This window comes from Equus przewalskii, chromosome 4 (assembly GCF_037783145.1).
Source record: "Equus przewalskii isolate Varuska chromosome 4, EquPr2, whole genome shotgun sequence".
Lineage (NCBI taxonomy): Eukaryota > Metazoa > Chordata > Mammalia > Perissodactyla > Equidae > Equus > Equus przewalskii.
In genome coordinates this window covers 44209838-44467692 of record NC_091834.1, presented here as the reverse complement: position 1 = coordinate 44467692, position 257855 = coordinate 44209838, and the positions used below count along the sequence as shown (strand labels likewise).

Here is a 257855-nt window from a genome sequence, read left to right as displayed (position 1 = left end):
CAGACACTTATCAGCCCAGAGATGCACCAGAGGAATCTACATATCAAACTTTAATAACTAGAATTTATTGTCCATTAGTTCCCCAATACGTTTACCTTCCCACAATTTGCCACCTCAGAAACTCAAAGTCTTTTTCATTTGCTTTGTTACTTCTCTAAAAATGTATTGTTCTTTTGTTAAGATGTTACATAAACCCAATTTCTAACCACCCCTGTGAGCTACTCATCATGAGTGCTCCCTTGCGTATGTGTGATGCACAGGTTAATAAACTTCTGTTTGTTTTTCTCTTGTTAATCTCTTGTCAGTCGAATTTACAGGGCCCCAACTGCAGAACCTAAAACAGGTAGAGGAAAAAGAAAATTTTTTCTCCCCTACACAGTGATTCAGCAAATTGCTGATAGTTCTGCAAAAATTATTTCAATAAATATTGTAAGTCATGAGAAGATTTAAATTCTAGAAATATGAGCAGGTATGATCACTCCACTCATTAATGACAATGAGGTTAGTGAACAACATAAGATGAAGGGGCCATATACTTAGCAGAACATCACGTGAATGATGAAGTTCAACATTTTAGTGCCAAGAAAATGAATGTAGAACTACAGACATAAACCTATATACACTCTTATCTCGACTAATGCAATGTTGACATGAATGGAAATTATATTCTCTACTTTAAATATGTCTTTCATGAGGTGGTGTTTGATAACACAGTTAAATCAGCTATCTAACCATAGTTTTTCTTTTGTTTGATTTTGGGTTTTTTGTTTGTTTTTTTAAATTGAGGTATATTTGACATACAACATTATATTAGTTTCAGGTATACAATGTAATAATTTGATATTTGTGTGTAATGCAAAATGTTCACCATAATAAATCTAGTTAACATCTGTCACTATACATAGCTACAAATTTTTTCTTTCTTGTAATAACTATTAAGATTTACTCTCTTAGCAACTTTCAAATATGCAATACAGTATTTTCAATTATAGTCACCGTGTTGTACATTACATCCCCATGACTTACTTATTTCATAACTGAAAGTTTGTATCTTTTGATCCTTTTTGTCCATTTTGTTCACCCCCCCCCCCACCCTGACCTTGGGCAACCACCTATCTGTTATCTTTATCTCCAAGTTCAGTTTTGTTGTTTGGTCTTGTTTTGTTTAGATTCCACATATAAGTGAGATCATACAGCAGTTGTCTTTCTCTGTCTGATTTATTTCACTTAGCATAATGCACTCAAGGTCCATCCTTATTGTTGCAAATGGTAAGATTTCCTTCCTTTTTACTACTGAATAATATTCCATTGTGGATAGATAGATAGATAGATATCTAGCACAACTTCTTTATCCATTCATCTATCATTGGACACTTAGGTACACTTAGGTTGTTTCCCTGTCTTGGCTATTGTAAATAATTCTGCAATGAACATGGGGGTGAATATATCACTTTGAGTTAGTGTTTTTGTTTTCTTTGGATAAATATCTGGAAGCAGAATTGATGGATCATATGGTAGTTCTATTTTTAATTTTTTGAGGGACCTCCATACTGTTTTCCATAGTGGCTGCACCAGTTTACATTCCTACCAACAGTATACAAGTGTTGCCTTTTCTCCACATCCTTGGTAACACTTTTTATTTCTTATCTTTTTGATAATAACCATTCCAACAGGTGTGAGGTGATATCTCATTGTGATTTTGATTTGCATTTCTCTGATGACTAGTGATGCTGAGCATCTTTTCATGTACTTGTTGGCCATCTGCATGTCTTCTTTGGAAAAATGTCTATTCAGACCCTCTGCTCATTTTTTAATTTGACTATTTGTTTTTTTGCCATTGAGTTGTATGAGTTCTTTATATATTTTGAATGTTAGCCCCTTATCAGTTATATGATTTGCAAATATTTTCTCCCATTAAGTTGCCATTTCATTTTGTTAATAGTTTCTTTTGCTGTTCAGAAGCTTTTTAGTTTGATGTAGTCCCACTTGTTTATTTTCACTTTTATTGTCTTTTCTTTTAGTGTCAAATCCAGAAAAGCATCCCCAAGAATGCTGTCAAGGAGCTTACCATCTATGTTTTCTCCCAGGAGTTTTATGGTTTGGGTCTTACATTCAAGTTTTTAACCCATTTTGAGTTAATTTTTGCATATAGTGTAAGATAGTGATCCAGTTTCATTCTTTTGCATGTGGCTGTCCAATTTTCCCAACACTATTTATTGAAGAGACTACTCTTTTCTCACTGTATATTCTTGGCTCTTTTGTTGTAAATTAATTGACCATATATGCATGGGTTTATTTCTAGGCTCTCTATTCTGTTCTATTGATCTACGCATCTGTTTTTATGCCAATACCATACTGCTCTGATTATTACAGCTTTATAACATAGTTTGAAATCAGGGAGCATAATGCCTCCAACTTTGTTCTTCTTTCTCAAGATTGCTTTGGCTATTTGGGGTCCTTCTGGTTCCATACAAATTTTAGGATTATTTGTTCTATTTCTGTGAAAAATACCATTGGAATTTTGATAGGACTTACTGGCTCTGGACGTCTGTTTCCTTCACCAGGTTAGCAAAGTTTTTAGCTATTATTTCTTCAAATAATTTTCTTCCCCTCTCTTGCTCTCTTCTCCTTCTGGGACCCCTATAAATGCAAATGTTAGTCCGCTTGATATTGTGTCATAGGCCCCTTATGCTATCTTCACTTTTTTCATTCTTTTTTCTTTTTGCTGCTCTGATTGGGTGAGTTCCACTGCTTTGTCTTGAGATGACTGATCCTTTCTTCTGTTGAAGCCCTCTCGTGTCTTTCCAGTTTAGTTATTGTGTTCTTCAGCTCTACAGCTCCTACTTGGTACTTTCTTATATTTTTCCATCACTGTGTTGAAGTTCTCATCATGTTCATCCATTCTTCTCCTGAGTTTGGTGAGCATCGTTATGGCCATTACTTTAAACTTTTTATCAGGAAATTACTTACCTTTGTCTCCTTAAGTTTTTTTCCTGAGGTTTTATTCTCTTCTTTTGTTTGGAACATATTCCTTTGTTTTTTCACTTTGCTTGACTCTCTGTGTTGGCTCCTATGTATTAGATGTAACAACCCCCTCCAGTCTTGAAGGAGTGGGCTCATGTAGGAGATGAAACTTATTGTTCAACCCTGTCCCAGATCTTTGTTGTCTCTCAAACTTTGTGGTCATCCATGCAGCCCATTTTGTTGTTAATGGCTCCCAGTAGTTGAGGGTCTGCAAAGACCTGTCAGTTTCCCAAAGGAGAGGATCTCAGTCAGCACCTAGATTCAGGCTGTTTGGAAGCCAAACCCTCAGGCAGCAGCTTTTGAAGTACACAAATATATATAGTCCACAAGCGTAAGCCCCACTGGCCACCAGGGCCAGGTGATCTAGAGGTATCCCCCGGTGGCAGTTTCAAAAATCAGGGCTCCAGACAAGTGTATGGCTCATGTCTGGGAGATCCTGCTGAGCTGTAGTGAGGCAGAGAGAGAGTGCAAAGATGGCATGCCCCGCCAACATTTCCTGAGAGCACCTCTGTAGGCTTCTAAATACAGCACACCTGAAGCCTGCCCCTCAAGTTGAAGCTCCAGGACAAGCAAATAGGCCTCTTTCACAGACAAACTGGGAGTATGTCTCAGTCTGCTGTCTGTACAGTCTCCTTAGCCTGCCAACAACTATCTCTCCGATTGCTATAGTTCTGTGGGGCCCAGGAATGCAAGAACCCCTGACCATCAGAGCCCAGGCTATCGAGGGTTATCCCCTGGGCAGCAGCAGCAAAGATTGGGACAAGAGAAATAAAAACCAGGTCACCAGACATGAGAAAAAGCTCCCCTCCAGGAAATAGTGGCACTCTGAAACAGAGCAGAGGGAGAGCGTGAAGATAGTACCCGCCCTCCGAGGTGTCTGGAAAGGATTACAGTCAGCTGAGATGTGTGTTTAATTAGAAGTCTGCCCCTCAAGCTGTAGCTCTGATGATAAGCTAATAGGCCTCTTTCACAGAGAGACTGAGCTCCTGGGTCTGGTGCTTCTTGCTGTGACCTGGAGATGGTAGCCACTCAAGAACTCTCTCTTTGTTGGATGCAGTCCTGTGGGACACACGAGCATAAGCCCCACTAGCCACCAGAGTCAGGCAATGTAGCAGTGTCCCCTGGCAGCAGCCACTAAAATCGGGGAAAATCAGACATAAAATCATGGCACCCACATGTGATAGCCACCCTCCGAGATACCAGTGCTCTACAGGAGGCAGAGGGAGAGTGCAAAGATGGAGCCCACTGACTGGAGCAAGGCAGACAGAGAGTACAGAGATGGTGCCCACCCAGAAAGAAAAACTTAACATAGAAGAAAAGAGAGAAAAGCCTAGAATTCAAAATAGAGGGGAAAAAAAGATGGCATATGCCAGCTGGAGCAAGACAGAGGGAGAACATGAAGATGGCACCCACTGGCTGGAGTGAAGCAGAGGGAGAGCGTAGAGATGGTGCCCACTGAAAAAGAAAAAGGAGAGAAACTAAAAAAAAAAAAAAAAATCCCAGAGTAAAAGAAAAAAGATGGCATCCTCTGGTTGGAGCAAGGCAGAGGGAAAGCATGAAGATGGTGACCACCAGCTGGAGTGAGGCAGAGGGAGAATATAGAGATGGTGCCTCTGGAAAAGAAACAAGAAAGAAAGAAAAAAAGTCCAGAGTTGGAAAAAAAAAAAGGCAGAGCTACCCCTATTGCATAGTGGTTAAACTTGGCATGCTCTGCTTCAGTGGCCCAGATTTAATTCCCAGGAACAGACCTATACCACTTGTCAGCTGCCATGGTGTGGCAGCAACCCTCATACAAAACAGAGGAAAATTGGCACAGATGTTAGCTCAGGGCCAATCTTCCTCCTCAAAAAAAAAGGGCACTGGCTAGTTGGAACAAGGCAGAGGGAGAGCACAAAGTTGGTGTCTGCGAGTGTCTCTCTCCAAAGAGTACCCCAGCAGTCCTCGTGTGCGTCAGATCAGGTGCTGTCCCTCAAACTCAGCTCTAAGACAAGCAAATGGGCCTCTCCCACACAAAGCACAAAGTCCACACCCTTGCGTCCCTTCTTCTGCGCTAGGCCTTCTGGTGGGTGAGTCCCAGCATGCAAACCCCTTAAGAGTCATTTCTCAGCTCGCTATAGTCTTGTAGGTCTTGTGGACGTGAGCCCCTGTTGTTTTCAAAGCTAAGTGTTTTGGGGTCTTGTCTCTCAGGTGCAGGTATTGAAAGTTGGGGGTGCCTGATGTAGAGCTGGAACCATTTGCTCCTCAGGGGGAAGCTCCAGGTTTTGAGTTCCCTCCCTGCTGTGGGTCACTGCAGCCAGGGGTGGGGTTTATGGCGAGATTGTGTCCCAGCTTCTCTTACCCACTCAGAGGTAGACCTTTGTTCACCAGATGGTTAGGAGTGTTCACCCTGTTTTTAGGTTTTTTTCAGGGGAAGTTGTTCCATGTATAGATTTGATGTGTTCCTGGAAGGAAGTCATTTCAGGATCCTCTTATGTCACTATCTTGAGCTGGAACCTAACCATAGTTTTGTTGTGTGTGGATGAGGACCATGCACAGTGTATTTCAGAAATTCTCACTTAAAATAAAAATGTGTTAGGACATGGATACCTACCAATATTTATTCTTTTATTATGAATGTTTATTAAGTACTATATGCCAGGGACTTTCCCAGATGCTATAGATACAGCAGAGAACAAAGTCCATGAAACAATGGAATTTACATTCTAAAGGGGGAAAAGTCAATAAATATATTATTAAATAGTGGCAGATACATGTTTCAAAGAAAAATAAGGCAAAATAGTGGAAAAGGGAGTAATGGGGTATTGTTTTCCCCTGGGAGGCCAGAGAATTCCTCTCTGAGGAACTAGCATTTGAACAGAAAACTGAATAAAGGAGAGTGAAACTGAGGGAGAAAAACCAGTTAGGAGGCTGTAGCCATGGCCTTGGTAGAAACATCAAGGACCACTGCTGGTGCATTAACAGATGCAGTGTGGAGGACAGAGAGGTATAGTTGGGCTCAAGAGAGATTTATAGCGTAGGAAAAAATTTATTTAAAAGTATCATTCTACTTGATACTGAACCTCCTAATCTCAAGTTCATGTGCCTGATGCACAGTAAGACAAGCACTGAGACATCAGTGCTTGGAGATGGAGAAAGAGTTATTTGAATTAGCCAAGATGAGAAGGCAGGAGCCAATGTGTTTCTCCACTCCAAGCGAGCGTTGTGCCGAGGGCAGCTGACACTGGATGGAAGAGGGGAGCAGCAGGGGAAGTCCCCTGGGAAAAGACTCCCTAGCAGCTGCTGGGGACAACTGACCACTCGAACCCTCACCGGGGCTATCCAGCCATGGGCACAAGACTCGTACTTGGAGATGGAGAAAGTTTTATTCAAATTGGCCAAAACAATAAGGTGGGAGCATGGGTTCTCTCAAATTCACCTTAACAAGAGAAGACAGCGGGGGTTTTATAGAGCTAAGGAGTGTGGCAAGAGGAGTTTCAGAGAAACAAAGGGGTAATCTGTGTTTCCTTCACTCATGATAAGCCCCTGGGCAATCTGACTTCTGGGCATCAGTGGCAGCTGGGGGTGGGTTATCTGGTGATCCTTGAAGGCATTCTTTTTCTTCTGTAAAACGAGCTCATAAATCCTTGCGACCCTTGAGTTACCCCTCAGGTTAAACAGGAAAACAACAAATTGACAAGATTAACTTCTTTTCATAACAAGGTCAAAAGATCAATATTCTTATTGAATATTTACAATAACCCTTAGGTACCTGGCTTCATACTGGTAGCATTTACCTCAAGTTTATCATTGAACAATTACTGCAAATTTCAGAAGGGATGGGAAATTTCAGAAATGGGAAGCCTTTTACATGCAAATCGTAGAATTTAAAACAAAAAAAGTCATCTTCAACATAGCAGAAAAATCAAGTCCCTAGAGCTCTAGGGAGAGAGAAAACTGTCAGTTTTCCGCTTATCCTCAACAAAAGGATAAAATCAGCAGTCATGATCAAAATACTCAATGAGGAAGAACTGTAAAAGATGGAGACAATTACAGCCATGCAGACCATTACATTAATGGTTATATTAATTGTTCTAGGGAGAGAATACAGCATGTAGTTACCTTACAATTTGTGATAGAAACTATGTAAAATGAAAGAAGGTAATTTTCTTTATGGTTCTAAGCACAACAAATGATAGCAGGGTTCTCAGAGTTTATTTGCAATAATTGCACATTTTACTCAGAACGTTTCTTTACATTTATCAGGCTTGCATCTAATTTCCTTGAAATGCTGAAATCCTGTACAGCAAAAATAAACATACCATTTTCTTTACTTTCTGCTTAATGTAGTTAATAACTGAGAGCCTAAATATGCCCACTCTCAAACAGCTTAGAAATCTTCGAGGAATAATGAAAACATTTAATAAACTTAGTTCATTATTTTTCCAGGATAGATAGATACCCGAAACCTAACTGGTGCCCAAAAAGTAATGAGGGTTATGTTGTTTTTTGTTTAATTCCCTGATTCTAGACTGTATATATAAACTTCAGATGCAGAAGAGGTAGCCAGCAACAAGACTAAACTTTGAAAAACCATAAAGTAAACACTTCAAAGAAAGTATATATTTTCTCTGGAACACTGCACAGAGCTTAGTTGGCGTGTTGTCAGCAAACTAAAAGGAATTCAGTGTTATCGTTTGTGACAGAGTACACAACAGGATAAAGAGGAATTTGGACTGAATAAAGAGATGATCCTATAATGCTTGAGATGATTTGCAACAGCGCTTTAGGACTGGAGCCGCTTCCTAGCGTTCCTCTTTTCTAACAACTATTGGTTCCAGCCCACCGAAAAAAGGAATGAGACCTACTGGTATTATTAAAAGCTGAATGAACGAAAGAAAAGAAGAAAATCGCACTAAACACTGCCAACAGCTTCAACTCATGATTATCTGCATATAGCAGCCAATAGTCCAATAATGATACTATGTTTCCAATAATACACCTAAATATATCTCATTGCAAATAATTGTCTCTTGACACTCCATAAATGTGCTACACAGTGAAGTCTTTTTTAGTTCAAACATCTTCATTTTAATATTTCATAAAATTTGACCATTAAGCAAAGTAAACCAGTATTATAAGAAACTGTACATAACAACATAAAATACCTGAAATACTCATCTTTTTTCTTTTTAAATCCATAGACTGCCCTCCTATAGCAACTGTCAATGTTGATAAAGTAAGCTTTGCTTAGCTGTCCAGACTCACCTGGGTCTACCTTGTTGTCCCTTGCAAACAAATTTTTCTTACAGATTTATTTTCTTCATCTCTTTCTTCTCTTAAACACCTCCCAATACACTTACATACCAGTTTTTGAATTTGGTGTTTTGCTTGTTAGAACTGTTATATCCAATAATCTTAGACTCTTTGGTCCCTTCTAAGGTTCCCCCACCTCACTGCCCAAAATATTTTTTTCTTCTTAATTTTTCAGAGAGACACTTCATAGCAAAATTTTAACTCAGTAAAAAGTGTAAGTGACCTCAACTGTGAAAATAGTAACTGACAATCCACGTAAAGGGCTGCCAGTATTTCAGTTGAGTTTACAATGGGAACAGCATGTGTTGTGTTGGTTTTAATGGGTAATACCAATCAGAAGAGAAGAATGCGGAAAATTCAGACGTTAGCTCCATGTACAAAGGATAAAAACTTTAGAAAGACTCGTGCAACACATGATGAGGAGGGCATGGGCAGTACTATCAGGAGGAAAACTTACTGTATTAAAATGAGAGAGAAATTTAGGGTGAACAATACGTTGTAAGAGATTCTACTCTGTGGTAAAAGCAGAATTAATTAAAAATCAGTAGAATTAGACAAATGTGATCAGAAAGCTAAAGATGTCTTGGTCAGCAGGGGACTTTTGTAGTTAAGGCGTAGTTTCTGAAGAGGACAACAACTGAGGTCATATAGGAAGGAAAATAATTTATGTCATATTACAAGGAAAATTTGAGCTAAAGAGCATCTGCATGGTCCTACCTGTCAATTTTCCCACAAAGCCGATCTACCAAATCTGAAGTAACCAAGTTTTCATAGCTCCATGATGCCTCCCAGACCTATCTTATGCCATCAATACGTGAAGAAATCCTAGAGGAGGAAGGCTCAGAGAATCCATGTGTGATCTTATTTTGATCTATTATAAGCAGATCAACCATATTATTCATTGTCCAAATAAGGGTATTTTCAAGAGTGAGAGGGGGAACTATGAACAATTAAACTAGAATGATAACAACCATAAACTATAACTATCCTGGTCAAATCACGACATTTGTTAACTCTATTTTTAAGACCCTAGAATTTCCGGTATCTATAAACCTACTTTGCCTAGGTCCTTGTACATGTTATCTTTAAAAATTACCAGTCATATGATGGTAACACATTTGTAGACATATTTTCAAACTCTTCAAGTTTTATACATTAATTATGTACAATTTTTTGTATACCAATTTTACCTCAATAAAGCTGGAAAACAAATTGCCAGTCCTGAGCTTTACCCACGGCTTCCAGGAACTCCATGCTAGTGTAGGGTGCTGGGAAGAAGCCAGGCATCCTACCTTCCACAGGAGGGTTAAAAGGGGCAAGGAGTGAAGCAGGTCAGCGGTTATCAACCTTGGCTGCCCAGAAGCACCCAGGGAACTTTTGAAAAATTTCCAGAGCAGCTGAATCGGAATGTCAATGAGCAGGATGCCAGCATAATCACCTCAGGTGATTGCAAGGCACATATTGGGGGTTGAGATGCAGTTGGCTAACCTTGCTATTAAGGTGTGGTCCATGAACCAGAAGCATCAGCATCATCTGGGAACTCATAGAAATGCAGAAGCTCAGGCCTCTCCCCAGACCTGCTGAATCTGAACCTGCATTTTAACGAGATCCCCAGGATATTCCTATGCACTTTAAAGTTTGAGAAGCTCTGAGATGGAAAACAATTGAATTAGTAAACCTTAATAAGGTGTTTTGATTTTATTCTGATGGAAATAGGGAGAGAATAAAAACTTCTAATTAAATATATGCTGATGACCCTCAAATCTATCGATAGCTTAGAGCCAACGTTAAAGTGTAGTCCCTTTTGAAAGACTTACAGGTCCATGAGAAAGTAAGTAAAGAAATTGAGAGTAATAAATTAGAAACTTTGATCTTTGATAATTTGACAGAGTCATTCTATGTTTATTTGGGCTTGTATCTTGTATGCCTTTTTCACTTTTCCTAGTTATTCATTTTTTTCACTTTTCCTAGTTATTCATTTTGCTTAGTCTGTGATGGATTGGAAATTTAAAAAACAAAACAAAACAAGCCCTTTGTCACAGACAGTCTAAGAAGCATTGGCCTAGAGATTTTCTTCCCTTAGCTTCAAGGAATCTTCGAGCTGGGCATTGAAATGGGGCTTGTCTTCTACATCCCTGAACAGGTCCATCCTCTTGAATTATTGCAACTACACAGTCTCCAAAACAAAATCTCAGATGCCCACGGTGATTCCTCCCCCTCCTCCACCTTCTTGCTCATACCCAATCTACCTAAAAGTGTCTCAGTTCTGTCTTCTCTCCACCCTTCCTTCCATGGTCTCACTCCATGCCCTCACATTCTCTATTGTCATGGACCGCTTGTTGGATTCCTGGCTCTAGCTCCTACTTCATCCCCTGAAATTGCATCCTCTAAAAGTCCAACAGGTCATGTATGATCCCAGGATTGGCTGTGTCACTGCATTCTTTAAACAGCTTTGGTGAACATCCATCCCTCCATAACAAAAGCCAAGTTCCATAATATGTTATAGAAGCCCTCACACCCACTCCAGGTGATCTAACCTCTGCTTACTTTGTTCCTTGTTCCTTTCTTGCCTTCACTTAACCAATGGACAGCATCAAACTGTAGTTTGTGGTTGCCCCTCCATACACGACACTGTTGTCTCTGGATGTTTTTTCCCACTGGGCCTCTGCCGGACCTCATCCCATCTCTTCACATCTTAAGACTCACCTCTGAATGTGGCAGTGCTAATATCTCTTCGAGATCCTGATTTCAATTCATTTGGATAAACACACAGAAGTGGAATTGACAGATCATAGGTAGTTCCATTTTTAATTTTTTGAGGAACCTTCACACTGTTTTCCATAGCAGCTGCACCATTTTGCATTCCCACCAACAGTGGCAACAGTTTCGATTTCTCCACATCCTCATCAACACTTGCTGTCTTTTTTTTTTCATATTAATCATCCCGACAGATGTGAGGTGATATCTTTTTGTCATTTTGATTTGCATTTCCCTGATGATTATTGATGTTGAGCATTTTTTTCATATACATGTTGGCCATTTGTAGCACTATCCACAACAGCCAAGATGTGTAAACAACTAAATGTCCATAGACAAATGAATGGGTAAAGAAAAGGTGGTATATTCATACAATGCAATATTATTCGGCCTTTAAAAAAAGGAAACTCTGCAATATGTGATGACATAGATGACTCTTGAGGACATTTTGCCAAGTGAAATCAACCAACCACAGAAAGACAAATACTGCATGATTCCACTTATACGAGGTATCTATTCCTCCTCTTCCTGTGGGAGGGGGATAGTGATTATTCTCTAAATGCTCTCTCCAAAGATTGTTTGTTTGCTGTTCTATTTTTTATGTTTTTATGTATGCCTGCACGCTGAACCATTTCATAGTTTCCTATTCGTTCCAATAGAACATGCGTATTTTTATTTATTTTATATTTCTGAGAAAGAAAGAAACTGAATGACTCTTCCTCATTTTGTTTAGAAAAGCAAAAAAGTGAAGGTAGGGTACAGAGTTCAGTGAAAGAATCTCCAAGCAATGTCCACACAAGTCAAGACATTTTGTCAGATAAGATCTAAATCTGGAAGTTTTTCCTCTTCTTTCCATCAATTGTATTAACAACAAGTCACAGATTGAGCAAAAGAATTGCTAAAATCTGAGATTGAAGGGGCAAGACGTGGGCAGAAGCCTCCTCAGCTGCATCCATCTCCTAACTGAAGGGCATTAGCAGAAGAATTAACTAGTAGATTCGACACCTTAAAGTTAACATGATAGAGAAAAGGAAATGTTAACTGCAACTGCCATGAATGGAGGCAGTACAACATGTCAGTGAGTTCTTGGGCCATTGTTCAAGAAATGTGAGATTCCTCAATCGAGAAAAATTTGCTTTCCTGCTCTCCTTTGCTTTCTGACTTATAAAAAGATAACTGCTGTGTATTGATTTTGTCAACAGAAGGAATGTGAAATGAACTAGAGATTAGATAAAGAAATTTAAATATCATCAAGGAGTCTGTGGGGAGAAGAGAGGCCACGTGAAACACTTGGGATTTAGAAGTGGCAGGGGTGAGGAGGGGCAAAGGAATGCAGATGTAAAAGAGCCCCATCAGTTAGTCAATCTCATGTAACCTTTCTAAAGATCCATTATACGTTTGAAAATGTAGCTCTCAGTTCAGTAAGCATATTTTTAGTGCCCAGCCTGCTAAGTCCATCTGTAATACTGAGGAAATGTAGTACCTTGTAACTGCAATCAAAGAGCTTACAGCAACATTTTCCATGTCTGTGATGAGTGTTGTTAAAAAGTTATATGATAAGTATTGCCTGTGGATTAGAGAGGACAAATGAGGCGCTATTGTTAAGAGCTCTAATTGGACAAATATTTCTGGAGAACAGATTGGCAATATAAATCAAAAGCTTTAAAAGTTTGTATATTAGATGCTCAACATCACTAATCATTAGGGAAATGCAAATGCACATCAAGGCCGCAGTGAGATCCCCCTCACACCCATTAGGATGGCTAAGGTCTTTAGTTTGCTGGGGCTGCCTTAACAAATAGATTAGGTGCTTAAACAACAGAAATGTATTTTCTTACTGTGCTGGAGGCTAGAAACCCAAGACAAAGTATCAACAGCTTTAGTTTCTTGTTAGGCTTCTCTCCTTGGCTTGCAGATGGCCACTTTCTCTCTGCGTCCTCACATGGCCTTTCCTCTGGGTGTGCATGGAAAGAGAGAGAGAGTGCCCTCTCTGGTGCCTCCTCCTCTTCTTGTAACGACACCAGTCCTGTGGGACTAGAGCCCCACTCATGACCTCATTTAACCATAATTACGTCTTAAAGCCTTTCTCTTCAGATACAGTTACATGGGGGTTAGGGCTTCAACATATGAATTTGTTGAGGGTGGATGGAACACATAATTCAATCCATAACAACTTCATTGTTTACAACAGGCAAAAATCAGATACAATCCAAATACTCATCAATAGGAAGTTAGCTGAACACATCACTATACATTCATACAATGGAATGTTATGCAGTCATTAATTAAGATGATTTACATGTACATTGATTAACAAGGAAAGATGCCATGATATAGTGAGATGAAAAAGGACATGTTTTGAACAACATGTATAGTATGATCTCATTTTGTAAGTATAGAAAAATGTATACACAGATACATCTGTGTATTTCTCTCTCTCTGTCTCTCTCTCCATATATATATATATATATATATATATAATCACCCCAAAAGACATACATCATTTTTTTTTTTTTTTTTTTAAAGATTTTATTATTTCCTTTTTCTCCCCAAAGCCCCCCGGTACATAGTTGTGTATTCTTCGTTGTGGGTTCCTCTAGTTGTGGCATGTGGGACGCTGCCTCAGCGTGGTCTGACGAGCAGCGCCATATCCGCGCCCAGGACTCGAACCGACGAAACACTGGGCCGCCTGCAGCGGAGCGCGCGAACTCAACCACTCGGCCACGGGGCCAGCCCCAGACATACATCATTTTACTGGATGGTGGATTATGGTTGATTTTTCCTTCCTATTTTAAAATTATTTTATTGCTTGAATATAAGCATATTTTATTTGTATATCCCCAAAATATAAAGTTATCTTCATTTTAAAAAATTATTACAATAGAAATTGTAATTTACCAAGAAATGAGAATCTTTAAGGCTTAAAAGTAATCTGAAATAAATAGGCTAAGGAACATACTGATTATTTTCCCATATCCCCCTAGGTTCATACCAAAACTCAGAGGCTATAAATTTTACTTAAGTTCTGCCACTGAGTTTTCAACACATATATCTGTTTCCTGCATTTTTTCATCCAGACAGTATGCTTCAGAAAATCTTATCCTTAACTTTCTTAGCGCTAAGAAAGTGGTTACTCTTGTGCCTGCTAACAGACACATGGTACAATCCTGACCTTGTAATAATTTGGTGTTCAGCAGGCTTTCCTCAGCTCCTTGAAAGACTGGCATGCTGTAGAACGGCTCTTTACCAATTCATTCCCCTTTTCCAGTCCAAGTACTGCTAGAACAGATTGTCCCCTACAGTGTAAACCCAATTGACATTTGATTCACCTGCTGGCAGCCAGTCACCCCTATCCGGACAAGCAGAACTGAACGGTGGACTTTTTTCCTGTAGTGTTTATCAGCTGTTTTCAAGCTGTTGAAGTGATCTTGGCAATACCATTCAAAGTAATCCCTTACTCCTCTTCCCACCACCATTGTCGTTTGAAACACAGCTTCCACTCTGCATCTAGGTTTGTTTATCTTATTTGGTCTATCAGTCAAGTCAAATTTATTAAGATCTTTTGTAAAAGCACTGCAAGGTGTTGGACAAAAATTGATACAGAAATAAATAATAGAAAAACAACTGTTTACGCTCAATTAAATTAAGGAGTTATAGTTTCACTTCAAAGTGTAAGTATAGCCAGAGAAATGGCTTAGGTGGAATACACCCAGTTTACTTATTGTTTTCAAGCTTCCTGTCTTCAGAATCTAGCTTCCCTGTGGCAGAACCAACAACAGCAATAGCTAGTTTAACAGAAGCGGAAAATTCTATTACAAAAGAAGAGAATTTCTGCCTCAACTTCCACATTCTAGAAGAAATGAGGAGTTGACTTAAAGATTGATTATTTTGTTAAGTGGAAGTCATTAGTTTCTTTTTAGATATGCAAAAGTAGACCAGAAGCTTAATCTAGATGAAGACCAAATTGTTTTGTATAACAAAGAAATCATACGCACTCTCAGACAGATGGGGAGATGGGAAAAGGGGCTTAACCAAAAAAAAGCCGGGTAATATAGTGGCAAAAGAGTCCACAAAGAAAGATGACAGCAAGAAATCGCTGACACATGTGAGGCCTGGGAATTTTTAAGAAGAGTGGTGTCATGTATTCAAATTCTGTTGTATTGCTGGGTTCCTCCTGTGTTACTCACATCATCAGTAAATGGTGGACACAGCAGTCTTACATAAGGCTGTTCTGAGGAGTGAGGGAAGGAATGTCCAGTGTGTGAAACTTTCAGATGACAGTGTTACTGAACCAGGTGCTTTTTTGCCCTCACCCAGAAAGCCAAACACCAAGATGATAAGACAGCAGCAAAGAGAAGGTTTTAGTCACAGGCAACCAACTGAGGAAGTGAGAGAATGAGTCTAAAATCCGCCTTCTGGTAAATGGGGACTCAGGGATATTTATCGGGTAGGGGGCAAGGTGGTCTGAATGTGGACAAAGATGATTGGACGTGCGGAGAGGTGAGGTAATTGATTATCTGTGCAAGCATAGTCAGACTTCGTGCCTCTTCACAGGATGCACGTTCACAAAATGGCGGCATTAGCATGACCTGAGGATGGAGTTTTTAGCCTCTTGACATCAAAAGGCCACTTACTGGGCATCTGCACAGCCCAGTTTGATGAGTTGGTGGTCTCAACCAGCATGAAATGGACAAGTGGTCCTAATTCCTGAAAAACAGCTCAAACAAACATTACCATGGTGACCCAGGCACCAGGGAGATGTTATCTATAGGAACCTAGTGGGGGTCAGATAGCATATTGCCTAAGCGCAATGGGCGGGTGAACAACTAAAAGCTATAATTGGTAATTGCAAAAAAGAAAAAAACTTTAATTGCTACCTACCTAATACTCAATGGCTGTTTACTGCTTTCAACAGCAAGGAGAACGACTATTAGGAGACAGCAGAGAAGGAAGATTGGTATGGGCCAACTCAGGAGTGTACATAATTCAAGCCTCATTTTCCCAGAACCTACTAGGGGAAGCGTTAGACGCAGCGCTTACATGAGCAGGGATATCCAGGTGGCAGTAATGTGGGTCCCAACACTCATTATGGAAAACTACGTTGTGCCATGTAGTTTACTTCACCACTTCAAGGTAAGTATTATTACGGTTCCTTACTTGGAGATAAGAAAGCCATAAAGAGAGAATTAAGTAATCATTAGTCCAAGATGACATAGCAAGTCACTGACAGAACCAGGATGGGAGCCCAGGTGGGACTGCCTTTCATCTGTGCATCTGTCCACCATGCTCTGCACCTCTGTGTACGCACCCATCTGAATGCTCTAGCATTCCTACATGTCTGACTTACACTCCATTTGGAACTGTCTGTCTAACGGCAGAGCCACCACACTCAGAGTAGAATGTCAGCATTCCACTTTGCCAGAGCAACTAACAGCGACCCCATATGTTTCACTAGCATCTAGTGAGGAGTCAGTAACCTCCCTGAGTGAGTAGGGCCGTGTCCCTTTTCTATCCATGTCTTCCCATCCCAAATACGTGTGCACCAAATTATTCATTGAATAAAAGACTACTGCATAAAGGAAAAGTTTGATCTGACCATTTTTTTTATTGAGTTAATGATAGGTTACAGTCTTGTGAAATTTCAGTACTACGATATTGTTTGTCAGTCTTGTTGTAGGTGCACCACTTCTCCCTTGTGCCCACCCCCCACCCCCACCTTTCCCCTGGTAGCCACTAATCTGTTCTCTTGTGATCTGACCATTTTTAAATGAATATCCATGCCTAATCTTCTTTTCTCCATCAGCTCTAAAAAAAGAATTTTATATTGAGCATAACGGATAAAGTTCACTTTAAAAGAGGCTTTTTTTAACTTGAAAAATTAATACAAGTAATTCTTATAGAAAAATTAGAAATTACAGATAAGCAAAGAGAAAAAAATGAAACCACCCATAATCCCAGTGCCCAGAGATAAGTCGTATTAATGGCTGTGACATGGAGCGCTCTCCGCTATGAACAAGGCTCAGGGAACTGGAGCTCCCTTCCTCGAAGAACCACTGGGCCTGCACAGAGATTTGACCCAGCTCGGCGTGGAAGTTGTCGCAGCTGCGAGGCTTGATGCTCTGCAGTGAAGGGACTGATTTCAGAATCACCACAGGAGAGCAACAGTAAGAATTGCAGCTGAAAAATCTGTGTAGGCAGAGCTTGTCGTCTAGTTTATAACCACAAGATCTTTGGAAGTTGTAAAAGCTCTTTTGGACGGACTAAACTCATGCGTTTCTGGCACAATTCAGAAGAGGGTCTCCCGTCCCTCTCCCCCAAGATTTACTGCACTTGTTGCCGATCTGACACAGAGTAATCAAATTAGACTGTATTTGAAAAATAAAAGCTTCGTTTTTATGTGTACTTCATGCTGTAGCCATTACATAAATTATGCTGCAGTGACCATTCTTATACATACATTTTTGCAACCTAGCAGATTTAATTTATATATATCGGTATGTTCCAAATGTATAGAAAGGTGGCTGGTTCATAGCAAATGATTGCAATAACTCAGAAAAGTTCTTGGAAAGGGAATTGCTGCCCCCAAAGGCATATCTTTACTGTTTTAGATTCGTATCGTCAAAATATCCACCAAGAGACGTGCGAGCAGTACTAAGGTCCTCATAGGTGAGTGGTTCAAGCTTACTTGGCTGCTCCTCCATTTTCTTTTCTGTTTTCTCTTGAACTGGGTCCCTGATGCTCCATGTTCACTGTCAACAGGTAAACGACAATAAAGATATTTAGGAGATCTCCCAGTTAACTTTTTTTTTAAGGACATCTATAGCTATTACCTTGTAATAGCGACACTGTGTCCAGTACTTTATACTCATCATCTCATTATCTGATTCAGCCAAATTGAAGATCGTTATTTTAGGCCTACCTTGTAAACCAGGAACTGAGGCTCAGGGAAGGGAAATGACTGGCTTAAGTTCACATAGCTACTAAGTACCAGAGCGTGGATTTAAGTGCTAATGTACGTTATTTTAAAACCCATCCTCTTAAACACTACTTGTCGCATTTGACAAGGTACTTGGAAAACATGGATGTCCTCAAATGAAGGAAATGGTAATACAGACTTTTACTAAGCTCTGATTTTTAGCAGATGCTAAATTATGTTCCTTGATCACAATGACTCCCTAAGAGGCAGAGCTTCAAGAAGTAAATCTAAAGGGAAAGGGGACTCAAGGGAAAATCTGTAGACTGAGCCAATCCATTCTGTCAAAGACACGCAGGTGGCAAAGATGCTCTGAGAACCACAGGCGCCAAACCAGCTTCTGAAGTTTCCGAGTATAGTACTGTGACTTTTGGGAAAATATGATTTTTCCAACCAGATACCAAACTGCTAAAATGATTGTAAATTCCAGCTTGACCTTTTGAGTGTCTGTCTTCCAACCAGAGTGGGTAAGTACGCTTATGAAACAAGAAGTTTCAAATGCAAAGAAAATCAAGACTACACTACAGCTTCTCTATGGAAAAAATGGTTTATTCACTCTTGTAATTGGTAATGACTAATATTCTGATGGATCAAAAATACTATTCAATTTCAATGATAGCTTTATCAACTGAGTAAAATGAAGCTACATTCTAGAATATGAACTAAATACATTTTCTACAAAGCAGCTTAAGGCATAAATACAGAAAGTAGAGTCTAAATGCCATACAATGGGGTTTTACGTAAACTTCCAGTTCCTCCTCACTCACAAAGTCTGCATCGCTGGTCAAGTTAAGCCGATCTCTTCTGGGGGGCTCGGTTTTCTTGCAGTTTGAACTGTTCTGCATGAAAGTCCACATAGTCTATCTCTGCTTGTGAACTTGTTCTGTTTGCTTTAAAGCTTTTTTCTTCCTCCCTTTATGCTCTGCATGTCCACTACTAATTCCATATTCCTCTAAACAGAAAAAAAAAATTGTATTCCTGCAATGTTACACATTAGTTCCATTTATTAAATTTGAGTCCTTTGTGCTATAATTTTCTATAAATTCTTCCTGGTTTAAGTAACTAATTAGTTAACAGTGTGGGGAATAGAGGCTTAGATCTTTTGGGTAGATTATACCTTTTATCAATATGAACTATCCTTTTTTCTCCATTTAGTGCTTTTCATCTTGAATTTATTTTTTCCCACTATTCCGATTACTATACGTACTTTCTTTTTGTAACCAGTTGCTCACACTTCCTTAAATATCCCTTTATTCTGACATTTCTGGGAATGGATTTTAAAATCTGGGAATCCGTTTATTGATATAGTGATATATAACACACGAACATTTATTGTGATTACTTATATGTTTAGATTTATTTCACCCTTTTAATTTTGTGCATCCAGTTTTCCAAGATTTCTAGTCTTTTAAAAAAATGTTATCTATCTTTTGCTGTCGATCTAGAGTTTTAAATCTACCTATCTTTTGAGGGGTTAGTTTCCTTTTCTTTGTGTTTTCTTTTCTTGTACTTGTTTGAAAGTTATACATTCTGTTTTTATTCTTCTGTAATTATCCTTACATTTTTAGCACACATATTGAAATATAATTTAACATGTCTCAAGTTAATCAGTGTCAAAAATTTTTACCTAAACACAATAAGAGCAAGAACTCCTTTCTACAGTCTGCTTACCCACACACTCCTATTTCATGTTTTGATAGAGCTTGAAATTTTAGATCCAAATTATTTTTTTATGATTAATGCACATTTAAACACGAATTTCTTCTATCATCATACATCTTACAATTCTTTTTTCATCTTGGATTCAAATTTTTCTTGCTTTGGAGTACATTCACTAAGAATTCTTTCAGAGAGTATTAATTGTAAACTCTTTTGGGCCTTTGAGTGTCAAACACCATAGTCTGGCTCCCTCAACTCTGATTCAACCCCTCTTCTAGCTTGCCTTCCTGTTCCATAAAGTCTGTCATCCTGAAAACTATGGCTTCAGTCTCTCAGAAGCTAGCTATCTCCGTGGGACCTCAGTTCTGCCAAGAAGATGCACCCATGTGAGTCTCAGAGGCAGCAATGTGCAAGCACCAGGAAAGACCATGTGCAGAGAGAGCCGGTCTTTGGGCAGGCACAACAACATGGGCATCTGATTCCTCTGGGGGCTGCAGCAGACCTCCTCATGTCCAGTTCTTAGCATCATAGGCACTGAACATAAAGTGGCCACAGTCATGGCTTTTTGCTGGCTCCGTCCTGTGGTTTGGGTAAGTGCTCCTGCCCCTGGCTGCATTGTTCCTGGTTGTGTGGCCTGCTAGGCTTGTTCTCTAACTCTCCCAGAGGTCCTGTAAGCAACCTAAAAGCCTTTAATAAGTACCTTTCTGCTTAAACTTGATAGAGACACTTCTGTGATCTGCCACTAAGAATCCTAACTCAATCAACTATTATGTTTGTTTATATTTTCTCTTGTTTTTGAATAATAGAGTCACTGAGTATGCAATACTAGGTTCAAATATATTTCCTCTCAGGATTTTTATATTATTCCATTTTCTTGTTGCAACTTATATCTCTGCTCCTCGTTTCCCAATTATCCTGTTTCTTTACTGTAGAAGTTTTTGCACTTTTTCCTTATCCTAAGTGTTCTGAGATGTGTCTTCCATTTATCCAGGTAAGATTTGATGTTGTTGTTTTCCCCTTTATCCTACTTAGGACTCAATGAGCCCATTCAGTCTGACATTGAATGCAGAGAAATTCTTCTCTGTTTTTCTTTGCATGTTGTCTTCCATCCATTCTCTCTGGTCTCTTCTAGACCTCCTAAGGGACTGACAGCAGAACTTCTTGACCTATCCCACACATTTTAAAAATTTCTTTCATACTCTCCATGCCTTTGTTTAGTAACTGCATATTATGTCCTAGCTCTGTGCTTCTCAAACTTTCAAGTGCATACAAATCACCTGGGGATCTTAGTAAAAATGAAGATTCTGATTAAGTATTGTGGGGTAGCACCCAAGATTCCATGTTGCTAACACGTTCCCAGAGATGCCCGTGTTCCTGGTCTGCAGCCTGTACTTTGGATAGCAAGGTCCTAGCAACCTGTCAAGCATTGCAGGTACAGAAATGTGGACTGAAAGCACACGGACTCCAGTCAGCCAGCGTGGGAATCTTCCTACCTCCACTCACTGGTCATATGACCTTGGGAAAACTGACCTAATCTCTTTAAGAATCCGCCTTCCCCTCTACAAAATAAAGATACTTGTCCCCGTGTTTCAGATTTCCTACAGTGAGTAAGTGTGATTTTTAGCTTGCACATGCCTTAGGGGGCATGAAATGGAAAAAGGACAACCCTGGGCTTCTGCTGTCAGGGGTCGGCTTTAATGATGTCAGACAGAAAGTGCCCCGGGAGCCACATCTCTGCCCAGTGGGGGGGGCTCTATTCTGCGCTTGACCTCACTCATGAAGTTGTTCTTTGAGCTGACAGGATTAGAACAAAACACCCACACCTGTTTCATCCCCTCACAGATGCAACCATTACCCACAGAATGGGAACAAGCACACTCAGTTTGAATAAAAAATAACCTGCAGGGTCAGCCACACAGAGAGAAAGTAAATCATTCTGTGATTAATGGAGTATATTGAAAGAACAGATTTCTGCTAAAAACATAAAGGCAATACGTAAAGTGGAAATTGTGAAAGGTCATGAGCAGAGAGTGAGGATAAGAGCCTGATGTTTGGGGGGGAACTCTTCTTGCCCTAAAACCATCCGACAGTTATGGATCTTCTGAGCAGAGGGAATGAAAAAGGAAGGAAAGAAAGGCAGAGTAAATAAGAAAGAAAATCAGCTTTCATTGAGCAGCTATTTCATGCCAGACATTCTGCAAATATTATCATGTAACATGGGATCCACCAAGGCTGAATTTAGCCCCGCACCCCAATACGGGCCTGTGAAAAGAACAGGGTGAACCAGAAAGAGGATAAGTAGCCTCAAGCAGCACAATGAGAGGAGGAATTGGCCAGACAAATGTTAAAAAATGTTTTCCAATATTGAAAATTTAGTTATAGATATGGGTTTGGTTATAATCTTGCTGTTAACACATACAGGCAAACATTTGGTTACAATTTTGCTGTTAGAAGGCCAGTTTAATTAGCAGGCTCATTTAAAGATTTCGTCTTGGTAAATGACACTTTTAGAAACAGAGAAAGGTTGAATAACCTTGGTTGGATCAAATACAAAATGAAAAGAAAAACAAAGAGTCACTAGACTTTTGAAAGAATGAGTGACAGGTTTTCCAGGTACAAATTTTAGCTCCATTAGTTCCCATAAAGTTTATCAGAAAATTGCTTAGTGTTTTATTAGCCGTGTTAATATCTTCCCTGAAGGAAGTCATGAATTATATTGCAGAAAAAGATTCTGTCCCAAATCAGGTTTGGAGAAATTTTTCCTGGGGTAAAGATTTTCACCAGTTTCCTTAGTGAAGAAAAACCTCAAATTTGAAAGTGAGCTCCACTCAATATAAGGCATAGTTTGCTGTAAAACAATTCAAAGAACTCTTCTCCAAGAATTGCTGTAAGTCATTTTCTCCCGGTGGGGAGGGTTACAAGAAAGAGTCCTCTATCTGACTATTTCAGCCAAGGTTCAACTTTTCAAAGTAGATTGTGATATTGTGACTTATAATAAGAAATATATTTGGTCTTTGTCCATGGTTCCTGGCTCACAGCTCCTAAAACCCTTCAAATTTCCTGTGATGGAGAACAAGAAAGTTGTCTTTTGTTATGTTAATGAGGTTTCTTTTGGACCCACCTAAGGACAGGAGTTGGTTGCCAGAAGAACCAACCATGCAACTAGAGGGTTGGAACTTTCAGTCCCACCCCCTGGCCTCCGGGGAGGGGAGAGGGGCTGGAGATTGAGTTCCATCACCAATAGGCAATGATTCAATCAATCATGCCTATATAATGAAGCCTGCATAAAAACTCAGAAGAATGGGTTTGGGGAGTCTCCAGGGGGTTGGTAAACCCATGGAGGTGCTGGGAGGATGGTGCCCCTGGAGAGGGCATGGAAGCTCGGGCTCTTTCTCCACACCTTGCCCTATGCATCTCTTCTACTTAGCTATTCCTGAGTTATATGCTTTTATAATAAACCGATTATCTAGTAAGTAAAATGTTTCTCTGAGTTCTGTGAACTGTTCTAGCAAATTAACTGAATTCAAGGAGGGGGGCCATGGGAATCTCTGATTTATAGCTGCTTAGTCAGAAGCAAAGGTAACAACCTGGATTTGTAACTGGCATCTGAAGTCGAAGGAGGGGGTCCTTGGAACCTCGAATTTACAAATTGGACTCAAAAGCACAGGTAATAACCTGGGCATGTGACTGGCATCTGAAGGGGGTGGGGAGGCAAAGTTTTTTAGGACTGAACCCTTAACCTATGGAGTCTGATGCTATCTCACGGTAGATAGTGTCAGAATTGAGTTGAATTCCAAGAGACCTTGCTGGTCTCAGAATTGTTTGGTGTCCTGTGACAAGCCCTCTCCCGCACACATTGGAATTTGGTTCAGGAACCCAAAAGAGGAAAGAGGTATGTGGCACCTCATAAAATGTCTTCAGTAGGGCAGGTTCCATCCAGGGGGCTACATGCTACACCAGAACATGTGTAAAGTGTTCAGCACTTAAAGTGAGCACAAATCATTTTTGTTCTTTCTTTCCTTTTCTCTGCTGTCTACCCCTCTTCTCTTTCCTCCTTGCCCTTCAGAGCCAGGCTTATTTATGATAGTATTTCAGGGCTGAAGAGGTTCTCTCCAGCCCCCACACTCTCTTCCTAACCTGTTCACGTTTACCTCAAATATATTTAGGAGAATACAAAGCCCTAAATTCCACATTCTGAGTTAAGAAGATTAAAATGCAAGTAGCTAGGATCAAGAGCACACAGTATTGATGAATTTCTTTCACCAGGTAAATATTTAAGATGTTTTCCTTCTTGATTTGAGAAGGACTCAGAAATAAAAAACATACTTGAAAGGTGAGGGTAGTACACTTCACCAAAAAAAGAAATAGCAACATAAAGTGGGGCAACTGCGTGGCTCCAGATCAACTTTTGCCGGCTTCGCAGTTGGTCCCTAGGCCAGCTCTGGTTAGTGTCTTCTCTACTCAGGTCAAAAATAGCAGTGGGCAGAGAGAAAGCCTTCTTGTCCTACTCACTGAGTATGTTCATCCATAAGCAGGGACCCTTTATAAGTAGGGTCAGGGAAAGTGGGAGAAAAGGATCGAACCTGAATTTTCTAGAACATTGAAAGTCATTGATAGGATTAAAGAGAACAGACTTATAATCAGACAAGCCTGGCCACAAGCTATACTCACTTACTGAACTTTTCTGAACTCCAAAAAATGGTGCTATTAATACGCTTCATAAAGCTGATAATGATTAAGTCCTTAGACTGGTGCATAGGATACAGCATTACATCAGTCAGCTACTGATGTATGACATCCCCCAAATTCAGTGACACGAGACAATAAGCTTTCGTACTCATATTCTTAGGTCTGGAGTTGACCTTCAAGCTGCAGGTATACAGAGAAGCTGAGCAGGCTCTGATCCACATATCTCCCTTCTCCTGGGACCAGCAGGCTCCCCAGGGCCTGTTCTTCTTATGGCAATGACCGAAGCATCACCACACAACCACATTTCAAGCATTTGCTACGTAATCTCCACTAACATCCCATTGGCCAAAGCAAATCACATGGCCAAGCCCAGCACCAATGAGGCACTGGGAGGGAGAAGCGCTTTTGGTTGAACAAGTTCACAAACTATCGCAGTCAACTCTCTTGATTATATTAATGCATATCCTTCCTATGAGTAAAACACATTCATCCCCATCCCAAGCCCTCAAAAGCTTCATCTAATCACAACATCAGGGTCAAAGTCCAGGGCCTCATGATCTAGATCAGGTCTAAATGTGGCTCTTCTTGATCCAGAGACTTCTTAACAAAATGACAAGTCATCTACCCAGCACATACCCAACATACAAAGGTAGAACAGGGATGGGATAAAAGTAATAAGAACTCACATTAGAAAAGTGAGCAGTTTTCCCAGACCGATTCCTGCCCTGGAAAACTGGGGGGGGGGTCACAAGACCTTTTTATATCTCAAATGATTTCAGTCTTTTAGTTCAGCTGGCAATGCTTTCTCCATGGCTCTTTCAAAACGTTGTAAGTTCCAAACATTGTGGTACCAAAATATGTGACAGTCATAATTCTTTTTGAGACATGCTTCTCTCTCTAGAGACTCAGTTAAGGATACTTTGAAGGTTTCCAGACTTCTATAGGCCCAAGACCTTAATCTTTGTAAGAACTCTTTTGTCTGCGTAAGAGGATCTAGAGTAGGCATCTTAATCAGTTCAGAAGTCTTAGCAAAGGGCGTTACAACCACAGTCTTGAATGACTCTTTACCCAGAGGCAATGTCTTACTGGTAGTCCCCTGGATTTGTTCTTTTCCCTGATACTGTGTCCTAATGGCCATATGGCTTTGGTGAGGAATAGTTTCATTTTCCACTTCCACTAACATGTATTTTTTTTTAATGTATTTATTAATCGGAACCGGATTTCTCTACATGAGTAAGGGATGACTGTCCATGCCCTCATTCTTACAAAGAGTATATTGGAAGTGCATGGAGCCCTCCAAATGCTGACCTTGTTCCTGTAAATGTCTTCTCAGACTGTGGTTAAATCTAAGACAACAGAGAGTTTATAAAGCAAGGATCAGAGAGATTTGGCAAGGGGAGCAAAATGAATGATTGCACTTCAGACAAAAGATCTGTTCTTGGTGATAGGGTCTTCTTAATGCAATAAAAGAAACTTAATAAAGAGTTTCAGAAAATATTCATGGACCAATTCACTGTAATTCAGTGAGCATTACTGATGAATGAGAACAAGCACTAATGATTATACCTGGATCCTTGGTGTGAAGAGAGCAATTAACCATCATTCAATTAAAAATCTGAAGGAAATGAATGTTCATAATAGATGCCATGTGATTATGTGAAACTATACCTTCTCACAGTATCACTGGGGACCAGAAAACCACTCAGCATCATCCGTAGACCTTCCTGGATTGACACATGGCATTATAAAATATAAAGTTAAATAGAATTACCTAAATTCATGCTTTTGATCCTGTCTTGGACATTTTTGGCACACAGAAGTGGCTTCTGACTTCCCTCAAGTAAGATGAAAGGTCTAATCATAGACACCCTACACACCAGCCCCAGACAACCAGAGGCCGTTCCCTGCATACACTTATGAGTCTTTTTCAATTCCCTGTGGCCTCCTTTAGCCTGTCATTATCTCCTGCCTGGATATGACAGTTGTGCTATTCCATTGACCTTAGTTCGTATTCCCTTGGCTTTCAAAGTCTTGTCCCAATGCCTTCTCCACAAAGCCTTTCTTAATTATGTTGCTCAGAATTACTACCTTTTCATAGTGCTCTGTTTATCCCTCATTTGGGCATAATCACCATGTAGTGCATTTTACTAGAGTCTGATATATTGAAGTCTGTTGCCCATGTTGGACAAAAGCTTCCTGAGGTAGCAAATGGGCTTTATCCCAGTTTATCCCTTGCACATAATGTCCATTATTCTAAGTTCTATTTAATGAAAGACTTTTACCAATTGAATCAGTTTAAAAATTATTCTGACTTAACAATATGCTCAGACTTCAGTTAGACAAATTTACCCATCATCCTATTGACTGAACTCAGTCCTGTCTTTTTCTAAGTCATAGTTCTATAGTCAGACCCATGATCTCCAAGCCCTTCAGAACGATCTTTCTATATAACTTCAAGCTAAATATTCTGTTTAGAATACTGCTAGCAACAGTAGCTACACGGACTTTCTAAAGTATGCACTGGATCATTGTGAAAATAGAAAACTATGGACATGCTTGTATGTGTGTATGTAGGTGGAAGATTTTTCAAAGTTTCTGAGGCCAGCTACAGATGGCTGACTAATGTACCAGAGTAGAAAAAGCATAAAAACCTATTTATAAAACAAATAAATTAAAGAAGAGCAATTTCTGAATATTTATTTGATTGCTATATGGCATCTTGAGCATATATTTTCTGAAGCCAAAGATGGACGAGACTAGCTTGGAAATCACCAAACCTAGGAGTTAATTGAGCATGCACATGAAGGCGCATACTTTGTGAAGGTTGGATGAGATGAACAAAAAAGATTTTAGAAAAAATTTGCACGTGAAAACTGAAGTTGAAAGCTTCAGTTCGTCCCCCGATATGGGGTATTTGGCCACCCCAAAATGCAAGCAACAATTAATAGTTGAACAGGGTGTTCCTCAAGATTTTATTTGTAATGATCTCAACTGGAGAGAAAAGTTGGGATCAGCCTAATTATGGGGAAGAATTTTCTAAAGAAGTGATGCAATTATCTCACCATAAAAGGCAAGGAAAAGCCACATTGGACATATTTAGTTCTCGATATTGAGTTTATTTTTGTTTAAAATATGTGATGAATCTGACATACTTTTGAAATGATGAGCACAAACTAGCCATAAAAAATGATGAGTACGACGTGCCTAACTATTACTGAACTTTGTCCTTCTAAATAAGCAAAATTGATTGAGCTGCCACTTTTCTGAGTAGTGCTTAAGAGTGCATAAACTACTGAGGGATAGACTTACATCTCCAATATTCAAAAGCTGAGAAGGGGAGCTCTTTAGATCACAGACTGAGGTTGTTGTAATTGACATGCTATACACATGGCCCAGAAGCCCAGCTCTGCTGCTCTGTGCACCCCCACCCCCCACCTACCTTGCATCATGAAAAGGTCCTTGGCAAAGGGACCTGCCATTACTGAGTCTCAGATGAGGACATACAATTAAGTCTGCATCCTTCAGCACTGCCATGCATTCCAGTGGAAAGCATCCCAGATGTGAGAGTGTCTGGCCATAGGACAGGGAGGAGAGGACTGGGTGAGGATGGACAGTTGCTGCCATTATCTCTGCTTGGTCTCTTGCCACTTATCAAATAAGTCTCTATTCCTTTTTCATCTTTTTAAGTGCCTGAGATTGAGTACTCAATTCTTTTGTTACATCTGAGTGAGTCAGGAAAAAACCATAAGATACTTTCTGGTTTGCTCAAAGGAGGTATTCCTAACAATAATATCTTAATGAAGGAGTGCATTGGTGTGTATTGTTACTTGGTATAAACCCATATTTTAAATCAGTTTTTCCTGTTGGTTATTTGTTTCAAGTCTCTCTCATTGCTTTCAAGTTAATTATCTTCTGACATCTTCCTTTGAACATCTGCTCTGTAGTCATTTTGCCACAGATCTCTCCCAGAGAAATCTACCAGGTACCTGAATAATTCTAAATCCTGTGGCACTAAATCCTAAATTCCCTGATAGGTTAACAACTGGTTTTCTATATTCCCGCTGTTTCTTCCTCGAGACTAGAGACTATGGTATTCCCTTTCTTTGATCATTCTGAAGTATTTTTTGTTCAATAGGATTCTCCACCCACCCCACACCCCAAGGAAAGGACAGAACTATTAAATAGGTTGCTTATGGCCATTCTTTTTACACCCAAACTACCTCCAAATCCTATTGATTCTACTTCAGGAAAATTTCTCCTTTCCCCTCCCTCATTGCCACCACTCCACATTCTTCCATGTTTTCCTGACTCTGCCTAACTGTCCTCACTAATTCCAACAGAATTGTTCTCATCCATATGCCACCCACTGCTGGCATTATCTTGTGAAAACACAGACATGATTATGTTACTTCTGCATTTAAATGCCTTTGATTTTTCCATTTCTTCAAAATAAAATCGATGGTGGAGCATTTTGCATAGTAGGCAAAGCTATTCATGAGTTGGCTCCATCTTTCCACCAGCAGTTCTTTCCACTTCCCTCCATGTGCCCTATCTCTGGTCACCTGTAGTTACTCCCAGTTTCCAAAAATATAACTCTTTTTTGTTCATGCTGTTCCTCCTTCCTGAAATACCCTTTGACTACTTAGAGTGGTCCCGATTCCCAGATATATGTACTAAGTTAATATTCACTCTTCCAGACCCTTCTGTAGCAGAATAAATGTTTCCCCAGGAAGCATTCACAGATATGCTTTGTACTGTCTTTGTTCTGTTTTAGTATCTTGCTGTTGATTTTAAATATAACGTGTTCTAACCAATGTTTCCACAGCATAAATAAGTAAATAAATAAAACAAGGGGAGCCCTGGAGACACAAAGACCATGAGCCAAAGTCAGACAGAATGGACTGGAGTAGCTGGGGACTAAATGCTGCTTCAGACCTATACTTCTAGGCCTTCCCAAAGACAAGCTCTAGACTATCTATAATGACTGCCAAGAAGAGCACCTCCAGTGTTTTGTTTTCTGCCTCAGAGGTCTGCAGACCCACTCCAGACAGCACAAATGTTTACCTCTGGAAAGAGGAGTGGGGGAAGTAAAAGGAGGCTGTGCTGATATTCCCATTTGACCACAGCTTGCCAATGGTGAGGCTTCTGCTTTTAGAGTCTAGCTCTATGTTCTGAAATATTATCGTGTAGGGATCACTCGGGAAATTTGTTAAAAATGTAGACTTCCATGTTCCCCAACATGTACAAACACAAGACAGATAAATAATGAGGGTTTACTGTTCATGTCTGGTGGAGGAAGGGACTAATTTTGATTCCCATCAACTGTTGGCACAACTAAAGAGCTCTCTAAGGTACAGTGACTACATATTAAAAGTTAGCACTGGCAGCTGTTTTCTTAGTGATGATAGAATTTATTTCTTATACTTCCATTGCTATTACTCTCCTAAGTAAGTTAGGGGCTCTTGTAATAATAAATGTCTCTAGAAGTGGCCTCATTCAAGAGTTTTCACCCATAGATATTCATGCACCTATTTTCTATTTCCCCCACGTCTCATAGAACAGTCTCTTCTGGATCAACTTAGCCCGGAGATAAACAGATGTTTGCAAGACCCCTGTAATGGGACCCAGTGCTGAGGTTAAATGAAAGGGGACAGTGACAGAAGTTTCCCTGAGATGCAAGGCTCTGTTTTGTTACAGCTGCCTTCCTCTTGTCATCTGCATCTGTTAGAGTGGCCAACCCCAGTGACAGACAAAAATAAATGCAAGATTTAACAAATTTGTTCTTGAGCAACTAATCTTGCATAACAAGACCGCAGCAAGTTGTCAGCTCTGTATGTCCCTCATCTCTAGACCTTCGCACTCTCTCCCATGCTGCAATCCCGCTGACCTGTTATCCTATACACAGAAGAACAAAATGCTAGCTTGCTGTCTGGCTCCATGTTTTCCACGAAATCCCACAATTTGTGAGACAAGGACTGGGTGTGTATTTCTTTTCGTAACTTGTTGAAGTGGGGCTGGTTGGCTAAATGGGAAGTACTACAATTTTTTAGGCTTAAAGTGCTGTTGGAAATAGAGATAACACTCTGCCACAAGCACCATGATGCACACGAAGTGGCAAAAAGATAAAGAAAGAAATGATGGAAAAATCTTTACCACAGAAATAGTGGCTACATTTGTTTCCCATGTGAATGCTCCAGCAATTTCAAAATCTAAAATACACCAAGTGGTTAACCCATGACCAACGAGACCTCACGTGTTCATCCAGTGAGAATATGTTCTTCAGGCATTTTCCTGCAGCTTTGCTTACTTGCTTTTGTTTATACGTAATGATGGCATAATCTTTGAATTCATTTCACTCTGTGACAGAATTTCATAAGGTGTTTAGGAGAGGATTTGATTTCAACATCAGTCTAGTTATCCTAGAATAGTAAAGAAATCGTCAACCATGATTTCAAGTGTTGATCTTTCCATAAACCTAATATTTTAAATATTCATTATTTTGTCAATTTCTTTTTTCTTTATCAAAACATATCTCCCTCTTTCTTGTATCAGATAGAGCTCATTTGTCAGAATAAACCTAAGTGGACACCTTTATTTATAAGATGTTTGATAGAATGGAAAAAAATACAATAAAATAAGACATTAGTAGATCAATTTATCTGATTATATTTTTGGGTTTTTCCCCTGCTTAAGGACATAACCACCCAAACAAGTACACAAGGAGAGGCTCAGGTCTGTGCCTTCACTTCTGTCCCCTGAATCTCATTTATTTTCATAGGCCATATTTTATACATATCAGATTTGAAAAACACATGAAATTTTCCTAATGTGTTCATCTTTCTAGCAGCAAAGACAGAAGGATGGTAAGATATATTCACAGGAAAATGCTATATAGGCCAGAATAAAGGGTACTCAGCTGTGGCCAGTAGCACCAGAGATATACAATGTGAAGTTGGATCTTTCCAGATCCCTTCCTAGTGCATATGCAAACCCTGCTATGATCCAGCAGATGGTGCAAGGCTAACTCCAAAACCTTCTGGAAAGCAAGAAAGAGTTCGCATTCTAGAGAGCCCCAGATATCAAACTACAGAACAAAACTTTGCTATACAACTTTGGGGCTCTTTATTATTAATTTCATTCTTTTGATTGAACAACATTCTAGACTTACCTATTGCATTCCTCCTGCTCTCCTTTTACACTACTCCAAAAGTAAATCTGGGTAGTGCTTGTTAAAACAGACAGTCAAACAGAAACAACCAAAGAGTTCACACATATCTATTCTGTTCAGCTTAATCTGCTGCATCTATTTGTCTTTCAATACATAATTAACACACATAGATCTATTGTTTTCCCATGTGATTTATTCATGTGATATAATTAAAAGTAAATGAAACTGACAACTGTGGAAGATCTTAGAATGCAAGGGAAAAATCTAATGATCTTTAATGACGTCAAGAGCTCTCTTGTTTATTCATTGATAGCGGTTACCTTTTGCTTCAAAATCTCCTGAGAAGCTTTTGTGAACAATCCAAATCTAATTGTTTGTTTCTCGTACAATATTCAGAAGGAAAAATCTTTTCTCAATAAACAGATTTGGAAAACTGTTCAAGGGGATTCTGATTTTTATTGCAATGTTAATTGGAAAAGCATGGAACCCTCTCAAGAATAAAAACAGGATGCATTTCATAAGTGGACACTTGCAAAATTCTGTCCTAGTTTATTTCCCCCCAAGACCGTTGTCCCCAGCATTAGCTTGTGATTTTACAACATCCTGAGAAAAACTTAGGATGATGTCTTTGTGGTAGATTCCTTCAGCCAAATTAAGAAGCTGAATTGGGAGTTTGTTTTCGAGTTATAAATATCAGGGTGTGTGTGTTTCCTGGTGACTATACTTTGGACCTACTCGCTTCATTGCAGTTAACATGTTATACTGTAATTTGTGTGTCATATATTTACTTCTCCGACTAGACTGTAAACCCCATAAGAATACGCACTTCTCTCTTTATATCCTCAGTGCCTAGCAGGGCCTGATACCTAGAAAGTGCTCAGCGATGCCTAGGGAGTACAACTGTGGTCAATTCAGTAAAATTCTATCAAAAAAGTTCAGTTTAACCAGTTCTGTATTGGCTTCGTGCACAGATTTTCTTTACAGTCACATCAAACCGTGGGTAATACCTCAGGATATGGTGCTCTCTCAGCTCAAATTCCCACCGAGAACTGAAGATGCTCTCCCTCCGAGACGAACCGGCTCCCCTCCCCTGCAAGTTTTACACAGGAAAGAAAATTAAGGACTCCAACGCCGACTTCTTGGGAGTTCAGTGTGGTTGAAAGAACCATAATTTGGTTCAAAACGGTATGGTCAGTAGCCTCATACAGAAAACAGCCAGTCACAAAGGGCAGTGGAAAGTAGATAGCACGTTCCTCTTGATGATGGCTGTCAACCAAGATATTTTTCTACCATTTCTGGGTGTTTTCTCATAATTCCACACAACCACTTTGACTTACCTTATTTTTCCCTCTTTAGAGACATATTTTGCAGTTGCTAAAAATCACTGAAAGTGAAAAGGGGAAGGAGAAACTCCACTGAGGAGGGATGTGTAAATAAAGAGCACACTACAGGGATATACCTCAACTAGTCACGTGGGACCCCGCTTGTCTTGAGGCAGGCTATGTTCAAAAGAATCCTGAAAGCTAATTATATTCCCTTTTGTTTTTTACTTTTGACTGTGTTTAAAATTTACAAAGTCAAAGACTCTGTTAACATATTTTTTTATCTTGTACGACAGTATCTAACTTCCACCTCTGCAACCGCCCCTCAATCACATTTTCCTGAAGAATGACTGACTGTTCAGTTTTTGTTCCTTTCCAGAAATGTTCTAGGCACATACAATCATATACACATACATACATGTATATGTTTTTCAAATGGAATCATGCTCCACAAACTATTCTACAACTGGCTTTTTTTAATGTACACTACTCACGTTAATACTGAGTGACATTTCACCATGAGGTTGCACTATAACTTATTTAATCCAATCCTTATTGACCAACGTTTAGGTTGTTTCCAATTTTTCATTCTAAAGGGTGCTTCTGTGATCATCCTTCCACCTATCTTTGCACATTTGTATGAGTATAGCTATAGGGAAATTTTCCTAGCAGTGAAATTGCAGGATCAACAGAAATTCACATTTTAAATTCCATTAGATATTTAAACTGCCCCCTAAAACAGCACATCAAGGGACTTTGCCACTGACAGGATATGTGAAAACACCTCCCCACCCCTGCCTCATCAAGCTCCCTTCCTCTTTTTTTGTTTGTTTGTTTCTTTGTTTGCTGAGGAAGATTCACCATGAGCTAACATCTGTGCCAATCTTCCTCTGTTTTGTGTGTGGGTCGCTGCCACAGCATGGCTGCTGACAGGTGGTAAAGGTCTGTGCCTGAGAACCAAATCTGGGCTGCTGAAGCAGAGTGCTCCAAACTTAACCACTAGGCCACAGGGCTGGCCCTCCTCTTTTTTTTTATTGAGGTATAATTGACATATAACATTATATTAGTTTCAGGTGTACAATATAATGATTTGACATTTGTATATGTTGTAAAATGATCAACACAAGCAGCCCAGTTAACATCTATCACCACTCATAGTTACAAACTTCCTTTTTTGGTAATGAGAACACTTAAGATGTAGTCTCTTAGCAACTTTCAAATATACAGTACAGTATTATTAACTATAGTCATCATGCTGTACATGTCCAGGATTTATTTATTTTATGATGAGAAGTTTGTACCTTTTGACCCCCTTCATCCATTTTGCCCACCTCCCACCCCCACTGCCGCCTCTGGCAACCACTAATCTATTCTCTGTATTTATGAGTTTGGGGGAGGGGGTTGTTCTTCTTTTGGGATTCCACATGTAAGTGAGATCATACAGCATTTGTCTTTCTCTGTCTGACTTATTTCACTCAACATAATGCCCTCGAGTCCATCCATGTTGTCACAAATTGCTTCCTCCCTCTTTTAATCTTCAAAAAAGGAAATCCCAGTTGCATTCTATTATTAGCTCACAATTATTAAAAATATTATAAATATTGATAGATCATTTGTAAAAACATAGGAACAGCAGGAAAGACAGAAGATAAAGCTTAGTCTTAACAGATTGTATATGACTGTAGTTTGTGTTATTTTTTTCCCACTATTTTTTAACAACGAAAGTCAAACATACTATAACAAAGCATGAAAGGATAGGAACATAATCGTTGCATGTATAAATTCCAATTTGCTCTGTCTCTGAGTCTCCTGCTTGCTGAGATAAAGGAGTCAGTTTGTTGGCTTCAACCAGAAAAAAACAAAAACCTATTACCCACAATTCCTTACAACTTCTCTGCTCGGTGATGCACCAATGACAATACAATAAATCTGCTTGTTCATGAGAGCCCGATGTAGCCCAGTTAGGAAGGTAGCACTCGGCGGCCTGTATCATCATACATCACCTGGAGGTGCTGCTGACCGTTCTCGGCAGCGTGACACTGATCCAATTTTTCTCCTTTGTGTCACTGACTCCTCCAGACATCACTGTCTCGTCAAGTGTAGCTGATTTCTGGCCATATTTCCTCTCTTCTGGCCTCCTTCCATTACATGTACTCAGATAAATCTCCTCTCTTTGGCAGAAGGGGTTGAATATACAGCTCTTCCCCTTGCAGTGATCAATACTCGCACAGAGATGAGCCAACCAACACAGGGTGGACGGGAGTAATAGGACTGGTTCTTACCATGATTAGTCTCATGTTTGAGGGGTTTCTAACCTTCACTGTGTAATCCATAATAATAATAATACACATTTTAGGAGGATATGACTACAAGATGACACCATCATGATGGTGTAGTAAACACACACAAGAGAGGTACTCAGGTACAGGCTAAGGGCCCTGAGCCACAAGACCCAACCAGGTATACTCCTGGTCTAGCATTGTTTATTTGTAACTCAAATCTTCCAGGCCTTACCACTTTGTGGAAACAAATGAGACTCACAATATCTATGTTAACACTAATTTCAGTGACACTGACTCCATCTGTTTAGGCAGTACCCTATAAAGTCTAACCTAATTATTTAGGGGAGTCTTCATGGGATCACTCTAAAGTGCTCACAGACCAAGTTGTCAGCTCCAGCCAGAGTTATGTAGCAGAACTCTCGTGTTCTCTCCGGTCTGCTCCAGCCTCCTCCTTTGTAACTAGGCACCTGGAGATTCTGTCCTCCTATGTTTGCTATGAGAATTTGAGTGTCTCCGTGAAGGTGGAAGTCTCCTGATCTCCCCAAACTTCAAGGAGCTGGTGTGGTCCTGTGTTTCTGAGGAAGTGGAAGAATGCTCTTCTCCCCAACATCATGCTGCCCTTCAGCACCTGGGTGCCAAAGCAACTCTGCCCATGCCCCTTGCCTCACATTCCCTCATGGAAACAGCCTCATCAATCTTGGTCTCTAGTCCCTCCTTACAGGACTTGACATAAGTCTCTAGAACTGGGCCACCAGCAGCAACAGGCTTGGCTTGGACCCTTCCATTCCTGTTTCCCACTTTGCTGAAGTCTACTTCCACTCATGCCTATCAACTCTTGCAGAGGCCTCAGGGGCCCCAGGCCTCCTGTCTCACCAGTCCTCCTCTGAAGTTGCTTCTATTCCATACATTAAATGTCTAATGCAATTCCATGACCCCAAAAGGAGTTGCATGCACAGCTGCATTTTCTAAATCATGTGAAAGGTATGCTTATATAGCTAGCCTTCACTAACTAAAATTGTAACAATCCTCTGGAGTTGCTTTCTAGAAAAGATTGTTGGCTTTTTAAAGTCATAGTTTTATATATCCCAAAATTCACAGTTTTGAACATGTTCGAGCATGCTGTGTTCCTGCCAGGAACGTTCCATGTAAAATAAGTGGTGAAGATAACATCTAGACTGATGTACAAGGTCTCTGTGATCTGTCCCTTCGTCTTTCTCCAACTCTGGCTTCACCCCTTTACACCCACTCACCAGTCATACGGAATGATTTTCAGTTCCCCAAACGAGTCTTCCTTTTTCATGCCTGTAACCCTTACTCCCAATACAACTCAGCCTAGAATACGTTCCTCCCCATCTACTCATCATTCCAAACGCAGGCCAGGCACCACTGGGTTAATGAACACTTTTCTCTCTCCTTCCACCTCCTCCCTCACTACTCTGAAAAAGACTGATCACTTTCTCCTCTGACCCCACGCCACACTCCATATAAAATTCTACCACAGTACCACAATATTTTATTTTACAAAACTTGCTAAACCTAAGGGAAGGGTTAATTTATCAGCACCTACCTCAATATCTGGGACTCAGTAAAAGGCAATGTGCAGTTCTAGATTGGATGCTAGTTTGGGCAAACCAGATGTAAAGGACATTTTTGAGACAACTATAAAAAGGTGAAGACAGTCTGGTACTTGAGGAGATGAAAATATACTGAAGTGGAAAGATAGACATTAACTAAAGAAGCGGATTATTAAATATATACATAAACAAAGTATATATATAGCCCAAAAGACATAAAAATCCTTAAAAAATGATGCGGAAAGATATACACAAAAGCATTGACTGTTCAGTCTCTAAGTAGCTACAATATAATCTTTTTTATTCTCTCAGTTTTGCTTGTCTGTATTTTCCAATATTCTATGACACACAAGCACTGCTTCTTTATTTAAAAGAACATTTTGAAAAAGCTAATGCTGTGTCCAACTTTCAATGTGTTGTTTTGTTATTCCAGGACAGTTTCTATGCCGTTCAGTGATGAATGAGTCTGAGAAACAAGGGAAAACGTAAATGGACTAAGGAGGGTCCCACAGAGCACTGCGGCAGGATAAGAATATTCAAGCCATGACCCGGCTTCTGTGTGGACAGGCTCCCATAAATATCAGAGTCCGGTCCTATGTGAGTTATATTCACTCCTCCCTGTAAACTCATTCGCATGCACTCATTAAAATACTCAGAGGACACAGACCCGTTCCTCAGCCCCGATGGAGGAACACGCTTGTTTAACCACTACTTCATAATTAATGATTGCGGGGATTAGGAGCCAGCCTTCCTGCTTACTAACTGCCCCTGAAGTGACACGGCAGGAAACTTCCACAACACGCACATTCTCCATAAGCTGGTTATCCTCCTATACACTTAATCTTTCGGCAACCAATCTCCCCAAAAGAAAATAAATATTTGTAGATTAAAGGAGAACTGACTTCTCATCCTTTACAGCTGCTGGCATGCAAGCTGTTAAGCACTGAGTGTTTAATTAATGGAGAGATACCATTAGAGAGACAGCTGGACCCGCATTCAGATAAGCTGGGATTCAAGGTGCCAGGAGATAAAGATCTGAAAGTGGAAAAGCTGAGCTGCAATTGGGTTCATTTATAAAAGAGGCTGTTAAAGGTCAACTGTGTTTTTTTGTGCTAGAGATAAAGAGATGCTATTAAAAACAATTGGAAAGTAATTCACAAGGGAGTGGTAAGTCACTGATGTTAAATTAATTTGTCTTTCTGATAGCATGGCACTCATGATGGGAAAGTAAATTTACCTAAAATCAAGATCTTTCAAAAACAGCCATTGATCATGTCTTCCAGGCAAAGCCCCTGGAACGTGTTCCGGGTGCCAGCACCACTTGTCCTATCTGATCACAGCACCCCCACAGTTCATTGCAGCCCCTTCCCGGTCTGAGAAGTCACCATTTTTCCTAAAGGATAGTAAGTGCAGTGTCCCTTCTGTGGACACGCTGAGATGTCTGGGCCTGCTGACATCGTCCCGCCTCCTCTGATGAACTAACAGCCGAGCACCAGGACAATCCGTCATGCGGACGATCCCACTTCCTGACATTCAGGAACATTTTAGAACATTCTAGCCCACTGCACTCCACTTACAACCTCCCCTCCTCCCTGTCCTTACTCCAACACACCACATGTTCAAACAAACACACCAGGATAAAAATGGTTAATTTATCCAGAAAATATAAGTATCTACAATTATGACTGGCAGTTTAACTCCACATAGAGACACGATACGTTTTCTTTGTTCATTTCCTCCTCAGGGTAAATCTTTTCATTGTAGTACTGCAAACTTCTGCTCTCCTCCCCAGCACATCTCCCGATGTCACTCTGTGGTGTGACAAAGGGCAATTGTTTTTCGTGCTCAGAAAGGTCGACGCACTGAGGTACACCTTCACCTTTCTATGGGCAAGAAGGAGGCTGTGTCTGTGTGCTGGTGGGACAAAGTCACTCCATCAGATTGTGATCTTGTGCAGACAACATGCGTCTGAGCAGCTTCTCCCCTTCTTGTCTCCAGAGGAAAACTGCTTGTTGCTCTTCTTTCTTTCTTGGGCTTGGAAATTAATTGGAGTCTTTCTTTACTTCCTGAAATCACTGGAATAATGAGCAATTCCCTGCAAAGGTCTGTTTGTGAATAACCTGCATTTCCAGGCACACACTAATTACAGCCTAGCACAGCGAGCTGCTCACCAGTTCCTGGCGTCAGTCGGGAGTGTCAGCCAAGATGAGACAAAGAGGGTTAGAGGCAGTTAATATCACACATTTACCATTGCTGATCATTTGCAGGTTTTAATAACAGCTTTGCAATTCAGATTCTATGCTGAAAAGAATTTCCAGATCAGATATCACAAGGTTTCTTCTGAGCCTGTCACCTTTAACAAACTAGGGACATGGACATGTTCAGCATTAACGGCACTAGAATGGATGCACCTGCTCATGTTCAGACTTCACACGCACGATCTTAATATGATGTGCTTTAGGCTGCAGACGTTGGACAGAACCTTGGAAACAGATGAGGCCAAGTCAGGAAGGCTCCCCTCCTGTGGTGGAAGCTAATGAGGAAGAGCACGTCGTGGAAGGAGCCAAGAATAACAGCAACAACAACAACAGATATCACTTGAGTCCCTGCTATACGTCATGTACTAGACCACTTGTTTTGCATACATTAGCTCATTTAATTCCTAAAACCAAGCTGGAGATAGGAATTACTGTTTTCATTCTCCAATATTCAAAGAATTTAAGTAAAGCTAAGCTAGTAATCCCTAAAATTAAATGCCTAGTAAATAGATCAAAGATTAAATAGTAAATCATGCTGCTTGCTCTGTGCTAGGTCCCTGAAACCATCTCTTGTGATTCAGAGTTTACCAATGAACGTATGATTTGGGAAATAACTAAGTACCTTCTTCTTGCTTTGTCTGCCCAACCTTCCTCCCATCTTAACATGGAGTCAGCATCCACATCATCTGAGGAAGGCTTCTTCTACCACATCCAACCCTCCCCTTAAACGGGAGCTGCTTTCTTCTTACAGACCCTCGACTCCTCTGTCCACAGTTAATTGGCCCAGAGATGGACACCTGCCCATGCCAGGCCAGTCCCTAGGACCCTTCCCACCTCCCTGGCTACAATTGTTTGTGGGTGGGCCTGTGATACAGTAATAATAGTAAAAAAATGTATTAGTGTTTTTTATGTGTCAGACATTTTACATTTTAATGCATCTTATGCTCACAATAATTTTATGACATAGGTACTGCTGTTACTTCCATTTTCTGGAGGTGAAGAGTAAAATCGAGATGGCTAGGCATCTTGGCCAGGGTCACAAATCTAGAAAACTGCAAAGCTGAGACCGTTTGTGTCAATCAGCTATCGCCACAAAAATGCTGGGTTAACAACTCAGCAGCTTAGAACAACAATCATGTATTCTCCTGGATCTGGGGGTCACATGAGTGCTTGGGGTCACATGAGTGCTGGCTCACCAAGGCTGGGCTCATTTGGGTGGCTCTGGTGGTTTTGGCTGAGCTTGCTCACGTAGCTGGGTCAACAAATGCAGCCTGGACCAGGCTAGGTGGCTGTGCTCCAAGTGTCTCTGGGGACATGAGGGCTGGCCTGGGCATGTTCTTCTTATGGAATAGCCAAAGAGCAAGAGCACAGATGGAAACTAAAGAAGCCTCCTGAGGCCTGGGCTCAGAATCAGTACACTGCTGTCTTCACCTCATCCAGACATAGTCAGGAAGTGGGAAATGTAGTCTGTCTTTTGTGAGGGGAATTTCACAGCCAAAGACAAAGGATAAAGATTCAGGAGGAGTGAAGAATTGGGGCCAATGGCACCATCGATCACATAATCCCATATAATTCTTTAGGAATGTTCCATCTCAAGCTGGGAAATTTCAGTTCCTTGTTGGCAGCCAACATTATGAGACATGAAGTTCAAAGGCTGTCAACACCCACATTCCCCAGTGTGAGGAAGAAGCTGGCCTGCAGTGGTACATGGGGAGAGATGCAGAGACAAAAGACAGAAAGTCGTGGGATACCTGTGACCCTGAGGCCAATTGTCCTCAAGCCTCAGCTGTGTTCTTGCCTTTCCTGTCATTTGGTTATTCAATCCTGTTTCTGAGGTCCTCACCCTAAACTCTTAATTTAGGTTGATTTTCTGTCAAATGTTACCTAAAAAGTCCTGAGCAATACAACACCCTGTAAATTTAAAAAAAAAAAACAATAAAAATACCCTACCGTAATTCATGCTCATTCATTTGGCCCTCCAAATCTGCGAGTTCTGCTTCCATGAATTCGGTGTCCACAGACTCAACCAACAGCAAATTGAAAGTCCTATGATGGTTGCATCTGTACTGAATAGGTACAGGCTTTTTTTTCTTGTCATTATTCCCTAAACACTACAGGATAAAAACTATTTACATAGCATTACATTGTATTAGGTATTGTAAGTCATCTAGAGATTAGTTAAAGTATATAGGAGGGTGTGCGTAAGTTACATGCAAATACTATGTCATTTTATATAATTGACTTGAGCATCCATGGATTTTGGTATTGAGGGCCCTGGAACCAATCCACCTCAGATACCAAATGACGACTGTATATCTAACATTCAACATATATTTTATGAATCTGCTATTTGTAATGGATTATGTTAGACACTGGGGATCAAAAAGAATGGGTAAGATTGAATCCCTGTCCTCAAAGAACTCACAATCTAGAAAGAGACACACCACACATACAGCTTGTGACACTGAAAAATGAGTTCGATTTGCTCCTAGGGGGAAACGCAGGATATGGTAGGATTAAACTCTGATTTGGGAAAAATGGGAATGCCTCGCAGGGGACTAAATGTGTACTGTCAAGTCCTAGAAGATTAGGAGGATTTCTACAATCAGAGAAGAGAAGGGAGGTGAGTGGCAGTGAGGGGTTTGGTGGAGGGGAGGAATGGTGATGAGGGTGATGAGCAAAGTCACAGGGTTATAAAACTCCCTGATACCTGACGAAGAGATCAGAGTTGTGTGGTGATTTAATACGAAATTTTTTTATTTTTGAGGAAGATTAGCCCTGAGCTAACTACTGCCAATCCTCCTCTTTTTTTTTTTCCTGAGGAAGGCTGGCCCTGAGCTAACATCTGTGCCCATCTTCTTCTACTTTATATGTGGGACGCCTACCACAGCATGGCTTTTGCCAAGCGATGCCATGTCCACACCCAGTATCCGAACCGGCACACCCCGGGCCGCCAAGAAGCGGAATGTGCGCACTTAACTGTTTTGCCACTGGGCTGGCCCCTAATAAGAAATTTTAAAGTGAAAAGTTGGAAAAAAGAATTTATCAATGTGCTTCTAGTAATTATGCAAGGGAGTGGTGCCTTGTTTAGCTAGAAGAATTGTTCTGCCCTACTTAACAGGCATTATGTACCTAAAGTGCCACGGGTTGTAGAAAGTGCCCCTTGAGATCGTCCTGCTCCTTTTATCCTTACATGGCACTTGCAAAGCAACCTTTTCATTGTAATTTGGTTTCCCACATAGGCTGTCCTCTAGGGAACAGAATGAGCTAACCAGACTATAGTGATATTCCAATCCACTTGGCAGTTACATTTCTTAGCACAAATTTTTGAGTTGACAACCTAGTGTACAAAACAAACTCTTGGGAGTCTGGTGTGTAGTCAGGACTCTTTATTTTACAAACATCCAACACAAGTTAAACAAAAGGGGTTTCCTGGAAAATTATTCGTTTGGCTCACAAGAAGGAACTTCACCAAGGTTGCCTCACGGCCTTCAGGGTATGGAACTTGGAACTCCATGTTCTGCTCTCCTCATCGTTTGGGAATGTCTACATCTGGGAAGACACTGGCAGCTCTAAGGTCATATCTTTATAGCTCAAAAGCAAGGAGGAAGAAAGAAATTATTTTGCTAGTTCCAGCAGAGTAAATCCTAAAGAATGCTTCCTATTGTGCAGATTTGGATTATATGTTCATTTGTCAGGAATGCCAAAGGGATGAAACTCAATGATTGGTCCAGTTTGGGATCACGTGGTCAGAGATGGAGAATACTGTTCCAACGTTTGGGGAATGGAGGGAGGGTGTTTCCTTGGACAGACAACACCAGTGTCATCACCTTTGCTTATTGTGAATCAATTATGCTTTATGTCCATTGGTCCCCAGGCTAATAGATGAAACTGAGCCTGAACCTACAAAGTGGAGGACTAACCTGGACCTGCCCCAGCTTCCAAGGATGGAGCAGCCAAACAACTTTTACACTGGCCCTGCCTTGTTTTAAAGTCACGATTTGAGATGATACCAACTAAATAAGCTTTCGGACAGATCATAAATTAAGTCTGCATAGGTCAACCCTGTGGGTAGGATATGAAATTTATACTGAGGTGGAAAAACCTGACTGAGCACCAAATGCTAACAGAAAATGGATGCCTTTATCTGGTTTGCTCCCTTGGGGACGCACTCACGTGCCCTGCAAAACTGACGCAGGAGATTTGGAATCAGTAACATTCCAGATGCTCAGGAAAGTGTTAGAAAGAGGAATAGCATGCCAGCATTTCTGCAGTCATCCTCCAGATCTCAGCTCAGGCAGCTGTTCTTCCCTTTGAGCCACTCCCGGCCCCGCCCCCCCCCCCCCCCCAAAGAAGCTCATCATTGCATTCAAAACAGCACAGGAAACTTCAGTACCCACAGCTGCAAAGGTCAACAATTTTTCATGATTTCTTTCAGCCTTACTTAAACCAGGGACTGCTGAGGCAGGTCAAAAACAGCCCATTAATATATTTGCTAAATTGAGAGTAGTTAAAAGCATGGCTAATTATACAAAGTTTTGAAAGTGAGGCATGAAATGTAAAGAAAAAAGCAATGGACATAAGAAGACCAAATGTGTGTCACTCGTTCTGCGTGGAGTCTTGAGCACAGCACATTCCTTTTGATGCTCTTCCTTCATCTGAGAAAGGAACCTGTTGGACAAGTTAATCTCTAGGAATCTCTCCATATCAAAAGATCTACCATTTGACTAGAATGCTCAATTCCTAACCTTTTCCAGGATTGATGCCTTAGTGTATTCTCAGTGTGCTTTATTATTAATGAGGGTGATGGGAACACTGGTGTGGGACCAGTGTCTATACACTGACCCCTCCTTGATAATTTATTTATACAGCATAGAAGAGCATTCAGAGCTTGGCATTTGGAATCACACAGATTTATGTTCACATCATGCCTCCTCCACGTTGCCTAGTGTGAGGGAATGTGAACAAAGAAACACTTAGACTTGGCTTCCGCCTTTTGGGTATAGGACACTCAATGATGCCGCCTTGACTTTGAGTCTGGGAGGAATAGGAAGGTGAGCATGCAGAGTCTGGTTTTAGACATCCAAGAGAAAATGTGCAAGAGGCAGAGAGAGAAGTGAGATTGGAGGCCAACATTTTAAATTTTTAACAGATTTTTAAACTGGAAAAAAATGGTATTCTTTATGTTCTTTCAGCAAGGAAGGCTAGAAGCTAAAAAAATTGGCTGTGACATGTAGATTAACAATGGCCTCAAAAATGGTGTTTCATAAGGAGTAGGCTAGGGAGGCCCTTGGAAACAAATGCAGCGCTAATGCTCTGTTGACAGAGATAACATGAGGCAGACAGCTGAATGAGGCTGCCACGCCTTTCTCCTGGCCCCTAGTCTGATGACAGCAATTCTGCTCAACTTCATCCTCCCTTTATTTTGGTTATCTGACTCTCCGTATGTGTGTTACATTTTTGTTTTTGGTGAACAAAAGAAAAAATTCTTCTAGGTGGCTGTCTTTCTGAAAAAAGTATCGCAGGGCTTGTGGTCTGCAGTCAACTAAGACTGGACCTAAATCCCAAACTGGCCCTGATGTATTCCAATTATATTGTCTACCTTCCGGAAGATGTGTTGACAAGTGTCCATCAACAGATGACTGCTTAATCTCTAGTAGTCTACTCAGTGGAATTCTATGCAACTATAAAGAGTGAGAAGGCTCTTATGTAGTACAATGGGAAGATCATCAGGATATTTTGTTATGTGAAAGAAGCAAGATATAAAACAGTTTAAATAGTATACTATTTTTGGGTTAGGAAGGGAAGAAAAGAATATACTCACATATATTATTTGTACATACTTTTGCATTGTACGTATACAGAAACACTGGAAAGATATTCAAGAAATTATTAAAGTAGTTTACTATAGGGGAGAGGAGAGGGGTGTGTGGAGCAGCGTGTATAGAAATAAGGTGGGAGTGAGATTATCAATGTGCACCTTTTATGTTGTTTTGATTGTTAAACAACGTGAATATACTATTTTTTTTCTTTTGGTGAGGAAGGTTGGCCCTGAGCTAACATCTGTGCCCACCTCCTCCATTTGGTATGTGGGATGCCGCCACAGCATGGCTTGATGAGTAGTGTCTAGGTCTGTGCCTAGTATCCAAACCAGTGAACCCCAGGTCGCTGAAGTGGAGCGCACGAACTTAACCACTATGCCACAGGGCCCGACCCTATTGGCTATTTTTAAAAATTTAAATTCAAAAGAAATTTGAGATGTGTATTTGTTAAGGTAATACCAGCTCCTCTTGCATATAAATAACAAAACTCAAAGACTTAATACCATATATGTTTATTTCTCATTCGCACAAAGTCCACAAGCTCATGGTCGTTCAGGTACCTAGGCTCCTTTCAGAATAGGTCTCCATCCTCCTATGTATCTCAGAGTGCTCTGCATCCAGTTGGTGGGGCAGGGGGTGGGGAGGAGGCATGGGCCTGGAAATGGGGCAATCACTTCTACACACGTTGCTTTGGCCAGAATGCAGCCACATGGTTATCCCTAACTGCAAGGGAAGCTGGGAACATAGTCTAGCTGTGCGCACTGGAGGAGGAGGAGATGAATCTGGTGAGCAAGTAGTGTTTCTGCCACCGGTGGAAAGACCTAGGAAAAGAGAATTCTGAGAAATTTTATTTATTTGTTGAGTATTTAAAATTAAAGTTTGGTTTTGAAATTGCAGCATTAAGTAACTGTTCTCGCAGGACAGATTTGTTGGTGTTGAGATCTGCACATATTCACTAATCTTATCCATTTTATCAAGTGCTTTAGTCTTAGGTTAAAGGCAACCACCAAAAGGTCTGTTATTAGGGCCAATCTTGAGGGTCCACAGAACAGTAGGAATCTGCTCAGGACTCTCTATTTTGTTTGCTTCAAGTAAGATTGAAGACCACTGTTCCGTTTATGAATCTGAGGAAGTAAAACAAAGAGCATCTTGTGCTTCAAAATGCCCCAGAGATGGGCAATGCTAGTGCCAGTGGGGTGTCCAATATGGAGGTCATATTCATTTACCAGTGTAAGGAAATTGAGAACAAGCAAATAAGATTACAGTGTCTCCAATGGAAAACTACCTTTCTGGGCTCATCTGATTCTAGCCTTTCATTGCCTTTGAGCTATTTTACAGTTGATGGCAAAGCCAACCATACATGTCTACAGACATGCAGACGAATTCTGTCTGGTGAAGGAACAGCACTTTTCTTCATGGAAAAGCCACTTATGCGTCCATTTAAAAATTCATTTCAATATTTCTGATGCGTAAATGTATCTGTTCCTCAGATTCTCCTTTGAACCAGTTGTAACATCTGCCTGGTTCCTTTCGTACCAGTGAGTTAAAAAGATCTTTAACATGTGCTTTTTTATCTGCATGAGAGTCATAATTTTACTCTCTTTTGAAATGTATCCTTTAATACTAGAAATTCTTGAGAACTGAGGATTTGTCCTTCTCTTGTCAAGCTTTGTTTTCTTTTTTGGTTGATTTATTTGTTTTGCTTTCTCTTTATGTTTTGCCTATCATCATCGTCAGGAAAGCTGGTATGTAGGATAGCATAAAAATCAGCCAGCGAAACAATTTTACTATCTTCTTCTTCCACCCCTACCCCAACTGTTAGGATGTTATGCCTGCATAATAGCATCAGAAAGCCTGTTCTGCTGACATTTCAAGCTCCCACAGAAAACGCTGTGCGTCTTCTGAGAAGTCCTTATTTGCAAGTTTTGTTCAACAAAGAGGTTGGATAAGCATCTTGGATTAAGCCTTCAAAGCAGCAGGCCCTTGGTTACATTTCCGTGATTAACCTGGGAACACTTTGAGACTCTCTTTCTTATCATAATATGTTTTTTGAAACCATTGGTTTTCATAATGAGAAACACTTTTATACGCACACTTCTTTAAGCATTTCCTTCTAATTAGCAAAATCTTTATTTTCCACAAAAATTTCCAGATTTAAACTTTATCTGCAAAGAATATTTAGTGTGAAGCATTAAAGAATTAGACGGCTAATGGAAAATACATTTTTCCTACCGATAACATATCAAAACCTGTTAGGCTATCCATTAATTTCTAGCTGCTTTGCCTCCAGGAAGCTCGGAGCCAAATTTGTGACTTGACTTTAATAACTCAGTGGAACCTACCAGCTTGCATTCTGCCTTTCTCCAGTGTTGATCTTAATTCCTAATTTATATTTTACCTGTTCCTGATTTTACTTATTTATGTTTATTTTCTTCCATTTTATTGTATACGTTTTATGAGCCATTTCTACTTCCATAGGGAACAGATCAGATAAAAAGAAAGAAATTTATATATATAGATTATACATGCATCTGTATTTAATCTTATAGAAGAAACTCCTTGGAAAATTGCAATTTCTCTTGTCATTGTTTTTTCCTGGTACATTTTATTCAGAGACAATGAAGCACGTGGGTATCTTACTTAACCTGTTCATCTGCTATGTAACTATTGAATACATTTTATGAATGGATAAGCAAAATCATTGTAAGGTCAAAATGGTGTGTCCCAGTTCCTATAATGATGTACACTATTTAAGTTATATTCTATTTTCAGTGTCTATATCATTATTTATTACAAAAGTACTTTCTGATCATCAGAATCTTCTCAGTCTTTCTATAGACATCTCATGAGCTAAAAAATGGCCTGCCGTTATGCTTAGAGGTTAAGAACACAACTTGAACAGGCGTACATCTTAGGGATTTGAGTTACATCTAAATCACCTTGGGAACCCAATGTTCTCCAGATCCCTTTACAGAAGTGAAATCTCCATAAAAGAAACCAAAGTGTTGGGGCTGCCCGGTGGTGCAGAGGTTAAGTTCTCACCTTCAGCTTTGGCAGGCCTGGGGTTTGTCAGTTCGGATCCTGGGTGCGGACATGGCACTGCTTGGCACACCATGCTGTGGCAGGCGTCCCTCATATAAAGCAGAGGAAGATGGGCATGGATGTTAGCTCAGGGCCGGTCTTCCTCAGCAAAAAGAGGAGGATTGGCAGAAGTTAGCTCAGAGCTAATCTTCCTCAAAAAAAAGAAAAAAAAAGAAAGAAACTAAAGTGTTGCCTTAAAGGGAGAAAGCAAAAGGGCTGGTTAGCTGCCTTCCCACTGTAGTGGGAAAGGCCCACTTGATGGTGTGGTATTAAAAGCACACTGGACTTGGAGCCCCAAATCTGGGTTCAAGTCCTAGTTTTGCAGTTCACTAAAGTGTAGTTTCCTACATCTAAAAACTATGGGTAATAATTCTCCTTACCTTTCAAGTGGTTGTGAGGATTCAGAGTGAACATATTGGGCATAGAACAGGGTTTCCTCATCATCCGCTCCCTCCCTGCCCTGCAGTAAGAATGAACTCTATGTGTGAACACCAGGGCTTTTTTTTTTTAAAAAAAAAAGTTTCATGAGAAGAGTGGTGTATTTATACAAATCTGTAAATATCTTTTAAAATTTTTTTCTGGGAAAGATTTGCCCTGAGCTGACATCTGTTGTCATCTTCCTCTCTTTTCTTCTTTTTATATTTTTCCTCCCCAAAGCCCCAATACATAGTTGTATATTCTAGTTGTAGGTACTTCTAGTTCTTCTATATGAGCTGCCACCACAGCATGGCTACTGACAGATGAATGGTGTGGTTCTGCACCTGGGAACCAAACCTGGGCCGCCAAAGCAGAGGGTGCCGTATTTTAACCACTTGGCCATCAGGGCTGGCTCAACACTGAGGCTTTTTAAGCCTTTTTCTTTTGTCCCGATTAGCTACTACAATCAGGCAGGCTTCAGCAACAGCAGCTCAGAGCTGTGGGTTTACTTTGTCCCAGGGGATGTCCTAGCCCTATCCTGGGACATACTTCATTTTGCTTTAATTACCCATGAGGAGACTTTTATTTATGAATTTATTTGCCCATTTGTGGCAGATTGTATTTTCCAAAGGCAGATACATCAATTTCTTCCTTCCCATAAGCTCCCCTTTAATGTGAAAGTAAAGAAAGGAAAACCCGGTTTGTGAAAGGATTTGATACCCACTCTTATGGTCACTCACTTTCTCAACGTGGACACCAACGTTTCAAATTGTCCTTTTGTTTGTCATCTAGAGATTTACTGGAGACGGATGGGAGGGACGCCTTTCTTTTGTAAAATGGGAAAGGAAAACTTGAAGACTCCTCCCCTGGAGTATTCTCTGGCAAGTTTGTTTGGGAAAAAGAATACAAACAAGTAAGGATCTGGAAATTGATTCCCCTAAAATGACCACATGCAAGTACCTGTTGAAGGCTATTGCTCTTTGTGGCCACTAATTTGTGGTGCCATAATTTGAAAACTAGATTTCTAAGACATTACTAGAAGTTAAAAAATCAAAATGTGGCTTGGCTCCATAATGGAAAAAAATTTAGGTGACTCTGATGTGGCAAAGCTTCTTCACTGAATTTCTCAGAATACACTGTGACTCTCTGTGGGAGTGGAGGATATAGAATGCAGCATTCCTCAAACTGATTTGGCTGTGAAACCTTTTTTTTTCTTCTGTGGAGCCTGATATGAGAATAATATTCAACTAACCATGTTTTTAGAAGCACTGTCTGTATTAGCTATCTATCGCTGTGTAAGAAATTACCACAAATTTAGCTTAAAACAAGACACATTTATTATCTCACAGTTTCTGTGGGTCAGGAGTCAGGGTATACTTTGCTTCATTTTCTGCAAGGCTTCAATCAAAGTGTTATCCGGGATGGGTCTCATTGGAATGTTTGACTGTGACAGGGTTCATTCCAGTCAGGTTGTAGGCAGAATTCATTTCTTTGCGATTGTAGGACTGAGGGCCCCATTTTCTCACTGGCTGGTGGCTGCAGGCCATCCTCAGTTCCTTGCAACTTGAGTCTCTTTTCATCAAAATCAACAAGTGAGCGGAGAGTCTCTTCACAAGGTGGATGTTACCATCTTATGTAACGTAATTACATAAATGTAGTGATGTTCATTCCGTCATCTTTGTTGAAATCAGTTGATTAGAAGCAAGTCACAGGTCTCACCTGCACTCAAAGGGAGGGGATTACACAAAGGCATGAATATCAAGAGGTAGGAATCATGGGGGTAAGAACTGCAAAATTCTCTGCACAAATGATTATATCCACCACCCACACTGAGACATTTGAACAAACTCTAGCGTGGCTTCTATCATCTCAAGGCTGTGTCCCTAGGATGCCAACTCAGCCCCATTAAAATGGCTGCCTGAGAAAGCTGAGGGCTGCCAGAAGAAATTATTATTTCTTCTAGCTAAAATCTGACTATAGGCTTCTGATCTCCCATTTTGTAAAGTGTGTACTTTAGAAAACTTGCAATTGTAAATCTTTTCTCTGTTGCTTTGAGACATCTATTTTTTACAACCCAGGAATGTCTTTCTCAAGGAACTGGGAGCCATCTCTTTGAAATGTAATCATCAAGAAAGGGTCCTTGTCTCCCAGTCTCCATGGGATGGTAGGAGCCTAATTTCAATAAGCCATCAGTTAGTAGATACAGATAGGCCTGATTACACTGACCAACTTCCCCTCACAACATCCTTCAGTCCTTTTATTTATTTATTTATTTTTATCACACCAAGTATTTAAAAGGCTTCCTGCTTTTTGCTTCAGTGGAGTTGAACTCAGTTTATACTGGAGTCTCTTTCCCCTACGGCAGTAGCCTGAGTAAAATCTGTCTTACCACCTTTGACAAATGTCTGATTCTATTTTCTTAGACAGGGGAAACCTTAAGAGTTTACCTTCCACAGTTACCTAGAAGTTTTGGTATCATCTTGCTTTCCATTCTAACATGTCTAGCCTAGCAAAGCTGACCTTCAAAGAACTTTTGTGGGTTATGTGTTTGTAGAGTAGCTTGGGTATTTCTCCTCTTATATAATAGACATGTTCCTAAAGAGTGGTAACTTTTAAAGTAAATTTTAAAAAATTAAAGCACTAGGAGAATTTGATATCGAAATGAACCACAATCAGAGAAGTACAGTCTGGGTTGTAGGTCTGGCTCTGTGACATAGAGTAGCCTGGTTGGTTAGTGGGTGGAAATGAATTCTCTTGGTGGTGGCTGTGATTACCTTTAGGCACTTTAAGAGAAAAAAATTAGTTTCAGCCTCCTAGAAGAGAGAAACTAAGCTGAAATTGAGTAACACACCATTCCTTCCTACTCCAGCCCCTCAATGGGAGTTCAGACTTTTTCCCTTGAGGAGTCAGGAGAACCCTGAGCTAAGAAATATTCTGCTCATCTAGCTCAAGCTTGAGGTAGAAGAATTGATAAAATACAAAGAGGTCGTGGAATTGGGACTCTGTAGGAAGTACGATTGCCAAGCAAAGGCACATATGGTTTTGGGATATTTACGTGAGCCTTCAGTTAAAGAGTCTCTCTCAGGCAGCTTTGGATCTAGAAGTGGTGACTGTACATGTGTTTCCTCTGGCATCTCCACTCGGGCTGACAGTCAACCAAAGAGCAGGGGTGTGCTTCTTGTGGTTTCCTGAAAGAAGTGGTCACTGGCTAGCAGACATCTCTCCTCTGACCCTATAGGACCAGTTCCTCTGCATCTCTCCCAAGCCTGTACCTCCAGGCCAGCTTGTCAAAGGGTAAATGTGATTCGTGGAACATGATGTACTAAACCAGGAAGAAAAAGACATTGAACAGGTGTTGAATGAGTACAGAGCAAGAGGGTTTTGTCGGTGGTGGTGTTTAGTTTTATTTTTTAAGGGAAGCTCACAGCCTCTTTTATGTTTTATCATATAAACTATGTACACCAAGACCTGAGATTTCCCTTTGACATTTTGTCTGCTCAGTGAACTTCACAAAACGCAAACCTTTACAAGCCAGATAAATATATCTTCCTTGTACATGCTTAGAATTTTTAAAGATCAATCTGTGTCTAACTTTTTCTTCTCAAAGTTTTCAAAATAACATTACTTTTGATTTTATCCTTTATAAAAATTAATGGATTTCAATCTGTAGGACTGTTTTAGATCAGCAATTAATTCCCTAGTTTTGTATTACCTTTAGTATTTCAAACTACATCATTTCTGTCATTGTAATACCATTATATAGTATCCTTGAAAAAACGATTCTTGAAGAAAAATAATATGATTGCAAAGCCACATTAGCTCTAAAATGAAATTAAATTCTATATAGAATTTTGCCTCCTCTTTTATATTTCATTTTCCCCCCTGAGATTTAGACCTACTTTTTAATAAAACCTCTTCTTCTCATATGGACAGATTCACTTCTCTTTTTTGATCCATTAGTGATTTGGTTCTAGATTCTTCACTTTAACATTGTTCTGGCCGCATTAAGAAGTTTCAGGTGTTGCTCTGAGTGTTGGTAAAGTTGCAGATTCTGGCCTAAGAGCTTACACCTTAACTACCTCCTCATTCAGGCCCTCTGCAGACAGTCATACTCTTCAAGCTTCGAGTTTCCATCACCATATGTATGGTCTCTGAGCCACATGGCTAATATTACTAGCTTTCGTTTTCTTTTCATACTAGATTATAATACCTTTTAAGCTTATTTGACAGTAAAATGTTTTAATGAAATTATAAAGGATGAGATAGAGAAGATATTCCATAAATTTGGAACTATTTGGAAAAAAAGTTATTTAATATCTATCATGTACCAGAACACTGTCATTTCCATTACTTACATAATTTTCATGTAGTAGATAAGTCTTAGTGATCCTCATCTGGGAGAAATGTCTCCTTCCAGCGGCCCTAGCTGTCATTATGTTTGTAGCCTACCCCTTCCTTCTCTCAGCTGATTGGCTATGAGAAAACATGTGACTGGAGAACTGGGCCAATCAGAATACCTCTTTTGAGACTTTGGCATTAGTAGTAGTTCCTAGAGTTAGACCATCAGGGGCCTGTTATGGTTAATTCAGAACCTATGCTGATGAGTAATCAGAAAGAGAAGGTTTTTACAGAGAGAGAAGGGAACAAATTTTAGGTAAGAAAAATAGGTGGAAGGCCACAGAGGAATGCTGCCAATTAGCCACCCTGATTCTTGAAGACTTTTTAGTTCCCCATTCCAGCCTGTCTGAGGCTTTCTGGAGCTTGGGTTCTGTGAGACCTCCGTGTGCGTACATATAAAATCTCCCTTTACATAAATAAGCGTGAGTGATTTTATTCTTTATGAACGGACTATATCTGACTAAGTAATTTCACAACAATCCTCAGAAAAACTATATTTAAAAATTAAGGCTGATTCTTTTTAAAAACAGTCGACTGAACCCGTGTTTCTCTTTGCTGCTTCTCCAAGACCCAGTAAAACTGCAGTAAAGAAATAAAAGGATTTGAAATCAAAGGGACAAGGATAAAAATAAAATCTAATTTTGGAACAATGGAAAGAGCATGATGAGTGATAACTGTCAGCCAAGCAGAGAAGGTGAGGCCTGGGTGCCTAAGTAAAGGAGGATAAGAAGAGACCAGTATGTCTCAAATCCCAGAAAAACTCAGGAAATGAAACCTCCAGGCATGATGGGAGGCTTGAGTGAAGAGTGAAGCTGAAAAGAACACGAATGAAGAGCATACATCTAGATGCCCTTCCCTCACCTGCATAGTCAGGTGAGTGTCCCTCCAGCTGAAGAAAGGATGTTCTTTCCCTGGCGAGAGCAAACCAGAGAGTCTCCAGATGGAGGGACAGCAGGCTCAGAAGGACGGAGGGGAGGCTCCCTACTGACCACAAGAAGGTGGAGTGAGTTTACACGTGGGGCCATGAGACTCTCTAGCCCCGCCAGAGCCCTCACCCCTGGCATACCGTCCTGAGACACATAGTTCCGGGAAGGAGGCGGTGGAATTGTTCCTGGAGGAAATGACCAGCCTCACAAAAGAGAATCAGAGGTGCTAAGATTTGGAGGATTCTCCTATCAAAGCCCCCTGGGGTGAAGCTTGCCAGCCTGCCAGCTGCCCCATGTACATAGGACCCACTCTTTAAGTAAGAGCAGGCAATCAAGGACTTCCAGACATTTGAGGAAAGCCTTCAACATGAATGGGGAGGAAAAGGGAGAAAAGGATATTTGGGGGAGCAGAGGGGGAAAAAGAGACAATGCAAGATAGCCTTTCTTAGATGCAGGTTTGGAGCAATGAATATTGATGAGGAAGTCTGAATTATCCAGAGCAGAATGTGGAACTGAGAGGAAAGCTTCATTAGATGAAGAGGGGAGTTCAGAGACCTCAGCCATGTGAGATAATCGCCTCAAATGAGGAAAGATAGGTGCCTGAATCTAACAAGAGGATGCTCCTAGTTCTGAAAAGCAGGAGCTAGAAGGATATTTAATGATACAAAAAGAAAGTTGGGAGGCCAGCCCCATGGCAGAGTGGTTAAGCTTGTGCACTCCACCTCAGTGGCCCAGGGTTTCATGGGTTCGGATCCCCAGCAGAAACATGGCTCCGCTCGTCAGGCCATGCTGAGGTGGCGTCCCACATAGCATAACCAGAGGCACTTACAAATAGAATATACAACTATGTACTGGGGGACTTTGGGGAGAAGAAGAAGGAAACAAGAAAAGAAGATTGGCAATAGATGTTACCTCAGGTGCCAATCTTTAAATAAAAAAGAAAATTGGTTTATTGTAATGGAGGAACAACTGACTGCCTCCATCATAGTGAGAGAAAGGCACTCAGGGACATTAAAAAATGACTTCACAAACAACAACCTAATAGAAAAATGGGCAAAAGATTTGAATAGGCACTTCAGCAGAGATTATATACAGATGGCAAATAGACACATGAAAAAGTGTTCAACCTCATTAGTCATTAGGGAACTGCGAATTAAAACTACAATGAGATGCCCATTTGAATGGCTAAAGACAAAGCAAAACAAAGCAAAACAAAACAACAAATACCAAGTGCTGGTGAGAAGGTGAAGATACAGAGCAACTGTAGCCATCACATATTGCTGATGGGAATGTAAAATGTTACAATCAATCACCTTGGCAAACACTTTGGTTGCATCTTACAAAGTTAAATACACACATGCGATCCAGCAATCCTACTCCCAGGCATTTACCCAGGAGAAATGAAAATTACATCCTCGCAACCGTCTGTACACAAATGTTTATAGCAACTTTATTTGTAATCATCAAAACCTAGAAACCACTCCAAGTCTCTCAACTGGTGAATGGATAAAGAAACTGTGGTACGTCCATACAATGAACACGACTCAGCAATAAAAAGGAACGAACTCCTGACATAGGAAACAACATGGATGAACTATTTCAGGTGAAAGAAACCCCACTCAAAAAGCTACATACTGTATCATGCCATTTATATGATATTCTGAAAAAAGCAAAAACTCCTGGGACAGAAAACAGGTTAGAGGTTGCCAGAGGTTAGGGGTGGGAAGGAGACATTAACAGTTGGCTAAAAGAAGCATAAGGGAATTTGGGGGATGATGGAACTGTTTTCTGTCTTAATTGTGGTGGTAGCTACACGACTGTATAATTTGTCAGAACACACAGAACTGCACATTTGAAGTGTGAATTTTACTAAATGTAAACCATAACTTTTAAAAATGAAGGAAAAATGAATGAGGTTTCTGGTTTGAATGACAATTGGAGAGTGGTGTTATTGAGGTTAATAGGAAAGCTTGGCTGGGCAGCAGACAAGCCCCAAAGGAAATAAGGGCAGACTCTGCCTTGGTCAACAGAGCTCGAGGCAGCAGAAACGCAGAGAGTTAGTATGGTCAAGGTAATGGGGGCTTTTTATTATTGACTGGTATTCCATTGTATAAATATACCAGAATTTATTTATCGATTTGCCAGTTGAGGGACATTTGAGTTGTTTCTAGATTTGGGCTATTAGGAATGAAGTCTCTATACACATTCATGTGGCTACTGAAAGATCTGAGCAGAAAAGCAGGTATCTACGTTCCTAAAATGTAAATTTGATCATGTTATTCCCCTGATTAACATTCTTCACTGGTTCCTTATTGCCTGCAGCAGTGATTATGCACTGTGACGGCACATCAGGATCACCTGCAGCGCTTTTCAAGCTGCTGGGTGCTCGGCCCACCCCCAGAGATTCTAATTGAATTGATCATTGGATGGGGTTCAACTGTCAGTTTTTTAAAAAGTTCCTTGTGTGATTTTGTGATTTTATTTAGGCTTACATCTTTTTTTTTAAACAGCATTACTGAGATATAATGCACATACCATACAATTTATCCATTTAAAGCATACCATTCAATGGTTTCTGGTACATTCCATTACGGATTTTTAAAATTCTGGTAACAAATATATATAACACAAAATTTTCCATGTTAAAGGGTATAATTCAGTGGCATTAATTCTATTCACGATATTATACAGCCATCACCACTATTTCCTTATTCTCATTTGATTCTGATAAATGTCCAATTCTACAGAACTAAATCTAAGTGCCTTAGCAAACCCTCAAAGCCTTTCACGAGAAAAGCTTGTCCTATCTTCCCAGATGCAGCTCCTACCACTTCCTGCCCTGCATTCTCTTGGATCCCGACGCGCTGATTTGTCTTTAACCTTTGAAAACTCTTTACCTTTTCACATTGCTATTTCATTTCTCTATTCCCACAAATACTTCTTCTAAAATCCCATGTGTTCAAAGCCAGCCTCAAGTATTATTTTTGTGGAGTGTTTTTCTACCTCTGGGCTTATTTAGTTGCTCCCCTCTCTGATCTATAGCACGTTTACCAACCTCTACTGGAGCACTTATCACGACCATTTTCTATGTCCGTTCTTTGTCTCCCGCATCAGATTCCCTCTCTCCCTCAAATGGTGAGCACTCAAATGGCGAAGTTGCAATGTGAACATCTAAATCCATGAGGCAGTTCTTGGAGAAGAACTGTCAAGAGGAGCCACTCAATCCACTTCAGATAGTGATGTGAGTGAGAAGTAAATTTTGTGGTTTTAAGGCACTGAGATTTCAGGGATTGTTTGTTTCCACAGCATAGCCTAGCCCGGCATGACTAATACACTCATGAAGAATTCATTCACCGTATTCATCAGTTGTTCTCCTCTGATATAACTAACTGAAGAATGTGGAACACCACAGGAAAGAGATGCTGGGTTTGAGGGGAGGTTAGAGAGAGCTTGAGTTTAGCGGAGTCCAGGAAAGATGCAGGTGTGAAGGAAAGGTCTTGAGCAGAAGCTGTTCCCCAGGGAAGAGAGACCTGGGCTGAGACAAGGGAAGAAGGAACTCGCAAATTGGGTGTGTCTAAATTCAGTGTCTAAGGGCACTGAAAACAAACAGCCCACTAAAACCTTTTGCATAAGACTGTTTCTGACTTCGGGAATGAGACATAATCAAATGTGAAATTTCAAATCCCAAATCGATACTTGCCAAAAAGATACAGTCTAAAAAAACCAGCAAGAATCGTAACCCTGCACAGATGTTCCATTTGTTAATTTGATTTTTACTAACAAGATGCATTTTTGAAGGCATTGCTGAATGCACCAGTTTTATCCCTCATTAGTATAATCAGAAAGAGATCTTGGTTCAACAGTGCTCTGGAGATTGAAACATGTTCTCCTTTATGATTTGCAGCTCTGATTAGTTCTATTTTTCTGCCTAAGGTGCAAAAATGCAAATGTGAGTTTAGATTCTGTGTAATTTCTGCTTCTTACATCATCACCATTAAAAAAAAAGTTCAAAATAAATATCTTCTTTTAAATCTCACTAAAAATGTGGCCTGAAGTGCACGAGGCAGAATATACTGTTCTTCAATGTTCAATTACCATATCAAGCTATTGACTGTCTCACGTTATTAAAAAACAAAGCAAAATGTGCATCTTTCATAGAAAAACATGTACAAATTAAACATACCCAATCAGAAATGAATCGTTGAAAGGAGAAAAATATGTATTAAAAAGTACTGCAGTCTTGGATCTGCTTTACAATAATTCAGAGAAAGAGTGAGAGAGAGGAAAAAAATATGGATCAAGTAGGCATAGCAAAAGCTTAATAATTGTTGAATCTCACTTAGTACATGGGGATTCACTGTACTCATCTCTTCACTCTTGTGTATATCTGAAATTGTTGATGATTAAAAGGTAGAGAGATCATAAACTTACAGATAAGACACTTTCAAAAATTTGCACAAATTTAAGGACATACCCTATAGAATTAGGTTCCTTAATCATAGAATTTCATTGCGTAATGTCGAAAAATGATAATGATATTTTGAAAATAATAGGTTTGATTCTTTCTCCAGAGCTCTTTCACATATGCTATTTCATCATGGAGGATAGAATGACAGATTCCTGCAGTGGTTATTACCTCTTTCTGATACTATTTAAAAAGCTGCCTTTCTCATTGCCCTGAAATCTGAATATCCCGAAAGAATTCATCTATCTTTAAAAGCAACAATAATCTTGTGTCACCTTTGGAATCAGACTCAATATTAAAAATGATAACGTTTGGAACCGACATGCATCAGGGAGATCCACATTTTCTGCTCTTCACATATCAACAAGGAAGGTTATCATATTCAGAATTACATGCGCAACATCTGATTCAATTATCTTTTGTTTTCTGGAAACCGTATCTATTGATTGATTGTTGCCTGAAATATGGACTTGAAAATAGTGATTTTTTACTCCATTGACAGTATCAATAAAGGTAGGGTGTATCTTATATTCTAGAGTGAGATATTTTGTATGCTGTAGGTGTAAATGAAAGACATAAACCAAGAGACAAAAGTGAACCTTTCTAATGTTAATGCGCTGGTGGCTGTGTTGTTATGGGCCTAATGATATCAAGTGCGCACAAGAAGACATAGGTGCCATGCTGGGAAACCAATGATCTTGCTCTCATCTTGACTGCAGGCAACGAATATCTCATTAAAGCTACAAATTTCTTGAGTCTGTTCCCAAATTTAAAACCCTTAAGGAAAATGGCTTTCATGGTTCAACAGTTTTAAAAGGTTGTACTCACTTGGCTTTGTAACAAGGAAATTAATAGTTTTTCTAAAACAAATCAGAATTATGCCATAGTTGCATGTGTTCTCATGCTGTTGCCGTTAGCACTTAACTTCCTCTCTGGATAGCAAAACCATGGACTCCATATTGAATTCACCACAGGGAGACGTTTATTACCTGCTATGACTGCTCAGGATAGTCTGGGATGGGATTGAAATTTGCTCATTCGTGGCTATGTAAAAATTGTTTTCTTGAGGTAATGTGAAGTGGAGTAGGTTTCTAATCAACCTCCGCTATTCAGAGTGAATCTTATTTAGCCACTATCAGGAGGACTAAGTTGCTCCCGTCCCATGCGTGCTAGCACCCAACCAATAGAAATGTGTGCAGGCCTCAGGAACCCAAGGCATTGGGAAATGTCAAAGCAATTAACTGGACTTGTTTTTTCTTTCTCAATGGATTTTGGAATAAATCTTATGTAGCCATGTGAGAGAAGCATTTGTAGGAAACATTCTCCTTTTTTTGTTCTGTACGCATTCAACTTAAAGAAAAACCGTTTCTTGCATGTGAGAAAATGACAAATTATAATGGATGTAAGAGAGTGCAGACGTATCAAATACCTGCAACTGTTGATGCTCAGAGGAAAGTCATTAATGATTGTTTTACAGAAAAATATACATACACAAAATGAGCAATAAGAATATAATTATCGCTTTCCAAAAAATATTAGAGAAGCAAAAGATTCACCCAGACTCACCTCATTTCATCTGGATGATCAGAAAGTTACCAATGAAAAGCTGTTAGACCCTTGGAAGAGCATGCCCTCGTTGGTGTGTGTGGACATGAAACTCAAAGAAGTTCATAGACACTTGAAACAAAGCAGTTGACACACACTGAAAGGTGGAGCAACTGGCAAACACCTTGCTTCCCCCTCACTCAAGCTCTCTAATACTGAGGGAAATTGATAGAATTTATCCAGAAGATAGTTATGATTTAAAATTTTAAAGTTGTGTTTAAATGTATTTTCAACTGCAAAGGCCCTTCAAAAAAAAAATCATTAAAACAGAACACGGCACCATTAAAGAGCTGCCACTACATTAAATGTTTCAAATAAGGCATCACCTTGTTTTTTGAATGCTACATTTTTGCATGTTGTTTAATTTCTTTTTAGACCTTCATTAGCATCTTTTGCAGATAGTGATTACTTCTAAACTTTTACTCTCTTCTTACAAATAACATTGCACAATACATCCAATTTCCCTGAAAGAAAATCAAGGATTTTTTTTCACTAATTTTGTGAACCACGCTACACAGCTTAGTGTGACAAATATTTTCTGAAAAGAATACTATTATGAAGTATGACTTTCACTTAAAAAGAAAAAAAATTGCCTCCAGTGTTTTGGCTATTACGAATATTATGAATGAATAAAGTTGTGGAAAATATTTGTATATTTATGTATAAATCTTTGTATGGGCATATATTTTCCTTTCTCTTGTGTAAAAATGTATCGTGGAATTAATGGGTCATATATTAAAGGTATGTTTAACCTCACATGAAACTCCTGAACTCTTTCCCAAAGTGGTGTACCATTTTACACTTGCACCAAAAATCAGGTGGACAAGATGGCAATTCCTTTAGCTGTCAGTCAGCCTCCTTCCTCGGCCACATCCTTGTTTTTTCAATAGGCTCATGAATAAAATGGCCATCCTGCAGGAATGCAAGCTATGTATGAACTCAGTAACATGAGTGTTTACTCCTGAAGGCTGGTTTGGTTACTACTGCTGAATGCCTAGCTTGCAGCAACCTATCCTCAACCTCATAGGTAACATCTCCGTTGGTTTCTATTGCTGCATAAAAATTACCACAAAATTAGTAGTTTATAAAAACATATATTATTTCAGAGTTTTTATGGGTCAGGAGTCTGGACATGGTTTAGCTGAGACCTTTGTATGAGTTTTAATTGCTTTATAATATTACCAACATTTCGTCATCAGACTTTAAATTATAGTCTAGGACTGTCCAGTAGAAATACAATGGGAACCACATATGTGATTTCAAATTTCCTAGGAACTACATTAAAAAAGTGAAAATAGTTGAGGTTCATTTTAATAATATATTTTATTTAACTGAATCTATCCAAATATTATCTCAGCATGTAATCAAAATAAAAATTATTAATGAGATATTTTACATTCTTTTTTAATACTAAGTCACCAAAATCCGGTATTTTATTCTTACAGCATATTAGTTGTATTTCAAGTGCTTAACAGCCACATGTGGCTAGTGAGTGCTGTATTGGACAACACAGTTACAGACATTTTAGTGGGTATACAGTGGTAACTCACTGTGGTTTTAATTTGCATTTTCCTGATGACTAAATGATGTTGTGCATGTTTTCATGTACTTATTGGCCATTTGTGTATCTTCTTTTGTATAATGTCTGTTCAAATGTCCAGAAACAGGTGAATGAATACAGAAATTGTGGTGTATTCATACAATTAAAAAGTACTCAGCAATAAAAAGGAATAAACTGCTGATTCATGCAATAACCTGGATGAATCTCAAAATATTACACTGAGTGAAGAAAGCCAGACACAGAAGAATACATATGAAATGATTCCACTTGTACGAAACTTTAGAACAGGCAAACTAATCAAGGAAGCAAGCGGATCAGCGGCTGTAGTAGGGATGTGTGAATGACGGCAAAACTGCACAAGAGAACTTTTGGAGTGATGGAAATGTTTGATATCTTGATTGAAGTGGTGATTACGTAGGTATATACATTTGCCAAAATTTATTGAACCACACATTTAAAATGGGTGCATCTTATTGTATGTAAATTACACTCCAATAAAATTGTTTTAAAGAGTAAAAGCAATATATGTTAGTAGTATCGCTATGTAATTTGTAGGCCCAGTGCAAAGTAAACCTGTGGGGGCCCCTTATTCAAAAATTATAACGAATTTCAAGACAGTGACAGCAGAGGGAGTTTGCTATTGAATCCCCAGTGACAGACATGTGCATGGCATATGGCAGGCCCCACTAAAGTTCTGTGGAATGAATTTAAGAACTTGGGCATCTTGGTGCCCAGCAATTTCATTTGAGAACAGTATGACACCTCTTCCTACTTCTGCTGTTTGTTCCACTGATCTGAGGAAACAGTAGAATTCTGAATACAATTAAAAAAAAATACTATTCATAAGTAGTAACAAAGACTGATTAAAAGTTGTTTTATTTTTAAATTGAGTATGTGAAGAAATATATATAGCTCAATAACTGAAATGAAGAGAATACAGTCTGGTTGAGTGGGCGGACATTATACAGGCATCATCAAGTTTAAAGGAACTTTGTCCGTTAGGTATTCTATATTGTCAGTTCCAGGCTGAGTTATAGTGGCTGCTTTTCACCTAGTATGGGTCAGGAAATGAGCTGAGAAATGGGGATATAGAAATAAAACAGGTACATCGAATTGTGCAGTGGTTTGTCTTCTTCAGAAATCAGTTTTTAAACCATACTCTAATTATTAACATTTCTAAGGACCGTAGGTATAAATAATCCATATTGCCATAGACGTTTCATTAGGACTTTGCTCTAGTGCTCCTTAATTTAACTAGAATTGCTGTAAGAGGCAACTGGACTTATTTAAACAATGTGTTATGAACTGACTGTGCCCCCCACCCCCAATATTTATATGTTGAAGGTCTAACCTCCCTGTGTGGCTGTGTTTGGAGTAAGAAAGTAATTAAGGTTAAATGAGATCATAGGTTGGGGTCCTGATCCAATAGGATTAGTGTCCTCCTAAGAAGAGACCAGAGAGCTTGCCTGCTCTTTCCATGTGCGCACCCCGAGGAAAGACCATGTGAGGATGCAGTGAGGCTGCCAACTACAAGCCACCAAGAGAGTCCTCACCAGAGACCAAAACCTGCTGCACCTTGATCTGGGACTTCCTGCCTCCAGAACTGTGAAAACGTCAACTTCTGTTGTTTAAGCCACCCAGCCTGGGTATTTCATGACAGCCTGAGCTAATACAATATGTAATATTCTATATTACATAAAAATATATAATATGCATAGTTTGATTCAAATAAAGTGACTGGCTTAATCATGGTCACATAAAGTGGGCAACGGTTTAGCATTATAAGAAGATTTAGATGTATGTACTTACGGCATGAATGTATGGACTCTAAAAATTTGAGAAATTCACACGGCAAATTTTCCCTAAGGAAATTTACAGTGATTCTACTTTATTCCTCACTGTCCTAAACCAAGGGGTATGCATTTTTGAAAAAATTTTTAAAATGAAAACTGGGGGGGCCGGCCCCACGGCCGAGTGGTTAAGTTCACGCACTCTGCTTCAGGGGCCCAGTTCAGATCCTGGGCGCGGACACGGCACAGCTCGTCAGGCCATGCTGAGGTGGCATCCCACATGTCACTACTGGAAGGACACACAACTAAAAATACGCAACTTTGTACCGGGGAGCTTTGGGGAGAAAAATTAAATATTTAAAAAGAAAAAGGAAAACTGGGGTTTTAAATGGTTAAAGGCATCACTTAAATATAAATATTTAAAATGGCTGTTGGATGGCTGTCACTGTGCCTCTCATACTCAAAACTTATTTTAGAAATAAAAGTATTATGAGAGGACAGCACACTAATACACTAATAATTTAATAAACATTCTACTGAAAAACAAGGCCAAAAAGTTACTGAAAAATCGTACAGAAGCAATAAGATGCTTTCATACTTGTTCCATCATAACTCAACGTAAAAAAGATGAAGCAGGATTTTCATGTTTTGGAGCAGGTGGAATGGTAGTTATAACTGTTTTGGTTATTTCACTTAAGCCAAAGTCTTCAGAATGAATTAAGTTTGGCTAAGAAGTTGGGGAAGGGAAATAATAAAGGAGAGATAGCAGGTAATAAATGAGATATTAACAGGAAAGACTACATTTCTGGGGAAGATAGTGGACTGAAAGAGCTATGGTATTAACAGGTATTTTTAAATGATTAAATGTGATATTCTGGGGTGAGACTGCTTGGGTTTGAAGGCTTGTTCTTCCCATCATAAGCTACATAACCTTGGTTAACTTATTTCCTCTAAGCCTCAGGTTGATCACTGGTAAAATGGGAGAAGTAATAGTAACTATCTCATATGTTAATAGGGATGATCAGTGGCATAATGTACCGTACCTACAACATAATGAATATAATAAATGTTATTGTATGAATGATGTATTATTGCTTCTTTTCAAAAGTGACACTACTAACAACAATAATAGACTGATGTCTATTTCAAAATAGAAGAAATGGGAAAAAAAATCAAATTAATTTTTGTATTTGCTTATTGCAGAGGCCCTCTTCAGACTCCAACTTGCCTTTTCAGGCTTTTCTTGGCTCAGTCTTTGCTCCCAAATCCCTCCAGGGAGGCCAATCTGTGGGATACAGCTGTTTTCCTGATATCCATAGATAAGTTATTTAAGGCTACACATCAATGAATTTTCTATCTTGCCTACTTGCAGTTTTTCCCATTTCAGCCCACTGCTGGCGTGGCCCATTGTCACACCCTTATTGAGCTTGTCAGATGCATATGATAAAACTATGGCTTCAGGGCAAGTATACAGATTCCACTCTCACAGGGAAGAAGTTCTATACTGCTTTGTCTTACAAGGCTTCCAAAGTTCTGCTTCTCATTTTAAGACATTCTGTCTTAAAAAATCCAACAAAGACATCTGCCAAAAACTTTTGGCTCTGCAAACAGCAAGTAGATTCGTTGCTCCCGCTGTAGTTGGCAAATGACAGCTTGGGAATTAGAACCAGGGAAAGTAAAATGGCTGGTTACTGAGAACTCTGATACAGATAGGGATCAAAGAAATTTTCAAAAGCTCCTAAGCCAAAGAAACACAGATGGGGAACTGTTCTTGAAATGTCCAGGAAACGTAAAGGGCCAGCACATAGTAGGTCCTTAGTGAATATTTTATGAATTAAAAGTTGTGGCACTACTTCTGCCACAGAGACTGTTAAATTATCATTTCTTTCTAGCCTTTACTTGAAATCCTAGAGTATTCTGTGATACATAAGTTGATGAAATCAGAAAACGGTATTTCATCTTGTGGCACTGGTTGGTTTTAAGTGTTTTCACATGCAAACATTCTCTGTTCAATTTTGAATGACTGGAGTTTTCCTTATATTAATAACCGAAATTCTGTTAAGGTCACAGAAGAAAACAATGGAGACTAGTAAGGGGAAAAGACTTTCCGAGATTGCTTTTAAGTCAGCCGGATGTGTTAACACCTAGGTTACAGATTAGAAAAAATTTCGTTTCTATTCTCAAATTTCAGTTAAAATTTTTAAAAATGATTTTAAAGGTCTAACTTTTATGTAAGAGTTTAAATTGCTCTAAAAACATACAAATTCCAAATGCAAGCACCTATTTCATTTTCAATGACTTTATTGAGAAGATTTTGCAAATTAGATTTTACAATTTAACATTTTACAATTAGAAATTTTATCTGCTACTACATAAGTTGCAAACTTTTCAGAACATTACAGAAAATCCTTTATTTCTTTGGATTTTTCTGTTCCATGCTGAGCTCCTGAGATATATTTTTTCTTTCAGCTTCATTTTCATCTTCCTGTGAAATAAATTTTAGAAAACATTAAAATTATAAACTTTATTTCTCTTAAAAATTAACTATTGTGCTTCCAGTAATCCTAGGGAAAAGGCTATAAAATTATGTAACATTTAAATATATGCAGTGGGTGCTGTTTTATACTACATCTTGACTAAAATTTTCTATGACATGTTTTTAAAAGCAACTTATTTTATCAATGACCTAAAAATTACTTTTGAAAACAGCTGCCACTAAAAAGTGTCCTTTTTAGGGGATGGATCAGATTTTTTACCTTACTCTTTGATAAAAAACAATAAATTTAACTTCTGACACACTTTATGTGCTCCAGCACGGCATTCTTGACTCATCTAGCATACCTTCTTGACAGGTCTGCCAATTTTCCAATTACTTGCACCACCATATGTTATCTGAAGATCAGTCAGCTCTAAAATGGGAAACATGGGCATGTCAGGCTATAGAATGCCTACAATCTTCTACAGTTTCGATTCTAAGTGGTGGCCTCATAATTCACAGTAGGTTCCTGTGGAACACGGCAAATAAATGGAGTGACATCATAACGTCTGCTTCCATCGAAATGAAGTGCATCTTGTGTTCAATATTAAATGGTGACCTCCAAAGTATAAATAATGAGAGTCTGGAAAATAGTTCATCTTACAATTTGTAACCCATCTCATCAAACATGTTCCTTCAACAATACCTAAGTACAAAGCAGTCTTGCTTTCCTAATATTTCTGATTTATCAAGTAAGATCTTTCATTTTTACTAACTGAAGTAAAAAGCATTGTCTAACTCTTTACTGAGTCAAAGCATGAGTAGCAATTTCTTAAGTATCTCTAGACAACAGTAATAATATAAGTTATTAACAAACACATCATCCTTCATCTCTGTATCTAATAAAACCAAATTCAATTCAATCAATAATTGTTTAGCTCTGCTTAGTAAATTAACTTTATTAAGGAACTGCAAACCAAAAAATAAATATATTTGTTTTCCATGAGGAACTACACTCTCATCTGTAAACATTATGGTGGAGAAAGCTTCCTCAGTATGTCTCTCTCTAAATTCCACAGTATCTGTGATTTAGACTTTGTCAACACCAGGGAAGCAGAGAAATTATCAACATTATCAACTGACCTGAATCATTACAGATATGTGGGATACCAGTGACGGGGTTTTGAATATCATCTTGGTAATATAATGTTAACACATTTTTCTAAGCATAATAGCCATTGTATGTTGTTTTTTTCCCAATTTATCTCTACTGAATAGAGATCATGTTCGATTGACTCTTGAAAATCTATTAATGAACGGGTAGTTTCTACTTTTAGACAAGAATTTTCTAGAGATCACATTTTAATTACATCCTAATGAAAATCAAATCTTACTCTACACTTTCCACTGTATTCTTCAGGTGAGATACTGACAGAACGTGTTAAATCAGCAGGTAAAGGTGGTAAGAAATTTTTGTTAGGCAGCACTGAATTAGTCCAAATGCTCCTCAAGGCAGGGCTTTATCTTATCTTATCATCCTACCATCTAACAGGGCACATTTAGTAAAATGGTTGGAGTCCAATAAACGTTTTCTGAACTATGTGAAACAGTGAAGTAAAAACTGAATAAAAGGGAAGTCTGCCTAAATTAATATGTAATGTGGAAAAGCACAAAACTTTCCTTATCCAGCAGTCACACTTCTGGCAATCTTAACTTACTAGAACAGTATTGAAAACAGAAATAAGCAAAAATGTTTGAAGCAACATCAGCCCAAGCAGCCATTATCAAGCTCATATCCTTTAATTTGTAGGAGAAGAGTGGAGCTTTTATCATGTGGACAGTCTACTAAGTTCCCACACCAATAAGACTTACTGGTTTAATAAGCTTGGTTATCTAGTTTTCCCTAGCAACTTTCAAGGCTGCTCTGAGTTAAAATAGAAATGTAAAGGCTTAATAATGACCCTGAGGACTAGGAAGTATCTATACAGGTTACTTTCATATTTAACTAATATTCTTAATATAATGCCAGTCTTTTTGTTGCATTTTTTCTTAGTAATAAAGGATAGTTTATAAATGCATGTCTCTTCTAACATTGCTTCCTGTTCAGGACAGGAGCAAAACTGCTTCACACTTTTCTTTACCCTTTAAAATATCTTGCCTTTAAACCATTTGTAACAAGATAAGAAGTAACAAGATCCGATCTCTCTCTTCCTTTGTACAAAGATAGCTGTGATCTGGATGTGGAAAAGGATTATGGAGGGGTGGAAAGGGCATTTAACCCTAACTGCTAGAGCATAACACATCGTAACTGCTATAGTATAACATCATCAAAGAAATCAAGGTAACAATAATAGATTTTATCATTTTAAATAAAAAAATTAGATACAGTAAAGCTCCAGAAAAGGTTTTAGAGGGCTTTTATTTTATTTTTTTTTGGAAGCACTATTTCGTGTTTCTAACATTGCAGGTCAATTTTTACAAGAACTTTCAGTTCAAGACTAACAATATCATTAAAACAGCTCAGGCAGCAAATCAAACATCATTGACAAATGACTGCATAATGAATGAAACTGCAAAGAAAGGAAGCTTTTTAGTAAAGGATTTCTTCACTACTGGATATTAAAGGCAGGCAAAAATTTCTTCTGGTAGATGACAGCCTTTTGTCACTCTTCCCTGAGAGAAGACATCTGTTTGTTTCCCAGTGAAAGAAGACCCTTGCTACACGGATCATTTTCTTAGTGACAGCCCTGACAAGTTTGACATTTGTTTCATGAAGTGTTCTGAAGCAGCCAGCAAGAAAATGTACCCTTTGGGGTCACTGGAAAGTAGACAGGTTTACCTCTTAATGTTTAAGCTTGTTAATTCATACTCCAGAAAACGTGGTGATTATAACCACACTGAAGATATGCTAGTTACATGTGGAATTTCCAGACAGGCACCCATAGAGCAATAACACTCATAATGCCGAGTAACTAAATGCGGTTCCTTCCTTTCCTGCTCCTTTTACTCTGACAGCATTGTTGTAGTGAGGAGAATGATAATTTCTAGGCAGACATGGACCATGTAATTATGGTCTGATGCTCCAGATGGCAACACGAGACTAAAAGAGTTATTCTAACAGAGAAATTTTTATCTAAACTAAATCCTTCTTACCACTGAATAACATTTCAAAATTTTGTTTAAATGCTATTCAGCTTGCACCATCACTTTGGAATAGAGGCGCCCTCCATTTTTCCTGATTTACAAATTTGACTTAGTTCTCATAATAGTTCCAAGATGATAGGAATTAATAAAACCTATCCAACTTGCTTTTCCTTTCCCAACTCCAAACAAAGGCCAATTTAGTAGCTGAATTTCTACCGTTCAGGTAATATCTGGACTCGGATTACGGTCTATGAATACAGATGACTCTGTATTTACCCTACAGACTGCCAAGTTTTAAATGATTTCTTTTAAAGGTAGGATTATACAAAGGGACAACTTTCCCTATTGTTTCTTTATGTCTTTAAAGGTGACTTTATAAGTCCTTTATAGTGGAGAAACCTGTCAAATACCACCTTAACCAAGTGATCAAGGTTAACATCACCAGTAATACACATTAACATTAACACTCTGGCATGATGCACCAAAAAGGGCACATAAAGGGCCAATCTGGTGGTGTAGTGGTTAAGTTCATGTACTCTGCTTCGGCAGCCCAGGGTTTGCAGGTTCAGGTCCTAGGCGCTGATCTACACACTACACTCATCAAGCCATGCTGTGGCAGCATTCCACATACAAAACAGAGAAAGATTGGCACAGATGTTAGCTCAGGGCCACTATTCCTCAAGCAAAAAGAGGAAGATTGGCTACAGATGTTAGCTCAGGGCCAATCTTCCTCACCAAAAAAAAAAAAAAAAAAAAAGGAAAGAATGAAAGAAAAAATAAAGAAAAGGTACATCAACTCTGGTTTGTGGTATCCTTCCCAATAACGTATAATCTCAATTTTGAATGAGAAAACATCAGATAACACTTTATAAAATAATTGAACAGTAGTCTTCAAAAGTGTCAAGGTTGTGAAAGACAAGATAAGGCCTGGACTACCACAGACTGGAAGAGACTAAAGAGACATGAAGACTAAATGCAGTGCTGAATCCTGGACTATAAAAGGGACATTAGTGGGAAAACTGGCCAAATTTGAACATAGCCTATGCAGTAGTTAGCAGTACTGTTTTGATGTTAATTTCCTGATTCCAGTAATTTATTTTGGTTATAGAAGATGGTAACACTAAAGGAAGCAGTAAGAAGGGCAAATGGAAATTATCTCTACTAGTTTTTTCACCTTTTCTGTAACTCTAAAATTATTTCAAAATAAAAAGACTACAAAAATTTAAAAACGGCTACTTAATGAAAGTTTCCTAAATTCAAAGAAAGTATGATGTATACACAAAGATTTTATGTGGAAAAAAAATTCAAGGCACGGGTAGCCTCTAAAGCTAAATAATATGCAGCTAAAATAAACTGTTTTCCATTGTTCTACTTAAAATTCCTTAAGCACCTCAAATGTTCATAATGGTGACGTTATTCATTTTTATTTTCTTGTCTGCACATTCATGAATTTTCTTACTTTTCCATCTGAACATGGATTACTTCACAATCAGAAAAACATAAGCTTTCTTTTAATAAGTCCCTGTGTAATCTGGCCATTTGAACTACATCCTGAAACAAGTAAGCATAATGGGGGTTCTATGTTTACAAAGAGAATGAGGTCAGTTGTTTTTACTTTACTGAATTTGCTGTTCACAGCAGACGACGTCACATGGTGCTACAACAGTAAAATGAAGTGGAAGGTGCAGCTAAGAACTAACTAAATATTTCTATTTTCTTATGATATTTTCTTTAGATTTTAAAAGTTTCTTTGACTAATCAGAGAAGGAAGAGTTATTATAATTGGATTCAAATTAACAGTCAAAATTATCTGTATGTTTTAATAATGGTTCTTTTAAAAATGTTAGTATATGTATATAGTTTCTGGTGAAAAGTATGTAGACACAAACTGTTCTGTTAACTATAGAACAAGTGTAGAAAAGCAATATATAATATATTGTTCCAATCTGTGGTCAAAAACTACTTTCTTTTATTCATTTAAAACATATATCAGATATAACTCTCAACAGCATTTAAGATTGTGCTTTTAATACAGAAAGTATGCTAGTGCTGCACAATGGGGAAAAATTTATCTTAATAACTGGAAAAATACTGATGATAATGCAAATGTTTTAGGCAAAATGAGCACGCTGCATGCTTCAGACTAAAATTAATTAGAGATTTTAGCGTTTTACAATTCCACCATAATTCTTTAAATGGTGCATTTACTTCATAGTAATAAACACTTGGATCATTAAGTAAAGTGCAAAATGTGTGTGATGTGCTCCATTTAACCACCTTTGGCCCTTTTTCTGTACATCTGCATTCAGTTTTCCAATGCATTGAGGAGGCAATTGAAAGCCACAATTAAATTTCCTGACTTTGCATATTTGAGATTCTTATTTCATTTAATACAAAAGACAATTAATCTACCATTTTACAACTGAATTCCAACTTTAGTGGGCCATGATAGATACTGAAATGAACTTACAAGAAATGCTTAATTAAATTTACTGTAAAAAGCATAAGAGGTTTTTTCTTATGACAGAAATTGCATATTTAATTAGAAAGTTTAAGGCTATGTTATAAAATTAAAGTAACCTAGGAGGTTCTTAGTAAACCTAGCTTAAACACATATGTCATTAAAAAGAACGGGGCTCTTTTGTAAATTTCTACCTTTTTTCTCTACTGAGTGATTCAAACAAAAGATAGTTAATCAAAGAAATCTCCCTTTATTTAATATTACAAAATCATATCCTTTAATAGCAAGTAAGATAGATAAAAGGGAGATAATAAATTTCTAATTTCATGTATGGGGATGTATGAATAATTCTATTTCATTTGTTGAGTAATCACTTATCCTTCCAATTCATGACGTGGATTCACTTTCTGGTGGAGTAGTTTTGCTTTTCTAATTCTTCATTTCCTCCAGTCACTTTTTACTTCTTTGCGGTGTCTTTTGGCAGCATGGAAATGGGGCAGTGAAAACTAAGACTTTGGATTTGCCATGTGTGATTTGGGATCAAGAGGAATCTTTCTGACCGGAAGAAAGGCCCTAAGGATTGGCAGAGCCATCTAAGGAGGGCCTATTTATGGGAAAGGAAATGAAGACCAATGAGTAGAAGGTAAAAGTCTGGCAAAATAGACAGGATAAAAGAAAGGAAATGAAATGAATGATGGATGGTAAGTGTGAGTTAGGGTAGACTCTTAATGAGCATAAACTCAATGAGGACAGCACAAGTCCAAGATATATTAATTAAAAGTTTATGGTACACTAAGATATAATAGTTAAAGAGGTTCTTTAGAAAATATTTCTTTTTTTTTTAACTGGATTGGCTTTTTTCTTTTAAAAAAATTTTTTTTTGGTATTGCAGTAACGTTGGATCATAATATTACATAACTTTTAGGGGTACATCATAATATATTTTGAATTCTGTGTAGATTACATCATGTTTACCACCCAAAGACTAATTACAACCCATCACCACACACATGTGCCTAATTACCCCTTTCACCCTCCTCCCTTTCCCTCTCGTAACCATCAATCCAATCTGTGTCTCTATGTGTTTGTTGTTTTTATCTTCTATTTATGAGTGAGATCACACAGTATTTGACTTAGAAAATATTTCTACTATTATAAATTATCTACTATTCACTAAATGTTACATTTCTAAATTCCAAATGTGCTAATATTTAAAGACAATACATATAAACTTTTACTTTCCCCATAGCTACTCAAGGAGAAGAGACATTTCTAAATTTATGCTTTTGTATTTTTTCCCCTAAACATACACATACAGGTTTAAATTCCCAGTTTAAAAAATTCTACCAAATTAAAATGAGGCAAAAATAATGTCTAAAAATGTTTGAGATATGCAAGATCACCAGTCAAACTACAGTTCCAGAGCCAAGAGATTTCCAGGTGGATAAAAATAAAATCAGTGGTTGGTTCACTAAAATTTTCAGAGACATATATGCATTGTTTACTATGTCTAAAAATTATTCAGCAGTAACTGAGTTCATTATACAAGCTGGAAAACACTTATATGTAGCATATTTTATTTATTCATTCATATAAGCAATAACCATGATACAGGAATTGGACACTGTGGAAGAAGTGCCTTCTTTAACAGGACGTGACAACATTTTCTTTGTCCTTCACAATACAAAAAGGAGTTTAATGCAACACAGATCAAAACTTAGACATTACATATACTAAAAGAAAAAAAATTTTGCTTAGTCAGGCCCTAAGGTTAATTTTTACCAAAACTAACTACCATATTGCCATTAGAAAAATCATAATCTTTGGCCATTTTAATTCAGACCACAATAAAAAATAAGAGAAAATACTTAAATTTTACATTTTCTTTTCAGAATTTTGACATTCTAAACAAAGGACAGTTATAGCTCATATGTATCAAAATCACTGTCAAAGAAACAAACAGAATTTACATAAATGGTAATATCACAATCTTAGCGTACTTTAGGGAATAGGTAGGAGACTTTCAAAAAGTGAAAGGTAACAAAACTCCCTTAATGAAAATGATATTATTTACATAATTTGATTTCACTGGATGGAATTCATCAGATTCAAAGTGAAAAATACAGTTTGCATTAAGATACAAAATAGACTGATTTAAGGTATTTCAATAATTAAAACTCTTTTAATATTATTTCTTCTGAGGCCAGATAAACTGTAAATATTTTACACTGACAATTTTGAGACTAAGAAACAACTTCATATCTAAGTAATGTCTAGATAATAGATTTTCAGTTAGGAAATTCATAAAACCTCAATTTGTTTTCAATATATAATATCCTTGTTAAGAAGGAAGCTATCAAGGTATTCATCTTAAAAGCTACATCAAATCCAAAGATGGGACTTCAGGCCAATCTGGAAGCAACTATGATATGTAGGAGACACCTCTCATTCTCTTACTGTTCTCCTTAATGAGTCATTAAGTCACAGAATATTAAAGTTGAAAGGTTCCTAACAGATCCTACCTAACCCCATACTTTACAAATGCAAATACTGACCACTTGATAGACAAAAATGTGAAACCAATTTCTTCCTGAGACTGTCTAGTGACTTAAAAATAAAACAAACAACTCCCCAAACTATCTTCAAACCCAAATGATTTAAAACTACTTTGTTCAAAGAAAAACAATAATGTCCCAGTGGATAAACCTGGCAAACACCACTTTGACTTGAGTGATGAAGGTTAACGTCACTAGTAATACATACTGACATCCTGCCCCTCCTCCCCCCCCTTACGCCACCCTGAGAGGAGACATCACCTCTGTTCTGTGGTGGTAGCCTTCCCAGTAACGCACACCTCAATCTAATCATGAGATAGCATCAGACAAACCCAAATTGAGGCATATTCTACAAAATAAGTGAATAGTACTCTTCAAAAGTGTAAAGGTCATGCAAGGCAAGGAAAGAGTAAGTAACTGTAACAAATTGGAAGAGACATGATGACAAAATGAAATAGGATATCTTGGACCAGAAAAACGACATTAGTGGCAAAACGGGTAACCTAATAGATTCTATAGTTTACTTAATGGTATTATACTAAGGTTTATATAATTGTTCTATGTGTACATAGGATGTTAACATAAGGAGAACCTGGGTACTCTACACTTTTCTAGACAGTTTTAGCAACTCTTTTAAAATCTAAAATTATCTCAACACAAAAAGTAGAAACAGACAAGCAAACAAACAATCTGTTAGATGATTTAGAAATAAGGATACTTTGGTTTTAAATACTATAAAGTTTCTCACCAAAATAGTACGCAGAGGCAATCACAGTTCTGGATAACAAGGTTTCGGCACTTTGTGATGTGGACAGCGCATTACAGACCTCACACTATAAATCAGTGTTTATTGCTTGCTGGTAAAATCCCACAGTCATTCAGTAATACTGAGTCATGTTTCACACAAAATTCACTGCCACGTTTTTGGATTCATGCAGTTTAAGAACCATTAGAACAAGTTGTTCTATGTAACTGTAATATGGTAAAAAATAATACGACTGCTTTCATTATTTCATATTATAGTTTTTTGGGTAGCAGATGTTCTTATTAATACTGACATATTATTTCACTACCTTTAATCAGGGGTTTCAAAATGATGTCTGACTATTATCTAGAGGAAAAGAGGTACTTTTGCTTAACAAAAGAAATTTCTCCATAGAAGCATCTAAGACTGACTTAACTGTACACAAATGTCAAAATAAAGTGAAATGTTACTAAATCAAAATCTAAAAGAACCATTTTGATATTTTTTGTAACTCACTGATAGACTTAAGTGTATTGATCAAACACTATTCTCATTTTAGAAGATGCTAGAATATATTTTGTCCTTTGACTCAAATTAAACATTTTATTAACTCTTTTAAGCAGATTCTATTCCTAGAATCCTCCTGTTCTTCCTTGTCCAAACACTTATTGAACAATGATTGTGTGTCAGACACTGGGCAAGGTATTAGAAATAACAAAGGTAAATAAAATGTCTTGCTGCCTAAAGGAGCCCAAGTTCCCATGTGGTAGACAGGTGTTCATATAATTACAATGCAGTGGAGAAAGCAGATAATCCAAGTACATCAGGCATACAAATGTGAAGAGAAGAAAACAGAACCATGACAAGACATCCGGAGAGTTGTTTTTTTAATGATTAATGTTCTACAGAGTTGGGCTATGGCATCAAAATAGTCTACTCTTGCTCAAGCCCAAAGATTAGTATTGTGAGTTTTTCAAACAAATATTTCTCAATGTAACTTACACTGCTCTTTCATTAAGATAAATTCAACATCAAGGACTACATCTTTCAGAAATAAACTTATGTTTAAAAACTGAATTTTAAAAACTCTACTCCCAAGTGAACAGAGTAAATTGCCTCAAATATCTCTATTTCAAGCTGAACGCTATTTTCCCCAGAATGAACCCATTAATCTTAACAGTTTTATTGGAAATTAATAGCTCATTACATGTCCAAGTAACACATCTCCTACGGCACATTAATTTTTCATGGATGAAAAAAAAGTTGATTTTGCTTCAAAAAATTAAAAATACTGTTATAGAAAATTCCACACAAAAATTCTAATAGTGGTATTTCATAGTCAGTGTCAAAAATAACAGCCATCTTTCCACATCTGGATCTTAGAGATTATTGCTTAGCCACTATTTTGCTTTTTTAGGAAAAAGATTAAATGTTTTAAACCATTTGCTTTAAACCGTTACCATAATGAAAACCAGGCATTATGTTTTGAAATTATTCACAAAAGTAGCCCACTTGGCAAGCACCAAATCACTGATAAAGCTTGCCTGAAGATGCATTCATTTAACCAACGTTTTCTATGACCAATTAGTTATTCAGTAAGTATAAAGTATTTCTCAATATTCCATAATCCAGGACATAGGACATTAGAAAAAATATTTCATAAAATGACATTAAAAAAATATCCCATTTGAAAAAAGATATCCAGAGAGTATATAAGCATCTACGCACCCCTCCTTATCAACTGTGTGTCAGGTATTGTGCTAGGTGCTAAAACAACTGATTACTCAAGCAGCTATATAACTGCAATTATTCTATGTTCAATGAAAGAGAAACACAATGCTATGAAATTTTTACTAGAAGGACCTAAAAGTTTCAGGGAAGCTCCCCAAAATGACAAATATATTGAGACCTGAAGGATAAGAAGGAGCAGGTCAGGTAAAGAGTGAAGCGATGAGCCTTCCAGGTAGAGGGAGCAGCGAGAAGGTTGTCAGTTGAAGCCCAGTGAGAGAGGAAAGGAGGGGAAAGGACATGGAAAGGTAGGCAATACTGGCACTACGCAATGCCCAAGGATGGTTACTGTGGATGTACTTTGTATTTGCCCTGTTTCTTCTATGCAATTGTGTAGTGGAGGAAACGGGCTTTGTGATTAGTCACTGGCAAACCTAGATTCAAATCCTAACTTTCATACACACACTATCCAAAGCTATGCAACTTTGAAAAAATTCACTTACCCTTTCTGGACTTCATCTTCCCCCCTCTATAAAATGGTAAAAACTATTATTGATGGGTAAAGGTATCACATGAAATAAAATGTGAGAAGACTATAACACATCCTGGCTCACAAAAAGCACTCAATAAGCTTTATTCCCGCCTCCTTCCAAGCTTAACTTTATGACAGGTTTTAATCACAGATGGCCTATTGATATGCAGGTAAGTAGTGGGGATCCTCTTCAAAAACAGTGCTTAGCTGGATAACCATCATTATGATAGTAAATAGAACCCGATTCCATCTGTCTCTTTAATTTCTTGATCTTGGAATTTCAATTGTTGACATTACCAGATTGAAAGATACAACAGTAAATAAAAAAATAAGTTAACCAGGTGAATGATTACTCTTAAAGATATTCATTCATAATGATTAATAATTAGGGAAAGGCAATAATTAAACACTTCTTCAAAATTACAACATGGGCCTTTGATTAGCATCTTTGATTGAAGTTCCTCCCAGAGCTCCCCAGAGTCTGCATGATGTTGTAATTGTATATGAATGTAAATTAATGCTTTCTCCCTGAATAAAGGAACAACCTTGGTGTGAGGATCCAACTGAAATGAAAATAATCTTGGGATCTAGGTAGGTTCAATATGTAAAAACAATAAATAATGATTTTTTTGTAGAAATTGGACTAATATAGTTCTTGCAGAGTTGACTTAAGAGGCTTTTAGGCATATCGTCGCTTCAAAGAAAATAGGCTATAACCTTATAGATAAATTCTTCAATGTTTAGAAATATCGAATCTTGGAATTGGAAAGAAGTTAAAAGTAATTTAATTCATTTCCCTGAAGTAATATTTAAATTTTGTTTTTCTTTTACATATGTATATACACAGATATATACAGTCATGAGTCACTTAATGACAGGGACATATTCTGAGAAATGCATCATCATGCAATTTCGTCAATGTGCAAACATCACAGAGTATACTTAAACAAGCACAAGAGAAAATGATGTAATCAAGAGATGCTGTAAACAAGAGAAGTATGAGGCTGCTACCAGCATAACACAGCATACTGCTTTACAATAAACATTTTTTTAAAGTAGAAAGAGTGCACTTTAAAATAACAATAAAAAGTATAGTATAGTAAATACCTAAACCAGTAACAGTCGTTTATTCTCACTATCAAGTATTATGTAGTGTACATAATTGCATGTGCTATACTTTTATACTACTAGCAGCGCAGTAGGTTTATTTATACCAGCATCACCACAAACACATGGGTAATGCATTGTGCCATGATGTTACGACAGCTACGATGTCACTAGGCAACAGGAATTTTTCAGCTCCATTATAATCTTATGGGACCACTGTTGTATATGTGGTCCACTGTCAACCAAAATGTCATTATGTAGTGCATGACTGTACACATACTAAATTGGACAATATTTTAAATTCATGAGGTCTATATAAATATATGGTAAATATGATTAATCCTTACTATAAATATATTAATTATTTGAATAAATAGATCACACCACAGGAATGAAGCTTCATTACAAGGAAAATTCCATATAAATAACCTAGGTAAATCTATTAGTTCTTCTCAAATGTGTTTCACTATCATGATAGACCCTATTGGAAACATGAACTATTCTAGATAAGACATGTTGGGAAACCTACTGGGGAACTTCTGTGAAAGTATCCCTCACTATTATAAAAAAGAACACAAGACAGGGATCACTTCCATTGGATTTCCTCTATGTGTTATGTGAGGACACAATACTTGGAGCTCTTGCAGCCATCTTGTGACTATGAGAGAGAAGCCTAAAGTCAAAAGTCAAGACAGTGAAAATGTTAGAAGACAAAGAAAAATTTTTTAAATTAATTAACCCTATAATCACCTAATCATCTCAATTCTGAATACACAAGGTATGAAATGTTAGAAGTAGTTGGGTTTTCTGTTACTCGCAGTTAAGGTATCCTTACCAATACAGCATTGGCATCTTTCTTAAATTTCTTCTCCTAGTTCTCCAAGTTTTCCCCATATCTTTAATTTCTTTTAACTTCTTTTTATTGTTGTCTTCGGAATTCTTTACCCTTTGATAACCTTACCTGGAGATGGCTCTAAAGGGCCTCAAATGCCATCATCCATTTTATGATGACTTTCCAATTCATATCTCCAGTCCTGACATATATTCCATGTTTTAAACTCATATATCCACTGACACTTGATATCTTAATTGCACTTTTAATAGGCACCTCAAACATATCAGGTACAAAGGTAAACTCTGATTCCCCTTCCTCAACCACTGCCAACCTCCCCCTAAAAGCCTTGTACCTCTCTTAGCCTGCAATTCACCCAATTGCTCAAACCCCAACTCTAGGCGTCATTCCTTAATTCTTTCCTCTCTCTCACACTCCATAGCCAATTCCTATTGTTTCTATCACCAAAGGGTACCTAAAATCTGTTTAGTGCTTTCCATCTCCATTGTTACCATCTTAGTCCAAGCAATTATATTTCTTGCTTGGATTACTCCAATAGTTTCCTAATCAGCCTTCTTGCTTCTGTTTTGTACTTGTACAATTTACTCTCCATACAGCAGACAGCAACCTTTGTAAGACAAAGATGACATTATATCCCACCCTTGCTTGAAACCCTCTAATAGCTTTGTATTTAGAACAGAATCCAAACTCCTGTCATGGCCTATGAAGTCTCATATCATATGGCCCCTCCCACCTTTCTAGTTTCATCTTGTACAGTTCTCCAACTTGCTTACCTGGCTCTAAACATGCTGATCTTCCCTCTGATTCCCGAACAAATGGCACTAGCTGTTTCCTCTGCCCTTGATTTTGTATGCCTAGTTTTTTTTGTCACACAGGTTTCAGTAAGTGAGGAATTCTCTGACTTCATGCATGAAACAAGCCATTCCTCCACTACTCAAACAGATTGTTCTCCGTAACATTTATCACAATGAAATGATGATTTACTTGCTTATTTACGTATCATCTGTCTTCCTTCACTAGAGTCTAAGCTCCATGATAGCAGATTTTCTGTCTTGCTTACCACAGTACCCTCAGGAGCTAGTGCCATTCCTATCACATCATAGCCTCTCAATAAACATTTCTTGAATATATGAATGAATTCCTACTATAAAGATTCATGGGAAACAAATAAATAATAGTTTTCACTTTTTGAGTACTTATTAAATACCAAGTATTTATGCGCATTGTACGTAATTCTTACAAATGCCAGGCAAGATAAGTACTATCATTCCCATTTCCCACTGAGAAAACTGAGGCTTGGAGATATTAAATAACTGCCTGTGGTCACACACCTAAACATATAAGAGGAGCTAGGATTCAAACTCAGCTCTGTCTGACTCCAAAGAGTTCTCTTTCCAATATACCATATGGATAATTAAAATTGCCTATGATCAATAAGTTTTAAAAGCTTCACATAACTTTCCAAAATAATTCAGTTTTTTTCCCAATGGATCTTGACCACATTAATTACTCAGTTATACTAAGAGAGGTACAAGGCTTTGTACCTCAAAGTGGGAGGTTGGCAGTGGTTGAGGAATGGGAATCAGAGTTTGCCTTTGTACACGGTATGTTTGAGGTGCCTATTAAAAGTACAATTAAGATATCAAGTATCAGTGGATATATGAGTTTAAAGCAACGGATATATCAGGACTGAAGATATAAGCCTATCTTGCAGAACTGATCAAAAAGCAACCTTCAAATCCAAAATAGTTCAACAATTCTGCTCCCTGAAGATTATGTATACAAATCTTGACAAACATACCAATTGTCTTTTCATTTTTTCAAGCATTCTGACAATACTTAGGATTTATTATGGTCTATTTTCTAAATCTCATGAGGATACAGAAATAGTTGAGGGCAAAAATGAGTACTAGGAAAATGCTGCAAGGATCAGTTTTTGAGCAACATAAAATTATGCCATTACCTTGGGATGACTACACTTATATCTTCAAATAAGCTCGTGTAAAGAAGATTTATTATCAAGGTCCATGGCTTTCTCAATCCTTTGACAGCTACCAACACAAAAGCTTGCTTTCCAAGAAAGAACAAATAGCCTCTATTTCTAAGAAAAAGAAACATAAGCCTCTACAGAGGTAGGTCCATGAAGAACTCTTGCGGGCTCTTGGGAATGTTCAAACTCGAGGGTCTCAAAGAAAATCCTTTGTTGTTGTTAGTACCTTCAGTCAATTCTGACTCCTAGCGACCCTGTGTACAGGAGACTGGAACCTTGCCCAGTCTTTCTGCACCATCTTCTCACCTTCCAGCGCTATATCAGACAATGCTCTGCTGCTATTCATAGGGTTTTCATGGACAATTTTTTCCAAAGTGGGTGGCCAGGTCCTTCTTCCTAGACTGTCTTAGTATGGAAGATTCTGCTGAAACCACGGGTGACCCTGTTGGTATTTGAAATACCAGTGGCGTAGCTTTCAGCTGCACAGCAACACGCAGTTGCCACAGTATGACAACCAACACACGGATGGTGTTGTTCCCTGACTGGGAAATGAACCTGGGCTGCAGCGGTGAGAGCACTGAATCTTAACCACTAGACCACCAGGGCTGGCTAGAGAAAAATCCTAGTAAATTATTAAATTGAATGTAAAACTCTGACATAATGCGATAGCTAATAAAAAATTAAGCTATAAATTTAAACACATAAAATGAGAAAATAAAACTTAATGGTCTCACAGCCGTATTATGGAGCAACCATACTGTTCAATGAAAAATATGTAAAACTTTTAAAAAGTGCTAATTTTCACAATACACGTTCAACAATTACCCAGGAAATTTAAATTTAAAACTCTCCATTGCCTTATGAGAGGGTGTTTAAAAAATGCTTTTACTTTACTTTTCTTATTTTTTAAATTACCTGTATATATTTTATCATAGACAGAAAATACAAAAATAGAATGTGGCTCCTTTATTCTAATTTTCTTCTAAAATAGAAAACAAACTATATACTCTGTATTTCACCATGATTTGAAATGTCTTGCTGATATATTCAATTTCAAAGGAATGATAAAGCAGGAAAATAATCGAGCAATAGCAGGCATTTGAGACTGTGATGCCATTTTGTCCCCTCTGAATGTAGGTAGCCTGAATCATTGTTAGGACTTGGCACACAAGCTATACCCCATAATTAATTTGTTTTATGTGTTTCACACAAACAACAGGCAGCACAATAAATATGTAATAATACGTTGATTTCTGGAAAGCTGTATGGAAAATTTGACTAACATTCTGTTCTTTAGAAAAAATGGTTTCTAATATACAAAATAAATCTTATATGCCTTATTTAAACTAAACCTTACTTAAAAAATTAATGATGTGTATTAAAGAATGAGGAGAAAGAAGGAATAGGAAAAACTAATGAAAAATACCCTCTTTTCCTTCTTTCTTTCCTCTATTTTTTCATTCAATAATTATTTAGTAAATATCTACTATATGTCACATGTTCAGGGCGGAGAGGAGAACAAACAGAGCTGACCCCTGTGCTCAGGAAATTTACACGCTTGAAATGTAAAAGCTTGAAATGTAACATGTTCAATTTATGCCTCCTACCTTCTTCATACCTAGTCAACAGACACTTCCATGTTTCTTCAGCAAATAAATTATTTTGTTATCAAGTGCTTTAAACATAATAATCATAACCATAACTTATAACACTCATTGAAGCCCTCTGGATATCCCTTCCCCATCCCATTTCTCTTCCTTCCTTCTTAAGATGTGATCAATACACTGAATTGGATAGTAATCACCACCTGGTATGTTTTTATATTTTAACATTTTATGTGAACGGCATCATATTATATGTATCTTGTACAACTTGCAGTTTATTTTCAACACATTTTACATATTTATGTTATACTTTCTTAATATAACATACAGGTTTGCAGCTCAAAAGGTAGCATCACACACTAGAAACAATCCAACCAAAGTCAAGGTGATGACAAATATACCACTATAATTTAACCTTGTTTTTGAGATATTAACCAACACAATTAGACAAGAGAAAGACATGAATTATAAAATTGTAAAAGAGGAGGAAAAACCATTCTCATTTGTGTATACCTGGAAATGTCAAGAGAAGCAACTGAAATTCTGTTACAAACAATAAGAGAACTCAGTGATAACCTCTACTGATATTATGAGGAAAATCAATGGAGGTAAACAAAAAATAAAACAATACAGATTATTCAAGACAACTTTTAAATTCTGTACCCATATCCTTTTAATTATCTTCCTAAATTTCAAGACTGATTAAAGCAAGAATACTGGCCACTACGCGTATTTCCAAGAAAAGCAAATTGATATATTAAATAAGAACTCACATTCAAGAGATAAATCAGATGCCATACAATGTTACAACAGATTTCACTGGTCTTTCCAGACCACTCTTCTCTATTAAGAGCCATATGATTTTAGAGCTAGAAGGTACCTTACTTGGAGAATGGATCATTTGGTCCATTCCTTTTACTCTGCAGATAGAGAAGCCATTGTTAAACTACATAACTGACTCCCCCAGGGTCCTCCAGCTAATTAATAGTAGAGCTGGAATCAGAACTCATTTCTCCTAAGTTGCTGTCTGGAACTGTTTACCATGATGAGTCAGTATTAACTAATGATTTTAAACCAAATATTGGCAAAAAATAGAACATGTACAAAAACAAAACAAACAAAAAATGTTGGTAAAGTTGTGTGTGTATGTGTTATGTGAACTGAATTAATCTTATATTGAAAAACAATTGTGTGATATTCTTACCCAAAACATCTACATGAGCACAGTGGACAATGTATGGGCTTTGGCGTCAGACAAACCTCCTGGAATCCAGCTTTGGCACTTACTATTGGTGTGACCTCGGGAAAGGCACATGACTTCTCAGTCTCAGTTTTCTTATTGGTAAAATGTAAAAAAATAAAAACCTAACCTCAAAAAATTACTTTGGGGATTAAAAGTATTATTATGCATGTAAATTATACTGGTAAAATGTTTGTAACATGATAGGTGCTCAAAACAATGGTAGCTATTGTTATTATAAAGTTTAAAATATAGTTCCAAAAACTGTACCTCAAAGTTGAGCTCAGATGTACATGGCTGATAAAAGTGCTTTTTCTTCTTACCAAAGTAAAAATGATCAGTTTTGCTTCCTTTTCTAACTACAATTTTAGTATTTCAATGCAAAATATAATTGTTATATTAAGAATTACTTATAATGTAGAAATGTTTTCTACTTGTTTATTAACCTACAAATATTTGAGTGCCTACTATGTACCAGCTTGTGTTCAAGGAGATGGAGAAACAGACATGTTATTGCTCACCATTTTTGTCCTCATGGATCTTAAATTCCAACAGAGAAAGACAGACAATAAACAGTTAACAGATAAATAATTTCATATTTTGATGTAGTAGAAAAAACCGAAGAGAGAGATACAAAGTTTGGCAGCACACTTTTTCTTAGACAAGGTAGTCAGGGAAGTCCCTCTACTAAAGAGGTGACATTCAGGCTGAGACGTGAATGATTTGAAGGAGCCAGTCATGTACTAATCTGTGAGAAGAGAACATGTAGGCATAGGGAACAAGAGCAAGGGCCCTACAGTACAAATGAGCTCAGCATGTATGAGTGCCAGAAAGGTCAGTATACCTGGCATGAGATGAAATATTAAGTGTGACTGTGTAGGCCATACTGGTTATTCCATTTGCAATGAGAAGCCACTGGAGGGTTTAAGAATTTAATAATACGATTTGATTTTGAGTTGTAAGATTATTTTGGTTGCAGTACAGAGAAAGAAGGGTAGAGGTTAGATAAGAATGCAAATAGGGAAATAAGGCAGAAGCCTAGTGCAACAGTCCTGATCAGAAATAATGGTGGCTTGGAGTACTGCAGTAGTGGTGGAAATGGAAAGAAGTATGATCTGGTTTGGAGTCAGGGAAGGCTGATAGGCAGATATGGGGAATAAACAAAAGAGAATAATTAGGAACAATTCCTCTGTTTTTGGCACCCAAAAATGGTAGATGTGAGTTGGGAAAGACTACGGAAGAATTAAGTTGTGATGGGAGTGAGGAAGGATCAAGAAACAAGAATTCTATTTTGGCAACATTAAGTTTGAGACAATCTTTAGCTCTGCAATGGGAATGTCAGGCAAACGTGGATATTTGAATTTAGATACTGGGGGAAGAACTCAGTGCTGGTATTAGAAATTTCTAAGTCACCAACATAAAGATATAATGAGACTACATGCAATCATCAAGGGAATGGTATAAACATAGGGAAGAAAAAGGCCCCAAGGACTAACCCATGATAATACAATCTGGGTGTAGCTGGAGAATTGACTGAGAAGTTGCCAGATAAATAGGAAGAAAATAAGGGGACTAGGGGGTCATAGAAACCAAGATAAGAAAATGTTTCAAGAAAGAGAGAATGGTCAACATTGTCAAATGATGTTGAGAAGTCAGAGAAGATTCAGACAGAGGCATGACTATTGAGTCTGACAAGAAAGAGATGGTAAATGAGTTTACCAAGCACCATTTCAATGGAGTAGTAGGAATCAAAGCCTGGTTGAAATGATTTACAGAGAGAATGGGATGTGCCATTTTGCACTTCATCCTTCCTCTTTAATTTCAGGAACATGGATGTAATGACTGGGGATATAGCAGCGATCTTTGAACTATAATGGAAAGACCAAAGGAATCGTGGCAAAATTACTCCTGATAGCCTGGGCTGCTGATAATACTATTTCTGGGCTTTCTGTTAAGCATTATATTTTATATCTCCTATATTAATGAAACCTTTCCTGCAGCATAAAAATATCCTTCCCCAAAAACAATATATGACACATTCTCTACCCTGGTTTCTGAGACTTTCAATTTGAAAAAAAAAAACAAAAAGCAAAAAACAGCTGCAGCATTGATTTGCACAAAGAGTGAGTCTGCTGCATTTACTGTAAATAGAACATGTGTCAGCATCTCCTTTTAGGTTTGTTTACATGTCCTAGTTATGATGGAAATGACGATATGGAGCTGAATGTACATATGAACGGAAAGCTTTCACACATAGCAGGGTTCTACAAAGGCTTTTTTTTTTTAAAATTGCATATATGTTGCTTTATATCTCCAACCATAAAGAGTCAAATCAGAATGATCTTCCCAACTTCAATTTAGTGTTCTGAGAATTATCTCTACATGCCTGTGATCAGGAAGTATGTAATATTTTGTACTCTTTCACTTATATTTTATAAATATTTCCAATTTTAGAGGAGAAAGAGAAAATGGCGGTACTGAGTATAGACAACCGTTTAGAAGTTTTGCTGTAATACAGAAATGGGCAATAACTGGAGAAGGGAGGAGGACAAGCTTAGAGTCTGAAAAACTAGGAGAGAGTAAAACATGTTTGTCAAAGGAAATATTAAAGAAAGAAGGAGATTCTTCTTGAAGGAACTAAGATATTTTATCCTATATTCCTCTGGTATTAGCTTCACAAATAAAGTCTTAGATCATACCCAAATTATTTGCTTTCAAAATGTAATTCTGTAATATGTAAATTAACGTTCTATTGTAGGAATTCTCATATTTTGATTGTAAAGCACCAGAAGCTATGCCATAAAGCATACTGTCATAAGCCTAGATTTTCTAATGAAACTTTTTAATATAATAATAGAATTAACTTAATATAGTTAATAATAATTGATGGCGAAGAATTTAGGCTTAAGACATTCAAGAGCTTATTTGCCACTGTTTTTAAGAAATTTTTTGAATAAGAAATATGCTTTCATATTTTCCTTAGATTATTTTTTAATACTAATACAACAAGTTTAAAATATGGTAATGTATAACACATAGAATAGAATAAAAATAGAAGTGAGACAGAAAAAAATTAAAAGGCCTAGCATTATACGACATTGTTAATTTACTATTTTAATGAAATAAGATTATGGTACTATTACATATATCTACAATACGTTACTTTTCACATTCATTAGCATATTTAGTGATGATGAAAACAAAGCAAATATTATTTGATTAGAAAAATAGGTTTTTAAATAGTTTGATTAAAATTAATTATATTCATATAAAATTATTATTACAAAATTGCTGTGAAACTGTGCTAATTGTTTTAGGACAACAGTAGTGTTAAAACTCGATAAAATAAAATACTTCCATAAACTATAACAAGTGAATCAGCAACTTCATATTATCATAAAAACAATTTGGAAATGCTAAATTCTTTTCTGCCCTTAATGAAGTAATTGCCTAATAGACATTTTGAAGATTTGCCCATTTTCAGTTGATTGAAGATTACAGCAGTGATAATAATAGCATAGTGGTTTTTAAAATAAAGTGAATATTTCAGATATGAAGGTTATATGCACACAAGAATTGTTTTTCCTTCTAGATCCTCACTGAAATAGCCAACGGAATTTTAAAAATATGAGAGAGAGAGAAAGATAGCAAGTGAGACCATATGCCTATAATAATACTGGAATCATAGGAAGATTCCTACCACATTCTAAAAATATCAAGAATATTTACTGAGACCCATCAAACCAGGTTAGTTCCTCTGCTACCGGTTTTAACAGTACCTTGAGCTCTTCTGTAGCTTTCACCTCATTTGTTTATATTCTCTGATAGACTATAAGCATCAAGAGGACCGGGGTTATATCCTGCTGTGGACACCACCACACTCCCAGCAACTATTACTGGGCCTTAGGCTTATAAGATGCTCAACAAATATTTGTTAAATGAGGGCAGGAAGAAAGGCTAGAAAGGAATACACCAATACGCTAACAGTAGTAATCTGTGACAGGTAGGTTACGACTTTTGTTTTCTTTACCCATTTTTCTGCATTTTCCAAATGATCTATAATGAATATGTATTACTTGCATAATGAGAACAAAATAATTAATACATTTAAAAATGCAGCTGTAAAAGTAATCTGCCACTTAATTCCTTACTGAATATACCATGGATAAACAGCAATATGAAAAAAAGTAATACTGCATGGTTATTTATAAAAAACATTTATGCTAAACGAAGTTTATATATCTTATCTACAAATTACTGGAGTATACCATCTTCAAAAAATTATTTAAGGGCATAGTTTAGTATATAGACCATAGTTCAGTAAAATTTTGTTCTTCATTGTTGGAAAGGCAATATAAAGACAAAGTCAAGAAATGTAAATCTGGATTCCCAAAGCACGTCCAATATTTCTAACGTAACCAAAACCTTTTATATTTCTAATTTTTAGGTAATGCGGATCAAATGGTGTATAGCTTGTTCCTACCCTAGGCAAATACTTGACCACAAAAAAAAGCAAGCAGTACTAAATTACACGGCCACATTTTGTATGTGAGCAGAAAAGAAAATTCTAGATGTTTCAAACTGATAACTTTTATGACATTAGCCAACTAGCCATTAAGTCATTAATGTTTTATCGCTGTATATTCATATAGGATAATAATTTGTTTTTGAGAACCTAAAGGAGAAAACTATAAACTATTAACATATGAACTATTTCACCTATTTCTTTTTGCATTTTAGGAGTTTTTTGATGATCTTGTATAGTGAACAAGGGACTAAAACAAAATCTTACCATTATTTTTACCCTATCAAACACAACAGGATCTTCTTTAAGCTAGGTTTGTGATGATGATGATAGGTTGAACTTCTCATACTATTTTTAATAAAATACTGCTTCCTTACTTTTAATATACAAAAGATACATTTTCAAGAAGGAAAATGCTGATGTTATCTTGGTTATAAGCTTGCTGCTGAAATGATTTAGATAGTTTTCTCTTCCATACAATATCAGTATAAGGCCTTTCTTTTCAAGCAATAAATTATGGCTGATACTTCAAACCTATTTTATCTGTATCTCTTAGTTCAGAAAAATGAGAAAACATAAATAATTATTCTATATAAACAGAACAGACACAAGATGTAGATAAAAATGATCCATTACGGAGCGCTGAATAATTGCTATGTGTAATAATTGCTATGTGTATCACTATAAGAACAGAAAAGGGTATCAAGTATTTTTATCAGCTTTAAATTTGAGGATCCCTAAGGTTACTGAGAAAATAAGAAATCTGTAATTTTATGCGTTTGGGATGTGTTTGCGGTTCATGATTTTGCATCGATAATAAATTTAACATTGTTGTCTATAGCACAGTTTGGAGAAAATTCAGTGAAACTATTACTTTAATTGAGAAGCATCGGTAGCAGCAAAACAAACCAAAAAAACATGTCTAAGAAATCCTAATGTAAAAATAATAACCAGTGAAGCTATCTAAGTAATTATTCCTTTTACTTTGTTATTTCTGTTACCTAGATATTCAAAAGGTAGCCATCTAAAATATTATAGGCAAATAATTTTGACAGTCTGATATAAATAATAATCTGATAATTTGAGGAAAGTACGCTAGTATTTTTTTTCTTTCATGAAGCAGTATTTTTAAATTTTGGGAGACTACATGGTAAGGAGAAGGAAGCATCAAGCATGAACAGCAATGTCACTAATAAGGTAATGTAAGTATAAAAACTTACAGGTGGTAGAAACAATTTCAAATTAAAATTTGAATAGGTTTAAAAAGTGAAACACAAAAATACCTATAATCAGAAATTCACATACTACACTGATACAAGATGAAGCTGAGAATTTCAAAGAATAAAACCTGTACATAGATTAAACCTCTTTTTCAGAACCATGTATCAAATTATGCTCTTTTTTTTTTTTTTTTTTTTTTAAAAGATTTTATTTTTTCCTTTTTCTCCCCAAAGCCCCCCGGTACATAGTTGTGTATTCTTCGTTGTGGGTTCCTCTAGTTGTGGCATGTGGGACGCTGCCTCAGCGTGGTCTGACGAGCAGTGCCATGTCCGCGCCCAGGATTCGAACCAACGAAACACTGGGCCGCCTGCAGCGGAGCGCGCGAACTTAACCACTCGGCCACGGGGCCAGCCCCATCAAATTATGCTCTTGATGAAACTTAGACTACTATATAACAGAAGGCAAGGAAAATTTTTAAGTAATTTATTTTATATAAAAATCTAAGAAAACATTTTTTATTTTTTCTACATATGCCAAACAATAAGCCCAATTAGACAATCATGGAAATTATACAATATTTGGAAATTGTATAGGTACTGTAAGAGACTTAACCACAAATGTACATAAATGAGCACTGGACATCAGTACTACACAGGACGAAGACCAAGGGACTTGGAGACAGAAAGTCAAAGTTGTTATGTGGGCCCTGCTACTTATTATGGGTCTTCGACAATTCACTCACAAATCTTCTGGAACTCCAGATTGCTTAACTACAGAGAAAACCTTGAGGGAAAGGAGGTCTAAGAGAGGTTGACCAGTTGCTCTATAAAGTCACTTCCAGATTTAAATTCTAAGATTCCAATTATTCTAAATGAACAAAAAGTATACTATTATGAATAAAACTCAAGGTGGAACTGGTATTTCCCTCAAATGACCTTGGGGAATCAATTCTCTCCCTGGGTCAATGCTTTATGATTCTAACAAACTAACTTTTTAAGGCAGACATTACTTGTTCAGGCAGGTCTGAGCACATCTGCAGTATCTACTGACCTCTGTTACTAGTAACAATTTAATGTTAGATGAAACTTGACACTAAAAGCCTGAATCAAACACAGGTACTTAGAAAATACAGTATTTTTTCATATAATCTTCTGTTGAAAAACTGTGAAATAGTATTGTGCTATAATTCCATATTAATCCAGAAACCACAGGTTATAAGTGAGGAAAAAAGAGTCCATAATCAAATTTATACATGATACTTTTTTTCTCAAACAATCTTTTTTGACACTAACAATTATATAAAGAGAGCTACTTAAGTTTTTAGGCATCTCTTATCCTTTGGGTTACGAAAAATCAAACATACATGCAACAAAATAGCTTGGCTTTGCTCACAAACTGGGATAAACATAACATGAGATTAGCAACAATATTAATAATAACTATAATAATAATCACGATGATATGGGCTACCATTTACAGACGATTTAATGGGCCAGGAATTGTGCAATGCATTCAACGTATGCTACTCTCTGATCTTCAGAACTTGACTACAAAGCATTATCTTTACTGTACTGACGAGGAAATTGAAACTCAGAAAGGTTAAGGAAGTTGCCCAGAGTGGCAAAACTATGAAGTGGAGCTTAGTTCAAATCCAAGTCTGTCTGACTACAAACCTAATGCTCCAAGGGCATACTTCACTTATTTCAATTTCACAGAAACAGACATATAAGAAAAGAGGTACCTCACAGATAATAAACATAACAGAAAACAGTATTGATTTCTTGACACTTACATGATAAGACGAACGGTATATCAAAGACCTTTCCCAGGAATTAAACATTTCTCAATGTCAGTAAGTAGTTGGGAACAATTTCAGATAATGCCAAAATTTGCAACCTACCGCCATTCCACTTGCATGAAGCCCTTCATTATACCATAAAGTATAGAAATTTCAATCCTATTATATGAACTTCTTTCAAATCTTATCACTTGAACCTCTTTGCTTGAACTTCCAGTTTCTTTAAATACTTTTTACATAGGATATTCTTAGAGTTTGTCTATTGTATGGTGAGAAAAAAAGAAATTTATAAATTTATAGCTCATCATTGCTAAATAATGAAAGATTATATCACAAAAACTTGCAAAAACCCTACACAAAATTTAGAATGCAAGCAAAATATTACTTCCTCCCAGATTATCTATATTTGCTTCTGTATCTGTGTTCATATGCCTAGACATCTAGCAAAAATATACAGACCTATATATCAGTCAGGATGTACTACAACAGTAAGCATGCCCTAGTCTAGAGAAAATGTGGGTTTAGTGAGTTGCGAATGATATTTGTTTTAAAGGTGAAATTTAATAGAAAAAGACAAAATAGGATTCATCACATACAGTAAGAAGAAGAAGGGTAAGTTTTGTTTTAGTGTAGTGGATGTGTGTGTACAGGGCGTGTGTACAGTAGGGACTTATAAAGATGTGGAGGTGCACGTAGGGCTAAGTGTAGAGTTGCGTGTAGGATCATCTGTAGGGATATATATAGAGGTGCATGTAGGCATTTGAGAAATTGGTGTACAGAGGTATGCATAGAATCACGTGTAGGAATGTGTGTAGGGGAGTACATAGGGATGTGTGTAGGATGGTATGCAGGAATGTGTAGGAAATTGTGGGTCCCAGTCAGACTTTTTCTTTTTTTTTTTTTTAAGATTTTATTTTTCCTTTTTCTCCCCAAAGCTCCCCGGTACCTAGTTGTGTATTTTTAGTTGTGGGTCCTTCTATTTCTGGCATGTGGGATGCTGCCTCAGCATGGCCCAATGAGCGGTGCCATGTCCGCGCCCGGGATCCGAACCAGAGAAACCTTCGGCCGCTGAAGCTGAGCACGAGAACTTAACCACTCGGCCAAGGGGCTAGCCTCCCCAGTCACACCTCTGAAAGCCACTGCCCCAAATAACGGGCCTTATAGCTCAGGTCATCCCTACACTCAGAAAGGAATCCAGAAGTCAATACCATTATTATATGGACTTACTGATCACAATGAGGCATTAGTACATTATCAGGAATAGTACATTAAGTCACATCCTATGGAAAATTTTACTCAATATTCAGCAATTCCAGAAACATTCCTTATACCTTTTGTATACATAAAAGGTACCAAAAGTTACTTGTCGTATTTTTCACTTTTTCTAGTTTATTTTTCATTTCTTCAGAAACAAAGCTAAAAGCTTGGCAAACTCCAGATATTTGCCTTTAACATTTTAAATTACCTATACTTTAGGGTTAGTATAAAATAGGTACACTCTTCATTTAAACATAATACAACTTTGCAAAATCCTTTAAATTTGATTTCAAACCAAAGGCTGATGATATATGTTTCTTTTTTTGAGGAAGATTAGCCCAGCCAAAATCTGCTGCCAATCCTCCTCTTTTTGCTGAGGAAGACTGACCGTGAGCTCACATCCGTGCCCATCTTCCTCTACTTTATATGTGGGACGCCTACCACAGCATGGCTTGCTAAGCTGTGCCATGTCCGCACCCGGGATCCGAATCGGCGAACCCTGGGCTGCCAAAGCGAAACGTGTGCACTTAACCGCTGCGCCACCAGGCCAGCTCCGTATACATTTGTCTTTAATTTCCTCTCAATATAAAATTCATAAGAGTACGAGAATTAGTTACCTTAATTAGGTTAACTTGATTATGCTCTTTCCTAGGTCAATATATAAAGGTTACTCAAACAGAGAGCAGAACTTATAAAATTAATCCTCCTGTAGAACGCAAATGACACTATGTCACATACGGAATAATTTCCATGAGTACACACTGAAATAATAAGTGACTCTAAAAGCTTAAATACAGAAAAATGCCTAATTTTTAATAACAGAAACAATACAAATTACTTAAACATTTTTTCTTAATACATCTCTTGTTAATAAATCTGTAAATTTTTCAATACATCAGTTCTGTGCTAGGGACAAATTTTGCTTTAAATTACTCATAACTAACTGCTTTCTACTGTCAATTCCAGTGGGACTGGAAAAACATATCTGCTGTAAAAACTTTCTGCTGTAAAACCAAATTTTTCATATATATATAAATATTGTGAATATAAAAACACCACCACCACTTATTGCAGACACCTCTACTCCCTGAGATTTCTGTAATAAGAATATCTCCAAGGCCTTTGCTTTTATTAGATTTTTTAAAACACATACAGGGGAAAAATAAAAGATTTATTCTAAAAACAACGTTTTCCCCAATCTATAAAAACAGGAAAAAATCTAACAACTATATGTTTGTGTTTGGTTAGATTACTTGGGTTCCAAAATTACTTGTTACAGGGGCTCCAAATTGACTTAAAAAGGAGTACAACTTTTAAAAATAAAGTTTTTATGTTATATGATTCAAGTCAAGGAGTTTAAATTTTAGTGATAGTGAACCAAATAAAAATGGAGCTGAATATACAAAATAGAAGTCTTTAAGCTATAAAAATAAGGAAAACAATAAAAAATATCCTATTCCCACTCTTAGAGTACCTGTCTCACAATCTTTTTTTCTCCTAAGATAATTAATGGAAATAGCAAAAATTATACACAAGTGAGATGTTTTAGAAATTCAAATATTACTTGTTAGAATATAGTCTAATATATATGATTTATACAATAAAATATTATTTGTTATTGTTGTACTTCATTCTGTCAAATATGTGCTTACTTGGCTCCATAAAAGAACGGCTTATTTCCCTATTTCTACAGTCTTATATACCCAGAATTTTCAAAGGAGTACTAAGCCCTCGGTTTTTCAATTTACATGCCTATCTTCCTAATGAGATAGAGTTACTTAGAGGAAGAATTCTGTTTTACTTAGTTTTGAATCTTCATAGCGCAATAGTGGGCAGCATATAGACGTTAATGTTTGTGCAAGAGTGGAAAGATAAATCACACCCTAGAATTACGTAAGAGAAAGGAAAATATACACACAAACTGGAAGGACCATAGTAAATCCAAAGGTCAGATCATCTGACAGACCTCAAACAGTAATACATAAAAAATGTTACAAAGGAATCCTGTTGAGACTTAGATTTAATGAGATTGATATGTCAATCTCTAAATTGATATTTACAATTCTCTGTCTCCAACAATCACAAAGTGGTCTAGTACTTTACCGGTATTTGTGGATTACTAGCGTTTATGGATTATCATCTCAAATGAAATTGATTATAACGACCGATGCTGGTAACACAAGTGAATCTACTGTTTACTTCTCAATTCACTCTCACTACGTACTTAATTTACACTCACTGTGTACAGGGCCCCAAACTGGCTTTGCTTAAAAGTAATTTTTAATGGTTATTATGTAATATCAGGGGAAAAAGCAGGATAAAAGTTGTTTATGCCAGTGTTTGTCAACTATGTTTTTTATTAGTATCTCCCAAAGAGTATTTTTAGAAATTTTTTCCCTAGCCTCCTCCCCATGAAATTTTAATGCCACAGATATACAGTATACCTGTTCATATGCTATATGTATAGCTGTACTTTATACATAAAAAGAGTAAGCACAAAGCTTAACTCTTTTTATTTGATATAAGGTTATGAATGACTAAATATAATTTCAAGTTAGAAATTAAAAGCTATTAATATGTAATTTAATTGAAACTACATTTGCTGAGTAATCTGTAATTTATATAAATTACAATGTCAAGTTACATATACAAATTATAATTTACATAAACATATAACAATGTAAAATCAAGTCTTAACAAGTCAAACTATTATGTTTCCAGCAAAAGTAACTGAAAAAAATTACATAAATCTTAAAAATCATTTTTAGTGAACTTTAACTTTTTTTTTGCTTGAGGAAGATTAGCCCTGAGTGAACATCCTTGCCAGTCTTCCTCCACTTTACATGTGGGTTGCCACCACAGCACGGCGGAGGAGTGGTGTAGGTCCACAGTTGGGATTTGAACCTGTAAACCTGGGCTGCTGAAGCAGAGCGCACCAAACTTAACCACTACACAACAGGGCCAGCGCCTGAACTTTATCTTTTGCTTCATAAGAGAAAATGACGAGCTGCTAAATAATCTATTTTTATTTAATTCTTAAAGCCTAAGTTTTAGACAAAAGCACTGAAGATCAAGCATAAACAACATCCACAAGACAGCCAATGGCAGCCAGCAGGTACACACAGTTATCTCATGTGAAATAACTTCATGATCAAGCAATTAATCAAAAGTCGTCTGATCACAACCACCTATTATTTGTCATTGTTTTATAGCACTGATCACATATATATGTTGTGTATTTTCCATGATCTCAATGTCATTACTACTTGTGTGATACCAAAGAAAACCTGAGAGAAATTAAATACTAAGAATAAGATTTTATCAGAAAAGGTTTAGCTGTGGAGAGTCATAAACCAATTAATCTTGGTAATAAACTTTTGCCCCCTTGGAGCAATACTCCCCCCACTGAGAATGCATGGCATACATCCTATAATATTAAGATCTTAAAAAATATACATAGAAAAAAATAAACTGTTAGCAGTGGTTATTCTCTGAATAATTTTTATTTTCATCTTAATATGTTATTCTATAATAAGCATGCACTGCTTTATAATTTTCAAAAAAGTAAATAATTATGGCCATGTTTACTACAGACATCTTAATTAGATTAACCACAATCTTCATCTTAATACGTATCTAGATAGCTAGGCAAGTTTCACTGAAGAAACCACAGAATTTCTCAGTCTCATATATCTAACCTTACGGTTAAATATATTTGTTTATTGACTTTTTTTAGCTTAGATATCCAAAATATTTGGAATGTACTTAGTGTGATACTCACGGTTAAGAATGGTAAATGCACTTCTGAAAGTTCTATAGTTATAACAGAATATGACAAAGATATGCCCATTCTCCACTGTCTTTTTTTTTTTTTAAGGGAAAAAGTAATAACCATGCAAAAGATTTAAACATAAAAGAGGAAATGTAATCTATTTTTCACTTGTGAATGCTGACATGAAATTTCTGAAAATCTGGCTTCATTCATACCACAGAATAATTTACTATGGTAGCTGTATTATTTATGGGTCACAAATAAATAAACATGCTAGAATAAAGAGATAAAAACAGCCCACAAAGGCAAAAAGCCTAATACTGACTGATATTTCAGCCCAAATAGAAATGAAGAGCTCTAACTCTTTCCAGCTTACATCTGGAAAAAAGATTATTTATAATTAAAATGCTGACAGACGGCTTAGCAGCAGCACTAACACCATGGCACACAACAGATTTGACACTGTGGAAGTCACAACTGCTAACTGTACCCAGCCTCATGCTGACCTTAATATGTGACGAACAATGAAGGACTTTAAATATAGGAAATACCAGTAAAACTGATTTGACAAAGAAAGGACAAGAAGCCAGGTTTGAAATAAGACGATGGGAAATTTAAACTGTCATCAACAATGTTACTTATGTGAAGCAAAAGCTTACCAATTATGTTTTCTGCTATTCTCCCCCAATACTTCTGTTTTTTAATACCAGCTGACTTTAACAAGACAGGTCTGAATGTATCATAAGTTAATTCTTTATCAGTTTTCACATATCATCCTTTACCTTGGTCGGCCAGCTGAAAATTATGCAAGCTATAAATTAGCTTTAAACAAGCTCTGAATCAGGTTAGAACTGGTTTTCAAATTAAAGAGCCTTCAGTATATTACAAGGTGCTGTCATTTTATTACCTCAATCAATTCTGTGTGGCCTGAGGTGGAAGGAAATGAATGCTGTCTTCATTTGCAATGGGTTTATCTCTTACAGCAGGCTCTGGAAACATAACCGCAGCAATGAATAGAAAACTAAAGTTAAATTTAACATTACCAATGGAGGAAATTGTTGCTCCCTAACAAAGCTGGAGTTTCAATGAAAAAAAACAGATATTTCTTTACTGTGAAAAATATAGAAAAAATTAACACTTGATTAAACTTAATTTTTCAAAGAGTATTTAAAAAATTATAAAGTGAACATTCTATGAAAATAATTTTAAATGATCCTCAAAGGAAAAAATAAAAACACAATGGGTGTGCTATTCTCAGTGTTGCAGAAATACTAGATATAAACATACATTTCATCTTTATCTTAGTGAAAACCATTTCATTTCTTTCTCCTCTGGATGTGCAACTAAATAGAAAAGTGAAGTAGGTACTAGTCAGGCTCATTGTCAGTGTTCCCAGACTCTAAAACAGAGATAAAATAGCCATACACACATAGAAAAGCTCCGAGCAGGTATTATTTATTACGGTTTCCATTTTAAAATGAGGAAATGAGGCACAGAGAGATTAAGTCACTTGTCCATGTTTACACAGTTACCTGGACCATTCGACTCTGAGTCTGCATTCTCGAAGGAGACTGTTGGACTAGGAGTACAGGGAAACTCAGCCCATCTGAGAGACTAATTTCTCAGGAAACATTGTACCAGAAGTAAAGACGGATATTGATAAGAGAGGGAATCAAGCCAAGTTCAGAGGCCTTAGAAGAGTATATCAAATGAAGAAAGAGGTCATTGCCAGCAGACAAAGAAATCAGCACATTTATCTGAAAGTACTTATACAACACACACAAACTGGAAGAATACTTTCAGTCTTATGACAAAGTTTATTTAAAGGACTATAGTTGGCTCTATCTAATCATTCACTGTGTATCATTCTATAGTTTGAGTTTATTCATGTTTTTGCAAAGTGATTTTAGACATCTATTTTTAGCATTAAATTCTTTAATCACTGAACAGATTTAATGACAATATACAATAATTTATGAAGTGATCAATGATAGATTAATAAATGACTGTAGAAAGATCACTAACTAGCACCACCCTGCTCACAGCTCTGCCATTAACTAGTTGGGTAACCCTGAGATCAACCTGAGGTTACTTCTCTCAGTCTTACTTTCCTTATGTGTAAAACTAAGCACTTTGACTAGATCAATATTTTTCGAATTATTTAACCCTATAAGTGGTAGTGAAATCAATTTAGTGGAGATTGATTAACATTTCTTAATCTAAAGAGAAAAGAATAAAAATTATCAGCATGCTTTTATTCCATGAAATCTTTAAGTTATATATAACAAACTAGACAGAATAAATCTCTTCTTGAAAAAGTTTGCAAATCACTGGTCTAAAAATGATATCTCCTCCTCTTGATCCCTAACACCTTCTAAAGGGCTCCAAACAGAATTTCAGTGGCTACAAATTCATGACATAATATTTACAATCCTTTACGATATGATCTCAATCTACCCTCCCAAACACTTTACATGAAAAACATATTAGGGGCTAGCCCGGTGGCATAGTGGTTAAGTTCATGCTCTGCTTTGGCAGCCCGGGTTTCACTCGCTCAGATCCTGGGTGCGGACCTAGGCACTGCTTATCAAGCCAAGCTGTGGCAGGTGTCCCACACATAAAACAGAGGAAGATGGGCACAAATGTTAGCTCACGGCCAATCTTCCTCAGCAAAAAGAGGAGGATTGGCGGTGGATGTTAGCTCAGGGCTAATCTTCCTCAAAAAACCCATATTAGCTGAAAAGACTATACTTTCTCCACTGAACTGCCTTTGCTCCTTTGCCAAAGATCAGTTGACTCTGTATATATGGGTCTATTTCTGGGCTGTTTATTCTGTTCCATTGATCTATATGTCTATTCTTTTGCCAATACTATGCTGTCTTGATTACTGTAGCTTTATAGTAAGTCGAAGTCAGATGTCAGTCCTTGAATCTCATTCTTCTTCCAAAGTGTGTTAGCTATTCTTCTTTCCGTATAAACTTTAGATCAGTTTGTCTACACCCACAAAATAACTTTCTGGGATTCTGATTGGGATTGCACTGAATCTATAGTTCCAGTTGGGAAGAACTGTCATCTTGACAGTATTGATTCTTCCTATCTATGTACATGGACTATTTCTCCATTCATCTTGATTTCTTTCATTAGAGTTCTGTAGTTTTCCTCATATAGATCTTGGACATATTTAGTTAGATTTATACTTAAGTATTTAATTTTTTTTTTGGTGCTAATAAAAATGGTATTGTTTTTTATTTCAAATTCCAAATGTTCACTGCTGGTATATAAGAAAGCAACTGACTTTTGAATATTAACAAATGGCACTGGAACACTTGAACAAACAGGTGAAAAAAAGAATCTACACACAGACCTTACACTTTTCACAAAGATTAACTCAAAATGGATCATAGACCTAAATGTAAAATGTATAACTATAAAACTCCCAGAAGATAACAACAGGAGAAGATATAAGCGACCATGGGTTTGATGACAATTTATTAGATACAACACCAAAAGCACAATACCATATGAGAAAAAAACTAGGTTGGACTTCATTAAAATTAAAAAACTTTTGCTCTGCAAACGACACTATTCAGAGAATGAAATGACAAGCTACAGTATGGGAGAAAACATTTGCAAAACACATTATCTGATAAAGGATTGGCATACAAAATATACCAAAAACTCTTAAAAATCAACAATAAGAAAACAACCAAATTAAGAAATAGGCAAAAGATCTGAAGAGACAGTTCACCACAGAAGATACATAGATGGAAAATAAATATATGAAAAGATGCTCAACATGTGTCATATGGGAACTGCAAATTAAAAAAATAATGACATACCACTACACATCTATCAGAATTGCTAAAATCCAAAACACTGACAACACTAAATGCTGACAAGGATGTGGAGCAACTAGAACTCTCATTCATTGCTAGTGGGAATGCAAAATGGTACAGTCATTTTGGAAGACAGTTGGGCAGCTTCTTACAAAACATCCTCCTTGTTTTTACCCAAATGAGTTGAAAACTCATTTATGTCCACATAAAAACCTGTACATGCATGTTTATAGCAGCTTTATTCATAACTGCCAAAACTGGGAAACAACTAAGATTGTTGTACACACGCAACAAACTAATTGTATACATACTCTTTCTCTGTCACCTTCAATAGGTCAATGAGAAATCAACTGTGGAAATCCATACACACTGTATGATTCCATTATTTGACCTTCTGGAAAAGGCAAACCGTGGAGACAGTCAAAAGATCTATGGTTGCCAAGAGTTTAGGGGGAGGGAGAAAGGGGTGAATAAGTGGAGCACGTGGAATTTTTAGGGCAGTGAAACTATTCTGTATGATACTGTAAGGGTGGATACATGTCATCATACATGTTTCAAAATCCATAGAATATACAACACAAAGAGTGAATCCTAATGTAAATTATGGCCTTTAGTTAATAATAATGTATCAATATTGACTCATCAATTGTAACAAATGTACCACACTAATGCAAGATGTTAATAACAGGGGAAACTGGTGGCAGTAGGAGCAGGAATAAGAGGTATGGGAACTCTGTACTTTCCACTCAAGTTTTCTGTAAACCTAAAACTGCTCAAAAAAAAGTCTATTAATAAAAGCAAAAGGAAAAAAACTTCAAAACACATTAGCAACTATTATTAGTACAATTCCTACTTTCCAAACTATTAAGCAGTTTCCCCCATACAAATTGTACACATACTCTTTCTCCCTGAGGATTCCCCTATGCTGCTTCAAATACCAGAGAGGCCTTTGAAGTACGGCAGCACATGGTAGCATTGTACTTCCCTGCTTCTGAAAGTTAGATTTAACTACATAATTTGGTATACGAGCTGCAGTGATATGTATCATTTCCAGATATGATTTTTAAAGCCATTTTGCAATTTGACGTATTTCCTGCTACACTGCCTTGGACCACATGTTGAAATAAAACCGTCATCAGCTTGGGTTTCCAAATAACTACGATGTGCAGAGTTGCTCTGCCAATCCGTATTGACATGTTACTTGCATGAGAAATCAACAGCTTTAATCTACTAAAAATTTGGGACTTTTTTTGCGTGCTATATAACCTAGCCTATCCTGACTTACATTCCTATAAAACGCTACTTAAGTTTTTATAATTCCATTGAAATGACATATTATCCACAATCTCTTTTTGATTTTTAAAGCTGAAAGAAATGTTCTTTGTCTCTCAATTCCCACAGTAGCTTATCTGCACCTTCTAACGGCATTTAACACTTTAAATCTTATATTAACACTTTAAATCTTATAATTATATGCATACATGCCTACTAGAACACAAGTTTTCTAAGGGAAAGAGTCATGTCTGATTACCTTAGCATATCTTAAGCACCTAGCAGAGTATGTGGCTTACTTTTTTGAATACTATACAGACTTTTATTCAGTAAAATGAGGGTACTATTGGTAGGGCCATCAAGAGAAAGGAAACACTTGTATAAATAAAAGAGTCACCGTTTCTTTTCAAATTTTATGTACAAAAAATAGGAACTTGGGCCCAGCCCCGTGGCTAAGAGGTTGGGATTCCAAGTGCTCTGCTTCAGCAGCCCGGGTTTTCGGGTTCGGATCCTGGACACAGACCTACTCCACTCACTAGCCATGCTGTGGGGTTGTCCCACATACAAAGTAGAGGAAGACTGGTACAGATGTTAGCTCAGGGCTAATCTTCCTCAAGCAAAAAAAGTAAAAAAAAAAAAAAAAAAAAGAGCAAGATTGACAAGGGATGTTAGCTCAGGGTGAATTTCCCTCAGCAAAAAAACAAAGACAGACATTTTCTTTCAGATTAGTTTTACACTCTTAGATAATCCCAGTGTTCTTCATTCTGGAAGAAATAGTTTCTTTTTAACTTAAAACTATATCTCTATTCCAAAGAAATCTACTATAGTCAACAGGTACTTTTAAATGCTAACAGAAATGCTGAGTGAACTAGACAGGAACAGAAACTATTCTAAGAAAGAATATTTTAAACTTGCTGAGTAGATATTTTCTTGTTTCTTACTTTCAGTCTTTTCTGCATATTTGGGTCATGACTGGCAGAAATTTATTTTTCAGACGTCGTTTGTTGTTTCAACAAATAGCCTTGGGCACCTAAGGCAAAAACTAGAACCTGCACCACTGCCACTGACATTCAGCGAAATAAAAGTTCAAAAAATAATTTCAATAACAACTTCTAGAAACAAGCTAGTAGTGAAGAGCTACCAGGAGCAATTTTAAACGTATCTTAGAAAAAATTACGTGTTACATTAAGGCTCCTTGTCTTGAAAGAAGTATGAGAGAAATATTCTCTGCCATAAGAGTTTGCAATCTAGCCTCAAAACGACCTAGATGTAAAAAGATGAATAACAACACAAAGAAACATTTACAAAATGCCAAATGAACAGTCTAGCAAAGAAATGCAAAAGCAATTTAGTCTAGTCCTAAGGATTCTGTAGAAAAGTAGGACTTAAGATGGACATTCAATTAATAAAAAACAAACAAAACACTTTGATGATATTTGTAAAAGAGATAAGGAAGAAGGGAGGGAGGGGGAGAGAGAGGAAGACAGAGAGAGAGCTATCTGGAATATCAGCATAGTGCCAGATTATAGATGGCCTTGCAAGTCAGGGATAAAATTCTGACTTCTGCCCTATAGTATGGACAACAGAGAGCTACTTCCTTGAGTTTTCTAACCTGGAAGGACATGTGAAAAGCGATCTTTCAAAAAAAGTGATTTGTAAAAAGTTTGTAGGATGGCTTAATGAAAACAGAAACTTAGATTCTGAAGAGAAAGGAGAGTTGCGGAATAAACAACAAAAGTAAGTGACATTTTTTTTTTTCTTCTGAGACAGGAAATAAGAGATTGAGGTAGGGAAAGGAACAAAGATTGAAATGGGGAAAGTAACAAAGACTATTTCTAAGGTTGAGAGGAGATAAAATGAACATATGGCCCCTTTTCCTCAGTGAAGTAAGAGACACAACTATCTTGAAAAAATGAGGGTGCTGGAAATAAAACTGAAACTTGAGATATATGGCAAAGATTTGAAATAGCTGCTAGAAGAAATCTGATAAAGAATTCACAAAAGATCACAATGAGGCTTGGTTTAACGGAGGCATGAATTTGTAGTGAACCTAAGTCCATAAATCCCACCAGTTATTTCTGGCCAGAAAAGAAACAGTTGAGATGAATCAATACAAAGGATCCAGAGAAAGTTAAGGAATTATAATAGAGGGCTCTAATGTTTTTTAGAAGTGTATATTAAAATGTCAAGTCAGGGGCTGGCCCAGTGGCACAGCAGTTAAGTTCACGTGCTCTGCTTTAGCGGTCCGGGGTTCAGCGGTTTGGATCGCAGGCACTGACCTACCCACCACTTATCAGGCCAGGCGCCCCACATATAAAATAGAGGAAGATGGGCACAGACGTTAGCTCAGAGCCAATCTTCTTCAGCAAAAACAGGAGGGTTGGTGGTGGATGTTAGCTCAGAGCTAATCTTCCTCAAAAAAACAATTAAGTCATAGTTTAAAAAAGAACCAGAGAAAGCTGGGGAATTATAATAGAGGGCTGTAATGTTTTCTAAAAGTGTCCATTACAATGTCAAGTCATAGTTTAAAAATGGGCTACGGGGATAAAATCAGAAGGAGGCTGATGGCCTGGAGGTCTTGAGAAGACTTGAGGAACTGATAGAAAGCATTTAAGAAGTGAAAGAAGTAAGAAAAAAGATCATGACTAAGTCATGGTGATAGGGTATTTGGATCATGGGGTGGGAGAAATTTCTTGTCTCGATCGCTCATAAACAGTCTAAAATTTCATTTTTTAAAGATAGGCATTGATAAAATACTTCAGAAAATATTTTCTTCAAAGTCTCACACAAAAACTGGTCTGGTAACTCATCAAAGGAGAAGCCTGAAGAATAAGGAAAAGTGAGACTGGAGAGTAAGGATTTCTTTGGAAGAGGTACTTGAAAGGAAAGCCCCATATAAGACGAATTTTCTGAAAAGTACTCAGAGGGTTTGTCCCCAGGAGTTTGAAGGACACAGAGTCAGGGCAGTGAAGCATGTCTGTCTAGCTGCAGCGGTAGAGCAGCTGAGAAAAGATGCGGGGCTGCAGGGGCAATGACGGCTCTTCCGAGTTTGCAGGGCAAGGTTTGCATGTGCTGACCTTAGGACCAATGGTGATCCGCGAAAGATAGCAAGACTCTGGTTGTCTAGAAAGGGATCTAGCCAGAGGACAGCCTAGTGGGAAGGGGGTGATGCCAATCAAAGAGAAGAGAAAAGGAACTTAAGTATCTGGTAATCTAAATATAGAAACAAAATTTACAGAACACTATTTGTCTTTGAAAGTTAAGAAAATAGTCCAAGTCCTTCAGGGACACAAAAGTGAACTGATAAAAATGCTATGATGTTGCTTGAACTTTTCAGAGTGATTCTTCAAAATCTTAACCTCTATAAGTATACTTTAAAGAGTTTTCAAATCAGTGAAGCAGATAATCATTGGTAGCCATTATTGCAGGTACATTTAACAAAAAACCAACTTAACTTCAATGAAGATATAACACTACAACATAAACCTTTAAGAAACCTTCAGAGAAAAACATTAAAATAGATTTTATCTTAGGTGATCAGAATTTAAATTTAGCATATGAATACTGTTCAGAGAAAAAAAAGAGAACAATATATTAAAGCAAAAACAACTTACAGAAGTCCGAAATCACAAAAGAACCTAGATGACTAAGCTAAGCCACAGGTGCAAATACAGTAGAACAAAAACAGTCACATACACAGATCTTTATCTGTCAAGGAGGAGGGAAATGTTTTTTAATTTTTTATAAGTGAGGTACTAATTTCATACTCTTTGGTTAACAAAAAAAGACTCAACTCAAATGAGTCTAAATTGCATTATAATTAGTATTTGATCCAGTGACAAACAGGTATTGTTTTTGACTAAGAAGAATTTTTACTGCAAAAGAATACTGATATTGAAAAAAAAACTTCCAGTTTGTACACAAAGTGGCTGACACTGCCCAAATCAGAGTATTCTTAAACTATCTTTGCAAAGAGATTGAATGTGGCTGGTTTTAGTTTATTTTCACAATACAGGTTTTCAAACTTCACAACTGATGACAAACATTCAAGAAGTAATATTTGACTCAGCCAAAATACAGCGTTTAGTGTCTAATAAAAAAATTCATTTTCAGATCCCTTTCCCCCTTCTCCCTCCAACTACAATAGATTAGATTCTGTTGGGTCTACGTAAATCATCCATATTGTCAAGTGGCAGCTCCCTTAACACAGGGAAATTCACTATTTCATTGAATTTTATGAAGAAAGGGCCTTGAGGAGTTATAATCTATCTTCTACACCTTACAGTAGGGCCATCTTTAAACAATTTATTTAAGAATTACCTCCAGGCTTTATTCCTCTATTCATAGAAAGACCAAAACAGATCCCACTTAACAATAAAGGTATTTTTCCTCTTCCTATAACTAGTAGTGTTTATTTATAACAGAAAAATTATCTGAATTTCTACATTACAAAAATCTAAAATGGCTTCAGGACAAAATCTACTTTGAGAATCTCTTGCAATAAGGGATAGAAAATACCTATTTTAATATATGAAAGGAAGTCTCTAAAACAGGCTCTAGAATCAGCAGATCTGGGTTTGAATCACTTAGACCACTTATTAGCTGTGTAATCCTTAACGTCTTTAAATCTAATTTTCCTTTTTAACCCACACAAAGGAGATAAAAAACAGTAACTACCTTAAAGACTGTGGTGAGGATTAAATGGGATTATACATTTTAAGTGTTTAGATAATGTGAGGGACATAGAGATACTCAATAAAGCTTGATTTCTATAATTATTACTAGTATGGTACTTTCTTATTTTAAAAATGTTGAGTTTTTTTTGGTTGTTTTTTGACCCAGCAATTACACTGAGAGTATATCTGTGCAAAGGAATATTGTATAGTACTTAAAAATCTGACCAGAAAAAAGTATGTAATAACATGGAAAATGGTCATATATACAATTACATGGAAAAAAACACCATTATATAAGAGAATGTAGAAAACGATTGCAATTTTTAAAGCGTAGGTTGTAGTAGGATGTACTACTGAAACACGAGCAGAAATATAACATCTTTACATGCAATAATCGAAAGTAATCAAATCCTTTTTTGTTTTGTAAATTTTCTAAATATTCTACAATGACCATACATTACATTTATAAGAACTTATAAAATACACACAGAACATACATGATTTTTTTTTGACTCCAACTTTCTCCAGAAAAGTAGAGTCAGAGAAAAGAAAAAAGAATGGAGAAAAAGAGTCAGAAGTATTTTCTTAAAGCAAGATTTTATATAGAGGATATTGGTGTTATTATATTAAAAAACTGCTATTTTGAATTATTACTCTCTAGCTTTAAAGTTAAAAAAAAAACCCAAATAGAGTCCTACATCTCAAGTACAGCATACTTAATCATACCTCCAGAATAATACTTCACTTAGAGATCAAGTTGATATGTATTCTCTTACTTAAGTAAATACTATTTAAACTTTGTAATAAAAGAAGATCATTAGATAGTAGAAATGGCCAACTAAAACTTATTGGTAAATTTATCCCTACATTATGTCTTAATTATTAGACAAAAGGATAATATTTTAAAAGGCAGAAAGTCTCTCTCGATAAACATTAACTCAGAGAAAGTAGATGGATCATTAAATCCTAAAGCCCAGGTTTTCTGTATCAAAATTGGTATGGTACTCGGCTTTGGTTATGGATGCAGTCACCTGCAGAGTGAGAAAAGAAGGCTGTGAAAACAAGCTAAAAAAGCCTACCAAAATACCAAAGAAATGGTCTGCTAAGAAGGGAGAAAACCAGAAGAGAATAGGTTCACTCAAGGCAGAAAGGAGTTTGTAAAAAAGGAAGAAGTTACCAAGAGTGTCAACCACCACAAAGAAGTAGAAAAAAGATGAAGCAGTGTAACTGAAGAAGATTCTTGATGGGGACAAACTGAATTCATAGCTCAGAAAAGATCCTTGAGATGCTGCTGGGCAATTCCAGAACTCGGAAAGAAGGAAGGGAATATGACATCTCAGTAATCCAGGAATGCTACTGTATTGAACCTGAATCAGGCGTCATCAATCTACCTTGAACCTGCCTGTGGGGTTGAATGACAGCCCTGTATAGAAGAGCAAAGTCTGAAAATGATATCTGTAGGTTGAATTAGTGAATACGTCAATTAGAGACAAAACTACACGTAAGAAATTTAAGAGAGATTAAGGTCAAAAGCCCTGGTTCTTAAACTTTACTGATCATAATTACCACCAGTGGTGCTTATAAAGATGCTGACTCCTGAGTACCATTTCAGAGATACTGATTGAGCGGGTCTGCATGGGGCCTTCCAAACCGCATATCTAATGGTACTTCAGAAGATCCTGGTACAGATGGTTTGTAGACTACACTCTGAGGACAAATTACCAGCATTTGGGCCATATGGACTGACAAGTGATGAAAATCTCAAATTATGATGTAAATGAAGAAGAGTTAAAAAAATTTTAATGATATATAAATAAATAATAAATAAAGCACAAGAAGGAATAAAGTGATGTTTACCTAACTTATTAAAGTTAGTTAAAGGCAGTCCATAGGGCCCTGTCAAAATGAGAAGTGAAGCTAATAATTTAATATGGACAGGACTGGACTAAGCTGGGGCTGTGGGGCAGTGGAAGGAGAGTGTGGATCAGTCTTATAATTTGCCTTACTTAGCTTTTCACCAATGGAAAACATGTTAAGAACAGTATAGCTGATATTCCCAGAAAGAAATAGTTATTTTTTAAGTAACATGATGGTAAACAAATAGAGACATTTATATGCTATGATTTTAAGGAAGTACATTATTAACAGTTTCTTCCACTGGGAATCAGGGGAGCTGGTGGCAGAGAAGTATGGAGTGCAAAGATAGAGTCCTGAAGAATTTACATGTGTAAATCACTGCCCTTTGACTCCCACATACAAAGCACATACTGACATGTTACCTTTCTAAAAGAGAGGCATTAGCAGCATTGGAGAATGAGTACAAATTTCCTTACTTAAGAATGAGGCTTTCTCTTAACATAAATGCTGTTAAGACAATGAAGGCACATAATCATGTTATGAAATTCTAAATGTGTTTACATATCACGCCCTAAAAATTAGTAACCTTAATTTCTAGACTCCACAAGGAATATGAAAGTGCTAGCCCAGAACTTCCCACACTTCCATCCTTAAAAGTATTCAAACATTTAATACAATAAAAGGATGTGTTGCTGACACACGCTTGTTTGATAAAAGCCATTCGTTAGGCTTGATGAATCTTTTGTTATCAAAAACTACACATACCTTGACAAAGTGGACTCACAAATTATCTTACACTTGTCTTCAGTGGTTTGTTACTTATAAACTTTATTTTATTTACTTTTTATTCTCACTTCAGTTTCAAGTTTATAGTTTTCATGACCTTAACAAGGAAATAATACCCTTCCGCAGTCTATGGGAAATTTCTTGGGTGTTTCTTCACCTATTAACAAAACATGCCTTCAGTTAAAACAAGAGGCCCTTTTATGCACTTATCAGGTATGTCTTTCCCTATTATTCAATACTTGGCAGAGCCAGTAATGTAAATATGAAAGTAAACCTTTACTTTCTAAATATAATGCATTCTACTTATAAAATAAATACATTAGTGTATGATCTGTGCGATTTACAGAGGATCATAATTCCATATTTAATGTGAAATAGTCACTGCTATCAATATAAAGATATACCAACTATTTGCTAATCATATACAATAAATTTAGAAAAAACATCTTACGGAAGAGTGTATAATTTTAAAAGTTTAGAGAGCCATAAGTGCCTAAGTTTAAAAATAGATTAACTATAGTGATAGCTTTCATTGCCTCTTAACTCTAGAAAGAAATGAAAATAAATAGACCTTTTTGTGAATGAAAAAGTTAGACATGACCTCACTCCATTTACTGTGAAATTCTGAAAGAGACAAGAAAGATTTTGACTTGGTGTATGTGAAGACAAAAAATAAAACAAAAAGTTGTAATGCAAATTACTTTTTAAAAACATTTCTTATATTTGAAAATCAGAACATTATCACTTATTTTGAACTTTTCTCTCCGTAGCTAAAATGCCTGCTTATTTTTAAGAATAAGAAGAGATGTTATACACTGAGCACCCTTATTATTCCAAATATTGCCATTAAACCTTTCACAAATGAGCAAGCTGAAGTTCACTGAGGTGAAGCAACTTGCCGAAGGTCACAAGCACTGTAAATAGTTAATATAAAGTTCTTTCCTCTACATCATATTGTATACTTTGACTGTCTTTATATTTTAAATTACTCTATTCTCTATTTTCTTACTCCACAATGCCTCAGAATAAAAGAAACTCCCTAAATTTAATGGAAAATTTTTATGGAAGAAAAGAAATACTACTACCTAAAGATATAAACTGCTTATAGATACATATCCTAATTTCAGAAATGTCAAAAAATGAATATGTAAAAATGTAACTAACAGGGCATAACACACTTTCATACATCCTCAACACCTAAGCTACAATTTCTTAGCACTCTTGATAAGGATTCTATCAGAACATCAAGATTAGAACGCTTAAATATATTTGATTTCAGAAATTAATTCCATCAACTATCAGAATTCATTCTTTGAATTTTCTTAGCTTAGATTTGAGGAAGTCTGTCTTAGTTGTAAGCAAAAGCGTACTTCTTAAACCAGAATATATAGGTTAGAAAGACTTTTTTCTTGTTTTGGTGAGGAAGATTGACCCTGAGCTAACATCCTTGCCAGTCTTCCTCTATTTTGTATGTGGGACGTTGCCACAGCATGGCTTGAGGAGTGGCGTATAGGTTCACGTCCAGGATCCAAATCTGTGAACTGGGGCAGCTGAAACAGGGTGCATGAACTTAACCACCATGCCAATAGGCTGGCCCCATAGAAAGACAATTTTTTAACAGAAAGTACAAAATAATGAAATAGTTAAACAATGTTTAATAACAAGGAATAAACTATTTAACTGTATCTACATATAGAATACATGACATCTCACTTTCTGTTTTTTGAAGCCAAGATTTAAGCATTTCCTATTATTTGGGTGTCATTTCACAACTCTGAGAATATGTTAGCTTATTTCAACTAGGACCATCTCTTTGCAATGAACCATGTCTCTCATGCTCACATTATATGTAAATACCGGAATAACAAGTTTATATAATTAAAACATTCTATATTCCTTCTGAATTTTTATGTTGGTATATTTTTATAACCTAATTTCAGTATTTCAAATGCTAGGTTAATAAGGTAAAAATATTCTTATTAACTTTTTAAAAGCTGTAATGAAATATCCTTCAGCTTAACTACCAGATTTTTAGTAGGTAACTTTTTTCTCCAAAATAATAAAAAATAAAAACATTAGAAAACTACTTTAAAACTAAAGGATAGCATGAAGTTCGTGAGTTTTGAAAGGCATTCCTATGTATGGCTCCCTACTGTACTCTGATTAATTATCTTAGTTATGATTTAGTTTTTCACCACATATGGTATTCCACAGCATGCTATGTAAACACATCAGGCCCATATGCCATCTAAATTAGAAAATGGCTTGGTTTTTCCAGTTTGTAGTAAGTGTAACTTAAAAAGTGATTTACTTTTTCCATTTTGCAAATTATTATAAGAAAACATTTGTCTAATTTTAGAGGTTCCAATCATTTTATTTCCCTGTGAATATGATGTTGAAATATATAAAAATGTATGCCATAAATACTGACAAACTTTACCTGGAAGAAAGAAATCATATGTTCAAAAAGATTCTTAAGGAATACCCGACCATGACTTATTGAAGTATACCAATACACTTACTGCGTATCACACAGTCCCTGCGAAAATCACCTCAGTGACAGAACTACACAGACTAGTAGGGATTCCAATTCCATTGTAAAGAATAACGGTAAACAATCTCTTTTTTTGCTGAAAATTGTTACTTGATAAAAATACTACCTAGGGACAGGTTTCAGAAATATGTCCAGGACAATCAAATAAACCACCTCTTTGAGCCAGCAATAATGACAAATAAGATGTTGAGTTCAGTACACAAAGTTCTGTTTAAACAAATACACTCTACTGAAAAAAAAAAAACACAGTACCAACTATAATTAGTGTAATCAATTGTTAATGGCTATTACTTCTTATTGAATTCACAAATCATTGTTACTAGTCTCAAAGTACAGCACTCAATCAGAAACTAAGGGCTTAAAAGACATTTATACAAACAATTTTGCTGCCAAAGACAATGCAAGAGTAACTGGGCACAGCCTGAACTTAAGTGGAAGACAACTGAGAAGACGAATTGGAAGTTTGTGGGTTTTATCCCACACGCTAGCAAAGAGGAAATCTACATTTGAATATTTAACTATAGCTACCATCAAAGATAACCACACCATAGTTTTAATTCTCAGACTTCAGTAAGTCTACAAACCACCACAGATTTGTTCTATGGGATTCTAACGTAGGATACTATATAAAAAACTTTTCTCCAGACTTTTACATACCTGTGTCAGTAAAAACGCAAACCAAAACTCAATAAAGCTCAGTAAAGCACACTGCTGTAAGTTCTAATGCTTGTCACACAAATGCTAGAATACTGAATTAAGATAGATAAGTGCTGTAAGTTTTACCTAAAAATGACTTCTTTGTCAACCGTGCTAAATTTAGAAACTTCAAATTTAACCTATTGTCAGATAAAATCCCAGAGGTCAAATGAATAGTTAAAATATTAAAAAGTCCTATTTTTTATGGGTCAGTTATATGTTTCAAATTTAAAAGAACTTTAAAGGATAATTCATTTTAATTTTATATTTCTCATAAATCTTCATAATACATAAAATTCAGACATTCAATTTCCAATATTACCAGGTTCAATTAAATGTGCTTGTTTAATGTATTGTGGCAAGACACTCCTTTGAGAGATTGTTCTGTTCAGTTCTTAAAAAGGCAAAATTCTCAATGACTATTTTAGTTGAAAATAAATATTCATATCTTGTCATTTTGATGTAAGTCTATCAGTTATAGAATTCTAGTTGCTCAATGCAGAAAATTTGGAAAATAAAGCAAAAATGAAAAAAACATACTTCCCCTACTCAGGGATTTCTAATTACAAATGATTACCAAAAAGTACCACTTGCCTCGGCCAGCATGTCATGCATTTCTAGTTCAGATAATCTTCCACAGGGATTTACGTGAGATTTCTATGCACATGAATTCAACTTACTACTGTGAAAAAAGAGTAGCACACTAGAAATATCAAATAAGAGCGAACCACATGGAGGTCTCTAAGCTAACACAGCTCATTTTGCAGTAGTCAGATAATGACCTGTCATGTATACTCTGGCTTTTCACAAAACAGAGCTTAAACAAGGATGAAAAGCTAGAATCATAACTGGCACAGTCACTGTAAAATATATGATGTATATTTAAATTCTCAGTGGTACTTGTGAATATATGTGACTTGAATGAAGTACTTTTGAAAGAAATATTTATACATGTTCACTTAATCATGTCAAATTAAGTTATCTTCATTTGGGGCATTTCAGCAGACAGAAGTTACTGATATCTATATAAAGTATACCCTTGAAAAAGACTGAATAGTAAATTGTGCCCTATATTTAAAAAAATATTAAGTCCACCTTATATCTTATACGTAAGCATGCAAAATAATTTCAAAGTGTCAGTTAGTTGAAGTTAGACTTGGGTTATACACACTGCATGTATTTGTTTTAAAATTTTAAAAAAAGTTAATTTTTAGCTTCAAAACTTTTTTAATAACTGAAGAATTCATAAAATACATAAAACAGTAATTCTTATTCCTGACTGCTCAATAAAATAATTTGAGGAGCTTGTAAAAAAGTATAAATGTCCACCCTCATTTCCTCTCTCTCCCCTTCCTGAACAATTCAATCTAAAAGCCATCAGATGGGGCCAGCCTGGTGATGCAGCAGTCAAGTTTGCATGTTCTGCTTCGGCGGCCCAGGGTTTGCCAGTGCAGATCCTGGGTGCAGACCTATGCACTGCTTGTCAAGCCATGGCTGTGGCAGGCATCCCACATATAAACTAGAGGAAGATGGGCATGGATGTTAGCTCAGAGACAGTCTTCCTCAGCAAAAAGAGAAGGATTGGCGGCAGATGTTAGCTCAGGGCTAATCTTCCTCAAAAAAGATAAATAAAAATGAGAAAGAAAATAAATAAATAAAAGCCATCAGGTTATGCTAAGTAAAATAGGTGTCCATGTGGGGTGGTGGTGGAGGGCGACAATAGATTAGTTAACCATGTAAGAATATATATTAAGGATAATGGGAACCAGTTTTCTGTGAGGGAGAAAACTAGAATGGTTTCTAATATCTAAAAAGGAATAGAAAAATAGAAACAAATGTGTATGTATATGAATGTACACACATATATCTAGTCCTTGGCTCTGTCTATCAAGAAGACCTAGGAGGATCAGCATCCCAGTAACAATGAGCACATGCAGTACCAAGATCTTGGTTTTAAATACCATTCTCCACTAAAAGGAACAGGGTTCCTTGGAGAAATGGCTGGGTCCAGGAAAGAAAAGCACTAAGTTGAGCCTGGAACATCTTTAGTACGGAAGTACTCAAAAATTGCTGGGATCATGTCAAAAGGGGACAGATGTGAGGTTGAAGTGGCAGAAGCCAGCCTGAAGTGGCTTCCATTAGCCAAATTTGGGCCAATTTGAACATCAAAATAAATAACAATAATAACCAATATAACCCATTGAATAAAACAGAAAATGAAAGTTTGAGAAGGAATAGGATATTTATATATCCCATATATATTTATAAATATAAATATTTATGTATTTATACAGTCTCAAAGTTCTTCTGCACAAATTATTAATTAGAAAGGAGAAGAGAGTGGAGAAGATTTGCAGATAACTCCTTCCTCAAGTAATTATAGTTAACATCACCATCGATGGTTCAAATCAAAATCAGGTGTCACCTGATAGAATACATATTGCATTACATCAGTGATATTCTTATCAAAGATACAAAACATGAATATAAACACAAGAAAAGATCAGAAAAAATGCAAAGTGAGAGACATTCTATAAACTAACTTCCCTGTAATCTTCAAAAGCGGCAAAGTAATGAAAGTCAAGGAAAGACTAAGGGACTGCCCAGATTGAAGACTAAAGAAACAAATGAAATGCAATGAATGATTCTGTACTGATCCTTTTGCTATAAAGGACATTACTGGGACAAATGGTAAAACTTGCATGTGGTCTAAGGATCAGATGGTAATAATGTTTCAATGTTAATTTCCTGATTTTGTTGGTTTTATTTTGAATATGTAAGAGGATGAAAAAACACTAACAGATGTAAAGCAGAGGTGTGCCAATATACCTTATGAAAGATTACTCTAGTAGTAGTATAGGACTATGGTCTCCAAATATTTTTGTTGATGTACCCCAATACTAAAAATATTTTAAATATGTACTTAGTATAAGTACATATGTGTGAAGTTATATCCTGTTCCATAGTACTAATATACTTTTTACATTATAAAAACACTCAGGCATAGAAGTTAAAATGTAACATTCATTTTTTAGAATTAAGTTGATTTAATTAGTCATCTTGTCTATCTCCTGGGGTGCAAACACTTGATTTTGGAGGCCTCTAGTGAAGAGAATGGGTAAAAGGGGAGATGAGTCTAGCAGATGTATTTAGATAGTTTCTGAAATGGGAGGAATTGATAGAATGAGGAAAAAGTGAGGCACTAAATCAAGGCGGCAGCAGCAGAGAAAAGAAGCAAAGAGAAGACTGGAGAAAGATTTAAGAAAGAAAACTTTTATAGGACTCAGGAAGTGATTTTCTTTATGGGACGAGGATGGGGAAGGCTTGAAGATGATTCCGGGTATTTGGCTTGGGTTAATGGATGGAAGTAGAGATGGAAGAAAAATAAGAGATGGGTGAGGTGGCGGAGGAAGAATAAAATACACTGCTTTTCCAGACTTACAGCATTCATTAGCAATAGTATTTTCACAACAAGTTAAAGAGCAGGAAAAAAACCCTAATGCATGGTGATAGGTAGCAATGAACTAGCTCCATTAATTATAAACACAGTACACTGTCTGGATAGCTGTTGCCTTTGTTAAATGTCTTTAAAGCATAGCCTATGAGAGAGGTAGGTTTTGTGTGTGTGTTTCCATGTGTGTAGATTTGTGTCTCCGTGTGCACACATGTATATGTATATATCTGTGTCCATGTAATTGGTCATTTTTCATGAAACCTAAAGTGACTACCTAGGTTTATGAAGAACTGATAAGGCATAAGAAAGTCATTATGCCATACTTCATGGATTTGGAGAGAATAAAGTCATTCTACATACAAATATCAAATAATTATATTGTACCCTTTAAACTAATATAATGATCTATGTCAATTATATCTCAAAAAAAGTCATTCTACGTTCAGGTAAACTGTTATTAAATCGTGTTATTAAAACTAACTACACTTAGGTCTATTTTATCTTTCATGTGCTAAAATGGAAAATTATGGATTTAGGTATGATGAATCTTATTAGATTTTTGTGGAATTTGTATAAAAGTAACATGCAGATTAGTGATAGATTTTTGCTCTCATAAAGCCCACAGCAGAAAACCTATTACTTGAAAGACAAAGTCATGTACAAATGTACTATGCTGCTGAGAGCATACATGGTAAGATTTTAGAGTTTCCACTGGTATGCAGAAGTTGGAGACAATGTTAACAGTTAAATAATGTTTAAAGTGCAATGCATTTTCAAGCACATATCCAACTATATACCCTTACCTTCTATTATCTAAAATTCTAGGAAAAATAAATAATTTCTTGAGAGTCAAACTTTTATCACAAAAGTTAAGATTTCTTGAACTTAATCCTGATTACCACAGGGAAAGGAAGTTGGACACATATTTTACGGCTATAACAATTTTACATTCATTTCCCCCAACCTAAATTTATTGGTAACCGATTCACTTCCTTTCTCCTGGCAATAACTACTTCTATCTTAGCTTTTCAAATCATTAAAATGTATGAATACGGCAAATATACTCAGTATTAGCTAATAAATAACATGCCACCAAAGCAGAGGAAAATGAAGGATAAGCAAAGTATGTTAACTTTCATGCTGGGTTTCTTTTAGGCCTTGAGATGATACTAATTGTCTTGACTCAGATGTTAATAATATACTGCTTTCTTAATTTGAAAGCTTCTGCAGCAATTCACTGAATTACAAAACATGACATTATCTATCAATGCTTTCTTCTTGGGACTCAATACTAGCAAACATCTTTCAAAAGAAAATAGAAAATTTACTACCTGCTGGTCAGGAACGGAAGTCTTAAAGAAGTGAGCAAAAGAGAAGTGGCGCAACACAAATATTCAAGGGAATGAATTAAGTTGCCTTAACTTTCAGCTTAACTATTACATTAAATTTAATTTTTCATTGAAAAAAAGTAGAAGTATATAATATAATATAAATGTTGGTATGATAAAAATACAAATCCATTTCACTGATATAATCCTTACAGTCAACAGCTGTGACATTCCAAAAATTAGAAACCATATTTGGAGGAAATTTGGAAAATGTTGGTTGCTCGCATCTGGTAGTCAATCACAGGTCAAACAGAGTATAGCAAATACAATGCAAGTTTTCTAACAATGTGCCTTCCTAATGGATTTCCACTCAGAGTCCAAAGATCTATTCTCTGCTAGAGAGGGAAAAACAAAAACAAAAACATCTTACCCTCCTCAATGACCACAGGCACCTACTGCATTTACAAAATGTATAATGTACTCCTAAATATGTAAAATATGCCCCCTCGCATTTTCAATATTCATTAATGAAACTACTATATAACTTAACAAAGCCACTCTGCATTTAATGCAACGCTATATAGTTATAGTAGTATAGAGCCTTTGCAAAAGAATATATGCAACAAGGCATACTTACAAAAGGAAAGAAATCCTTTTTCAAAATTTGCTTTCCTAACTTGTTTGTCGAAGGTAGGAGGAAACCCCAAACAAAAAACACACTTAGAAAAATTATATTATACCACAAGACAACTACTGAAAATCAATCGTATGTCACTATTGTTTTTCATTTAAATACAATTTCTGGAAAGTATTTTTTAATTATGTAATAAAATCTTTTGATATTAAATATGCTCCTTCTTAAATCTGGGTCTTAGGAAAATGAATGGAAAATAATTCTTGATATTGTATAGTTTAAACGTTGGGCAAAAATGCTTGATTATGAAATAAAATGCATAGTGTATTCTATTTTAATAAGCAGTATACAAACGTAAAATTTTTAATAAATTTGGTTATTTAAAAAATTTTAAATAGTTTTTTTCTATAACCAAATGCTTTCTGCAGTTTTTGATAAATAAACTTTTACAAATGGCCTCTGTGATAAGCCGGTACAAATCATTTTAACTAACGATAAAAGGAATATTTTTGATTCCCTGATCAGACAGGAATTCAGTATTAATTTTAATTCACTCTAGGACAGACAAATGCACTTAAGTAGCATTTAAGAAAGATGGCTTGATGGTCACATTATAATAGACAGTTAATTTCCACTGTCTATTTAAGGAAGAACAATTTGATTAACACACAGCTAACCAGAATGCTTTAGTTCAAATATATTCAATATTTCTGTCAAATGAGTTAAAGCATCAGGAGTCTAGCTATTCACTCACACACTTAAAAACACACACACACACACACACACACACATCTTAAACTGTGGACCACCACAATTTAAGGTTATAATATTGGTATTCAAAAGACACAGTTTCAATAGTTTATTTGTGTAGATAAACTATTAAACAACCTTATTAGAAATTTTATCCTTTCTACTTAGCTAAAATAAATATCAAGAATTTTAGGATATAAAAACTAGTTTTCTCAAAGAACAGATCTTATAAAACACTCATAGTATACTTATATCTTAAGATGAGCCATTTACAAAATAAAATTGTATTTTATTGGTTATTCTGTTGGTTAACATTTATACATATACATATATATATACTTGTCAAAACAAATTTCTTTGACTCAAAGCAGAGTCATCCTGCTATCCCTAGATGCAGTAAGTTAGCAAAGGGTGACTTTTTTTGGCTCCGAGAACACTAATTAATACAGAGCAGTAATATAGGGAATATACAAAATAGCTAAATATTTCACACAGGAAATTTATATAATTTAGTACAGCTGTTTATTCCTTAATTTAAGGGCAATAAAATCATCATGGCAATATATATTTAAAGTTAATTAGACTAAAATGTTAGTCCTTCATATTTCAATTCTCTTTAAAGTTAGGAAGCTGATGGTATGGTATAGAAAAGCTATCAAAATGAAGGGAAATGGTACTTTCTGTTACAGGCTTTTTCGCCCTTACCTTAGAAGATGAAGAATCACACTCCTGACATATCCATCCATAGCCTGTTTGTTTAGGGGACTTTTTCAAAGGAGGATCCAAACAGCCAAAATGGTAGCACAGTCTGCATTCATCGCACCTGAAGGGTAAACAGATTTATGGTATATCTAAATAATATTAAAAAACAACTTTTTCAATGACAAATGGCAAACTATTGTACATCTCAACTTTAACACTGTTAATTCTATCCTTAGCTCACAAGATCATCAAATTAATGTTTACAACAATCTAAACCTGAAATAAATATTTTAGAACAACAAAATACAAGAAAATTAACAAACAAAACAAATATCATTCAGAACATTTTAACAGTAGAAATGTTAAGAGCATATGAACAAATGCGTGTGTATAGCCACATATGTTCAAAACCAACACACACAGAACAATATCAATTTGAACTTCAAGAATTAATCATTTGCCCATTAGATAGTTTAAAAACATTTAATAATATATATATCAAGATTATGAATTCAATCCAATACATTGTGATTATTTAAAAAATTTGAGAACTCTAAGGAATTCTATTAGGTTACACTAAGCTATAATCAACTCCACACAAATTATACCTCATCACTCTCTTTCTCCAAGTTAACGTGGATTGTAAACAAACTTTCTAACGTTTATAGCATGCTAACACAATCTACAGCAAATAAAAACCATTCTAAGAATTTGATATTATTTTCTCAAATATAATTTTCTTAAACTTTACCTGTCACTTTCTCTCAGTATATTTGGTTTTTCAAAGTACCTCCTAGTACATTTTAAAGCTCATTAACAAATATTTTGATAGTGTCTTTGCCACCTATGACATACAAAATCTAAGAAAACTATCATACCTATTCTTCGTTTCAGACAATCTCATCCTGCTGACAATGAAGAAAGATCTGTATTATTTCAGAGTTTTGTAAAAAGAATTTTGCATCAGTTGGAATAACAAGACCAAATTTAACAACAAATAACAAAGATGTATACATCTTATGGAAAAGATTATATTTTCATTTTCTTTGTTGCTCTTTTTTTGAAGTTAAAAAAATAATACTGTCGGGGCTGGCCCCGTGGCCGAGTGGTTAAGTTCGCGCGCTCTGCTGCAGGCGGCCCAGTGTTTCGTTGGTTCGAATCCTGGGCGCGGACATGGCACTGCTCATCAAACCACGCTGAGGCAGCATCCCACATGCCACAACTAGAAGGACCCACAACGAAGAAGATACAACTATGTACCGGGGGGCTTTGGGGAGAAAAAGTAAAAAAAAAAAAAAAAAAAAAAAAAAAAAAAAATAAAAATCTTTAAAAAAAAAAAAAAAAAAAAAAAAAATAATATGTCTCTAAACCCATCTGCCAGATTGTCTTTATATATCATTTCTCTTACTGATTTAAAACTTAAAAAGTTGAGAAATCCACAACTAAGAAACCAAGAGGAAAAATTTACAGGATATGTTACTTGAATAAAGTGTAAAATTACTATTCAATAACCATTTGTTAGAAAAAAAGGGGAAAGAGCTGTTGTTATAATTAACACACAAAGAAAAACAATTGATTTTCATAAACCATCACATAAAGGGGACTATAAATCTACATTTAGCATAAAAATTTCATATGATGCTATAAAACCCAATCGCCCAAAGACTCATTTTGGGAATCAAGAGTTTCAGAGAAGTTAGCAACTTAGCTAAGTTATTCGGGTATAAAGAAATCTAAAACACAATTATATGTCATAAGTTTACGCATTTCTTCCTCTATAACTTTCTCCCTATGAACCAAATAAACTTACGTATTCTTCCAAAACTCTTCCTTTAGACTCAAGATATCAACTTGAAAAAAAAAAGTTTACTATGATAATTCTAGCTATAGGAAAAAAAAAATAGGAATAACAGTACTTTATCTACTATGCCAGTATTATAAATAAACTATCCAAAAATATATTTAAAAGAAACTAAAATGTTCAAATACCTGTTGTTCTGGCGTCAAGAAAAAAATAATAGATAACATGTAGCTGACGTCAAATTTAACATAGAGACTAAAGGGCAAGCCCACACAATTCTATCTTCTTTCTTCTCTATTCAACTTATTTACCTTTCAACAGTTAAAATCTCAAATACATTAAACATACGGTTGTTGGAATCTTCACAGTGTAAGTACTTCTGAGTTTATGAGAAGGTTAAGATTTCTAGATAGTTGAGGACATATTCTTTCAAGCATGAAAACCAATATTCCAATCATCTTTGATGGGAAATTTTAAAAGAATCACATTCTTTGCTTCATCAAGAAAATATATTAAATATCATTTAATCTATCTTTGTCATCTCAGGGTCATGCATACTTGCAACGGATGCTGCAAGGTGTCTAACACTGTGCCAGCCTTCTGTGTTTGCAGTGCGTGTCATTAGTCTGCTGTTCTGTTGAATTCTCGTATTCAACTTTTATAGGTTTCCAGGGTCCTCACTTATTTGCAACGTATCAGCCACTGCTTTCTGATATTGTCAGTAAATTTGTCTAAGCAGCATTTCTTCAACAATAATTTGTTGTGGATTCAGAAATCAGATCAACTAAACTTATTAAGACTATGCAAACTGACAGTGAAAAGACATGAAAATGAGAACTTCTACTGAGTTAAGTACATGGACTCAACTTTGCTTAACTATAGTCTTTCTTGCTTAACTTCAGGTTTTCAGGCAATGTGCCTTACAATTTAGATTGTCAACAATCTGGGCTCTTAATAGGTGAAGAGTTATGGGATTAATGTTTTCCTAGTTCATATCAAATCTCTGCATATTTACTTTATAACTCTGTGTCATAATAACTTGCAAATTATGATTTCTAGTGTATAACTTGAGTCAAACACCACGATGAATAGAAAATTGAATCATAATTCACGATTTTTCACACTCATGTGTGCAGGTGATTCCTGTTGGTATATCTATGTATTACCAGCGAATAAATTAAGAACAAGTTTGCTACACTGATATGGTTCTTATTTGTAGTTGATTTCAAGTACCTGTAAAATCAAGTTATCTTTCAGCTCAGGAATAAATGTAAAAGGGAAAAGAAAGGTTTTACATGCTAGATTTGTTAGAAGATAATGTTGAAATATGTGCCATTTGGAAATGATCTAATCCTTACTGACTCCTTTATTGGTGATACTTTCTGAAATGCCTTAGTCTACATGTGGAACTCTAATGTACTTGTGATGGGTCCTAGAGGAAAAGTAGAATTTGCTTGTCAGAATTAGGGGGTGACATGGGAGTTCTCTCAAGTTATAACTCACTCATCAGTAAATAAAAACTGCAATTTTCCAAGACTAAATAGCAAGGAGTAGTTAATACACTTAGGGACTAGAATATTGAATTGAAGAGATCTTTATGTGCTGGTGACAAAAATATCCTGAATAATACAAGTGAGCTCAAGCAGAATTTGCAAGAATTAATATACTGTTGTCAAATGTAAGAGATACCATTAAGAATCCTAGAAATCGAAGAACAACGTAGATGGTAAAAATAGTGGATTACTTATTTCATGCACACACACAATTTTGTAAATTTTAGCAAATTGTGTCAGCCAACAAATTCTGGCTATGTTACAAATTTAGATCATTTTAAAAATTCAAAAATCAGAAACTCATAAGGGTCTGCAATCATTCTGCTACCTATAAGCTGAAACAGAGTTGAAGTAGTTATTGATGAAATTATTATTTATGGTCTCTAGCTGTACTTCTAACATATACTTGGAAACACACAACTGCAGCACATAATGCAGTACATATTTAATTTGCCAAAATAGTGAAGAAAATGTTTGAAAAATCTTTTGCAAAAGCAGTCATTGACCCACAAAATCACAATGATATAACACAATATACTTTATTAAATAACACAAATATCTAGGTAATAAAAACAGACTATTATACCAATAGCACATATATTAAATAGGAAGACATTGTCTTAAAATAGCAAAAGAGAATATAAAACTCACCTATAAGTAAACACTATGAACTTTGTAAATAAAATGCAAACTGGATGCTTAAAGAAGTATCCTTTAAACATCTAATACTGTACACATCAACACTATAGGACATTCTAAAATTACAGTTTTAAAAGAGATAAAATGAATCCCATTTATAAGATAAAAGGAAACCTGATGGTTCAATTAGATTCTTACTAAGTACAACTTCCTAGGCATCAGATTCATAATAGATAGAGATATAAATAATAAAGAAGGTATATACGTATGTGGTCTTTCACACATTGATTTAACAAAATGCAGGGACCAAATAAACATAGTTCTATAGGTATTTAAAATACTTACTTAGCATATGGTTAAGTATAGCACCCTAGACAAAGAAGAGGAAGAAAATGATTTATGTTCATATGTCCTATGATCCATAAAACAAGCAGTCATGTGTTTACCTCATTACTGAGAATATGCATACATGTAAAAAGAAATAACTGATTTACTTCCACCTGTGCCTAAGAGACAGGCTAAAAGCCGGTGTTACAAAGGGTTTCTTTAAATCCCTTAATTTCCAATTGATAATTTCACCAGGAGAGTACACTAAATAACTACTTTTTAAACTACCCAAAGCAATTAAGTGTACCTTCTATGCATACAATTTATAGCCAGAAGATAAGCTAAACTTCAGAAAGAAGAGAAATTCATAACATAGGACTTGAAAAGGGATGTACATTTTTTTATGATCAAGTTGATCCATATCATAGCTATTTTTTATGTCAATGGAACATTTTATTTAGATCCCTTCCAAGTCTATATAGAGTAAAATAAAGAACTGACTCTGAAAATACATTCTATTACATTGGTTCATGTAAAAAAACCCCTAAATATCAAGAATATTGATGGGTTGGATTTTCTTATTATTTCATCTCTATAAAATTTCTATACAAGACACATCAAAAGAATTGGTCTTGAATACTAACATTACTTAAATAAAATTTCACTAACAGCTTAAACACCAACACAAATCTACTAACTGGTAGTGATAGATTATTTCATTGAACAGTGGCCAATTATTTCAATTACTCATTTAACAGATTGAGAAAACACAGGACTATGGCCCATGAGTTAAGCACTTTTAAAATAATACAAGCTTGCACAAAATTATGCATTCTATCAATATTAGAATAACATTTAATATCAATAAAGACATACTTTGTTCCTCATATTTTACAATTTTAGTGCAAACCACCTATACAACCATTTTCTAAATGAAATAATTAGAAAATGTCTTTTATATTGTATTCCACAAATATAAGACTAACGTGAAAGTTTTGAACATGTTTTCATTAATGCCACTATAGACTTTTATCACAGGCAATAATGAACGAATGAATGAGTGGTAAGAAAGTAAAAAATATTCTTTACATATGAAAGTCTATTAATTGGAAAAAAATTTAGATAATTATTGAAATCCAAATCCATATTTAATGATCACCTAAACAGTGGGATCAATTCACTTTCCTACATCTGCGGCAGCCAGGTTGCGAGATTAAAAGTGAAATAAAAAAGTAAGAGATGAAACAAACGAATTCACATAAAAATACACAATAAGGTCAAGTACCTCTTCACAGTATGTGAGAATGATTAGATATTTCCTACCTGAAACACGTCTGCTTTGTTCTTTAATAAACTGATCTCCATCTGCTCATGCCCTTGGAAATTTTTCAGCAGTACAACCTGCTGTGCTCAAGCCCCACATAACTTTGTATTTCCCTGTTCATAATTAACTAATTATGCTCTAATCAATAGTGTAGATCTTGATTTTACAATGTAAATCAGATAAATGAGATAATGGCTTGGGGTCAATCTCATTTTATTTACAAAGCCCAGCATGAGCATCCAATTTCATTACATCTTATGTACCTGAACAGCATTGAGTCTTATCAGCAGGCCTGCAGAAAGTCTTAGGGTGAGCACTGGGAGAAAGAGGCCTATGTTTTCATACAGAACATTCAAACCATGAGCCTCTCAGAAATATTTTTAATCACAATCCTTAGTATTATGTAAACTGACAAAGTGTTGAGTCAGACACGTAGGAAAAAATTTCTGCCTTCATCTGCCATGGAACTCTAAAGCTGAGTTTCTTAACCAAGTTTCAATTGTCAAAACAATTTCAGAAAATAAAAAAACAAACTTTAATAATGTTAACATTCAATTCTGCTGCACAGAGTCCTTCTGAATTCCTTGAACAGGTTTTGGTGAAACAGTCATAAAATATTCCCATATTGTGAATCAAGTAAAAAAGTGGTAAGTTTTGTCAAATAAGGAGCGTTAAGCATTTAAAAAGAGTAGTCTCACGTAAAGACTAGGAAATAGGATAATGGGTGTGAATATTCTTATTATTTATTGGTCAATAATCTATTTTTAACATCATACATGTAATATCAGATAAACATTCAAGAAATGTAAATAATAATGATATGTAAATGATATATAACTATCATTTTTAAACCTAAGATGGATAAAGATTAAGGCTAAATTTTGTTTTCATGTTCAAATTTAAGCCTAATTTCAAATCTTTTTTTAAAAAGGAATTAGCGAATTATTGACAAATGCTATGTTCCTTGATTCATTTCTGTTATCTAAAACAGTGCTGCCCCAAAATAAGTATAAAATAAAACAAGCAATTGTTCAAGTGAATTTATGAAAATAGAGAAATTTACTGTATGTGTTGTAGATGAAGCTACCATAAACTCTTTTATCTAGAAACAAATGGTTTTGAAAACTTAAGCATCCTTTTAAGGAGATTAAAGCCACATTCAATCAATCAATGTCAACCACATCACAACGAGTCTTTATAAAATATTATATACAAATGGTTCTTAAAGTGGTGTCCCTGCCCTGGCCAGCAGCATCAGACTCACTTGGGAACTTGTCAGAAATGTAAAGTTTCAGGCCTCATCCCAGACCCACTGAATCATAAACTGCAGGAGACAGGAGGAGGGAGTGAAGTCGGGAGGAGGAAGAAAAGGAGAGGGATCTGTCGACAACCTGTGTTTTAACAAATCCTTCTTGTGATTCTGATGCACTATAAAGTCTGAGAATCACTGCTATCTACTACCATGTCATTCTTCAGGTATTCCAGTCATTTCATTTCCTTCCTGATATTTTAGTACTTTTTCCTTTCCCTATTATGTGACAAATAGCCATATTTACCTGTCATGCTGTTTACTCTTACATATGTCTGTGAAATATGAACCATTTAGTGCCTATTTTCTTAAGTACACAGTAATATCTCCTTTAAACAGCAACTGGACCAATTACGGAAAAGGATTATTTTTATACTGTGGAAATATGAGAGCATTTAGGAGATTACTAGGAGAAAGTGTTTTATTCTACTCCCTTCAAAAGTTCTCCAAATACATGTTTGTGGGATCAATGATCTTATGAATGACGCTGTTTGTATTTGTAATGTGTCACAAATATTCTTAGGGCTAGCACCAAATATGAAATAGCATATCTGCCACTGAAGACTGCAAGATGCAGAATGATGATAACGTAGCATTCCAATTAGAACCAAGGCAGAAAAGATTTTGATTAATAGTGACACCAAAACCACAAGGCTTAACGATTTCTCAAAAAATCCAAAACAAAAATGACCACTAGCAATGTCTCACCATATATCAAGGGAGGGTCAGGGTCTAATGCATTAGCATATTCTTTTAAGAAAATGGCAATCTGTCACTTAAAACCAGCTGGAGTTCAGCAACAGTAATAATTACCATCTTTTTCTTAAGCTTATGTAGTGATAAATAATGAGTCCTTTCTTATTCATAAAAAAAAAAAAGCCTACTGGTTTTACTATGGGTCATTAGCATTTTTCCTCGAATGTTATAAGATCTTTCGATAAGTTAATAATCTCAGTTTATACATATTTTTATATACAAGTTACTTCTAATAAACATCTTATCCGATAATATGGTTCTTTACTACAATTATAGATTACTAGCATATAGCAACTTTATATTTACACTTGCTTTTGATTATCTATAACATTGCCTACGCTATTCCTAAAGTTTAAACTATATTCAATTGCCACTATACCTGAAAAGATGTCCAAAACCACATTTATAAATCAGGAAATTCCAAGAGACATGTTGACAATTTACATGTATATGTGCATTTCAATTTCTCAATTTCAGCAAAGAGTCTCTTCTAAATCAGTTCAAGATGGAGTGATGGAATATTCAACATATTGCTGTCGTTGGCTTAAAACTGGATCATTAAAGCTTGAAGATCAAATTTTAATTCTGTAAACCTCTGGAAAGATACAGATGTTGATGAAGATCTTTCAGCTGGCAGGCTGTATAGTCAACAAGCTTTGTATCTCCCTCATTTCATAAAGATTGGATAAATTTGGGTGTTATTGAAAAATATCTAGAGATCAACACAGATATACCCTTACTCATGAGTTTAAAATCTGAAGTTGTAAAAATTTCATGCTAATAATATTAGTGGTTTCACACTAGGACTAATGAGTCAAAACTGGAACAGCAAATGCTTTACAAGTCTTTCACTTTTGCTGAATATTATAATAGAAGTAATACTTAATATAAGAGTCTACAGTTGTTTCCCAATGCAGCATTTCATTTATGAATATATGCATTAAGTTGGATGAAACAGAATAGCAGACAAATGGAATGCACTGTCTTTCTTGTTTGTTACTGGTATTGTTCAACAACAACAGCGAGTAGCACACTGCATTTAAGTCCCACAGGCTTCGGTAACTCTTCAGTAAGTCCAAACACTGTATATCATCAATTGCCAAAGAAGCAAGAGGGAAAGACATGACTTAATAGGACAATTCTGACAAGACATTACTTAGTATTTTTCAACAATGCACATATCAAACGTTTCTGATTAGTGCAAAAGAAGAGCAGAAGAAGGGAAAAAATAGAAAAAAATCCACACAGGCAAATTAACTGCCTTGTCAGTCCAAGTAACAAACCAATCAATTACATTCTATCCAAACCTGACAAGCAAAGGCAACTTTTTGCAGTGATAAGCTTATGGGAAGGACAAGATAGCTGTTCTCCTTTACTTTATGTACTCTATTGAGAGTGTTATCCACATTTTTAAAATCACACTTATAAAAGAGGTTTCCAGGGTTGCCTCCGAGGATGAGCTGTGGCAGAGTTGGGTCTCATGAAGGGTATCTACACAGTAAAGTGATAAGAAAAGAACATTAACATTTAAAGATCATAGCAGCTCTGTACTATGTCTTATGAAACATACTAACAATACTACAGTAGATTCAAATAACATATGATCTGGTCCGAAAAGATAACACCCTAAATCTAAATGCCATGATCTTATATAAGGTTCTTATTGATTCAAATGGAACTATTTTATCATTTGAAACATTGAGTTGCCTCCTCTTATATTATTATTATTTCTTTCACTTGTCAAAATAAATCTATCTCACTAAAAGAAAATATAAAAATGATGAAGGGTTTATATTTACATAAGCTAACATATATTTGATCAAAATGTTTTGAAAAATAGCACTTTGCTATTTTTCATTAAATGTAGCAATTTAACAATGCTTGAGAAAGCATGCAACTGTGCCTAGAACAAGCACACCTAACCAGCATGTTACAGAGCTGGTCCTACTGTAGAATCTCAGGAGAAAGGTGTCAAATGATTCTTATCCCCTGCGCCTACACTGCCTTCCTTTTTCAAAGACTATACTAGAAATGTTTGGATACAATTATGAAAAGTATATCCCTAACTAGCTATTTTAGTGGATTGTGCAACAAAACCGACATAGAATACACCCTACTGTAAAGACCTGGTCATTGACCATAAATGTACTAATTTTAGCCAAATTTTCAAAACTCATTCACTTGCATCTATTTCTCAAAACTTTCTCTAGTGTTTCTTGTATTTATTCCCCTATCGGCACATATTCATTCGCTACCTTTGTGTCTTTGTTTTCAGAGGATAAATTTTAGGTGCTTCATGATTAGAAGTAACATTATTTTTGAATGTGGGAAACATAAAAAGTTATCACTTCCTTCAGATATTTACACCTCTATAGATGAGAAGAAACAGCCAAGTAATCAAACATAGGGGGGAAAGTTCATTTTAACATTTAACTATTAGAGAGATGTGTTTAATGCTTCTAAGTTCCACTGAGAAAAAGAAAGTGAAAAGTGGCACAATTACAGACAAATAAAGCACTAGTGAGAAGAGCTACCATGCCAAACTGAATAACCTCCAAAGAAAGCAACAACAAAATTGTACAAGGAAAAAAAGAATATAATGGGAAACATAGTTTTCAGAGAAATGTACTTATCAACATATGAGCAATAAACAGAAAGAGTTGAATTTCCTTTTTGGATACAGGGAAACAGGAAGAGCTGAATTCCCTTGTTGAATAGTCACATGTGCTAATTGTTCTCAGTGCTTCAGTCTTTAAGTGAAGAACTTTAAGCACATTCTAAATCTGATACTCTGAGAAGTGCTTTGTCTGCAGGTTAGGTACTACTAGATAAGCATAATGCAAGAGGAAGCAACCACATCATTCACCACAGAATAATTACTACATGCATAAGTGATAGAGACTAGCAGACAACCCAAAAGACATATTTGTATTTAACTTTGATAGGAATTTAATATAGATACATTAGATACCACAGAAATCTTCTTTAAACCCCAATTAAATCTAAATTGTAACTTTGAAAAAAACTAACAGCAATATTTCTCTATCCTAAAATTTCACTGAATATTCCAAATCTCCCTTAAAGCCAGAAGAAGCAATACAACTTGTCTTGGCTGCTATCTTCCTAGGACAAGACTATGTGGTCTTTTACATAAGAGATCAAGTTTTGGCTTTGTATTCATTCCATATGTACCAAGTAAGCTTACTTACAAGTTAATGTAGAAAAAAAAGTACTGTTTTCAAAGGGCTTCCTTGATGCATGCACCAGGAGACTGTATCTTGTATAGTTGGAATTGCCTACCAAGAAGAAGCACCTTCTTCTTTTACTCCAACAAAGTCAAATATGCTAAAGGAGTGTAGTCTAATGAGGCAGCATGCCTAATGATTAGAGCATGAGCTACAAACTCAACTCTGCCTAGACTCAAATTCTAATTCCACCACTTTCTAATTGTGTGATCTTGGACAAGTAATTCTTCTCAGTTTCCTCACCCATAAAATAAGGATAAAATCAATATCTATCTTATAGGGTTGCTATGAGGATTAATATGGAAATATTAATGCAATAAAATGAGATAAAACATGGAAAGCACTTAGCACACTGACTAGCCCATAATAAACATTCTACAAATTTTAGCAACTAACCCGAAGAACCGTAATTTATCAAACACAATAGTAGTACTTACTGGAAAAGAAGAAATTATATTCTACTATATAACTTAATTGCTATAATTTTAATATATAATTGGAATAATTTCTATTTCATGATGCTTAGAGTCTTTGTACCTGAACTACCTAATCTCCAAAATGGAGACGCGCTTACCTCATAGGACTGTTGTAAAAACTGAATGAGATGATACATTTAGAGTAGAGAATAGAGTCAGGGACAAAGTAACCACCTAACATTAGCATTATTTTAATTCCCAGTCCATAAAGCCTTTAAAGTAACATTTCTCTGGGAATCAATTATAAATGTTAAAAATATGAGATTCTTATACATTTATTATCTAGATATCAAATTCCATCAACTCCAAAATTTATACCTAATCTTATTTGCAAATTCATTTCACCTCTAATTTCATTAATATTAAGTCTATTTCACATATCCAAAACTATACAAAACCAATACAAATCAAAACCTTGTTACAGGAGAAACAGATGAAACAGGATGCTTGATTAAAAAAAAGAAAGAAAGAAAAACTAGAAAACAATATAGTTGACTTCTAATACTAGAAGTGGAATATGCTTGTTTTGTATGACTCCAGAATTGATTACTAAGGAGAGACACGTCAGCTCACTTGGAGAGAGCAACTGCCAACAGTCAGAACTGCCTCAAGAGGGAATGGATTATTTACATACTTCTATCTCTGGCAGAAGCTCTGTCCTTGTCACTTAGTAATGATACTGGGCAGATGATTCAAGTGTCAGATGGTTGGCAGGGTTACAGACTTCGAGATCCTTTTCAGGACTGTACAGTGTTTGTTTTGGAATCTCTCTGAGTTACAAAAGTTACAAAATCTGAGGAAAAAATGAGTTGATGCCTTCATTTTACAGATGAGAAAATGACTTTAGAGGCAATTTAATTTGAGGTCATTCATCTAAGCCAGTAGCAAAACTGGGGCTAGACTCTCTGTCGTTAGAAACAATTAAATATATAATAGTGTGTAAGTTAACAATGTTAAGATACTGCAATGGAAAATAAGTGAAAAATTGCAAAAATAAATTTTACTGAAAAATAAATGAGTGAAACGAGAAATATTTCACTGCTATATGTACTTGAAATTATGATGTTCACTACTCTAAAATTGTGTACTCCAGAAATACCACACTTCACTATGTAATTAATGTATACCATGTTCAGGCTTCTGTTTTCTTTAAATAGAAATTACTTGTCTATAATTCATTTATTTAAAAGAGAAAAAAATTAAGAAGTTCAAACATTGATAACACAACATAAAAATGTTTATGAATCATCCAAAGTTACTTAAAGATTTAGTATTTTAGTATAGATTTGAAAGGCAAAGAATGTCATACATTAAACACTAAATGTATGAGGCTGGTTAGCCATTCCATACATCTAACAAAATCATCAAATCAACTTAATTATAAAAGAAAAAAACATACTGAGTAACCGTTTTCTTTTTAATCCAAATTTTCTCAGAATACTACCTTAATAAGAAAAATTCAGAGGCAGCTGGGCTACCTTCATTATCCAAATATGAATATTTTAAATATTAAACATCCCTTTCTCAATTTTTACTAACAGAAAAGCATTCTTAAAAAATAACTTTTAAGTTTCCTTCACAAGGCCTAGTTTATTTTCCAGTTTCCTCTTTAGAATCTAATCTCTTAATGATGTACAATATAGCATCATTTTAGATCTAAACACACTAACTTAAATCACTGATCACTGTTTTTTACAAAGCCAGGTCTAAGGCAAAAAGGCAACATTATTGGTGGTGGGAATGGCCAAGTAACTTCTAAGAACAGTGACATAAAGCATTCACTTTTTAGACAGTTCTGTGCTGTAAGAAGCCTCTGTTACTCTAAATTGTTCAGTATATGTTCAAGACAGCCTTGGAATAATGGTATTTGGAGAATAAAGTAAAGAACGGCAGAGTCCAGTGGAGAAAGAAGCAGCAGCAGAAGGTATGGCTTGCTTTGAAAATGAGGGAGGATACTTGTGGACTTTCCACAATGACTGGAGTTCACGTGTAGGCCATTTGATTGGGCAAGAGAAAGACTCAGAAGGTTGAAGGAATTGAGATATATTAGAGCTACAGAATGCCTTAAACACTAGCAATAAAAATGAGGAGAGCCACGGAAAACACAATGGGATCCAAGAAGGGCTGATGGCAAGTGAGAAACCCAGAAAGAAGGCGAAAGGAAACATGGACACAGTGAAGGTATACAGACTAACGCAGTAGAGGACAGTGAAACACACCAGAAAAGTCTCAAGGAAGCCACAGGAATGGGAAAAGGAGGGGATGGATATCAAGAAATATTATAATGAAAAAACTGTTCCCAAATTATTTTGATATTTTTAGTTTTTAAATAATATACAACAGTTATATTTAAAAATTTTTTGAATGAAATCATTAAAATTATATGAAATAAAATAAATTACTATAAGATGCTATATCTTATAGGGATTTGAACTCTTTTTGAAAAGCTTTTTTTGGATGTATATATTTATAATGAACAAAATTTTTAAAATATATATAAGTTTCCACTTACCTGCCTTTAAATTTTTTTTAAATTAACAGACTTTATCTCTTAGAAGTTTTACAGAAAAATTGGGCAGGTATACAAAAATTCACATGTACTTCCTCCTACACACACACCTTCCTTTAAATTTAAATGTTAAAGTTTTCATTTTCACATCATGGCACCTATGACAGCTCAGGGACAGGGAAAATGAAGGAGAAGAGTGCCAGACAGACAGAAATAGAGGAAGAGACAAACATGCCAAGATTTGGGAGGGTACACACTTCAATTCTTACCAGTGCAACGATACTGAACAAGTTGCTGAGAAAGATACAATGGGGACAAACAACGAACTCTGAGAATGCGATGGGAAGGGAGACTTCCAGAGTGAGGAGAGTGAGCCAGCCTTAACTCTGCCTCTGGCATTAAGTGTGTGTCATAAGGTTCTTATACTATTTGTGAAGTACTAAAATAATATTTGAAGGGAGTCAGTGATACACTAAGGATGTATATCGTCAACTCTAGGACAACTACTAAAATGTTCTTAAAAAGAGGTCTAAGTAAGACAATAATGTAGAAAAAATGGAATCATAAAAGCGCTCAATATGGAGCCAGCCTGGTGGCGTAGCGGTTATATGCACACGTTCCGCTTCAGTGGCCCAGGGTTCACCAGTTCAGATCCCTGGCATGGACATGGCACCGGTTGGCAAGCCACGCTGTGGTAGGCATCCCACATATAAAGTAGAGGAAGATGGGCATGGATGTTAGCTCAGGGTCAGTCTTCCTCAGAAAAAAGAGGAGGATTGGCAGCAGTTAGCTCAGGGCTAATCTTCCTCAAAAAAAAAAAAAGTGCTCCATACAAAAGTAGGCAGAAAAAGAGGGAAAAAAATAACAAAGAACAGGTGGAATAAACAGGAAAAAATACCAAGATGGTAGATTTAAACCCAACCATATCAATAATTACATTAACTCTAAATGATGTAACAGACCCAGTTAAAAGACTGAGACTGTCAGACCAGATAAAATAGCAAGTTCTAACTTATATGCTGTTTACTAGAAATCCAATCCACTTTAAATACAGTCTGTGTGTCTCTGTGTGTGTGTATATATATATTATATATAATTATAAACATAAAGCTATTTTAAATATAAAGATATAGATTGTTAAACGTAAAGGAAGGTAGAAGACACACCATGCAAACAGCAATCAAAAGAAAATTGGAGTGCCTTCAGTAATATCGGACGAAGTAGGCTTCAGAACAAGAATGTTACCAGGGATTAAAAGGGACACTCCACCATAAAGGGGTCAATTCACCAAGAAGAAATAACAAAAGAGATTAAAAACATATAAGCAAAAACTAACAGCACTGAAAGGGTATACAGAGAAATTTACAATTATAGTTGGAGACTTTAATACTTCTTAGTAATTAATAGTACAAGTAGATAGAAAATAAGTGTACATAAAAACACCTGAACAACACCATCAACCTACTAGTATATGGCACTCCACTCAACAACGGACAAATACACATTCTTTTCAAGTGCACATAGAACAAGACAGACCATATTCTAGGCCATAAAACAAACCTCAATGAATTTGAAAGAACTAAAATCATACAAAATATGTTCTTTGACCAAAATGGAATTAAACTAGAAATCGTTAATAGAAAGATGTCTGGGAAATCCCTCAAATACTTGGAAATAAAACACACTTCTAAAAAATCCATGAGTTAAAGAGAAAGTCACAAGGGAAATTAAAAGTTTAGAGTCTAAAACCTAAAAGTTTTAATGAGCAGGAATGTATTGTACTTTCTGACCATAGTAAAAGATTTCTGACTACAGAAATCTTAAGTATCAGGACACGGTCTTTAAAAGATAGTGTCAGATACTGCACTACTTCAGAGCTTTCTAGAGCCACTGCTATTTCCAATCTGGTTCATAGGTCACCATGAAAGAAAAATACCCTTTTAACTCGTCTATCATTTTGCATGTAGAGCTTTAAATGATTCTCAGTTTATCTACCTCCCTGTTTCAACATTTTATAATACCATTTTGGCCAAGAGAACTGTGTCTCCTTCCTAAAGGATTTAAGAGTCAATGATCAGGCTCAGCTAGTAGAGAATGGGCCTCTTGGTCTTATGAGATGCCTATATAAGCTCTGTCCCAGTACAAAGACTTCAAAAGGGCCAACTCATTTGGATTTAGATGAGTAAATATGTGAGCATATGCAAAAAAGGCATGGGATGTTTAAACTCAGGTACCATGCCTATGTTGTTGACCTCTGTATCTCTTGAATCAAGTCCAGCATCTGGTGCAAATGGATATACAATAATTATCTGCTCAATGAATGCTTTTCTAAAATCTTCCCCAAACAGTTCGAAGGTAATATAATGAAAGGGTGAATCTAAAGGCCTGAGAGTTGGCATAGGTACTACAAGGTAGTACCTACAAGGTCCTACTAGGTGTCCAGTACCTGGGAAGCTTTGTAAAACCACAGATGCCTAAACTCCACCCTATAGATTTAGAATCTACTGATTCGGAATCTCCAAGAGTGGGTTTTTGTTTGTTTGCTTTGGTAATTCTTTCTACAGATGACTTTGCATTCCTGGTCAAGTTAAGAACCACCATCTTAGAGCTTCAGCTAAAGGGCCTCTGGAATAAAACAGTGGTTCTAATCGAATGGTCCCCAAACCATTAGAATGAGCATTAATTGAGAACTTGTTAGAAATATAAATCTTGGGCACCACCCCAAGGTATCTGAAACAGAAACCCTGTGGTTCACTGAGCCTTTCAGGTGATGTAAACGCACCCTAAAGATTAAGAAACTCTGTGTAAAGTAGAAAACATTCAGCTGGTGTGAAGAAACCACAAAGAAAGGCATGGAAACAAAAACTAAAAAAAAATAATGTGGGAAGGAGCCAAATTACAAATATTCTATAACTTTACTTAAGGTGGCACAGTTGACATTCAACTAAGCAAAGACAAATAGTTATTTATATACAGACATTTTGGTCACCAAACAAAGCTTTAAAAAAAACCCAGAGTATAAAAGAATTTCATCTTGAGGATCTCCTACTTGGTAATTAAATTTCTCTGGACTTGGCCTGTGGCCCAAGTAAACCAAAGACATTCACCCAATTCTTTCCATTCTTCTCTTCTTATAGAACATGATTTCCTACCAGACCTTCAGTATCCACTCTGAGACACAGTCATTTACTTAAAGTAAAGGTAGGAAAGTTAGGACTGGATACTTGAGTTGTATAGAAGAAATCTGTAAGAGTTACCAAATCCATTTCCAGAGTTCGATTCCTCTCTATGTTTATAATCCCATAACTTTAAATGCGTTCCGCAAATTCCTAACTCAACACTCCTAAAAAGAAACTTCTCAATCCCCTCTGATGCCATTCAACTACTGTATTTGTCTCCAAAAAATAATATGGCCACTGATCTTTCTGTTACTGGTATCACCTTTCTTTCCAATTAGTTATCTTAAAGTCAGCCAGTTTGGTTTAACACTCGCCTTTCTTCCTTGCCTTCTCATTTTGGCTAATTATCTGCCGTAACTTCTAGTTTGAATTTATGTCTCCTGAATCTTTCTAATCCTTTCCATTTATTTTTCTATCAGTCTAGGTTCCTAGCAGCTAAACTGGTTACCTCTAGCTGCTCATTCATTTATCACACAGGCCACCACAATATCAATCTTCTAAAGTGATATCCTCCCTATCATCTCTTGTCTTCAGTGAATCCCCATTAGGACGCTTAAAGCCTTTAGCCTGAATCCAGGCCCCAATGTACCTTAAACCTACATCATGCATGACTCCAATGGTCCCACTCTGTGTCTTTATTCATGTTCATTCATTCTCTTGAAAGATTTGCTACCTCCCATCTCAATCTTTTGAAACCTGCTCATACTTCAAGATCCAACTCAAATGTCACTTTGGTTTATATGAAGAATTCTCCATCATCCTTTTAGGAATATTCCCATGATCCTCTAAATTCTCGTCTCTTATATACATCCACATAACAATTTGATAGATGAATAAATGAATGGATTTTAATATCTTTAATAAATATGAAAAAGATTAGAAAATTAATGAGACTAAACACAGGAATCTTACTTTTACAAGAATCTTACTTTTAAACAGTAGATTCCATAATTTCTTTACAAATGAAAGCTTCAATAGACTAGTCAAAGAAATCTTTGGTCAGTGTGCTCAATACTCTACATGAAACTCAACTTTCATTTTAAAAAAGATCTACATTTACAGGCCATGTCACAACAAGATCCTTGATATAATCAGGCAATTTTTCAATTCTTTAATAATTGACACAAATGACTAACCTGACAAGAGAAATTTGGGTCTGGAAGATATGAGTCACTTAAAAGGAAAGTTATTGACTGATGTAATTTCACTCGGATGTGACTGAGTCCCATTGATTTAGTCTTTCCAAGACCTATCTTCCTCGTGCAGCTGCCTGTGTCTGTCTGATTTACTGAGCAATTACAGGAAGTGCCTAACAGTTTCATTCAAAGCAGAACTTGTCCTCCACTTGCTATTATTTTAAGAGAACATACTTAAAGAGTTACTTTTATTTAGTTCAATCTATAAATTCTCACAGTGCTCAACTGGTTGCCAATTTATAAACGAAATCACAGGGTCCTTGGCCACATACATTATCTTTGTACTAAAAAGTAACCTAAACATCCACACACACACACACACACACACACAATACATGAACAATTCTACACTAAAGTAACATCATACAGTCACATTTTTAATAGTATAATCACCAAGTAATAATCAACCTCTCTGTCACTCTTCTCTTCACCCATCATACTTTATTCAAACTTGCCTAAGTATTTTAGGAATACAGACATACATTAAGTGCCTCATAAAAAAATGTTTCCAGAGTTCTGAATTTCACCTTTCAATGAAACCATGGAGTATTCAGACAACGATCAAAGGAAAACCATAAAGAATTAAATAACTGATAAAGTTCCTATGAAAGAAAAGCTGAAGACAGTGGGTTATTTTCACTTTTTAATTTTTTTCTAAATGTCTTTCTCTCACCTTCTTTCACCAAAGAACTAAAGTAAGGGTACAATAAAACAAACTTTCGTTAAAAAACAACATACCCTTGCCTAGACAGAATGAAATATCATAATAACCAATTTGAATAAATGAAGAAAGGTACTGTTTGGTAGAGAGATACTAAATTCTGGAATTGATAGTTTAATTTTCAGATAACACATGCAAAGGAATAAGGATCACAAGAATCTTTTTTTCCCCCTTAATATGTGGAGTTTTCAGAAAAATCAAGATGGTAAACAAATCTTTTGAAAATTCTGGTAAGTCATCTCACTTATTTGTGTTCTAGTTTCTAATTCTAGTTCTACTAATAAAGTTAGTCTAAATCACAATTGTAGTTGATAAAAATAACAAGATGAGAACATTCTAATTCCAAGTCCAATTATCTTAAGAGTACTACAGGTTAAGCAATGAAGTATAAAGGGAATGATGTTATATATATTACATATATAATATATTCTTATATATTATATATTTATATATAAAATAAGAGGAGTTATTCTTATTTACCAGTACAAATAAAGGGGGCTTAATGAGACAAAAACTTGCTCACAGATAACACGTATGTCTGATATCAATAAATCACACATTGATACCAAAAATTTTCAAGGATTTAAGACAGCCAAACATCAGAACAAGAAGGTCTAGGAAACATATAAAGTGAAGAATTTTTATATGGGAAATAACAGTACTGCTATAATGGATGCAGAATTTAAAAGGATGTGACTGTGAAGATTAAAGCTCAAGAAATGCATCAAGAATTGATCACCAGTTACACTGAAGTGACCAGACTAAATAAATAAAACATCACAGAATGAAAGTAGCTGTTGTCATGAAAGAGAAATGTGGAAACCCAATGACATACAGTGACATGACACTGCAGAAGATTTCGTATTTTAAGTATTTAAACAATGAAGAGACTTGGACAATTAATCCAGAAGAAGGAGCTATATTTTCCAAAATAACTAAAATGATGAACAGTCAAGACACTAGAATGAAAGTGTTAAAAAGTACACACATTTCACTGAAAAAATATTGTTGACAGGGCACGTAAAGATACAACTCTGCACTATAATAGGCACTCTGAGAAGAGCAGGATGATTCTAAGAACTCAGTAACACAGAACCTGTAGAAACAGTATGATAAGGAACACCGAATTCAAGAAGTCTGGGTTGCAAGCCTAACTCACACTAACCAAGTGATCTTTTACAAACCATCCATTCAAAAACTTACTGAAGATTTATAGCATGCCAAGTTTTATCCTGGCTCTTGAGATATTAAGAAAGTAAAACTGCTTCCTTAAGTTCATAGTCTGATGGGCATATTTAGCATTAATGGGATAATTGAAGATATGTCAAAGATGAGATCATCAGAGACTATGCAGAATGAAAAAAGGACCTTGCACAGAATGTTAAGGAACTAATATGTACGGGGAAGGCAGAGGTAGAGAAGTCTATAAAAGGACTATGCAGAGAGAGAGGAGAATACCTAGGAGAATGCCATGTCTTGAGAGCCAAAGGAAAGAAATCAATGGAGAATTTGTTGAAGTATATTTAGAGTAGGAAATAATCAGAGTCAAAGGAGGATGGGATCCAGGGCATTGGTAGAAATACTAGCTTCAGAAAGAAAAGGGAACACATCTTCTACTGTACTGTTAAGAGGAGAAGGAAGGGTGGTGGAAGAGAGATGCCTATGGATATCAATAAATGAATAGGTAAATTATAGGTTACATGTCAGAAAGTTTTGGCATTTCTGCCTGATGGCTTTTTTTTTTTCTATTTGGAGCAGGAGATGAGGTCATTTCTTAAACATGAAAGAGGAAGAGAAGAGGTTGATGAGATCAGGAGCATGAGGAGAATGGAAACAGGTGCTCTCAGGAATGAAAGTTCAAGTTGACTAGGAAAATATGGGAGGATTGCCAGACAAGACTGAGAGCCTAATTTATAATGATTAGGTATGTTAAATATATATATATATACACACACACACATATACACGAATCAATGAGTTGTTCATGCCTCAGTAAACATATCCTTTCACCCTCTTTAGTATTTGTTGCTTAACCAACTGAAATTATGTGCACAAAAACTTATTTAGACTACCTTTAGAGCCTTTTTTGAGTAGGAATTTGATGTTTATTTCATTTGAATATGTTTTCCCTAGGAAATGGTAGTTTCTGAGCAAAGGTTTGTGTTAGGTTTTTATACGCTGTGGTCAACTGATCACAGCCATGTTTTTTATATTTAACTAGCCTTTCGGTGTGTGTGGTTAAACAGGGCTCTATTTAAACATTAAATTCATGTAATTAACTTAAAAATTTGTAAAAAATTTTTCATGTTTTACTCATGAAAAATGAGTAAAAAACTCATAATCCTACCATACTAAAAAGTACCATGCTCGTTTCTTGTTTGCTTCCAATCTCTAGATATCGATATGTAACAATATAGTAGCATACACTTATGTTTAAAATAGGTTTCTTCATTCCTATGTAATCATCTTGTAATCTATAAAAGATACATAATACTTTTTTGTTATACTGATTTGCTTTAATTTGTCATCCCCCTTCTTTACAATGTTTAAGCTGTTTTTATTTTGGGATTTGTGTGTGGATAATTTTCCTACTATAAATATAGCTATAAACGATCTTTTATATAGCTTTTATTTCTTTGAATATTTCCCTGTATAAATTCTGAGGAAAATTATTATGATAAAAGATAATATTTATATAATGAACACAACCAAAACAGTACAAAAACTGGTTTTTTTCTTAAAACTAAGAGTAGCATTATATATGAAATAAACTAAATTTATAAAAGATACTTTTAAAATGCCTGAAAATCAAAAATATTGTGTTATTTTCATTAGTTGTGTTTGAATGATTTCACAATTTGTAAAATACTCATGCTAGGAAATAGGCCGCTATGTGTATATGTGTGCATGCATGTGTGTGACCAATATAAATTTCCTTCTGAAGTCAATAATAATGATAATCTTGCAAAGTTAAATTTTATACTAAAGGAAACAAAGTAAGCATAGTCTACTAGAAATTAAAACTTGTAAAATTATGTCCTACAAACAGTACCTACACTGGATGATTTATAATCTTTATGCTAGTTTGAAGATGTATACATTTTATTGTTCCTTTTCTTTTTGCCTCCATTCAACTTCTGGAAATCATCACAATTTTCCTAAATTATTTACAGTTGATTTTCTTTTTACATATTTAAAATGCTTACCCAATACCAGAAAAGAGTACTGGATTTAGAGTCGTATACATGTGTCTGTGTCATACACACGCACACATACACACTAATGAATGAAGTTGTGAACATGAATGACATCACATTGAGATTAATTGCCAAGCGAGAAGGGTACTGGGTGTCATAAAGATAGCTTGTACAAAAAAAAAAATTTTTGTCAGCAAGAACCGCTGAAAGGAATAATTGCATGGGTAAAGACTCCTTCGAAGCCAATCAATGAAGCGAAGCAAGAGAAAATGGCCCTATATCAAAGTACTATATCAAAAACCAAAAAAACAGGTAAAGAAAGAAACATAGTGCCTTTTTCTGCCATGAAATTACTCCAGGAAACCAAGTTAGGAGTTCTCAACCTGTTAAGAAATTTCAGATTAGAGCGAAGAGGAGACCCAGACAGTAAAACATTACATTACAAAACAAAGAATAGCCTTATCGCCTCTATTCTGACCAAAATTAGATGAAGACATAGTCAGATCTAACTTAACTGACTCTATATTACCTAAACAGTTAAAATTAGCAAAAACTAATGGTAACATAAACATGTTCAGATTAAAAATAATTCAGATTTCAGTGAAATAGGTACTATCCTTGGAAACACAAGAGGAATATTAAGGATAATAAAACTCACTTAAAAATTTAAAATGTACCTTAACTCATAGAAGAACAATACAGCCATGAAAAAAAAAGAAGTAAATTACTATACAAATTATACTAAAGTAAAAGACGACAAAAACTACCATTCCAATCTAAACAAGGCTTCAATGTTTTGCATAGAAAAATATCATAATTAAGTCAAGTTCCCACTAATATCTGATGATTGTCACTCTTAAAATATTAAATAAGAACCACTTTTTTTTTTGAGGAAGATTAGCCCTGAGCTAATTACTCCCAATCTTCCACTGTTTGCTGAGGAAGACTGGCCCTCAGCTAACATCTGTACCCATCTTCCTCTACTCTATACGTGGGATGCCTACCACAGCATGGCTTTGACCAAGCGGTGCAATGTCTGCACCCGGGATCCAAACCAGAGAACCCTGGGCCGCCGAAGCGGAACGTGAGAACTCAACCACTGCGCCACCGGGCCGGCCCCAAGATCCACCTTAATTAAAATCTATAGATGCTTTATTCTTTTCAGATATGTAAAGGGCACACTGTGTGGTAAGTATTGGGCTTGGGACTGGGAATACTATAACTTGTTTAATTATTAAGATACGGTACCTACATACTGAATCATGGATTGACCAAGACATACAGACTAAATACAAATGATTGAGAAGCCCTCATTCCAGAGAAAAAGGGGAGGTAATTTTACATAAGAGAGTATAACATACAGTATAAACAAGACAGCATGAAAGTAACAGGAAAGCTTGTGGAAGGAGAGAGAGCCTGCTATCTTTGAATATAGGTCATCTGGAGTTGTGAATAATTGGAAATGAAGACGAAAAGATAGAGTGAGACCAGGTTTGGAGGGCCTTATAAGCCATGTCATAAACTCTGGATTTACCTTGTAAGAAACTGGAACCTTCTGGACAAATAAATACAACATGAACAAATTCACTCAGACAGCTGGATAGAGACCTTAGAGACATTCAAACTAGTGAAGGTGCTAGTTACTGCAACAGACTAGGAGAGAGCTGATGAAGGCATACAACCACTATCTATTTCTATTTATTTAATCCTCACCGCAATTCTATGAGGTACAAATGATTATTATTCCCAGTTTACAAATGAGGAAACTAAGGCACAGAGATTATATAACCAATTCAAGGTCACAACTATTAAGTGTTGGGTAAGGATTTGCACCCAAATAACTCGGTTCCAAAATTCAAGCATTTTAACCACTGTTTTGCTACTGATCAGAACTAGAGTAAACACTATGAAAACCAAAGTCTTAAAAAGGAAGGTTGGTTATCAATGTTAAATGCTGAAATGAGATAAAAAAAAAAACAACAGTACTTAGAAAATAAAAAGGCTATTAAACTTAGCAATTCAGAGTTCACCAGTGACTTCAACAAAAACAGTAATTTTTGGCCTTTGGAATAAACCACCAAAAACGTATTCAGCTTCCTCCAGGTTCAATCACCAAACACGTATTCAACTTCCTCAAGACCCAAAACACTATACAAAAGGTTACAACATCAATAAGTAGCTTCAAAATGCTTTAAAATTTGCAGTCTCAACATTTAAAAATTAACAAAAAAGTGTGAAAACTAACAAATTATGTTTTTAAATCAACAAAAGAATATGACATATTCTAGTAAAGCAAAATAATATTTTTATATTACGCTAATGCCAAAATGTAAAATAAAGAATTATTTTTAAATGACATAGTATCTCAGCAGATCTTTAAAATCATTTCAAGCGCAACTGCACATAGATCATCTTAAGGACAAAGACAATATGTGTTGCTTGCCTAAGTAATATACAAGATATTAGTTGGTTATTTCATAATAATACATCAAATAAGTTTTTTTCCAGACATAAATATCGCAACATATAAAAATTAAAATTTTTATTTGGCAAAAAGGAACATTAGCAAACAAAGCACACAAACACAAAAAAAAACCTGAAAGAAAATATCTACAACTTATACAAAGGTATGTGATAAATTCATTTTTAAAAAAAGGAAAAACACCTCAATAAAGAGGCACAGGATATAGAAAGACAATACACGGATGAGAAAATCTAGATGGTTAATCAATATATGAATAAATGCTCAACCTCATAGGCAGTCACAGAATACAAACAATATGCCAATTCCTGCCCACCAGATTGTCAAAAATCAATGTGATGACATCCTCACACATTGGTGTCTTTTGGGAAATGAAATAATACTAAAATATAAAATACGTATACACTTTGGCCTAGCAAACTCACTTTGGCATAAAAATCAAACAGAAAAAAATGAATTTCGATCAATAGAAGAATATTTCAGTAAATTATGGTACATTATGATATATTTTGTAGCTATTTAAAAGACTGGTTTAGCTCTATATTTATTGAAAAGTCCACTATGTATTTTCAAGTTAAAAAAAACCGGAAGTTTCAGAATAAAGCATATAATAGCCTTAAAAGGGAGAGACAGAGGGAGGAGGCCAGTCAATGGGCCCTTAATATTTTATCTGTACTTAGAAGAAAGAAGTATCATACACTAAACTGCAATGTCTGTTACCTCAAGGGGCAGGGTTTAGAGGAAGTAGGGAGAAAAGAACATTCCTCTATACACGTTATTTAAATTATTACAAGCAACATATACTGCTTTGGTACTTAAAAAATCAATCTGATAAATTAATAAGTGTGTTCTAATCCAGTAGGTCATTAATTATCTTAAACATAAAAGGCTATCTGTACATGCCGAAACACTTGTTTTACTGATGGCTTTTATTTTTTTTCCAGAATAAATGTGTATATTTATTTTCTTCATGAACATTTTAAAGTTTTGTAATTGTTATTTTTAACTATGTTTTTAGCAAATAGTAATAGTTGTGAAAATACCATCTTATAAAATGTCTTTTTATATCTCATTTATGTAACGTGACAGTCCAAAAACACAATCACAAATTGTGCTCTTTCAGGTCAAACAATTCTCCATCAATTTCTGCTTAAATCTACCTATTCCCATAAAAGAACATCTCATCTTTCTGGTTATCTTCCTACAGCCTCTTTTCTCTTCTGAAATGCCTTGCTCCATGCTTCCCTACTTGAGTAACCCTACCCATTCTTCACAGCCCTGTTGGTTTTACTGGCTACCAATCATTTTTTACAATTATCTTACTGGGTAAGCCTATACTGAGAGTTACCATTATGGGAAATTTCTGGGGAAACAGGTTATTTCTGTTTAACAAATTTCTGTGGCTTTCTGGTCAAGATGATGACCAGAGAGAGAAAGAGGAAGAAAGAAAGAGAAAAAAAAAGATAGTTGCTCTTCAGGGCACACTTTAATTATATCACTAACAAAGCCCTTAAGTTACTTTAGTTGAACGCATGGGAAGACATATCCACACTGCATATTGTCCTTATTAGTTCTTTTGATCTAGATAACAGTTGTTTGCAAGGAATTAAATCGGGTAAAATGAAGATAAAGACTTACTGAACTCAATGCAAACCCTTCTATTTTGAGAAAGGTGGAAGAAAAGGAAGAAAAAAGCAGCAGAGTTAATGTTTGTTAGGAAACTAAATCTAATATACACTTACAGAATTCATAAAGAGCAGTAAAGTCTGCCTCTGAAAACTTAGGCAGTTGGGTAAAAAGGAACTGATAGCATACTGATTGAGAAATTCCAAGTAAAATCTCCACTCCTTTAACTGAAATTGCACCTTTTATGAATACTCCTATAATCCTGAGGGTTAGGGGGAATCAAAGTAGTGTTTAGTCAAACACTATCTGATGTATTTTTTTAAGTGAGATACTAAGATATATGCATGTGCAAAATCAGTGAGATACTAAGGTACATGCATGTGCAAAATAAATTCTTATGTTTTTTGTTTTTGTTTTTTAAGTAACTGTGTGGTCCTACCCAGGCATTACATATCAACACAAAGTGAAAATCCAATGCTGCAAAAGTCTTACAAACTATATTTTGGCAAGTTACTTTTTCTTTCTTGGCCTGTTTTCATAGGTGCAAATACGTTTTATACTAGTTTTATGAGCAGTACCCTTATGACTTTATTCCCAAAAGAGAAGTATCCTCTCTCCCCTGAAAGTTAACAGGCATTGATCTTTGAGACCATTGAGTCTATTCGTACTATTGCCTTGTATAATCAGCTCTAGTAATATACATCCTTAGTGACAATCAAAAGTAGGACACTTTCTGGGTTACATGTAACAGGTGAGGTCTATGTATTTGCCAAATAAAGCTTTCCTGACTTATCGACATGTCATTTATGATCAAGCACTACTGGGAAGAGAAAAGAAGAGGAAAACAATGGAGAAAAAAATTAACTTTAAAGATCAAACAACATCATTTTGAAGATGTAATAGTACTAAATGATTTGTATATCACAGTTCACATACAATCTAAAGGGGGACAAGTCATGTTCTTAAAATATCTTATTTATTTATTTTGAAAATAGATTCCTATAATAGAATTCAGTGCTTGGTCACTCTTCCCCGGCATTCCTATCCTAACTTTGGTTTCTTCCTAATGAAAAAAAGGAGTCAGCAAAACAAAATGCCACCATTAAATCATTTTGCAACATTTTGTGTCAAAAATGTAATGGGAAATGCACACATCAAGGGAAAGGTTACTGTTCTTCCAGAACATCTTTTCACTTGGTTCATGGCTCATCCTTCTCCATAACTGTGCAGGCACTACTGATGGCTTTCTCCCTTGGTTTAATGTGGCATTTGAAGGATTACGGCATTTTCAGGAAACCACAGTGCAGTGATTTTAGTAGTTATCTGGCTGAAAGTGATACTGTGATTTAGAATAACTGTGCTGTTTACGTGCAATGGTAAAAGTCAGCTACCAAGTCATCTCACAAAGTCAACCTTATTTTTATTATGTATTTTCTTAATTATATATGACGTCCATCTAGAAAGTGAGACCAGAAGTAGAGGAAACTCCTTTGAAATAGGAGCCTGCTGTATACAGGTATACTATATTTAGCTTCAAATCCTATTAAATGCACTGTAATAGGAAAAGCTAATTCAGGAATTGATAACCTTAACTTATTCTGGTTTAGGAGAAACGTAATTGCTCCTTGAAATTTTTTCACAGAAAGGATTAAAATGAAGAATTAAAAGAAAAATTATTAGGAAATAAATCGAAAAGAAACTGTATATCATACATGTAAAACAATTAGAAACTATAAAGCAAGAGCAAATATGAGAAATGCAACAAATACTCAGATAACATATCCTTTTTATCTACAAATATATTTTAGCTTACTTAAAAGCTCAATCTATATTATTTTATAGCATTAAGAAGAAAAGGAACTTTTCAGACTAAAAGAAAACATTTACTATTATAAACCATTCCTCACAAACCTATGTCTCAATTAGTAAAAAATGAAAAGTAGTTGCCTTATAATTAACTCACATATTTTGTAGGCTATGATCTAATAAAATATGTAACCGAAATCAAAGCTGGAAAAATATTATGGGCTAATATAATTAAAAACAGCACTATTGGTGGGAGGTTTATGCTATAAGTTATTCAGAATTCCTTACACCTCGATATTTTTCATTTCTGAATTTTTCTCCTCTTCTTCATTCCTATAGTACTATAAAATCTTAGAATGTGAAAATTAAAGGGGATTTTCAAATCAATCTAACACATTGTTCATTGTGAGCTAATGTGAATCACTGTGAATGAGCAAACTGGTTCCCAAAGAAGTTATCTGCATTCCTCATGGTGCCGTAGCCTCTTGCTGGCAGAGTCTTACCTAAAATTCCAGCCTCTCAATTTTAGCCCTATGCCCTCCCCACCATTTTTCCTGGTTATTCATTAAGCTTTCAAGTGAGGCTCGTTTTTTGAGCCTGTTAAGATAAATATTAAATGTGCTACCACAGGCCAAAATAATAAAAGGGAGACTGTCCCTTAATAAGCAAGACAATTATCATCCTGCTTTTCCTAATTAACAACCTCTCCATATATGTCAATAATATTAAGTGGAAAATTAAGAGATATACTAACGATGCATACCACATCTAGAGAATGAGTGAATAGGGTGAAATGAGGGGAAAAATGAGGTTTGATAGCATCTCTTCTGTATCCTTACTCATAAAATAGAAATGGGAAAGTATTTCTGTTTAAATACCAGTGTTAACTAAAATACACATACACACACAAACACACACACACAAACACACATTTTAATACCCAAACAAGATCACTCTAAGGCTATGTAATTCTGAAGTTATGTATTTCTGAGATTTAAGTATCAGTTTCAGGTACGCTGAAGAAAGAATCAACCTAATGATGCAAACCTCCTCAACTGAGAACAAACTGACATTTATTTTATGAAGATTCTGAAATGACAATGTTCTCGCCAAGCATACTAAATTTCAAAGGACTGCAATTGTTTGTCCATGATCTTGTACTGTTCCACTCATTTAAATGACCCTTATTCTCCCCACAAAACACAAGACCTCAGATCATAAGTAATCAAGATGCTGACTACATGCAAGGTATATCTGTTTTCCAAATTTAATTCCCAAAATGCAAATATACTGCACTTGTGATCTTTTTTCTTTTTTTGCACAACTAGTAGTTAATACAAATACTTACCTCATTAAAATTTCACATCATTGTGCCTGTATATTCAGAGATTTGAGCCTATAATTAGAGCAATGATGTGTGTTGTTGTTCAGAGACAAGACAGAGGGACTACCAAAGCATCTAGTAAATAGACGACCACAATTAAAAGGACTACCGACCAAAAAAGTGAAAATATAGACGGCATCACAGATTTTCACAAACACTTCAGTTAATATATATGGCACTAAATGTATGTATTATATGTATGAATTAAATATGTACACATGCCATTTTAATATGTGTATATATATAACATAAATACAAACATATTATATTCATACACCCTTTAGATATTAACATATCTTAAAATTATCTGAAAGAGACGTAATCTTGCCCCCCCAAAAAGACAAAGTGTATCTCCTTAAAAACAACTATCCCAGAGACAAACTTCTACAAAGGTCAGTTTCATTATCAGTGCTATGATCCTCATTTAGTGTAAAATATAAATAAAAAATAATTCAATAACATCTAAAGTTAAAAAGGAAAGTAGTACATTTTAATAAATCTTTTTAATATCAAAGATTATCAAATAGCATAGTTAGAATAAAGATTATAGCACTGAAGTCTCAAAGAACATCAAATATAGTCTTGAAAACCATAAAATAAGAAAACAAAACATCAGATATGATCTTGAAAGGGATGTCATCATTTCGCCTACAACAAATAACATTTATCAAAGGCAAGTTTTATCCCAAGGGAGCTAAAATGTAAATTATGTTGAGGCTGCATAGGGTTAAGAGCATAGGCTCTGGAGCCAGACAGCCTGAATTTGAGTATCAGTTCCACTGCTTTCTAGCTATGGAACTTTTGGGAAGCTACTTAAGCTCTCTATGCCTTAGTTTCCTCATCAATTCAATGGGGATAATACTACTACTTACCTCATAGGGTAGTTGTAAGCATTAAATCATTTAATATGCATATCTAAGGCATCTGGTACATTCTAAGCACTACATAAGTGTTTTATTACAACTGTTGTTGTTTGTATATAGGGAGCATTTACAATTCCCTAACTACTGTGCCAAGCCCTTTACTTGTATTTACCTATTCAATCCTCCAACAAGTTATTGACTATTACTATGTTACAGATAAGGAAACAAAGCCACACGAAAGATAAAGGCAGAATTCACAAATAACAGAAACAGGTTTCAAACCCAGTTGAATGGATATATATCCTCACACTTAATCATTCATTAAACAATACTATCTCCTAAATTATAGAAAGGCTTTAAAATTTAATAAAATTTAGGCTTTCACATAAATCTAGCAGGCTTCTTTTTAAAATATCCAATGTTAAAAACATCGAGCTGAAGAAGGAATAAAATGGGAAAATTTTTTCATGTTTCAAGATTCGCTTTAGTATTTCTTTAATTGGAAGCTCCTTTTTTAAAGAAAAAGTATTCAATGATACTTGTTAAAGATGGTAAGGCAGACTTTATATATGACCATCATGATAGATCTAAAGACCGCTGCAATGGGATTTTACAGTGGGGGAGAGAGATTGGCTCAACTCTGAAGACAGCATGGGTAAATGGGAAGTTACAGCCAAGGAACAGGGTGGGGATGAGCGGATAGAAAATTACGAAGAGGAAAGAACATCAGAGGTAAGGGGGTTCTGGCTAAACCAACCTAACAAGATTCCTGCTTAAGAAAGGCCAGGGTGATCAGACCTCACCTGGGGAGTGGTGGAGGATGAGCAGCCTGATCAGATACGGAGGGTGATCAGATATCAAGGGTGGAGGGTTCTGGTTAAATTGACTTAGTAGGGTTCTTGTTAAAACTGGATTTTACAAGGAAGTGCACAGATAAGCCTAGGAGAAAGTTCGGGAACCTCACTAAAGTCTGGTCCAGGAAAGAATCTTTGCTGCCTTTAGTGCACCAAAAAAAATTTTTTGAAAAATAATCTAATTTATACATAAGCAGAAACATGTATAATAGTAATACTAAGATGAAAGAAGTTAGTCATGAAAGGAATAGGATATGAGGAACCAGTGACAAGGGAACATTTGCAGTGGTTGCTTAGGGCTGAGAGTGGGAGCTAGGACTGACAGGAAACAGGCACAGCACTTTTTGAAGTGACGGAAAAACTCTAAAATTGGATTGTAGTGATGGCTGAACAACTCTTACAAATTTACTAAAATCACTACACTCTACACTTATAATGGCTGAATTTTTATCATATGAAAATTAGATCACAATATAGTTTTTTTTAACAAAAAATTCCTATTTATCAAAGGAATTAGGCATTTTGAATCGACTTATTTTCTACTGCTTTTTAGCTAAATCAGAAGGCAACAAGCAAACTGCTTCCACTCTAAGAGACTTAATCAAGAAAAATAATCACATTCCACATAGTTACAGAGTAGCCTAGAAAGAGATTCTACTGAGAGTATGTTTATAGGAGAGCCTATGACAAAATGTAAACATGCAGCATGGATTTGGGAACTTGGAAGAATATCAGAAATAGTGTTTTAGACCTCAGAGATGATATAGCCTAAGGTCCTCTGCTAAAATAGAAAACTGAGATCCATAGCGATTAAGTGATCTGCCTAAAATTAAAGAACTGGCAAGTGATAAGCATGGACTAGCTGAGATCGCCTAACTCTAAGTACCTCATTTAAGTGGAATCATACAATATCTGTCCTTGTGTGACTGGCTTATTTCACTCGGCGTAAGGTATTCAAGGTTCATCCATGTTATAGCATGTGTCAGAATTTCTTTCTTTTTAAAGGCTGAATAATATTCCACTGTATGTATATACCACGTTTTGTTTATCCATCCATCCATCAATAGACACGTGGAGTACTTCCACCTTTTGGCTACTGTCAATAATGCTGCTATGAATGTGGATGAACAATATCTCTTCAAGTCCCTCCTTGTTTCAATTCTTTTTGGTATAAACCCAGAAGTGGAATTTCTGGGTCATATGATAATTCCATTTTTAATTTTTTGAGGAATCGACATACTGTTTTTCATACTAGATGCACCATTTTATATTCTGACAGTGCACATGGGTTCCAATTTCTCCACATCCTCACCAACATTTGTTATTTTCTGTTCTTTTTATAATACTCATTCTAATAGTTTTAAAATGGTGTCTCATCGTGGTTTTGATCTGAACTTCCCTAATGATTATGTAGGGTGTCTTTTCATGTGGTCATCAGCCATTTGTATATCTTCTTTAGAGAAATGTCTATTCAAGTCCTTCACTCATTTTTAATCAGGTTTTTTGTTGTTGCTGATGATGAGTTTTAGTTAGTTAGTTTTAGTTGATACCAAACCCTTATGAGATATATGACCTGCAAATATTCTCTCCCATTTTGCGGGTTGCCTTCTCACTCTGTTGATAGTGTCCCTTGAGACAAAAAAGTTTTAATTTTGAATGAAGTCCAACTTATCTATTTTTGTTGTTGTTGTTGCTGTCTGTACTTTTTTTCATTTCATATCCAGTCTTTCTTTTTTTTAATGAAAATAGACAAGCTGTTTCTAACACTTATAAGAAAATGCAAAGGATCTGGAAAAAGAAAAGAGCTTACCACAAGGTTTCAATAATCAAGACAATTGGTACTAGAATAGGAATAAATACATAGCTTAATGGAATAGAATACAAAGTTCAGAAATAGACCCACATTTAAAAAGTCAACTGATTTTTAACTGTGGCACCAAAACAACTTAATGTGGACAGATAAGTATTTTCAACAAATGGTGCTGGAAAACTGAAAACCCACATGGGATAAACAAACCTTTCTTCACTCTACCTGAGACCACAAACAAAAATTAATTTCAGATGGATCACATATCTCAACATAAAAGTCAAAATTATAAAGCTTCTAGAAGAAAACAAAGAATATCATCTTTGTGACCTAGACCTAGGCAAAGAATTCTTAAGTAGGAGACAAAAGCAATAATCATAAAAGAAAACGTTGCTACACTGGACTTCAGCAAAATTAGTAACTTCTGTTCTTTAAATGACACCACTAAGAAAATGAATAGGCAAGCCACAGATAAGGAGAATATGTTTAAAAACCATATATTTGTAAAAATACTTACATCCAGAATATATTACAAACTCCTATAACTCAATACTAAACAAACAACTCAATTTTTTAAAACATGGGCAAAAGAAATAGTTCACAAAGGAAGATATACAAATAAACCAATGAACGCATGAAAATGTGCTGAACGTCATTACACATCGGGGTAATGGCAAATTAAAACCAAAGTGGGGGGATTCCCTCACACATCTATCAAAATAGCTGACACCAAAAAAAAACTAAACATGCGATTTATATGAAATTCTTCAAGAGTCAAAACTAACTACCGTGAAAAACAGAAAAGTGGTTGCCTTTCAAAGAAGGTCTGACTGGGAAAGGGCACAGCTTTTTGGGAGCAATAAAAATATTCTATTTCTTGATAAAAACCAGTGACATACGTGTGCATGCTTTTGTTAAAATTCACCAATTTATTCACTTAACATTTATGCATTCCATTTTATGTAACTTTTACCACACACACACACACACACACACAACTACTGAACTCAGTAGAGTTACTTTTTGCAGTGGTTTGGGTTGGTAATTCTGAAACTACTTCTTACATATTCTAAGAAGCTTGAGCAAATAGGTATAGATATTGCCCCGAAATCCAAAAGTTAGAGAACTATTGGACAAGATAGCTTATAAATAAATTTTAATAAATAAATGAAAACAATATTTCCATGAAACTGTTTCAGCTTGTTCATCATTACTTCAGAATTTACAACTTTAGGAAAGTTGAACTATTGTTTATGTAGTTTACAGTCTGGATTTAAAAACACTAAAACAAAGCACATATGATTAGGTTTCTATTTAGGGACAGCCATTTTCTCACTTGACTTTTAATTTTTTGTTGTCTACATCCAAATTATTAACATTGTATTTCCTCAAAATATCTATTTTAAAAAACATATCATCAAGGATGATATATTATAAAACTTTAAATGCTTGTAATATTTGCTCTTTTTTTCCTACTTATCTTTTATGAAAAGGATAGAAAAATATCTTTGTTAATCAATGCTCAGGCTGACTTCTTTATAAATTCTAACATGATTCATAAATTAAATACTGGCATTCTCATAGGTTTACCTCTGGTACTAAGCTGCTTCAATTAAGTGGCTCTTTTAAAGTTAATGCAATTAAACAACAGGTTTGCAAAAACAGTAAATTAAACTTTCAAAACTAAAGGAGACCTTAAGGTGTTTTCTTTTTTAAAGGTATCAAAAACCTCAAACATCAACTGTGTACTAAACAAAATGGAAATTTATAAATATTTTCTCAAAATAGGGACATAAATATGTTAAACACCCCAGAATGTGGCAGAAACAGGTATTCACAATTTTATTGAATTTTAATTTTACTTAAGAATTAGATGATGTTATTGTTTGGTAATCATATCAGAATTTCCTTGAAAAGTAGCTGTTTCTACAACAGTTATAAAAAAATAAAGTATATGTAAAAAAGAAAAGGAACAGTTAAAAACTAAGAAAAAGTTTCAGAGAGGTCATAATTATACTCTTTGTTTAAATTTTCAAATAATTCCTAATGCTTCCTCGATGTGGATTTAGAATGCCAGACTTTTCTTCCCTTTTGATGTGTTAAGGGAAGCAACCCTGTTAAGACAGGCAGATTTCTTCAGGCTACGAGTTACAGAAAGTCCATATGTCTTCTAAGACATCTTGATATGCTACTTTATCTTTGCCTTTTATATTACATTTAACATAAAAATTAGAAAGCTTTAATAACTTGCGAATGATTCCTTAAGGCAACATCCTATGAAGTGTGTAAGCCACTAACCACCACGGGGGAGCTCTTTGTTCAGTCACTTGGAGCAAGAACACAGAACTATACAAGAAGTACAACAGACCTTGCCTTCAAGATGGTTATACTTTCAAGGGAGAAAAGCCAAGTAAAACATATACCAGAGATAAGAGCAGCCACCCTTGAAGAAAGAGTTATATTACACAGCCTGTCAGGGTGACCTAAGAGGACACATTTTACCATACATAACTGAAAGAAATACTAGAAATTCGAGCTTTGGAAACAATCCTTTAGAATACAGTAGAACACAGCCTCCATACTAGTTAGAACAGAAAAGATAATTAAAAATTAAAAATCTGAATGATCAAGGAGACTAATATTTGAAATAAAAATCTTATAAATATGAATTCTTCCTGGTACACCTAATAACTTGTGATTCAATCAAATTTAGTGTTGGGGGAAGCAATCGGAAGCCAGATATTTAAAATGTGAAATAAATAAAAGTACCAACAACATTGTTAAGAGACCAAATAGACATCCTCATTTTGTAACCAAAATGGTTCAATACCTATGTAATTCGTCATATACTCAAATAAAGAGGAGAATATAGCAAGCACTTAATAGTGTAGACTTAGCTATAAAAATAAAATAGCTTCATAGATCATTTCCTACCCTCAATGTTTCTGAGTAATGGCCACAACATTGAGTTTACACAATTAAGAAAAAATTTGAGGTCTAAAAGTTTGGTATTATTCCTAATTTGATAGCTTCATAAAGACTTACAGAGAAGAAAGGTCCACCTACCTCTAAAATCTATCTTTTGAAAATCAAATATGTTCAAGGAGAGGAATCATTTCATTCCTACTTTTACACAGATGCATCAACTAACTAATCTCCAATCTATGGTTCCTATTTCCTTACCTACTACACAGAAAAAATTCATCCACTATTCTTTAGGGACATAAAAGCAATCCTCCTTTGTTACGCTTTTTAAACATCTTCATCAAATACTTATATTTCGTAACCAATTTGTTTTAGGAATAAATTATAATAGTGAAAGTTATTATTAATTCAGAGAAGAATAATCAGTCATTACTTATGTAGTCATTCATTTATAAAGCATTTATTGAGTATTAAATGTGCCAGGAATGGTGTAAACAAAAACAAATAAGATATCACTAAGTGGGGCCATAATTACTTCCAACAAAAAATGTTCATCACAAAGAGATAAATACCTAAAAAAAAAAAGACCTCACAATTCCAAGACAGTTTCACTTTGGCTTAGCATTTAACTGTACTAAATAACATAAAGGAATATATTTTTAATTGGAAACTTCCAAGGTAATTTTTAATTAAATTTAAAAAGTAGATGGCAAAAAAGAAAGCACTATTTTTTAAAAAACCCATAAGAAGGGGCTGGCCCCGTGGCCGAGTGATTAAGTTTGCGCACTCCGCTGCAGGCGGCCCAGTATTTCGTTGGTTCAAATCCTGGGTGCAGACATAGCACTGCTCATCAAACCACGCTGAGGCAGCATCCCACACACCACAACTAGAAGGACCCACAACGAAGAATATACAACTATGTACGGGGGGTGCTTTGGGGAGAAAAAGGAAAAAAACGAAATCTTTAAAAAAAAAAACCCATAAGATACTGTAAACCATCTTTCTCTTTAAGACCTTAATAATTTTCGTATTTCCCATGTCTAGGAGAAATAGTTCACCCTAATCATTTTAGAGAACGTGTTTCAAGAAATTCAAATTTTTGTCCTCCATATTCTAGAAGCAATATACACAAAAACAGTACATGCACATTCTCTGAAAGGTAAAAAATAAGCATTTATTATTACTGGAACATACTGACCAATTGGAACCCGTATTTCAGAGCCCACATATATATATCCTTTGTATTAATAAATAATACCACTACTCTACTATTTTACACAGAAAAGAATTTACTATCCATTCAGCAATTATTCACAAAGTCCCTAAGGGAGCACAGTATGATTTTGATCATGAATAATACAAGGAACAACTGAGACAGAAGTGCTGAATTACTCGGCACAGACCTGAGAAAAACTTAGAGGCAAAACAGAAAACAACAGCTGGAACCTACTATTACAGTTAACTGATAAACTGAACGCAATTTCCCAATGACATTAAAAAATTATACATGTAAGTTCACATATACACATATATAAATAAAGGAAAATAATTAAGAAAGAATTCACACAGCCTGAATTACATAGGGAAGTGTGGTTTCAAAGTCAAGGCTGCTAAACAGCAGGTTCTAGTGAGTCAAGCGCATCGGTGCAAAGGAACTTGAGAAAATAAAGGCAATACATTCAGTAGAAGATGATCAATTAAATTATGACCCAGGAAGTCTAATTTTATAAGAGAACCCAATAGACATACATAATAGGTATAATGTGTCTCTGACCAAGCACTGAAATATATCTTTAGGGAAAATGAAGTCCAATTTAAAATGTCTTAAAATTAAAGTTAAAAAAAACAGCATGTGTACATAATATCTAAGATGCAACTTAATCATAAAAGTGTGGACTTTTTGGGGGGATCTGCAAAGAACAATGGTGTCAATTACAAAATAAAAGAGATGTTAGGGGAAATGGCAGATATTAGCTTTTAAGATCACCTTTTTAAACATATGAAATTCCATGTAAAATAAATTCTTTAATCCAAGTGCAACAGTGCTTAAATTGAATGTGTATATATATTTTTTATAGAACATTCACACATAACCATAAAACACTTTATGGCATTGCTTTATAGTCAGTTTATTTTGTCCTCAAAAACATTAATATATAATATTTATAAAACATTTAAACTCCCTCTTCATTACCTCTTTAAAACCTTTGCAGAAAATCTGTGATGTTTTCTTCTTAAAAAGGCAAAACCAAGGAAGAAGACTTTGTATATCCATCATTTCTAGAGTAACAAAAATATCTTTACCTTCCAGAAGACTTTCACAAAATCCCACACATTGGTATGTTATAATAATGCAATTAGGAATGAAAGTTTTATAACAGAAACTAATTAAATAAATGAGAAGGCTAATATTCAAAAATCTTATCAAGAATTGAAGAAAGATGGCACCTATTTTTTTTAAAGACAACTAAAATATGATGTGTTGGAGATGCTCTTGTTATAAAGTGTGTTTTAAGATAAAAATTGTTATTTCCTAAGTCCTTTCATTCAAATACATGACTAAATAAACAAAATAAGTAAATAAAAACTTAGTAAAAACGTATAGTTGCTATAGCAAAAAAGCCTGAATCAAGCCACTATCTTAGAGAAAAGAAATGAGGGTGGATATTTATATAGGTTCATATAATTAAAAAGAGGTTAACCAGCTCTCTAAGTTTTTAATTACTGTTTCAAATTGATCATGCCCCACAATGCCACCCTCAAGTCCAAGAGAATTTCTTATATATTGAACTTTTGTTCATTATGTAAGATTGCTCTTATGCTTTTTTTCTTTTTGTTTGTTTATTTTTATTGCATTAAGCACTCCATTATGTTATTTTTATGCTTGGGATTTGTTTTTTTACATAACTCAGAAAATTTTATTGTGGTCAGAAATTATTCATGTCTATCTTCTGATACTGGACCTATTTTATCCTAAATTTAAATGAGTTTAACCTCCAGGAGAGTGCTCACGATTTTCTACACAAACTACTTCAAAAAACACTGGCCAAATATACAAACTTTCTTAACTTTGTTGAAGCACTCTGTATTTCTTCACTGGAATTTTTATTTTCTCCTTATATTCTTCAATGACTGTGTAAAAAAAAACTCACAAATTTAAAACTATATGCCTTTATTTGAGCAATTAAAACAAATAGAAATTATATTTTTAATGACAAATAGATGACATCATTTTGGAAGTAAATGTTTAAAATTACATAACAATATTTTATCAACTTATTCTTTTTGAAACATTTAATTTCTGTGGTCTCAGTTAATTTAATAGGACTTTATCATAAGACAATTTTTGAAAGAAATCAGAAAGGGTTCCCTTAACATACTGAAATGTTCCTTGTGTCACTGTCCTTTGAGAGAGTGATCCCTCTTTTAGACGAGGTCTCCTTTTGTTCACCCACCCACTCCTCCATCTCACCCAGCGTTTTGAGCAATTTCTTCATCTCAGCAAAGAGGAAAATGGCTAAAATGAGTAGTGTCTGGACCCTCAGGAATAGCCACTGTACAACATCAGCTGAGATTCCTGGTTAGCATTATGTCTGATAAAACAAAAAAAGTACCAAAACAAAACAAAGAAACAAAGAAGAAAACAAACAAAAAACAAACCAAAATAATCTATCTAGGCCATCTTTTCACCTTTCTTTATTTCATAAGAGAGAAGCATTTAACACATTTGTTTTGATAAATGGTAAGGAAGTGCTAATGAAGCTCTCGTCCATAAAAAGTATCTGTCTTATTACTGCTAATAAACTTCAACTTTTATAATATGCCAGCAGAGCTTAGTAATTTTATTGTTTTATGACATAAAACATGATAATCTTAGTACAAAGTGTTTGGATCAAATTATTTTGGTGGCCTCTATATACAGAGCATCGTCAACTTCTCTTGCCAAGGGAAAATGAAATCTCTTGTGTTCAAAATCTAGATTATCACTCTTAATTACATCCAAATCCAGAGAATAACCATGTGCGGCAGGTGAATAAGTGGATGAAATCGGTTTCTGAAGTACTGCTTCCACTAACCAAGATTTTAAGAAAGGTCCTACACTGTGATTTTTTCCCCATTATATCTGTGATGAGAAAATGATGAAGATGGAATTTTAATCCCCTGAAGACAAGGTCTCAGGATCCAACTTACCTGACAAGATTTTCATTGTCTCCAGTTCCCTTGCAAGTTGCACATTCCGTTCGTAAGTCTTCAGCCTTGGGCTTCTTTTGTAACACAGACTGCCTTTGTCTTCTCTCTCTGGGAACTCTTTCCTGCCACACAAGGGAAAACAAAATCGAGATATGAGGAAAACAGAAATAATTTTAAGCAAGAAAGTTTCTCAAATTTTAGACTGTGTAAAAATGCTTAACTTATTCCAACCTCATGTTTTTCTTCCTCAGGAATGAAGCTTCGTTTTCGTCCTCGGGTTCTCTAAAAAAAAAAAAAAAATCCACAAAAATATCTAATGTTTAATTAATAATAAAAATAAATTTTCTCTGTTAAATGTTACTGCTTTAAGTTAAGCACTTGGAAAATTAGTATTTCTAATTAATGCTGTATTGCTCTATTGCACTTTGTTACAATTTATGTCCCAGAAAATAAAAACATGACAAATTAAATACTTGTTACAGTGCTTTACTTTCAAATAACACAAGTATCTGATAGGAAAAATAAGTTCTCCAAAATTTGTTTGAAGGATTTTTTCAACACTTCATATATATCACACAATTATGACTTAGGCAGAGCATTTAAATTTTCATAACTTATCATATATGACTTCCACAGCTGAAATGCTAAACCTATACTCATACTACATCTATTGCATGCCCTTGTATGCATATGTGCATACACGTTTGAGTAACATAAACAAACAATTTTTAACAGCCATAAAAAAATTGGGAAAAAACAATCTCAGATGGTCCCCAAATCCTAGTTGAAATAAAACTAACTAAATACAATATAAATGACTTATTTTAAACTTAAGATTTACAACCTATATTTCAGAACACGTTTACCATTTGAAAGACGACATCCAAATGTTTAAAATTAATATAAGTACAACAGTATTTGCAGCCAACATGTGAAAAGTCTTCACCCAGGTAGCACAGCCTCTGTAGACTTGATATCCCCATGTGTGTACCACTGCCCTTTAGAGACCGGAAGAGAAAGGAGGCAGCACTTCCACAAATTACTTTGTCTGACTGGTGATGGCAAAGAACATTCCCAAGTTAGAGTAGGTATTAAATCATTCTAAACAGAATTGCTTCCTATATAAATACACTGATGTTTTCCCAAACTACTGTCATTTCAATTCTTCATGATATGGAGTCCCTTGTCATTTAACAACATGGCTAACTGCACAGTTTAATCTTCATCTGCATAACCAGGAGTTGACTAAACTAGTCATTCAAAAAAAGTAAGTTTATAGACTATGTATTCATTTATATTTGTACTGCCAATCAGTATGTTTTAATTACATTATGGAAGGAATTAGGAAGAAGAAGACTGTATCCAGGAAAAGGCTTTAAATGCAAGCCCTACATCTATTCTTACTTCCCAAGAACAGTACTGAGCCTTGCTCCTTAAAATATCCACCACGGCTCATAAGCACTGGCATCCCCTAGGAGTTGGGTAGAAATGTAGAATCTCATGCTCACCACAATATACTGAATTAGAATCTGCCTTTTAACAAGATGCCCAAGTCACACACACATTAAAGTATGAGAACATCAGTGCAGAAGAGTCCTTAATACTGACAACATTTATCCAAGTTCTAAGCTCTTTATATACTCATCTTTCCCTTCTGTGACATTCTTGTCCTTTATGCTTCAATTTCTGTCCCCCAACATAATTCATCCCAAAACTGGTCATATTCCCCTTTCTAGACCCAAATAAATTAATACAATACGTATTACATAAAGGCTCAATAAATTTGTTTAATGAAATAAATAATAAGTCGTTAGACTGAAACTCATAAATGATTACACTAGATAATACAAATAATAAAACTGACAAAGAGTAAGTTATTCTTCCCTTCTCTAATAATTCTATTTTTCAATTTGCATAATTTATGTATATAGGATATTTCAATAAGGTGATCGGAAATAATGACCTTTATTAACAGGAAAATATTCAAATTACTCATTTTAGTTCTATAAACACCTAAGAATGCTGAAAAGGCCTTCACACATTTCCATATTTCTCTTCATTCAACCCATCTTTTAGGTAATAAAGTAGCAAATGAATCATCTAGTTTTTGAATCATCTAATCATTGAATTAATTTTTGAAATATATATATGAATGCTCCAAGATTTTGTTTTCAATTCTTTTGACTCTATACAGTTATTCACCATTTCTGATTAATAATTTAAATCTTCAAACATCTGGTATGATTCCATCAATTGGAAGTTTTTCATATCCATACTATAATTAGCATCATAAAGCATAATGTCAATTAGTGATCCTATCACACAGTGGCATGGTTACATTTCTCTATATTTATAAATTCCTTCTTATACAACTACGTATATTTTTTATTGAAGTGCTATTTTTAAAATGAATGAGTATATTTACAATTACCTAAAACAAGCATTTTAAATTAAATGCATTTATTACTAAATGGTAATTGTTGATGTATTCCTGCAGTAATTTTAAATAACTAAACATAAGCAACATAAACAATTTCCAGCCAGAAAAAGAAAGGTAACAACTCAACATGAAATAATAGCATCTTAAAGCTCTGAAAAAGCAGCCCCAGGAGGTGACTTGATGATCACACAGCGGGTAACTGACAAAAATAAAACTCAAATCCAGGTATCTCAACTCTCATTTTGGTGATTTTTCTTGCATGCCAAATCCAAAATTAATAATTTAATCCCAAATAGAGATGAGCAAAATTATCACGAGAAAGCAAATCTCTCACTCTCACTTGAATACTTAAATAAACTGTAACACTGTGATGCCTAAACGAAAAATTCTTATATTTCAAAACAAGTAAAGTAAACCAGAGAATTATACCCAACAGAAAGGAAACTTCAATATCTCAAGTTGACACTATATTCTACCCGTTTTGGTACCCTTACAATACAATGACTAGCATCATCCATTACCAAAGTAAACAACAGCAAGCTTCTTTAGTATTTATCACATCACTAACATTTCCAATGGAAAAAAACATAAGATTTAATCCAAACACAACTCTTGACAATACCAAGTCCTTCAACTAAGAAAATGTTAAGAGCTCTGGGTTTTTTTCTAGTTTGAATGAAGCAGCAGCAACTGAAAACATGACAACATAACTGCCTATGATTACAACAGACAAGATCTCTTAAACATGGTATCCCTGAATGAATCAGAAAACGTAAGGGGAGCTAAAAAGAGGGAGAAATGATTCAATAAATTTCAGTTTTCAAAGAACTTGCCCTAACTTAGATGGATAGAAGTATTCATAACCAAGTGGTCACTTCATGATATACACAGAGGCTGACACTATTTTAGAAACAAAATAAATAAGGCAGCAGGGTGAAAACAGCATGTGGAAGAAGGGATAATTTATTTAACAAGTATGTGCTTTAGATCTTAAGACAGATAAATTACCTTAAAGTTCAAATGATCAGTTGAGGGTTCAATTCCACATTGTGCTTCCTTTTGCAATTATTAAGCTACTAAAAGTAAATGAAAGTTTGAAACTTGCTCCAAATCTTCACACCTTCTTATTTTTTTCTGTTTCATCATTTTTTTTTTTGAGGAAGATGAGCCCTGAGCTAACATCTGCCAATCTTCCTCTTTTTTGCTGAGAAATACTGGCCCTGAGCTAACATCCATGCCCATCTTCCTCTACTTCTTTATATGTGGGACACCTGCCACAGCATGGCTTGCCAAGCAGTACCATGTCCGCACCCGGGATCTGAACCAGAGAACCTCAGGCCACTGAAGCAGAACGTGCGCACTTAACCGCTGCACCACCGGGCCAGCCCTGTTTTACCATTTTTTAAGAACTTTATTTGCCTAAGGAACAATGACAATCCAAGCTGTTTAGATCACCTGGCTCTTTATCTGTCTACTTGAAACAGGAGGTGATAAAAGCATCACAAAGAGAGTGGCATGGTAGTAGAGACAAAATATCTAAATTAGAAAAGAAAAAATATTTTTAGCTACGAAGCATCATCTTAATAGCTTATTCATCTGAAACAAATAATTAGATCTTTCAATAACTTCACTCATTTGAACTAGAAAACGTAACAAATTTTAATTAATTCTTTAGAGCTGGGGTTATTTTAATTTACAATTAAGTCAGATGCATGAGGATTTTTCCAAGGTTAGAATGATTCATTTTACAAACGAACTAAATATAAAACTAAAAGACAGTGCCTCAACATCTTTGATATCATGAAGATGCATTTCACATATTCATTTGTACACTATTTTCTCTAAATTTAACCATTATCTTTTTGATGACAAATCAACATTTATACAAATGACAATTAATAAATAAGCCACATGTGATTAGTGGAAATCTAAGGAAAGCCTCCCTATGTAATTTATATATAAAAAGAGAAAATGTTTATTCATGAGCAAAATTTCAAACTTAATATTAATTATGACAATTAAGTCAAACCTTGAAAACCTCTGTCAAGCTAAATATCCTCAGATCGATGCTGAGGAATAAATGTCAGCAGCTGTCTGACAGGTGTTCAAAATGCCTCAATGTAAAGTTTATATATATACATATTTCCCCTAAAAAACTAAGTATTTGTTTTCCAATTATAAAACAATATATTTAAAATAATTATATATTAAAGCTCATAAAATATTCAAAAGGAAAATGTTATATATAGAAACAAGGTATGAACAAAGTGTCTGTCATCTGTTTCTGCTAGTTATCAGCATACAACAGATGGAATGGTGATCACCAAAAGTGAGTGTTTTCCCTTCTTGTCAACTGGCTATAGGGTGTATTTTTATCTAATTTAATTTATATTAAGAGGGATAGGAAAATACGCGGAAGAATAAAAAGAAAATCATGACCCATTTGGCTAACACTATAAATTAAAATAACCACAAACCTAAAAATATAAAAAACATACATTTCACATAATAAATGTGTTCCTATAAAACTCTTCTCATAGATAATGGTATATTCAAAATACGTAAAATTCTGAAGCTCTGCCTATTCCTAATTCTCTTTATTTCATACTCCTGGAAATAAGTAAAAATGATAGATTTTCAAGAGGCCAAAAGCACAGCAGGCACCTCTGGGTTCTGAATAGGATTCCTTCAGCTAAGGACACCCACAGAGGATCTCTTCCATGTGAGCCAAGCTGAGTTAATTATGGTCCAGTTCACCAGAAAAATGTTTGCCAAGGTTTCTTCTCAGGATATATGACAGATAGAGGTTATATATTCTGTTTAGTACTTCTGAGGTCACCTTGAGTCTGACAATAGACTCAATAATAACTCTGATATCTAAAGCCGCCAAACATAACTCTTTCTTTCCAGATTTAATTAAAACGGTACAAAGATAACAAAGTAAGACACAGAAATAATGCATAGGAACCTTTAGTCATTTCAATAAGGCAGAATCAAAATGTTTCTACATTACCATTAAACTAGCATCAAAAAATTATATACATATAAAACATATTCCAGATTTTCAAATTCTCAGGACTTAAGCTGTAACCCTGCTAAAAAGGATACTACTTTGCATCCGCATAAAAGTAGCTTAAAAACAAACAAAATGAACACAGACTCTAGGACATTTGATTATCTCTCAAATGAAGACTGCCACTTGGAACAGGCTATTGATTTACAGTGTTAAGTAAGATGAAAAACAGATTAACCATGTGTTTAAGTCTACTTCCAAAATAATGATCTATAAAAAATGGTACATCCTGAAAAACAATATGGTTTTAGTCAAAGCCGCTAAAAACTACTTTGATTTTTTATTGCATTTATTTTCCAAAAGAGTAGATATATAAACAAAATAAAAATGTATGAGAAAGGAAGAAAGATCTGACAACTTCAAAGAGAGAAGAAGATGATGCATGTGTGTAAAAGACTACTGGAAAGAGAGGTCCCAACAAGTCCTTTGGCACTTGTATAAAAGATGAAAAGTTGCTAGATGACACAGAATGTAAAGAAAATATGAAAGCTTTCAAGTCACATTAAAGCTATTAGAAAATATGCCAAAAAGTACAAACATCAATTTTAAAGCAACTTCAAAAGAGACATGGGTAAGCTAATTTATATTTTCTTCAAAAGTAATTTCTTTGCCTAAAAGCAAGTGAAAAGTTTTCACATAAAAAATAATGCAGAGAAAATGTCTAAATAACAAGGTACTTAAACAGAGGTATCCCAGGCTGCCTTTATGGTAATTCTATAGTTTCACCAATGAAATATGATTAATATACAAGGAGAAAGGTAGCAATTCCCTTCCTAACAATAAAAGGCTAGAAGAAAGACTCTTCCAAAGTACACTGGCTTCAGACACACAGCCACAGGGAAGGTGGAAAGAACTCATTTGTGATATAGTCACTAAGTACCTACTGTGAACCAAACCCTGTGGTAGTGGACATACAGTGGTGAACAGGACAGCTCCTGTCCACGTGGAGTTCGGGTCCAGGAGTCATGGATACCAAAGAAATAATTACATGAATAATTATTTATAAACATAGTGAGTGCAACTAAGGTGAAGTATAAAAATAAAACCATATACTGCTCAGATCTCTCAAAATCTCAACTACAATCAAAATTGTTCTTAAATTTAAGAGTGAGTCATATATTTAATACCCTTAATATAATGATATAAAACTCTACATTTATCTTAAAGATGGAAATAGAGAAAATACCTAACAAACTAAAAAAAATTGTGATGCTTGCAATCCTCAGGCAGGAATGGAAAAAGAGAGTTCAGATTAGCAAGAGGATAAAAGAATCAAGGTGGTAGCAAAAGCGTTACTAAAATGACTAAACATAGGATTCAGATAAGATACTGGAATTGTAAGTGAAGGCAAGAGGTAGCTGGGTAACTAGGCTGCTGGGTAACTGTGAGAATAAAGACGGCTACTGGACTAGAAACGTAAAGAAGGACTCACAATATAAAGAGGTCAAAGGAATCTGGATTTAATCATGGTTATTTCATGCATATCTTAAAATCAAATATTATTTCATATAATCCTCTCTCTACCCAATGCAGAAAATCCTTCAAAAAATATCCCTGATAGTCATGTAGCCTCAACTAGTCCAAAGAACAAGGCAGCATGCTCCAATGTAAGACAGTTCTAATTGTTGGTCCCAGTTTTACTGCCTGAACTTATCCTAGCATTCATGTAATAGAAATTTAAATATTTAAAGATAAATCCTTAGATCTATATTATGTAAAAAGTCTCTGTTCTTTCATTAATTAAACTAATAAACATACAAAAAACTTAATTACAATTGTGATAAGGGCAGCAAAAGAAAACAGTGCCATGGGAATAATCCTTCTATTATTCCTCAGAGTATCCTTCTAGAACTTCATCATAATATCACATTAGGTTTTGCTTTCTTAGCTCATATGAGCTACAATTGGGGGATTACGGCAATAATAATTGAGAATTAATTAACGCCTTACAACTCATGTATAATCTCAGTCATTTTTCATTTGTTTAAGAGTCCAACTAGAAACATCATTTTAGAACTGTTACATAGCACAGGTAACAGAGCGGGAAAGGGAGCTGCATCATTTTTTCTTTTCAAAGATCATCAGTGTCACTAGCCAACAAGAAGTGCAAATCATAACCACAATGAGATACCACTTCACCCCGACTAGTATGGCTATAATCAAAAGGACAGACAATAATAAGCGTTGGTAACGATGTGGAAAAATTAGAGCCCTCATACACTGCAGTTGAGAATTAGAAATAGTACAGCCACTCTGGAAGTCTGGAAGTTCCTCAAACATTAAAATTAGAGTTCTCATGGGGCTGGCCCCGTGGCCGAGTGGTTAAGTTCGCCCGCTCCGCTGCAGGCGGCCCAGTGTTTCGTTGGTTCGAATCCTGGGTGCGGACATGGCACTGCTCATCAAACCACGCTGAGGCAGCGTCCCCACATGCCACAACTAGAAGGACCCACAACGAAGAATACACAACTATGTACCAGGGGGCTTTGGGGAGAAAAAGGAAAAAAATAAAATCTTTAAAAAAAAAAAATAAATTAGAGTTCTCATATGACCCAGCAATTCTACTCCTAGGTATATAGCCAAGATCAGTGAAAATTCATGAATATCATAGCATTGTGATTTATAACAACCAAAAAATGGAGGAGAAAAATCCCATAAACGTCCATCAAGTGATGGACAAATGGACAAATAAAATCTGGTATATTCATACAATGAAGTATTATACAAAAATGAAAAGAAATGAAGTACTGATACATGCTATAAAAAGAATAAATCTTGAAAATATAATGCTAAGTGAAAAAAGTCCAGTCATAAAAGACCACATACTGCATTACTCCATTTATATGGAATGTCCAGAATAGGCAAATCCAGAGTGACAGAAAGTAGACTAATAGCTCCTAGGGCTTGGAGTTGGGAGAGTGAGGCATGGAGGCACTGCTAATGGGTACAGAATTTTTTTTACGGGGGAGTGATGAACATGGTCTAAAACTGACTGTGATAATGGCTGCAGAATTCTATAAATAGACTAAAAATCACTGAATTGTACAACTTTAAATGGATGAATTGTATGCTATGTGAACTATATTTCAACAAAGCTATTATAAAAAAATATGAGCCATAACTGGATTAAGAGTTAATTTTAATTGTAGCAAACTTCAAAAAATAATAAACCAATTTTCTATTACTGCTTAAATGACCAAATTTTTTGTGTAGATTATATCTAAATAAAGCTAAAATGCCACTTACAAAATTATTCCAATTTTCGTCAATGATGAAAAAACTAAACATTGCAAAATCCACCTATTGACTCTATATCATTTAATGATATAAAGCATTCAAGTGAGTATGCACTAATGGAACTTTCCAAAGTATGAATGAATGTGTCATCATTTCCAACATTGACGGTGTCAAGTAAAAACTATATAGTGTTATAAATCATTTTCCCATTCAGTTTTAAATGTGAAAAGAAACATAGAAGTCACTCTCTATATTCATTTCTATCACTGCCATAACAAATTATCACAAATTTAGTGGCTTAAAACAAAACAAATTTACGTTACAGTTCTGTAGGTCAAAATTCTGACATGGGTGTTACTGGGCTAAAATCAAGGTGTTGACAGGGCTGCATTCCTTTCTGGAGGTGCTAAGGGGAGAATCAGATGCCTGCTTTCCCTCTTTAAATACTGCTGAGCCCTTAAAAAGCTCAGGTTGGCCTTCTTTGCCCTACACTGAGGTTATCCTCTTGGTCTTTTACAACTCAAGTCACTGTGTGTACTTTTGCTGTCAGTGATTCCTTTAACCATCTTATCAAGAACTTACTGCATGCCTTGCACAACGCTCAGAACTGGGAGAATATGGATGAAAAAGACAATATCACAGTCCTCAAAGAGGAAAGAGAATGGGGCAGGGGAAGAGGAATCTGGAAATGTTACTTTTTAGGGTACCTACCCTGGGCCGAGTAAGGACTATATTAGACATTTTTTTAAAGTGCAGTTGGTTATTATGCTAGATTATCTGTGCTCAATCTGGCAGACACCTCCACCGTCACCACCACCACCACCACCTTCCCTACTCTGTCTAAAACTAGAGACCACATTTCCCACAGTCCCCTCCCCTGTATAGTTCCATGTTAGTAACCTCGGACTTGAAACAGATAAGTAAAGTGAAAGCCATTTTTCTCAGGAGGTCATGGGAGTCAGATGCTCAGCTATTTCAGATGTTGCAGCCTTGCAGACCTTTCCGCTGGCTCCCTCTTCACAGTCCTGGCAGGCTACGGAGACTTCCCCACATACTCTCATTTTTCCATCCACTCAACAGTGCCCTTCAGGCTGAGATCTCCACCATCAAGTTTGCTGACCTAATGTCAGCTCCCACCACCTGCTTGGTGCTTCAGGGCAGATATTTCATTGACAATAAATTTCCCTGATGTTCAGCAGAGCTCCTCCAACCTATGGTCACAGCTTTCTTGACACCCACACTCCCAGCTATGCCAACAGCGGTATAAGCCCATAATTCTCCACAAAATGACTTCCATTTTCCTCACCAAACCCCTAGTCACTAAGCTGCTGGAAGCATGAGGAGCCTGTGATTTTGGCCCAAAGAGACGTGCCAGGAACAAGTACTAGTAATCTTGTCTAGGAAGGCAGCATAATAAAGTGGTTAAAAGTATGAGCTCAGGAGCTAGTTAAGTTTGATTCCGGGCTCTACCACTTAGAAGCTGTATGTCCTTAGGAAAGTTACTTAAACTCTTTGCCTCAGTTTCTCATTTGTAAAACGGTGATGATATTAATAACTACTTCATAGGGTAGTTATGACAATTCAATTAATATAAAATACACAGTAAATAACAGATAAAAGTTAAATAAAAGTATGCTTTTTGATCCTTTTTCTCCTTTAGACTTAGTCCTTTTATTTGTACCCAGTTATAAAACGAGAATATTGCTTACTGAGACGCTGAAATACTGTGAGCCAATTTAAGAAGATGTTACAAAGTCATCTCTCTGGAGCAGCAAACAATATGTGAAGAATTGTCTAAAACTAGATCATTCCTCTTTTACTTATTAATACTTGACTATTTCTATGTCTCTTGAACAATCCCCCTACTACTTTTCCATATCGTTCACTGATGTTTTTTTTCTTATTTTTTTGACAAATAAATCAAAGAAATGCCAGACAATTAAAGTTCAAAATACGTACCCCTGTAAGAAAGGTAGATTTAAGGCATGTGAATTGGGTTGGGGAAGGATAATGTTGGGAGGAAAGTCAAGGGAGACTTTAATTACATTTTTGAATTTCTTACAACAAAAAAGTATTCACAAGTTACTTTCATAGTTAAAATTTAATTTAAAAATAATTCTAACATTCAGAATAATAAATTTCAAAAAGAAGTTGATGGTAACCTAACAATTAAATACGAGATAACATTAAAATATGAGAGAGAATCTGCATGTTTACACAGGAAGAGCACTTTCTGAAAGCATAGTATTTTCATTCGTACACTTAGAAATAGCTCTTTTAACCCATTTTTTAAACACTAAATCTTTAGTGCCATAATTTTTTTCAAGTAACTTTTCTCAATCTTTTTATCACCTTTGGGTAGAAAAAAATCTAGGAGAAAAAAGTAGTACTGGGACTACTCACTTTGAAAAGCATCTATATCTTATTGAATCTACTGTCTCAAATATGCTGTATTCGTTCAGATTTCTATAAATCCTTATTAAGGAAACCAGAGTGGAATGAAATGAAAAATGACTTTCTTCAGTATCCAAATAATAAAAATATAGTAAGGCTTGCCGAAGTGTTCTATCCGCCGTTGCACTCTCTGGCAATGATAAATGGAAAGTGCCTGTCAGCAGGGAAAAGTGGCTCCCATTCTTCTAACAGCAGCCTTGTTTGGCACAAAGCAGGTAGCGGAGCACAAAGATGGAGCCTATGGGCCCATCTCTCTTAACACTGATCAAACCAAGTGAACAAAGCAAAAAGGTATTCATTGCTTAATCAAAAAAGCTGAGATGCAGTAAGCCAAATGCTTTAGCATAGATTTGGAGTGACTAGTTAGCAAAGAAAAAAAATAGGAAAGAAAACCACTATGTACTTCTCCATCTTCACTCTCAATACAAAAGCATGCACTCTTTCTTCCCACAGCAGGTGTTACAGTATCCAAAATTTGGAGGGAAAAAAGCAAACCAACATAGAAGAACAGCAAAATAAACATATACTAGTAGTTCATATATACACATGCTGTCAGTGTACTTATTGATTTGCTGCTTCTAATTTTCTCATTTTTTTTAAGATTGGCACCTGCACTAACATCTGTTGCCAATCTTTTTTTTCTTCCTCTTCTCCCCAAAGCCCTCTAGTACAACATAATTGTATCTTCTAGTTGTGAGTGGCTCTGATTGTGCTACATGGCGTGCCACTTCAACAATGACCTGATGAGTGGTGTCACGTCCACGCCAAGGATCCAAACCGGCAAAACCCTGTGCTGCCGAAGCGGAGCATGCAAACTTAACCACTTGGCCACGGGGCCAGCCCTTTTCTTTTCTTTTTGCTTGATTTTTTAAACATCAATTTCCTCAAAGTAGAATAACCTTCAAACATTTTATTAACTTCTACACTTATTATACTGTGATTGATAGGACTGATGCAATGCTCTTGCACAAGCTTGAAAAGGAAAACTGTTCACACTCAATTGAAAGTACAAAGAAAAGTATGTCACATCTAATACTGAATGTGAATGAACTCAGTTATGAAAGTTAGTAAGGGGATATGTGCCTGGCTTCCCATAGATATCACTATGTTGCAGAAAGACACATGAACATTGTGCTATCAAATCAGAGCACCACATCTTCAACGATGCTACCTAACAACCATGTGTTTTACAACAGCTCCATTTGTGCATCAATTAAATGTTCTTCTACAGACCTCAGAAAAGACATGAGTTCCAATTTTAAGTTATCTGGGTCCAAGTCCTATTCTGCTTACTATCTGTGAGATCACAGTTAACTTACGCAAGCTTTCTGTGCCTCAGGTTTCATTTTCACTAAAACAGGAGTTATAACAAACACTAACATTTTTTAAAATGGGGAGTAGGATGGAAGATTAGTACAGTGTCTGGCATATGATGAGTCCTCAACAAATGTTAGGTATTATTATTAAACCGTCTTGTTTAAAAGTAAACTAACCCCCTACATCCTCTTTTGACTTACCTACCTTTGAAAAGTGTAATGAAGTAAAATATCAACGGTCAAGTAGTAGAAAGAAATACAAAATAATAAAATGGTTGGATTTATTAGCAATATGGATAAACAGAAGTTAAATTAATAGTAGCAATATACCAGGATTTACTCAAATATTCCAACATGTGAATCCCTTCCTTCTCCCTGTCACTCCTTTACTACCATACCATGATATTATTTTTAAAAATAAAGATATAAAGTATAAAAAGAATGTAAAAACAGGGGGTGAGAAAAACTATTCAATAAAAATGGGAATTCACCTAAACCAGCCCTGATTATTTCATATTTTTGATGGTTCTTGAACAACTCCAAAGAGACAACCCTTCAAAAAAGAGACTAAAGTGCTATTTACACTTTAGTGTAAAGTCAGAATTTTTAAAAATAAATTTTTTCTAACAGAATACCAATTCACATACCCTACAAAATGGATTACATGAAACAAGAGAAAAATCACTCTTAGTAGCATGAAATAACCAAAACTATTTTTCTAAAAATTGTTATCACTGTAACCCAAGGGAACATAACAAATTTAACAGAAATAGAAAGTTATAGAACAAATGATTATTTAACAGTTTTACTGAGTGATATATTATTTCGCATTGAGAAATTAAAATTTAGGGTATGTCATGAATCCTCTATGTCATGAAGGTAAAATTTTATTCAAAATTTTGATAGAATAATATGACTTGTGAAATGAACTACACTTTAATCAATAATGGCAGGAAAAATAAAACTAACAAAAGCAAAAATACAATTATAAGGAATTTAAGGATGCAATATCCCAAAAAGTAATATATATACTAGAATAAAAAGCATAATACTAAAAAGATATTAGGAACAACAGTTTAAAAATTTTTAAAAGGAGGAGATAAAGCAATGATTTATTATGAAAGGTACTTGAACAAACTAGCAGGCAGTCATACACCTCAATTCCCACAATTACCAGAATGTTAAGAAACGAGAGCGCCTCACTTTTAGCCATTCCATCTAATAATTTTAAATGTTAATAAAACTCTGAAACAAAAATGACAGACATAAAATTAAGGTAACAATAGGAACTCAGCCTAAATGGTAGGATCAAGATCAAAATGATGGATCACTCTCTTCTGCATCTCTCATTCTTACATCCCTTGATCAGGTACCTGCCAACTGAACATGCTCATTAAAGGTTTTCTGAGTTGCTGTATGGATTGATGGAAGGGAGGGAAGAAGGAAGGAAAAGAGTAATAATCATAAATGTTATCTAGATAGTTATTTTCAACCTTTAGTCTGCGTAACAATAAAACCTAAGAAGTCTGCTTAGCCCAACCCCCTAATTCTAATTCATTAGCTCTACGATGGATCCAAAATCTACATTTTAACAATTACCCCAGGTGATCCTGCTGCAAGTAATCCACGGCCTCTAGAACACCATTTCCAAAGCTGCTTCATATGGTACTCTATGCTACAATAAAATATGTGTCCTGAAAAAAGTGCTCTTGGATAAACTAAGTTAAGAAAAAGGATGAATAAGGAAAATTAATCATTTTTCTAAACAGTAGTATTTCTCATAGCTCCAGTATGCATTTGAAATCCTTCAAGAGACAAAATAACCACACGACATTTACTAAAATTACTGGCCATAGAATCCTTTCTTATGTTTTATCCACCAATATCTACCTACAAGAAGACTAAAACTTCTACACAAAAAAACTATAGACAAAGAATAAGATGAAAGGAATTGGACTAAATTAGAAAATTTAAAACCTTCTTTATAATTCTAGGCTGGAGAAGTAGACAGGTAAATCAGAAAAAAATAAGATCCTCTTTTATCTTAAGTAATACTGAACTATGGGCATACAAATGTCACTATAATATGCTCAAAATTTCCCTCTATATGATAACTCCAAAGTTAAAGATGATAATACTAGTCCTAAAGATTCTTTTTAAACAATAAGCTAGAAAAAATGTTTCCTAAGAGGATAATCTTTGTAGCCATAGACATATGAAGTAATCACAGCTTTTCTCTAAGATTGTAAGAATAGCTGTATTGGCATCAAACAGTTACAGAAGATATTTTAGAAACAGAAACAACCAGGCTTATTTAAAGAAGGAAAATTCTCTCTAGTTCATTTGTGAACAAAACATTTGTGAAGCCTAAAAAGTGTTTTAAGATGGTGGGAATTAGAAATAAAACTACTTCAAGTTGATCAATTTAGAGCATCCAAAATTAACTATTTCAATTATCTAAGAGATAACAATTCCCAGATTTGCCTCATCAATTTCAAATAAACCCCCAACACAAAACTTAATAATCTAGGTGACTTCTCTTAAATAAGATCTTTTAAATGATTACAATATAGATGGTTACTATATTAACCATTAAAATTAACCATTAAAAAAGAATTAAAGAAAACTTTTGAGAAAACTATTACTTTAAGGAAAAAAATAAAGACTCCAAAACAAAACAGGCAACAAAACAAAGGATGACAACAACTCCTAAAAATATCTTTACCTCTCCCTCAGGGGGAGGCAGATTTTTGAAAAGAGTCTGCCTTGGCTCAAGGTAAGAAAGTAAAAAATGTCTCCCCTAAGAATCCATAACTGCAAGCCAGCCCTCCTGGGTCTGGAGCAGAAAGTCACACTACTCGTGTAATGGAAAAGACACACAAGCCAAACTTTTATTAAAAGTGATCCTAGGTGGGAAGAGCTCCCAGGTACCTGGTAATAACAAATATAAACGCTTTCTGGAAGAAGTTCTTTAAACTCTACCTCAAAGAATTTTCAATGAGAAATAGGCTAACAACCTGATGGAAAAACTGGAAAAGACTTGCATAAGCCTTGCATATAAGTTTCCTAGAAGAGGAAACACAATTGACCAAAAATATACAAATAGATGCTCGAAGTCTTTGCATTGAGGGAAATGCAAAATAAAATGATGATATATTATTTTACATGTATCACATTGGAAAGCATTATAACATTGCACAAAATAAGTTTGAGAGCAACAGTAACATTATTCATTGCTGTGTGAACAAAGTTTTTGGACCCCCTCCTTGGTCTAAGAGGCAAATCTAGCAAGCGAGCTGCATAAGCTTCAAGCCAGTACAAAAATCGACACTGTACTATGAAGCAGCTGTGCAGGCCATCTTAAGTCTGTGTTCAGAATGACTTTGGAACCCCCTACCTCATGACTGAAGGTGCCAGCGGGAGAGATCAACAAGAAAAGATAAAGGGTACTTTGCTCTCACATTTCCCAGCTGCATTTCTTAGAGAATGAGGGGGAAAAGTAATGACCCTGGTCCTTGACTTTGCCTTGCAAAAAGTTCTTGTTTATGTCATCTTTGAAGTATATGAATATTAGATGTGTAAGCCCTTTCCTGTACATACACTCCTGTGTTAAAAAGTATGTAAACTGCACTCAGATCTGCAGACCTCAGAGCAGTTCCTTGGAATACTGTTGGGCTGTTTCCTTGGACTTAAGTTCCTCATTTTGATTATCAGATAAACTCCTTTATTTAACCTTTACTTAGACTCTATTTCAGTCGACAGCTGGTAGGAGAGTAAACTGGTTTGGAAAACATTGGAATTATCTACCAAAACTGAAGATGGAGACGTCCTATAACTAAGCAAATTCACATCGTGGCATATACCCTAATTTCTTGTTACCACTGCAGGAGACATTTACAAAAATATTTAAAACAGAGTTGTTCATAGAACAAAAGAGCTGGAAACAACAAAACTGCCGATCTATAGAACAAAAGATAAAATAAATAATGATCTATTCTTTCAACTAAAAAGTACAAGTTAGTGAAAATAAAGGAAGTGAAACTATACAGATCAGCCTGTATGAATCAAATCAATATAATGTTGGTCACAGGATCTAATAACAGAAGAAAAAAGTTGACTTCATTCATACAAAATTCAAAACCTGCAAAACTCGGTATTATTTATAAATACATACATTTGATGTGTAAGTATAAAAAAAGAAGAGAATGAGAAATATAAAGTTGAGGAAGGAGGTGACCTCTGTCTGGGCTAGATGGATGGGAATGTGATTACCGAGGGATCCACAGGGGACTTCAAAGGCTTTGGTAATGTCCTATTTTTGAAGTGGGTTGGTGGATACAATAGGTGTTCATTACTATTATGCTTTAAGTTGAATATATAAACTATAAATTCTCAGGTATGTATGGTATATTTCATAATGTAAAACAATAAACTCAAGAATAACCAACAGCAATGTACACGTTTCTTCTTTTGCCTCCTAAGTATATGTTCACCCTTTGTCTTTCTCACCTCTTAAATTCTGGCCTTAGAATTTTGTGATGCTTATGATTAATAGGGAATAAATTACCGTGTTTCTTATTGGAATCTTCTTAGGTTCTGGAGGCATATCCTGTGGAACAAATTTCACTGGTTCCTTAATCTGCCTCCTTGATCGTTTGGTCCCATCTGGTAAGGTTTCCATAGCCATGTCTGCTTCCATGTCACTGCTCCCCGCCTGGTCACATTCTGAACACTGCCTAAATAAAGAAAGAAATCTAAGTTCACACATTTATTTTTACTTCCTAGCGTTAGCTATGGTTTCTAAAAATACAAAATTTAGGTATATATGAAGAATGTATAGAGATATACATGGGTATATGTGATCAGAAAGTATACAATGACTATATATACAGAAAGGCACACACACTGCTATAAAAATGACAATAGTAAATATAATATATAAAGCAATTCCATGTATTCCTTTAAGTATCATAGAACACATACAATAATGCTATATGTTTAAGTGAACCAATATAAGAGATTTAACATTGATTAAAAAGGTAGTTTTCCTTTGGAAATCACGACTTTTCTTTAAGTGACATATACTGTGGCACCTGAAATCAAAGTCATTCCCTGACTCTGACACTACTGCTTGTCACATCTATATCATCTTTTAATCTTAAAGACAAGCTGTACTAGAGTTTATCAACTAAGAAAACTCTGTAGAAAAAGACTCTAAGAAGTGTTGAAAAAAATAAATCAATCATTTTAGTTGGTGGCTCACACAAAAAGAGGAAATATAAGTCTACTTATTGAGACAATATTTTAAAGCAGCATTTTTAAAAATGGGAGGCTCATTTTTAAAACTGGGGCAGCCCCCAGTGGTGTAGCAGTTAAGTCCACACACTGTGCTTTGGGTAGCCCAGGGTTTGCCTGTTTGGATCCCGGGCACAGACCTACACACCGCTTATCAAGCCAAGCTGTGGCAGGTGTCCCACACATAAAGTAGAGGAAGCTGGGCACGTATGTTAGCTCAGGGCCAATCTTCCTCCAAAAAAATAAAAAATAGGTGGGGGGAATATGGCAGAATAGAAAGCAACAGGAATCTGTCTCTCCACCTAGAAAACAACTGCACTGGCAGAAATCTTCCGATGTAACTTTTTTGGAACTCTGGAGTCTATTGAAGGCTTGCAACTTTCAGGGAAAGGCTTACACAGGTAAACCGCAGTTAGTTCGGGTCAATTTCAGCTCTTGGTACAGTAGCAGCTACCCATCCCCCACCCCAAGCTATACAGCAGGCAGTTGTGCACATGTTCCTACAGTAGCTTGCACACAGCTGGTAAGTGCCAGTGTGGACAAAACAAACCCTTTCCTCCAAATACTAGGGATCTGTGCTCTGATCGCTGACTGCTGCTTCTGATCACAGTAGTGGAGACAAAGAGGTGGGTGACCTCACCCTATCATTGCAATCCCCTCCCTCTTGGTCTGAAGTGACTTCCAGGACTTAAAAGACTGGAACTCTTTATCCTTCATCTTCATTTTTCTCTTTTTCCTCTTTCGGGAGCAAGACATTAAAAGACTAGGACATTCAAAAATAAGTACTTTTATGGGAAAAATTAGAAAGTGACTACACCTGCCGAGGGAAAGGCTCAGAAAAGATATGAGAAGACCATAAGTTTACACCTCAGGCTGATCCTCAGCACAGACACAGGCTACAAGAATAACAAATAAACAATAACAACAAAAAACAGTAACAAAACACAGCAAACCCTGGGGGTGAAGCAGAATCTCATTTCCAGAGTTACCACCTCATTAAATTCAAATGTCCAGTTTTTGACAAGAAAACACAGGATATTCAAAGAAACAGGTAAGTATGGCCCATTTAAGGGAAAAAAAAGTTAAGTAACAGAAACTATTCAGAAGAAGACCTGATGGCAGATCTACCAGACAAAGACTTTAAAACAACTGTTTTAAAGACACTCAATGGACTAAAGGAGGTTGTGAAGAAAGTCAAGAAAATAATGTATGAACAAAACGGAAACATCAATAAAGACAGAGAAAATCTAAAAATAAACCAAAAAGAAATTCTGGAGCTGAAAAGTACAATAACTCAAATGAAAAATTCATTAGAGGGATTAAAAGGCAAATTTGAGTTGGCTGAAGAATCAGCAAACTTGAAGATAGGACAATGGAAATTATCAAGTCTGAGGAACAGAAAGAAAAAATATTGAAGAAAAGTGAAGAGAGCCTAGGTACATGTGGGACATCAACAAGTGAACCAACATTCACACTGTAGAAGTCCCAGGAAAGGAGAGAGGGGGGCAGAGAGAATGCGTGAAAAAATATGACTGAAAACTTTTTCAAATTTGATGGAAGACATGAATACAAACATCCCAGAAGCTCAACAAACATCAAGTAAGATAAATTCAAAGAGTCCCATGCCAAGTCACGTTATAATCAAACTTTCCAAAGAGAAAGACATAGAATCTTGAAAGCAGAAAGAAAGAAGTTCAGAATCGTCACACACAAGAGATTCTTAATATCAGCAGATTTCTCATCAGAAACTTTGGAGGCCAGAAGACAGTAGGTCAGTATATTCAAAGTGTTAAAAACAAAAAACAAAAAATAAAACTGTCAACCTAGAATCCTACGTCCAGCAAAACTGTGCTTCAAAAGTGAAAGAGGGGGGTCAGCCCTGTGGCATAGTGGTTAAGTTCACCACGCTCTGCTTTGGCAGCCCAGGTTCGAGGATTTGGATCCTAGGTGCAGACCTACACCACCCATCAGTGGCCATGCTGTGGCAGTGACCCATACACAAAATAAAGGAAGACTGGCACAGTTATTAGCTCAGGGTGAATTTTCCTCAAGCAAAAAAGAGGAAGGTTGGCAATAGATGTTAGCTGAGGGGGAATCTTCTTCACAAAAAAAAAAAAATTGAAAATAACCAATGACTAATATTAAAAGATAATTAAAACTGAAACCTCAGTCTGGATTAGTGCCGTCCAACAGAACTTTATATGATGTGAGAATTACTTATATCTCCACTGTCTAATACAATAACCACTAGCCATTTATAGGCATTGAATACTTGTAATGTGGCCAATGTGACTGAAGAACTGATTTTTAAATTTTAATTTTAACTAATTTAAATTCAAATAGCTACACATGGCTAGTGGCTAACATCTGAACAGCAGAAGTCTACACAATGACTGTTGGAAATCTTTATATTGCCAATTATAAACGCCCATTTCAAAAATTCATAACAAGTTGTTAAAAGTAAATTTTTTTCACATATTTTCTTTAAACTTAAAAGAATGATCAGAAAGTAATTCTCTAAAAGTCCAATTTATAGTATTTTCTTTATAAAAATGGTTATAATGCATAAAATTATATCTGATATTTAGTTTACATGTGTTTATATCAGTACCCTTGAATGCAACTTATAATTCTCAAGTATTTTCAAAGATCTATCATTTGAATTCATGCTCCATCAAAATTTGCATCACTCACTCATTAATAAACTTAATATCAAAGTAATATTTATTTTTAAAAAGTAACAGCTTTAAATTTTGAACTCCAATAACAGTGTTAAATACAAAGTGCCATTTGTGTTACTACACATTAATTGCTAAAATGCACATTAATATTTAAGGCATTAATTTTAATATCTTAAAATTCCCATCTATTTAAGCAAAATTGTTGAATAAAAATTTTAACACTAAAAAAATTGGCCAGGGACCAGCCCAGTGCCCTAGTGATTAAGCGAGCATGCTCGGCTTCTGCAGGCTGGGGTTCACAGGTTCGGATCCTGACCGCGGACCTATACACTACTCATCAAACCATGCCGTGGTGGCGTCCCATAGACAAAATAGAGGAAGACTGGCACGAATGTTAGCTCAGGGACAATCTTCCTCAGGCAAAAAGAGGAAGATTGGCAACAGATGTTAGCTTAAGGCCAATCTTCCCCACACAAAAAAAACTGGCCAATAAGAGAAAAAACAAGGAAGTAATTTGTCATGTGGTACTTAAAAATTTTTACATATCTATTGCTAGAACAACCAAGCACTTTATTCCTTGGATTCACAGATTATCATCAAAATAAAAAGACAACTAAAGTATAATACACTAATTGTTTCTGTTTTGTCCCATATGAAAAGCTGAAAGGCTGGTATAAGAAGTAATAAATACCTCACCGATCCTCCTAATTGAAATGGTGAGTATATTCTGAAATAATCTATTGGCAGTGTTAAATTGAGAAAACCCCACAAATGTTAGACATTATTAGTGAATAATAATAAACACGACGACGATCAAAACAGAAATGCCTATGGAAAGATATCAAATTATAGCACAGAAAAGAATCAGTTCCTTGCATATACAGCATGTAATCTTAATACTAAGTGATCACTTCTACCAGTTGAAGTGAAATGTAGTCAGTTTCACACAAGTTCCAATTCACTTTTAACACACATGAATTTCTGGGATACAGAAACAAGTACCTTTTTAGGATGAATCACTGTTTGGGTTTTCTTTTTAATTAATTATTTCTCCCTTCTTTTCTGATTTTGTAATGATATTGTCAGGACATTCTCTACCTTCTCAACCCCACCAAAAGTAATACATTTAGGTGACATACAAACGCGTTGAGAGTACTCAGATAATGAAAATGTTATACCCCAAACACACAAGGCATTGAAGAACTTACAAAATCAAAACAAAATGTTAACTGCCAATGCAGCAAATTATCTACTCCTATTTCAAGACAAGTGACATACGATACTTGTAGTACACAGAATCAAGATAGACGGACACGCTACTTGCAACTTTTTCAACAATCTATTAAACATTACAGTCTCCATCTTATAAGTATCCTTTAAGATACAAAAAAGCGTCTCTGCTACATTAATCGGTACACAAGATCCCAAGAAATAATAACCTAGGATAAAGCCATGCCTGTCCAATTCAATGAAATTAAATAATATTTTGGGGGAAAGTCATGATTATCTTTCATACTGCCAAACACATACCTGATTTCTTTTAATAACCCATAAGCTGCCATTATCCATGAATTGAGCTAACCTCACTTTAATCCTGTATACTTTTACTTAATATATTCTACTAAGGAAGAGAATCCTGTAATTTATTATTTGCATATATGATACTAAAGATAAGGTAACCTTAAGTAATGAAAACATTCAATTAAGTAAAAATGGATTTTTAAAGTATAAATAATAAAAATTCATGTCAAGAATTTATACAAAAGAACAAGCTTCATATTGAAATACCAAGAGATTTTTCTCAATTTGCTATACCTTCTTCATCTCCAGCACCACACATTACAACACATGTTCAGAATGATTACCCAAGGAGGTTTTAAAAATCTTAACTACTAAGGAAAAATAATTTTATTGTACAACAATGCTAAGACAAGGAAGTATACTAACTTAATTTGCAGAGAACTTTATTTGCATAAATCAAATAAAAATGATTTTATGAATACTTAAACATTAAAAAATTCAGTGACACTCATTTCCCAAATATTATACATAACTCATGATTTACTTCTTTCTCCTTTACAAATTACCTCTTTCAATCTTCAAAGATTTCACAGCAATAGCTTTTTTTCTTATACCTAAACCTTTTGCCATGTTTTCCTCTCTTTTTAGAGGAAAATCTTCACAGGTGCCTACATAAAACTTCATCAGGGAAATACAAACCAAAACCACAATAAGATACCACCTCAAACCTGTTAGAATGCTGTCATCAAAAAGACAACAGATAACAAGGTTGGCAAGAATGTGGAAAAAAGGGAAGCCTTGTGCACTGTTAGTGGGAATGTAAACTGGTGCAGCAAATATGGAAAACAGTATGGACATTCCTCAAAACATTAAAAATAGAACTACCATATGATCCAGCAATTCCACTTCTGAGTACATATCCAAAGGAAATGAAATTACTATTTTGAAGAGATATCTGCACCCCCATGTTCACTGCAGCATTATTTACAACAGCCAAGATATGGAAACAACCTGTGTCCATCGATGGATAAGTGGATAAAGAAAACGTGGCATATATATACAATGGAATATTATTCAGCCATAAAAGAAAGGAAATTCTGCCATTTGCAACAACATAGAAGAACCTTGGGGGCATTATGCTAAATGAATAACTAAGGGGAAATACTGTATGATCTCACTTATATGTGGAATAGTAAAAAAAAAACTCAGATACATAGAACAGACTAGTGGTTCCGAGAGGCAGAGGGTAGGAGGGACAGGCGAAAAGGGTGAAGGTGGTCAAAAAGTACAAACTTCCAGTTATAGGATAAATAAGTCCTGGAGATATTGTGTAAAGCACTGTGACTATAGTTAACAATACTCTACTGCATGTTTGAAAGTTGCTAAGAGAGTAGATCTTAAAAAATCCGTGGTGATGGATGTTAACTAGACTTATTGCGGTAACCTTTTCACAATATATACATCTATCAAATCATTATGTTGTTCACCCGAAACTAATACAAGGTTACATGTCAACTACATCTGAATTTAAGAGTTACTGGGGGAAGGGAAGGATAAATTATCAAAAAAACAGGAAAAAACCTCTGTAAATTCTTCACAGAAGGGTTTATGCTATATATTTTCTTTTCATCTTAAAAGAAAAAAACGGTATATCCAGAGAATAAAAAGATATAATAAATATTACTCAATTCTCTTTCAAACAATACTCTTCATAGTATTATTTAAAAAATTAGAAAAGGCAAGACAAATTCTGATCAGATGGGTGGTGGAAACATAAGATTAGTTCTCTAAAATCAAAAGATTTACTTCCTGGGCTGGCCCCGTGGCCGAGTGGTTAAGTCCGTGCGCTCCGCTGCAGGCGGCCCAGTGTTTCGTTGGTTCGAATCCTGGGCACGGACATGGCACTGCTCATCAAACCACGCTGAGGCAGCGTCCCACATGCTACAACTAGAAGGACCCACAACAAAGAATATACAACTATGTACTGGGGGGCTTTGGGGAGAAAAAGGAAAAAATAAAATCTTTAAAAAAAAAAAAGATTTACTTCCTGAGCTACTCTAACAAATCAAGCCCTGACTATTTATTTATACCCCACCAGACTTGTCTTAAAAAGAATGTAGGGCAGTTAGCAAAATTATGTATTTTAAGAAAACCAACCAACCAACTAGGAGAAAATATTTGCAAATCATATCCAACAAGGGGTTTATTTCTAAAATATATAAAGAACTCATACAACTCAACAACTGAAAAAATAAAGAACTCGATCAAAAAATGGGCAGACGGGGACAGCCTGGTAGCAGAGTGGTTAAGCACTCAACTTTGGCAGCGCATGGTTCACAGGTTCGGATCCTGGGCATGGACCTACGCACCACTCATCAAGCCATGTTATATTAGCATCCCACTTGCAAAGTAGAGGAAGACTGGCACAGATGTTAGCTCAGCAACAATCTTCCTCAAGCAAAAAGAGGAAGATTGGCAACAGATGTTACCTCAGGGCCAATCTTCCGCACAAAAAAAAAAGGGGGGGCAGGGGGCCAGTGGATATGAATAGACATTTTTCCAAAGAAGATATACAAATGGCCAACACGCACATGAAAAGATGCTCATCACCACTAATTATTAGGGAAATGCAAATCAAAACTACAATGAGATTTCACCTCACACCTGTCAAAATGGCTACAATTAATAAGACAAGACATAACAAATGTTGGAGAAGCTGTGGAGAAAAGGGAACCCTCATACACTGCTGGTGGGAATGTAAATTGGTGCAGCCACTGTGGAAAACAGTATGGAGATTTCTCAAAAAATTAAAAATAGCAATGCTATATGATCCAGCTACCTCCCTACTTGGTGTTTATCCAAAGAACATGAAATCAACAATTCAAAGAGATTTATGCATCCCTATGTTCATCACAGCATTATTCACAATAGCTAGGACGTGGAAGCAATCCAAGTGCCCATGAACAGATGAATGGATAAAGAAGATGTGGTATATATACACAATGGAATACTACGCAGCCATTAAAAAAAAAGACAAAATTGTGCCATTTGCAACAACATGGATGAACCTTGAGGGTATTATGCTAGGTAAAATAAGCTAGACAGAGAAAAACAAACACTGCATGATTTCACTCATATGTGGAAGAGAAACACATGGATAAGGAGAACAGATCAGTGGTTACCAGAAGGGAACGGGGTGGGGGAAGGGTGAAAAGAGTAAAGGGGCACCTACGTACAGTGACAGACAAAAACTAGACTATTGGTGGTGAGCACAATGCAGTCTATACAGAAACTGATACATAATACTGTACACTTGAAATTTACACAATGTTGTAAGCCAATATGACCTCAATAAAATAATTAAAAAAGAAAAAAACAAGAAAAGAAACTAAAAGTGAGGCAAAATATATTTCAAACACTGGGAGTGGGTGCAAACAAAATGGAGCCTGGATTACACCTTCACCAGCTCCTCTAGCCCCTACCAAACTCCTCACTCATCTAACATCCTTCTTCATCTGCTTTACCCAACCCTAACCCAACCTAAGAAGTTCCTGGGTTCCTCTCTCCTGCTCCTGGGCAGCTGAGCATCACTCAAGAAAAATCAATTAATCACACTTACTAAACTAATTCACTGGACATGCTTGCTAAACAGCCTCAGCAAGTCAGTTATCTGTGCTTTTTTCCACAATAGCTGTTGCAAACTATCTCCTCTCTTCTCAAGTTCCCATCATCATCCCAGGTCCTTCCCCTCTCAACAGACGAAAAGTCAGAGCCTGTCTAATGTGAACTCACTTAACTTCCCTCCACTCCACCAATAATTACTTCTGTATCTTTATCCATCTCTTCTTTCCTGTCACATGTCTTAAATCAGTCCAGCATAGTCCATGAACTATTGTGGGATGGACCAACCAGAAAGTACCCAGATCTAGAACTGGTATCTCCAGGAAAGCAATGCTGATACTAGAAGAAAAAGCTGGATAAAAGGTGCTTAGAACAGTCTACCAAGCAGAATTTGGTATCTGAGACGTAAAGCAACAGATTGCATAGTAATTCTAGCTAGCAGTGAGCATAAGGGGGATATGGTAATAAGGGTGTTACCACAAGCTTGAATAGCATAAAGACAGCAGAAGCCAGTGACATTCAGAAGAGTAATCCAGTGGGCTTTATAGAAATTTAAGCCAAAAACTGGGGTTCAGTCACCAGATAAGGATCCAGTAACAGACCTCTTTCGCTAAGAAAAAGACTAAGAACTACATAAAGACTACAGCAGAGGTTAGGCAGCAGTGTGCTAGTAAATATCTAACACCTGGCTCTCCATGGGAGAAAGTCCTAATGTGTAGCATCTGCCAGTTTCCGTGGCATGAATCCTCCTAACCATGGTCAATTTCAAGCTACCAACATGGCATCAGAGAACACAGAGAATGGGGAAAAGATGCATGGGAGCACACCATTATACAGTTTTTCTACCATACATATACAATAGGCTTAAACAAACTACAAAGCATAGATAATAGTAAAATATTTAGGAAGTGAAATTTTTTAGTATTTATGATCTTTAACATAACTTCAAAAATACACTGAAAATGTTACAATGCAAAAAGTAAAAATTGCCTCTCACATTTGAGATACACTAAAGAAAATAATAGTTCTCTAAAACTTACTCCAAAATTAATAAACCCAATTAATTGCTAAGCAAAGCTAACTAAGTTGATTTTAGAGGCCAAAGGAAACGTAATCACTAGAAACTAGAAGATATTGAAGACTTCACTTTGCTGCAATATTAGTTTCTACTTTTACGTTAAAACGTTACAACCAATGCATAAGACACTAAGTAGTTCAGGTCCTTCAGGGAGAGCTTTCACTAAAACATCCCAGGCTATACACCTCCATCTGAAGTTCTTCCAGAAACTCTCATACTCTGGAAACCCGAGCTCTGCAGGGAGAGCAGTATTAGAAAAGTTCATAACTTCATTTAAGGAGAAAACTGTACAACTCCATGTTCAAGATGATGACAAAGCGCTCCAGCCCTGGAGACTACCAAACTGGCTTTCAATTTAGAAACCCACCTAAGATGCTTTTGAACACTGCTGGAATTCTTATAAGCTAGAGCAGTTTCTTCCTAAATTCTGGTTTCGAAAGCACGTAAACATCAAAAGAGGGGCCCGCCCAGTGGTGTAATGGTTGGGTTCACACTCCGCTTCAGAGGCCCAGGGTTCACAGGTTTGCATCCCGGGCACAGACTTAACATCGCTCATCAAGCCACACTGTGGCAACATCCCACATAAAATAGAGGAGGAGTGGCATGGATGTCAGCTCAGTGACAATCTTCCTCAAGCAAAAGAGGAAGATTGGCAACAGATGTTAGCTCAGGGCCAATGTTCCTCACCACACACACAAAAAAATCAAAAGAAATACACTCCACTATATTTGAAAAGAGCAGATCAGTATGAGTGTCTCAAGACAAACTGAAAAAAAAAAAAAACTATGAGGGGCCAGCCCATGGCCTAGTGGTTAAGTCTGGCGCACTCTGCTTGGGTGGCCCGGGGTCAGTTCCCAGGCACAGATCTACACCGCTCATCAGCGGACATGCTGTGGTGTTGATCCACATACAAAATAGAGGAAGACTGGCACAGATGCTAGCTCAGGGTGAATCTTCCTCAGCAAAAAAAAAGAAAGAAAGAAAGAAAAAAGAAAAAGCAATTCTGTGACAATGGTAAAAGAACATAAACTTCCTAATAAAATGAACATAGGTAGCTTTATGAGATAAAACAATGAGGTCAAAAAGCTTGCCTGATGTGTTTGAGAAACACCCATGACTTTTTGTGTAGATTACCATTTAAGCATCTGGGATTCATTCTTTTCTAAAACTAGAAAGGTAATTTGTATAAAGAGAAAACTCATGTTCATCCCAAAGTTTCCCATGTCCTATATTCTTCCTATATAGAATCAGCCTATTAAAATTTGAACATCTGTCTCTCCCTTGGACTAAACTTAAGGAAAGAATAAAACTCATCATAAATATCACAAGATTTTATCAAACATCTGTAGTATTCAATACGCCTAAGTTAATGAAAACATTAATTCAGAAACATATGTCAAATGTTTCTAGATTTACAAAGAATAGCTGAACTTAAATATAGCACAAATGACAAATACCAGAAGTAAAGTCTTCAGTGACACTAATTTAGAAGTAAAATCCTAAATTACAAATAAAACATGCATATGGAGGCAAATTCTTGATAAATTCATTCATTTTCAAAACAAAAATAAAGCATTTGAAAAATTCTAATAAAACAAGAGAATTATAAACACACTAGACAGAATTCACGTCTTAGGAATCCATTGCTAAGAAACAAAAATACCAATTAACTTAAAATTCATTTCTCAAAAACTGCTACAACTTTATTCACATAATTCTATGGTAAATATTTATGTCTAAAGTGCTCTCACCATACACACAAAAAAAGGGTAACTATGTGAGGTGATGGATATGTTAATTAGCTTGACTGTGGTGATTATTTCACAATATATACGTATATCAAATCATTAAGTTGTACACCTTAAAGATATATAACTTTTGACTGTCAATTACACCTCAATAAAGTTGGAAAAATATTTATAAGAATATTAATTTAAAAATGTGTCAAAAGCTTTACTATGAAGCAGTATGATATAACACTTCATTTAATACTATTGAAACTAAGAGCAAACCAGTTCTAACATCTAAATCCCTCCCTTTTACTCACCAATAACTGTTTTTGGTCTTTCTTGGCATCCTTGTAAGAGGAGGATCCAGACATCCAAGATGGTAATGGAGTTTACAGGTATCACACAATAAAAGAAGATGCTGATCATGGTTCTTCTTACAGATTCCACAACTTTGAATAAAGGCAGCAAATGAAGGATTAGAATAATGATTATAGTAGAAAAAGTTAATTTATAGCATATTTTTAAAATTTCACTTTAACAATATTTCTTTTGTTGAAATCAAATGTTTTTTAATAACATCTTTTTATAACGTCATAACATTATTAGTTGTAAATACTTTTGAGAATGTAGAAAAATATCTTGGATCTAGTATAAATTTAAATATGCTAGAGTCAAACCTTTGAAAGAAGGGCATCTATAAGATATTTATTTTCAACATCACCCTTATCTTAATTTTAATTATCACTTAAAACCTACTTAAGATTAGCTCAATTTTTCTCTAGAAACATAAATTATTAAAAGAATTTTCCAATTTTCTACTTCTCTAAAAGTACCAAAGAAGTTACTTTACAAACAAAACTCAGTTTATCTTCAAACTTTAATTATAAACCTTTCAAAGAAACGTCAACACGTAAATAAGCTATATATACAAAATAAGTCTCTTTTCAAAATCAGAGTTTGAGTCTTAAAACTATACCAATTAATATTTATTGCAAGAATGCAGTTTTACTCTTGTCATTACTGTTATTTTGGATTTTTCTTTATTTTTAAGGAATCTAACTTTCCTTGTGCAAAAAGGCAACTTAACTACTCCTGAGAGCACAAGCACCATGACCTGAAAATCTAGGGCATATTTACATTGGGAATGTAAAGAGTGGGGGAAAAGTTGTTGAGAACCTAAAAGAATCATCCATGTACAGAAATAGCAAAGATGTCTGAATGTTTTAAAATAACCCTAGGAAAAAAGATCACAAACACATACACTCTCTCTCTCTCTCTCTCTCTCTCTCTCTCTCTCTCTCTGTCTCTCTGTCTCTCTCTCTCTCTCTCACACACACACACACACACACACACACCCAACAACAATCAGTATTTGGTCTCAAAGTTCCTCAGAGTTAAAAAGGAAAATCACTTAAAATATATTCTGAAACAAAAATGAACTGTAGTGATAAAAGTTAAAAGCACAGTGATAAATCTGATGGTTCCAAATGAACCAAATTTGTTTGGAAATGCTGAACTGAGAATGCGCTAGTCTTGACACTGAACACTAAGATACTAGTGGGCTTTTCCCATGTTTCAAGGAAGTTATTTTCTGTAATCTACAGAGGGAACCTCCAGTCAAGAACAGAAAGTAATTACAGAGATTGATATTGTTATTATCGCTGCCATTTCTGAGAAAGGAAGAAGTTGTGGGGAGAATATTTATGCATTTACATGAGCATATATATGTCTGTACGTGACTATATACATTTGTGTGTGTCTGTGTACATAAACATACCAGCATCTTCTAAACTTTTCTCACTTAACCAATACAATCAGTTAAACAAAATAAAGTAAGATCCTAACCTACTTAGGTATGGAAAGAAGTCCTGACTATGTTAAATTACTGTAATAGTGAACACTGTAAAATACAAGCTAAAAAAAGTAAAGAACAAAAATACTTCCAGAAACAAAATTAATAAAACTGAACAGAAAGAGAAAACAAATGTAGACAGCTTCAAATCTAACAGATATATTTATTATCCACCACTGTATAAAGGCAATAATTTAGGCTGTATGTATGACACCTATCACTACCTGGAAACACGTGCAAAATTCTAAAACTCATTCAAGTGAAATAAAATATAAATGCCCATTTATCTAATATATTGTTTTAATTACCTAAGAAAATAATCATCTACATTATTTAAAGTCACTTTCCAATTCCCCAGAGAATTGTTCATTCCCATGGAGCGCATGCACACATATCCCCAGTTACTTAAAGGATATAAGAAGTCATTTATCTTATCATTAAAAGGCAAGCAAAAATCCCTTCTATCATTCAACCTGGAAAGATCTTTGATGAAGCTATTAATAAAATGAACTTCAAATGCATTTAACTTAAATTCTGGCATGGACATAATTCATTCTCAAATATCTGAAGCGTCTTGTTATTAAAATGTATTATTTTAAAAATACACAATATTAATCTGTCATAATTTCATTACTTGCCTATAAAGTACTGCAGGAAGAGTAGACGTCTTTTGTGTGCCTCCTTCTTTTTTACTTGGTTTTCTCTCCTTGGGTGCTCGCAAAATTGCCGGTATGTTCAACTTCTATTGATTTGAACAAATGCAGTTTATTTTGTTTTAAAGAAGAAATATACAGCAACATTTTCCTCTATTTGCCACTCAAGTGAACTAAATATGCTACGATTGTTGCAGGGAAAATGTTTTACCAGCTATTACACTGGCAAAAAGGATTAAAATGAGTTTTTGTCTCAGTTACTTCCATCAGAACCCTATAATTACACACTTTAATCAATTTTCAGTGGAACACTAAAACATTATGAAAATTAAACTTCTACTTTAGCTTTAAAAAGTGAAAGACAAGGACAAGCATTTAAGAACATTAAAAAGAAAAGTACACTCGACACAAAAAGAATATTGAGGCCGTTTATTTTCCTCAACATCCCAGCTACACTGGGCTCCACAGGTTAATTAGAAAAATTATCTTATTGGACCAAACTCTTCACAAAGTGAATGAGATTCTCTTTGGGCTTCTACTAATCTGTAGTATGCTGGCTTCTCAGACAGCAACCATCTATCAAAGGCATTTCTCAGTGGCCCAGTGGGCCGGCGTCTGTTCAACCAACTGGAAAAAAGTGTCATGCAAGCAGTACAAATGAATTCTACTTCTGCTGTGTATTTTACATTTGCACAAGGAAATCTGTGGATTTCTGTTAGAAGTCATTTAATAAATTAAAATACCCTTACATGGTAGATAATGTTTTACACTAAACAGGAGATTCTCATAAGAAAAACTTGCAAATCAAGCCAAAAAATAACACTGCCTTGGCAAATACTGATAATACGCTTGCACTCAACATTAACTTCTCCAAATATAAAATATAAAACATCGTAATCTTGCAAAACTCCATCAACAATCTATTAATAGGAACAAAGGTCAATTCTCCATAAGTGACTATTCATTCTCACCTTTTACATTATGTTATTCATTATAATATAAGCCACACAATCCTGTTCACATGAGAAGCATCTTCAAAGCTAGCATGACACAATACATATCAGTATGTATTACTTCAAAAATCAATATGTCTACATGAATTGTATGATGAATTTGACTCGTTATAAACCTCTGAAACAAGTACAATAAAAAAAATGTGTTCTTTGAAAAGTCTCCTTCACAAATAAGACTATTAAGGACTACTGTGAGTCTCCATCAGCCTTTAAAAATATAACTGAAATTATGTGAATGAATTTTTAATTTATGTATTACATACAGTCCCAAAAAAAGAAGGATTCAAAGAAATCCATTTGGCAATGATTCTTCTTTTCAACAACAAGAACATTAACAGGCTAAAAATGTTCAAGGATAAAATCATTTTTTCATAACTACAATAATAGTTACTAAAGGGGAAAAACTACACTTTAACATTAAAGTTTCAAAAACCATTTCTTACATAGCTCCAAACCAAGTCAACATGAAAATGAATCTCTCCAGTTTGCCTTTTAAATTTTACATCCCCCCCAAAAAAACAAAGAATTAAATATAGCACAAGAACAAGACAGAAAAAACTGTCAAGGAATCTAAAACTGCTAAATTAGAGGAAAGAAGAACTTGGCAGGAGTAACTCATGCTTCAAATCCTAGCTTCATCACAAATGACAGATCAATGGGTTAGAGCAAACGAAAAAATTTTGCAAACAAGAGAGCTGTTAAAACAACCAAATTAAGCTACACGTTCTCAGTAAGCAGTTTCCAATGCTCTACATGTATTTCAGGCAGAAATCACTATCCCAGAGGATTAGCTGGCCCTAATCAAACAGAACTCTTCAGTTAGTGAAGTGACAGTTGTATCAGAGATCTGACCTCTGAAAATCATATGGAGAGAAAGAATAGGAGAGAGCAATTGGAAAGAAACTAACCTGCCCTGTGATTCTGCCTAGTAAGGCCCATATTCCTTGCCCTTCACTTCGAAGTTTTCCATTCAGGTTTTGTAGTTCTTCTAAAGATTCACATAGCTGCAACGTAAATAATTCAAATTAGTAAAACATTGAAATACTTAGTAGAATATGTCAAAATTTATCGATAAATATCCAAGAATATCTATATTTACATTCTCTATATTTTTAATACATTCAAGTCACAATACCCTGAGAAACAAGATTATCCAATTATTTAAGCAGCACCAACAAAACGTAAGCATTTTGTTTTATGTTAGCATTTTTACTACTAATAATGATACCTACATTTATATATTGTTATAGTTTACTATATAATTCCACACACATTCTAATTAATCCTTATGACTTTATCAAGATAAATTTCCACCATTTTCCCAACGAGAAAACTAAGGATCATAGGGTTTTTGTGACTTGGCCCAGATCATAGAACCAGCAAAAACCTTGAGGTTTTCTCAATCTAATATCAGTACTCTTTTCACTACAGTGTGGCTGATTACTAGAAATTTACTCTCTACTAATTTTTTTAATCACTTAAAATGTTATCTAATAATAAGTCAATACCAGTTTTATATACTCATGTTACTTATTACCTAACATGTTAGCCACGTCTTGCTTTTATATGATATTTCTTTTTCATCTCCCTCATCACAGAATGAAGAGGTAGCTCTATGACTTGACTACCTGCATGAGCCTGGGAAAATTACTTCACCTGTTTAGGACTCAGTTTCCTCCTCTGAAAATGGGAGCAATAATCATAATTCACATTATAAAGCTGAAGTGAGAATTAAATGAGTTAATACACGTAAAGTGCTCAAAATTGTGCCTAGCACATACAAAGTGCTTCGTAAGCGTCTGCAAAGATAATGAAGATACTGAGCAGTAGAAGTTGCAAAGAAGGGCCTAAAAACTCCAGGGGAATTTAAAGGGAAACATAAACAGAAACGTTATAAAATCACAAAAGAAATCATCAATAAGATATATTATTTGTTTTGTTGCCAACTTACCTTATTATATTCCACATGAAGCTTTTCTTGTTCATTCTCTAATTTATCCTTTATATTCTTTTGTTCAGCCATATTTTCCTGAATTTGAATCATGCGCATATTTCTCTCTATTTAAATTAAATATCCAATTTTACTTTAGTAGAAAATAAAAGCTGATATACAAAATATACAAAGGAAGAAGCTAGCCATAGAGATGATCACGTGGATTAACTTACACTGTTCAAAAACTTACAATTCTACTCACAAATACAGGAACCCAGCATTTTGCAACAACCCACAACTAATTAGGAAAATAAACATGCTTTTACTTGGTATATGTAGTATGGCTAACAAATTTTGACAGCAGATCAAATATTTTCATTAGCAAATTGTTCTCATTGAAAATGTGCACGTATCAGTCTCTATACTGACCAAAATAATAATTCACAAAATCAGCAGTGAGAGCAGGTTGCTTATGCTTTCTCCTTCCATCCACACTAGAACTCGTATCTGAATTGTCCACTGGGAAGATATCTGTACTGATCCCCATTAGTTCTGCTTTCCGCATCAGTTTCCGAATGGCTGAAGCACTGCTAGTGAGTGGTCTGGGCAATTTTTCCCTTGGAACCCAGGCCTGGGGTCTGGTGGATCGAGCTAGTTCTGCTTTGGCACGATATTGCTGAAGCCGGGCATTGATCCTTGCCTGTAAAAGAAATGAATACAAATTTTAAAAAAATATTGAAATGGAACATACTCCTTATGACTTTTACCTCCATGCTTAAAAAAAGTAAAGATAACCAGAATTTCCTATATCAAGGCAAATTATATTTATACATGGTCCTTAAGGTATACTATATAATTCTTGGGTTACAATAAACTAGGTCTACCCCTAGTAACAACTGTGCTAATCTATGATCTGAGTTGTCGGAAACTAATTTGATTAAGCTGAAGTTTCTCTTCTCAATAACTGTAAAAGTCTCCATAAATTTACTTCATTTCCATAGAAAAATACTTTACATAATGGGCAAACTGATCAAATCCTTTGCATAAATGAACATTAGAACAGATTGAAAAGAGATGTGGTCAACTGGTAGAATCATTTCCTCTAAGCCATATTTTTCAAAGTATTTGGAAACATGGTAATATAAATAGCTGCTCTGTTGACCAGATGAGGAGTAATGTATTCAGCTACAAACTATACTCACCATTGACCTTAATGACAACCCACTTCCTAGGTAACTAACCAAATTTCATAATTATACTTCACATGTCATTGGCAAACACACAAGAGATCTGAAATCCATAACCTTGAAAGAAAAACATGAGTTTTGGCACAAATCCCATACCTGTGCTTCTGGCGACAGTTGCTTCTCTCTCTCTTGTAAAGACATTTTACAATAGGATTGTAGAGCCAAGTAGTTTTTTCTCTTCCACTTTCTGTCTAACCTATCTGCATGTTGCTTACAATAAGCAAAAAATGGATCTGCTATATCCTATACCAAAAAAACGGGGGAAAAGTGAACATTTTTACTCCAAAGGATCACAAAAAACCTAACACAAGAAATAATATTTTCTTTTTGAAGAATCTCCTACAGCTTTGGTTACCTCTAAAATAAATTATGAAAGTAATTTTTACATATTATGATAAAGATTGCTGCTTTAGAAACTTAATCCTGTATAGCAACTTCAAATTAACAATTTTTTTCTTTGAAAGGAACTTGTGGATTTAAAAATACTGAAATAAAATCTTACGTATTATATTGAGTTTACTTGTGTACCTATGAAAATAACCACTGTTTAAAATGTTTTAAGATTTTAATAATCTTAGGTAGAAATCATCATTAAATATTAATGTTATGCATACATAGATTAATATTACAAAACAACAATATATCCAGAATATACAGGTAAGATAAGTGGGAAAACACACACAGATAAGTGTGATATTTTTAAGTGCCTAGCAATGCATGGACAGATTCTACCCAGGACAAAAATGGATTAAGATGGCCAGACCATGTCAATAAAACATTTTAGGTATCCCCTTTAACTCTCTTTATAACCATAAAACCTCAAATGGAAACACAACTCTCACAGCCATCTTTCATGGTACTAACGGGTACCTTTTTTATTCATAAAGAGTAGGGTAGAAAAAAAATTACCAAAAACAGAAATAATTTATAAATATATAACCAAAAAAAGCAATCTGCAATGTGATTGCCAACAAAACAACTAGTAGTTCATTCTTTAGGTCTCTCTCAAAGAGGAAAAATAAAGATATGTTATCCATATAGTTTTTATCTAAGTTATGTTAAAAGGGTCTCTTAGTAAGGTAAGGTTTTACAACCCAAAGAGAAATTATGACACTAAAAAAGAAGAAATAAATGAGAAAGAATAGAAAGAGAAATAATCATAAAAAAAGCAAAATGTCGTTAACAACAACAAAAAAAATGATGCAATTCTTTTTTTTTTTTTGCAGGGGAAGATTTTACCCTAAGCTAACATCTGTTGCCAATCTTCGTCCTTTTTTCTTCTTTTCACCTCCATAAAGTCCCAGTACATAGTTGTGTACAGTTGTAAGTTCTTCTGGTTCTTCTATGTGAGCCACAGCCACAGCATGGCTACTGACAGATGGGGGGGGTGGGGTGTGGTTCCACGCCCAGGAACCAAACCCAGGCTGCCGAAGCAGAGTACACTGAACTTTAACCACTAGGCCAACAGGGCTAGCTCGAAACATTTTTTTTTTTTTACTGAGGAAGATTCACCCTGAGCTCATCTGCTGCCAATATTCCTCTTTTTGTACGTGAGCCACCACCATGGCATGGCCACTAACAGAGAAGTGGTGTAGGTCTCTGCCCTGGAACCAAACCCGGGCTGCTGAAGCAGAGCACGCCAAACTTAACCACCAGGCCAATGCGGCTAGTCTAAGAGAACATCAGTGATTAGCAGTAAAACTAACTTCCCTAACTGGGAATTGAACCCAGGCCGCACCAGTGAAAGCACCAAATCCTAGCCACTAGACCACCATGGAAGGGTATGATGCAATTTTGTAGGGTAACATCTACAGATGTCACAGTATGGCACTAGGGATAAGATCACAGAAACTGGAAATATAAAAACTTGGGTACAAATCTTGGCTCCACCATTTACTGGTTTTGTGGCTTCAAACCAGCTGCTAAACATCTCTGGGCCTCTGTTAACTCATTAGCAAAATGGATATAATAACAACTACTTCCCATGGCTATAAAAATAAAATACAAGAAAAGCATAGAGAGGAGATTGCATTAACACACACATACACCTGTCTCATGACATACTCTAAATCTTGGTGACAGAAGATGCTGAACGGAAATAAAGATTATATTGAACCTCCGCCAAAACAGCCAGATCTGGAGAATTATTCTATTGTTTTAAAGTAGGTAAGGTTGAAATTGAGTTATCAAAGATAGGATTCATACTTGCACAGGCAAATTAGGCATTAGGACTAAGACATCGACTTAGGAAAAAGACTAGTTATCTCTGATTTAAAGATATCTGAAAAGAAAGAAATAACTCAAGTAATGTTTTTTTTGTTTTAATTAATTAATTTGGGATTAAGGAACAATGACCCCTAATTCTAAGGCTAGAATGACCAAGAGGTTAATCTTATTTAGAGAATGAAACAGATATACTAAGCAAATATTAACTATGGCAGAAACCACTAACTGTCTTCTAATATCTATTCTCATTTTCTTCCCCTTAGTACTAGAATCCTTTTACTGGGTACTAAGCTTTTTTTGTTGTTAGTGTCGTCAAGCAGATTCCAACTCCTAGCAACCCTGTGTACAGCAGAGTGGAACTCAGCCCAGTTTTTTGCGCCATCCTTTCACCTTCCAGCCCTCTAGCAGACAATGCTCCACTGCTGTTCATAGGGTATATGGCTACCCTGCTAGAACCTCTCTGCTCCAGCCTCTAAGCAGCTAGAAACGGCCATGTGATAAGCTCTGGCCAACGAGGTGTGTGAAATTTCCAGAACACACCCTTGAAAGGAAGCTACCTACTCTTAGCCTACACTTTCCTCCCTCCAATGGGGTAGAACCCAGTCTGGGTGGTGATAAACCATCTCTGACTATGTGAGAAAGGGCTACGGTTTAAGGGAAGATGAAGCAAAAAGTACGCAGGTACCTGGTCCTTGGAACCAAATATCCCTGAATATCCCCTGAACATCAAATCAGTCTGGAATCTTATATTAGAGAGAATTCAACTTCTTCCTTGTTTAAGCCAGTCATTATTTGGTTTTGTTAAACCAGTCAAAACAGTGTCTTAATTAAGGCATTGGTTGGCTTGGAATATCCCTTCAACGTGCTTTAAGAAACGAAGCTTTTGAGATCCTACTCCCAAAGGAAAATGAAAAGGGAAAAACATTTTTCTGATTATATACTAGGTGCCAGGCACAGGTGCCTTTTTACCTACTATCTCATTTATCCTGTATCACTACCACATGATATGGGTTCTATTATTTTAATATCAATTTTACGGATAGGAAACTGAAAACCACAGAGGTTAAGTTGCTAACTCAAGATCCACAGCTAGTAAGTAAGATCTGTCTTTTTCAACCACTACCTGACCGTCATCAGATTTACTTAAGGAGGTTTCTAAATAGAGATGACTAATGCCCAACTCTGGAAATTCTGATTCAGCAGGTCTAAGGCAAGAGTTTTAAATGCAAATGCATTGAGAAAAAGTACCAGTAAACATAAATGAGTAAAAGGGGCCTAAAAGACAGTAGAAAATTCTAAGACAAAAGTAAATGATGGGGATGAATGGTGGGGACTATGAGAACTGCAGGGCCTGTGGCAACTGGAATGTCCTATCTAAAGGGGAATTCAAATTCAAGGCTTCTTTTTATAACACTATTCCTATAGAACAAAATGTATCTACAGGTCAAATTTAGCCTGTGGACCTCCAAATTGCATGATTTTGTCTATAATCTTAAAAAAAATTTTTTTCTTTAAACAAAGCTCCCTGAATAATATTAACAGAGCAGATCAAAGGGGTATAAACTGAAAGAAGAAACTATCGGGAGGCTTGTACACTGAGAACCAATTGGCACTTGTAAAAACAGTATATTTTTAAGAAAGTAGAGATGCTTTATTGGTATCTTAATAATAAAACTGAAGTGTTTATTGAAACCAGAAGAGTGTAAATACCACAATGAGTTAGTAGCATATCATATTTTATCCTCTCAATTATAACACCATCAAGGTTCTTGTCCCCCCACCTGAGCCACCTAATTGCCATGAATGTACCTAGATTCTGCACTGTCTCCATAATTCACTGCCTAAAATACCATTCCTTGGGCATGACCTTTTATCTTTCTTGGTCACTCCCTCTAAGACTCAAACAAGTTTTTAACACCAGTCATATCTCCAATGTATGACTCTCTACCTTCTGACTGTCCTATAGCCCATGCACATAATGCCTACCCTCTTTACCTGATCATTCCACGGTCCATTAGTTAATTACTCCCTTGCATGGCGCATCAACTCACTTGCTCTTCTCTTCCTCACCCAGCTTCACTTGACAAAACCTGAAGCACAGGTTCCAACTTTTCCTCCACTTTGCACCTGCACCTGACCAGCTGAACACATCCCCAAGTTAATTTACTCTCCATTTTCGTAGATAATTATTGAAAAATTTCATCTCTCCCTCAAACCTTCAATATCTCGTCCCTATTTCTGACTTGCAGATGCTGACCTTGTTTCTTAATTTCACTGGACAGGGGGTTGGGGAGGGAGAGAAAAAGCAACGAAATGAGAACTTCCACATCCTCCAATCACCACATACATCAACCTAGCTGCATCCCTACCCATACCCTCTGCCTTATCTCCTGTTACTATGGATGAACTTCCCAAAGTTCCTATCTAAGGTTAACTCGCTCACTTGTGCAATGGATCCCACCTCCTCTTTCCTCCAGCAGTTCTGCATTTTTTTCTCTCTATTGGATCACTCCCTTCAACATACAGCATACTAAACATACTGTAATATCTTTAAAAAAAAACTTTAAAGATCTTCTTTGGACTTCCATATGCTGCTCCACTTTTAAGCTCCTCTTACAAGGAAAAATCTAAAGTCCTGTCCATATTAGCTATCTTCATTCTATTCCACTCTCATTTTCAAGTTTACTACGAATCACTCCAACAGCTTCTGTCAAGGGAAAAATGACCTTCATTTGCCAAATCCAATGGTCATTTCTCAGTCTTAATCTTATTCATTTGACGCAATTGCTCACTCCCTCTTCGAAACACTTCTTTGAAAGACCCCTGGGATACCATTCCCTGTTAGCTCTCTTTTACTCAGTCTCCTTGGTAGATTCCTCCTTATTTTCCCAACCTTGAATGCTGAAGTAGCCCTTTGGCTGTCATCAGACCTCTTCTCATCTCCACCTACTCTTATACCCTAGCTAATTTCATCTAGTCATCTCATCATAAATTCTATATATACCCTGACAGTTCCCAAATTGATATCTTTAGCCTTGACTGCTTCCCCAAACTTCAGACTCAGATAGCCAACTATCACTAGATGTCTCCACTTAGATGTCTAACAGGCATCTTGAACTCAACATGTCCAAAACCGTATTCAATTTCCCTTTCTCCTGCAAGAAATCTGCTCTCGCTGCAGTTTTCTCCATCTCGGTAAACTGCAACTCCATTCTACCTGAAGCTCAGGCCAAAGAGAAGTCATCTTTGATCCTTCCCTATTGTTTTTACTCTACAAACAATCTACCAGCAGATATCTACAAAATCTGTCATTTCTCATTACCTCAACCCTAAAACCTTCTACAACAAAATTCCCAACTGGTCTCCCTACTTTTTCCCTTGCCTCTGTACAGTCTGTACTCAACACCATAATCAAACTCGTCCCTTTAAACATTAGTTGGTTCACATGTACTCTATGCAAAACTCATGGCTTTCCATCTCTTTCAGAGTAAAAATCCAAAGTCCTTCCCATGTTCTTCCAGGTCCTGTGTGATGTGGCCTCCTGCTGTCTCTATGACCTCTTCCTCCCCTCTTCCCAACGCCAGTCCTTAACTCTGTACCAGCTATACCTGTCTCATTGTTGGTCCTCAGACCAAGCATGTTCCTGCCTCAGAGTCTCTGCATAGTCTGCTCCCTCTGCCTGTAATGCTCTCCTCTCAAATAAACGTGCTCCTTACCACTTTCCTTACAGATTTTCACAAATTATCACCTTACTAGAGAGCCCTTCTCTGATCTCCACATATAAAAATACCACTATCCTACCTCCCTTACTCCCTAAATACTTTAACCTACTTTATACTTCTTCACAGCTCTTATCACAATATATTTCTTTGCTTACTTTTTTACTGTCTGTCCTCTCCCTACCTGCCACTCAAATGCAAGCTACCTTAAGAGCATGTAGTTTGTCTGTTTTGTTCACTGTTATCTCTAGAGGGTCTAATACACAGTAGGTCAATTTATCTGTCGAATAAATATGTTGAACAAATGACAGTAAAACACATCAATTTACAATCCTTAAATTGCTAAAGGTAAGAGACAGATAAGCCAAGAAGGTCCAATTGAAGCTTCTGATTCTTACAGGGAACCTTCCTCTTTCTGTATTTATATCACTTCTTGTTCATACTAGGCACTGGTGACATCTGTTAATGCCATTTTGCATGGTCGTTTAACATTTCATTGTGTTTACTATCTGTCCCCACCTAAGTGGACACTGTGACTTAAAGCTATGTCTACAGTCCCTAATAGACTCATCCACCCCAATAGCTGGCTTAGTACCTTCTACATACACACAGGCCCTGAATCATGATTGACTAATTTCACTGAGTACTATAAAAGCTACCTTTGAATATAAATTTCACTGTTTGCTAAACAAAGTTTAGATTACCCCTTAACACAAGTTAACTGGGTTTTAGAACATGAATTCAATAAGGACTATTACATTCATGTCCCACAAATGCTTGCTGAGTTATATTTCAATCAGCCTCCAACTACAGTGCCTTACAGACATTTTATAATTAACTTATAATGCAACTGTAGTTTATTTCTTAAAGAGTCTTATAATCAAATCTGAAACTCCCAGATGATGAAGACCAAAAAAGAAAAAAACTGAGCAAGAATTCTTAATTTCTCATTCAAGTACTTAAAATTTCTAGAAGCTTTTACAGATGAAAATTTTAAATGTAAATTCAATGCCCAGATGCCTGGTGTCTAGATATCAAAAGAGAAAAATAAATTTGACTATATATATTTTCTCCTTTACATATTTCTGAACGATAAACAAAACTATGTCTACGGGTGTTTAGTATTTCTTCCTATAAAAACTGAATGTAACCAACTTAGCTTTGTTGATATCTTGCACTTGGGTTCTACCTAAGAATCTGTTTTCAACTTGATCTCGTTTGTGAAAGTATATTTTTCCCATTTGGCATTCATCACTTGTCCATTTTTCCCATAACTTTTACAATTTAAGTATTTTACCAATTCTTAAAACACTCATATTGTATGAAGAATATGACTCTCTAAAACCAAGGTGAACTGCATCTAAATTTATCTTGTCTTTTTATGTAGCTAAATTATACTTATAAAATTTCCTGAAAATATATAGCAGTTTCTCTACCCCTGAAAATACTATGTTTATATTTACCTTTTATATAAAAAATTAATACCATTCTAGCTAATGGCAAAAGAAGGCTTTATCCAAGACAGCAAAATTATCCTTTGCCATTAGATTTTACAAAGATGTAAGATATTAACTATTTATATTAAGATTAAAAGTTGACAAAATATTTCTTTCTGGCACAAAAATACGTATGATTCAATGATTATATAACACTTTAAAAGTATCTAATTCTATTTTTTACTTTTTTAACTGCATCTGTTAAAACAAAAAGAGTAAACTTATGTTAATTTACTCTGCAGCTGAAGTTCATCTTATCCAATATCAGTCTTACCTAAGAAAGTACTAACATTTGCTCTGCACGTATTTAAGAATTATCCATCTGCATTTATTATTATCTATTTCCTTAAACTTAGGTGGACCATTCCAAGTTCACTATTTTAAACTTCAGTTTATAATGCAGATACAAATATGGTCTTATGGCAGACATACCAATTTTGACACTAAACAAAACTTACAAAGTTAATTCAAAAATAACGCTACAATCCCTTTAATAAAAACAGAACTGACGTATTTATCCTACAGGTTATTACTTATATTGTGCAACAAAGGATTTGAAGTGGCTTTTAAAATATGCAGAGCACAAGATAATTTTAATTACTAATTTTAAAAATTAAGTAAGGTCAGTGGTGTGCATGTGTGTACGTGTGTGTGTTTTTTGAAGGTGAGAGTGAATAATGGAATGAGAAAAAAAGGTAGAAAAAAATATGATGAAGTCTGATATATAGAATTTCCCTTAAAGTTCTGTGTAAGATTATAGGACTACCTTGGAGTTGTGATGATAAATGATTCAGGCCAGTACCATTTAGTCTATGGGATTTTTTTTTCGATGTAGAATGTTGTTTTCTTTCCTTGAATAATAGATGCTAAAGCCATACTAATATTTAGAGTTTAGACAAGTGATCTCTTTTGATATAAAATGTACCATAAATAAAAAATAACAATCAATAACTTTGACTAAACCATGTTCTGATTTATTAAACTTAACTCCTTATGAAATACAAAGTAATTGAGCCAATATTAACTTGACCTCTCTGACTATGGTAAAAAAGTGAATGAGGAATAAAGCCTTGGAAAGGAAAGACTACAGAGTAGCCAGTCCCACTCTGATGAGAGAAGCTAAAAGAAGAGAGGATGACACTATTAAAAGGCAAAGACCCAATAACTGATGTGACCCGAAGAACAGAACGCCCAGAACATTAGAATTCTACTCTGAAGCAAGGAAGGGAAAATTGAGAAGGGTGACATATTTACTTTTTCCTTTCATTATTCACAACACCTGATTCTTCCTCTCCTTCTTTTAATGCTTGTCATAAAGATTACCTCATTTGGTCTAAGTATATGGATGTGCTACAGTGAATGGAAATAAACTGCCAACTTCTTAGGACAGTTGTGGCAAACTGTGCTGACTCCCCCAGTCATTTCCTTCCAACATATTCCTTTTTTGCAAAGCGCATTTTCTTTGACAGAAACTGAAAATGTCAGATTTCACCTTTCCAACTTATCTCACTGCTAATGATGGCCATAATGAGAATGTTTCGACACGAGATGGCAGAAAAAAATCTACTGGAGTGAACATAAGAGACAAATTTTCATTCCTAATAAGAGAACTCTTTTCCTCTTCTTTTGCTTTGAATTCTATAATAAAAGAACAGAGTGCTTAGAGCTAATACAACAATGTTGAGACCATGAGACAACAAGCTTAAGAACTAAAACGAAAAAGAAAAACATATTGATGTTGGTGGAATAGAAGGTTAAAGTAAAACTGGAGCACTGAACCAATGAAACAACCTCATGTTTACATTTCCACCTCCTGTCATATGAGATCGTTAACATATTACAATTTAGGTCACTACAGTTAAGAATTCTGTCACTTGATGCTGAAAGCCTAGGTGAGATACAACATCAAGATGAAGAGGAACAATCAAAACATACATCTTAAAGGCCACAAGCACACTCATAATAGACTCCAAATGTGGCTCTGAGATTTCCAGAAAATTAGAGGGTAATACAGTTACATAATTCACAATATCCATAAGATAAAAACCAAACCAGTTAATAAGCAAACACACAGCTATACCTAATGTTAAGAACTGAGAGAAAGAGCACTATGTGGTGTACTGGAAATGGGCTCAACATTCTCAGTTAATACAAAAGAAAAAAGGTAATGAGGTTTTCAATAACAACAATGTAAAAAGCATGCATCAGCAAAAGGAATAAGAGTAAGACTCAAAATAATTTTGTCCAGATATGCAAGTGTCTAATAATATATAGAATGTTTAGAGGAATTGATATTCTACATATACTCCAAATAAATCATATTTCTTACAGTCAAACTTCAAAGAAAGGTTAAATAAGACTACATTCTTAGAGAAATACCAAGGTGAAAATGACCTATTTGCTAATGTATGTTGAACAGTTAACTGAGCTGGGGCCGCAGTGAACTTCATCTAACTCAAACTAAAAAGATAAAAAGACACATGTATGTATAAACAGTTATTCCAATACCACAAGGAAATATGCCAAGGTTATACCCTCAGGCAATGACTTTAGATAAACAGGAAATCAAAACAGGATAAATTGGAAATCAAATATGCAAAACACCACAACACAAAGCTCTGGCTTGAAAACTAATTTTACCCTAGAATTCTTTTTTTAAATAGAATCTTACCCCAAAAAAGACCTTAAATATTAAACAGCTGATCAAATAAAAGTTGACTGATAGAAGGAACCCCTCCCTCAACTTGTATTCTAATCACTGAGGATACAGTGAAAAGTAAAAGAACACAAAAAAATCCCTGTCCTCATGAATCTATGCTCTAATGAAGGTGACAGACAAGAAACACAACAAATAAGAATCACATATATTAGATAGCAGTTAGGTATTAAAAAGAGAAAAATAAAGCAGGAAAGGTGAATAGAATGGGTCATGGGAGGGAGAGGGTTGCAACTTTAGACAGGGTGACCAGGAAAGGTCAGAGTGAGAAGCAGACATGGAGTGCGGACCTGAAAAAAGTAAGGGAATGAGGAAATATGTGGAGTAAGGGCAGCCCATGCAAGGAAACAAGCACAGAGGCCCAGAGTAGGAGCTCACCTGGCACATTCGTTACACGAGCAGCGAGATGGCCTGTGAGGCTGAATGCGGGGAAGTGATTAAGTCAGAGAGGGGATGTGAAGCCAGATCACAGACAGCCTTATAAATCAGTAAGGAAATTAGCCTCTAGTCTAAATCAGACAGACAGCCACTGAAGGGTTTTGAGCAAAGGAGTGACCAGATCTGACTTCAATTTTAATGGGATAATGCTAGCTGCTACTGAGAATGTCCTCTATTCCCCAGAAAAGCACTGGCAACCCATGACCTGAGTGCCAAATCCGGCCCCGCCTCTTTTAGGAAATAAAGTTTTCTTTGAACACAGCCATGCTCATTCATTTACATATTCACAATCAATGGCAAAGTTAGGTAGTTGCAACACAAACCAAAGGCCCACAAAGCTTAAAATATTTACTATCTGGCTCTTTCTAGAAAAAATCTGCCACTCTCTGCTCTAGAAAAGCAAGGGTGGAAGGAGTTAGGTGGTTATATTAATCCAGGTGACAAAGGATGACTTGGACTAGGCCAGCAGCAATGAATTTTACAAAAAGTGGACATATTCTAGACATATTTTGAAGGTACAGCTGATAGGATTTGCTGATGTATTAGAAGTGGAGTGTGAGAAAAAGTGATCTGAGTAACTGTCATAAAGTTCATACACAATAATTTAAGAAATAAAGTTATCAAATGCCTAACATAGCCACAGAAAGGTATCACTGGAGATCCCATATAAAATGTCTAACTTCAAGCAATTAACTTCTTGATGAATTCATTAAAAATTATTTGATCCACTAAGAGCGAATTCCTACCAACCCCCATCCTCCTAGCAATATTAAGGCATCAGTTCAATAGCCAAAGATCTAATTTGAGCCCTTGAAATTTAATCCATGAGCAATTTCAATGAATTAAGTCAAAGGTTGTAGAAAATAGCAGTAAAATCTATAAATAATCTTATATTGTTTCAAAGAGAATTTTCTACATAGTAACAGAGTATAACTATGTTCAAAGTACCAAAATAATATTTATCACAGAAGAAACTCCCACAAGGGTTTAGATGGCACATAAATAACCTTAAGGCTAACTGTATGATGTGAAACATAATAACATAAGCTTTAGTCAGCCTAACTGAACCTGTGCTATATAGCTCAGTTTTAATAACAGTAAGATATGTTTTGTCATAACAATGTTCGAATATTTTAAATAAATTGGAATTTTCATAAAGTGGATCAAAAAGAACAGAAACTTCAAAAGGATCTTCACCAAAGACATACAGTACTATGTCAAAAGGCTATAAAAAGTCATGAAAAATATGGCAAGGTGTATGATGTCATTAGATGAAACTGAGGTACTTGCTCTCTTTTTCAACCTTTCTTTTACTGCCTACGTAACACAGCCATCAACAAGTAAGAAATCCAATTCAATAAACCAGTCTTTAGATATTAAGAACACAATCCCATTTACAACTGCAACAAAAAGAATAAAATACCTAGGAATAAACTTAACCAAAGAGGTGAAAGATGTGTACACCAAAAACAATAAAACATTGTTGAAAGAAATCGAAGAAGATACAAAGAAATGGAAAGATACTCTGTGCTCTTGGATTGAAAGAATTAACAGTTAAAATGTCCACACTTCCTAAAGCAATCTATACACTCAACGCAATCCCTATCAAAGTTCCAATAACACTTTTCACAGAAACAAAGAATCCTAAAATTTATATGGAACAACAAAAGACCCCAAATAGCCAAAGGATACCTGAGAAAAAAGAACAAAGCTGGAGGTATCACACTCCCTGATTTCAAAATATACTACAAAGCCATAGTAACCAAAAAAGCATGGTACTGGCACAAAAAGGACACACAGATCAATGGAACAGAAATGAGAGCCCAGAAATAAACCTACACATTTACAGACAGCTAATATTTGACGAGGGAGCCAAGAGCATACGATGGAGAAAGGAGAGTCTCTTCAATAAATGGTGTTGGGAAAACTGGACAGCCACGTGCAAAAGAATGAAAGTAGACCATTACATTACACCAACCACAAAAATCAACTCAAAATGGATTAAAGACTTGAATGTAAGACCCGAAACCATGAAACTTCTGGAAGAAAACACAGGCAGTACGCTCTTTGACATTGGTCATAGCAGCATATTTTCAAGTACCATGTCTGACCAGGCAAGGGAAACAAAAGAAAAAATGAACAAATGGGACTACATCAAACTAAAAAGCTTCTGCACAGCAAAGGAAACCATCAACAAAACAAAAAGACAGCCTAACAATTGGGAGAAGATATTTGCACACCGTATATCAGATAAAGGGTTAATATCCCAAATATACAAAGAACTCATACATTGCAACAACAAAAAACCCAAAATCCCAATTAAAAAATGGGCAAAAGATCTGAACAGAGATTTCTCCAAAGAAGATATACGAATGGCCAACAGGCATATGAAAAGATGCTCAACATCATTAGCTATCAGGAAAATGCAAATCAAAACTACAATGAAGTATCACCTCACTCCTGTCAGAATGGCTACAATTAACAAGACAGGAAACAACACATGTTGGAGAGGATGTGGAGAGAAGGGAACCCTTGTACACTGCTGGTGGGAGTGCAAACTGGTGCAGCCACTGTGGAAAGCAGTATGGAGTATCCTCAGAAAATTAAGAATAGATCTACCGGATGATCCAGCTATCCCACTGCTGGCTATTTATCCAAAGAACTTGAAAACACAAAGGCATAAAGATACATGCACCCCTATGTTCACTGCAACATTATATACAATAGCCAAGACTTGGAAGCAACCTAGGTACCCATCAAGGGAGGAATGGATAAAGAAGATGTGGTGTATATTCACAATGGAACACTACTCAGCCATAAGAAATGATAAAATCCAGCCATTTGTGACAACATGGATGGTCCTTGAGGGTATTATGCTGAGTGAAATAAGTCAGAGGGAGAAAGTCAAATACTGTATGATCTCACTCATAAGCAGAAGATGAAAACAACGACAAACAAACACATAGCATTGGAGATTGGATTGGTGGTTAACATGGGGAGGGAGGGCAAAAGGGATGATTAGGCTCACATGTGAGGTGATGGACTATAATTAGTTTTTGGGTGGTGAACATGATGTAATCTACACAGAATTCAAAATATATTACGATGTACACCTGAAAGCTATATAAGGTTATAATCCAATGTTATTGCAATAAAAAAAAATACCAAAAACAAATAAATAAAAAAAAAATCAGTCTTTAAAAAAGAAAAAAGAAAGCTTTCTAGAATGCCATATAAAACTGAACTAGAAGACAAGATACGCCCAAAAACAATAGAAGTTTTAATTTAAAATGTGTTTTTTAATTAAATATACTATAACTTTACACGAATCTTAATCTATAGAAGTACAGCCATGAGAAATAGCCAAGAACTTCACTTTAACAGAATGACTACTGTCAACAGCAAACCACAGTGATATTGATTCATGCAAAGTCTTCAGATGTAACACACTTTTCAGAAATCTTTCTAATTTTCTAATTCTATAAATGTTTATAACAAGAAATCAAAAACATATGTAAATATGCTTTAAATCATTTCCCCAAAAAAAGTACACTTATCAAGATAGTGAATGGGGAAAACAGTCATATTTTTTTATTCCAGCATCCAGAATTCCTACCTAATCAATCAAGGGAGGCAGCAAGGCGAGGAAAAAGCCTCAGGGCCAGTTTCCACAAACTGCTTTATGTTAGCTTTCCCTGTAAATTTCTCCAGATTAGCTCACAGATATATAGAGATAGACTATAGACTGCAAACGATTTATTTAGTGTAACATTGTGTTGTGTGTCATTTCAATTTGAATGGCTTTAGACGTGGGGATGCACTCTAAATCACCATAGACCCCAACACACTCCACTGTCCCATATGCGGCTACTTCACACATTTTTATTAATTAACTGGCTACTGTCTACTCCAAAATGATGGTGGATGGTGTTATACAAAGGGACCCAAACTACTATAGTATGAAAGGCAAAGCTCTCAACAAGTTTTAAAAGAAATGGCTACAAAGAAACCTTCCTGACTATAAAGTTCAAAGTTTTCCACAAGTAGAGTAATAACCTTAGCCTACAGATTCCCTGATCCAGATATTCACCTCGGCTTTATCTGGTCTTTCGAGTCTTACTTGTATTGCCCCCCTGCACTTCTGCCCACCATGTTGACCATCTTGACCACCAGCCATGACCAATCCACACGACTCTATTATATAACTATACCTCTATGTCTGCCTAATAGCTGTAAAAACGCTCAGTGCGTATCCAGTACCCTTCATCAATTATTCAAAGTGAAACTCATAAGAATTTGAGACTGGCCCCAAAACAGATATATGTACCTAAAATATAGCTGCTAGAGGAACCATTTGTTCATAAAATATTTCTCCCAAAATCTGCTCAACAAATTTTCTCCATCAGATTATCTTTTTTACTTGTTTTCTGTCTACGAAATAAAACGGATAAGGTAAAAAGCCCAACATAATAAAGATACTTTTTACATGACACCGAAAATTTATCCAATAAAAGAAGGAACATAAAAGAAGAGGCTTAGCTATTACCATAAATCCATCATGAATACACAGGAAGAATTACCAAAGAAACACTCAATTACCTGCCTAGATAAATAAAGGGTTAAAGAATCAACAAAACTTGGTCTCAACACTCCTTAACAGTCTTTAAAATTAGTGAAGACCCCAACTTATATAAGTTATATTTATAGATGGTTACCATATTAGAAATTAAAATTGAGAAATTTTAAAAATATTCCTTTATTTATTTTAAAATAATAAGCTCATTATATCTTAACATAACATTTTTATGAAAAATACTATAGTTTACACACACAAAAATTTAGTGAGAAGAGAAGCAGTTTTACACTTCTGCAAATCTCTTTACTATCTAGATAGCTCACATAAAAGAAGATAGCTAGATTCTAAAAACTGTTTCCACATTCAACATGTTGTATGTTATATAATCTTTGGAAATCTCCACTATTGTTTGTGAGAGAATTAATAGCACTAACCTCACAGACCCCTTAAAAGAATATTAAGGAGGGCCAGCCTGCTGGCATAGTGGTTAAGTTCACGCACCCCGTTTCAGCAGCCCAGGATTCGCAGGTTCGATCCCCTGAGTGGACCTACCACTCAGCAAGCCACGCTGTAGCGGCATCCCACATAAAATATAGAGGAAGACTGGCACAGATGTTAGCTCAGTGACAATCTTCCTCAAGCAAAAAGAGGAAGATTGGCAACAGATCTTGTCTCAGGACCAATCTTCCTCACACACACAAAAAAAGAATATGAAGGAGTCCCCAAAACATACTTTGAAAACAACGGATTGCTTAATCTACAGCCAATAAACCTGGAATGAAAATTATGGAAATAAATATAATTATAAAGACATAGAAATGCAGATACTGAAGAGAGGGTAATGATTTTATTTAGAGAGTAACAGAGCAAAGTTATTACCCAAATACAATTTCAGATTCTCATATAAAATACGCTGACATTTCAACGTTTTAAAACACCTTGGATTATGTTCATTTTATCTGTCAGATCTTGCTATAAAAATTTTAACGTGTTTTTCAAATGTCTGACTTGCTTTATGACTAAAAAACGCATACATATTGTTTACTCTTGAAATTTTAGACCAGCAGTCTAGGCAATGACTTTAAGAATAAACTTGCAAATTTATTTTATGATGCATACGTGTTCCAAAATGTGAAGGAGTCCATAAGAAGTCTAATGAACGTATTCGCGACTAAGGGCTTAAGTAAACCTACCTCTTCCGCCGCTGCCTCTGAAAGCAGGCCTTCCTTCTGAGCGCAGGTCACGTGGAAATAGGCTCTGCACATCCCTGCATCACAGCTAATGCAAACTCCAGTTCTAGCAAAACGAGGGTCTTCGCAGAAGCTACACTCCTACAATGGAGTAACAGGAAAACTCTCAGAGGAAAAGTATTTCCAGAACAAAGGGTGCATGCTCATACAGAGCAACCACAAAATACAAACAGTGAACCAACATTACATCAACACAAAGAATAACTGTAGGCAAGCCAAGAGTTTATATAAAAAAAGTAATTCTCAATACATAGTTCTAATATACCAAAATTCCACTGATATAATAATGATGCTAATAATAATAATTAATATTATTTGAAGGCTTACCATGTGCTGAGCACTATTCTAAGCATTTTACACATATTAGTATGTGTTTACATATAAATGATTACATAGATTAATAATCATTATTAATGATTATTATAATCATTTGACACTCTATTTCACACTAATATGTGGAAGAGGTACTATAATTATTCCCATTTTACACATGAGAAAATTGAGGTGAAGACAGGTTAAGAAGTCTGCTCAAAATAACACAAAAAATAATTGGGAGTCAGTCTTCAAACCAGGGTTAACCTTACTTCAAAGTCCATGCTCTTAAATATTAAGCTATACTGACTCGAACAATATAATACTACTTGGAAAATGAAAGAAAGTAAAGAAAAAGCCAAAGAAAATTCACCAAAAAGATCTAGACAGTGCAACCAAAGAAATCATGCATTCTTTAAATATCTTTAAGAGAATTAAAAGTAATCGTAAGTAAACAATTTGGTGAAATTGGTAGTGATATACCACATAGCCAATTATTTACATTCTTTCTGTATAGAAAGAGAACAACTGTATAAGCAAATGTATAAACTGTCGAAGTTACCACATATCCCCTCCCAAATTTATTTTTTCATCCTTTAAACTATCTTAACCACAGAGAAAAAGAAATTAGTTTCAAAATATAAGCTGCTCTGGCAATAGGAATTTTCATAAAAGAAAAACCTACTAAATTGTGAAAGATTGTCAGTAGACAATTAAGGAAGAACTGCTTAATAAATGTATTCTAAGTAAATATGAGGGAAACATAGAAAGAGGAAAATATAAGATTTTAGTAGACACTAAACATTTCATTTCAATACTATAATAGTTAGTGACTACATGCTGGGCAGACAGCACCAGACTGAGGCATCCACAATGAATGAAAACAGCAAGAACAGGACTCTGGGTACAGATGTGAAAACATTCCCAAATCCTGACACTCTACTGCCTAGTTAAGGGTCTTTTTCCAATAACTGTAGAATGTGTATGGTATAAAATACCAGCCAACAGTGATCTAAACATGAGATCAAAAAAGAAAGAAAGAAAGAGAAAGAATGAGACAGAGAGAAGAGAGGGAGAGAGAAAAATGGAGAAATTAAATTAAAGGATGTCAATACCATGAACAGAACCAAATTATTTAGGATAGTTCCTTGAGTTAAGTAATTTAATGTAATATGAGGAAAGTGAGCAAGGGATTTCAGAGTGAATACAATGAAAAATTTCCTGACAATAAAGTCTTATAAGACTATAGAACAATCTAACAAAGAAAACAGAATCTTTCTCAACTGCTTGAATCATTCAAAATGCTAGAGAACTAAGTAACTGAGAACAGGGGAGAAAGTAATCAGGATTAGAAAAGGGACAAAGTGCTCCAGAAGAACTGTCTCAGTTCTAATTCACAACGTTGTGTGTGCTTTTGCAGATGAGCATAATTCTCAACTCCATTTCCCAAGAATACTTCAAAACAAACGCAGGTGATAATGGAGAAATCAGGTGACAACTGCACATTTAATGACTCTTCTTTTTGGTCCAGAAGTCACTGCTGGCTTCAGTTATATGAAGTAATATCTGGTTACTGTTTTTTTTAATTGCTGCTATATTTATATTGATGGCAATAATGTGTGTCTACTGAAAATGACCTAAGCTAGTCCCTTCTAGGCTCTGCGGTTGTGAATTATGAAGCTGCTATCAAAAAGTAATAACTTCCAATAGTGGTAGTCTAGGTAATTTCTATTAATCCCGCTCAGCTAGAAAAGGTGGACAAATTATTTTGTTTAAACTACAGCTTAAAAGCATCAGAGAGATAACAAGATAGCATAGAATTACGGGAGGACCAGGAAAGTAAGATCAGAGCTTGGGCCTGCTCTTCTCCCTGGGGGCTTCAGCTAGTTCTGGAGAGGGAAGCTGCAGACAGCTCAAGAGAAATTACCTGAACTTAAAGCACAAGAGTACTGGAGTAAGGGTGGGTGTGAGGGGTGGGGGTGGTGGGTGTGAGGGGTGGGGGTGGTGGGTGTGAGGGGTGGGGGTGGTGGGTAGAAACTGTCAAATTTTTAAATTTTCAATATCACAATTTTCCAACAATCTGTAAGTTCCCTACCCAAGCTTTAATACGTTACTGATGTTATTCAAGAGTCTTCCTTCCCAATTTCCCAAAAGACAGTAATGGAAAGAAAATGCATCCATGCCTAATTAGTTCTAGCATTCCAGAGATGTTTGCAGTAATTATAGACCTAAGTTTAAATTAATAAGTGGGTATTTTTATCACTTATAATCCTAAAACTCAATCAATAAAAACCAATGTATAAACTATCAAGGCTGAGAATCATTTACTAGGCTGGCTATATAGTCATAAAGATAAAACCAGTTCTTGAAACCTGAGTAAAGTAACAGGTGCTTCGTGTACGTTTTAATAATGTTCATAAATTCCCCTTCAAAAGTAAAGTCAAAAATCAGGTTTGTATTATCCAACTGATCAAAAACAAGGATTTGGTCTGAGAACTCACTATGCACTAGGCAGTATGCTAAATGCTAGGGAGAGAGCAGTGGTATCAATTACCATTTTACCCTACAAATTATTCTAACTGCTCTACAAATGGCATGATACTAATAAGCATTTCTGTGAAAAGCCATGTAAACTAACATGTAAAAACTTTCCCTTTCAGACAATCAAAAACACTTCGTCTCACCTTGGCACCGTATTTGGAATAGTTCATTTCTGTTAGTGTTACTGGTCGTAATTTGTCAATATCTCCAAAGGCTACTCCAGGAACATACAGGGCACAAACAATGTGAACCCATCTATAAGGAGAGAAGATATGATTCTGCTATCAAACCTTTTCAAAAATGTCCACATAGAAAATAAACACAAAATATGTGCCATCTCTAATAATTACTCAAAGAATTCTATGGTCAGACCGCAAAATCTCAGACACGCAACTAAAGAATGTGAAACATGTATGGAATGGTATCATTTAGTTACAGAAAAGGGACTGCAATAAGCACTACTTTTCCAGCAGCTTAGCCAAAGCTTAGAGTTAACAACTATAATTGCCTTTCACTTAAAATTCTCTGCACTTTGCACCTACCTATTATTCTTAAACATTTGCACACCACCACTATTCAAATGAAACAAAACATCATTTTCATGTGCATGGAAAGGTATTCACATTCATTATTTTAAGTACTTTGAGAATTAAGGATCCTAATTTAAGAACTGTGAAGTTGCTCTATAGTAATTAGGTAAAATTGCTCTTTCTTATTTTTTTCTAAAAGCTGTTGGATAATCCTTAAGGACATATTTTAAAACAATTTTTGGTATGCGTCTTGACTTTCTTTCTTCCCAGGTTAAAAATGACTACTAGAAAACTGTACAGAACAGTTATAACAAACAAGGAAGTCATATTTCATTCAACTCATCTGTTCACCATACAACCCGTGAACTAAAACTTACATGCCCCACATATAAATATTTTTTAAAGTCTGAATGATCCTGCAACACTAAACAAATGCTCAAAGTTTCAGCACACTAAAAAGAAAAAATAAACAGGAGTTTATTCTAATTTTGTTTTTTAAAAACTGCTCTGAACCTTTTGAAATATATTAGGCACCCTTTCTCTGTGCTTACAACCAAACAAAATAGGGGATCACTGGATTCTGAAATTTAAACAGATCTGTATCATGTCTGTAAGAAAGAGGGTAAAAATGAGATGGCAAATATCTCTTAACCTTGTGACTATATTAACCACAAATTCTGCTTTGTCACAGCTTAAGAGGCTATGATTGCTACATGGTTCTATTTTGTGATGCACTATGAGTTTTAAAGGAATAAGACTAAGAATCATTTTATAGAGCTACTGACAAAAATAGTTACAAATCTTTAAAAATTATCTTTGGAAGAAAATCCAAGGTTTTGAGATTTTTCTTGATAGAATGTTTTAATCCAACCTCCCAAATGCATCCTGTGGAGTTCAATATAAAGATACACATCTTCAACAAGCAGCTGCTTTCTCAATTTAATTTGCACAGTTTTTTCATGCTCCACTGGTGTATCAAATGCCACTGTACTCTGGAGGAGTTTATCTTTGATAGGTCCAACAGCTGGCTGCGTGCTTCATACTGACCTTCTTAAAATGTGTGAGTACAAGTCACACAAGTACTACATATTTGAACTGCCATTTTGGTGTGACTGGCACACAAGTGTATCATTTCCTCCAACCACTCATGTGAGGATACCAACTTGAGTCTTTATTAAAATACATCTCAAACAGCTGAGACAACTTTGGTCCTTTTTAATACCTGTTGTAAATGATTTTTGTTCATTTGTTTAGCTGAACAGAACTTTGTAATTAAGACAAATCAAGAAATCAAAAAAGAATAATCTTCCTTGTTACTTTACCATCCATTTTGCTTGGAGCTATGATGACAGATGTTGATTGGGGAAAGGAGCAGAAAACAAGCACCACATAAAACCACCAAGAAACAAAGAGTCAGAATTGTCATTCTAGCATAAAAACTATCAATAGATTCTTTCAAATTCACAGATTTTAATAAAGCAAACTAAGTAGAAAGATACTTCTCAAAAGACTCACTTCAGAATGGGAACTATATTAACCAATCAAATTTGATTTTGAAAAGCCCTGCATCTGTAGTACCTTTACAGCATATACAACTAACTCACTTCCAGGATGCTATTTTCATTTCTTTGCCTCTTCATTCAGTAATCAATTGCTAAGTGTCTACTGGGACACCACCACAGAGGCAGTTCGGAAGTCATAATGATGAATGGCAAGTGCTTGCAACATCGGGTCTAGCGCATTATCTCTAGATGTTAGAGTATGTCTAATATTTCCCACGATCAGATTTATAAGACCACTTAAGACAGAGTAAAATACTCTAAGGAATGAAATAAAAATGCAACAACAAGAATGTACTGATGGTGTTCTCACATTAAATCACATCATCTTCTACGTAGAACTTGTGGCTCCCATCACAAACAGAGGGGAAAAAGTCTAATTAGCCCACTTACAGAAGTCAATTTCAAAACCTTTTTCATTCTTTCTTTCCCCCTGTTTTCCATTTGAAGCTGGAATACTAAACAGCTTGTCAAATCTTGGCATTTTTTCCCTTGAATCAAGCTAGTGTTACATCCTTCAAACTATAACAATACCTATAATTTCCACTATAGCCTATAGGTGAGTGTGGACATCAACACAAATAAAATGTTCAAATAGTATAAAAGAACTTTTGCCAGGCTGCACCATCAAGGGAGCTGACTACACATGTAAGATCCACAGCAGTCAATACAAATCTCTCTCTCTAAATCTAAACAGTTAAAGAGGTTTCCCTTTCCTTCACTCAGAAACAAGTTTACAAGTTGCTTTGTGGATTATGACAGCATCAAGAGACAGCTACTTTAAAGTTTTTCATTAAAACTTTCAAATTATTCACAAGAAAAAAGGTAAAAAAAAAAAATTCTCCTCCCTAAAAGGAAGCTCTGTTTTTTCCAAAGTTGCCTTACTTATTTACTACAATTTAGCACCATAAACTTCAACTCTGAGGACTCAAGAGGTACCAGAAAGAATTTAAGCAGCTGGTAGCACCAGTAGCAGCAGCAGAAGCAGCGAAAATAGAGAGACATTTACTGAGCACGTATTAGGTTCCAAGAATTGTACTAACTGTTTTACATAAATCATCTCATTTAATCTTCTCAGAAGTGCTAAGGAAACTGATGCATAAAAAGGTTAAATCACTTGCCTAAAATTAGTAAGAAAAGACGAGCATCCAAATATAGGCAGTTTCCCTTGAAAGTACACATTTTTAATGCTGTACTAAACTTCCTAATTCTAGGCCAAAGTCAGTCCAAACATAAAATAATGGCCACGTCTATGACGAGACCACAGATTCAGATCAATACAGCAAATCATTTGTTATATATTTATTTTACTTTACTTTATTTTTGGATGGGCGATTAGGAAGAAGAGGTAAGATGTTTAGCCATTTTTGTTAGACATCACCACAAAGGGTTCTCAAAGAGTCCACTGTAGATTCTATGCTAGCCCAACAATCTTGTATGACAACATTTCTCAAGGGCCTATGTACCAATTGAGGCAAAAATAAGAAAAATTAAAAAATATAATTTTTACTTTGCTACAGTAAAATTCATTAAATTTAAAAGCCTATCCTTTATTTTGGGACGAAATGTATCCTATTCCTTTCAATGTTAAATACAGGACATGATAGTGATAATTCATATAGGTTGTTTTGTTGTTCTTGTTAAAATATGAAACATGGCTGATAAAAATACTGAAAAATCCTTATGTGGCAAAATAAAAATTGAGTACCCCTTCTCATAGCGGGTGGGAGGGAGGTGGTGGGGGTAGTGATCCACAAAACACAAAAGGTTAGGAACTACTCTTATATTTCAGTCATACATCCCAGATGGTAATCTGGGGAAAACATGAAAGATGTTAACACTATTGCAACGAGAACTGCTCAGATATGATAGTAGATATGAGTGTGAATATAGTGAAAACATGAGTCTTTGGGCCAGTGTTCAATTTATTTCCTCTCACCTCCAAATCTATCCTTCAATATCTGCTCTGCAATAATGGACAAAATACTTTTAGCATTTCTCCTCCACAGTGAGCATGTCATTAAGCTGTCTTAGCAAAAAGTGGTGGAGGGCACTGTAGGAGGAAAGGGCTTCTCAGCAGGACGAGAGGAGGACATCCGTCAGTGTACTGGCCCAGCCACATGCCACGGTCCCTCAGTGACCTCGTAAGCCTAGCCCAGAGATGTCTTTTCTGTAGCCCTCTTGACATAGACACCACACACTCTAGGCTTCACATCAGTGCCCCGGCTCCCTGTGCTCAGCCACCTACTTGCCAAGAACTTCAAATCAGTTCTGGCCCAGGCAAACCAGCAAACATTTCCCAGCTGTCCAGAAGGATGCAACGACACCTTCTCCAACAAGGTCTGAACCCCAGCCTGGGCGAAAGGGTCATCCTTCCAAACTTGTCATTCCCTTGATACTCTCCCTCAGCCCTAGGGCATCCTTTAAACTTCTGTTATATCTTATGGTTAATCTTTTATCATGGCTTAATAATTCTTTAAATTAAACTTACTCTTTTTTTTAATGAGGAAGCTTGGCCCTCAGCTAATATCTGCTGCCAATCTTCCTCTTTTTCCTTGAGGAAGATTGTTGCCGAGCTAACACCTATGCCAATCTTCCTCTACTTTATGTGGGATGCTGCCACGGTGTGGCCTGACAAGTGGTGCTAGGTCCACACCCAGGATCAGAACCTGCAAACCTTGGGCTGCTAAAGCAGAGCATGCAAACTTAACTACTACACCACGGGGCTGGCTCCTTAACTTATTCTTTTCAAATCACCTTATGGGTTATGTCTCCTGATATACTCTTGAAGCCAGACAGATCTGGGTTCAAACTTGACTATTCACCAGCTTGTGGTCTTGAGAAAATTAAAATTACTTACACGATCTGAGCCTCAAGTAGTACACCTATAAAACGGGAACCTTTACCCATCTGTCTCATCATATGGTCATTATTAGGATTAAATGGGATTATGGGTATAAAGGCAAATGTTGATACTCAATAAATGGTCTTTCCTCCTTCCTGCTCTTATCCATAGCCTATTGTCCATTTACTCTATGCCAAGAAGATACAAAGAAGCAATCAAACGAAAGTGTGTAACTCAGAAAATCATAAATAAAAGAATAGAGTAGACAGAAGTATATTATAGAAGAAGACAGATTATAAAGCAGGCATATTAACCCAACAGAATTATGACATCAACCTTCCAGCATCTGTCTCCTTGAAAATTCCATCCTGATTAGGACACAGTTCACAGCTAGGGGAAACACCACATTTACAGGCATCACAAAACCAAGGTTCAGTGGAGTTCTCAGAAGCTGAACTCATAATAGAGTCACTCTCTCCATCAACTCCATAACAACCTAAAAAAAAAAAATAGTATGATTAAATAGTTGATTTTTTTAAACTGACGTATAAAATCACAAAAGAAAAATGGAAGGGAAGGGAAACGGAAAAATTCTGAAAAACTAATAGGTTAGAAGAACGATATTAACATCAAAACACAAAAGTGAAATCACTTTATAAAAAATACATTTTCACCTACCACAGTACACATAATAAAATAAATGACTTTTTAAAATAGTGTTAGACCTACTGGAAAAGCATTATAGGAGGGGAAAAATTTATAGTTCTTTTAAAAATTATTTTAATAAAATAATATTTAAATATGACTTTTCATTAAAAAGAAATCAGGTTGACCCTAGAGCTATGGATTAGTCAATATTTCTTGAGCTTTCTTTGTACTGAACATTAAAATATATATAGAAGACCAGATTCACGCAAAACAAACATACAAATTTGCCTCTGATCTAATTTTGGAGGTGGCATACCAAAACACAAACTCATACAATCATAAATGCAAAGTAAGTATTAGTAGAAGGAAAATAATACAGAAACACAGACACACATAGAATTGACGGCTATAGAACAACTTGAATAGTTCAGACTAGAATCAGACAAGCTGAGTTTCATTGACAACTGAACCAACCAAACTTTAGCTATATGAGGTATTAGATCTTTTTAAACATTACAATTCTATCTTCTGTAAAAAGTTATCCATAACTGAAATGAATGAAAACAAGAGATTACTCTCTTTTTCCTCTTCTCATTCACTAAAAACTCAATAATCCGGGAGGAGTTAAATTATTTAAGCAGATAACATGATAAAAATGTTTAAAGATCCTCATGAACATACCAAACAAGGATTACTCAGCATAATTCTTTACATTTTAGAGTAGAAAATAGTATCCTTCAACTATCTTCCAATTATCAAAACCAAAGTTTCCTCATTAACTCAAATAAACATGTCTGGAAGTATAAATTATATTTAAAGGAATTATAAATATGTCTAAAATTTTTATAAAATCAAAAAGATTTTCCTTGATTTTGAGCTTAACAAAAGTAGATTATATGTCAAAGATGTAAACCAACATGAAATTCAGGCCAGGACATCACTGTCAATATATTGGTCCGATCAGGTTCTCATTGTTAAAATTCCTGAAACTCAATTTTGTCAAGGTGAACTCAGTGTTGAAGCAGCTCTCAGTGCCTGAAAAACCAACTAAACTTACCAGAAAATGATGTCACATCCATTATGAATAATTCTTTCTCAGTATAAAGATACCAAGAAGAATGCATTGGCACCAACAAAGTACTAATAATCATGTAATTCAATAAAGGGGAATTGAAGAGTTGAGAGATAATTTCACTCAGACTATAAAAAATCATGCTGAACTACTGATGGCTTATAATAAAAAGTATTTCTCTGGTGACTACAATAGTCACAACTCCTAAATATTTTCTTTTTCCTAAATGATGCTGGACACACACCAACTTTATATATTCCAACTTCTATTCTTCTAGAAAGGAAGACACCACCCTCACGTTAAAACATCCCTCAGAGAAACAATTTAATGCATATATAGTAGTGAAATAGATTACAACTTAATTCTAGTCCAGATGTATGCCCTCCTCATCCTTAGGCATGGGCATTTTTCTGATCTCCTAAGACATATTTATTACCTCTCAAATAGGTCACTTCTATAGATAGCCAAATATCAACTATCCCAGGACACTTCTGACCAGGTTTATTCTAAGAGGGTAGTCTTAGTGCCAAATTCTAAGGGGCACCCAGAGTAACCTCCAATAAACTGAAGACATTAGAAAAATCACTGTGAGAAACATATATAAGCAACAATCATCTCTCAAAAGGCTTCACGACTTAGACAAGTTTATATGCCCCAATGTAAGGTCATGTGATTATCTGACCTGGTTATACACTACACAGACAACAGGAGCCTAAACTGGAAAGCGCCTTGTTACAACCACCAAAGATATCCAAATTAAAATACACCACTACAGAAATAAATACAGAGTCAAACAAATCACTCAGGAAAAAAAAGAACCATATACAACAAGTAAATAATTTTAAAGTATCAACATTAATTTACCAGATGTCATTAACAGGTCAAGAGTCATGTATAAGTATTTTATTCACACAATATTACCACTCAATATATATTATAATTAAAATAGCCAAGTAGGCAAAAAACTAAAGTTGATTTGCAACTATAACTTACATAAGTTGCCTCAAGCAAGTCCCATAATTACTGTCATCCTTATGCTATTCAAAGACTTTATAACAGTGAAACTTAACATAATCTGAAAGTCATATGAAAGAATGCCAAAGAATGGATTTTAAAGGAGCTAGCTACAGTACACAAGATAGCAAAGGAATCAAAACTCATTAATTTCTTTAATATCATTAAATTGTGGCTGTTAATCATCATCTTCATCACTTCTGTTTAGATATATGTTTTAAAATGACAAATCGTAAAATTAAAAGGAAACAATTTTCTTCTTGGGAGCAGCTATTATTGATTGTCACCAATAAAGGAAAATTTCTTGGTAAAAGCAACAGTAAGCAAAATGCTGTATTCAAAGAAAAATCATAAAACAAAACAATAAAAATAGTCAATCTATTTTCTCAAAGGGTTACACAATAATACAAGGAAAAAATCTATTTTCTTTACAAAATAATGTTCTGTTGAAGCAAATTCTTTCATCTGTCTTCACACAAAGTAGGCAATTACTAAGATAATAAAGCCCCAAGGGGCTATCCTTTTTATTTATTTCATTCAACAAAATCAAGGTAAATCACAGCAGTTCACACTTTAGAAGAAAGGAAATTTTCAATTCTATTTTTAAAGAATATACTACACACAAGCAAACATTTGCACAGAGATTAAACTACCTACAAACAACCTCAAGAATGATTTCTAAGGGACTCTCCTAGGAAATTCCTACTTTGTGACCTGTTCTTTGAACAACCAGCAAGTGGGTAAGTATTTCTTCTTCAGCTTCACTGCCCCTGAAAAATGCCCCACACCGTTATTACCTTTAGAGAGTTCTTTCCTTGCCTTTCACCTGCCACTTTTCCCATCTTTCTCTGCCATAGCTGTTGGGTTTACTCAGCTCTAGACCAAAGTTCCAGCACTTTATATCCACTCTAATCCATTTTAATTAATGACTAAATACATTTTAAATTCTTTTTTTCTTTCTTCCATACAAAACAGAGTTTACACTATCATAAAACAATGTTTCTTCTCTTCTACCTATGAGTAGAATATGCAAAAAGTGCATCTTCAATATGACTATGGAAAAAAAGTTTACTTATATGGGTAAATATACAAAACAAAAAATCTATAGATATATAAAATCCATTTCATATGGATTAATCATGTTTTCAAATGAGTAAACATAGAAAATGGGTTTCTATGACTATCTAATTAGGATTAACCTCTGAGTAACACCTGCAACCCACACAAATCATATTTAAGAAAAAACAAGTGCCAGTCTGGTGGCGTAGTAGTTAAATTCACGCCCTCCACTTTGGCAGCCCAGGGTTTGTGAGTTTGGATCCTAGGCATGGACCTACACACCACTCATCAAGCCATGCTATGGTGGCATCCCACATTCAAGAACTAGAAGGACTTACAATTAGGATATACAACTAGGTATTGGGGTTTTGGGGAGAATAATAAATAAATAAATAAATAGAGAAGAAGACTGGCAACAGATGTTAGCTCAGGGCCAATTTTCCTCACCAAAAAAAAAAAAGGCATAAAAAAGTGTGTGTGTATATATATATATATGTGTGTGTGTGTGTGTAAAGTGTTTACAATTATTTTGAATTAACCAAAGGTATAGATAATCCAAATCAGTGTAAATTTTCCCCATTCAACTTGTCACAGGGGACCAGAAGACCTGCCTGCAGTCTTCCACCTTCTAACTACGTAACTTGGGACAAACCACACCTCTCAGACTGAGTTATCTCATCTGCAATATGTATTTAATAACATCTATCCCAATCATCTCTCAGTATAGAAAGGAAAAAAACAAGAACACACAAGCTGCCATTTAAAAACTTACAACACTTTTTCTGTATTTAACATCCTATCACTAGATCTGATTATAAAAACTACTAAAAGAAAGATCTTAAAGTGAGTAATATTGTTGTTTATGAGAAAAGAAGAACTTATAACACGCACAATACCTGTCACAAATATATCCTAAAGCATCAAGGAACCAGAGTGCCTGCTGACTTATAAAGTACAAATGGTTATAACTTGAACATACTTTACTACTCTGTAAACACTCATGAGGGTGTATTTTTGCATACATTAAGAAATGAAAAATGGGCTAGGGCTAGGCTAACAGTAGACTTAAAAATAAACAAATGTGGGGGGGCATCTCTTAGTAGACCTTACCTCATCTAATGCATAGCAACTAAACTTAAGGATAACAGCTGGCAAGTGCACTACCTAATGCTCTGGCATTACAAGTCAGTTACAAGATCTTGTCACAAAGGTGTTTACACTAAGTGACAGGTTGGAACCCTTCGATTTCAAAAAGAAAGAGATTTATCTAGATTTAGATGAAATGCATATTCAGAAAAGTAATTAGACAGTTATTGATTTAATAAGCAACATTTGGAATATTATCTTTTATCAAAAATCTCAACTTAAAAGCTCTCTTAGTTATGATTACTTAAAGAGCACATTTAAAAAAAAAATGAGAAGGAGAAGGAAAAGAAAGAAAAGACAAAGGAAACACACCAAAACACTAACTATGGTTGTCTGGATAGTAGTACTATCAGAGAAGGTTTTCTTCTTTCTATTCCAGATTTCCGACATTTTATTTAATATTCATGTATTATATTATAATGGGCAAATAGCTTTCTCTACAATAAAGTATTCAAGAAGTTCAGGTTTAAGCATGAGATGTTTAAAGAAAAGTTGCATGGCTGACTTAACAATGTGAAAGTCTGTCACCTGAGCATCTGGATTTAAAAAAAATAAACAAACCCTAGCAACAGTAGCTTCCTGTTATGCTTAACAAAATTTTCCTTTCTCTGGACTAATTAATTTTAGATGAAAATTCATTTTGGAACATAAAAAGTAGTAGAGGAAGATCTATAGATGTGACTGTACAAAAAATGAACATTCTAAACCATGAAAAATACCACAAAGTTAAAAGGTACAGCATGGGGGGAAAAATATTTGCAAGGATGGAAAACATTCATAACACCTATAGTGGACAAAGGATTAACATTCAAAAAAGAATTCTAATAAGTCAATGAGAAAAAGACAAGTAAAATTACTAAGAAATGACAAAGGAAATGTACAGCAAGTAACAATATAAAATGCAATGGCCACAGATACCAAACCTTGCTCATAATAAAGTGAACTCATATTTTAATAAAGAGATAGTATCCAAAAGATTAAAAGAAAATTTACTACAATGCAGTGTAATCAAGTAGTTCATACATTGTTGGTAAGAACATAAGTAAAGTCTTTATAGGACAGTCTGGCAAAGTTTTTTCCAAGTTAAATGCACTTATCTTTTGATTCAGCAATTTCACTTCTAGGACTCTATCCTACAGAAATTATTACATGAATATATGACACATATTTGTTAGCACTATATATAAGTAAAAACTAGAAACAAAAATAAAAGTAAATATATTACGGTTGAACCATTCTATAGCTAACTATGCACCCCATTAAAAAGAATAACAGATCACATGAAAAGAATCTCAAGATTAACAGATGAGTGAAATAATGCAAGTTGCAGGAAAAATCCCACGGTATTTATTTCATTTATTTAAAGAAACAGAGAGAACATGCATGCATATGTATGCACACATGAGCCTGCCTTGAAGGGGCTCTCACTGGTCAAATCTGGACAATTTAAGAATCAGAAAGAGCCATCAGGTTATAGATGATAACATATGAGCCCACAGTAATACTGAAAGGGAAAAAGGGGGAAGAAAAGTTCTTTGCAAGACAAATGCTGCCTAATAAATGCAGAAGGAATGACAGAATTAGAAAATCCCCATCTTGCAGCCAAGAATATAATAACCGATTCTGGCGAGGATGCTAAAACCACCAAGTAGAAGGCTGTTGGGGAACAGGATATTAACAAAGTCTCCAAGTTATTATCCCACAGACTACTTATTAATTACAAAGAGAAAAAAAGCTTTAAAATGGAGAGGTTTGATTGACAGCACTGTAAATATCACCAATAATGCAATAAACTGGCATTGTAAGTTTTCTGATATGAGGAATCGCAAGTAAACATCACCAACATAGTACTCTTACCAAAAAAATGTTTTAGACTGAATCTAATCATGAGAAGACAATCAGACTAATCTAGATTGAGGAACATTCTGTTGATACAAATAATCAATAACCAATCTATAGATTAGAAAGATAAGGTGATGTTTATCTGCGCCAAGTTGAGGACTAACCCGGAAGTGCAGTCTCCAGCAGGAAAGAAAGCACTCAGGAGAAGCGTGACTTCTGGCATGTTATATACTGCTTCAGAACAAGGAACATACATCAAGCACGACAGGAATATATATATATATTTTTTTTTTCTTGAAATCAGAAGGAGATGTTTTGCTGCAGTTTAGCATGTCACAGCAGGTCAACTTGACCTTGGTTTTCTAGGAAGCAAAGCTTATCTTCAAAGAAGTGCTGGTTATTGGCATCAGACAGAGGGAGATATTCATCGCTATCTTTAAAGAGCACATTCTTTGCTTTGGGAAAATGTTTCAAGCAGATGTACAATATGTGTTTGGAGGGCCATAAGTCAGGCTGCTCTGGGAAAAACAAGTTTTAGGCTGAATCAGAATTAAACCAGAACAGCTTTCCCATTTACCTTAGTATGTGAAAACTTATTAATCTTATTATTTTCATCAGTTCTACAAGACATTCTAAAAAGTGGCTTAGACTCTTCAACACATCGACGTCATGAATAACACAAAAAGAAAATTTGTTCTAGATTAAAGGAGACTAAGCGATATGATACCAAATGCAACGCATGATACATGAATGAATCCTGGATGGGGAGGCGGGTGGAATCATGGTGATAATAAAAGTATAGAGGTTACAAGAGGAGTTTGCATATTATTGACCATTACATTTTTTAAAAAATATGTTTGTGCATGCACATGAAAAAGCAAGAAAAGTCTGGAAGAACACACACCAAAGTTTAGAGCATGTTTATCTCTAGCTGACAGGATTATGGCAGATGTTTTCTTTAGCTCATTTATATTGATATGTTCTACAATGAAAATGTATTTATGTAATAAAACAATGTTCAATGAACAACACCTATATGGAGGGTGAAGGGTACCAGAGAAAGAGAGGTGTGAATACAGACCAAATTGTTAACGTGATTCCCCATGCAAAGAGAAGTAGAATTGAGATGGAGAGGGTGACAGTAACAAGGTCCTTCACTGTTCTACGTTACATACTTCCCTACTTGCGATTTCTATAAGTATCTATTCATATATTACTTATATTTAAGAAGAAATATTTTAATGAATTAAAAAAGATTTCTCAAACTTCTTAATAACAAGAAGACAGTGGTAAAACACAGACTTAACACCTATATACTGAGCTTGTATTCGTGGAACATAAGGAATCTGGGTAGAGGGAAGAGCGTATGTGAAAGCCCCCAAACACTGGAGACAAAGGTAAGTCGTTCAAATTGGCAGCGTATGGAATCTAAAAGAGTCCTGCCGTGAGCGTGGACTTGATTCCAAATGGAAGAATGAGTTTCAAGAGGGGATAATATGAACAGAGAGGCATTTCAGAAAAATCAGCCCTGAAGACAGTAGGGGAGCTGCAGCAAGAAGAGGCACATCTGTTCAGAAAGCACCACCCCAGCTCCCACCTGCCTGGACTCTCAACCTTCTACTGGCTCTGAGACCACTGTTTTTTGTCCTCAGAGTTTTGCTTTAGTCCCTTCTTGCCTGTGCTTGCCCCAAGCACTTGGAGAAAGAAAAAGTCTTAATTTTTAAAAACCTCTTTGTGAGTCTAATATCTGTCTTATATCAGAAAGTATACTTTATCCTACATTGCCCTGGCTCCCTGCCACGACCTACACTGGCAGCAAGACATCCACCCACACTGTAGAATTGCTTTTCTCCCTCAATTTTCACTTCCTTCTAAACCCATGCCTCTCAAAGGGTGATCCTCCCCACCTCCTGCATGAGAATCTCAAGGAACCTTTTAAACCTGTAGATATTAGAGCCCCACCCCAGACCTACTGAATCAGAACAAACACCTCAAGTGATACTGTTCCATAACAAAATCTGAGACCGTTGGAGAAAACGTCAGACTACTAGAGAAAGCATCTCTATTACTAAAAAGCATTAATATTTATTTTGTACACCACCCAAATATCAGCCACAACCATGGCAGAAACAAAGCATGCAGCACAGTTAGACTCTGACTACACATAAAACACAGGAATTTAGCAAGATATTCGTAGATTACAATGCGTCTGTAGGTAAAGTAGCTTCACTCGTTCAAGACTATACCTCTAAACAACTCTTTATCTCTAATTCACGTGACTGGCAACAAATAGAACAAAAAGTATTTGCCTGGATCCTTTACCACAGGATAAACCACCACAAACCCATCAAAGTTTTACTTCACCTTCTCTTTAAAAAATAAATCAGATTATATCCATTTTATACATACACAAAATATCTCTCAATCGTTTGACAGCCATTTCTAAAAATAAACAATGTTAATGATTCTGTGCTGAAAATATTTTTCACAAGAAATATAATTTGTACATACAAATACAAAGTAATCTTACCTTAGACAAGTTTATTTTAACAAACAGTAATATAATGCTCAAGGCAAGAACATAAAAAGAGCCTTGAAAAAGAGTGATTGCTAAATGCAAGGAAAAATCCGGGTTAACAGCCTATAAAGGAATTTAATAGTATGAAATATGGTAAAAACCATAAATATCTTAAAATTTCACAGAACTAAAAAGCAATAAGCTAAATACAATGTATTCAGTACTATATATTTTAGTGCAAGGAAGTGACTCATGAGTCACCTATTTCTATCAATACAGAGTATGCTGCACTCACTGCACCCATAGCAAAGAATCTACAATTCACTTAGAAAACTTTACTTGATCTTATTGCATGTCTTATCTCCCCTACTAATATATAAGCTGTTAGACAGCAGAGATTGTATCTATGCGTCCTCCAGTTTCCAAGCACAAAGTCTTGCATTTAAATATTTATAGAATCAAAGTAACAAAGACATTCATTTAAATAGCAGTTCATGTTTACATTAAATCCATAGAGAAAGGTGTGTTCCTCAAATCTCTCCCTTCAATCCTCCCTAGGTGGTAACAAGAGCAACACTAAAGAGGCAGAAACACTGATGGGCCCTAAGAAGACAGTAATAGGTAAGTCCAGGCGTGGGTTGGGGGTAGAGGGTGTGAAATGATGATACAAAAGAGAACTTTCAGTGGTGTATGTAAATAATAGCTATTGCTAACGTCAATATAAGGTAGGTCCAGGAGGCACTCACACATTAGAGCCCTTTGTCTCTCTTAGTCCTGGGGTATAGAGAACTAGTAGGAGGCCCCGTGATTCTGTCAATCCTTTCCCCTGGTGCTTTAGAATTTGACCTCCGGTTAAGTTTCCACATCTGTTCCTCTGAAAACCTAATAAGAATAGAACATCCACTGCATTACTTGGAAGTACTGCTTATGATAAAAATGCCTCTCAGTGGCAGACTGCATTTGAACCGAGAGGAACTATAAATGCCTGATCGGATACCTGACTTGGGCTTCCCTGAGTGTACTGACTCTCGTAATGGGGTGTGTCTCTTGAACACATGACTATGGCACTATTACAAGATATGCTGAATCCTGTATAGGATGAAGCTTCCACTTCAGGGTGACGCCTACAGCCACCTAATGCGGATCTCATTACCTGAGCTGTCACTTGGTGGAGCAGGGAGAGTCCAAAGCAGATAGCTCCCAGATGACTATGTGAGCTGCCTGCTGTAGAGACTGCTACAGAGACTCCCACGAAGAGGAAGCCATGAGGCTTCCCTGCTGGAAAGCTGTGTTTTTTCTCTTCTATCCTTTGGAGTAAACTGGTGCTGGATGTGACCAATGCTAGTCTTGAAAATCTTAAAGTGGAAATACCCTGGTAAGCATTGCAAAGCCACTCCTTTATGTTATCAATGGAGCCAACAGTTTAATGAACATATGAAACACCTTGGGATCTTGCCAAAATACAGATTCTGATTCAGAAAGTCAGGGACCTGGCCTGCAAGTCTGCATTTCTAACAAGCTCCCAGGTGATACAGATGCTACTGCTTAATGCTATGGATCCATGGACCACACTGAGTATCAAAGCTTTAAAAAACTACTGAAATAGGTTAAGAGTGACATTTTAATTTAAACGTTAAATGAGGTCTCGAACAGTTTTTAAACCTTATTTACTTTAGCTGCAGCAATAGTTCATTTACATAGGAAGAAAGACCTTAAAAATTAAAATAATTAAGTAGTCATAAAAGCTCCTATTTGGAAAAGTAAGTAAAGGATCGACACTTTACTTCTGAGAGGCTGCTGACTCCATTTTGGAGGAAGAAAGACAAATTAAAAAGGATTAAGAACATAGTGTACCTAGACAGAGACAAAAAACAAAACACCTATGTTACCTGGTCAAGGTCACCTGTCATTACTTCTCATTTTTTCAAGCCAGGTTCTACTAACAAAGGCTGGCAGCAGTGCATAACAATGTCAGTAAGACTCTGATGACCCAAAAAGGCTCCAGGAAATACATCCACTGATTAGGCTGCACATTATTATATTGAGAATTATCATCGTTACTCTTTCCCGGAAGAGAAATTCAATCTTCTAACCAAAGGTTATTAAGCAGGGTTTTTATTGGTTTTTTTCTTTTTCTATTAGTAGTCTCGGCTGATTTAAAGCTAGTGAAAGATAAAAATTCTTCGTAGATCTACTAATCGATTTAATTTCTTGCTGATGTCATCCAAATATTACTAAAAAATACTTAAATGGAAAGTCAGGAGTATGTCCATATCAAAACAACCCCTTCTCAAACATACTACTCAGTGATATCTGGTAAAAGAATCCTTTGGACCAGTAGTTGAACAAAAATGACTTAGAGGAAATTACATTAGGACACAAATACCGTAATTGATATATTTACTGACAAACATCCTATAACAATTTTATTAGAATACTATATTAATCACTACTTTAATTCATTACATTTATGAAAAATACATTAATGTAAATAACACTTCTCTTCTAAGCCAAAACAGATAATTTAAAATCTCCAAAACTCGGAATCTTTGAAGCTATTAGTTCTAACTCTACTAAGAAAGTGAGAGAGGAAAGAATTACATAATCACAATCATACAACAGAAACTCCAAAATTAATAAGAGAAATGGGAAATTAGTTATACTAGAGGAAGAAAACAGTAACATTAAAAAAACAAGATTCATGGGGCCGGCCCAATGGCGCAGTGGTTAAGTGCGCACGTTTCATTTCAGCGGCCCGGGGTTTGCTGGTTTGGATCCCAGGTGTGGACATGGCACTGCATGGCAAGCCATGCTGTGGTAGGCGTCCCACATATAAAGTAGAGGAAGATGGGCACAGATGTTAGCTCAGGGCCAGTCTTCCTCAGAAAAAGAGGAGGATTGGCAGATGTTAGCTCTGGGCTAATCTTCCTCAGGGGGGAAAAAAAAAAAGATTCATCGTTAACTTTGAAAATATCTACGGTTCACAGAACTCACAATACTACCAAAAAAGCAACTATAGTACAACACAAAGATTCACCTACAGAGGAATAAAACTATTGCTTCCCTATTTATTCAGTTTTCCCTATTTATTTATTCCACATATTAGCATGCTCTCAAAAAGCTTACAAAGCATTGCACTCAGGAGCACTAATTTCCCTCTCCTTGTCTTCCCTTCTTCCTTTTCCCATAATAGAAATAGCTCTCCAATTCTAATAAGTTAGTTTTGGAAGAAAAATGAGCAATTATTGACATCTGCTGAAAAATACTTCGAACTTGAACCACCATCAGAGCCAGTTAAATGAGTTACACAAGAAAATATGCTACAGGACTTTACAGACACAACTTGCTTTTGACCTAAATGGAATTACCACTCAGCTTCATCATCTTATTTGTCTGTCTTGACTGAGAAAGACTTTTTGGCTGTTTCTAAAAAAATCAAAGCTATCTTAGAAAGAAGGTAGATTTGCCATTCCTGAGGCTATTCCTCTGAAGCACAGGTTCCACTGTGAACCTTTAACAGCTCTAGGCATATCAGGGAACTAATGGGGTGCCCTTCCATAAACCTACATTCATTTGAACAATGAATCTACTGGGAAAGAATTCATGTCTATTAAGTAAAAGTCCAAAGGACACAAGTCTGAATCAAAGACAACAGGACAGAGGAGAGGGTGCTTTCTGAATTGTACATGGTACTGGTCCCCAGTGGACTCAGGCCTGAGTCCTAAAGGAAGGAGCTACAGTAAAATAGATGCTTTACTATTACAGCTGTGGGACATTGAGAACACAAGGCCTCAGCAGCCTGGGTACCAGCAGCAAGAGACAACCCCTCAAAGCGATGAGGAACTATACAATCAAATACCTCCAGGGACCAGGCAACTCACAAAAATGATTAAGTGATGTGGGAGAGGACTGTGGTGAACTGGAGACTGTAGGCCTCACCAGCAGGGGGCAGCCCTATTCAGCTCCAGCAGATTGTCGCCCTAAGAGGGTGAAAATCTACTGCTGCCAAAACCTCAAGAGAAGCCTGAAATCCAAAATGTGTAAAATAAAATCTCCAAGGTTTTAAATGTTAGCAACCAATTCAATTGCTTAAAAATACTTTGCTGGCCTTAAAAATACATCCACAGTCAAACTCATGACCTATGAAGTGGAGCTAGTGCCCTCAGCACAATAGGTCAACAGTACTGCTCATGCCTGCATCACACATCAGCAATGACATTCATAGATATAAGCAGTGGTAAGGTATTTGTGATCATCAGGGGTGAAAAATACCACAAACACCGGCAGCAGAGCAGCTACTTTTGATGTTCACCTATTCTGCACCTGCTCCAAGGAATCTGAACCAAGCCTAGAGAAAAAACACACATACACACAACCATGTTGACTGGTCTCAGTTTATATTCATTACCACTAATCTCGAGTGGTCCCTTATTGCTGTCTGGCAATAATATATATAATACATAACATGTGTAAATATATATGTATGTATATACACACACAATATTATGTATATATTTCCCCAAATAACTATTTTACACCAAACTCTCTCTCCCCAAATCTCTAACAGCTCCCCATCTCCACTCTGCTAATGACTTTGCTTCCTACTTCACTGAGAAAACAAGCAGCATTTGAAAAATAACTTCCACATGCTCTGATCACCACATCTAACAACCTACCTACATCTGTATCCACATAGCCTCTCTTCCCTCCAGTTACTATGGCTACTCTTATGTACTCAATCTCTCTACTTGGTGTTGGATCCCATCCCCTCTAGCGTTGTACTCAAAGCCCTTGCTCCAGTAACTATACCTCTTTCTCTCCTTACACCATCAATTGTCAACTCTCCCTGTTTGCTGGTCACTTCCATCAGCACACTAGCACGCTATATAACCCCTGCATCTGCGGTAGGCAGCCTCTAAGACGGCCCCCAGTGATCAGTGTCCCTGGTATTAACCTTCTTGCAATGACCTCCCCTACATTTGACTAGGGATCTGTGTGAACAACAGAATATGACAGAAACGGTAGGACATAGTGTGTCAACTAATCCCATATCCTTTCACTTGCTTCTCTGCAAGTATTTCACATTTATTTAATAAACCATGTGATATGAGCATTTTGTCAGTGAGCCTTTTTTTCCATAACCTTTGGGATAACTTGCCTGGTAGTATACTTGGAGTCCACCATTGCATTAGGGTAATTTCCCACATGACACAGGTCTTCATCTGACTCTAAAAACAGTATTTGAAGTTACTCATTTTCTCTTTTTTGAAACATTTTCCTTACTTGGCCTCTGGGTCACTACTCACAGTTCTCCTTCTATCTCACTGGCCATGTGTTCTTGAACTCCTCTGAAGTGCAAGAACCACTTTATTACTCTCTAGATAGCACAGCTAGACTCATAGCTTTAAATAACATCTTCAGGCTGATGAGTCCCAAATTTATATCTCTAATTCCAACATCTTACCTACCCTCTAGACAGTTTAAAAATGAACATTTACTATCTATCTCAAAACCTATTCCTCTCTTGGATCACTGCAACAGGTCTCCAAAATGGTCTCCTGATTCCCACCTGAGACCCACTTCAGTCTACTCAAGTCAGCTGTCAGTGATCCTCCCAAAGCATAAATCAAATCATATTAATCCTTTGTTCAAAACTCATGTATGTCTTCCCATATCCATCACAGTAAAACCTAAAATCAGTACTATGACCTCCAAGGCCTCACCTGGCTTGCCCCCATCTCTAGCTCCACCATTAACCAGCTCACGCACTTGGTTCTAGCCATGCTAAGCTCTGTGCTATTACAAAAACAGTCCAAGCATGCTCCCACTTCAAGATCTTTACACTCACCACTCCCTCTTCCTGCAGTGTTCCTTCCCCAAATATTCACATGGCTTGTTCACTCACATCCTTCAGGTCACTGCTCAAATATCATCTTACCAGAGAGGATTTCCTCATCACCTTTTATAAATACAAACTTCTACCTGCTCACTCAAGCACCCCTATCCACAGCATTCCCAATACTCCTTGTCCTGCTTTATTTTCTCCACAGTCCAAACCACCACCTGATAGATACGTAATGGTTTATTTTTTGCATTGCCTGTCTCTCTTACTAGACATTAAGCTCCATGAGGTCAGCAATTTCTACATTCTGTTTATTTTACATGCCTGAAATCTACAGAATGCCTAGCAGACAGAAGGAATTCAACAAACACTACTGAAAAAATAAATGCATCACAGTAACAGGAGACATTCCCACAGTGAACCTTAGCAGCAAGAGAGGGCTGCCTGACATGAAGGCAAGAGGATTGCTTAAAGGAGCACAGGCCCCACAGGTCCCACAAGCTCCGCAGACTCCCAGAACTATTTGAGAGGAGGACTGCAATACCACAAAAGGTAAGGGCAAGGCCACAGAAATATGGCTTTGTGGCCCTGATAGGAAAAAATTCACAGGAAAAAATAAGTTCACCACAGAGAGACCTGGAACACACTCTCAACCAAGTGATCAAAGTAACATCACCAGTGACTGGACAAATAAAGTTCAAAATTAAAAATTAAAACTATGAAAGAAGAAACTGTGTAATATCATTAGACTTAGAATGCAACTTCTTAAATAATGCGCTCTACTGGACTAAAATACGAGACTTTTTCCTACATCTAAATTTCATTTAAAAACTAGAAATAAATAAATAAGTAAGGCAAGCAGCCATGATGTAAAATATCATAACACTGACTTTCAAAGAAACACTGTGATTTCCAGATAATATTTCTATTATTAATAAATAAATTATTAATAAATCTGAAAAAAACACCCATCATACTTTGAGGATTCAGTATGTCTTATTTCAATTGAAATATCATGAAATATTACAGAAAAACCTTAAGAGTAGTACAAATGTAAAAGGGCTAAACTTATTTATTTAAATGCAGTTGTCAATTAGCCATTTCTAAAAGGAGAAAAAAACAAAGCAAAATTACCTTCATGGACTGTAATGCCACAATTGTCACACTGAATTATTTCATCAGCATCCTCACTATTATCTCCCAGACAAACACAGCAAATCAGAATATGGTCCATTTTTTGAGAACTCCAGTTTTGACTCTTCTCAAGAATCAGCGAGTCCTATATATTAAAATATATCAGAAAATCACAAATTAAAAGGGAATTTAATAAATAAAATTCTCACTTTAAATTATTTTATGCACTTCCAAAACTATGCCACATTCTCCATTCTTTTAGTAATTTCAAAGTACACTACATTTGAGAAGTACATCTCTGTCCAAGGACCCTCTAAGCACCCTCTCTCTAATTTTTCACTTCTCTGCAAGTCTCATATTCTCACCTCTAGGAAATGAAAAAGCAAGCAGTTAACTAACAAATCTTCATCTGTTTGCCATTCTGGATTATAGTCTGACCCTTTACACTAAGAGAAAGCAAAAATTAACCCACAAGTAATTATTAATCCTATATATGGGTTTAAAAAGTGTAAGACATGGCTCCTACAATTAGGAAGCTTATAATCCTACCTTGGGGAGACAAGACACACATATATTAAACAGGAAAAAATCAATTCAAGATAACATATAAGTGAGTATGTATGTGAAAGCATAGTTACAGACTCTATACTCCTTACATGCTGGGGAATTCAATAGTTGCAGGGTCATCAAACTACTGGCTGATAGACCCATGAGAGCCCGCATAGGTCTATCTGTGTATACAGGTACAGAAAACCATCTAAAAACAGACCCAGCTGACTAGCTGCTAGAAGAGTCAGAGTACTCTATTAGGTTTATGTCAAGAAATGTCTAGTGTAAACTGATAATAGAGATACCTAATTATAATATAAAAGGAGAAAGGGAGATGTATTAATAAATAAATACAAAAAGATAAAATTTCAAGAAAGGGACAAAATGGCTTCTTTTAAACTTTCTGCATCATAGATTTAAACTTTAAATAAATTAACAAGATAATGAACAGATTTGGCTTAGTATTACATATAGTAAAAGACGGCACTTGAGTCTATTTAAGAACCTAACCATATTCGGAAACAAAATAAATTACTTCCCTATCATACATTCAACATATTTTCATATTAATGTTTTTCATAATTTTATATTCTTTTAAACTGACCAATATCCAAAAGTAACCTTTAGAGGCACCATTTCAATAACAATTTGTAAATGACAATTGAATGACACTTGAATGTCACAATAACATTCTTGAAATATATTTTCTGTGTAATACATCTAAACTTGTAGCTGGTCTGTCAAAACAAATCAGAAAAGAATACAAAAGTAAACAAGGAGGCAATGTCATTTCTCTTGAGAATTCTAGTACTTTAAAATTTTATATTTTGCTCCTCTTTGTTATAAAACCAAACAAAATAGTTTAGAGGTTTTGGACATGGCTAGCAAATAAAGGTAAACACTTTCTAAAAAGAAAACTCACATTTTATACTACTTTGGTACAGTGAGCAAAACAAAAATCTGCCTAGGTTTCCATCCCATTAGCCATGCTTCAACGTAACAGCATTTGACTTAAAGTCAAATGTTCTTGGGTTTCATTCCCAGCTCTCACTTAAAAGCTGTTGAATCTCAAAGCTGCAGTTTCTCATCCGTAAAATTGGATGATAAAAATACTATCTATTTCAAGAGGTTGGAGTAAGAATTATGAAGAAAATCTATGTCAAAAATGTTCCCGATACATGCTTGGTACTCAAATGTTCAGTCCCATTCTCCTTTCCTCTGTTATTTCTGGTAGGTGGTTCAAGAAGAGAAACCATTTATTACCCTGGGGAATCTTCCTTGGAACTCCCAAGACAAAAATTATAAGACTCAATGAGCACTGCTGCTTTAAATATTTTCCCATGGTAAGTCCAAAAAATACTTTTTTCTTAGAATACCACATGGAAGTTAAAAAATCACAGACTAGAAAAAAACCTAGTGAACAACCTGAGTTTGATGACTGAGAGGCTACTCACGTTTATGGGCTCTGCCAATACTCCTCTGGAGGAATTACAACTAATCAGTCCTTGAAAAAAAGGTTTACCCATGTGGGAAATAAATAAACTTCTATGGGTCAGAAAAACTAGTAGCAGCAGGTGGCTCTAATTCCATTAGTTTCCAATTTCTCCATTTTGCTGAGAAAAACAGTAAATGTCTAAATTAGAACGCTATACAATTTCTCTCTACATATATTATCATTTAGAGGGAGAGAAAACAAAATTAACTTGTATTTCTGGCTCTCTGATCCCCATCATTTGAGATTTTTACTAGAATGTAATACAAACAGAGGGAAACTACATTATCCTAACCAAATGGCTGACAGACAATGCTTCAATGGGAAAGTCTAAATAACACATTCTCTCAGAAAGTTATGCTCTAAGTTGTCTTTCAGAGATCAAACACGGGTTTAAGCACACTTAGCAGAACATAAAAGCCAATTTAGTATCAATTTTTATTAGCATATTTCAGAAGATGTATATCATTTTTCAAGTTTCTGGAGAAAATAGTTAAGCTAAAGTTTTTACTACAAAATATATCATTTGAAAATATGATTTTTATATAAAAACAGAAATTGGATAAATGGGTTTTGAATGCCTCGAGTATCACCTAGAATATTCTATTAAAGTATAATTTAATGAAATCTAATGGTAATTATAAGATCAAATGGGGCACTATAGGAATAAGTCAATACTATAGAAAATTATTTTCACCTTTTTCCCCTGGGATTTAAAATTTACACAGAAAATGATAATATTGCCCAGTGCTCTCCACAGGTATAAAATATGTTTAGTGTTCACTTATATATGTATTCCACAAAGATGATTATAATAATATATATAACAGGATAACTTCTAAATTATGTGGGTTTAATAGAAGGAAACTCCAGCACACCTCACATAAAACCAGAATTAAAAGAATCCTATTGCTCCAAAGATGAGAAAAAATTAGTATACCAAAAGTTTGACCAACAGTTCCTCCTCTAAGTTTTTAAAGATGGTTAAATTCTCAAGACTCTCCAGTAATTTTTGTACAATGGTACAGATTGATATTTCTTAGGCCTGAGAGCAATTTTTTTATTTTGAAATGTATAAAAAAGGAAATTGATTAATAAGTCAGAAGTCCCCACCAGAAGTGGCTATTTATAAATTTTGGCAAAATTTTTACATTTTAATTAGCAAAAATCAGATGACAACTACCATTTCTTCACATGGCAAGATATCTAATCCATTTAACATAACAGCCTTCTATGAAAAAATATTTCCATCTGAAAATTTCTACTGATACAATTTTCTGTCATATATTAATTCTCATCTAAAGCTCTAGTTTCAAAGTCCTAAAAATGAAAACCATTCTCTGAAAATGCTACACAGCTCTCCCAAAAAATTTACTTCAGAAAACTAAAAGACAAGATAACCTTAGAGAATCTCAAAAGCTTCAAGATAAAAGCTTGAAAAACACATATAACCATATTCCATTGGGACTGTTCAGACTGCACTAAATTCAAAAAATGCCATAATGCCATCAGCACAGGCAAGTGCCCATATGCAAAAAATGCAGGTTATCAAATACCCAACTCCACAACAGTATTTCTCAAAGTGTGGTCTGAGGAATTCTCTTTCAGAGGGTTCACAGGGTAAAGGCTATTTCATAATAATATGAAAGTTACTTGCTTTCTTCACTTTCTCTCATGGGTATACAGTGAAGTTTTCTAGAAGGGATATGACATGGGACGATGTCATCCATCTGACAACTTGTGTACTCTTCTGTATGTCTCATTTTTTGAAATACCTGACTTTTAATTTGAAGTGGTAAATATCAAAAGATACCTACATAATAATTGAGGTCCCCAATAATTTTTTAAGAGCATAAAGGGGTCCTGAGATCAAAAAGTTTGAGAACCACTGCTCTACAGTATTTCAAGACGTATGGCATAGGCATGTTAAGGCTATTAAGAGTCAACACTTATAAAAGAACCCCTGCTCAAAAAATATCACAACTCCCCTAAGAAACTTCAAAATTATGAAAGTTTCTGGGCATCATTTCAATGATGCCCAACATCATTTCATTTCCATAAAAGAACACTTGACATAGTGGCCCCGAAAAAACTTTATCTGCTTGTAAACCAAATATAATATAATTCTATTATGTATTTTCAAAGCCATGTTTTCAGGTGTGTCTACTACAAAGTAGTATTTGAAAATTTAAAGTCAAAGCAGAGAAAAATAAAACTTCAAATATGATCAAATACATATGTATTAACTAATGGATGCTTGGCAAGGTATCACCACCTAAAATAACCAGGAAGATTAAGATACAAACACTGGTCATAAGGCAACAAGGATTACCATTAGTCATCTTTTTATAAAATCAAGATAAGATCAATAGGAAATTTAGAAACAATAATCTCAATTGATCAGTTTTTTATTAAAATTTAATATCTAATTTGAGTGACATTTACATAGAACTAGAATCATCAAAAATTATTGAAGAGTTTGAACAATAGTCTTGGAGAAAAAAACAGTTATCAAGCCTTCAGGTAGAATATTACTACAGGAAAATTAACTTTCTGTAAGCTTTACATTTCTGCATAGGGTAGAGCAAAAGGAAAATTAATATAAATTAACACGAGGAATTAATTTAGCTACTGTAAGAAGAAACTTCTTGCCAACTTTATCACGGCACTTTTCCAAGAAATGCTCTGGAATAGTATTCCCTTGGACTGTTAACCTAAATATATAAAGACCCATTATTTACTAGTTTCTTCTGGTAGGAAAAAACTAAACAGTACATGTGGCCTTTAAATGCATCATAAAGAAAAGTCTACTATCTCTTAAGCAATACATTATGTATTACAGATAATTAACAAATGGGTAATGTATACACTTTACATGGTAAGTTTCTAAACACATGCAGGTGTTTACCACACCTTAGCCTAAATCTAATCCACATTGCCTCTATCATTAGCCAGACTACTTTTGTGAATGTCAGGCTAACAAAAATGAAGTAAAGAAGTGATGCTGCCAAAGGTAAACTTATTTAGTGGATAGAGATTACTAAATGCTATAAAATAAACTGGATACACGCCTAAATCAAATATAAACAATTAGATTTTCCATACTTCTATCTCCCTAAGCTGGCATTGGGAATAGGGAACTGCCTGTGCTATATCATGATAAAAACCATATTGTATTCCAAATGACAGTTTTCCTTTACATAAAGGTAAGAATTAGGACAGCACTGGAGTAGGCAACATTCTTCACATGAACGTGGGCAACCTAAAAGTTAACCAATGTTTATGATCTAAAAGATAAACTCCTGTTTCATCTCCACTGACATATAACCCTGCCTAGCCTGCTATACATTACTTTAGTACGAAAACGTCAAATTTTTAAAAGAAATGCTCTTGAAACAGATAATCACTGCTATGTAAAACTTATAAGCAGAAGAAATGTAAAAGAACAAAGCACAGAAGGAAAATCTTTCTACCAGCTTAATCTATTTCAATAAGAAAAAACAAAAAATAAGTGCTTGATAAAGAAGTGAATTTTCATGACTATGAACACATTAACGGAAATGACAGACTTATTATAGTTCTACATGTGATGTAACAGGTACATCTACATGTAAGACAACAACTCAATCTTCCTTTTGAAGAAAAACATATACATAAACACACAGACAAGAGACACAAATGTGTTTGACTGAAGAGTCTTGAATGTTGCATCTTGGGCCCAATGGATAAACCTAACTTTTGGTAGTAGAACTTCAAGTGGAAGAACTGAATCATTACTGTAGTTTTATGATAGAAATGTTTGCTTTTTTTTTTCATTTCTTTGTAGAGAGAATCTATTCACTAAATATATGTAAACATACAGTTGGTATTTACTACCATACATCTAAAGCAAAGATTTGGTGACTATTCAGATGATAGCTGCTAGAACCAGTAAAGGAATTAACCTTTAAAACGAATCTCTAAAAGTCTGAGACAATCATTATGCTGTTTGTTGCCCTGCTTTAAAGTATTCTAAGTCTAAATTTGTATGTGGATATAGATATAACTAAGTTGAAAGAAAGGTGACTTTTGTTTTCATAATCCACTTAGCACCACTCAGCAGTCTTATGAACAATGGGGTGAGAGAAGAGAAAGGAGAAAGGAAAACTCTACCATTTCCCAAGTCTATTGATATAAAAATACTTCTCTAAATATATAGATTGTGAGCTCCTTGAGGACGGTGACTGTGAGTTCCTTGAGAACGGTGACAAATAGCAGATACTCAGTAAAGGTTGGTTGACCAAATGAATAAATGTTACAGTTAGGGTGCTCATTCACTCCCATAGCTGTCTATAAATAGGATTTCAAGGAAGCCACTTAATGTAACGGGTAGAACGGTTTAGAGAAGAATTCCCTTTTCCCCAGACAGACAGATATCATAAAAATTGGGTTGGTCTACCTCATTACTCTTGCTTTGAGATAGTGTCAGGCTATCATTGGTCAGTTCCTCATCATCAGCACTGTTTCTGCTAAGAACTTTACTCTTCTTCTTCTTGCAACCCCCTTCACTGGCGGGGCTGCTATGATCTTCATCATTGCCTTCCTCGTTCTCATCCTCATCACTCCCACTTCCCTCATCTTCATCATCCTCATTGTCTCCATCACTTCCTTCTTTCTGAGATGCAGATCTTCCCTTTCTCTTTACTACAGTAGGTCGCCAATCATTGTCATCTTCACTGTCATAGTCATCCATGTCATTCAGCTCTTCCATGGAAACAAAATCCAAAAGTGGTCGGTTTCGACGAAGGTTCCACTTTTTTGGCTCACTGACTTGTTCCTCTGTAGTGGTCGTGGTAGTGGGGACTGAAGGAGATGTGTTAACAGCAGAAGGACTTGTGGCTGGTGTAGTGGAAGTAGCAGAAACAGCCACACTGTCAGGTACTGTTGCTTTTTCTTTCTCCTTCTCTCTCTCCTTTTCTTTCTCTTTTTCTTTCTCCTTCTCTTTTTCCTTTTCTTTCTCCTTCTCTTTCTCCTTTTTCTTTCTAGGTCTTTCTCCATTCTCTTCTTCTTCCTTCTTTTCCATTTTAATTAACTGTTTTTCTGAGGACAGTATTTCTTCCTCTGCAGAATTTTTACATTGTTCTTCTTTTACTTTAATATCTTCATTCAGTTCTTCTTCTAAAATATTTTCTTCAGAATCACTACAGGAACCTTCTCCACTGTCCTTTGAGGGATCTTCACTTCCATTACCACTCCCTTCAGAATCTGTTGAAAATATGAGAAAAAAAAACCACACATATGTATATACATACACACACACACACACAACGCTGACACAAATGAAACCACCAAAATTTGTGAATAACTTGCAAAACAATATAAACAAATTTAAGTCAAAGAATGGTAGACATTCCCAACCTGATTAAATAATAAATCGATGAAGTTGGCATAATGGGTTTAGTACAATATAGCACTAATGAAGATGAATATATGTAATTCTAAATACAATATGCTTTACAACAAGGAGCACTATTTCGTGTCACATAGCTCATACTATATTTGGTGCCCTAGAGGCAATTTTTTTCTAAAAGTAAATATGCTTCTTTTTAAATTGGGCACTTGATTTTAACTTAATGATAACATAATACAGACCAAATTCTTCTTCCCTTACATCTTCCTTTCAGAAACTATATGGACTTACAAGCATTGAGTCACATTCAGAACAAGAAAAATCGGGCCCAAAAAACTTCATTTTATTTATTTCACTCTTTACCCAGCAAAAATGAGCAGATATTTTTGAAAGTCAACTTGTACCACATTCCTAATGTACCAATTAATTTTAGGAGTACCAAGTACACAGGTGAAAAGAGACAACAGCAATGGCACAGAAAATGGAAGTTGCAAGAGAAATTACCAATTTTCCTGTTTATTAGGATACTTACTGTTCATATCAATAAAAGAGCCACCTAAACTTCCTAAAATTCTAGGCCGTAACTACTATAGCACCTAGAATGAAAGAAATTAACGAATTTTTAAAAACAAATCCATCTTGGAAAAGAGCAACCACAGCAGTCACTAAAAAGATAGGCTAAGGACACTAAAGAGTTCAGGCAAGACTAAAAGCTTTCCAGCAAGTTTCTTCCCTTCCTGCCTAGGGCAACCCAGGCCCTCTTAGCCCAACACTATCCAGTAACCTTCTAATCCTCTTTACACCTAATCAAATAAATAAACAGCTAAAATATTTGGAGATGGGGCCACCCCATGGCTGAGTGGTTAAGTTCGTGTGCTCTGCTTCGGTGGCCCAGGGTATTGCAGGTTCAGATCCTGGGCACGGACATGGCACCGCTCATCAAGCCATGCTAAGGTGACATCCTACATGCCACAATTAGGACCCACAACTAAAAATATATACAACTATGTACCGGGGGCTTTGGAGAGAAGAAGGAAAAATAAAATAAATAAATAAAATAAAATATTTGGAGAGGGGTATAAAGGGGAGGAGAAAAAAGGAAGGGGAGCAGGAGAAAGTGGGAAACAAACCAGTCATATCAGGTCGTGGCCAACAGCAATAGTAAAATCTGTAGGGTGATGAATTTTTTGCACCTATAACCAAGAAAAGGGTAATAATAAAATGGTGAAAAAAGTCCATGCTTCCACACCATTTTAATTTCTGTTAACTCAATCAGCCTTAACCACTATAATTAACTGGGCATTAAAAGTAAGCAAAGTTAAACAAAGTTGTCTATAATTAGTATCTGGTGTCTAAAATATCTCAGAAATCCTTTACAAATGGTTGATTAAAAAAAAATTCTACGAGTTTTAAATCACATAAAAAATAAGGACTAACATTTAGCAGATGTTGACTGATCCTACAAAATCACCGTCAATCTCAAGATTATCAGGCAGTAGCCACAGCTTATTCAGGACTGTTGCAAAAAAATATTCTCATCCTAAACAATCTTGCAAAAGACAGAAGAGCAATATCATGTAAGTCAACAGTCTCTTATCTGAAACTTTTGGAGCCAGATGTGTTTCAGAATTTGGATTTTTTTCAGATTTTAGAAGGGCAGCATGGTGTATACACAATATATTACAATACCACCTCCAGGGAGGTTTATGGTACTATCCTATAATCAAACATCCCTGTAGTGAAAAGCATGAATATTTACAAGTACGATACGTAAACACTACAAACAAACTCTATCAGTCCCAGTCAGGTTTTAGCATCAAATAAGTTTGTGCCAAACTTAGGAAACACCTTTGGATTTCTGATTTGGATTTGTGGATTTCAAACAGAGTGTGGACCCAGTATCATTCACAAACTGATGACTTCTTTTCAGGCCAACAGCTCTACAAATCATAAGAAAATTATGATTTTTTTATACCAAGCAAGACAATTAAACCCACACTACCAAGAAAAACTACCTCTGGTAAAAAAAATAATAATAATTTCCAGATATTTTTAGATAAGGATCTAATAAATAACAAGCAGAGTTGACTAAATACTTTTAAGGCAAAGAAGGATCTCTGTGCATACTGACTAAAGAAATCTGGAATATCTTGCAAGCAATGCCATAATTAAGAGAGCCAGGAGATGGAGAAAGGGTACTTTTCTTCTGGATCAATCTTCTAAAAGCCTTTGTAGAAGTACCTAAAATGTACTCCTAGGGGCTGGCCCCGTGGCCGAGTGGTTAACTTCGCGCGGTCCGCCGCAGGAGGCCCAGTGTTTCGTTGGTTCGAATCCTGGGCGCAGACATGGCACTGCTCGTCAGACCACGCTGAGGCAGCGTCCCACATACCACAACTAGAAGGACCCACAACGAAGAATATAAAACTATGTACCGGGGGGCTTTGGGGAGAAAAAGGGAAAAATAAAAAATTTAAAATAAAATAAAATAAAATAAAACGTACTCCTAACAACTTTTACCAATAAAAACTTACAGTAGATACAAAAGTAAGATTAACTGGGCACAAACGTGGGTACTGATCAAAACTGAAACCAATCCAACTTTGCTATTACTTGAAAAGTTTTACAAAATGTCAGGAATTTCTGCAATTTTGTTTTGGTTGTTGGTGCCAATGCCAATCAATTATTTTTAAAAATATAGGGAAATTGATACTCTTTGATTCTGTTTTTGTTTTGTAATCATGCCTGAATAGAGTAATTAGAAAAAAAGATTTAAAGGCTTTACATTTTTTAACGTATTATTAGAAGAATCTGAGTTTATTCCACAAATCCAAATCCTAGTAGCTTATCCAACCCTTCATTCTCCAAATATAACACATATCCATATACCAACTGCAGGCATCAGCAATGTATCAAATCTTATCTTTCTTTGATCTCTGAAAAATAACTTCATCTGATTAGTCATCATGTCTTTTTGATACATATGCACTTGAGGGATGGAGATAATATTTAGTTATTAGCATAGCCTGCTAACAGTGACAATGAGAAAATCAGAGTCCTTGGTGATCTATTATTATATTTTTGTAGGCTGCAAAGAAAAATTTCCTATTACCACAAATTCAAATAATGACTCTGTGCCATGTTCCAAATTCTTCACTCTCACATCCTTAAAAAAACAAAATGTAATAGAGAAATAAGCCAGATACTTCAACTACAGCTATCTTAGGCCTAAGGACAGAGTTAATTCTCAAGTCTACAACAAAATTTTTTATGTTAGAAAAGAAAATCTCTGAAATTGAAATCCCTACTTTCTATTCAATTAAAAGGTAACTTTCCTAAACATACAATATATCAAAATCTCCCCAAGCAGGAGCTATTTCAACTAAAAGACAGTTAAGGAATTTTTTACAGTTATAGAATTAAAAAACCAACCTTCAAAAATCTCTTCATAATATTCAATGCTTAAGCTCCCCATAATAAATATTAAATGATAAAATCAGTATACTTTAATTCAGAATGTTATGTTAGCTTTGCAATACAAAGAATCATCTTTGTTCATCAACCTTAATTATTTACCTACAGTCATGAGCTGCCAAACAATGTTTCAGTCAACAAGGGACTGCATATATGACAGTGGTCCCATGATATTAGCACCATATTGGCTACATGTGTATTAGGCTGTATCCTCTAGGTTTGTGTAAGTACACTCTATGATGTTCGCACAGAGGAAATTGCTTAATGATGCACTGTTCAGACTGCATCCCTACCATTAATCGACACATGCTGTATTCTATTCATTGATGTAGTGCAAAAGTGATTAGTACGATAAATATACACAACAGATAAAGAGATCACCAGTCTACTGGTTACTCAGTTATCATCTTGGGGCCATTTCTGACTAATCCTGTATATCTCCTTTAAAAAAGTCAATCAGTCAATGAAACTCATCCTCTACTTCTGACTCTACACCCAGCTGTGTCATCTTACATTTTCTGGGTAAATCTAGACGAGTGGTTCTCAAGTGGAGACAATTTTTGTCCCACAAAGGACACTTTGCAATGTCTAGAGACAACAGTTGCCACAAAAGGGCAGGGAGCTAAGGGGAAGGTAGGGAAGATGCTACTGGCAATTAGTAAGCAGAACACAGGGATGCTGCTAAACACCCTATGATACACAGGATAAGTCTCCATAACAAAGAATTAACCAACACAAAGTGCCAAGAGGTGAGACTGAGAAACGCTGGTCTAGCACATAAGGCCCCAATTTGACCTCATTCTACTTTCCCACGCTCTTCTCTTCTACTATTCTTTCACTTAATGCTGATCCCCAAATATAAATGACATTTTCCAGCCTCCACACTTCGAATACTTAATGTTTCCCCACCTAGAGTGCTTCTTTTTCAGTTCCTAGTTTAACAATTATCTCCTCAATGAACTGTTCTAGATCAATCTAGCCTAAAGTAGTCCCATCTCCTTCGAAAGACTTGAACTACACAAGTGATCAATCATGCCCTGTATCATCTAGCTATTATTTTATTTAATTATTCTAATATTATCACTATTTCCCTGTGAATTCATCATAACATCCAGAAAAGTGCTTTTAAACAAAACCACAGATGGTCAATGAACATATCTTGATCCACTTAGCCCAAGTCAGAAGTACACAATACTACCAAAGCAAAGACTCAGCCTGACTCTTCCGGTTCGATTTTTTTCTGGCAATTTGGCCTAACTAAACTAACTACAGCTCAAGATCTAAAGTTACCCATCTTACTTTGGTCAGGGAGTTGGGGGAGACACAGCATTGCTATTTTGTCTTGTTTAATAAAAGTAATAAATGCACTTATCTTCAAAAACATTCCATTTATATAGCAGATCGCTAAATGTAAGCTATCCGATCCCCAATCCTAGATTCAAGTCTCAAACATAACCACTTTAGCTAGACCAAACCATGAAACTGCCAATAATTTACTGTTTTAGACCTATAAAACTGTAAATTCTTATAGTTCCACCTACCATTTCTGCATATGGTTCTTCTGGTGGTTATCACCATAATTCTAATACACTTATACCCCATTTTGGGACTTAGTAATTTTAAAATTTATTTATTGACTGTCCTCAATCAAAAATGAGCGCCATAGCTCTACTTTCACACTAGAGATAAAACGAAAGATGATCTATTTTCAATTCATAATTGTCTAAACTTAGAGGCTTATGATTATTAACTGTCAATAATCACTTGCCTATCTTACAGGCAGGTCATTTTTGAGAAATATTTATCTTTTTCGATTTTATCATCTGAGAAGTACATGAATAAAATTATGTTTATCCGCAAGGGCGTTGAATATAATACCTTTTCAGAATTGTCCATATTTACTCTTCAAGTCAAACAGAAATATAAAGTTTTGTAGTGAGAATTTAGATTTCAAAATGAAGATCCTAAGAAAGTGATGCACAGAATCCAATTAACAAAAATTGAGGCCAACCAATCTAACCATTTTAACATTAAATTCTAAGGAAGTCAGCAGTTCATTCAGTAAGTCGTTTCTAGAGATTGGTTTGAAAGAAGCTATAATTAGACAGATGTTTAGCTACTATTTCTCCACCTCCAGTTGAATCTATTCATAAGAAGCGTTGAGATTCCACAACTTCAACATTTTTGAAACCAGTGATAAGTCTAATAACTTATTTCCTGTAAGAGTCCAATATCTCAGGCAAAGAAGAGGAAGGAGTGAAACAGGAAACACTGTTAATCTAGAGTAAGCAAACATCTCAGCTACAAGGAACACCAACAGACTTTAACCAAGAATGGAAAATATCATTCAATTTCTACTGACTACTACTTTAAACGAAATCATTTTCTACTAACCTCTTATCTACAGTAACATATCAAGAACTACACAGATAAATTTGTGACCTTTGAGTCAAAAATTTAAGCTCCCCAGGGGCCAGGGAAGTAAATTATAAGTACAGCAGACTAGGTATTATGACAAGAGGGAACAGAAAACACACGTTTTTGAGTTCTTTTAGGAGATTTTTTCCCAAAACTATCAGGCTAACAAAACTCATCCTACCACTGTTCACAAAAAATAGATAATTCCCATCAACTCTGATTAAGATTTAACATGGTTAGCAACATTTTGACACCAAAAATTATTTTGAGAAGGTAGTTTGTATCATAAGACTGTTTTAACCCTTGCAAAGAGAGGTGACACCTGTGAATGACCCCATCTCAATACACAATAAGAAAAAATTTATCTACAAAGTCAGGATTTATTGTCACAAAAATAATGATGAAATACAGAAATTAAGCTTTGGAGTTTTTCCCACAACGGTATTCAAATAAACCATAACTTCTGAGACCCAGCTATTTTTGCCACAGTTTACAAACTCAACCGTAACAAACCAAAACTATATTCTAGCCAAGATTCTTATCTGCCAAGGTTTTCACCAAGAGAACTAACATAGGCTTGGATTTTACCTCCCTTTCCTTCCCTTTTCTTTCCCTTCTCTGGAAGTACCAAACATCAGTGAATCGACTAAATAGGACAGGAAAGTGCTGAGAGGCAAAGGTTAAAAAAACTTAAGATTAACCTGACAACTGGGAGTGTCCTCAATTAGTTACCACAATATCCTAGTTTCAGTTTAAGATTATGTTTATCTACTTTTAGGATCTAAGCAGTGAAAAGATTATAAATGTTGGAGTCAAAAGACATGGATTAGATGCACTGGGGCCTGAGTGACCTCATGCAAATTCTTTAAACTCAGCCCCACACTATCTGTAAAACACTATCTCCTTCACTGAGTTATTGTAAAAATTAAATACGGTTACAAAAATAAAAAGTTCTCAGTAAATAACTACGCAAACTCTGCTTGTTGATGCTATTAAAAGCAAAAGAGTAACACAACACAACCTAATTTCATCCCTTCCTACTATCCCTAGCAGGAAAAAAAACAAAAACCAGAGGAAAGGAAAGAGATATGACTAAGCAGAGAAAACTCTTTGGAAGAATATTTAAAAACCATTAAAGGGATGAAATTAGAAGGGCTTTTATTTTTCACTTTATTTAAATTTCCACCAAAAGGGGCAGAATTATAAGCAATTTTTACTGTTCACGTGTGGTTTAGTATTTTTGACAAATATTTAAACATAATTTGTATGCATTTCTCAGATTCCTGCAATTAAAATTGTATATATCTTTATATATATGTATATATATATGGTACAATAAACAGAAGATAAAAGGAAAAATACACTCTTCTATGTTTTCCAATTTTGTACAATGCAAATATACGAGCTTTTTAAAAAGTTCACTGTTTTCAAAATCACAAGATATAATGAGCAGGTATGCATGCTTTATACCTCAGAAATTTTTGAAAGGCCCAATCCATAAGATCCAGCAACTACCACAAAGTACAACTTTTTACTCTGGTCAATTTTATTCCAGCAAGGGAGCTAATAGACAAAAAGCAAAAGTCCCCACACAGGGTGCCAAGTGATCTGAAAAGAGAAGAATCCTGTTCATGGGCTGTTCATGGCTCACACTATTCTCAGGATATTATTCAACTTCGGGATCTCTCTCGATCTTTTTCCCTCTATCCATAAACTAAGCATAAACATATTTTAAAATAAAGACTAGAGAAAATGTTTTTGCATCTTTGGAATAAGTCCTTCTCTGCCTGCTAACTACCTGAGTAAGTCATCAACAAAAACAGAGGCAATGGTAAGATCTAGCGATAGGATCTTAGGGAAATGTGGGAAATCAAATGCACAAAATAAATGAGGTTTATGTGCTTTAACTTTAAATTGGCAATTTAATCAAAACCGATTCTTGAAAAAAAGTGTCTGAAAATAAGGCCAACTCCAGAAAGCTGGGAAAAGGGAAGAGAGAAGGCAACATTTACCTGAGGCATCTCCAACTTTAAAATCACTGTCATCTGAACTATCATAATCGAGAGCTTCTAGCAGAGAAGCTGCCAAAGGCTTCACCTGCCTCCTCTTGGAGCTGCGATCCACTGTTAAGAGAAAAATATGACACCGTCATTCATAATCACAGCAAGCACAGGTACAGATGACCTCGTGCAAGGAATCTTTGTCTAACTCATCTCTCAGCAAAAGGTGTCGGGGAAGGCTGTGGTGGAAACGAGAGCTGGGGAGGGCCGGGCAGCTCCATGAGCAGCTCCAGCCACAGGATGCGGCAAACGCGAACCCAGGCCGGCCAAAATCCAAGCTGACCCGCTTGCACATCTTGTGATGTTTCTGAGACTCGCTTGTAATCCCTCACTCAGACACCGTTAACAGTCAACATAAAGAAAATGCAAAGCCCAGGGAAGAAAACAAGCCGTCTTCATTCCCGCGGACCATGGAAGGGTAGCGTCCACGTAGGGACCAGCTTCCCGCAGGACCCTCCCACCCCCTCCCTGCTCCCGCCCGCCCCGACTTCTAGAAGGGCTGAAGTGAACCTTTCTCCCCGCAGAGGCCTCCGACACACTTACTAAGGAATCCGAGGTGGTCGTTTGGAAGAGACCTAGGGAGAGGCTGCGAGAGCCCAGGCAGCGCCGAGGTCGGGGACCGAGACCGCGGAAACAGGTCCGAAAGATGCTATTTAAAATCGGCGGCGCCGCCGAGTGCCCGGGGCGCCCCAGGCGCAGCCCCGCGGTCCCCTCCCGCCCCCCCGCCCCCGGGTCCCCGCAGAACCGGCCCGGCAGCTCGCGCCCCCTCCCTCGGCGCTCCCTGGCCAGAGGCTCCCTTCGGCCCAGCAGCGCGGCCAACCCGGCGGCCCAGGGGGGTTAATTTCCCCCGTTAAAAGGGTTAGAAAAAAATAAAAGAAAGAAAAACTTTATTAGCCTGCACCAGAAGCAACAAAAGACCCAGATTTTGCACAGTCCGAGGCCGGTTGCCTGAAACAATAGGGAAAGCAACGACCCGGATACAGCTCTGACGAGAAGGAAGTGAAAACCGAAGGCAAAGCGCGGCCCTAAGGCCAGCCGGAGCCCACAGCGCGTGCGCCGGGAGGAGGACGCGAACAGAGCCGAGCGGGAGCCGAGAGCGTCCGAGTAGTGCCGAGCGGGAGCAGCAAGCCCTCTCAGCCCCTGGGCGGGACCACCCGCAGATGCCCGAGGCTCCGCCCTTAGTCCAAATCCATGGGAGGCCAATTTTTATTTCTGATTTTTGTTGTTTAGAGGTTTACTCAGAATAGACTTTCCGTAAAGGGACGTTTGCTATCTCAAATCACTACCAAAAAAACAGAAATAATGCCGACAGCCACACTCTACCTGCTGCTTCCATAAATTCAATCTCTTAAAATATCTTGGAATGTGCGAAAATTTTATTTCCTGGCAGAGGGTAATGTGACAATCGCATTAGACCTTGTTTGATCGCTGCTTTGAAAATTACAACTCTAACAGAGAAAAAATTATTTAATTATATTAATTAACTATTGTTACAATCATACTGTGGATAGACATTTCTGCATAAATAAAACGTACAGAGTGTTTCATTTTGCTAAGAGAATACATCTAGGGGAAAATATTTCTTCTCACAAGTATATTGTGTATTATTTCACAATGTGTGTCTCACCTAAGGAATTTATTTTTTAAGAAGAAGTTTTAAACCCATAAAAACATGAGGACAGTATGTACAACCAGATATGACTGTCCTTCAACAGTTTCATATGCCACGTTAATTCATATGCAGGTTAACTATTTTTTAAAACAATATTAAAATGTTAGAATTTGAGGGGCCGGCCCAGTGGCGCAGCAGTGAAGTTCGCAAGTTACACTTCTTGGCGTCCCTGGGTTTACCAGTTCGGGATATCAGGTGTGGACATGGTACCACTTGGCAAAAGCCATGCTGTGGTAGGCATCTGACGTATAAAGTAGAGGAAGATGGGCATGGATGTTAGCTCAGGGCCAGTCTTCCTCAGCAAAAAGGGGAGAATTGGCAGTAATTAGCTCAGGGCTAATCTTCCTCAAAAAAAAAAAGAAAGTTAGAATTTAAGCAGTGTTAATACTTTTTTAAATGTTTATATATCAAAGATAGAGAAAGCTTTGGATGAAGCTGATTCAGTTCAGTCATTTATTCCACAAATAAACTTTCAGTGGCAATATTTGTAACATGGGGAAATAGAGGGTTATGAAAGATTGTAAATTAAATGTGTAGGAATCAAATCATATAATGTAGCAGTGTAGCTTGCTCTTTAAAGACACGTGTTGAGTTCTTTTATAAACGAATTAAATTTTATAATATTTAATTTGAAAAACAAGTAAATATTTATGTAGTACAATTTAAGAATGATTACATAAAGGCTGGACTTTCTGTAAGACTGTTGTTGTCTTTTCCCTGCCAGTGTTTAAGTTAGTTGAGCATACAAACAAGTCAACAAACAATTGCTATATATATAGTGTAAGGAGCTACCAGAGAAAAAGTACACATGCAAAGAGAAGAGAAGGCAATCAAGGAAAGCTTCCTGGAGAAACTTATATTTGTATCCAGACATAAAGTGTCTGAACTGGCCTGGGGAAGGGAGAAAAGGAGACAGGTGCTCCAGACCAAGGAAAGAATATGTGCAAATGCCCAGGAAAGGGAGCACAACTAATCAGATTCTCCAATAGAGAATGTGTCAGCACATTCCACCCTAACAGTAATTGTACCAACTATATTGCAAACTCGTTTTTCTGTGTCCTGCATCACTGCTAAATATATAAACCCTTCCAATCTCTTTGAACCTCTAGTCAGCTGACCCAAAATACCACTGCTATGTGCTCCCTTAAACCTTTGTATTGCACTGTAGGAACTTCCATTTCAAAACTTCAAAAGCTACTTAGTAAACCCTCTTCCTTTTCAAGATCATTCTTGTACTTCCTTGTCTAAAATGATAAGTTATCCTGCAACCCTCTCAAATGGAAGCCACTCATCTTCTCATAACTTATTTTCCCAAGATCCAGATGTGGCATCTGATTCTGAATTCTCCCCATTGGCTTTCAGATCTGTTAGTCCTCCAATCAAAAGCCTAGCAATTTAGTTATTTAACCAACTCCACTCTGGGAACTTTTCTTCCATTCTGCTTCAAACATTAACTATACTATGGGTTGTCTTACCTCTGAAATTATAAAACCAAACATTCCACTCTCCAGCAACCTCCTAGATTCATAAGGAGGAACTATAATGAATTACCTAAAAGGGAAAAGAGAGATTCCAAAAGTTGGCTTTCAAGTTTCTATAAAAGAAATTCCTAGAAGTAGGTTTTGTGAGTAAAAATGCATAAACACATTTATATTTAATAAATAATGCCTAATTGTGCTCTAAAAACAGGTTGTACTAACATATATTACCACCAAGAGAAAATGAGATTTTTTTTCCAATCTTCCAAATGCCTGGCCACTGAGTATTAGCAATTATTTTTTTAATTTTTAACTTTGAAGTAATTTTAGATTTACTGAAGAGTGTCATAATAATATTGAGTTCCTGTGTACCCTTCATCCAGCTCCCACTAACGTCAATACCTTGCATAGCCATCGCACATTTACAAAACTAAGAAATTAACATTAGTACAATATTATTAACTAAACTTCAGATTTTATTCAGAGTTTACTAGCTTTCCCACTAATGTCCTTTTTCTATTCCAAGGTCCAATCCAGAAGACCATATTGCATTTAGATTAGCAATCTTTTTAAACCTTGCAATCCATGTGTTAAAAAGAAAAAGGCAAAATGAAGGAAGGAAAGAAACAAAGAAAGAAAGAGCAAAAGAAAGAAAGAAAAAGGGAAAAGTAAAGTAAAATTGAAAAATAGCTAATTGCATTTTTTATTTCCATTTAATAAATGTGAGACTGTTAATTGTCTCCCAAAACTTATTATCTGTTTCTTCTTCAAAATAAAAGCCTCAAAATTTAACTAGACACAAGCTTTCAACTAAAGATCACTTTCCTAACTTTCTTGGAGTTATGTGTGGTTATGTAATTAAGTTCTGGCCAATGGGATGTTAGCAGAAAAGGTATGTGCAACTTCCAGGAAATGACATTAAGTGAACTTTTTCCTTGCTTTTCTGAATGACTTTTATTTCTTTTTCTTGCCTAATTCCCCTGGCTAGAGCCTCATGTAGACAGGTGGATAAAAGCAGTGAGACTGAGTGATGGTGTTAAGATGGTGGTGTGGGCAGACTCAGAACTCACTTCCTCCCACTGACACAACTAATTTACAACTACTCTTGAAACAATTACTCCCTAAGACAGAACTGAGAACTGGATAAAAAGAACCCTGACAACAAGGGACAGTACTGACTGAGGTGGAAGAAGCAGAAATTCCTTCCTGGACAGAAAAAAGACACCTTTTAGCTATGACACTTCATGGCTGGTTGGGAGCAATCTTAAGTTACACAGCCTTCCCTGGAGGAGTGGGGCATCTGAATAGGGGAGCATTATCACAATAAGCAGCTTTTGGACTCAGCACAATGGAGGAGTGTCATAATATCTGGCCTTGCAGGCTATTAACTACAATGGAGGATACCCCCAGGAAAGCTATCAGACATAAGTGGAAAAAAAGCCTGCTCTTAAAGGGCCTATGAACAAATTTATGCATTTTGGAAAGTAACCTAAAATCACCAGAAAGAAAGGTGCACAGTCCTTTGGTGAAAAGAGACTCACCTGACAGGTTCTGGGTGCATCTCAGTGAGAGGTGAGACCTCTCCAGGGACTGAGACACTGGCAGCAGCCATTAGTGTGACCTAATACAGGCATGCTGACACAGGCACTGGCAGACACCATTGGAGTTCTTCCCCTGGCCTGTTAGCCTAGATGTCTGCCCCACCCACTAGAGCACCAATTTAATCTAGCTCAGCCAGGGCAGGCAGCCCACCCTAGGGACTGGCCCCAACCAATAGCAAGCCCATGGGCAACTAGTGGACCTGCAAAGGCAGAGTGCCTGGAACCTCCAAAACCTGGTGAGTGGGTCTGCCTCGGTGAGGCAGGGCATGCGCAAGGGGCAGGCCTGCATTAAGTTGGTGGAGTGTGTGCAGCCTCTGCAGTGGGGTGACTGGGTCCAATTCAGCAGGTTGGGTGCATGCAAGGGGCAGGACTGTGTTGATGGAGTGTGTGGCCCTGCAGGCAGTGGGATCTGAAAGCTTTAGCAGACTTGTGCTTCTCAAACGGACACAGAGGGGATACACGCCATCTTTGGAAGCCTGAAACAATTGAGTGCTCCAATGCCTGGGGCTGAACCCACAGAGCTGCAACCCTGAGAGAGCTGACAATAGTCTTGCAGGCTTGAGACCAACAGCAACTGTTAAGCCCCTAGGCCTAGCAAACAGCCACACTGGGGGCCTACTCACTTAACAGAAAAACTGCAAGGAGAATGTGCTATTAGACCTTGCAGCCAACAGTGCTGGGATTCCCCAGGCCCAGTAAAGTGACTTAAGGAAAAATAGCAGCCACACATAGCTGAGAATTACAACCAGCCCGCCAAGGGGAGTGCCTAGCCTCCCTGGGCACCTGGAGAAAGAGCAATCCTGCCATAAAAGGACACACTTAGCCTGCACAGGGGACACTCCTGGAACACTTGGAACTGGTGACAAGAGGGAAGCACATTGCCAGGTCTCATAAGACAACTCTTACATAAGGCCACCAGTCCAAGATTAGCTGGACATGTAGATGACCTATGTAATACATACACATAAGCATGGAGAAAGAGGCAAAATGAGAAGACGAAGGAATACATTCCAAGTAGGGGAATAGGACAAAATCCCAGAAAAAGTACTAAATGAAACAGAAATAATCTACCTGACAAAGAGTTCAAACAAATATTCATAAGGATGCTCTCTGGTGTTGGGAGAAGAATAGATGAACACAGTAAGAACTTCAACAAAGAATTGGCAACATCAAGCATACTAACTTCTGTATTATAGGTATTCCAGAAGAAGAGAGAAATAAAGGGGCAGAGAATCTATTTGAAGAAATAATAACTGAAAACTTTCCTAACCTAAGGAAGGAAACAGGTATCCAGGTACAGGAAGCACAGAGAGCATCAAACAAGATGAACCCAAAGAGGCCCACACCAAGAAACATTATAATAACAATGTCAACAATTAAAGATAGAGAATCCTAAAAGCTGCAAGGGAAAGGCAACAAGTTACATACAAAGAAACCCCATGAGGCTATCAGCTGACTTCTCAGCAGAAACTATGCAGGGTGGAAGAGAATGGCACAATATACTTAAAGTGCAGAAGGGAAAAAACCCACAGCCAAAAATACTCTACCCAGCAAAGTTATCATTCAGAATGGAAAGAGAGATAAAGAGCTTCCCAGAGAAGCAAAAACTAAAGGAGTTTATCACCAAGAAACTAGCTTTACAAGAAATACTAAAGAGACTTATTTAAGTGGAAAAGAGAAGACCACAAATAGGAATAAGAAAATCATTTTTTAAAAAACAGCAATAAAATCACTGGTAAATGCAAACATACAGTAAATGTAGCACATCAACAACCTACAAGGCGAATGTGAAAGTCAAAAGATAAAAGTACTAAAATTATCTATTTCCATGATAAGAGGTTAACAGATACACACAAGTAAAAAAAGAGGTTAGGTATGATAGCAAAAACATAAAATGTGGGAGGAAGAGAGTAAAAGAGTAGAGCTTTTAACAAGAGGTCAAATTAAAGAGACAAACAACTTAATATAGATTGCTATATATGTAGGTTATTATATATGGACCTCATGATAATCACAAACCAGAAACCCATAATAAACAAAAAATTAAGAGAAAGAACTCCAAACATAATACTAAAGAAAGCCATTAAACCAGAGACGAGAGCAAGGGAAGAACACAGGAACACAGAAGAATTACTAAAACATCCAGAACAAAATAGCAATAAGTACATTCTTATCAATATCTACTCTAAATAGTCAATGGATTAAATGCCCTAATCAAAAGGCCAAAAGGGTGGCCAATTGGGCAAAAAAACAAGAACCATATACATGCTGCATACAGGAGACAAATTTAAGACCTTAAAACACTCACAAACTGAAAGTGAAAAGATAGAAAAAGATGCTCCACGCACATGGCAATGAAGAGAAAGCTGGGGTAGCAATACTTATATCAGACAAAATAGACTTTCAGACAAAAACTTGCCGGGAGCCGTGGCTACATCATTTGATCGGCTGTTTGACAGGGTCCAGCAGATTAATGCCTAGGAGTGCATGGTCGCCCCTTGGTGAATAATAACCGGCCAGCCCCTCACATAGTTCTGAAACCTGTGCTGCTTCTAACTGCCCTTCATTCCTTTTCCTTTCATAGCCTCTAGTTTTCACTCCTTTGGGTGGCTGCTTGGGAGGCACTACCTGCTGGGAAAATTAGATATAGTAAGAGAATGTGACCACCTGCTAGGAACTTTCAAGATATCTTTCAGTTAATTAATGGAGGAGCACACAGTCCCATTTGAGACAAGCAGAAAGGAATCCTGCCCAGATAAGATGTCCAATTAGGTTCATGGCCTCCATCTGGTTAATGTTTCCTTCTCCCTCCAGTTCTTTGTCTAAATATATATATGCATCATCCTTCTAAGTTTGCTGGTTAATTGGATGATCAAGAAGTATCTATATATATTATTCTTGACCTTCTGCTTTCTGTTAAAATGTTATAGAGGTTTTCTCCTAAAAGCAATCAATAATAAATAATTGATGAGTAGAAGGGCCAAGGAGTGCAAGGATGCCCCTCGGTGAAGAATGGCCGGCCGACACCCCTGATATTTTCTGAATTATCTGCATGCTTTCTAGCAAGGCTATGTCTATACTTATTTCTGTTTTTTACTCTTTAAGATATACAGTTTAGCTTAGCTTTTTAGCCCTTTACTAACAAAATGATACTTTCTCTGGCAGTGTGCTTAAGGGACTGTTAGCTCCACAATTTAAAAGGCAAAGGAATGCTTTCACCCCCTACAGGGTGCGAAAATGTAAAGATTTTTAACTGCCCGCTGAGAATGCAGATAGCCCTGGGGATAAGATACCCTGGAGTCGCCTTTTGTTCCC

The 257855-nt window shown here is 35.9% G+C and overlaps 1 protein-coding gene across 7 annotated transcripts; it reads right to left on the bottom strand.

Moving 5' to 3' along the window:
• Positions 1-49631: 49631 nt before the first annotated feature.
• On the bottom strand, positions 49632-250764 carry PHF14 (PHD finger protein 14). 7 transcript variants are annotated; one of them, XR_011539053.1, is made up of 21 exons: positions 250333-250764; positions 249742-249852; positions 240890-241695; positions 234411-234555; positions 218472-218631; positions 213345-213456; positions 210292-210429; positions 194024-194170; positions 193110-193380; positions 192699-192805; positions 191656-191751; positions 189720-189823; positions 187547-187678; positions 175871-176039; positions 159018-159068; positions 158787-158908; positions 126705-127816; positions 122955-122979; positions 119495-119524; positions 118620-118737; positions 49632-50037 (listed from the first exon to the last, which is right to left on the bottom strand). XR_011539053.1 is itself a non-coding variant. In XM_070615778.1 (18 exons), coding segments are annotated over exons 1-18 (2814 nt in total). In that variant the 5' UTR covers positions 250334-250764; the 3' UTR covers positions 49632-50013. The 7 variants fall into 7 exon arrangements, 3 of the variants coding, with proteins under 3 accessions (XP_070471879.1, XP_070471878.1, XP_008517168.2); XR_011539051.1 differs by lacking the exon at positions 49632-50037 and adding an exon at positions 65347-65548; XR_011539052.1 differs by lacking the exons at positions 49632-50037; positions 119495-119524; positions 122955-122979 and adding an exon at positions 65347-65548.
• Positions 250765-257855: the final 7091 nt, after the last annotated feature.

Excerpts from the sequence above, each read along its gene's own strand:
- PHF14 (XM_070615777.1), bottom strand. Across the intron at positions 192,806-193,109 it reads TTTTGTGAATTATTATTTTG|AGAGAAATATGCGCATGATT; the intron begins GTCAGTATAGAG and ends TAATTTAAATAG. Across the intron at positions 191,752-192,698 it reads TTCATGTGGAATATAATAAG|CTATGTGAATCTTTAGAAGA; the intron begins GTAAGTTGGCAA and ends TTTACGTTGCAG.